The sequence below is a fragment of the Panthera leo genome, chromosome A2 (assembly GCF_018350215.1).
Source record: "Panthera leo isolate Ple1 chromosome A2, P.leo_Ple1_pat1.1, whole genome shotgun sequence".
NCBI lineage: Eukaryota > Metazoa > Chordata > Mammalia > Carnivora > Felidae > Panthera > Panthera leo.
The window spans coordinates 105,623,549-105,867,341 of NC_056680.1; the positions used below are offsets into that span (position 1 = coordinate 105,623,549).

At 36.4% G+C, this 243,793-nt stretch overlaps 1 protein-coding gene and 1 long non-coding RNA gene across 10 annotated transcripts; one reads left to right on the forward strand and one right to left on the reverse strand.

Moving 5' to 3' along the window:
• Nucleotides 1-100,717: 100,717 nt before the first annotated feature.
• Nucleotides 100,718-192,918, reverse strand: ETV1 (ETS variant transcription factor 1). 6 transcript variants are annotated; one of them, XM_042919183.1, is made up of 14 exons: nt 192,626-192,918; nt 192,331-192,527; nt 192,067-192,198; nt 191,169-191,256; nt 189,725-189,772; nt 180,405-180,458; nt 143,117-143,246; nt 140,378-140,566; nt 136,151-136,398; nt 118,413-118,481; nt 116,518-116,586; nt 113,249-113,418; nt 108,715-108,816; nt 100,718-103,710 (listed from the first exon to the last, which is right to left on the reverse strand). In XM_042919183.1, exons 3-14 carry the CDS (start codon nt 192,109-192,111, stop codon nt 103,489-103,491), a joined length of 1,434 nt encoding a protein of 477 aa, XP_042775117.1. In that variant the 5' UTR covers nt 192,112-192,198; nt 192,331-192,527; nt 192,626-192,918; the 3' UTR covers nt 100,718-103,488. The 6 variants fall into 6 exon arrangements, with proteins under 6 accessions (XP_042775117.1, XP_042775131.1, XP_042775109.1 ...); XM_042919197.1 differs by having other exon boundaries at nt 118,413-118,478; nt 192,067-192,225; XM_042919175.1 differs by having other exon boundaries at nt 192,067-192,225.
• A 1,814-nt stretch (nt 192,919-194,732) lies between these two features.
• Nucleotides 194,733-241,479, forward strand: LOC122213488. Of its 4 annotated transcripts, XR_006199541.1 has the most exons (5): nt 194,733-195,039; nt 195,565-195,718; nt 201,795-201,930; nt 215,741-215,854; nt 241,417-241,479. It is a non-coding gene; the product is annotated as an uncharacterized LOC122213488 (long non-coding RNA). The 4 variants fall into 4 exon arrangements; XR_006199542.1 differs by lacking the exon at nt 241,417-241,479 and having other exon boundaries at nt 215,741-216,147; XR_006199543.1 differs by lacking the exons at nt 215,741-215,854; nt 241,417-241,479 and adding an exon at nt 205,083-205,440.
• Nucleotides 241,480-243,793: the final 2,314 nt, after the last annotated feature.

Genomic DNA, 243,793 nt, shown 5'->3' on the forward strand with positions numbered 1-243,793 from the left:
TCACATTTCCTGATTCCAGACTATACTACAAGGTTTGAGTAATTAACACAGTATGGTTTTAGCATTAAAATAGACACACAGACTAATGGAACAGAATACGGAGTCCAGAAATAAACCACTGCAAATAGGGTCAACTAATACTGGACAAGGGGGCCAAGACAATACAATAGGGAAACAAGAGTCTCTTCAATAAATGATGGAAAAACTGGATAACCACAGGCTATTAAAAACAGACCACAGAAAATTAAAACTAAACACCTAACTTATATGACACACAAATATTAACTTGAAATGGATTAAGTACGTAAACATAAGACCTACACCCTAAAACTCCTAAAAGAAAATATAGGGTAAATTCTCCTTGACAATCATTTTGGCAATGATTTTTTATATAGGATACCACAAGTTCAAGCAATAAAAGCAAAATCAGTAAGTGAGAATACATGAAATTGAAAAGCTTCAGCACAATAAAAGAACAATCAACAAAATGAAAGTGTAAGCTGTAGGTCAGGATAAAGTATTTGCAAACTGTATACCAAATATTAACTAATATTTGCAATAAAGAAATTCCTACAATTCAAACAAAAAACAAAAAAGCCCTAACAATCTAATTAAAAAGTGAGCAAATTGGAATTTACATTTTTTTCCAAAGAAGACATACCAACACCATTTGCAACAACAGGGGTGGACCTTAAGGGCAGTATACTAAGTAAGAGTAGTTAGAGAAAGACCTGGGCACCTGGGTGGTTCGGTGGTTACGCATCTGTCTTTGGTTCAGGTCATGATCTCACAGTTCATGGGTGCTGACAGCTCAGAGCCTGGAGCCTGCTTCACATTCTGTGCCTCCCTCTCTCTCTGTCCTCCCCTGCTTGCACTCTCTCTCGCGCTCTCTCTCTCTCGCTCTCTCTCTCTCAAAAAATAAACATTTTTTTTAATTTTTTTTTAAATAGAGAAATACCAATACTGCAAAATTATCACATGGAATCATATAAACCAAGTACACTAGTGGTTACCAGAAGCTGGGGGATGTAGGAATTTAAAGATATTGTTTAAGGGTACAAATTTGCAATTAATAAATTCAGATGTAATGCATAGCACAGGTGATTATAGTCAACAATACTATTATAAACTTCAAAGGTTCTAAGAGACTAGATCTCAACTATTCTAGTCACTCCAAAAAAACAAATGACAATATGTGACATGATCAAGGTATTAATGTTACAGTGACAATCACTGAAATAACATCAAACCAATATATTGTATGCCTTAAAGTGACATGATGTTCTATGTCAATTATATCTCAAAAGTTAGATTGTAAGATTTCCTCTAGAATTTATTGGAAAATGATCATCTTATCTACCTCCAGATTTAGATGTCAGAGTCAAGGAGATCAAATCTGATTTGTACTTTGTTTGACCTACTTAAAAATTGTGTCTCTTTTTCTTAAATTAATTCCATACCTCTTAAAATAAAGTCTAATGATTAAGCAATGTAGTTGATATCTTCCTCGTAGTGTTAGGTCATTTCTCTGGCCAATCTCCTCAAAAGATAATTAAAGGAGAAGAGAGGATATGAAAAGCAGAAGGTGAAAAAAAATTGACTGCTAGGGAAGCCCTGAGCACCTACATTATGACAGAGGGCTAACAGTTGTCTACAAATCATGTGCAGGTAATGCTGCTGTTAATGGTTGTACTCTAGTCTTGTCCTCTTTCTAGATTACCCTGTTTTTGACGTTTGTAACCTAACTCACTGCAGTTATCAGCCCTGTTGCTCCAGAGCAGACTAACTGCCTATGTGACCCACAGAAGTATGAGAAATAACATGAGTGTATGTAAGCCACTGAGGTTTCATGATAGCTGGATAAGCACTAAGTGAGAAAAGATGCAAAGCATTAATCCAACTGAGATTATGAATCCGATTCAACAGCTAAATTTTCTTTTGCTGACAAATCTGACCAGTAACCCAACTAACGCAGCACAACCATGGCTAAGAATTACTTACTGGCTTAGATGACAGACCACCAAATTCTGTAACTGTAATGTGCTGTTAGTAGTTTTTAATTTCAGTGGTTCAAAACTGTTTGCTGGGTGTTCTGGTTTACAGGAAAAGCTTCAAAGTCTGTCTTGAAAGAAAGGCCAACATTTTGCTCTGCTTCTAGCAGACCACATAGGTGTTAAATATTGACCTTTCATTTCAGGTAAGTTTTTATTTTATAAAAAAGGCCCACCTGAAAATATTTTTTTACAAAAATCAAAAAATCATCAATCTTCTCCAAATGCATTATAATTATTAAGCCAAGACCCAGAGAAGGTCGTTTGTTCAAGTTCATGTAGGTGAGAATGAGAGAAGAATCCAAACTCCTTTTCCTTCCTAAGACATCCTCAGAATTTTAATTTGGAAAACAATGGCCTCTTAGCCCTGTAGGCTAAGAAGTAGTTAACATCTGTGCTTTGCTTTTTTTATTCAGTCAATCAATAATTATTTACTAAACAACAGTCACTCTGACCTACATATAGGTCCTACCTTAGGCACATTTCCCTCTGAAAGAGGAACCAACCTAAAGTTATAAAATAGCAGGACTGAGGTAGCATTTATCAAAGCACTAAGTTTCACCAGCTACTGTGTTAATTAACATAAGCAAAACTCCACTCCCCTTTCCCTTAATGAAAAAAATTAGTCCTTTAAGTCTTATACTCCATATACAGTTGTTTTTTTTTTTTTTTTGACTTAAATATTTTACTTATTTCTGAAAGAGAGAGAGAACGTGAGTAGGGGAGGGGCAGAGACAGGAATCTGAAGCAGGCTCCAGGATCTTAGCTGTCAGTACAGAGCCTGATGTGGGGCTCAAACTCCCAAGCCGTGAGATCATAACCTGAGCGAAAGTCAGACGCTCAACTGACTAAGTCACCCAGGTGCCCTCATATACATAGTTTCTAATATTGAGTATTTGATATTTGGTCCTAATATAAGGCATCATTATATTAGCTGCCTACATACTGAAGTACAATTTATTATAAATAAACTCCACTCATCTTGCAAACTAAGAGCAAATCAATCGCATTTGCTTAAATTTCCCAACTAATGGGTGCACTCTATTTTTCTTTTTCCTCCGCTATGCAGCAAATAGTGAACTCTCATATAGCATACATTTATATATGTGTATATATATGCACGGATGTGTAGATGTTTGGATGTGTGTATACACACGCACACCAAAGACACATGGGTGACTGACAGAGTCAACTCTAGAACCCACATCTTCCAGTTCTATTTCCTTAGTTACACCCCACCCCCAAAAGTATACTGTTTTGTCCTCGGTCTCATAATCCAGTCAGACTGAATTTACCTGTCCTATCCATACCATTAATTCAGTTAAAGTCTAATTTATCTGGAGCAAAGAATAAGGTCACACTACTTACTTAAAAGTAGCAACTTAACAACCAAAAAAATCTTAGAAAAGTATGGACTGAGGAGTATCTCTCTACAACACTTTTTTTATTGAATTCTCACTTTTCCTGCTTAGTTACATCTATCCTTATAGAATTTTATTTTCGATCAGGAATAATCTATCTAGACAAATTTCTCATGTCCATGTTGGTCTCAAACTGTAGGTATCCTGAAGCAAGTGCTATAAAAACATGATGTCACTGAGGTTAAGTAGAGAATGATTATATGAGTTATAATTAGAAGAATCATTAACATGGGCATTTGGGTGGCTCAGTCAGTTAAGGATCCAAGTTCAGGTCAGGTCATGATCTCACAGTTCATGGGTTCGAGCCCTGCATCAAGCTCTGTGCTGACAGCTCAAAGCCTGGACCCTGCTTCAGATTCCATGTCTCCTCTTTCTGCCCCTCCTCCGCTAGAGCTTTGTCTGCCTCTGCCTCTCAAAAAGGAATAAATGTTTACCAAAAAAGATAGTTAAAAAAAAAAAAACATGTAGTGAGTTTATTATGATCCACACATTGTTATCAGTCCTTTACATATACTTATCTCATTTTCATCCACAAAATAACCTTATGATGTGGGACCATTTCCAGATGAGGAAACTAAGACACAGAGGACTTAAACAATGTGTCACATGGCCAATAAATGGTAGAGGCAAACTTCAAATCCTGCCAGTGTCATGCCAGGAATTGATATCGGACCATAACTATGAAAGCATTCGGCTGTCAAGTATGGTTCGGTACATCCTTATTCAAAGGGATAGTTATAGCTAACATTTATTAGGAAATTACCTCATGTAAACCTCACAACCATGCCTCTGAGGGAGGTACTATCACCAATTCAGTTTCCCCGGGAAGGAGACTGAGATAGAGATTCAAGTGCAGGATGCTTACTGGGTAACTCACCTCAGGACTGACAGCTGAAGCGAAGGGAAGGAAGCGAGATTAGGCACATGAGGAGCTGAGCTGTGGAACAGCCACAACATACATCTCACTATTCTTCCCAGGGAGCTCTGGGGCAGAGAATGCCCTATAGAGGTTCATGAATTGGGGCAAAGGGGTTAGGTGTTTGTACCCATCAGACACCAGATGTGAGCTGTCTCCGGAAGTGTTGAGGCCTTGGGTAAGGGCAGAGGGCAAGATCCAGAAGTGCATTCAGCTCTGAGTCATCAGCCCCGACAGCCCTAGCAGCTGGGGAATGAGAAATTTAGTCCTCAAGCAATGGGAGAGTGCTAGTCAGACTCTGGGTGGTGTGCTGGGTGTTTACGGATGAAAAAAGCTAAAGAATCACGTGCCTCAAATCAAATAAATAGCAAGTAACATATGAGGCATGACTCCAGATCTCTTGGACTCTTGAGCGAGTGCTAACCAGTGTGTTATGTTGTCTCAAGATATGTAAAAACTACTGGGGACCAAAGGAAAAAATAGCAGGAGTGTGGTGGGAACAAATACATCTATATGACTACAAGGGAAGCTAGGTCACTCTTTCCAGGATATCAGGGGTTAAGGTCAAATGATCGCTGAGAAGGGACAAAATAAGGGAACAAGGAATTCAACATCCATTTTGATTTTATGTATAGTGATTGTTAGCTATCTTTTCAAAACGATATAAAGTATCTTTCTTAAAGGAAAGACTACACCAAAATAAAAAGCTTTTGCACAGCAAAGGCAACTATCAACTAAACAAGAAGGCAACCTACTGAATGGGAGAAGACATTTGCAAAGGTTATATCCAATAAAGGGTTAATATCCAATATTAGTTAAGGGCTTTTATATTTCAAAACCAAACCCAACAAAAGAATGCATAAACAATCCAATTAAAAAGTGGGCAGGACCTAAACAGCCATTTTTTTTTTTTCCACAGAAGACATACAGATGGCAAACAGACACATGAAAAGTTGGTCAACATCACTAACCATCAGGGAAACTCAAATTAAAACCACAATGAGATAACATTTTACACCTGTCAGAATGGCTAAAATCAAAAACACAATAAACATCAACTGTACATGGGGATATGGAGAAAAAGGAACTCCTTGCACTGTTGGTGGAAATGTAAACTGGTACAGCCCCTGTGGAGAAAAGTGTGAGGTTCCTCAAAAAAAATGAAGAAAAAAAAATCAATTACCATACAATCCAGTGATTCCACTTGAAGGGATTTACGCAAAGAAAACAAAAACACTAATCCAAAAAGATATATGCACATTTATATCTATTGCAGCATCATTTACAATAGCCAAGATATGGAAGCTCCCCAAGTATTCACTGATAGATTAATGAATCAAAAAGATGTGGTATGTTGGGACACCTGGGTAGCTCAGTCAGTTAAGCATCCAACTTCAACTCAGGTCATGATCTCAAGGTCAGTGAGTTCGAGCCCGCTTCGGGCTCTGTGCTGACAGCTCAGAGCCTGGAGCCTGCTTCAGATTCTGTGTCTCCCTCTCTCTGTCCTTCCCCTGCTCGTGCTCTGTCTCTCTCTCAAAAATAAACAAACATTAAAAAAATTAAAAATATATGTGGTGTGTACACAAATACGCACACACCCACTTACACATACACAGTGGAATAGTACTCGGCCATAAAAAAAGAATGAAATCTCACCTTTTGCAACAACATGGATGGATCTACAGAGTTTAATGCTAAGCAAAATACGTCAGTCAGACATAGACAAATAGACAAATACTATGAGATTTCACTCCTATGTGCAATTTAAGAAACAAAACAAATTAATAAAAAAAGAAGAGACAAAGAGACTCTTAAATTAAGAGAGCTGGTGGTTGTCAGAAGGGAGGAGGATTGCGGGATGGGCAAAATAAAGGGGATTAAGAGTACACTTATCTTGATGAGCACTGATAACTGTATAAAAGGTTAAACCATTATATTGTATCCCTGACACTAATGTAACACAAATTTACATTTGTAATGTATGTTAATTATACTTGAATAAAAAATGATACAACATATTTCTTTCAATAACACAAAGTATTTTTGAAAGTTTACACCCAAAAGACAAAGATTAAAAATAGAAATTCAGACGCATTAGGAGTATAAGAATAGAATTCCCACAGCAGCAATCTCCAACTTTTGGTAAATTAGGCTTTCTTGACCTAGAAATCACGTATGTGTAATTAACTCTACTTATAGAGGGCAAGGGAATAGAATTCTGTGTGCAAACATACTAGTGAAAATTGATATGCTGATATATTTTTATCTATGTACTTTAGCTCAAATAATTTAATGGTTAACTATCATGAAGAACCCCTAAGAATGTTTCACTTTTTTTGGCTAATTTAACAGCAAATGAATACAGCTGTTAATTAAACTTTTTTCAAAACTACAGAACTTACCTTAGAACGTCTTTGAAAGGCTCTAATTTCCAATGTATCAAAGAGGGAATCTTATCCTTCCTATTCTGTATTAAACCAATGTGAGTCAATGGAGAAAATCTGAAGAGAAGTAATTCCAAGCAGGATTACATGGGAGTGAGGAGAAGAATTTGAAGGGGAACAATGGAGTGAAGGGAGAGGTGGAGATGGAGGAGCTTGTTTAAGGTTTAACTGTAGAAATGGCCAAGAACCATGAGGTCATTAGAAATGGAAAAGATTTTAGAAATTTAGTATTCCCATGCTCTCGTGTTTCATAGGTCTCCACCAAAGTGCTAACAAGTCACGGCCTTCCCATAATCCTACTTTGTCTTGTCTTGAAACACAAAGAAACCGTCAAATGCCTTTTCATGCCAAAAATCAAGCTACAATATGTCTGCATCAGAGCATTCCCCAGAATTTCTAATCCAACAAACATTACCTAAAAAGGAAAGGACTCTGATCTGGCATCAGCTCCTAAAAAAATTATACTATGATCACTACATTCTTTTGTAAGGATTCACAAAGTGACTGTTTATTAATCTAATTGAGAACTTGACTAGGGGGTGATGTCATGCTCATACATCAATTCTATAGTTCAGAATTATCCTGCTGTTTGATATTTGCAAGATTTCAGACTTGGACACTAGGTTGTCAAAAAGCCATTTACAAATTAACAGAATTCCTGTCCACAAAAGCGTTCAAGCAAATGCTAGACAATTCCATGTCAGAGTTAAGTGCTGCTGTGTTTCTGTCACCAATCCATTGTACCATCTTCACAACGTAATGGTACATCCACCATACAAATGCATTCATTCACAATAGGAAAAAAAAGTTTTTATTTGATTACTATGCACTAAATACTGAGCTATACACTGAAGAAAGAAAGAAAAATGAGGCAAAATCTTAGAGAGCTTACACTCTTCTTACTATCACCAAAACTCGTTTTGATAAACTGTAAGAATTAGGAAATAAAAAGGTTTCCTAAAAATTTTTAAATTAAATCAATATTTTAGAAACAAAGTAAGATATTCATTCTCTCCATCAACACCAAGCATCATATAATCTACTCCAAGACATCAAAGCCTTGATTATGTCAATTGGCATTGTGAATTTGCAGGACAATAGAACATTTATGTTGTCGGCCAAACTTCTATGACCAGGGATTCCCCTTTTCCCCTTCAACATCTTAAGTAAGTAGGGTTTTGCAGAGAGAATCAATGTTTTAGGTCTGGGTGGGGAATAAAAGACCCGACAAATAGGTTTTTAGCAATGCGTGATCTCCCATTCTGCCACAATCCCTGAGCAATTCAAAGGCAATTCTGAGACAACAGTAAGTAAGTGCAAAAGCAAACGATGCAGACTATATGCACAAGGGAACCAAGGTGACATCAAGATCTTACAGGAGAAACAGAAATCTATTTTTGATACTAAAGCAAGTTTTTTACTTTTGTTTTCCAACACACATTCTATACATGTACATTCATTCCCAAATTTAAGAGTGTCTATGTACAAAGTGAATGCCGAATACATGGCCTGAGTTTTTCATCACCTGGATGGTTATTTTGCTTTTAGAGAATCTTTCTGAACTCTTCAAATAAAGCTCAAATGTTACACCCTAAAACAGCGTTTCTCAAACTTTAGTGCACAGGATACCCGTATTAAACCTCGGGATGATTGTTTAAATTTTTTTTTAATTTCTTACCCTTACGAAGGAACACAATCTCTGGTAGTATATCTGAAACTTTGCCTATTTTAAAGAATTCTAGAGATTCTCGTGCACACCAAACCTGGAGAGGCTCTCAAATAGTGTAATTTCTCTGGCTCTCATTCTTTAAGAACATCTCTTTATAGTTCATCATTTTTAATCTGCACTGCAAAGGGATTAAGTGTTACTATAGGTAACAGGAATCCACAGGTGAATCATAAGCACTATTGTGTCAAGTGTGGCAATCTTATTAAAATTCTAACCTTTTAATGGTGGGGGATGGAGGAGAAGAAAAAACAAAGATGGCTAGTTTGGGATTAATTTCCATCTCATTATTGCTAAGAAGCTAAGAAATCAGAGGAAGGCAGATAATGAGCTTGAAGATAATGAGATAATATATATCTAAGCATCTTTAACACATATTTATTTCTGAAGAAGTTAAAATCAGTATCTGTAATGGAAAGAAGTTTCTGGGAAAATGGCTACCTGAGCTTATATTCCTGGTCCCTTGTCCTCCTCTCAGGTTCTTGTTAATGAGGCCTCAATAATTAACCTTCACAGTAAAAACTCCTGAGGAAAGCAAGTTAAGTATTTCATTGTTGGTGGTACCCAGGAGAGAAATCAATGAACCAACAGAGCTTAGGGTTAAGGCTATAAGGAAGTTTGGTGGCAGATACTGGTAGACTCTCTTTTGGGAGTTAGGAAGGGGTTTTGTGCTCTTAGCTTTCTTCTGGGGCTGGCCTGTTTAGCTATTGAAAGTAATCTAGAAGAAGACACACTCTCAAATTGAATAATTTATGGTCCATTGGTCAAAAGGGATCATTTTTCTTCTGCTTGGTCCAAAGGAGGCCTAAATTGATAGAACTTTCCCCCTATTTCCCAATAGGTTACTCACAGTTTTTCCTGCCTGACCCACCTACAGATGGTTCTCCAGGACTGTGATAGAAGGAGATGTTCCAAGATCTGTCCATGCTGTACTCAAGTTATTTAGACCTATGAGCCAACAAAGAAAAATACAGACACTGTAGAGAGATTCACTCAAAGACTGTGTTTACATCCCATGTGAATATAAAAATCTAGTATCTCAAATATATAGAGAGGGGAACCTGGGTGGCAGTGTTGGTTAAGGGTCCAACTCTTGATCTCAGGTCAGGTCATCATCTCACAGTTTGTGAGATCAAGCCCAGCATTAGACCTGGCATTGATAGTGTGGAACCTGCTTGGGATTCTGTCTCTGCTTCTTTCTGCCCCTCCCCCAATTGTGCTCACTGTCACTCTCTCTCTCTTTCTCTTTCTCTCTCTCTCTCTCTCTCTCTCTCTCTCTCCTCCCCCTCTCTCAAAATAAATAAAATCAAAATGTTTTTTAATAAATGAAAATAAAATATATAAATAACACTTGCAAATCAGAAAGAAAAAATTTAAATTACACAACAGAAAACAGTGTAAAAAAGTATAAAAAAACAATACAGAAGCACCCAGGGAGAAGTCTTAAACATGTATAGAGACATATACAAAAATATACGTTTCAGAATTAAAGAAAAAATGAGAACCTTTTTCTGAAATTGTTTTTTCACGTAAATACTGAATTACAAGGATTTAAAGAAAAATACATCAATCAGTACAGCTCAATTCAAAAACCTAATATTACAGGAGAAAAAGTACAAGTATGGATTATACATGTACATACATTTTATAAACCACACACTGTATTTATGAAAATACAGAGATTTTTAAATCTGCATAGGAATAACAAGAGATTGAGGGTTGATTACTTCTGAGAAAGAAGAAAACCTGAGCAGGAAACATAGTGGATTCAGTGATTCACTACTGAATCTAAAGTTTTATTTATAAAACAAAGCAAAAAAAAAAAAAAAAAAAAAAAAAAAAAAGGAAAAGAAAATAACTCAAAATTACGAATTCAATAGTGAATTCACACATGTTTATTTGACTAATTTTTTCTACATTTCTACATGCTTAAAATGTTATGTAATGCAAGGAGGATATAAAATACCTCAGGTTAGCTGAGTAACAATTCAAATGGCAGTTTGGAAGAAAATCAACAGATCCCGCTTATAATAAAGAAAATCACCTACATATAAATGATGAAACAACTGAATTCTAAAGGTAAAAACAAAATTTTACAAGCTTTCAGAAAAAAGAAATCGAGTAAAACAAACAAAATAAACTCACACTAGAAAGATTTCTAATCTTCAACCTTATCATCTATTGTGAGGAAAGAACTATGATTTCAAAATCCTACTCTTAGCAAAGATAGAATTTTCCATGAAAGCAAAAGAACTTCAGATTTTCTGTTCCACAAATGAGGAGCTTGGAAGATGCTATTCTGTCCTAAGAAGAAAAGCTGGACAGCTAGACAAACCAAGAGCCTTTCTTGGATTTGTAAAAGAGGGGAGATCTCAGGACAAAGCACTGCCCCCAAGTTTGGAAAGACAGGGAAGAACAGGGAGTTTCTTGCTTAAGGGTCTGAAACTAATGACTAGAAACGACCCCTTGGGAACCAGTGCCAGGGAAGGAAAATCTGAACTGTAATGGATGTGTTGGTAGAGCTCAGTGTGGACAAATCTGAGAGTTAAAAACTCCAGAAGGAGCCAGTCACTGGGGAGGGGGGACCCCCAATATTGTGAGATTTATCTCCAGAAACTCAAACATGTCTCCACACTAAATAGCAGAGAAAACTTCCCTCCAACTTCCTGCAGAGAGAGGGGGCAAGAAACCAATTTTAAATAAGCCAGAATACTCTGTTCTTAACCAGGCAGAGCCTAACCTGCTGAGGTTACCCAAACTGACCCAGAAGGGAATATCCAACACCAGGCCTCTTCAGCCTTCCAGAGAGGATACGGGAAATACCCAACTCCAACCCACTCTTGCCATTCTATCCCAGCTAAGGAGAGAGGGAAAATCAAATAAGCAAACTGAGAAACACTCAAGTTCACAGCTAAGGAATACTGGCTCAGAAAAAGAGTGGCATCTTATCATAAAACTATAGGACACATCCCTCCCCCTACACCTCACCACCCCAACAGTACAAGCCTATTTGCAGCAGTTCCTTTTATCCAGTACATCATGAAACCGAAAAAAAGACATCTTATGACATGCAGGAGATCATGCATGTATCTTCTAAAATCATCTATATCCTCTTTGAGGAAATTACTAAGCATGTTTCTACCAAAGGACAATTTAATGAGAACACAATTAACAAAATAAGGCAAAACAAGATTCAGCAAGAGTGGTGAACAATGATTTTTTTAATATATGTATGTATGTATGTATGTATGTATATACTTGAACTTACGTGACTAGGAATTATAATAAAATAAGTAATGATTCTGAAAACACAGATACTACTATAGTTCAAAAATAAAAATTCCAAACTACTTAAACCCAGAGTTAGGGAAGTGAACACATTCCAAACATATTCCTCAGTAGAGATTTTGGGAAATTAGTCACTTAAAATGTTTTATGCAGGTTTACTCACTATTTAACACTGTTCAGATGGCAGATATAGGCTTACAAAGATGGTTACAAAGGGAATGTAAGCAATAATAGAATAAGAAATACAATAGTATTTCCCATTTAAATTAGAGAGCAAAAGAGAAACAGAAAGAAACTTAATCAAGTCAGAATAGGAAAAACAAATTAGAAATGGACAAAAAGGAAACAAAATGTATTCAATAATTAACATAAAATGTGGGTAAAGTATTTTAAAATGTCATTAATCACAATAAATATGAAGGATTGAATTTATTTATTCAAAGGCAAATGCTATCATATCAAACAAAATAAGGAAATCCAGAGACATCGCATTTACAAATGATGCATATAAAACAAAAAGACAAGTTACAAAGGAATGAGCAAATCATAGAATTACAAACAAAATGAAAGTAGAGTGGCTATATTAATGTCAGAGGGCAATTCAAGGTCAAAGGCAGGAAAAGCGACTAATGATACCTAATGGTTACTGCACACTTGCTGTTTGGATTCAACCAGGTAAAATTGTCATTTTTTAGGTCAAAAGTAGTTAAATATTGGCAGTTCAAAAATGTCAACAGATAACTATTAAAAATCTTTAAAAAATAAATCACACACACATCACTGCATTATACCTCTAGTAAAGCAAATGTTATTCAACTTTGGCAAATATTTAATATTGTTAGAAAAAAAGAAGAAAACTCATAAGATTATATTAATAATACCAAAACACATTTGCTAAAATTCATCAACAATTTCTAACAAAACTTCTTTTTGAGAGAGAGAGCGAGCGAGCACGCATGAGCCGAGGTGAGGTTGAGGGAGCGGGAGAAAGACAATCTCAGGCAAGCTCCTCTCTCAGTGCAGAGCCTGCCTTGGAGCTCTATGTCACAACTGTGAGATCACAACCTGAGCCACAATCAAGAGCTGTATGCTTAACCAACTGAGCCACCTGGCTGCCCTTCTAACAAAACTTCTAAGATAAAAAGAACTAGGAAAAAACCCACTAAGATACAAAACATAACTTATAAAAATATCAAATATTTATTAAACTATGAAATGACAAACACAGTTCAAAAAAATTAGAAATACATGAGGATGGCCACTCTTACAACATGTATTCAACTTCCTCTAATAAAATTTGGGGAAACAGGTTTTTTTTTCATATTTTTTTCATATATTTTATATACGAAATTGAGAGAAACCAGTATTTTTATTTCTTGATTATATGAAATGGAGAAAAACCAATATTTTTTTTAACGTTTATTTTTATTTTTATTTTTGAGACAGAGAGAGACAGAGCATGAATGGGGGAGGGTCAGAGAGAGGGAGACACAGAATCTGAAACAGTCTCCAGGCTCCGAGCTGTCAGCACAGAGCCCGAGGCGGGGCTCGAACTCACGGACCTCGAAATCATGACCTGAGCCGAAGTCGGCCGCTTAACCAACTGAGCCACCCAGGCGCCCCAAGAGAAACCAATATTTTTATTTCTTGATTATATGATTGATTTTGGAAAAGAAAATCCAAAAGATTCTTAAGTTTCATACTTAATTTTTAAAAAGTTACACTGTAGCTGAATAAACTGGCAAAACTCAATAGTTTTTCTTTATAATTTCCCTGGGCAGTTAAAAAGAGGAAAAAAGGAGTAAAGTCACAATAACTGCTGACTACCAACTCACTAAAAGGACCATCAAAATAATCTTTTTATGAACCAAAGCCTAATTAATTATTTGGCATAAAGGGAGATTATCACCTCCGTAGACTTTTAGTAGAATCTTGGCAGGAGAAAGTCAAAGGAGGGGTGTTATAAAGTTTGAGGATCTTGATTTAAGTGAATCTTCCCATGCAGGCTAGAAGTCCTGAGTAAGATGGAACACATTTATAATACAACAGTTTAGAATTGATGAAAATAGCCAAATGAAGATTTTGAAGCAAGTCTCAAAGAGGAAAGCTCAAATAACCAAACTAATTTTTCCGAGAAGGGGCTGTGCATCCCGATGAGAGAAAGATACATAGTCTTTTATTTGAATAAAGGAATTTTTTTGAAAATTCCTGAAACAAAAACTGCAGTTATGTCCAATGTTATTATCTGGGACAAAAATTTTCTGGAATATCAATGTTCTGGTAATGCAGATAATGAAATAGTAAAGTCATGTTGATACAGAGTGTTATTCCTAGTCCTGTTAATCTGTGGCTATTGATGGTTTTGAATCTGAAGACCATAACTGTAAAATTTTTAAGACTAAGTTTAATAAGCTAGGTATGATACATACAGAAACTTGTAAAATATAAAAGAGACTTTGGTGGGACTAAAGTAACTAAAATGTGTTCTTTTTTAATTATTACATGAAATTAATGCATTTACAATAAAAATTTGTACGATTTGGTGAGGAAGGAGAAATTTTAAAATTGATTGTACTTTTCTTACAAACAAGTGTCTTTGTAAAAACTGCATTAAAAGTTTTGAAAAAAAAAAAACAATGAAGAATTACTAACTCTACAGTATAATAAAGTTTATTATAACCCTTTATTCAAAGTTGTATGAAACTGACCCAAGGCTAAATAGCTAAAATAGTAAACAAACTCAAGGGTCTAGAAATAGATTTCAGTATGCTTGAGATATTAATATATTATAAATGTGGTACTTCAATTGAAAAGGGAAAAGATCTTTAACTTGCTAATTGGTTCACACGCTGTAGTCATCCACCCCAAAGTAAACCACACAAATCACTTTTTCACAATATATACTAATGTCGTCTAGATGAAATAAAATTCCAATTGCTGAAAAAAAGTTAATTAAAAAAATAAAATTTGGGGAAATACTCCTGTAAACTAGAGGTAATGGTAAATGTTTACCAGGCCTCAAGCTCAAAACCAAGAGAAAACATTACTTATTTGACAACTCTTTTAACAAATTATATTAAAAAGTTTGGAGAAATAAGTTCTACTTACATAAATGGCTTAGGAAAATGCTTAAGGCAGAAAACTGCCACCATGGTGTGAAAGCACTAGAGGTGAGTTAGTGACATATAATGGAATCGCGAGTAACTTTTTGTATCACCTGCAGGAAATTACTTTCCATCTGTTGCCAATGTACCTTGATCACAAACACCACTCGCCCCCCCTAGACCCTTTGCTTCTTACTCAAGTTAATGATTACCATCTGATTGTTTTCTCCACATTCACATGTGTAGGATCTTGTTTTTTCATATTCACCACGTGGGTAATATCTTGTGAGCTCAATAAACATGGAGACAAAAGCCCTGTTGGGGGCTCTTGTCTCCTCATAGACATTAGCCTTTCTCATATTCAATTCTGTGTCTCTTACTGGACAAGAGAGAACTCCAGACTGATAGTCTATGACAAAAAAGGAATTTATTTTTTATTTTTGTTTGTTTGTTTGAGAGAAAGAGAGGGAAAGAGAACAAGGACAAGGGGGGAAGATGGGGCACAGAGGAAGAGAGAGAAAATCCCAAGCAGGGTGGACCCTGAAGTGGGACTCGATCCCATGACCCTGGGACCACGACGTGGACCAAATTCAAGAGTCAGATTGAGCTGAGCTACTCAGGCACCCTTAAGAGGCAATTATTAAAGTCAAAAGACAAAAGAGAGACTGGAAGAAAATTGTTCTGCAATACATACAATAACAAAAAAAAAATAATATTCCTAATAAGATGAGGAAAAGACAAATTACCCAACAGAAAAATAAACACAGGATATGAGCAGTCATTTTACAAAAGAAGAATGGCAAATGACCAATAAACATGAAAGGATTCTTACTGTAGCTTGTTTTTAGGGAAATGACATACCACTTTGCACACAGTGACAGAAAGAAAACACTTGTATAGGCTACCTGTAAAAACAGGCACTCAGAGCCTGTGGGTAAGATCATAAATCTCCACTTTTTGAAAGTGTGCTAAGTTATAAAGATACACACTTTTAACAAATATATCTTTCAGGGATTTATCACACAGACATTCATGTGTCAGTTTATAAGTGATTTTTACTTTTGTTTTTTGAATTGTGGTATATCATTTATTACATTTTCCTTACTATTTTAAAATAATAGAGACACAGACAGGACAGTCATCTAACAATGAACAGTTGCCACATTCTGGTACATTTATTCTAAGGAATATAAGAAAGCTATTGTAGGAGAAGAAAGAGTCTCCTTTACTGTCTTTGGGTCTCTGGCTGGGCCAAAGAATTAAACTGACATAAGGCATATTAACAAAAGAAAATCACACAAATTTTATTTATTAATTTTTTTGCGTGCACATGGGAGCTTTCACAGAGAATTAAGATCCAAAGAAGAGACCAGAGTAGAAAGCTTTTATACATTTTAGACAAAGAAGCAATACGTTTGTGAAGAATCAAGACAAAGGGGTTTCGGGCTAGGGAGAGTAAATGATGAAGAAATAACTAGGAAGCTAAGGGTTAGTTTAACAAAGTTTGTACACATTTCCTAGCCCACAATCCCCATCTCTAGTGAAAAGAACCTTGTCCTCCTGCTACAGGCAGGTCACTTTTCACATGGAATCTTTACCTTCTGCTTTTAGGAAGAAAAGAGAATCCAAGTATCCTTCATGTACCTGCTGTTTCTCAAATGCCTTTAATTCAAAATGGTAAGTTTGTCAAAGTGGCTTATTTGGAGATGGCAGATTTTGGTTTCCTTTGTTATGTAAAAGAATTACTCTGATTTACATAAGTGATAAGTAAATATATTTGGGTTTAAGGGGGGAAAGTTGCAGTATAAGTTCATTAAAAATACAAGAAGGAAAAATATATTTAAATATTTGTTTATAAAAGTTCATATAAGCTTCGATCAAAATTTGGGAAGACTAACTCTTAACAACAGTATCCCTAACTCCTGAGTTGTGGCAGGGTGTGGCAAACAGAACTGAGGTAAGGGGAGTGTTTTGGTCTTTCATTCCAATATATCATTTGTTTGTGGACAAGAAGAAAAACTTTCTTGTGACCCTCTTAACTTCCTTGGCTGGGTCTGAAAATTAAACTGGCAAAGAGAGATGAACAGAAGAAAGCATGCAAATTTATTTAATATTAATTTTGTGTGAGACAGGAGCCTTCATAAGGAAATGAGGACCCAAAGAGACCCCCTGAGTCCATTTATGGTAGGTTTGATGACGAGGGGGCAGCTATGTAGAAAAATGATAGGTTAAGAAGTATGAGGGAAGAGTTTATACTCTTACCCCAATTTATATTGGGGGAAACAGTAAGGACTCTTTGTTAAGATTCTTCTTGGCAATTCCTTGCCTTTGGAAATAAGGATGCCTCTGTCCTCTGGGTATAGGAAGGGCACAGGAGGGATTTATGACCTATGTAGGGCAGAAGAACAAGGGGAAGTTCAGAGTAGAGTGATATTCCTGTTCCTGCCATTTTCTCAAAATTTCACATTCAATATGGCAAGGTACCATATTTTGGGGTAGTATATCCTGAACCTCATCACTTGACTAATGTTAAAGATAGTGCTTTTCATCATTGGAAAGAAAGACTGAAAATATAAAATAAAAAATAGATTAAATTACCTCAAATAGTTTTTAAAGTTTTATAGTTGTTACTTATTTTATTTTTTTATTTTTTTATTTTTTTTAATTTACATCCAAGTTAGTTAGCATATAGTGCCACAATGATTTCAGGAGTAGATTCCTTAGTGCCCCTTACCCATTTAGCCCATCCCCCTCCCACAACCCCTCCTGTAACCCTCAGTTTGTTCACCATATTTATGGGTCTCTTCTGTTTTGTCCCCCTCCCTGTTTTTATATTATTTTTGTTTCCCTTCCCTTATGGTCATCTGTTTTGTCTCTTAAAGTCCTCATATGAGTTAAGTCATATGATTTTTGTCTTTCTCTAATTTCACTTAGCATAATACCTCCCAACTCCATCCATGTAGTTGCAAATGGCAAGATTTCACTCTTTTTAATTGCCGAGTAATACTCCATTGTATATATATATATATATACCACGCTTCTTTATCCATTCATCCATCGATGGACATTTGGGCTCTTTCCATACTTTGGCTATTGTTGATAGTGCTGCTATAAACATGGGTGTGCATGTGACCCTTCGAAACAGCACACCTGTAGGGTAGTTCTATATTTAGTTTTTTTGAGGAAACTCCATAATCTTTTCCAGAGTGGCTGCACTAGCTTGCATTCCCATATAGTTATTTTTTATGGTGATTCATTGGCAAATGAATTTGCTATAAATGTTATGCTTTGTTTCCCCATTAAATATTAAAGTCTTATTCTTCACTATAGATTAAAATTATACAAATGAGTTGTTCTCTTTAAAATAATCATATGGTATGACTTTTGATTTAAGAGGTAAGTTAGACAAATCTAGCCATTTTTCTGAAAGAGGACCATGCTGTCTCATGTCTGTCTCAAGAACATCATCTAAGAAAATGAGTGGCCTGAAATCCAAGTGTACCAAAGAAAAAACCTTGCCAGAAATGTAGTAGATAGTGATTAGCAAATCAAGTCCATACATGGCATGATTTTAATTCTTTCTGTAACAATGTAAAATTTCATAGTTATCAAGATACAAATTATAAGGACAATACATATGTACAAAGCTCTTACTTAATATTCATTTTATCTGGGAATTATCTACAACCATTTTTCTCACTTTGTCAAATGAAATTCTTGCCTTAAATTTCATAATTTCTCAACTGTGGAAATATTATAACACATTAGCTGGTGTTAGATAAAAAAATAGCACACAGGTATTCCTTTTCAATCTTTAAAAATTTTTTTTTACTTTTTTTACTTTTTATTTTTTTCTTTTCATATTAGACAGAGAGAACGCACATGGGTGCACATGCCAGCATACAGGGAAGGGGTAGAGGGGACAGAACGAATCTTAGGCAGGCTCCATGCTCATCTCATAGCCCCATGAGGGCTCGATCCCAGGACTCTGGGATCAAGACCTGAGCCAAAATGAAGAGTCGGGTGCTCAACCAACTAGGCCACTCAGGCACCGCACCCCCCTTTCAATCTTACATTTTGTATATTCAAAGTCTAAACTTCTCACCAAAGGGTCTCTTTTTTTCAACCATTTCATTTCTGTGAATCTTTTTAACCCCAAACCGGGAAAACCATCTTTGATTTTTCACTCTTTATATCCAAGTTGTTTCTAAGTCCCATTACTTTTTCATTTAAAAAAAATTATTGGATGTAACGGGTCATGGGTATTAAGGAGGGTACTTTCTCTGATGAGCACTGAGTGTCATATGTAAGTCATGAATCACTGAATTCTATTCCTGATACCAACATTACACTATATGTTAACTAACTAAAATTTAAATAAAAGCTTGAAACAAAGGCAACAAACAGATGTGTACCAGAGGGGAGTCAGGTCGGGGGGGATGGGTCAAATAGGTGATGGGGATTAAGGAGTGCAAATGTCCTGATGAGCACCAGCTGACATATGAAAGTACTGAATCAATATACTGTACATATGAAACTAACAATATGCTGTATGATAATTGGAATAAAAGTAAAATCTTTAAAAAAATGAAAAAAATATTGTATATCTCTTCTACTTCGTTCTGATAGTCATTATCATTATTCAAGTATTCACCACTTGACACCTAAATTATTTACATAATTTACATCCAACATCATGGTGGCTATTCTCTCTTGACACTCTTTCTGTCCAAGTTCCTTTTCAAAACACTGCTCTACTGTCCTCAAGTGCCTACTGCCTAACGCAACAGACCCCAACAACTCATTCTGCCTGGCTATTAAGTTCCTCTGTGGTCGATACTCATTCTCCCTTACCAGGCTTGGTCTTTTACAATAATAGCCTTCCTCTTCCAACTAGAAGAGCATCAAGAGCAAAACATGAACAGGGATATTGTGGTTGCACCAATCATTTAACAATTTAGTAATCTTTTCAAATAATCAATTTTGGGGGGCCTGGGTGGCTCAGTCGGTTAAGTGAGGGATTTTGGCTCAGCTCATGATCTCACCATTTGTGAGTTAGAGCCCAGCATCAGGCTTTGTGCTGACCACTCAGAGCCTAGAGCCTGCTTTGGATTCTGTGTCTCCCTCTCTCTCTGCCCCTCCCCTGCTCATGCACTGTCTCTCTCTGTCAAAAATAAATAAACATTAAAAAAATAAAAAAATAATAAATTAAAATAATCAACTTTGACGTTTAGAACAGACGGTGAGCACAATTTGAGAGAAGGTAGGAAAAAGATTCTTCTCTAGCTTCTCACAACTTAGCTCTGTCTCAAGTTTACAATACCACCTGGCCAAACAAGACCTGATACTTAGAAAATCTATCCTATACAGAACCAAATGCAATGACTATACCATGTTGACAAGATCTTACCAACGTATTCTTCCCAGAACATACAGTATGCATCCTGTCCAAAAGACATTCTAGGAAACATAATTTTCTCCAACACATTATATATCAGTGATGTTTTTCCTCTTCAGTGTTGTTTCAGTTCCACTTATAGAGAGGTACTTAGGGTGATCTATTTGTCCTACTGCTTAATCTGCTGTTAAGCACATACTCTCCCCAACAAAGAGTTTCCTATTTCTTGTCCACCTATGGAAATGCAATTTATTCACAAGGGCTCATTTAAATTTCACTCTGTTCAAAGCCTTTTCTGACTATCTGAATATTGTTTCTCCCCTTTGCAAATTATCCTTCTGTTACAGTCCGATCTATGTTAGTTTTGTCTTCTGATGGAGATCACAAGTTACTAGTCATCAGACACCCAATATTTTCTTTCTTTTGTGTCTCTTTAATAACATGGTACATACACAAGTGATCAATTAAATATCTATTTAAGCGATAACAATTTGTTAGATCAATGTAAAAGCAATTTATAACCAAAAAGAAATATTATTGTTAAATAATATTTTTGTATTTTAAATAATCATTGTGGTATCCCCAAAAGCCCTCAGCAAACAATCTATAAATCAAAAACCCATAAACTGGTCATCATCTATCCAATTTTCTTAATAGTATTATAGCAAAGAACAATATTATATATTGGAATATTTTTAGCCTCAGAGATATTAATTGAAACTGTCTAAAATCCAAGTTTTTTTTAAGAAGCTGACTTTTCCTTAATACCTGAAGACAGCCAACAGTTAGTAATTGTGTTTCAATCAGAAAAATAACAACCATAAGGAAATGCAGGAGACTAAGAGATACCCTGGAAGAGAATAAGGACAATTTTCTATTAAGATACTCTACTGCAAATGTTTCTAACTCTTTACATATTTCTAGGGTGCTAGCAGAGAGAAGTTAGCCATCAGTGATGTTCAGGAATATGATATCCTGGAAATTCCTATCATAGCACATTGACATACATGTTACATAACAGTTTTGAAAATCTTTCCAGATCTACTCATGTATTTGAGACGAAATATTTCTTATTCACCTTATTTTTTTTCTTTTTAGTACTGAAAAACTGACTTTGAAATTTGGGATCAGTTTATAGATTTCCATAATGTTAGTTTACTTTTTAAAATGTGTTATTATTTAAAGTAAAAATAATCTTTATTTTTTATGGTAATAGAAAGTATCCTTCTGGAATATAAAATGGGATAGTCAGTATAAGAAAGACAAGTAATACATTTTGTTTAGGAACAAACTTGTTTTGAATTCTTAGCGAAAAAAGAAAAAAGTCAATTAGTAAAAATTATTTGTAAAAACAGCACTAATTTAAAATTAATTCAGGCTCTTACTTATGGAGTTGTTTTCCATTTTTTCAGCAATTTCCTGTAACTCTTCTAATTTAGCCATGCTTATCCTTAGAATTATGGTTCATGAGTGTGCCTCAAAACTTCAATTGAATATTTCAAAAACTGTAAATGTTACATCTAATAATTTCTAAAAAGAATGAAATTGGGGCACCTGGGTGGCTCAGTGGGTTAAGTGTCCGACTTTGGCTCAGGTCATGATCTTGCAGTCTGTGAGTTCAAGCCCCACATCGTGACAGCTCAGAGTCTGGAGCCTGCTTCAGACTCTGTGCATCCCTTTCTCTGTGACTTTCCTGCTCGCTCTCTCTCTCTCTCTCTCTCAAAATAAACATTAAAAAAATTTTTTTAAGCAGTTAAATTGAAATATTTTATATCAGACAATAATACAAAAAATTGAAAAGGAATGTAGAAAAGGAATGCAAATGAAATTTTACCAACCACTGGGGGGAAAAATACATTAAATTTCAAAATATGGGTAAGATAAGTCCACGGTTCTTAACAGCTCCTGGTAAAGACATGAGTTGTATATTCACCAACACAAGTGAGCATTTTTTTAATTTAAGGATTTTCCAAATAAAGTCCTAGATGTAACAATTCATGAGATATGATCTGTGTTAAACAAGTCTTGTCCTTTGTCCATAATAGAGCTCCTCTTCCTTTCCTAGGATCATGCTAATTAAAACTTATGTTTCAAATTTTTGTGACTCACTTTTAGATGTAAAACGTTATAACTATATTTTCCTCCCAATAACTGAAATCAGTTTTGTTGTTATTCTTCACTTTGCAGGAGACAAATAGCTATTGCAGCCATCAAAACCATTTACCGAGAATACTTTTAAGACTGTGTTCCCTTAATGACTACTCAATCCCATTTTAGTCGAAAATTGTTCAAAGTTGAAGCTGAATCAAATGGAACTTTTAGATTTTTAAATAAATATCACTAGTTTTCCTTCATACCTCTATTCTATTTGTATTTCCCTTTTAATCTTGCAAAAGCAGTTCTAAATGATACCACAATGATGGAAATTTATACCGGTCCTAACCACCTTCTAATAATTAAAATCCAGAAATTCATGAGATCTTTTTTCTTTTTTTCTGAAATTAAGCAGCAGCTTCCACCTTTGGCTGCTAATTGATCGCAACATGAGCAAGGGCTTGAGTAAAGATCAATTATCACACAGAGGTACCCATAGCATAAGGATAACTGTAATTAGGAGCCTCTAAAAAACAGATTCAGTCAGAGTGCGTTTCTCCTTTCTTTTCAATGACTGAATATGAAATCTTCCTTCCAAAACCATGTATAATTAGCCTTTAAAAGTGACGTAAGTGAGGTGAGGCATTGGCTGAATTTAATGCATACGCTTCAGAAACTAAAACGTACTTGATTTTATTTGCCAAATTCCCTGGTCCTCTTGAAACTTTAGTTTTCTTTTCAATAGTATAATCAAGCCCATGACAAAGCTTGGAGACATATTTAAGAGAAGATATTTTTCATATAATTGTTATAAACATTTCCTCATGGAAATTTTTCTCATATGTACCAGATCGTGACCTCTGACAATCCCTCAATCAAAGCCCAATAACTCAATCTACTGAGAAATTATACTGTTAAAAGGAACTTTACCAACAGAACTATAAATGGTGGCACAGGAACTCTAATTTACCTAAAAGAAAAAAATACATAACACTCCTCTCATAGTTCTTTATTCATTACTTTAGGGGAAAAAAAGTCCTTACTGAGAGAAAGATATTTATATTAACAATGAGCTAACTTTAGTGATCTCACCTTTACATATGCAGTAATACACAGAAAATTAAATATTATTATATTCAAGGAACACAATTTAAGAAAAACAAAACTTTATTTTCAAATGCTGATTGTCAAATTTGAGAAATTCATCAGTATTACAGAGAGAGTAATCTTGGGCTATATTTAGTATTTTTATGAAAATTTTAATAGAAAAATATGGTTGCATTTTCCTTTTTAATTTAAAAATATGCTTGCACTTTCTTTTTTAATTTGAAAGTATACATTAAAAGAATTGGAAAAATTGGAGGAAAAATTACCTAGGCAAGATAAATGTTTTGTAGAAATAAACATGTTTCCAGGAATCTATATTACTTTCATATTTCAAATTAGAGGGATATAACACTGCATTCACCACCAGATTTCAAAACATGTTTGGGTTATGAACTGACAATGAGAATGGGGAAGTGTCTTGATTTTAACTAAGACAGAAGAATTGGGCATATAGAATAATACAGTTAGACATGAATTAGCCAAAATAGAAAATCATATGATTCAGTACGTCCATGCAGGTAGATAGGTTTCAGTGGTCAAAAGATCAAAGAGTCAACATGTGACCTCTGATCCTATTTCCCTCTCGGAGTGGACATCTCTGTGCCTAAAAGTACTGATCAGGGCCAGGAATGGGTCAGAAGCTTGCAAGTCACTGAGGCAGAATAATGATACTTAGATTAACATTAACTCACCAATTGTTTACAAATATCAATAATGTGCCTAGTACTACGGGATACTGTGTATGGAGGGTAAAAACACATATGATCCTTGCCTTCAAGAGGTTATGAGCGAGTAGCAAAGACAAACAATAATCAAAGACCAGAATTCACAAACAAAGGCTCGAATAGTGTAATAAAGGAAAAACACAGTGTGGTCATATGCTGAGCTCCCTAGAGACAGAGCCCCTGATCAGGATTCTTGTTCAAGTGACTTACTGAGGGAGTGCTCTCAGGAAAACTGGAATAAGGGGAGCAAGATAAGCTGTGAAGACAGTTAAGCAAGAATGTGGACTAAGCTGGAGATGAGATTGAACTTGACCCCACAGGGATCTCTGGAGCAGGACTTGCACCACTGAGGTGGTCTCGCAATAAGGCAAGCAGGCATGCTCTTTATAACTCTGGTCAGTCATTGGGGAAGGGCTGCCAGGTACAGTGGGGGTGATGGGAGGGTCACACTTCTTTCGGAATAATAATCCATGTTGAGATCTGAAAGTTGTACGCTATTTACCTTGGAAAATAAAAGGACCAAGAATATTCAAGGTAGTGAAAGAAGTTAGTGTTTAGCAGGTATCACAAGAAGATGGTGGCAGTGTGGTGCCAAGAGGCAGAGAGGCAACCGACTACACGGAATCATACAGCACATGTAAAAAATGTTGGGTTTTGTCCTAGAAGCAATGGGCAGCTTTCAAAGGTTATAGGCAGGGGAGGCACTTAATTAGACATGCATTTTTAAAAGGTCATTGGAGAAAAAAGATTCAGAAATGGTTAAGAGTAGATATTGAAGTACCATTCAAGTGATAAGTGTAGGAATCTAGGAAGAAATTAACGTAGTTTGAAACAGAATAGTGAGAGTCTACATGAGTAAATATAAATAGATTTAAGAAATAATTGCCAGGTTAAACTCGCAGGACATGTCAATGGATGGATGCCATAAAGAATATAATAAGGCTTAATTATACCATACAGTCTGCCATATTGCAATATTTTATTTACCTGTGCTGTGCTACCCAAGTACTAGCACAGCTATAGAGGTCAGTTGAGCTCAACCAGAGTTGATTTGGCTGGATGTAATGAAAAATCAAAGATGCAACAGAGTTCAGGTCACTGATGACAGAGTTCTTGAAATACTGGACCACAGAATCCAAACTGGACCGAGAGGTAATGAAGAAAGGATAGGGTTACAAGTAGGAGAGACAGAAGCATCAATAGTCTGGAGCCACCAACTAGGTAGTATTAGAGATTTACTACCTACTATTTGAGTTAGTCCAATTATTCTTATTGGGAAATTACCCAAGTTAAATAAATTACACGTAGTAGCAATAAATCCCTAGGGAAATGTATAAAGGACATTAAAAATAATTGTACACAGAAGCAAAAGTTCTGGTTACCCAATGTTGACATATACAAAGTGTACAAATGATTCCACAATGTAAGGCCATGGCACTTACATTCATCACTGAGAAAACGGACTTCGAAGCAGCCTGTTGGGTTCTAGTTACTCAATATGCTCACAGTATTAGGCCTAAATAGTGGAGTCTTCATCTCAACACTAAAGCAGATTAAGAGAAATTTGGAAAACCAGTAGAGACATACAAGAAGGAAAGTGCAAGTAATTGTGGGATGCACCAGGGGACAAATTTTGAGAACACAGTATCTCACAGATCTGCTTGTATAATTGCTTTCGCTCTTCATTTTTGAATGTGCACACACAACCTTTATGAGTTTAATATACATTTTAGAGTCCTTGAATTCCACTACTGCCAAGTAAATGGAAACAGGAATGAAATCAGGAAGAGAAATCTGCGGTGTGTTCTCTGGAAGGGTTTGGAATTGCCTGACAGGCTGCCCCAATTGGCCATGTGGATCTTGGATCCATGTAAAACGCAGCTGTGTAGACCAGAGTGTAGATCAAAGGTTGGAATGCCTATTTTTATTTTAATGTTGTGAAAAATTTCCTGGTCCAAGAACCACATAGATTTTGACATAAAGGCTGCATGGAGAGAAGTGAAAGACCTTCAGTTCAGAAGGATCACATACTAGTGAATAGGTGGAAATGAAAGTACTCGGATTTAAAAAAAAAAAAATCACATAAAATTGTAACATGAATTTTGGAAATCTAAAAATACCTTTAATGCGAACAGAATTATTTTAAAAGTTTCCATGCTAAACTTTTACTTCTGAAAATAAACAACGTGCTGTGTATAGCAACAGTGAACTGTTGTTCTGTATTTTCTAAGGGGATTATAAATATGTCAAGATTACATTTGGGGTTCCAGAAGCAGGGCTGATCTCATTATCAGACTTTTTTTTTTTTTTCTTCCTGGGGTGGAACCGCTTCTGCTTTAATTCCGGTTGTGAAAAGATAGAAAAATATGGTAAGGTTCTGATCTGTGCTACTAAAATTTATTTTTAAGGTAACAATGCTGCATTAACTACTCCATGCCCCTTTTCCCTAATATGACATTACATCTTCTCCCCAAACTGTCTCAAACTGTCCCGTTTTTGCCTCAACATATCTCTTCTTACAGGCAGCCAAGAAAATTTCTGCAAAACTGTTTCTGATGACTAGATGCATATTTATCTATGTTTAAAACAGATCATAGTTTCCCACAGTTGGATAAGCCATCATTACCCAGTCCTCTTTCCAATAGGGGCTGAAAATGTTGAGTCTGGTATTAAACTATGACACCAGATGTGCCAGGGTCAATACTTAAAGGAAGAACCTCCAGCAACTTGAATACACCAGAACTTTCTGTTCTGTTCTCCAAGAATCTGAGGGAGATGGCTAGCACTTTATAGAGTTAGCCTGAGCGGCTTTCTGTCTCACTTATTTTTATAGATTCCTCATTTTTAGCAGGCTTTTTTTGGCAGTGTTTTAGATTTCTAGAGAATGCCAGTTCTCAGAAATACCTGGTAAAAACAAAAAAAGTGCAGGAAGATCAATGAACTTTTTATAAGAGTTTCTAAAACTGTCCTGTTTTTGTTTTTTCCTTTGTAATCTACATGATATTTAGGGAAGTTGTTATAGCACTTTGAAGGCAACTGTACCTTACTAGGGGTGGCCCTTTAATGCATTACAGACACAGGTCTTAGCAACTTTCCTATACACTGTGCCTTTAAACTGATGGGTGTAATATAAAGGCAATTTGCTTTTAATTTGAATACATTACTACCCAAGCAATGTACAGTTAGAAGAGTTTTATCTATAGTTAATTATTTAGCTGAGGGATTTAAAGCTGTGTGGTAAATGGGTTTCTCATTTTCTTAACAGAAGGTTAGATCAGGCTTTTAAATGCTATCAAAAGTTGGCAGCCTGGAGATCTCTGGTTGGCCTCTATTCTTTCAATTTGTTATATGCTACCTGCTATCAGCTTCAATATCCAGGTTTGCCAGCTGCTCTCACGTATTCTGTGGAGCATCACGCAACGCAGCTATTATGTACAATTATACAACCATTCCCAACCACTTAAATCTAACATTATCCCAGAACAACAAAGGCAAATAGGTTCAAATCTATCCCATTCCGTGAGTACACTAACATGTCAAATGATTTTAATAAAGGTTTTATATCAAGCTGATTAGGTGATTGTGAGGAAAATAAAATTTTACCTTGTCTAAAATCAGAATTGTCTGCCTCTCTCTCACTGTGTAAATATGAATATTCTGCTGAAAACTAGGGTAGCTGTTGCTTTCTGTTTCTCCTGTGTTGCAGGCCTAGAACAGATGGCACACCACCTGACTCAGAATAGTCTAATGTAAGATTCATTGTGCTTCACAGGAAATCAAAGATCAAGCAACATTACAGAAGGTGACGCAGCACCTCAGCAACCAGTAACCCAGTATGATGCAGTCAAGTGGTGAAGAGAGATAAGAAGAAAGTAAGAAATTAAACTGGGGGGGGGGGAGGGAGGAAAAGACAAAGAGAGAAAAAAAGCTAAATAAGTCATCCTACTTGGAAAATAAAACCATCAACCCTTGAAGGCTAATACGTGAAAATACTAACAACCTCCAACCCAAACCTTTAGCCCAAGACAGTAATAACTTTCTCTCCAAAGAATGTTAGTAATCTGACTGCTGTCAACACTAAAAGATTAGTCTGATGTCCTTCAGGAAATGCCTTCAATTCAAATCACCTTTAAGGGACAAGAGTAGAGGAGGATAGTGACAAGTACGTTAAGTTTGTAACTTTCTCAAAAAATGGAGAAGGGGGTTAGGACAGAATAACTTGAATTATACAGGATACCATATCCTCCCTGCTACTTTAAAAGGATAGCAAGTGCAATGGCGCAAGCATCTGCAAGCCCTTCTTCACTTAACCAAGAAAAGGATTTGCAAATTACTGTCTGTTCACCAGATCCGGCCCAGTGCCTGTTTTTTTAATAAAGTTTTATTGGAACACAGCTATGCTTACTCATTTGTTCATTGTCTATGGCTGCTTTTACACAGCATCAGCAGAAATAAGTAGTTATTGCAGAAAACATGAGCCATAAAACCTGAAGTATTTATTATCTGATCCTGTACAAAGGAAATTTGCTAAACCTTACTCTAGAACCTAATTCCCTCTTACGATCTACATATGAACATGAACTTTCACCCAAGCCAAGAAGCCCATGAAAACCTCTATAAAAGTGTATCCTACATATGTGACTCACTTTCTTTACCTCTTAGAAAGAAACTAGTTCTCATACATACAAATCCCCTGTCACTGGGAAGGGATATTGTATCTCTGGCTCCCCCACCCAGCACCACCCACCACCCTTGGGAGTTCTAATCAGCATTAGCAGAAAAGATTTAAGATAGCCTCTTCATGCCTGAATGTCAGCTTTTGACTTCCTTGTAAAAGGAATGTATATATCCAATGCTTTTGGGCAACTGTATGCTAATTCGTAGGCTCTCTACCCTTATGCTGCTAAATCTTGTTGAATCATTTGTTCCTGCCAGGCTGTCACAACAAAAAAAAAGTTTCAGGCCCTAGACAAATACCACGTGAGGATGTATTCCTAACCTTGTTATCTCTGTAACTGGTTGTAACACAGACTCACCCCCAGAGACAGAGTGGCATTAAAGTGCAGTCAAGACATTTACAAATAAATTACTGCCTGAAAAAATCATAATAAGTGAAACAGCATTTCATCCACAAAGAGCACACTTGAAAATCCGTTATCAAAGTCAATTTGCTATTTCCACCCTACATTAGCCTAATATGATGCACACGGAGCACAGTCGGTGGTGTTCCAGCACAGGCTTTCTGAAAAATAAGCCTTTAAGGATTTCAAAATATCTGAGAAACTGCATTACTGGTCAAGATAATGGCATTTTTATAACAAATGAAAAATAGCAGCTGAAATGCACAAGGGCATGAGATTGGGCATGAACAATCTGGTTCCAATACAATCCCACCATCTGCCACTTCATGCATCATTTTGAAGCAGGTCAGCACTTTGCTTATTTTGTGTTTTAAATCAGTATCAGCTAAAAGGATGACCACGAGACACAGGTATACCTTTCCTTACTGTCCTTTTCCGCTATTGCACTGATAATGAGAAAACTATCTTCTGTGCCAATAACCAATCTCCCCCTCAACGCCAAAGACATCTTCCTCCCAGAGAAAATGAGCTTGATAGACAGATGGGTGACTAGTTGAAAATATTAAGGACAACTTCATACTATAGAAAGCCTTTTATACAGTAGGATGAAGAAAAAATTTTAAAAAATAATTGAATCATGTGTAGCATATGTATTTCTCTCTACCAGTTCACCATCATCTCATGTTAGGTAACAAGAACATCAAAGATCAATGAAGAAATGGTGAACCTCCTTGTTACTCAATTTGAGCTTTTTCAGCAGGTCCAATAAAAATCTAAGTGACTGACTGCACTGCCTCCATGGAATTAGGAATGGTTGCCAATGAGAACCACATAATAATATGCTCCATGACTTACATATATATAACGTGCATTCTTTAGTGAATCAAATATTTTACAATAAGAGTAAGGAAAAGGCAAATGTAAAAAAAAATACTTTGAAAGGCAATGCTGTGACTCTTTAAATTCACTGACCTAATGAAAATGACAGAAACAAATCTGAGAGAATGTCTTCAACATAACTATCCTACTAGAGTCGATATAGTATCTTTAAACAGAAAAGGTTTTCTTCTCAGAAGAATCATAGCCCATAAACTTTTCAGTTCATAAGACTCAACACTTTCAAGGGTAAAATCTAAAGGGCAAACTTTGAAATGAGGTAAATCATAACTCAAATGCCCCATCAATATTGCCTTATATAGTAAGAAAATAAACTGCTGAACCAATCAATGTAATTGGGAATAAACGAAAAGAGTTATCGGTGTCTCTGTGACTTTATTGCACTATCACAATAACACATTTTAATTTCATTTCAGGATGGAGCCTACTAAAACCGCTATTAACTTGCCTAGCAAGACTAAAAAACAGTTTGGATTATAGCTTTCAGCAGGAATTTAATCCTTGATTCCCCAAATTTAAACATATATATATATAAAATTAGATAGATATATATATATAATGTGTACCTTTTATAGGAATTTTATTTTATATAAAGATTTTCCATTTACTCTAATAATGGCACATGAAGCTAACTTCTGACACTATAAGACTATAAGGAGGGACAAATTATATAAATGTTGATAAAACAATTATTACAAAGGGAGAAAAGATCTCACTCTCACTTTTAGATCTCCCCCATGGAATAAATCAGTGCAGGAACAAGAATTTTACATTGACCCAAAAATTAGTATTAGTAGTTCTAATATTATGTTGATATGTTTTCAGATTGTCCAATACTTAGATCAACAAAACGAAGTGGAGTAATTCATTCAACAAACATTTACTGAATACTTATTATACCCTGTGGGGAACAGGAGACAGTTTGCAATGAAAGGCTTCTGGGAGAAAGTGACACCTAAGTGAGTTCTTAAGAATTAGCTAGGTCAAGGGTGGAGAAGGAGAAAGTCTTCTTAATAATGAGAGCAAAGGCATAGAGCAGAACAACTAAATAGTGTCTGACAAAAATTCAAGCAGTTCGGCTTTGCTGAAGCAGTAAGTTCATGACAGTGGGTAGCTGGAGGTGTGAATGGAAATGTAGGCAAGGACTACATGACAGAGCTTTTGTACTGAATTAAGAAGCCTGAGAGGTGGGGCACCTGTGTAGCTCAGTCGGGTAAGCATCTGACTCTCGTTTCAGCTCAGGTCTTGATCTCACAGTTTTTGAGTTCAAGCCCCCCTATTGGGCTCTGCACTGATAGTGCAGAGCCTGCTTGGGATTTCTCTCTCCCTCTCTCTCATTGCCCCTCCCTGGCTTGCACTCTATCTCACTCAAAAATAAATAAATAAACATTCAAAAAAATTTTAAAAAGAAGCTTCCTAAGTTATAAGAAGGAAGTAGAAGACCTTACACAGAGAGTGCTATATGTTTATATGCATTTCTGAAGGATCATTCTAACAGCTGGGTTGAACACAGATTTGAGTGGTACAAGAATGAAAAAAGGAGATCAATTAAGAAACTAATAAAAGAGAAAGCAGCCGGATGAAAAATAATGAGGTCGTTGACCAAGGTGATGACCATAGGGATGGATTAGAAAGGATAGATTGGGATTTAAAACTCAGCAGTATTCTACAATTAATTATATAGAGATAGTGGGTAAGAGGGACAAGCAAATTACTTCCAAATTTCTATCCAAGTTCCTGCCATGACTCCATCAAGAGACGTAGGTAAGATAACAAGAGGAATTTGGTAGGAAAGACAGATTCACTTTTTGATATTTTATAGGTAAGTTTCCCATGGGACAATCATTTGGTGGTGCTCAGTACTCCCTCAAATATATAGGTCTAGGGAGATATTTGAATTATAGATTTCAGTTTGGAAGATGAAACTATATGAGATATTTCAGTGAGCATAGGAAACTGAAATAGAAGGGGAGAGGAAGAAGAAATGAAGAAGGCAGTGCAGAAGCAGTCAAAAAGATAGAAGACTCAGGTGAATACCTGATCACAAAAGCTAAAAGAATAGACAACAGAAGGATCCACAATGGTAAACACCACAGACAGGACCAAAAAATAAATAATAGGAAGGGTCTCAGCAGTTAGGAACAATTGTGAGCTATATTTTAGTGGCTCAAGGACTACACAGAAGGTGAATGGGGCCTATTATTTATGGTCAGGCAGTGTGATTGGGTGATACTCAAATATCAGTTAAAAAGAAAGAAAAAAAGAAAAAAGAGAAGAAAACCCAATACCATTTCTAGTTAGTTTATCAGAGACTGTGTAGTATGTTCTTATTTTTCCAAATCTCTAATTGTGTCCTTAATGCACGTTTGATTGCAAGAAAATGAGTTTTGGGAGATACCACATTATGAGGCAAATGACATTGCTATGTAATATAAACGGCACCTAAGGATAATAGGAGGGAAAGGAAAAACAAACATGGTGGAACACTGCAAATGTTGAGTCCTTTGAAAGCACTTCCTCATGAGGACATTCTCACAAAGGGCCAATTTCTGTCTACCTTTCACTTTAGTAGGACATGCTTCATGTTTATATACTAAATGAAGGACAGCATACTGCTTACTTTGGGGACATATGCCATTCTCAAGGAAAAGTTATCAAGCTACCTTATATTCTGAGCAATTGTGTCCTCTAAAATGTGACCACAGGGGCGCCTGGGTGGCTCAGTCGGTTAAGCGTCCGACTTCGGCTCAGGTCATGATCTCACGGTCCATGAGTTCGAGCCCCGCGTCAGGCTCTGTGCTGACAGCTCAGAGCCTGGAGCCTGCTTCAGATTCTGTGTCTCCCTCTCTCTCTGACCCTCCCCCGTTCATGCTCTGTCTCTCTCTGTCTCAAAAATAAATAAACATGAAAAAAAAATTTAAAAAAATTAAAAAAATAAAAAAATAAAAAAAATAAAATAAAATGTGACCACAAATCATGAGTCACCATGTTTTCTCCCCATCTTTTTTTTTTGAAGACTAACAGAAGACAGTGATCATTTAAAATCTGATTCATAGACAAAACTGCTTCCTTAGAAAGCAGCCAACTTCACAAAGCCACTGATGAAATTCAGATGATTCGATCACCAGCCCCAACTTTAAGTGAAACTCAGACTTTCCCCTCACTTTAACCAGAATATATAACCGCTGCAAAGCAATTTGCACTTTGCAACTTTAAAGAGAGTAGAAACGACTAGACTTGCCACAAGGCACTTGGGCAATTGTCACAGGCAGATTATTTATTCTACCTAGAGGTTTATTATTATTTTCATACCATTCTGCAAAGATCAAGCAAAAGTGCTAACAGGCTCTGGTAGTTCTGTTTTTTGTTTTTGTTTTTTTTTTTAAAGGCAGAGTTTAAAGTACTATAAAGCAATAAAACATCAAATTTCTTGACAATTTATATGCATATAACTTTATTAGCATGGAATACACTTCATTTGTATTAATTCCAGAACCATGTGGCCTGGCCAAAAGAACAATCATAAGGGATTTTCTTGAATTTTTTTCAAAAATTTTTACCACTTTGTTTTTTTTATGTATATTTTATTGAAGTATACTTGACATACAATGTTATATTAAATTTTTTTTTTTCCAAATTTTTACCAGAGTTCTGGAAGCGATTTAGTGCTGGACTATAGTAAAACAATAGTGTCTGAAACAGGAATCAATACTGGCACCAGAAATCATGATTTTACCCTTTCTCAACCTCAAATACAAGTGATAAGAAGAGTAAAAATGCACTAATAAAATCGACAGTCTGAAAACTGAAGATAAAGGCAAGAAAGAACAGGACACAGAAGTGGGAAGAAATTAAGGTCATGTTTCTTACAGTGACATGAAACTGCTCAAGCTGGGAACAGGATAAACAACTGCAGGAGTTTCCTCGGACCACTGTCACAAAGTACCACACACTAGGTTGTTTAAGCTCCGTAGAAACTTATTCTCTCAGTTCTGGAGGCTAGAAGTCCAAGACCAAAGTGCTGGCAAGATTGGGTCCTACTGAGGGCTGTTGGAGAGAATCAATTCCTTGCCTCCCTGCTAGCTTGCAGTATTTTGCTGCTGATTTTTGGTGTCCATTGCCTTACAGAAACATCACCTCGATCTCTCCTTCATGCACACATGGCATCATTGTTCCTGTGTACATGAGTCTAAATATCTCTTTTTATAAGGACACCAATTATGTTAGCATAGATGTCTACTGTCTCCAGGATGACCTGAGTCTAATTACATCTAATGATTCTATTTACAAACAAGATCACATTCTCAGGTACTGTGAGTTAGAATTTCCACATATTAATGGGGAGAGGGGGCGGGGTGGAGGGCACAAGTCAACTCATAACAACAACTTAACATGTCTGTCTTTCAACACGCTGTTATCTCAAAGTCCAGTTTCATTCACATTCAGTTTTCTCTTCTATTTACCCCTTTCACTCCAGCTCCACTACAGCCCTTCCAGTATATTTCATCAACTATGGTTCCACAAAGGTAGGGCCTATGACCTTTTTTCATCTTCCAATGATGCCCAGTGACTAGCCTCATTCTGGCTTGCTTTTAATGTCATATCTATTTAATGAATTTCAAGTGCAAGAGTCCCCATTGATTAAAATTTATTTCTAGATTTCCGAGTTTTAAACTTATCTCCACATCCTGCATTGCTAACATAACGATCTCTGAAATATCTTTACTATGCTCAAAAATGTTCAGTGGCTTCTCATGTCTTCCAAGATAAAACTCTCAACTCCTTAGCTGGCATTCAAGGAACTTCATTCTTGCTTCGGCTTCCCCGTTAAGTCTCATCTCCTCAACTTCCTCTAATACTCTTTATCCAATAAAAGTAATCACTGTAGTGCCTTGAAAACTGCCTATTGTCTCATGCTTTGTAAATCCACGCCCTAATAAATCTTCTCTTTGCCGAGAATACATTTCTCATCTTACTGACTCAAATACAACCTTCTGTACACCCGCCCTCTAGAGTACCCTTCAAGGCCATGTATGTTAGAAAAGCTTGTATATTGTCTTCATACATGCTTGGGGCTGACTTTCCACCAGACTCTGAACTCCCTCTGCTTCCTGAGGACCAGATACAAGGCATTTTTTTCTTTTTTCATATTCTCAGCACATAATGTAGGGCAAGGTCAGGCAATGAATAAAGATTTGTGAAATAAACACATAGGAGGAAAACTATATGGTCCAGTGTACATTTACAGAGCTTACTTGGGAAACTTTTGTTGAAAATAGGACTTGAACGTGATTGTAGCCCTTCCAAATCAGGAGCCAGAGTCAACAGAACACATACCTAAATAATGGCCTCAATGTCAGCATTCTACCAGTTAAATCCAGGCAAGCTAGCAAGGACAGAGAAGCTTTGGAGCTCCCTTTGTTTTTAATGCTTTACAAATATTTCCTAAGACTGAGGCAGGGAAGAAAGCTCAATATACTTTGGCTTATAATCTAGTGATGCCTAGTGAAGGCCATGTTTCTAACAAATCAAATGGAGATATAGCACAATATTTGTTCTTTCTTTCTTTAGCCATACTGATTGAGCAGGCAGTTACTGACTCTTGGCTCAGATAATAAAATCAAACCAAATCTACCAAAATTAGCAATAGAGAGAGCAGTTTTCATTTGTGTGTGCCTGTGCATGTGTGTATGTGTGCGTTTATGTGGGTGTGTAAAGAAATAGTTTACTATGTTCCCTACTCATGCTCTAAGATTTTTCCGTATAGTGCCAATCTTCAGATGGAGAGGCTTGAGATTATTAAGGAATACAGTGGTCTTCCTTACAAATGAAAGCAGCAGCGACATTAGCAAAAACTCTCCAAGGAGATGGGGAATCTGAAGGAATATAGCTATGAGACACAGGCATTGCTACCATGGTCATTTACTCTTCTCCTTCTAGGTTTTGTCATTCAGATATCACTTGAGTATGGGAACAGGCACATTAATTTTCCACTCATCTGTGTGTTTACATGATGCATAGTATATATGAGGTGATATTATAGGAATCAGAAATGAAAAGATGACTCCTCTCCTCAGGAAGATCACAATCTACTGAAGGAAGTACATTTTCAAGTAAGCAACTGCGACAAAACGTTTGTCGAAAAGTTTTGCAGAAAGTATACCGCAATTTCAAAACAAGAACTGTCTCCATTGTTCATTAGAAAGGACAGGTAACTCATTGTCTCATGAACTTTTCTCATTTCTGTACTGTATCTCTAGCAACATTTTCGAGAGAAGAAGGAGGAGGAACAGGCAGAGGAAATAGATGGTGCTTCTGTCTGAGCTGGGGACAAGGAGAAGTACTTGTGGGAGATCGCAAGGCAGAAGGAAGATAGAAGCCCTTCCTGCAATGTCTTAGATAGCATCCTCATTAGTGGCTAGGTCTCCTCCATAGCTCCACACAGTCCTTCCATGTTTCCCCAATTCCATGTCCTCTGACATCCATACCATGGATGGCAGTAACTTCCTGCTGGTCCTAATCTCTGGGTTGCCTTACCACCTTGTGTTCAGCTTCTTGGCTCTGCCAGCAACTGTGAAACCCATTCCATGCATTTAATTCCCTCCGTTTTAAAGACTTTGTGATCTCTACTTTACTGCCGGAGTTTGACGGATATACATTACACAACACAAACCAAATAAGGAATGGAAAAACGTGAACATTTCTTTCCAAATCCGGGACTTTCAATGAGCAAGGAATTAAGTAGTCAGAAAGGATACTAAGATCTCATTTATTTCTTTCTATTATACTTTAAGATCAGCACTTGAGTCCAAATCACAGAAATAACTTCTGAAAACCAATGCCAGAAATTCTGAGATTTTTAAAAATGAGGTGGGGCACCGGGGTGGCATAGTTGGTTAAGCATTCATCTTTGGCTTAGGTCATGATCTCACCATTTTTGAGTTTGAGCTCCACGTTGGGCTCTCTGCTGACAGCTCAGAGCCTGGAGCCTGCTTCAGATTCTGTGTTTCCCTGTCTCTCTGCTCCTCCCCCGTACACGTTATGACCCCCTCCCCTCTAAAATAAAGAAACCTTAAAAAAAATTTTCTGGATAAGATGGTATAGGTTAGACAAATAATTAAAAGTTGAAGGTTATGCACAAAAACTAGTATGATGCCACAGCAGAAAAAAAAAAAAATCTTCATACGTAGAAAGTGCTGGTAATTCCTCTTTTAATTTCATAATTTGCTATAACTTTGATATTAATGACAACTAATTACCGTAAGGAGAGGAACTGAATTTTCTTTATTATCCCAATTTAATAACAATAATGGAGATAATATAAAACACAAATGTAATATTAATATCAATAATGATAAATAATGATTAAAAACTATAAATGCCAGGGGCACCTGGGTGACTCAGTTGGTTAAGCCTCCGACTTCAGCTCAGGTCATGATCTCATAGTTGGTGAGTTTGAGCACCACAGTGCTCTGCTGACAGCAGTGAGCCCACTTTGGATCCTCTGTCCCTCTCTCTCTCTGCCCCTCTCCTGCTCACACTCTCTCAAAAATAAATAAACGTTAAAAAAAACTATCAATGCCAATAATAGCAATGATATACCACAAATATCTGAGTTGCTTGTTGTGCTAAACATCCGAATACCTTTAAACATTTGGCAAAAGCATCAACTCTTTGGGACTCGGTTTTCTATGAGGACACTAGAGTTTGGCTTATTTTTTTCCCCCAACCATTCGTTCACAGGTCTAACAATTCCCGTAATTAAAGGTAATATTTATCTCTACTGTGATTTCTGTTAATTTGGATCAAAAATAAAATAATTATTTAAGGACCGTTTCTTTTAAAAGTGAACAGGTTAACACCCTCCATGTACGCTCAAGTGAGTACATTTGGTGCTTGGAGGATGTCAGATGAGCTGGCTCGTGACTCAGTCACTCAATTTCTGACTCAGTTGATAATCCTAGCTAGTACATCAGTTTTAAACAGCACACTGCTTTTTTTTTAAATTCTCAGTCAAATATTGCTTAATTTATATCCATCATTGACCATTTGTTAAAGGCAGGAAGCACAAGGAACACTGATGTTGAAATGCAATAAGGAAACTCGGAGCATAATGATATAATTCTGCAAATTTTGTTCAATTTTCCCTTCATCAAATCAAAATTCGTGTGTATGTTTAGTACTTCAAAAATCAATTTGAAAAGCATAAATGAATGTAATGATTATTAAATAGGGCTTAGAATTATGGGAAATTTTTAAAATTAAATTGCATACAATGTTATTTGCAGACTTTTCAAATAACATCTTGAATCTCTCCTCCCTTATCTATTCAGTTAGAAAAAAAATGAAAAAATTATTTTAAAAACTCAGCTAAGTTATTTTTAAAGTAAAGGACAAATATTCTATACATTTGGGCACAATGACACTTTTTTCTTATATTATAACTTGCATTTAAAATATATATTTTGATATTTATTCATAAACCCAAATATGATGCACTATTAAACTGTTAAATTTATTTTTCAACAAAATGTTGCCTTGAAAATGAAATTAAGCCTATGAGAGACTCATTACAGATCTAAAGACACCTGCAGATTGAAAGTGAGGGGATGGAGAAACATATATCATTCAAATGGATGGCAAAAGAAAGTCAGAGTAGCAATACGTGCATTGGACAGACTAAACTTTTTGTTCCTATATTGTTTTTGGCCTGCTTTGGTATCAGGGTAGTGCTGCCCTCATGAAATGATTTTTTTTAACATTTTTTTTAACATTTATTTATTTTTGAGACAGAGAGAGAGACAGAGCATGAACAGGGGAGGGTCAGAGAGAGAGGGAGACACAGAATCTGAAGCAGGCTCCAGGCTCTGAGCTGTCAGCACAGAACCCGACGCGGGGCTTGAACTCACGGACCACAAGATCATGACCTGAGCCGAAGTCAGACGCCAAGACGACTGAGCCACCTAGGTGCCCCTGAAATGATTTTGAATATATTCCCTCTATTCCATTGTTTCTAAGATTTTGATAAAGATTTTCATTTTTTTCTTTTTTTTGAATGTTTAGGGGAATTCCCCAATGAGGCCATGTGTTCTTGGGCTTTTCTGTGCTGGGAGGTTTTTGATTCCTATTTCAACTTTCCTTCTTGTTATTGATCTAAGAAGATTTCTTATTTCTTGGATTCAGTTCATGATTCAATCTTGGTAACTTGTGCATTTTCAGGAGTTATCTGGGTTTTTTTCTCACCTATATGATTTGTTAGTATATAATGGTTTATAATAATGTTATCACACTAGGTATATCTGTGTTTATCTTATTTGTATTGTTGTCTCTGCCATTTTTCATTTTGGTTTTTGAGACCTCTCCCTTTTGTTTTTTTCTTAATGTTGTTAAATCACTGCCAGTTTTTTTTGTGGTTGTTCGTTTTTTCTTTTCTTTTTTTTTTTTTTCCTAACTGATCATTAGTTTCACTATACTGTTTTTTCTGGTCTCTGTTTTATGTATTTCTGATTTTCCTTTGTAATTTCCTTCCTCTACCAAATTTCAATTAAATTTCTTCTTTTCCTGGTTCCTTGTAGTGTGATGTTAAGTTGTTTATTTCCACTTTTTTTCTTAATACAAACATTCACAACATAAATTTTACTTTTGCATCTGCTTTTGTTGCATCCCATAGGTTTTAGAATATTGTGTTTTCTGTTACTTCTGTCTTAAAAAACAAACATATTTTGATTTGCTGTTTGATTTCTTATTTGGCCCATTGCTTATTCAGTAATATGTTGTTTAATATTTACACATTAAATATTTAATATTTACATTTTATTTTTTTAATTTTTTTTAACATTTATTTATTTTTGAGACAGAGAGAGACAGAGCATGAATGGGGGAGGGTCAGAAAGAGGGAGACACAGAATCTGAAACAGGCTCCAGGCTCTGAGCTGCCAGCACAGAGCTCGATGTGGGGCTCGAACTCACGGACCGCGAGATCATGACCTGAGCCAAAGTCGGCCGCTTAACCGACTGAGCCACCCAGGTGCCCCAATATTTACATTTTATATTTTCCACCTTTATTCTATCGCTGATCTTGAGTTTTGTACCATTGTGGTTGGATAATATACTTGGCACAATTTCAGTCTTCTTAAATTTGTAATATTTGTTCTATCTCTTCTTATGTGATTTAACCAGAGGATTCTTCTATGTGTACTTAAGGAAAATGGGTATTCTATTTTTCTTGGATGGAGTGTTTTATATTTATCTTTTAGAACCATGTATTCTAAAGTATGCCTGAAGTAAAAAATGTTATTGCTGAAAAAAATAAGGAACTTTAACTGAGGGTACTTGTTTCAAATAAAGCCTATCAGGGGGAAGTGGGTAGGGGAATGGGTGAAACAGGTAAAGGGGATTAAGAGTACATTTGTCATGATGAGGACTGAGCAATTATGTACATAGAATTATTGAATTGCTATACTGTACACCTGAAACTAATATAACACTCTATTAACTACACTTGAATTAAAATTAAAAACAATAAAAAAACCCAAAACAAATCATTCAAAAATCATCTTACAAATTAGAGCCCTCCAGACTTTGTGGAATTACACATCCCACTGTGGAATTTTTCAAGTAAAAAGGGTTTGGGAAATGCTTACTTTGGCAAAACTCAGTCCTTTCTAGTAAAACTTCATGAATCCAGTGGCTCTTATGATTCAAAGTGGACTGTTCTCAAGGGAATTCTAATGTCATTATTTGGGTCCATAAAGGACAAAACTAAAAGGAAAGAAAATAATTATCTTAAAAGGACCATCCATTAAAAATTTCTGTTTTTCATCTTCTTCTTCCCTCTCTCCTCAACTTGTGCCCTCCTTCTGGGCTGTGTGATCCAGTTTTACACAGCCTAATACAAAACCAAGCCTAATGAAAACATTAACATCATCCAATTTTTTTTTTCAAACACTTAGTTCTTTCACATTTGGAAGATATGTAAGTTTTCTGTTTAAGATATTTGAGAAATGGGTGCCTGGTATTTAGGATACCCATTTGCTCTTTTTTGCTTTCTTTTCTAACTTTGCAAATACAGAAAGCAAAGGAAACTGAGTCCTAGTCCTTAGTCACAATGGGGCTGAACTAGAAAAAGGATAGTCTATGTATAGACATGAAATTTTCTTGATTTGAATGTCTGTATGGAATTTATGGGGTTCATAAAAGAAAAAAAAAGAAACTCTCATAAGCAGCATGCTTACTCTTTGGATTCATGGTGTATAAATTACAGAAAAAAAATTAATAAATATAAACTTGACAAATTTTGTTTTCCAACACCACTCACCTATTCTTCCTGAGAACAAAATAAATGATATCTAATATTGTGCCCTTAGTGCTGAAAGCCTTTTTGTACCTTCAGATCACAGTTTAAATTATGACTCTCATGTAAAATTGTCACTCCTTGAGTGGAGACTTACTCTGTTGCCATCTTGGAGAATAACAAAGAAAAGCAGCCAAGTATCAGAAATATTGCCCATGTAATTGAGACAGCAGTTTGGTTTAAGAGCAGGTGTTTTGCATTTGATAATTATTACCAGCATCTAATCTGCTGCCCAACTTCTTTAAATAATGGGGAAAAGGGTAATAACACTTGAAGAGACTGCTGGGAATGGAGTTAAGGTAGTGTGGTGGATTGGAGGTTTAGGGCCCCCCCCCCCCCACCACATTTATATATTGAAGCCCTAATCCCTAGTGTGATGGTATTTGGAGGTGGAATCATTGGGAAGTAATTACGTTTAGATGAAGTCCTGATGGTAGAGCCCTTATGAGAACAAGAGGAAACCAGAACCCTTTCTCTCAGCTATGTTGAGAACACAAGAAGGCATCCAACAGAAGCCAGCAAGAGAGCTCTCACCACAACATAACCATGTTGATATCCTAATGTTGAACTTCCCAGCCTCTAGAACTGTGGGAAAAAAAATCTGTTCTTTAAGTCACCCAGTCTGTGATATTTTGTTATAGCAGCCCAAGCTAAGACAGACAGCATAGTGATGAGTTATTCTTTTAAAATGGGCCCCTGGACAGAGCATGTTGATGGTCTTCCGATGAATCTCATTAATGGAATTTTAATATGTATAAAAATAGTGACACTATACAAGGGGAGAGGGTTTTTTCATTATGCAAATACCAAATTTACAAGGGTATGTATTCCATTAATGATGAACTGACATCAAAGTATCTGGGTGAAATAAAATGTATTTAGCACTATGTAGAGCTATGTTAAACAATTCCTAAAACTTTCAGATCACAGAGTCATCATGAGTGTGTATAATACAACACTACTGACATACAAAGTTTAGGGTATTTGTCATAAACATTATTTGTCAGAAAGAGGATATTTTTCCTGTGATTCTTTGCTTTGGTCAATGCTGAGACACTGTAACAGCTATACTTGGAAATAATAGATCAATCTAATACTACAATATAGTTGATATTTTTGTAGAAATAGAATTCTTCCTCTATCTGAAATCCCTACATCCCTTCCACCTTTATACTTTAGCTTTATTTAACATTTAATGTTAAATCTATTAATTATTAATTATCTATTAATCTATTTGAAATTAATCTATATCTATTATCTATAATAATTATCTATTATAAATCTATTAATCAATTCTAAATTAGACCAAGCCAGTCCATTTAATCTTCACAACATTCATAGAGTAAGAACTTTTACTCTTTTTTTTTTTTCCAGAAAGGTTAATATTTACGATAAAAGTGTAAAGATCACCAGAAGTCCTAGCTTTCTATTGTCCTTACTGCTGGCAATCTCATAGAAATGAGGGTGTTTTCCCAAAAATGCCCTTTGATTATCCAGAGACAACTCTTGCCATTGTGTTTCGGTATTAATATCTATCCTTGAACCAACGGCTCTGTCAGAGCATGGCACACTTTCCCTGGACAGGCCAAGGTCTTTTGTTCACACTTGGAACTGGAAGGTAGGAGTTGGGATTGCCAGTCTACGTAAAGCATGTGGACTAAGAAGAGGGAAGGGGTTTTCCCCGCAGAGATTCTGGGAAGCAGACCAAAATAAAAATATATTTTATTATGTTCTGCTCCATAGTCATCATCACCTATGCATGTTATTCTTCCAAAATAAACATTCAAAACTGTCTGGCAGATACAAATGTCAACATATATAACCAGAAAAATCTCACTCCATCCCAACAGGAGACAACTCAAAATTGTCCAGGTATCACATCCCGGTATCTAATAAACAGATGATGAGAATAATATCTTTGATAACACTCAGCTGGGAAAGGGACATAGGGAAAGCACACACTATAGAGTAGGGATGGGAGAGCAATGACTCTCTGTCCTGGCAATGAGTGACTCAGTCAATTAATTGGGTTTCTCAAAATTCTGTTATCTGGTAAACTTTTCCTTGACCTTTGTTTGTCTTGACAAAATATAGGTTGTCTGAGTTGTAAAAGGAAGACGTTTTTTTCTGGAGGTTGGAACCCTTCAGTGGTCCAGATCCTGTTAAGAAGGTCATGAATTTTGCTTTAAATGCAGAGCAACAACATGTTTTTCTTGCCAGTTTTGGGATTTTTGTCACAACATAATTTATTCAACTTCTTAACTCTAACTGGCTTTATAAATTTCTTATAGAAGTTATTTATTTAAGCTTATCAATGAACTTTTAATTTGCTTATATTATTCTTTGCAACTAAGGGTGATGGAGATGTAAAAAAAGTTAAGAGTTAAAATTGCTAAAATCTCTGCATGTGAGAGTTTAGGGAAAATAGAGCACATTCAGGTTAAAGATCAAAAGGGATAATATGATAAAACTTCCTGTGTGTTTTTCCTGGGTTTTTCTTTGTTTATTTCAAGCTTTAGATTACATGTCACTTATTAAACAAACAAACAAAAAACACTATGTGGTAATTAGTTGTATTGTTTTTTAAACCCCAAAATGAATCAAGCCATACTTCCAATATGTGATTAGGGGATGAGAGACCATGTAGTGATATGATTAGCTGAGAATAGTCAGGGAATATGTAAGTAGTTTTTGATGAGTTATCTAATCTCTCTATCAGTATTTTCAGGATAATAAACATTATGGTGATCACTAGGACCTTTCCAAATATATTCTGACTTGCCTCCTTTTAAACACACAGTGAGATTGTTATTCCTTGCCTCCTTTAGAGTTAGGTGTGGCCATGTAATTTGTTTTAGGTAATGAAATGTGTCACTACAAAATGGATGATTGAATAGCCAGTGGAGGGTGACAGTAGCAAGGTAGCCGATTAGGAGACCCCAGTCTCCATCCTCCCAAAAAGATCAACAATCAGACCACTATCTACAAACCATTGTCAATGTTGTGGATCCTGGTGGCCTGAGATACCAAGACATCAGGCCTCATCTAACCTGGAGTCACTACATACCCCTTTACTTGGTGCCTCACCACTATAATCTGGTGAACATCATGGTCCAGTATGCCGCCACGCACAGGTGAAGGTCTATCTTTACCAAAGTTAGTCCGTAAAGTCTGGAAGAGATGAAGTGCTTCTTCAATGTGCACGTATCTATGAAAAGCTATGGCAATCAGAGAAACAGGATACCACCAAAGAAACACAAAAAACATTCAGCAAATGACCCTAAGGAAATGCAAACATGAATTTCCTGACAAATAATCAAAAGAATTTTTCTAAAGATACTCAAAGAGCTACAATAGAACATAGATAAATGATTTACAAAATTAAGAATAATATAAGAACAAAATGAGAAGCTTAAAGAGAAAACATTTAAAAATATGAGCTGACAGATTGGTCTGAAGAACACAATGACCGAACTGAAGAAATGAAGAGAGTTTCAACAGCAAAAAGGCCAGAATTAGCACAAGGGAGGAGATAACAAACATCTGCGCAGACATAAATGAAATACAGCAAAGAAAAACAATAGAAAAAAGTCAAAGACACTAAAAGTTGTTTTTCTGAAAAGATAAACAAAATTGACAAACCTTTAGCTAGACTACCCATGAAAAAAGTAGAGTAGATTCAAATAAATACATTCTTAAATCAAAGAGGAAACATTACAACTGCTACCATAGGAATACAAAGAATCATAAGACACTACTATGAACAATTATGTGCCAAGAAATCCATTAATCTATAAGGAATGGATAAATTCCTAAAAACATACCAACTATCAACACTAAATTATGAAGAAACAGAAAATCTGAGCAAACCAATTACCAATGAGGAGACTGAATCAGTAATCAAAAACCTCCCAATAACAACAACAAAAAGTCAGTATCAGAGGTTTTACAAGTGAATTCTGCCAAACATTTAAAGAAGCATTAATACCAATACTTCTCAAAATATTCCAGAAATTTGAAGAGGAGGGAACACTCCCAAATTCATTTTACGAGGCCAGGATTTCCCTAATACCAAAGCCATATAAGAAAACTACAAGAAAAGAAAAGTACAGATTATATCCCTGATGAATATAGTTGTAAAAATTCTCAACAAAATATTAGCAAACCAAATTTAACCACATCGGAAGGATCATACACCATGATCAAGTAGGATCCATCTCTGAGATGCAAGGATGTTTCAACATATGCAAATCAATCAATATGATACATCAGGTTAATAGAAGGAAAGCTAAAAATCATATGATAATCTAGTACATGCAAAAAAATCAGTTGACAAAAGTCAATATCCTTTTATAGTGATAATAACAAAAATATCAACAAATTGGGTGCGAAAGGAATGTATCGCAACATAATAAACGCCATATATAACAAGCCCAGAGCTAATATCATTGTCAATGGTGAAATGTTGAAAACTTGTTTTCTAAGATCAGGAACAATGGGGTGCCTGGGTGGCTCAGGTTAAGCATCCAACTCCTGATTTGGGCCGAGGTCATGATCTCAAAGTCTGTGAGTTCAAGCCCTGCATCGGGTTTAGCACTGACAATGTAGAGCCTGCTTGGAATTCTCTCCCTCTCTCTCTCTCTGCAGCCCCCTCCAGGTCTCTCTCTAAATAAATAAATAAATAAACTTAAAAAAAAAAAAAAGACTTTAAGATCTGGAACAAGAGCGCCCACTCTCATAATTCTTATTCAACTTAGTACTAAAAGTCCTAGCTGGAGCAATCAAGCAAAAAAGAAATAGTACCCAAATCAGCAAAGAAGAAGTAAAATTGTCTCTGCTGATGACACGATCTCGTATATGGAAAATCCTCAAGACTCCACTATTAAAACTTGTAACTCACTTGTGGTCCAGAGATTCAAATAAATAAAATACAGGTGGATTTTTGGAGTACACTGTGAACTTAATGTATCTTTTTTGTTCCCAGAGTGATATGTGACATTTTGAAATCTATGTGCTACCCACCTGGGCTTGGTTCAATCCATGAAGATTTGGTGTGGCAGTCTCATCTGCCACTGGAACTTCATCTGGAAGTGATGAAGCTCCACACACCGACTTTGCTTTAGAAATATTGTACACTACAAGGACTATGCATTAAGCAGAAAGATATAGTGTTCTCTGAACTACTGTAACCTTAAATTGGAGACTGATTCTTGTGAGCCTCCTTTCCTTAATCCCTCACTTCATGCAAATGTCTTGATGAGAGATGGTGGATGAGTATTTTGTGTGAATAAATCCAACCTTTGAAGAATTCCCTTCCGACCCATTACACCATTACACAGTTGATGCCTGAAAGAATGTTGGAGAGGGTGGGGGGACTCAACACCCTACTTGCTTTTTTAAGTTTATTTTATTAAAGATTTTTTAAATACATTTTTACTGTAAATAGACACAGAAATGCATGCATTCCACAACCACACACACACACACACACACACACACACACACAAACCTAATAAACAAATTCAGTAAAGATGCAAGATACAAAATCAAACATTCAAAAGTCAGTTTTTATACACTAACAATGAACTATCTGAAAAAGAAATAAAGGAAACAACCTCATTACAATAGCAATAAATCAATAAAATAGGAAAAAACTTAAAGAAGTGAAAAATCTCTACATCAAAAATTTTAAGTCACTGATGAAAAAAATTGATGAAGGTACAAATAAATAGTAAGATATCCCCTGTCCATGGATCAGAAGAGTTACTATGTTAAAATATTCGTACTATCTGAAGACTTCCATAGATTTAATGCAATCCATCAAAATTCCAATAGCATTTTTCACAGAAATAGAAAAAACAAACCTAAAATTCAGATGCGACCCAAAAGACCTGAAACAGCCATGGCACAGAACAATGCTGAAGACATTGAATTTTTTGATTCAAACTATATTACAAAGCTATTTTAATCAAAACAGTATGGAACTAAAATAGAAACAGATCCATACACAAATAGAACAGATGAGAGCCCAGAAATAAATCCATGCATATAGAATCAATATTTTACAAAGGAGCCAAAATTACTCAATGAGAAAAAGATGTTCTTTTCAATAAAAAAGCACTAGGAAACCTGGATATTCACATTGAAAGAATGAAATTGGATGCTTATGTTACACCACTCACAGAAATTAACTGGAAATGGATCAAAAACTTAAATATAAGATTTTAAACCATAAAATTCCTAGAACAAAACTTATATAAACATTTCCTTGACGGCAATTGTGGCAATTTTTTTGTTTATGACACCAAAAGCACAAGCAATCTCTAAGAGAGAATGACACAATACAAGCACAGCAAAAGAAACAATCAACAAAATAAAATGGCAACCCAGAGAGTAGGAAAAAATATTTGCAACCCATACATCTGAAAATGGGTTAGTATTCAAATTACATAAGGAATTCATACAATTTAAAAGCAAAAAAGGGGTGCCTGAGTGGCTCAGTCGGTTAGGCATCCGGCTTCGGCTCAGGTCATGATCTCACGGTCCGTGAGTTCGAGCCCCGTGTCAGGCTCTGTGCTGACAGCTCAGAGCCTGGAGCCTGTTTCAGATTCTGTGTCTCCCTCTCTCTCTGACCCTCCCCTGTTCATGCTCTGTCTCTCCCTGTCTCAAAAATAAATAAATGTTAAAAAAAAATTTTTAAATAAAAGCAAAAAAAAAAAAAATCCAACAAAAAATAGGCAAAGGACATGAATAGACATTTTCCAAAGAAGACACACAAATGGCCAATGGTACATGAAAAGGTACTCAATATCATTATTGTTCAGAGAAATACAAATCAAAATCACAATGGGATTTTACCTCACACCTCAAAGGATGATTAATATCACAAAGACAGCAACTAAGTTGCTTAGTTGGTTAAGCATCAGACTCTTGATTTTAGCTCACGTCATTATCTCATGGTTTGTGAGATCAAGCTCCATGTCGGACTCTGTGTTGACAGGGCAGAGTCTGCTTGGGATTCTCTCCCTCCCTCTCTCTGCCCCTCCCAAATCATGTTCTTTCTTGCCCTCCCTCCCTCTCACCCTCCCCCTCTCTCTCCCTCTCCCTCTCCCTCTGTCAAAATAATTTAAAAACACAAAAATAATCTTTAAAAATAAAATAAAAACAAATAAAAAGTATATCAGAAAGACAGTAGGTAACAAATGCTGGTGAGAATATAGAGAAAAGGGAAATCTGGCACACTTTTGCTGGGAATGTAAACTGGTTCAGCCACTATGGAAAACAGTATGAAGTTTCCTCAAGACATTAAAATAAAACTACCATATTCAATGCACCTTTATTCACAATAGCCAAGACATGGAAACAACCTAAGTGTCCACTGAGAGATAAATGGATCAAGATGTGATACACACACACACACACACACACACACACACACACACACGGGTGCACACACAACAAAATATTATTTAGCCATGAAAAGGAAGGAATTCCTTTCTTTTCAACAATGTGGATGAGCCTTAAGGGCATTTTGCTAAATGAAATCAGCTAGACAGAGAAAGGTAAGTATTATATGATTTCATTTATATGTAGAGTCTAAACAAGTTGAACTCATAGAAATAGATGGAGTAAAGTCCAGGCCTGAGGGGTGGGGGATACGTGGAGATGTTGGTAAATGGATATGCACTTTCACTTATAAGATGAGTAATTTCCAGGGATCTAATGTACAGCCTGGGGACTATGTCAACATTACTGTATTGTATATTTCAAAGTTGCTATGAGAGATCTTAAATGTTATCACTGTAACAAAACAAAAAAAATGGAAATTATGTGAGGTAAAGGGTTAATTCTATTGTAATATAAATATTTTGCAATATATCCACGTATCAAATCATACCATCCTATTCTGTCCTTAGTTTGGTGATTGTCAACACTCTTTCATTGCTATGGGTCCCTGAATAGGTGCAAAACACCCCCACTTGCCCATGTTAGATATGCAGTGCAAACAAGAAACCTCTCCTATCAGATTAAGCCACTGTGTTTCAAAAGTTGTCTGCCACAAGATCAAATCACAACATGGTAAGTCTACATAATAAGAGCACTTAAGTAGCAGTTTTCTTTATTCTGGCTACAAATATTTAATCTTATTTAAATACTGTCTCAGTTTTTCCATCTGTGAAGTTGAAATAACAACATCTATATTACCTAATTCAAAAGTGTACTATGAAGCAAAATTAGAGCTCTAAATGTTTTTTTTTCTAAATACAAAATCTAGGAAATGGAAAGTATGAACTTTCAGTTATAAAATGAATATTTTGCACTATAAGCTGATTGTTTCTATAAATTTAACTGTTTTTATTTTCACATGTATTCCTCTCCAGTTTAGCTCTTTCAGGGCCAAACATTGTCAGTGATAAAACATTCTGTTCTGCTTGTTTTAGAAAAAAGTGTCCTTTTTGAGTTGTTAAAATTTAATGATTTTATCTATCTATCTATGTAAGTTTATTTATTTTGAGAGCGAGAGAGAGAGAGAGATTACAAGAAGAGAGGGTCAGAAAGAATGAGAGACAGAATCCCAAGCAGACTGGGCACCACCATGGCAGAGCCCAATGTGGGGCTTGAACTCAGGAACTGCAAGATCTTGACCTGAGGGGAGATCAAGAGTTGGATGCTTAATCGACTGCTACACCCAGGTGTCCCAGTGATTATTTTTAAATAAATAAACCACGAAATTTTCATTGCTATCTTCCCAATAATTGGAGGGTAGCTCCAAGATCCCTGAAGGATGACACTCATCATCAAAATCAACTTCCAGAATAATCTGTTGAAAACAATGGTGAGAAAAGGACACAAAATGTCTAAAGACAAGAATCCACCAAGAGAGAATAGATTTTTTAAACTAAAAATGACAAGAGGTAAAAAGGCAGTATGCAAAAATGCCTGATCCTTAAAAAGATAACTGACACATCTTTTCTGGTTAAAGGTAGTCACGTCATGAATGTAGTCTACCTTTATTTCTAAACCCAATTATTTTCTTTCCCGGCCTTTGTTTGGCTTCATCGTTTCAGCATATATGCTAGACTTGTAAAGACTGTACAATGAGCTTTTAAAACTCCATTTTAGGAGGTAGGCATATAAATACAGAGTTCTTTTCCATAGCTGAAGGTGTAGCCATTGTGGGAAAGGAGTGAGGGAATCCAACAGTGCAGTCACCTGACAAGGGACCATGGTTCCCAAAGAACCACCATGGTGTATAGGCAGATAAGAGACACCACTGTGGTCTTCCCAACATCAGAGTGTTATTTGTAGTATGTTTTCAACTTAATCTGTTTCTCTCATCTAAGGCCCGTCACATAGTAGTCAATGAATACCGGCTGTGTGATTATATTACCTCTCTCCAGCTTCTCTACTGCTCTAGTTGTTCTGGCTTTGCTCACTGCAATTCCCTGTTTGCAGGGACACAAGGAGCAGTTTTAAATAGGCAGCCTACGTTCGGGTGCCAGACAGCATTCATTCCGTAGTGAAACTGCAAACCAAGACCTTTCTGTGCTGAATGGCGCGGTATCTCCTATCGTACTTCATTAGAGTAGATTTGCTTCATGATGCCAGCTGCTTTTCTGGCAGCAGACATGAAGATTCAGGCTAAATTATCCCCACTAAAACCATTGCTTGTGTCACTGTGCCAGAGGCAGCACTCTGACCTGTCTTCCACCAGACTAAGTCGGAAGGCACATCTCCTCCAGGGTTCTTTCAGATTTGTTTCTAGTTTCCCCTGAATTTTGTACTTTTGCATCATTCTTGTGGGCACTGTGTTAGATAGACGAGTTGATTGCTGTTACTCACGAATGAATTTCACAGCTCTTCATGCAGAGGCTTGCTGCCTTTTCTTCATGACATTCTCCATAATGAGAATGATATAGTTCAAAGAATCACAAAGAAATGGGAATTAAGTTTATCTTCAAAGTGAGACAAAAGTGTTGTAGACAATCTGTCTCTTTAGAAAAGCATAGCTCTGTAAATGATGTTCAACTGGACTTCACTGTAAATTATTGGTATAATGAGGTTACTTGTTTGAAATTTATTTCATAACCCTTTCCCCACAAATGGACATATTTAATAATGTCCACTTCTTTTTAAAAAAAAAACTTCAGCTTTGGGGTGCATGGGTGGCTCAGCTGGTTAAGCACCGACCCTTCATTTTGGCTCAGGTCATGATGTCATGGTTCGTGAGATCAAACCCCTCATAGGGCTCTGCACTGACATCACAGAGCCTGCTTGGGATTCTCGCTCTCTCCCCTCTCTCTCTGCCCTTCCCCCACTCACACAGTTGTGCTCTCCCTCTCTCTCTCAAAATAATTAAATATTTTAAATTTCTTTCAGCCTTATTGACATATATTTGACAAACAATTACAATGCTCACTTCTTTATTCAACTTAAACTTAATCCTCTTCACTACTCAACAAAGTTAAGACAGTGGCAGAAAGCAAGGATTACCATCCTTGGCCAACAATGAACCACAGAAAAGAGTATGTGGGCATAGATTCAATGACTGGAAAGCAATCTCTGTTCGTCGAGTATAAAAAAAGGGAGAAGGTCTGAAGACCAATCCTCACCTCTCTTACTCTGTATTTTCGGAAAGAGAAAATCAAACTGATTTACACAAAAAGAGAATCTATTTATTAGTTTATATATGTGGATGATGCAGAGGTTTATAGGGCTTCAGATTTAGGGTTGACATAGCAGCTCAAGGATATCATTAAGACACTTTCCTTTCCTCATTTCTGCAGTGACTTCCTTAGCATCAGCTTTATTCTAAGACTTGCTAAATCACTGCCACAGTTCCAAGATTCATATCCACATTCCATAACATCCAGAAACTTCTGGCTGCCATCAGCTCTCTAAGAAAAGTGAGGAACTTTCTTTCCTCAATCACTCATCAACGTCCACCCACATTTCTTTGGCCCAGGTCACCCAGTCCTAAACCAATTTAATTGACACAGAATATTATGGGAAGCTAGGCTTAAGGCTGAACTCCCTGAAACAATTATTTTTTGCAGGAGGAGGGAGACTGGGGTCAAACAAGGCACATTTGTAGAGAGGGTAGGATCAGAGTGAGAGCACCCCACCCCAACTCTGCTTTTACACAAGAGGCAATGATGGGAAGAGAATATGAAACAGTCACAAGATCCATATTCTTAGCAATTGCTAGAGGCTTATCTTGCTCCCTAGGGCTGGGCTCCTTTTAGTGGGTACACATACCCCACCTTTATTAATGAGCTGCCTTAGAAAAGAGGGACTAAGTTTCTCTTCTACCTTCAGGGCACTTTTAAAATGGAATCATAACCTACTCTAAATATTTTATTGCCTTTAAAGTACAAAATAACCTGAATAAATTGAGCACAAAATTCCTGATTTGGCGAACTACCTTGAACAACTGATTTGATAAATATTCAGGCATAAAATAAAAGGCAGTATGATCTCTAGGCTAACAGAATAAACTATGATCCTGGTTGTTTAAAAAAGTTTTTATTTAAGGAAATATATATATATATATAAATATATATATATATATATATATATACATATATATATACATATATATATTTATATATATATGTATATATATATATATACACACACACACACATATATATACACACACACATATATACACACACATATACACACACATATATATTTGCCACATAATATATAAATATATATTCATACGCACATATATGTATGCATGTATATTTAGATAAGTATGTATATGTATGTATGTACATATGTGTGTATACATATATATGTGTGTATATGTATGTATACATGCATATATGTACACTTTAAGTATCAGATACATTTTGTCTTCTTTCTTAAAGAAATTGGAGGGAACTATTAAATTTCCTTCAACCACTGTGACTCTCAGTAAATTCTGGTTGCAGTGTAAGAGCATCTATCAGAGATTATCACCTGAGTGTATATCATAGATATGCCCCATTTGACGCCTGTCTAGATAGGTCATCCTCTCCAGTTCAACCCACAGGTCATAATTCCCTGTTTCACACCAGGCCCAATACACAAATTACTATTAATACAGTTTGCACATATATTAGAATATACCTACTAGAGTGGTGATCAAGATATGGTCATACCCTGTCTTAAAGTAGGAATAAAAGTTAATAATCAGGAAACTCCTTGGTAAGCAAAAGAGGAAAAACAGGGTGGTATAGTTAGGACCAAAGAAGGACATTCAAAACTACCAGAGATTTTTGCTGTCATTATGGGTTTTTTTTAATTCTCTTATAATAACTTTCTTTCTTTCTTTCTTTCTTTCTTTCTTTCTTTCTTTCTTTCTACAGACAGAATCAAACAAAATGAATATGTGATAGCTGTAATCATGCTAAGGCAGTTACTAACCTTGTCATAGAAATTTGTTTTAGATGTTTCTAGACTCCTCAGTCATAGGTTATTACTTCATTTCAGTTATTTCTATAGCTGACTGATTTCAGTGGTTTCATGATGATTGTGTCTAATTTCATTCTCAGAGGGAAACTTTAATTCCAAGAGCCCAGTTTACCTAGCTGTTACCTCCTAGGTACTAACTACAATTTTCACTATAGGTGTCAAAGTCAAGATTTAAACACATTGGTTCAGTATCACAACATGATATTAAATTGATATTGAATTCATTTCACTCTTAAACATCTTCGTAGTTTTCTCTCTCTGTAGGGTTATGTTTTCTTTTTAGGTGAAGTATGATAGCACATTTTGAAAGCATAGAATTTCCATACATCATACTCTGTCTGACAATTGTGGCATTAAAATCATCAGTGTTGACTACATGCAGCATTTCAATATGGCATAGCATGCCTCACCTGCCATGCTACATCGCTACTTAAAGGGGGTTGATAAGCTGCAAAAACCTGCATACCTTTACAAGTTAAGTGATGGTGCAAAAGTTTTGTGGACTAAAAAGGATCAAGGTACATTTCTTCAGGACACTGTCTTGTTCGGCATTTTAATCCCAGCACTTACAACAATGCCTGGCACACATAAAGGATTTGATATATTTTTGAATGAAATAATTAACCACAAGAACTGGAAAACCAGCTCAGAGAAAACATACTGTCCTATAAAGCTACTGAGAATGTAGGGAGATTTCTTGCAGAGTGTCTTCAAAGTGAAAACAGAGATGACAGCAAAACAGTAAAGTGGCAACCGATTCCTCCATTGGAACAATTACTTCCGAATTTAATGACGAACACTATTCTTCAAAATTCACAGGTAGAAACACTTTTTTTCTATAATTGATCTTAAAATAAAGTCAGGAGGTGCCTGGATGGCTTAGTCAGTTGAGCATCTGACTGAAGCTCAGGTCATGATCTCACGGTTCGTGGGTCAGAGCCCTGCATCGGGCTCTATGCTGACAGCTCAGAGCCTGGAACCTGTTTTGGATTCTGTGTCTCCCTCTCTCTCTGCCCCTCCCCTGCTCGCATTCTCTCTCTGAAAAATAACAAACATTAAAAAAATTAATAAATAAAGTCAGTATTTTTGATATGCAGTCCTCATTCTTAGGAAGTGTTTTTTTGTGAACTCAACCAGTAAATTAGTATCTTACATCTTAAAGAGTCTCTTCTTTTTTTTTTTTTTTTAATTTTTTTTTTAACGTTTATTTATTTTTGAGACAGAGAGAGACAGAGCATGAACAGGGGAGGAGCAGAGAGAGAGGGAGACACAGAATCCGAAACAGGCTCCAGGCTCTGAGCTGTCAGCACAGAGCCCGACGCGGGGCTCGAACTCACGGACCATGAGATCGTGACCTGAGCCGAAGTTGGATGCTTAACCGACCAAGCCACCCAGGTGCCCCATTAAAGAGTCTCTTCTTAAGAGAGCAGGCATCAGTTAGGAAAGTAAAACATACTTCTGGAAGTAGATACAGAAGTTACATTGTCATGAGGGTCATTGGTGCAGGGAAGGTCTTCTGGTTTACTTATCTGGGGGCATACATGCTAGGAGAGTACATTTTACTTTATATATTTTATTTATTTTATTTTATTTTTAACGTTTATTTATTTTTGAGACAGAGAGAGACAAAGCATGAATGGGGGAGGGTCAGAGAGAGGGAGACACAGAATTGAAACAGGCTCCGGGCTCTGAGCTGTCAGCACAGGGGCCCGATGCGGGGCTCGAACTCACGGACCGCGAGATCGTGACCTGAGCGAAGTCGGCGCTTAACCGGCTGAGCCACCCAGGCGCCCCTACTTTATATATTTTAAGTATACCCTTAAATAAATGCAGAAAATTAAAATCAAGGCTAACATTATTAGCTATTACTTATTTAGATTACTTAGAAATTTGGACCATAAACATGTTTCAATTCCTAGTGATTATTAAAATGCAGTAAATCTTCCTGAGGGTGGTGAAAGTTAGTTGAACAGTAATTAGAGCAACATGAAAAAACTAGATGACAAGCCATGACCAATACCACCTAGAACTTTCCTTGGTCTAAACAATTCACAATACAAGTTTATTTTACTTAGAATTCCAGCTTGAATCAAAGCATCTACTACCCCAAGCATCAATGCTCTTCAATATCTAATTTCACAGTTTTCTTAACACGCATCTCATGTTATTTATTATAGTCAGAGGCATCCCAACACCTTTGTCTATCCTTGCTACCTTTTAAATGGTTTATCTGGCAAACCATCAATCACAAGTCATGAAACATATTTTAACTCAAGTAAGACCAGTTAAGAAAGAAAACAAGGCTTGGGTGGTCTAATTGGAAACATTACTCACATCAATAAGTGATAAATGCTTGTTCTGGGAAAGAATATTTTTTCCCTCAGATCCGTCTTTAATGTATACTATGGACAAGATTAAAATCCCCAATCACCTTCTAACTTGAGGCCATGAAGTTATTGATAAAAACAATGCAAAGTTATGGGAAGATAAAAGTTTGAAAAACTCAATTTCAGGTTCAGAAGATGGCTTGTATTGCTAAACAAGTAAAGATATGCATTTCATTTATGACTTATCCTCTGGTGAAAACCAGAGCTCACAAACAACTTCAAAAAACTGCCCAATGAACATAGGCAGATGTTTGGGTGTATTACAGAAGCCTTGATAAACTAGCTTACTTGGCTTTGTCCTGAATAACATGTGCTGAAAGTTTTCAATAATCTCTTATTTGATATTTAAACTATTCAAATAACTCTTAATGGTATTATACACTGTATAATTCAGAATTTATTGACATTTTACATAGTATTTTCTATGTCTCAGGGTGGGTGCATTAATTATATCTAAGTAAATATATTCTTGAACTAGGAAAAGACATAGTATTTCTTCCATAAAATTTGAATTTAAAGAACATAATGTGCTCTTTTATTCCATGAGGTCAGTTGCACTAACACAACCATGTTAACCAGGTGATGTTCATTTCACTTTACAGGTAATTTATTACAACTGCAGCACTGTCGCAGGGATGGTTCACACAAATAATTTAACTTAGGTAAACACCATTTTCCAGTAATGATAAGACAAAACAAACTTTAGAGGCATTTATGAACAGTAACATCTCATTCTCAGTACACATTTGCCAAATGATCTCTGTTGTTTGCAAATGAATTAACGATGGCTTGACAAATCATTAGAGCCATCTGTTTTGATGGTAAGGAAGAACTACTTTGATCATGTTATTATAGGAGCACAGACAAGGTACTATTATAGCATTTTTTTATTTATCATTTACCCTAAATTTCACATACATCTCAAAAACTGCCAGTATTACCCATTCTAGTTGAAGCTCCTTATAAATCCATTTACTGAGAAACCACTCACATAGGTAACCATACTGTTGTTTCAGAGGTCTCAAACATGGGAAATGTCTACTTTTTCCTCCATTAAAATAAATCATTACAATTACCAAGAAGCTTGATTTCCTGCTATGTTTTAATTCCTCAAGTAAGAACTAATGAAAGAAGTTAAAACCAGCTTAACAAATCGGTTCCTTTGGTTGTTTTGAGTCAGTTCAGACGATTTATGTGAGTGTTATTTCCAATTCTATCAACATGAGAATAGCATTTTTTTCCTTACTTCCTGGAAAAATATATTTCTTACTTTCTTAAGAATACTTGATTCAGAAACATATTTATTATGTGACTTTTAGTGTTTACCTGTATTTAGCAGGTCTAAAAAGGTGGAGGGGGGAGTACAGGTACATACATATATGAATATAAGCACACACACAAATTAAACCCACTGCTGTTTGTCTGTTTCTCAAGGATACATGTAGTTTTCAAAATAACGGAGAAAGAAAGGATAAAAGAGGATCTGGAGAGAGGGAGAAAAGGAAGAGAAGAATGAGACAAAGTTCATTGATGTTTATCTCCAATAGAAAATTTCCAATAACCCCAAAATTTAAATATTTGATACATAGTGTTAAAAGATACATGCTTTACCATAAAAATATATCTATTTTATTCTCGTAGGATGACACTAGTCACGACTGTAAACGAAGATCTGTCCATTTTTAAGCGCATTTGAATTTAATAGACATTTAATAATTAATATGTATTGAATAAATGGACGGGTGGTCAGATAGAAATATACATTAAACTGTGTTGTATCTAAAGCTCATTTAAAAGTTAGAGTCAAAAAAATCTACTTATGTACTACTAAAAAGCAGTCCTGTCTGAATTTAGAAGAACATCTTTTCTCATCTAGGTTTGTAGCTAAGAAGGGGAAAAATACATAGTTTTAATCCATCAGTTTAGCTAATGGAAAAACGTGAATTTGTGGAGTGAGAAATATGCTAAATATATTCTCACCATAACTGCATTCAGAATTGTGTTTAAAAGTAGGATATAAAAAAGTTTAAGCAGGTAGATTTCACAAAAGTTTCTCATAATCCCAAATGTAAATAGCACAAGAGCAAATCTACTTGCTTAAGACAGTGAATATAAAAGCATACATCTCACAGGCACCTGGGTGAATCAGTTGGTTAAACCTTAGACTCTTGATCTCCACCCAGGTCACAGTTTCCCAGTCCCTGGGATTGAGCCTGAGGCAGATGCTAGCGCAGAGCCTGCCTTGAATTCTCTCTCTCCCTCTCTCTGCCCACCCCCCACTCTCTCTCTCTCTCTCTCAAAAATATACAAACAAACATTTAAAAGCGTATATCTGAATAATGAGATTTGTCTATTCAAAATGGAATTTCACATTCTGGGAAGTCATTTTTTTTTTTTTTTAATTATTGAGAAAAACAGCATTATACTCTACTGGAGGTTTAACTCCTTGACATCAAGGGCTGGCCACAGGCTGACAGTAAATGTGTGGTTTCTTCCTCCTGTTGGGCAAGAAATCTGACAGAGAGCAAGAGAGGACCCAAAATGGAAGCCACTCTCTTTTTACAACCTCATCTTGGAAGTAACAACTTACCATTTCTGTCATATTCATTAGAAGAAAATCACTAAGTTCTGCCCACACTCAAAGGAAGGGTATTAAACAAGAGAGTAAGTATCAGGAGATGGGAATCAAGGCAGCCATCTTAGAGGCACCTACTATATATAGCTCCTTAATCCATAGTCAGCTCCTTCTCCAATGGTTCATTCCAAAGTATCTCTTTTCTCTGAATTTTGATCATTTAAGTTAAACCTATACCAATTAACTTATCTAGAGATAACCTATTCTTTTCTCCCTCCTATAGATGTTAGAAAAAGATCTATTCTCCTACTTATTTTATAAGGTTATTCAAATTATTAACTATGTTAATGAATATCTGGCAACTGCTAGAACAACTATGACATAGAGTAGCCCTTACTGGGCTATCTTTCTTAACAACACTATTGTTTAATGTTAATTTCTAAACCTCTGCTCTGGGTCCACTTCTACAATTTCTTGCATCATCAATTACTCTTCTGCTTGTGTCAACACCTATAAGAGACAATTTCACATCACTACCATTCATTCACTCACTCATTCATTCATTTTTAAAATAGTTCTTCCCATTTCCCTTGTTTTTAGCAGCAAATGACAAATCTATCTTTAAAGTCAAATTTCTTAAATGATAATGGGAACTGCTGGATCCACTTTCTGTCTGACCTCATTGTACTCTAGCCCCCCATCTTCACTATGCTTCTGTGATAATGCTTAACAGGGATCTTCAAACTGCCTGAACCAATGGTCTTCAAAAATACGGTACCCAGTATATGCACCCATGTTTATTGCAGCATTATTTACAATAGCCAAGATATGGAAGCAACCTAAGATATGAAGCTCTAAAAAACAATGAAGTTTTACCATTTGTGACAACCTGGATGGACTTAGAGGGTATTGTGGTAAGTAAAATAAGGCAGACAAAGATAAACACCATATGATACTTATATGTCCAATCTACATAAACAAACAAGAAGCAGAAACAACTCATAAATACAGAGAACAAACCAATGGTTGTCAGAGGGAAGGAGGGGTGGTTAATACAGAATGGACAAAATAGGTGAAGTGGAGTGGTAGATACAGGCTTCTACACATTATGCAATGACTAAGTCACAGGGATGAAAGGCACAGCATATAGAATATAGCCAATGGTATTGTTATAGCATTGTATGGTGACAAATGGTAGCTGGCTACGTTTGTGGCGAGCATAGCATAACAAAGAGTTGTCAAATCACTATGTTGTACACCTAAAACTAATGTAGCATTGTGATTCAACTGTACTTAAAATTTTTTTCAATAAACGTTTTTTAATAAATAAAATTTTAAAATTCCATATAAAAATATGTGGTAGCTAGAGCAACAAATAAATATCATCTGTCAACATATCAGAAATACACATTTTGGGGTCCTTTCATAGATTTACTGAAAACTGGGGGCTGAGGCCTAATCATCCTTGTTTTAAGAAGCCCATTAGGTCATTCTGATGCGTGCTAAAGTTTGAGAACCACTGGCTTATACCATCATAAGAACCAGTGGCCTAAACTAATGGACTCTCTTCAATTTTTATCTAACTTTGTTTCTGCAACATTCAAAATGGATACTTTGAAAGTCTCATCACACACCCTCCAAAACATTTTCTTCTTTCTCTGCCTCTCTGATAATTTATCCTTAGTGTTTTTGTTTTGTATTATTGTTTTTTGCCCTTGATTTTTCCCACCTGCCCTGAGAATGATAGATTGGTCTTCAGTTTTCTTGTTTTATCTTTATATGTATTTTCCCTAGTTAATTTTTCCAATCGCATTAATTTATACATGGAATTGCTACTATCTACTAAACCTCTTTTGCTTTGCCCAGTCAACTCCCTTGGGTAGAGACACATACTTCTAACTTCCAAATCAAGATGACTAAAGAAATCTTCTCTGTTAAGTGTCAAATTAAAATGTCCAAAACTAAAATCAACATTTCCCCTCCCAAAGTTCCAAAATCTGTTTTTTTCTATATTCTTTATCCTAATGAAATGTAACATAGGGGCGCCTGGGTGGCTCAGGCGGTTGAGCATCCGACTTCAGCTCAGGTCATGATCTCGCACTCTGTGCGTTCGAGCCCCGCGTTTGGCTCTGTGCTGACAGCTCAGAGCCTGGAGCCTGCTTCCAATTCTGTGCCTGTCTCTCTCTCTGCCCCTCCCCTGCTCATGCTCTCTGTCAAAAATAAACATTAAAAAAAAAGTAACATAATTTTTAGAGTCATCACATTTAGAAGACTGGTAGTCATACCCACTCTACTCTCTTCCCGTACTTTTATACTCAGGATTGCCTCTAGATTTTGTCTCCTCTTATGACGATTCCTCTCTGGATCTCTATTATTGTTCCTAAATCTGCAGATTTTCCTATTTCATTTTTAATATTTTTAATTCTTTTGAAATAACATATTTATACAAAATCTAACTATTTCCCAAAAAGAAAGATTCAGTGAGAACAGTGCTGTTGTTTTAAATATTTGTGAATCTTATTGATGTATGACTCAATAAAGAACTGAATTCTCCTATCTGCTTCTACACTCAGTCTGATGTAATATGTTGTATTGGTTGAAGTAAATGAAAAATGTCTGCTTCATACTATTAAGTAATTGAATAATGGAGGAGTATTTAAAAAACCTTTGTATGTTATTATGAGTATTCTTTGATATCATAGCGAAATCCAGCAAGTAGAAATTTTTTAAAAATTAGTTCCAATACGGTATCTGAAATCAAACAAAAAACTTTCTGAATGTGTAACATTAAAATCCATTGGTTTATCATATGTTAGGATTGACTTTGTTATCATATAACATCATGCAGTGACCATTTGGAAAATAATAATTTATTGCATTATTCAGATCTTCCAAATACTGACCCTGTTTATTATATAATATTTTAAAAATCATCTTCATCAATATCATCACTAATCTTATAAAAAATCTTTAAATATTAGAAACTGATGAGTGGAAGTTTTTCAAAATTCTAATTATCTCTTGAACACTTAAATTTTATCACTGACAACAAACACCATCAGTTATTTTCCTTGAAGTGCTAAGCTTGTTTTCTTTATCTTCTAGAAAATTTTCTACTACCAAGTCTGAATGACCCATGTTATTGTCTGTCCACCATTCTTTCAAGTAAAACTGGTGCTTGTAGAAAAAATAGCTACTTCAGCTTCCAACTGAAACAATCACACAAGTGCTTTTGAAATAAATATCAGAACTTACTATTTGGCAGATGTTCTTAATGAGTACTTCTCACTCCTTCACACAGAATATTAAAGAGGCATGAACTCAAAGACTGAGATTTAAGAAGATTAATTTTTGTATGGTTTTTTCTCCCTTCTGTGAATGCAGTGACTTAGTACTGTTTGTTGCCAAGATCTTTAGTCCTGCTAAAACAGTAGAAATGTTATCTGCCATTGGTTTCATAACAAGAATGCAATTGTCAACACAGCGAAAATATGTGAATAACTTCCTACCACTATCATTAAAAGATTTTTGACTTTGCAAATTCCCTGACAGGATCGCTGGGACCACCCTCATCACCATGAGGATTTCACCAACAATGCTTTGATAATAGCTCATCTAAGCATTCGACCTCCAGAGATCATGCTTCCGATTTTACACTCTATCCTCCCCAACTTGGGGAATTATTATGGTGGAATTGCCAAGTCTATGGCCTTGGAGATTAGAATGCTGATTTTAAATCTGACTGTCATATTACTAGCTGTGTAACTATAAGCTATAAATGTTACCTATTATTATTATTCCAGATAAATTACAACTGAGTAAATTGACAAATTAAAATTTAATTCCAGCTTTGTCTGGTGACTACATTTAAAATCTTATATTCTTTAAGTGGTGTTTAGGACTCCCCGTAATTGGATTCTCATCTCTAGTCTCTTTCTCTGCCTCCCTCTGGTCTCTCTTTTTCCAGATAACCATAGCCCAGGAGCCCCACTGCCAAAGTACTTGTGTCTTGACGTTTACAAACATATCAGGAGACGTATTTCTCATCTCCTTGACCTATAAATACTCTCTTGGTGGTCTCTCTGTCGCCAGTATTAATTCCAGAACTAGGACTTGACATAATTTTATAAGAGTATCAGTCCATTTTACTCCATTTAAATGTCTGCATAAGCTCGTTTCTCTTTTTTGTAGGAAGTTATCTTTGTAAAGTGAAATGAGTGAAATAATAATTGTTTTCATAACTTTTAAAGACTTCAAAACACAATGTAGGTTTAATTTAGAAGATATAAAAGAAAGGGATTTATTGCAAAGCACTCTCATAAATATGTTGGCTTTCAAAGGAAATTATGAGAATTTTTCTTGCAAAGGGCTGGAAATTTCCTCTTATCTAGAGATCAGTAAGTAGTCTTAAATGAAATCTGGCTTAATTACCCTATCAAAAGCTGGCTAAAAGTAAACTAAATTGCCGTGTATAAAGAATAAAAAAGTGCTGATGTAGAAGGGGTGGGGAGATGGAGGGAGGCCTTAGCGGAAGGACTAAACATGTCTAGACCCCATGCTGGATATCCTGCAACTGGTAGAAAATGTACACCCAAATGTTAACAGTGTTTTCTTTAGTTGGTGGAATATGCATGCATGACTTCCTCATCTTATTTTTTCCTCTCAAACTGCATACATTGGAAATGTATGAATTTATAATTTGAAAATAAAATTTATTTTGAAAAGTATCAGAAAAATAACAGAGTTGTCCCACCAGCATAAAGGTGAAATTTAGTAAAGAGACAATAAAGTCCCTAAAGATTACTTGTTTAATCGGAGGACTACAGACAAAAACTGTTTTGTGAAAAACCAAAGATAGGAAGGAGTGAATCTTAATGATATTTAACAACAACCCTTGCCAATTTGGCCACTTGGTGTGGGGCAAAGTATATACTTTAGAGTCACAGAAAACCTGTTTTTATGTTGGTTGTGCCAATTGAGAACAGGATAACTTTGAGCAACATATGTAAATCTGTCTTTCCATTATTGTATCAGCAAATTCAAAATTATATAGTTTAACTCCTAGCTTGCATTATTTTGCTTCTGTTTTTTTTATACACTGTCTGACATCATTTATTTATATGTAGTAGTTATCACCAATGACATCCACAAAATACAATCACTCTCTCCTAATTGTGTTCTTAAATATTTTTTTTTATGTTTCTTTATTTTGAGAGAGAGAGCAAGCAGAAGGGGCAGAGAGAAAGAGAGAGAGAGAGAGAGAGAGGGGGAGGGAGATAGAGAACGAATCTCAAGCAGATTCTGCACTATCAGCACAGGAGCCCGGTGCAGGGCCAGAACTCACGAACCATGAGATCATGACCTGAACCAAAACCAACAATCAGAAGCTCAACCGACTGAGCCACCCAGGCGCCCTTAAATTATTTTTAAACTTCGGATGATTACCTCATTTCTTTAGTACAGTAAGCTCCTTGATGACAGATTCATTCTCTTCCTCCTTTTTGTTATCTCTTCAATGCTAAGCCTAGGACACAGTGCTTACTGAATCATTATTTGTTCCTTGAATTGAATTGAACTAGGTGGTAAGATTTCCCTCCAGTTTTGGTTATTTTCAATGTTAGAAAATAAGTTAGAGTCTGGATGATCAACTCCCTCATATACACAGTACATGTGCCCTTGCTAAGTCTGCCAGGCTGTGATCACCAGCCAATTTTCAGCTGTAAACCCACATTATTTTTTATTCTGGGAAGTTATAAAAATAACAATTCTGCCATCACTTTCTAATTCACAAAGTGACTTTAGTCTCCTGCCTTCTAATTCCTCTCATTTCTTCTTTATAGGCCTGCCAAAAGCCTTGGCCTCTGCTGGCCTTACATGTTTAATCAGAATAACCAATGCTGATGATTTTTACAGGGAATTAAATTTGATTTGTTTTGAACCATTTATTTATTCCATATGGCATTTAAAGTGACCGAGTTATTTTTTGGTGTTGGAATCAGGTTGCATGAGCTAGATACGAAGTTTCTAAAAACCAAAACAAGAAGCCCAGGAGTAGATTTGTAGAAAACATCCTCTGTAAAAGAAATTAAAATACAACTGAAGGATCAGGTCAGGAGACTTGGCAAAATCACAAAGATAAAAATCACAAAGATAATTTAGCTAAAGCTAAATCTCCAACATAAATCTCCTCAATCCCACTCCAGGACTTGGTTCCACACTGTAGTGGACACTGTGGATCTTGCCCTGTGAGCACCATCCCAGGGCCATGCTGCAGCCCTCTGCTTTGGCTGCCATTGGCAGTGACACTCCCTGTTAGTTCCAGGGAATGAGGGGAAAGGGCTAAATGGCCTGGTCCAGCCAGTGAAGTGCCTTCACTCTTGAACACGTTCAGAACAGTCACGGGTCCAGACCTAAGCCCTAGCATTGAGCACAGTGATTTTTAGTTGGGTCAGAGATATGGGTGTGACCTACTTTGGTCCCATCAGTAAAGCCTGGTACTTTCATTCAATGGTTCTGTAAAGGTGAAATCTATTAATTCCAGATCCTGTGGTTAAAGGTATGCATCCCAACACTACTGCAGCCATTTTCCTACCATGACTAAACAAACAAACAAAAAACAAAGTAAGGAAATTAAAGACATACAAAGTTCAATCCTGATTATATACAATGCCTAAAGTCCACTAACCTGGATATAAACCAAAGTATTTCCTTTACTGTTGAAACCAATGTGTGTTGATTTTTTTTTTTATTTGCATTTCAACAACAGCAAAAAACTCTGATACGTAAGCAGAGAAGCAGAAAGGTAAATGCATAATTAGTAAATCCTTCTGCTAGGGCCCGTAGAACATGGTATGTATCATTTCACACCTTCCTCTATTGAAATAATATTGCCCTTGAGCCCTTCACCATGTCCAAGGGGAAAGATTGTGTTACATAGACCACTGTTTCTAATGTATGTTACAAAGTTGATGGTAATAAGCATTTTAAACCAGTTAAGTGCATCACTGCTATTTCTCTTCTCTGGTGTTTAGAGGTGTGAGTCATGCTTCCTGTTAAGCCCAGAGACTGTGCCTCTGTTTGAGGTTTTATTATTTAGTAACAAAATGGAAAACACGCTGGTGCCCTGTCAGTGAGCTGGAAGCAATCAACATTTACTAGGCTTACACACATGAGAAATGCAAATATGTTTCATTTGCAGGGATATGGGTTGGTGGCTCAACTCAAACAGTTCATACCCCCAGGAAAAAGGAAGTTGAACCACAAGCTTAATCCTTGACTAAATCTTGAGGCATTTAGAACCACAAATTAGAAAATTAAAACCAAAATGTATTCTGCCATTCCAAAACCAAAGAGCTTTAGAGGCTGGTAAACCCCACCACCTTGGCCCATTTCACTTGATTCTTACCCACTGGCTTACTTTTATGGCCTATTGCCAGCCTCGCTAAGTCAGTGCTATGGAACCATGACTTTCAGCTATGGAACCAAAGACTAAATTGCAGTTAGGCTTGAAAGGGCACCAGAGGCTTCCAGTGACCTTTAATTGTTGAAGTCTTTGTTCTGTGTCAGGAAAAAAAATAAATAAATAACCTGGAAACTCGCAACCTTCACACTTGGTGTAAGAACCATTAATTATAAAGGTAAATGTAGTCATAATCCAATAGATAATGCAAAAAAAAAAAAAAGGTAGAGCAGAAGTGCTATTTATGTCATTCAACATATGAGGTCTCAGCAAATAGTTGTTGATAGCAGGGATAGGTCTACTTTCAGAAGGCAAGACAAATAACAGGTCCTTCAATTCATCTTATAATTGCCTCATTTTATTCCACACAGATTTTACCAGGATAGGCAGTAATTTCTAAGAAAAGCATTACAATTTTTGAGCATTGTTAAGTTGAAATTATTTATATGAGAAAAATAATGCAAGAAAACATAGGTTGCACATGATTCATTTAAAAAATGAATGACTGGGGCACCTGGGTGGTTCAGTCAGTTGAGCATCTGACTCTTGATTTTATGCTCAGGTCATGATCCCAGCGTAGTGAGATAAAGCCTTGAGTCCGGCTCTATGCTGAGCATGGAACCCGCTTGATATTCTCTCTCTCTCTCTCTCTCTCTCTCTCTCTCTCACTCTGCCTTCTTCCACTCTCATTCTCACCCTCTATCTCTCTCTCTCAAAATAAATAAACTTAAAAAAATAAATGACTTCCAAGAGCCCAGAAATAAATGTAAGGTCAGCTACTATTTGACAAGGAAGCCAAGAAAACTGCATGGAGGAAATACTGTCTCTTCAAGAAAACTTACTGGGAAAAATAGATATCCAAATGTCCGTGAATGAATCTAGATCCCTAACTCATTTCATTCAGAAAAATCAACTCAAAACAGATTAAAGATTTACTAAGACTGGAAACCATAAAACTCCTAGAAGAAAACATAGGAATAAAGCTCCTTAACGTGGGTCTTGGTAATGACTTTTTTAATAATATATCTAAGTCACAAGCAAAAGAGCAAAATAAGCAGAGCTACATCCAACTAAAAAGCTTCTGCACAACAATCAAAATCAGCAACAAAATGAAAAGGCAATGTATAGAATGGGAGAAAATATTTCCAAATCATATATTTGATAAGGAATTAATATCCAAAATGTATAAAGAACTCATACAACTAAATTGAAAATAATAATGATAACCCAGTTTAAAAATGGGCAAAGGACCTGAATAGACATTTTACCAAAGATGACATATGAAGGGCCAACAGACATGAAACTGTGCTCAATATCCCTAATCATTAGGGAAATGCAAATCAAGACCATAATGTGGTCTTCACACCTGTTACGATGGTTATCATCAAAAAGACAAGACAGAACAAATGCTGGTGAGTACATACAGAAAAGGAAGTCCTGGTAAACTTTTAGTGGGATTATACATTTGGTACAGCCACTATGCAAAACAGTATGGAAGTTCCTTGAAAAATTATAAATTGAACAACTTTAAGATACAGCAATTTCACTTCTGGGAATGTATTCAAGGGAAAAAACACTATGTCAGAGAGGTATCTGTGGTGCATGTTCACAGCAACATTATTTATAAGAGCTACAACATGGAGGTTATATACATACCTCTAAGTGTATACATACATCTATGTGTATGTATACAGCAGAATATTATTCAGTCATAAAAAAGAAAACTCTGCCATTTGCTACCATATGGATAGACCTTGAAGGCATAATGCTAAGTCATATAAGTCAGAAAGAGAAAAACAAAGACTGATGCGATCTCACATATAAGTGGATTCCAACACCGACAATAACAAAAAACCCCAAGCTCATTGAAACAGAGAGAAGATTTGTGGTTACTGGATCAGATATGAAGGGCTAAGGGAGGAAAATTTAGAGGAAGGTGGTCCAAAAATACCAACTTCCAGTTATAAAAAGATTAAGTGCTAAGGGTGCAATGTCCAACAGGATCTTGACAGGATCTAGACAGGATCTGGAGTGCAATACTGGAAACGTCAGATGTTGGTTGAAACAGCAAGTCCAATCTTTGTCCTTTCAACATTCCAACCATCCCACTTTAATGCATGTGCTTACATCCAAATGTCCATTGACTGATGAATGGATAAAGAAGGTATGGGGTGTATTTTTTTTTTACTTACCATTATGTATACACATATATATACATATATACATATATATATATATACACACATACACACACATACATATGTATATACACATATGTATATATATACATATAAATAATGCTAAGTGAAATAAGTCAGAAAGACAAACACCATATGATTTCACTCACATGTGGAATTTAAGGAACAAACAAACATGGGGGCTGCTGTCTGATGTACAGGAAAGATGTTCAGAGAGTAAGTTCTAAAGTATTCTAATAACAATGGGAAAAAAGCATTTTCTTCTTTTTTCTACATATATATGACATGATGACCATTTTTTTTTTTGGTATCCATTTCACAATATATATTATGTGAATTGTTATACTGATACCTTAAACTTATAGCTCAGTGAAACTGGGAGAAAATGAATTATTTAAAAACAATGGACTAGACAAGTGGGTAATGAATTTTGAGAACCTATAACCTCTAGGTCACTTTACAAACTCTGATTTATTTAGTCCTCACAATCTAAAATCAAAATTGTAGTGATCAGAATTATAGAAATGGAGCTTGTTAATTTGTGTTTCTGCAAATGTTCTGAGGTATTCTAATAAGTATTTGGAAAAGCTGAAAGCAGTATGTGTTCATATAGTTTATTAATTCATTCAGTAATCATTTAATGACTGCTAACGTAGTTGCAAATATGTAGAGCTAGGGGGCTCCTAAAGTGAAGGAAGTGATATTGAAATGTTTGTCTTCAAGAAGCTCATAACCTAGCAGAAGAGGGAAGGCATGCAACTGCATATCCCTCGTTAGTATTTGGGATGCCAATTGTGCATCCCATTTGTCTGGTTGGATTTTATTTTATTCTACTCAAATGAGCAACTTAGCCTGTTTCTGTTTCATTGATGCTAGCAGAAGACAGGAGACCCCTGGTTTAGAGACAAAGGATTTTTTAATCATGCATTGCATATCAAGCAGCATGAGCATCACGCTTGTGTCAATTCCTATTGCCCTCCACCCAAGGGGGTGATGTAGGGAGCCCAGATAGATTTAGTAGGTGTGCACATTTAGTAGGTATGTTACAGCAGACGAACATTGAGCTTAGGCAATCTACCACTTACATAGTAAGTATACTTCAAGTAAGCCTGGTAAAGTAAACAAGTAAGCCTAGTAAACAAGTCTATTGTTTATCATGGAGGGAGATATCACCTCATCTCCTAAAGCTGCTCTCTGTAACACAACCCTGAGAAACAGCTGCCGTAAGGACCAGTCACAGCCTTCCATCTTGGTATACCAGCAAGATATGCAGGAATGCAAGAGACCCATGAAGGACTCTCTCACAACACTAGAGAGGATCTAGAGTGCAATACTAAAAATGTCATATGGTGGTTGTAACAGGAAGTCCAATCTGTGTCTCTTCAACGTTCTAAACATCTCACTTTAATGCATGTCCTTATACCCAAGTGTGCATGGACTGATGAATGGATAGAGAAGGTATAGTGTGTATATATTTATGTTTATGTTTATTTTACTTAGCATTATATATGTATATACGTATTATATATGTATATAGCATTATATATGTATATATATATATTCTATATGTGCATATATATACATATAATGCTAACTGAAATAAGTCAGAGAAAAAACAAACACCATATGATTTCACTCACATGTGGAATTTAAGGAACAAAACAAGTAACATGGGGGGCAGAGAAGAGAGGCAAACCAAGAAACGGACTCTTAAATATAGAGAACATATTGATTATTACTGGGGGGGGGGGAGGAGGGCAGGGATATGGGTAAAATGGGTGATGGATATTAAGGAGTGCACCTGTTATGATGAGCACTGCGTGTTGTATGTGATGAATCACCAATTCTACACCTGAAACTAGTAATATACTATAGATTAACTAACTGGAATTTAAATGAAAACTTAAAAAAATATAATACATGTTCTTACAGTCTCCAAGACAAGGGAAGAATCCAGTTTGTCACCACCTATCTGAGAGTTCTGGTTGCAAAATGTGGGTTCTGAATCTAAGGTAGAAAATATACAAGGCACAGTATATCCATAGCATAAAGTGTAGTAGCAGAATCTCATTTCTGTGTTCCCAAAGCTAGCATGTGTTAACCACTGTGTTGAGAGATCCCAGCCAAAGACTCAAATGTTTTCAGGGCTGAATCTATTTTGTCTTACGCAGCAACATATACAAGTAACAACCTGCTTAGTCAGAAAAGTATAATGGAGTATTAAAGGTGGAGGCAGGGGTTGACTGGAGGCTGGGATAGAGCAAGCTCTGGAGTCACCAGAACCAGTTACTACCAACAGAGAATCCTAATTCTAAATTATTACAAGTTAGCATATCCACCAGAGTTCAGGCAAACTGCTAGCCTCAATCTCAACCCCAAGCACCAAAGTAGATGGTTCTCAAAAACCCTGCAAGAAGGTGATGTAATTCTCAATAATCTCTGGGATGCTTTCCCCCGGTATCTCAACTGCTATGGATGATTTGTGTCCCCTCAAAGTTCTTATGTTGAAGCCTTAACTCCCAATGTGATGACATTTGAAGATGAGACTTGTGGGAGATAATATTTAGATGAGGTCAAGAGGGTAAGGCCCTTAGATGGGATGAGTGTCCTGATAAGATGAGAGATCAGAGCTCATTCTCACTGCATGCCCCCATCCCGCACGTACAACAATGTGAGGACACAGCCAAAAGGCTGGTGTCTACAAGGCAGGAAGAGATTTCTTACCAGGACCCAAATATGTTTGTACACTGATCTTGAACTTTCCAGTCTGGAACTGTGGGAAATAAATGCTGTTGTTTAAGCCACCCAGTCTACAGTATTTTGTTCTTGACGTCCAAGCTAAGACATCAACCTAGAGCTGCACAGTGAATTGTGTCTTTCCTTATAGCTCTAGCTGTTTCTGCCTATGAAGAATTAACAGCCAGTTCTGTTCACATTCCAAATAGCATACAAGCGTTTCACCTAGAGAAACTTTATCCCAGGGCCATGCAATGAAGGCCATTCTGGGAGATCTAGTTCTAGCCTCTTCTCAGTGATAAAGGGAGTGGTTATGCTGCTGTGGTTCTAACAGATAATCCAATCAAATTGGATTATTAATCGAACAACCAAATCATGTAAGTGCCATATGGATGTTATGAACTAGTGATATGAAGTTGATAGTGATATAGGAGATAAATGTACCTTTGACCCACCCAACAGCTGGATTAAGTGGTAATGTCCTAGAGCAGCATACCTGGTTCCAACTGGGACGGACCCCACTCAGTAGGCCGTTTTCATCAGAAGGACAGCTTCTTGGGCAAAATTAGAGACACTGCTGGAACTATGAGGATGCAAGAATCTTTTAGAGGGTACCCAGAGATATAAGGGCACAAAACAGGGGATGGAATTCTGCAGGAGTCTTGGGTACTTCACTGGCTGGTAGCATCAAGTATCCTCAAAATATTCATTCAAAAATAAAGTATTTGAGTTATATTCAATGATACATTTAGAAAATTAAATCTATTCCAGATGATGAAATGAAATGAAATAAATATTTTCCTGGGGTTGGTGGAAAATGATGTTGGAACAATGGTTTAAAGGAGTTTAGAGAAGCCACTGATGACCAGGTTGAGGAAAGTAAGTTTCAGACTGTGGGTGTGCAGAGAACAACTTAAGATGACAAATGGAGGAATGGTGCCAAATGAAGAGGAAACAGAACTGAGGTAGAAAATAAGGTAAAAATTAGGCTACTGTGTTATTTAAAGTACATGATAATCAACGTCTGACAGGAATGTTAGCAATAAAGAAACAAAAGGGATTCCTGGTTGACATTGTGCAGAGAGAATCAGAACAGCTTAGTGACATGGAAAGATTTAAAAACAAAACACAAAATTTTAGCATGTTCTTCATCTATTCTCAGAGACTTGAATGCACTGAGAGCAGTCTAGTGCCATTCCTAGTCACTGTTGATCTTCAATTTCAAATTCTCCTAACCATAATCTTGGCTACATTAAAAAAAAAAACAAAAAAAAAACTTTTTTTAACAATTTTTTTGAGAGACAGAGCATGAGCAGGGGAGGGGTAGAGAGAGAGGAAGACACAGATTCCCAAGCAGGCTCCAGGCTCTGAGCTCTCAGCACAGGTCCCAATGTGAGGCTCAAACCCGCGAGCCCCCACGAACCGTGAGATCAGGACCTGAGCTGCTGTTGGACGCTTCCCCAACTGAGCCACCCAGGCGCCCCAATCTTGGCTCAATTTTTGAGAGGATTCTCCTTTGAACAGAAGATGGAAACAGAATAGGCAGGTAGCATTTCTGCCTTGTCACTGATACCGCCTCCAACCGAGTCTTAAGCCTGTGCTTGATCATCTCTAGATCTGAATATTACTAATGAATCACTTTGCATTTTCTCTAATTTTCTTCTCAAATTACATTTGATCCTTCATTCTTTAGAGAGTAACTATTATATGCCAGACATTATACTAGACGTTACTTATGTAAATATTAATAAGGCATGGCCCTGCTCACAAGAGGCTCACATTCTATATGCCAGATAATGTAATAAATAATATTTAAAAGGTGGACTGTTGGTACAAAGCATAAGTTAGCAAAATGGGCTAAGTGATGGGCAGCTTGGGAGGTTTAACAGAAGTGATTCTTAAACTTACCTTAAAAGAAGGACAGGACTGGTCAGGTAGGCAAGGTTGAATGAAGGGAAATCCAAGCAGCTACAAAGCAAAGACCAAAAGAGGACCATGGTTTTAGATGTAAAGCGTTTGCACACTTGACATTTCAGGTACTTCTTACATACACAACTCTAATTTCCAAAGGGAGAATGACATTTTCAGATTAATCAGGGTAAAAGAAATCGATGTTTCTGAGTGGATTAACACTTTTATGAATCATTCAAAATGTCTACATATTAGATGTGTCTATTGTTTGGAACCACATGGCCTCAAATAGGACTTGGCTTGAGTCTATTGCAGAGTAGGGACACCTTAATGTTATCTTCCTATTTTGGGAAAACAGAGAGCTCAGCTCAGCTGAGATGGGATAGGCAACAATAATACATGATTTCTTTTTTTTTTTCCTTTTTTAAAAACAGACTCTTTCAACAGAAAGCAATTTTAGCTGGTTTTCATTAGGCAGTTTATGGTTGTTAAATCTAAACCATTATTCTAGTTTTATTACCTTCTTTGGATGCCATTTCTAGAATGCCACACTTGATGTCATTTTAACTTCGAGAAGTTTACATTAAATCTAATATGTATTTATTTAGTTTTGGTCTTTAGTTCTATAGCTACCTTCTCTAAGGTCACCACAACTAAACCACAAAAGGTCATCCTTGTTAATAATGAGCTAACTGTACTCATTTACCTTGGTTTTACTTCCGTCTTTTCATTCTTCATGAATGTCCTTTTAAAATCAGATGTCATCAGAGATCTGACTTTATAACCAAATTGCTTTTTGTTATTGTTTCTCTTTTCCCCCCTCTTTTTTCTGTATACTTTGAAAGTTGTTTTAGTTTGTCCCTCTTGGACTGTATTACATTCTACATTCTCTATTCATAACCTCATAACACATTTTTTCCTTAGAGTTTCTATAAATATATAATAATGTAATACAGAGTACTCTGTATTACTATAATAGTTTCTGAGAACTGCCAAAAAAATAAAAAGAAAAAGAAAAGGTACCACAAACTAAGAGGCTTCAAACAGTAGAAATCTATTGTGTCCTGATTCTGAAGGGCAGAAGTCCAAAATCAGGGTATCAGAAAGACTGTGTTTCTTCTGAAAACCATAGGGGAATCTCTCCTTGGTTCCTTCTAATTTCTAGTGGTTTGCTAGCAAACTTTGGAGTCTTTTGGCTTGAAACTGCTTAAATCTAAGCTCTGCCTTCTTTGTCACATAGGATTCTCTCTGTATTTCTCTCTTTCCATGGCCATCTTCTAATAAGGACACCAGGTATATCGGATTAGGGGTCCACCCTCTTCCAGTAGGACCTCATCTTAAATTATATCTACAATGATCATAATTTCAAATAAAGTAAGATTTGGTGTTACTGTGGGTTATGACAGTACTCATTTTTGTGTGAGACACAATTCAAACCCCTAACAATTGCCGAGGCTCAAGACCATGGGCTTTAGAATGAAACAGTTGTGATATCAAACCTATCTTCTATCACTAACTAGAACCTCAGTCTATTTAACCTTCCTATTAAGATTTAGTTTTTACATGTATAAATTGGTGACTATTTACCTCAAAAGTTTTTAAGAATTAAATAGTTAGGAGGGACAAAATTAAACATCCTTTTTTGATTAAAAAAAAAAACAGCTCTTAAATTAGGCATAATAGCAGTTTATTTCAACACAATAAAAGCTGTATGTGACAAGTGAACATCATACTCAATGGCAAAAGGTTCAAAGCTTTTTCTCTAATATCAAGAACAAGACAAAGGTGCCCACTCTCACAACTCCTATTCAACATATTACTGGAAGTGCTAGCCAGAGCAGTCAGGCAAGAAAGTAATAAAAGCTATTCAAATTGAAAAGTAAGAAGTAAAATGGTCTCTTTTCACAGATGACATTATTTTATATATAGAAAATCCTAAAAGCTCAACCAAAAATCTGTTAGATCTAATCAATGAATTCAGTAAAGTTGCAGGATACAAAATTAATACACAATAGTGTTTCTATATAATAACATCAGTAGTGTTTTGATATTCTAACAACAAATTTTCCAAACAAGAAACAAAGAACTCAATCCCATTTATAATAGCATCAAAAAATACAATGAATTGCTTAGGAATAAATTTACCAAAGAAGTGAAAGATCTCTACTCTGAAAACTACAAGACACAGATAGAAGAAATCAAAGAAGATACAAATAAATGGAAAGGTATCCTGTGTTCATGGATTAGAATATTGTTAAAATGCCAATATTGCACAAAGCCATTTATAGATCGAATACAATCCCTCTCAGGAATCTAAAGTCAGGTTCTTTCCACCCCCCCCCATCAAAAAAAAAAAAAAAATGCTTCTAAAATTTATATGGATTCATGAGAGATCCCAAATAGACAAAGAAATCCTGAGAAAGAAGAACAAATCAGGAAACATCACATTCCCTGATTTCAAGCCATATTATAAAGTTATAGTCTTCCAAACACTATGGTACTGTCACAAAAACTTACAAAGAGATTAATGGGACAGACCTGAAAGCCGAGATATAAACCTAAGCATAAATAATTGATTAATATTTGACAAGATACTCAATGGAGAAAACAGAGTCTCTTCAATAATGGTGTTGGAATAAATGGACCTTAAAAGAACAAAGCTGGACCTCCAAAAAATGAATTCAAATGAATTCAAATGAATTAAAAATTTAAATGTCAGACCTGAAACCATAAAAATTCTAGAAGAAAACATAGGAATAAAGCCCCTTAACATGGATCTTGGCAATGGTTGTTTTGACAGGACACCTAAAGCACAAGCAACAAAAACAAAAATAGACGAGTGGGAAAATATCAGACAAAAAAGCTTCTGCACAACAACAGAAACCAACAACAAAGTGAGAAAACAAACTAGGGAGTGCAAAATATATTTGTAAACCAAATATCTGTTAATGCGTTAATATCAAAAATATAAAATGAACTTTTACAGCTCAAAAATAACAGTATCGACAATAAAATAAACCAATTAAAAAACAGCTAAAGGACCCGGAAAGACATTTTTCCAAAGAAGATATACAAAAGACCAATAGACGTAAGAAAAGATGTCCAACATCACTAGTAATTAGGGAAATGCAAGTTAAACCACGAGATACTGGTATACACATGAAACTAAAATAATATTGTACTTTAATTATTCTTTAAAAATCACACAGTGAGAGAACATGCATGTTAGAATGGCCATCATCAAAAAAAAAAAAAAAAAAAGATAAATACTGACATGAATATGGAGAAAAAGGAACCCTTGTGCACTATTGGTAGAATTGTAAATTGGTACAGCCACTATGAATAACAGTACATAGGATCCTCAAAAAATCCCAAAGAGAACAACCATATGATCCAGCAATTCCATTTCTAGGAATATAGCCAAAAGAAATTAAATATTTTGTCAACAAGAGCATCCCCGTGTTCTGTGCAACATTATTTACAATAGCCAAGACATGGAAACAACCTAAATATCCATCAATGGAAAAATGGACGAAGAACTCATGGTATATGTACTCAATGGATTATTATTCAGCCATAAAAAATGAGGAAATCCTACCATTTGCAGTAATACAGATGGCCCTTGAAAGCATTATACTATGTGAAACTAGTCAGACAAAGGAAGACAAACAGTGTATGACCTCACAAATGTGCAGAATATAAACCCAACAAACACAGAAAGACAAAAATCACATTCATAGAAAAAGACAGCACATGTGTGGTTAGCAGAGACAGAGAAGGGGGAGAGGGAATTGGAGGAAGGCAGTCAAAAGGTACAAACCTCCAGTTGTAAGATAAGGAAGTACTAGGCATCCAACATCCAACATGATAGCTGTGGTTGACACTGCCGTATAGGATGCAGTAGAGCTGTTAAAAATGAATCCTAAGAGTTCTCATCACAAGGAGAAAAAATTATTTTTTCTTCTCTCTTTTTATGGTATCTACATGAAGGGATGGATGCTAAACCTCTCATGCTAATCATTTCACAAAGTAAACCAAACCATCATGCTGTGCACCTTAAACTAACAGTGTTAAATACGGCAATTCTTTCTCAATAAAAATGGGGAAAAAACACTTCAAATTAAAATAATAAAATAGTAAGGAGAAGACAGAAGAGTCACCAACTTTAGCCTTTGCTGTATCATCTGTTGGAGTTCAGATATTCTGGTAATACCTGTAAAAAGGATGAAAAGAACTAAAAACTACCTGCATGGAGTGCTCAGAAGCCTCCAAGGCAAGAACTCATCCCAAGGGGAGAGAGAGAGGTCAGTGACCAACTTGCTTCCATACTGCACACTTATCAGAAGGGAAAGGTTATTCTGAGCATAGTCTCATGTCAGACTGTCAACGGCTAAGTGCCATGGATTGCTATCTGGGTCCTAATGGAGAGAGAGGACGCGGAGTTAAAACCAAAAGGACATTTTGAGTAAACTTTTGGGTATGGTGTTAGAAAGCGGTTCAATTCCATTCTTTTTTGAATCTTTATGTTATACACCCACAATGAATAGAACAGTCTTCCAACTATACTCAAAATAAAAACAACAAAAAAATAATAATTTTTTTTAAACCAAAAGGACAATTTCACTGAAAACTTTTAAACCCTGGAACACAACTTATATTATTTTGGTATGCCTCCAACAAATTTTTAAACAAAATTGTGGTACAAGGCATTCTATTCAAAATTGACCAAGTCATCTGTGAAGCTTTGGAACTTTGGGGACACTTTAACACCTGGTGGCCACGAATGTATTGAGCCTCAGCACAGGTAACAAAAATGCAACAGTCCCTGGAAAATACCAGGGACAGCCAGCCACAGTGCTGGTAGAGAAGGATTATTATTATGCCCATTTGATACATGAGAAAAACTGAAGTTTGAACACTGGCAACGTGTAATTCGAGATCGCCAAGTTAGCACACAGAAGAGAAAGCGTTTTAACAAAAGCAGTGGGATTTCCAGAGGGGAGACTTCTCTAAAATGCATGTTAACAACTAAGTATAGTATAGAGGTCAGGGATTTTTTTTTTTTCTGTCAAAGTTCAGATGGTAAATATTTTCCCTTTGGAGAGCTTTATGGTCTCTGTTGCAACTATTTAACTTTGTCATTGTAATGTAAAAGCCGCCGTGGACAATATGTACAAATGGGCATGGCTGAGTTCCCATAAAAGCTTATTCCAAAAACTGAGTCTACCAGATTTGGCCCACAGGCCACGGGTTTGCCAACTCCTGCCTTCTTTTAACTGAGGTGGCAAATTGTTGGTTCAGCCGGGAAAACATGGCATATAACAACAGCATTTAAGCCCAAATCACCTCTTTTGCAACTTTGACCTTTAACCCCTGTAAAATGCTCTATGTTAGTAATCGGCACTGATTTGTTTCACCTAGTGAGACTAGGCTCCTTTGGTAGGAAATAGAAACAGATCCTTGATGTGAGTTTTCCATAATAAATCATTAATTTTTGCACCTCTTTTGCTGTACCTGTTCATTGCTTGTATGCTGCTTCCTTACATTTACCCTCATCTTTTCTGACACCTGTACTGGCCAGCTTCTCTTTCCCTTGTACTTGTAAGCTACCTTTTAATTTTTTTCTCTAAATCTGTGACTTTCTTCTCCATTTGCTGTTCCTATTTCCCATATACAGTTGTGAACGCAACACATTTATTTATACCTATAACCTCTATGTTTCTGTGAACACCACATAAATTCTGCAAGCACTTCCAGTGATTAGAGAGTTAGCATTGGGTGGGTAAACTCTTAAAAGTTCAAAGTTGTTCAGAAATTTAATTGTGTTAATACAGGATAAAGACACGGAGAAAGAGATCCAAGATGAAACAAACAAACAAATCTAAAGTAAAAGTAAACTCACCACATTCCTCCAAGAGACTTGTATGCTAGCCAAAGGGACATAACTACCACTGCATGCACCACTTTCTTTCAAAGGAATCGGAGGAAAGAAAATAAGGGAGGGAGTGGGTGGGGCAGGGAAGGGAGAAAATGACAGACACCTGGAGAAATTTCCCGAACCGGTTCTGTAGTTAGTTTATCAAAGAGCTGACCCTTAAACTGAAATCTGCTGATTTCACCAAGTAGGGTTTTTTCTACCTACCAACAGGTGGGAAGAGAAAGAGCATTTCTAAAACGTTTCTTCTCTTGAGCTAACATATTGCATCATTATTCCTAGTTCCAAAAACTCCAGCAAAATGACTGGGGCTTCTTCCCGTATCTGCAAATAAAAGGATTAGAGTTGGTTACATCGTTAAAGAAAGTCCAGTTTTACTCTTCTCAAATCAAGCATCCTTCTGTCTTGCTGACTTTCACCTACAAAAAATGTCAGGGCGAGCTAAATCTGTTGTCTTTCTACCTATAAGTTGAATTTTCCCAAAGTACAATTCCGAAAATGCCACTTTGCTACTCAGTGAAAATACATTTAGAGAATCCTCACTGCTTCCTCATACAGGTATTTCCTAATCTTCATATTTTGCTTTTTTTTCCCTCCTACAACTCAAAGCATTTCTTTATCGCCCTTACTATTATCTTGTCAACACCCTTGTACTAGTTTACCACGGCTGCACTAATGAAATACCATAGATTGGGTGGCTTAAATTACAGAAAAGTATTGTCTCACAGTTTTGGAGGCTAGAAATCCAAAATCAAGGTTACCAAATTTTCAGAAGTGTATTTGAAAGAATTTTTTGTTTTTGTTTTTTGTTTTCTGAGGGTTGTGAGGGAGAATCTGTTTGAGCCTCTTTCCTAGTTCCTGGCTGCTGCTGCCAATATTCCTTAGCTGTGGCAGCATAGATCCTATCTTTATATGGCATTCTCCCTGTGTCTCTGTCCAAATTTCCCCCTTATATAAGGACACCAACTATATTAGATTAGAGCCCACCCTAATGAGCTCATCTAATCTTGGATACATGGGCAAAAACCCTATTTTCAAATAAGGCCACACTGTAAGGTACTGGGGGTTAGGACTTTAATATATGAATTTGGGGGGCAGGGGAGACACATAAACCCATAAAAACCCCATTTGTATTTCCAGGCCTCATGCAAAAGCAATGTCTCCCATTAAACATTTCCTTAGCCTGGCTGAGAGAGCGTTTTCCCCTGCTGAGCCCCTTCATGATAATTTCCTCCCCTCACTTGACGACAGATTTCTTGAAAGAGAGATTGTATTTTTCTCCATTGGCTACTTGATCCCCAAAGTCGATCATGCTGTTTGACATGCAGTAGACTTTCCAAAAATGTTTGCTGAGTTGAAGACAAGGTTTCCTTTCCCTAGAGGTGGAAAGGATTTTCATGTGGCTGGGACATCCGGCAAAGGCTCTGCATCTTCTAGTACACAAGGACTATGTTGAAATACTGATTTTGTCACTGATGTCTGTGTATCGCCTGATGATGTTACTTAACATCTTCTAAATTTCTCTCCCATTTCCTCATTTATAAAGCATGCCCTGTCACCCATGCCTTAAAGAATGTGACTGAAGATTGATTAGTACATACCACCTCCTAAGCAATGGCAGCTGGTCCTACTGTTGTGTCGGGCGGCTAGAAGCCCAAAGTGCAGACGCATTTTTTAAAACTTGCAAGAAGATGTAAAGAATTTAGCATGACTGTAGCAGAAAGGCCTCCATACCCACATAAAGAAACCTTGTGAGCCAGATTCAAGGAAGAGGAAAAAAAATAAGGGACACTTTGTATAACATTAAGGAAACAGTGGTCACCAGTGGTCAAGGCAAACAGGCAGCAATTGTGCCGAATTAAGCTACAGATCCTACCTTTGACTTTTTAGTCACGCCACACAATTAGCCAGAAGAGCCATTTTCAAATATCAAGGGCAATACAAATACAGTTATTATCATCACTCACTCTTCAAAGTAGTGACCTTTACTTTGGGCTAGTTTCTTTGGCAAGGAAGTTTGGCACGAAGCTACTAAAGTAACATTAAACAGCAAAAATCTGTTCCTGTAACTACACTCTCTTAACGGCAATTTAACAAAACACCTAACTTCAGGCTCAGAGGTAAAAATGCTTAAGATAAGCCACCTGAGACTCCCAGGAAGCATATTTATCAAAACGAGTTAAAGTCACCTTCTGAGTAATTGCTGTGGAGGTGTTTTAGCACAGCAGACAGGCACATTTTCTGTGGGTTGAGCGATTGATCACTAAGTTCTAGTAACAGGTGCATCTTGTTTCTGGGGCCTTGAAACATGACAGCCTGTAGAAAGACTATTAAAATCGCTTTGCTAACAAAGAAAAATCAATTGTTCTCCACAAGGAGGTGCCCTCCAGCACAATCAATATACAATAGTACAATGCTGGGCTGTAAAGCCTGTGAGCAGATTTAAGCTTTTGATTAGGTAAAAGGTGGCTGTTTTTCATCTCTGATGGACTAAGTGAGATAAAGGTCTATTTTGCTGCAAGTTGCATTTGGTTTTCCTCCAGTAGATCAACTTGTTAAGAGGAGAGTTTTTTTTTCCATTGACTGTAATCCTTTACAAAGTATCATTTTGTTTTCAAAATCATCATGTTTTCAGTTAAAGTGTGTGGGAGAGGGTCAGAGTTGGTAAGGGACATATTTATGAGACTAGTCTCAGACTCAGAATGAAGAGAAACATAGCATTGGTGACACCATCAATTCCATTGTTAAGAGCCCTAGTTGAAAAGTATATAATATTTGTGATTTCTTTGCTAAATGCGAGACATGTATGAGTTGAGATGTCAGTTAGGTCTTGGTACTTTTTGTGCATTTTTCTACCAATAAATCAATAATCATCTGTCATTTACAGACACATATTTCAAGAGTAGAAAAATAGCATTTTCGTGGCATTTACAACCTCCATGTATTTTCATAAAGCTTTATCTGTGTGCCAACAATCTTTGAAGCAGGTACAAAACTCAAAATAAAACTCAATTCAGGCTGTTCAGATGCAGAAAAAGCACATTCTCAGTAACAAAGGCCTTTATGCTGAGAACATGAAGTGCTTTTTTACTCAAAGGAATGTTATAGGTGAATAGTGCAGTTAAAACCCATTGAACAATCGTCAGTAATTTTTCATACTTACCTACAATGTATGTACATTAATAGATTTGAAGTTAAATGTAAAAAACATGTGAAATGGTCTTGATTTTATAAAACGAGCAACACAGTTTAGTATTTTCATGGAAAATTAATTATATGTATTGTTGAGCATAAAACAGAAATAAAATGTTTTGTAGTTTACATGATTTTGAGAAATACACATTATTAAGGGGATGAATTTTTTTTTCAACACATATCAACTAAAAAGCATCACTTACTAAAATTTCCAGACTTGTGAATTTGAGTTTAACTAGATGTATGGTTAATCTCATCCCTGTGAGGCTCTTTTGGCCATGGAGAGGTCAAGCAGATAGCCAGAAAGAAAGCAATGTGGTTCTCAGTCTATGCATCCAAAATAAAGACCAGGAAGTTCAAGAGGTAGTTAGGAAGTGAGGCTAAAACTCAAAGAAAGGAGAATACTGCAGAGTCAACAACCAGGAGAGGTCTATGAGTGTTTACCTTAACAAAACTAGATACTGCTGCAAGTTCCCAACTGGGATGAGTTAGCCATAGCTATAAATTATCCCTGATCTGCATCTACGAAAGGGGGCTGTATTTATCTCGGATCAGACACCCTTAGTGCCCATATGTTTCATTCAATATATTAGAAAGGGAGTTCTTCAGAAAGATGAAATTGATACAAGAAGGAAACATAAAGATGAAGGAAAAATATTTGTAAGAGCAATATATTTGGAAAGTAATAAGCAAACCTACATGGATATTGACAGTAAAAAAGAAATAAAATGTTTTATGTTTAAAAAACATACATAGCAGGGACTCCTGGGTGGCTCAGTCAGTTAAGCGTCTGATTCTTGATTTCAGCTCAGGTCATAATCTCATGGTTCATGAGTTTGAGCCTCACATCCAGCTCTGTGCTGAGCTTGCTTTGGATATGTTCTCTCTCTCTCTCTCTATCTCTCTCTGCCCCTCCCTTGCATGCACTCTCTCCCTCAAAATAAAAATAAACATGAAAAAAATTAAAATATATATATATGGCATATGAAGGTCATTGTATTGTCTGGAAAATTAATTTATATTTGACCTTAATCAGCTGAAAAGGAGTGTTGTAATCTCTAAGAGAGCTGTTAATACGTCAAGGAATGCTATAATAGTAAAAATAGCATAAGAATGTGAAACTCACAAGCTAATGGGTGTCAGATTGAGTATTTAAAAACAAACAAAAGAAAAAATAAAACAAAAGAAGGCTTAGAGGGAGAAAACAAGGTACACAGAACAGACAGAAGAAATAGGAAACAAATTATAAGATGGTAGCTTTAAACACAAATATATAAGGAAATTCATTAAATGTGAAAGTGAACTGAAATTACAATTAAATGATGAATATTAAAATACTTTAAAGAAACTAAACTCAAATAAAGGTACTTATAATAGATGTACTTTCAATATTAAAATTCAGAAAAATTAAAAATAAAAGAATAAGAGAATTATTGAACAACATCCTTTATATTTTTAGATTTTAAAACTGCGCTAATATCAAAGAAGCCTGTGATGTAAGACACATTATTAAAGATCAAAGAGATATTTCATAGTGATAAAAGGGTAAAACCTCTAGGAAAATATAACGGTTCTAAGTTTGTACACACCTTAGAGCCTCAAAGGAAATAACAAAAAATGTTATAGAAGTGTAAGAAAAATAGTTTCACGATTATATTCAAAGACTTTAAAACAACTCTTTCAGCAACTGATAGGACAAACACATAAATCAGTAAGGATATAGAAAAGTTGAACAACATAATTAACCAACTTGACATAATTGACAAATAGGAAATATTCGACCCAACAACTTCAAAATATAAACTAAGCTAAAAGTACAGAGAATTTATTGGCTTATTATAATTTATTATAATAGGGAAGTATGTACTTGAATCTTTGGGTTTCAGGCATTGGACCGACGGAGTTAAAAATACCTTATAGATGTTTTTTTCCTAGTTCATATCTGCTTTATTTTACATGTTTGATCTCTTTATCTCCTGCTGCAAATAAAGTGTCTTTTTGAGGCCTAGGAATATGGACCTAAGCAATTCTAAATTTATATTATTCTAGCATTGAAATTCCAAAGGCAAGAAACAGTCATCCATTGTAGCACTTGCTAAAAAGATTTGGAGAATACTCTGATTGACGTGGCTGTGGTCTCATGCTAATCCCTGAATTAAACATTGAGGACAGGAAGATGGGTCAAGGATCTAATTCTGCAGCAGCCTTATAAAATCCCATGGAGCAGGAGAGAAGTTTGCCAAATAAAAATGTTTTATGACCTTGAGGAAGCTCTAAACTTATATCTTCCAGTACCATGAGACCACCCCCCCCCCCAAGAAGATAGTCTTTGATGCTAGATAAGAATAGAAAAGTTACAAGAATTATAATTGGCCCATTTTGGGTCACATTCATCCTTGAATAATTTTATCCAAGGGAATATAATATTGCTATTTTTTCTTTCAAATTTTCAGTTGGAAATAATTTCAAATTTCATAAAGATTGAAACCATACTATAAAGAACTCCCTTATTTTCTTCACCCAAATTCACTAATGGTTAACATTTAGTCACATTTATTGTTTTTTTAATGTTTATTTATTGTTGAGACACAGAAAGACAGAGCACCAGTGGAGAAGGGGCAGAGAGCGAGGGAGACACAGACTCTGAAGCAGGCTCCAGGCTCTGAGCTGGCAACACAGATCCCAACACAGAGCTTGAACTCACGGGGTGCAAGATCATGACCTGAGGAGAAGTTGGATGCTCAACTGACTGAGCCACCCACGCACCTCTGGTCACATTTACTTATCATAATGTGTACCTGTGTGTGTGTACGTGCATATGCTTATGTTTAAACCATCTCAAAATAGTGTCTCAAAGCAAAAACCATGTCTTTACCCTTCTCAGCATTCATTTCTTAAGTACAAGGAAATTCTTTTGCATATTAGAGTACAATTATCAAAATCAGGAAATTTAACACTGGCACAATACTGTTGTATAAGGTACAGTCCATATTGAATTTGGATTAACATTCTCATTGTATTTAACCAATTTTCCCATGTTGGATATTCAGAATCTTCTTTTCATTACATACTAATTTTGATCCTATAACTTCTGGACCTCTGTTTACCATAGTAGACTATTTATTTTCTGTGTTTCCTTTGTCTTACTGCCTTCTGCTATTTCCTTTTCTCATTTCTCTGTGTTGCCTCCATGGGATCAAAATATACAGTTGGTATCTCCTCCTTTCCCCTGCTATGTATACACTGTGTTTATTTCCTTCTGATGCCAACAGCTATACCTAGGTCTGCATTGACTTTAGGATTCTATGATTCTATGGATATAAGCTATTATTCACTCTAAACAAACAAAAATCCTTCAGATGTAGAAAGGAAACAATGTTTCCAGGTCTTCATCAATGTTCTTCCTAAGCCCAGAGTATATTTACATCTCCCTGTAGCTAGAAATAAGTCAATTACTCGAATATTCAATCAACCATCCTGAACTTTCAGTCACTTATCTTAACTGAAAAAAAATTCATTGATTTGTTTTTGCATGGTTACCTTTTATTCAGGAATATGGCTTTGTTATTTTCTCTAAAATCACCTTGACATAATTTTTTTTTCTAGTTGATTAAACTTCAGCAAAAGTTTAAATAATGGCACAATAGCATATCTTGTGACCCAGAACTTTCACTCCTAAGAATTTAAAGCTCCCCCTCAAAAAAATGATAAGATAAAAACACAAAGATAATCTATCTGAAATTTACAATAATGCCAAAAATATAGATGCAACTAAATGTCCAAACTGGAAAAGTTAAATAAACCATAGAACATTTACACAATTAAGTATAACTTTTTAAAATCGCGATGTACAATAGTACTTAAGACCAGAGAAAATTGTTCAGGTCAATAAATCAGGTTATAAAGTGATTATTCTAGAATTATTCCTATGTTAGGTAGCAAAAATTGGTATTTGATAGATTTCTTACTCTGGAGACAAAAAAGAAAACAGAGTCTAAAGCAAAAACTAGAAATGTTCTTGAGGGAAATTATAAACAAAATATATGAAACCCAAAAGACTTTTCTGTTTTCTGGGCCAAAATCTGTCTTGAGGCAGTGTCTTCGATATTAATAATATTCAATGATGCTATACATTGATAAGTATAGCTCCCTCATGACTGCTTGACTGTCAAATTCAGAACTTCTTTATATTTAGCCTATATGCCTGTCACACCAAGGATTCAACCCAGAACCTTATCGAGCTCACTGAGATGGCCAGATTCTCTCAGCAATATATGAAATTTATATTCCTCTTCTCTAACCCATCACTATTGGTCAACTCATTCACTTTTGCTCTCTGTCCTAAACATAGTGGTGAAACAAGAAATGTAACAAAACTCTCTTTTATGCTTCCTCCAGCCCATAGGCAAAGTTGGGTATATTTTATGTCAGAAACAAAATGACTGAGTTGTCTCAAAGCAAGAAACATTGGACATAGTATGGGATCTGCAGCTGATTATGCTGGCAAGGTAAAGAAGAGGAAGCCAGGTCTAAAATACCCGGCCAACATAGACCAGGATGATTTTGCACATGATTTTTATGGTTTTTATCTTCTACTTCAAGGTAATAGTTGGAGGGGATAGTAATCGATTGGTTAATGCCTTACTTGGGCCACAAATAGAGGTAGTGAATGGTTCTAGAGTGTTTAGCTCATTCATATCCCTGATCTTCTTTGTGTTTATATACATAAGACATTTGGAATTCCATTGCTCCTGTGTCCTCTTGCCATGCTTATCAAACTAGCAATAGAACACGATTATTCAATGTTTGCTTAATGTTTTATAAATACATCTTATAGAAGGTCAAATTTCAAGAACTTATTTCAATTCATTATGAGATACTAATACAGGGTATAGTTAGAACAAGCAGGGAGATACATCTGAAGGCAAGTTTTAGAAGATTTTGGGGGGCAAATGTGCATACAAAGGGAATGAAGGGTATGTTAGAGCATAATTGTTGAGTTTTGTTTACAACACATTAAATTTGAGAGATCTGTAGAAGATCCAGTTTGAGATGTCCAGTAGTAAGTTTGACATTAGGATTTGGAGCTGAGGTTAATATTGTGGTGTTTAGAAGATGTCAGAATAAATGGAGGTTGAAACCATAGGTTTCAAAGAGATAATCCAGAGAGAATACATAATGTGAGACTAGAAAAAGGCCAAGGATGTCCACCAGATCAAGAACAGGGAGCTGACAGGTATAGCCAAAAAGACAGGACAGAGCAATACCCTGAAGCTTCTTAAAGACAGAGAATGTAGCCAAGTGTGACAAAGATGTGATTTGTCTCTAAGTCCCACACATGTCATCCTAGAACTCAAATTTCTGTAAAGGCTACCAATATTTTTATCATAACATACTGTCTCCATGCAGAGCAGAAATTGCCCTTTCTGTTCTGAAGTATCTGGGGCATGACAAGAGGGTTCCTTTCCAGTTTTCCTATGTGGTAGCCTACATACATGCGTACATTGACTCTGGCTACATCAAGCTTTAGGTCTTGTTATGATCCTTCCTGTTTCCCTGGCTCCTACTCACCTTGATGACGGTTACCCATTTTGTTGTGGCTGCTCCATTCTTTGTCCAGCCCCCATCCACTCCTGTTCATGCTGCAGTGCCACCAAACTACTTATCTGGTTTCTGTTGGCATCAAAATTTTTCAGATATCCTCTTTTTTTCTCAATGCTAGTTATCTTAGTATGCCCCAGTTATTATAATATGCCATTATAGGGCTAATTTTGCTCTTTTACCATAATTCTGTTTCTAATCTCTTTTATGACCTGTAACTGGGGCACTGGACACAGAAGTCAGGTTGATTAACTAGCTAGCTAGCTAGATATCTTCAAATATATACAAAGACATTCAACTCAAATAATGTGTAAAGGGTCATCTCCAAATATATTCAAAGACACTCTATTCAGTAATGCATAGAAAGCCATTTTCCTTAAGCTGAAACCCCCAAGCCTCAACTCTGGAATCTTCTATTAGAGCAATTTGATGGATCATGATGAGTAAAGAATTAAGGCACACCTCCAATTCCCAGTCTTCAAGTCTGAGCAGTATTCCACAATAAGTTGCAACACTGAGTAACTGCTTAAATAGACCTGTCCATCTAATCTCTTCTGTCATTTACAAATGAGCCCTGATGCTACTATTGAGCTGATCTGGGGGGACAGAATTCACAAGATCTTCCATCATCTTGTTTCAATCTGGATATGCTGCTCTCCCCCAGGATCATTGGTGATGCATTTAAAAGCTGTCTCTCTACACCAGGGCACCTCTGTCATTCGGGACCAAACATGCACTCAGAACCTTCCCACATTCTCTTTCTTGGTTTATTTCTTTTTGTCATTTAGGGATGTCATATTGAAATATCCTTGAGAACAGATATGAAGATGATATTGTCTACAATCTTGTGCTTTTAACATAGGAAGCAGACAATAATATTGGGTGAGGGATAAGGAGGGACATAAACCTAGGGCCCTTCTCTTAGGCTTTTCCCAGAGGAACTCACATTTGCTAGAAAATGAGCCTCCAGGGTCTAATTACAGTCCTCATCCATCTCTTGCGTCAAATAATTGCATCCTAATTGATCAGCTTGCCTCCACTCTTGATAGGCCCCAATATACCCTACACATATCTACAAAAGAACATTTTTAAGACAAAAATATCAGTCTTCACCCTTCTCCTTCATACTCTTTGATGACTCACCTTAGCCAAAAGCTGAGTTTCTAAAATGTGCTTTATATTAAGAATCACTGGGGTCTTATTTTATTTTATGAATTAAATTAGCAGACGGCCAAATTAACTTTTTCTTTTCAGTTTACAGTCTATATATCTTTATATATATATATTTTTTAACATTTATTTATTTTTGAGACAGAGAGAGACAGAGCATGAACATGGGAGGGTCAGAGAGAGAGGGAGACACAGAATCTGAAACAGGCTCCAGGCTCTGAGCTGTCAGCACAGAGCCTGATGTGGGGCTCGAACTCATGGACCACGAGATCATGACCTGAGTGAAGTCAGATGCTTAACCGACTGAGCCACCCAGGTGCCCCAAAATCTTAACACATGTTGTAGGCAGAATAGTGGCCACAAATTTGTAGGCACCCTGAACCCTTTACCTTGCCAGAGAAGAATTTCAAACTCTGGTTTCAGCCTCTCTTAATAACCTCAATCCCAAGCATACTTCCTCATATCTTCCATCCCATGTAAGGTTAGCACATCACCTTTAGCCTGAATTGTATGGGATTAGGATTTCTGAATCCTATCCTAGACCTACTGAATCTGAAACTCAGGCATCTTTATCTTAAAACAAAACCCCAAGTGATCCTACTGTTGAAGAACCTTGTTTTAGTAGATCAAAATGTGGAATGGTTGTGGTGTTCATCTAGGCTGAGGGTGCAATCATCTTAAAAGCTTTGTTAGAATGATGTGTGCCCTGGGGTGCCTGGGTGGTTCATTCAGTTAAGCATCCAACTCTTGATTTCAGTTCGGGTCAGGATCTGACAGCTCGACTCAGGTCATGATTGATCTCATGGTTTGTGAGGTCGAGCCCATGTTGGGCTTCATGCTGACATGGAGCCTGCTTAGAATTCTCTCTCTTTCCTCTCTCTCTCTGCCCCTCCCTCACTCTCTCTCAAAAATAAATAAACTTTAAAAAAAAGAATGAGTGTGCCCAGCTTTTTTTGTGTGTCACCAGGAGTTGGGATTGAAGTGCATATCTTAAGAATGCTTCTCAGAAGATTCTGACAGTCCCAGATTTTCCCTCTTTCTCTCTCTCTCTTCCTCTCAGTTGCCAGTCCCTATTATCTACCTGAAATTGTCCACCAAATTTTTATATTCTTGGGTCATATATCATTTCATCCATAAAGATGTCTCCATATCCACATTTAGGAAAGATTAACTGCTCTCATTATTGTATTCAAATACTTATTAGATATTTATAATACAAAATTTCACATACTGAATTACAGTCAGTGATCTGTTTCTTTCTCACCTACTAGACTGTGAGCTCCTCAAGAGAAGGAACTGTGTCTTCTTTATTTTTGTCATCTCCAGAGCCTGTTGAATATGCTCTGAAGTCATTACAAATTACGTTTCAGGAACACAGAATAACAAATATCTCAGTAATAGGAAAGTAATAGGAAAGTCAGTGAGACAGCTTCTAAAACGGCAATTTTAATTCTCCCATCTCCAGAAAACAAAGCAGTTTTGTTTCATGTTTTCTGAAATTTCTTACTATGAATATCAGTGTAGTAACTTTCATCTCCTTTAAATGTGTCATTTCTGCTTTGGGAAACTCTATGATAAATTTAAATATTATTTTCCTTGAAATTCATAAAGAATAGGAAAGGCCAATGGTAGTTTGTTCACTCATATTAAACATCCTTCCCTGAAGAAAGGTTATATAGTCCCACTTTCTGGAACTCAAGCATGGCTAAGTGACATTCTTTGGCCAGTGACTATTGGCTGAAGCGCTAGTCTAAGTTCAGAGCAGAAGCTCCAAGAGTAAGCAGATGGTTACCATGTGTTTTTCCCCACTTGTAACAACCAGCAGTGTTCTGGCTTGCAACTGCACCATCACTAGGAAGTCTGAGACAGGACTGCACCTGGCCCGTGGTGGGTATGTAGAGAGAGAAAGAAAGAAATGTTGTTTGTGAAAGCCACTTAACACAATCTGGAATAAACTGATACAAGTCTCTTGTGACATTGGTCCCTGAAACAACCACAAGCATCTTTGAGTTCCCGAGCAGGTATGGAATAAACCTGAACGTGGAAACCTTAACTAGTGGGTTTGCCATAGTAAGTCTTTATACTAAAGTTAAAGTAAATTTTTTGACCTTTTGGGGCACCTGTATGGCCCAATTGGTTAAGCGTCCAACTCTTGATTTCAGCTCAGGTCATGATCTCATAGTCCAGCCCCATTTTTGACAGCATGGAGCCTGCTCGGGATTCTATCTCTCTCCCAGTGCCCTTCTCCCCTTCTTACGCTCTCTCTCTCTCTCTCTCTCTCAAAATAAATAATCTTAAATATTTTTTTGAGCTTTTTACGAATTGGGGTGATATTAGGGACACTTAGAAGTAAGTGTGTGTGTGTGTATGGTTTGACTGTTAGAGTTACTGGAGGTCTTACTAGCATGTAGTGCCTTGGGGATGCCAGATGCTATACATCCTATGATGTATGAGAGAATCTTGCTCAAGAATTGTCTAGCCTAAATGTTCACTGCTCTGGTGGAGAACACTAGACCACACAAACTACTTTAAATATGCAAGTTAATTAAATTGAAAGAAGGAAAGAAAGAAGGAAGGGAAGGGAGGAAAGCAAGGAAAGCAAGGAAAGGAAGGGAGGGAAGGAAGGGAAGGAAGGGAAGGAAGGAAACATGCAAATTCAATAGTTATGTTTACAATGAATAAATGAAAAGTGAGTATGTCAGAATTTGAATTTTTATTCTAATAGGTTTTTGAATCTGTCAAGAACATTCTCATGTTCCTAACAAATCCTTGTTCTGGAAGCCATTGCATTTCTAATTTTATAGCATATTCTTGAATCAGTTCTTAAATCAAAGGGAAATTTGAAGACTGTTTCTCAGACATATAGTGTCTCCCCCTCTCAGGATTTTAATTTTTACTAATGTGGATATGTCTATTTATTATCAGTTTTTGTTTTCCAGGTGGGTGTTTTTCCTGCCCTTCACCCAAGTATTTGTTCTCTTTTGCTACTTTCCTTAACAGATGTTATACATCCCCAGACAAATGCTATAGTTCCTTTGCCTTTGGACAATACCATATACATCTTGAGCCTTCACCATGAGCCCATGCCACTTTGCAGGCATTCTTTGATGCTATGATATGATTTCCCTCTGTACCTTCTTGCTATTGTAGACAAGGATGTTTCCCATGGGAAGACATTCAGTCTTCCAGAAGGGACTTTGGCATTGTATTCAGAAACTGATAAATCCTTTCCAATCTCATCTACTAGACCAGACATCATGTTACATCTCTTGGGTGAGGGCTGACGTTGTAAACTCATATGCGAACTGCTGTTTCTTGTCATCTTGTTGCATCCACTGGCATTACTGCTGAATGTTTCTCCTCTCTTAGTCACCTTGGTGCTTTGCATTGGACGTAAGCATTTCTCAGTTGTGCCAGGACACCACCGTCATTTTACTGGCCTCAATGCTTTTAGCAGTATTTCCCAATTTAGTATCAACAACTGTGATTTTCATTGGAATGCTTCTACTCCTTTCTATTTATTTCATTAGGTATCGTATTCGACTTGCACTACGGCGGCAGTATCTATCATGATGGCAACACGCCATGGTAGAATTCGAGTCTCCTGAACACTGAAGAGTCAGGGAACGAAGAGAGCTTGTGCTGTCCACTTGGTAGATCTTTCATTGAAGTCCAAGTGGATTGGATGACAAACGAACTGGCTTGTCCTCACACACAGAAAAAGATCAAAGAACAGCATCATGATGAAACTTAGAGCCTTAAGTGAATTAAACAATCCAGGTTGTAAGTAACTATTTTCAAAAGGGTCGACAATGTTTGAGGCCACATCTATTCTCTCCTCCCTTAAATCTCAATTGATTGTATATATTGTCTGAAATCATGGGGTATACTCTGAATCTTTTATTTCATTTCTTTTCATCAAGCCCGAGAAAGCTGTGCGAATGTTAATATGAACTGAATAAATCCTGTGATCACTGTAGCACCTTATAATGATGTGTTCCCAAACTGCCATATCACGGTTGATTATTGCTTCTTTTTCTTTGCAATCCTTCATTTAATTTCCACTCCTTACACCGGTGTTAATATTCTGACTATTTGAATTCACTTTTGACTTCATGAGATGCTGTATCAAATGTTTTGCTAAAATCCAAACGTATTCCATCTCCCACATTGCAGTCATCCACTAATCTTGTAATTCAATAAAAAAAGCAATCAGATTTGTTTGGCATGATTTGTTCTGTGTAAACCCATGCTGCTTATTGCTCAATAGTGCTTAAATGATAAGTAGTGCTCAACGCAAATTTCCTCATCTAACTTCTCATTTTAGCTCGGAAAAGTCTATAGTGTTTTTGTTCATGGATTTTCTCCTGGCACATTGCTAGTTCCTGGGTCTTAAACACCAGGGAACAGAGAGAACAAACTAGGTTTATGGTGGTACCATTTATCTTGTTTTGCCTTCCTATGTTTTTCCATTTGTTATCCCTACATTTTCATATCAGATTTTCATTAAATTTATTATGTGAGTAATCCCTTTATTCCCATTTTCCTAGAACATCTTTTTAGTACTTGGTAATTGGTGGAGGGACAAGAACACTGAGAGTAAAATTTATTTCAAACATCTTTGAGAATAAAGAGCAATGCCTTGGTTCTATTTATGCAGTCTTTATCCAGATTAGTCATGTAATATAAGAAAGATAGAGTTGCAATTTATCTCTTAAGTCTGAATCTCACACTTAATGGATGATAATTATTTAATTTTGATGGATTCTTTAGTTTTCACTTGACCATAATTTAAATCACTGTTACGGGTTGAATTGTGGCCTCCCTCCTAAAAAGAGGCACATGGAGTGCTAACTGCAGGGCTTTGGAATGTGATCTTATTTGGAGATAGGATTTGTACAGGGGTGAATGAAACTGAGGTCATTATGGTGAGCCCTAATTGAATATGACTGACATCCTTCTGAAAAGCAGAAATTGGACAAAGGGGTAGAATCACAGGGAAGACAATGTGAAGAGACACAGGGGGGAAAGGCCAACCATAAGCCAAGGAGAGAGTCCTGGGACAGATCCAGCCCTCTGAAGGTACCAACCCTGCCAGCACCTCGATTTTAAACTTGTAGTCTTCAGATCTGAGACAACATTTCTGCTGCTTAAACCCTCCTGTTTGTGCTCTTTGGTACAGCAGTCCTAGCAAACTAACCGAGTACTTGTCCTATAAGCATATTGTTTAGTTTTCATCATTAGTCCTCTTAGATTATACTCTTCAAGGGTTGAGTATTTCCATTTCTTGGTAATCACAGCTTTTATGCCAATGTACCACGTGAGCAAGCTTTAAGGTCCTGTAGGAATCAAAGCATTTTTGAAGGAAAGGGAAGAACAAAAAGGACATTCTATATTCAGCAGTTTCCCATTCTGAAGATGAACGATAACATTATTTTTAGGGACTGTGAAAAAGACCAGACACCCAGCAGGCAATTCTGATTCTTTTTAAGTTGCTGGTGACTTGGGAATTATTTCTCATCCATTGTACAGGGGCTGATGGGGCTGTAAGAAAGACGCCGTGCCCTTTTACAGGCAAGGAGTAAGGACCCAAACGAAGGGCCAACTCTTGGGTTTTCTCTCCTGGGCTCCTGAATCTTAAAGTGATGCAAGAATGGGAGGATAGTTGATAATAATTGATTTCAGTAAGGGCGACCTCAACAGATTTATCATTATTTCTTGCCACTATAACTTTTTTAAATCTCAGTTATCATATCCATCAGTTTTGCCATCTTACTATGCTTCTACTAAGTTCCTTTTCCACTTACAACACGTAGAGTCACAGTGCATTCATTTTCATGACATATCTAAAATTCATAAAGAATAAAATCTCTCCAGTTCAGCCACACAGACACCCAGATAGATCCCTAGGTCCCTGATGCTTATAAACTTCCACCATTCCCTGGATGATAAAATAGAAGATACAGGAATATAAAAAATAAATGTTTTGATACATATTATGAGTCACCACAGGTCTGAGGAAGGAGGAGGTGAACTTCATCGGGTCCAAGAAAGATTCCCTGTTAAGTAGATGTGTCCTGGAGGGATGGTTTGATGATTCAGTCACCAAATGTCATCATGGGAAGCAACCCAAAGAGAGCATTACAATCAGGCTTTCTGATATAGAGTGGAGTTATAAAGAATGAATTTATTTTCCAAGGTTTGAGAGTGAAAAAGTGGGCATTGTTAATATGCAAGGGCAATAGGTGAGTTGTGCCCATCCAACAAGGACTATCCTAGTACCCCAACGGTACTTAGGCAGGTATCAACCTATGAGCTCTCTGCTATAAAATAGTCATTGCCACTACAATTATGAGATGGAATGCATCAAAGACTGGAAATAACTCAGTGTTAGAAGGATTCTTTACTCCTGTCTATTGACCTTTTTAAGCATCAGTGGTAGGATGGGGTCAAGGGGCCAGTTATCAGGGTGGGTACCAAGAGAGTTACAGTGTCTACAAGATGGGGCCTCTTGGCTTTGAAAAACGCCTAATCAGTGGTTATTGTTGGAATGATTAAACCACCAACCAAAAGTAACACAATAAGCCCTTCATAACATGGTGAGGAATCCCAGTATGTACATGTATGCAGCAAGTGTACATTTGATAAATGCTTTTAATCAAGATGTTCAGGATCAAAGCAGTCCAGAAGCTAATGAGTCAATATTCTGCTCTGCCTTGATTTATAAATTTTCAACATTCTCCTGCATAATGGGCCACATAAACTTACATTTGGTGATTAATTAAATGCTTCTTTTTATGGTAATAGGCATGATTGAACTTGTATCCTTATTATATTTGAATAAAATTATCCCTGCTTTCCACTCTACCTAGCATTCTTAAGGCTACTTCTTTACCATACTTCTTTTGCAGAGTCTGGGCACTAAATAATAGATTATTTTAGCCTCACTGATATAGCACATAATTCTCTAAGTGTATGTTAGATTTACATGGGTTAGTCTTATTTAGTTTGAGGACAGGGATTGTATTTTAGATTTATTATATATTCCATATAGTTTACCTATGGAATGGCACATTTAGTTTGAATGCAGAAAATACACAATCAATTGATTTATAGCAGTGTTTACTACCAATTTGTGGAAGATTCGTATTTGGGGATTTTGAGAGATTAAATCAATGGATTTCCAAACATAGAACAAATTGAAATGAATCATCTCAAGTCTGTTCTAATATGAATGAATTAATATTCAGCCAGTGAATAAATCAGTGTGCGATGTACTTCTCTTTGGGGATCTAAATTATCCAAACATTTATTTTCATTTTTCTCCTTGTTTTGATTTTAGAAATACTGCCTGAGGGTTTCTGCATAATGACAATTTTTTGTGAAACTAAGTAAACAGTAAATTGTGGGGAAGAAGTCATTTTTCAGTTGACTCTATTTCATAATTTTCTTGATACTGAATTTCAGTGGTAAGTATGCAAAATAATCAGAATGGCAATTTTATGTGCTGTTTGTAACATTTACTATTAAGATCTTCATGAAACAAGTAACAATCAACAAAGAAAATTAGAATTATCACATTTGGGCCTAGTATTATGTAGCTGAGAAAAAAATAATATAATCTCATCTCTTCACATGTGATCCTCTCAGTAACGAAGCAGAAGTTTACTCCGCAAGTGAATGATTCTAAACAAATCACCTTAATCTGTAAATGACAGAGTACCAAATTGCAAGGAATAGATTTTTGTAAGGAATCTATTACAAGAAATTTGGAAAGTCAGAGAGAAATACTCTATTTCTTTTAATTTAGAACGTTATTAGTGTCGGGGCACCTGGGTGGCTCAATCGGTGGGCGCCCGACTTCGGCTCAGGTCATGATATTGCGGTCCGTGAGTTCGAGCCCTACTTTGGGCTCTGTGCTGACAGCTCAAAGCCTGGAGCCTGCTTTGGATTCTGTGTGTGTGTGTGTGTGTGTGTGTGTCTCTCTCTGCCCTCCCTCCCCCACACACACTCTGTCTTTCTCTCTCTCAAAAATAAACATTAAAAATTTTTTAAATAGTTAAAATGGCAAGTTTTATGTTATATACATATTACTACATTTTTAAAATAGAAAAATTAAAGTATTTAATGTTTATGATTACTTCTTTAAAGTTTATTTTGAGAGAGAAAGCACAAGTGGGAGAGGGGCAGAGAGCGAGGGAGAGAGAGAATCCTCACAGGCTCCATACTACCAGCAGAGTCCCACTCCGGGCTTAAACTCATAAACCAAGAGATCATGACCTGAGCCAAAGTTGGATGCTTAACCGAGTCAGCCAGGTGTCCCAATATTTGTGATTGCTTTTAAGTATAAAGTAAAATATTTCTGTAGTATCAAAAGTAGGATAGCATTTTAGACGCAGTTTGAAAACTAGTGTTACACGCATTGTCTTTTTTTCTTCCCTATTTTTTTTCTCACTACATTTTTCTTCTGACAGTTAAACTGACGTTAAAACTATAGGACATATACTTTTACTAGCTATTCAGGAAATTAAAATGTATAGAAAATGTCATAGTTCACTTTGCAGTAAGGTGACATTATTACAAATTAAGATTTCTTTATAAAATACTTTCTATGCTTTCAGTTCTACTTTCTAATTTAAAAATCTGTCTGTTGCTCCTGCTGAATCATGTAAATTCAGATTTACTGTGCCTTAAAAGTTTTCTGGAAAATCTATTACTTTCACAAGTCATGTCTAAGAGCATAAATCATGGGGGCAGTGTTTACAACTTTCTGATGAATTTGATCAGTACATCTGTCTCCTTTGGGAACATTAAACTGTACCCTTCTCTGGTAGAAAAACGAAAACAAAAACAAAGTGGTACTTCATTTTGATTCTGAAATGCTTAAAGACTCGGGGCGGGGGGGAATCACCATTTGATGTTGCTGCTGTTTAAATAGCACTTGATTTCTTTTCCAGATTTTTCTATAGAGACTATTCAAAAATGGTTAAAGAAATGCTTTAAGTAAGACCATATTTCAGCAAAATGGGAATCATCGTTACGTACATTTTTAAGTCATTAGAAATTTAAATCAAGAAAGTAGCCAGGCCCAAGTTACAGAAAAGAGTTGATGAATTTGACTGTGATCACATGACATCTTGACATGACATTTTTGTTTTGCCGGGAGCCTCAGCTTCCCCTCAATAAGACCCATGAGTGACACAGGCAGTGCTGTATGTCATGCATACCCATTGGTTGGCACATGGGAATCACTAAAATAATTCAGAGAGTTCCCGTCCCCAAATTTCTTTCTGATACAGTTGCTGAGAGGATTAAGTGAAATAATGTATTAAAAGAGATTAGAACACAAAATTAGAAAACCATTGATCAGGTGTCCTGGGAACTAAGTTACCATAAAGAGAATAATACATGGGAAGTAGTGGAAGGACAGCAAAGAGGTTACTCAAGTGCTTGGTCATACATGAAATGATTAAAATGATTCAGATGTGCCAAAATTTGGATGTGTCAAAAATTTAGATGTTCCGCCCTCCAGTTTTAGATGTGCCACCTTCCAGAGTGATCACGATCATGCTTTCAATTTCTGGGCTTTTATTTTAGATTTAAATTTTAAGCATATTTAATTTTCTATCATCACAAATTTCATAGCATGTTTTCTCAAACTGTAAGTATAATTTCAATACATCCACGTTAATTAAAAATGTCTTCCTCATAGAAACATAATGTTAGAATGGAAGTACATAAGAATATTAGGGTCTACTTGCAAAATAAAAACAAAACAAAAACAAAAAAAACCCACAAGATGCTACCTTACATATGAATTCATAAGCCATAGCTATTGTGTATGTAATTGAACATTCTAAAGTCATCATTACTTCTATAAAGGTACCCACTAGTCCACTCTCTTCTTAAACTGTATTTTCCCATAAATTGTTTTTTTAATAAATCCTTCTAAATGTATCTCACGTTTAAAAAAAATTAAGCCCTACAAGTATTAGTTGTGTTCTGAGTAAACTGGGTCAAATTCTTCAGCATGATGTCCAACACTGATATTTTATGGAATGTTGGCTGTTACGGAATTCTCACAATTGCTTAATTGTTCATTTGCCTCCTTTAATCTCCTTCTATTATTTTTACCTGGATCTCTATTTTTTTTACAACAGTATTTTCCCCTTCTTCCTCTCAAACAGCACTGGAAAATAGCTCATGCACTTATTTTTAAATTGTACTTCTTCTAAGATATCAAGTATAAACATTCAAATGGCCTTCTCCTCTGCAATGTTTTGTCATTATAAGCTCTTAAAACATTGCCTGATTGACAAAGGAGCTCATTTTAGAAATTCCCATGATCTGCTTAAATGCTATAAAAGTGGGTAGATTTCTTTCCTTGTCATATGAAGACAAGGTGACTCACATTTTAGAACTGTTCTTCTGAGTAACAGACATATTCTAAAATTCTTAATAAATAGTAATCCCTGGCAGATGTTAAGAGCATATAGTAACCACTCATACCAGCACAAAAAGAAATTTATTTAAAAAATATATAATCTGGCTTGGACGACAGAATTAACTGTGCTACTACGCTGTACTTAACACACCTTATCGCTCATCACATAATATTTACACAAGGGGTTATAAAGTCATGTCATCGTTTGATGCGATTACTAGATCCTTTATTGGAATAGGTGAACTTTAATAGAATGTTTTCAGTACCATTTATGCAGAGTATAGTAAAACTATTTCAATGGTAAACAAAAATGCTTTTCAGTAACTTCTCACCCTATCTCCATCAACACAACTTTTGTCTAGAGGTAAATCAATCAGTATTTTGACCAGAGCGTCTTCATCTAGGTGATGGGCTAAATAACAGCACCCTCCCCACAACCCTCCACCTCCATGTCCTGATCTGGGAAGCTGTGAATGAAACAGGCAAAAGGGCCTTCAAAGATGTGACAAAGGAAAGATCTTGAGATGGAGAAATCATCCTGGGTTATCTGCGAGGACCTTAAATACAATCCTCAGTGTCCTTAGAAGAGGCAGGTTGAGGAATATTTGACTTCAGTACAAAGAGGGACATGACGACAGAAACAAAGACTGGAGTGCTGAAGCCAGGAGCCGGGACTCAGAAATGTCAGTAGCCTCTAAAAGTAGAAGCTAGAATGGGATTCTCTCCTGGAACCTTCGAAAGAATCCCTACATGCGCACCTTGATTTTAGCACCTTTAGGCTCATTTTGGACTTTTGATCTTCAGGACTATAAAAGGATATATTTGTGTAGCTTTGAACCATTACCTTTGTTAGGGCAGCCACAAGAAATTAAAACTATCTATAGAAAGAAGATTCAAATAAATTACCTCCAAGACCCACGCATGATTTCAGAAAACTGTTGCGCACTGCTAGCTTTGTGGACTTTTATTTTTCAGTATTTTTCAGAGGCATAACTTAAGAAAAGTCATTTTTCATTATTTAGGATGTACCGTTCTTGGTTGTAATGTCTGTTGGGTAATAGCATATCATCACTGAGAGGCAGCAAAATTAGGGGAGAGATTTCTTTTAGTTTATTTTACCAAGTTGAAGGAAAATGTTATATTTTTAAAGGATTTCTAATAGCCAATTCAATTAGAAATTCAAAACACAAGAATCTCGCAGAAATCAGCTGCCAGATTTATTAATCTATCTGAAAATAAAAACACAAGCAAACAAAAAGAATAAAAACAGAACTTAAAAAAAAAAAAGAACTTGAGATACATTTCCCAAAAGAGTTTATAATGCAACGTTTGAACCCTTCTGTACTGGAAATATTCTTAATGTTAACAGGCCAATTACTCATTTTGTTTTGTGAGTCACTACCTTAAGCAGAAAAATAGTTTGGCCTTAAATATTATATAATTAATACCAGTTCTTCCTTTGATCCATTAAGATAACTCATAGCCCAATCCTTCCCCAATGGGAAATTAGAACTAGATATTAAAAAGAGAAAAGATCAAGGAAAAAAAGAAAAGGAGAAAGAAAGAAAAAGAATCCTCAATACAATTTCATTTAGATGCTATTTTAAAGACCCACTTTTAATTTCTCCTTCAATTTCTCCAAATACGTTAATACTCTTTCCAATAAATCTTTAGCTGAATATTTTAAAATTTGTTTTTATTCTAAGTGCTGTAAATGGCCACATGAGCATAGTAGGGGGAAAAAAGTTCTCATTTTTAAGGCATACTTATTAACCCATAATGGGCCTAATGATATATAATGTATAGGCAGAACAATCATTGAAATCACAGGTTACATACATACAATGAAATTAAAATAGATCTTTTTGTAGGATTAAGTGTGACTAGTATTGATCACTGTATATGGGTTTCCCAATAGCTGTTCAATTTAGATATATGAGCTGTGATCTGTGCCATTTTGGAAAATGGGTAGCCGAGAAATCATCTTTCAACAATCTTTCCTGTGTTCACCAAGAAATGCTTTTATAGGTTCATTTTGGCTTTGTGTTTTGGATTTTTTTTTTAACATTTCATTATAGACTCTTAAAAAATGCTGTTCCTCTGGGATATTGATGGATTGAACAAAATTCATGCTTCTTGTCTGAATGGTTCAGCAAGCTTTTCAAGGATATTATAACACCATTTACTTTGTTTTTTTCCAAGGCGAATGAAACAACATATTCTGCTTTCAATATTTTCTCCAAATGCCAAACAAAAACAAAACAAAAACCTTTGAAACTTTAAATCTTTAAATCTTCTTTCAAACAATCCAAACACATTTACACAAGTGTCCAAAACAAGATGATGAATATCAGTGCCAGCACTATGTCATACAGCAACTTCCTCAGATCTTTGACAGTTTGTAAATAATTTTCTATTTCACCAAAAGTTACAAAAGTTCCACAGTTTCCCTTAGCAAGCTGAAGCTTACTCTTCATTTGTCAATGTGCATAAAAGCTGCTTATAGCATAGCATGGCATAAGCTATTTTTTAAGCAATAAATGGTTTGAGTCATCTATTTTGTCCTGAAATGCTATCTGTAGTTAACTGCATTGCTTATAAATGGTCATAGTAAATTCAGCATGAAAGAGAATATTACAGAAAAGACAGCAGCAGAAGCATTAGCATTATCTAATATTTATATATGTTATCAACATAACACAGCAGTAAAAGGTTTAAATGCATATCAACGGGTACCATGTCTAAAAATTACTATAGTACCTATTTAGTGTATTGGATATTTTTCTTAAGGAGTGCTTGCTGTATCTAGAACAGCATAATATGTGATTTAGTACAGTTAATTCTTATCGATTAAATAATGTCTTTTTATGTACTGAAGGAAGTGAGATAGATATTTTTTGCTTCATTGTGATCCTGGATTTAACATTTAAATGAAGATCTCAAAGGACCATGACATATCATTATTTAACTGAAACGGGCTTCAAAATATTTAAACGACATTATGATTTGTATCTAAACAGCAAGGTGGCACCAGATACATGTAATGCTACTGGCCTATGACTCAGTTTGGAGCCAGAGTCCAAAATTGTGCCCCTCATTTACCGTCATGGTGATCACTCAACTTCAGAGAGAATTACCCATTTTATGGTTATCCTCTGTGAGTCATATATAGAGCAAAACAAAACAAAAACAGCAAATGCAATCTCTAAATACCTTTTTACAACAGGTGCAAAACCAGTCATCTCTAACAATTAAACTGCCATTTACAGTAGGGTTTTTTTTTGTTTTTTGTTTTTTGTTTTTTTTTGTTTTTTTTGTTTGTTTGTTTTTGTTTTTGTACATCTTGCAGAGACTCAGAAATGAGGGGAAAATGCCCAAGGCAAATGGTCTCCAAGTGGATATTTACACAATGTGAATTAACTGTACCATAGATACCCAGAGAAAATGAACATTTTCTTATGTTGTTATGAAATCAAATAAACATGATATAGCTTCATCATACTTAAAACCTGTAGGACCCCATCCCAAGCCTAAGTAAAAAGTAATCCCCGTATTCCCCCACCCATTCACCCATTATCTTCCTGTTACACAGAATAAATGTTTAGATTACTCCCACCCACCCTCAAATAAAGTGCACAGTCCATGGCAGACCATAGAATAATGCAACAGGAAAGCCCCTTTTTGTGTATTATTATTTAAAAATAAAATACAAACAACAAAAATCAAAAATCGAAGAGCACTCAGAGATTCTCTGCATCCTGCAAAAGAGGAAACGCTTGAGCAGGCCCTGCTTCAGTGTCACTTGTGTTAATACACGTAGCCTTCATTGTAGGGATGGGGGTTGCAGCAGCCCCCTTCCGGCATGTAGGCCATGCCCTCGTCAAAGTGAGACAGAGGCACCGTGTCCTCTTCATTGATGTGACGTTCCATGTCTGTCTTCAGCAGTGGGCGCTGATTATCTGGAAAGGCCATGGAGAACAGGGCTTCTGGATCACACACAAATTTGTAGACATATCTCTCTCCAGCCACCTGATGAAAACACGGAAGAGAAAAACCCAGCCTTATGTATGGTGCAGGATGTTAACTGAACTTAGTGTGGCGATCATTTCATGATATATACAAGTAGTGAATCATTCTGTTTTACCCCTGAAACTGATGTAACACTATATGTCAATGGACCTCAAAAGAACTGCGATCTCTACCATCCCCAAATAGGAAAGAGCAGGGAAACAAAAGAATAAAAACTTGGTTTAATATACCAGAAAGGGTGCATAACCAAAAAAAAAAAAAAAAAGAAGGTCCTTACTTTGTAGAATAAATTACAGTCCAAAAGAGGGAAATGCGACCTTGAGTAATGATTGACTCTGAGTAATAATTACATTCATTCCAGGCACAGCTAGAAAGCTTAGCACTTTGCTTGTTTTAAATAAAAGGAAGCTTACATTGTTATTTGGGGGAGGGGTGGAAATCAATGATTTCATGCAGGCATCTCCCATTGAAATTTTTTTCCTTTGTTTTAAATGGTAATATCTTTATAAAATGACTGGATCTTTAAGGTGTAGTGTCTCCCTCTTAATATTACATTTTCTGAAATCGTAGAAAAACTAAACTTCTAAACCTTAAAAGAAAAATGTGTTGTGTTCCTAATAAGACTAGACTAGTGACTTGCTGATTCACAGTGAACTGGTTCTTTTTTCTTTTTCTTTTCTTCTTCTTTTTTTTCTTTTTTTGGCACTTGTGTATTCTGATGTAAAAGAAAAAGATGCATAGCCTTATTTAAATGAAAGATGGATCAAGAGGACAGCATTATCCTGGGTACATCACTTTAAAAATGAAGGCAAGTTGCATTAGACAGAAGTTAAGGATGTGTGTAAAGTGTCAAATTGAAGTAAGAGGTGTAAAAAAGTGAAAGGAATTTAAAATATACAATGCATAGGGAGGAAATGAGAAAAAGAAATGTGACAGCTGCCTGAAATAAAGGAGAAGTAGCATAATTTGTAGGGAATGACATGTACCAAACTTAAATTTTGAAGAATAATGTTTCTCTAGGAAATTATAAACAATAATGAAGTGAAACACATATGTACCCCCACCTCCATTAACAGACAAAACTGAGGTTCTCAAAAAACCAGGAGTGGGTTGTGGGATAGAGGGTGGAGGGGGTGTGTGCATGAATACAGTTCTTTGCGTTGACATTGACAGTACCTTTTCGTATGTGTGCAGAGATTAGTAGTTTTAGAAAGGTGAGAATTACTCAGTACCTCTGGGTTCCTATGTATCAAAAAGGCACTGCTATTTGCTTTGTGATGCAGGAGAAGAGTAAGTTCATGGTTTAGAAACTATCTGTATGTCTGGAAAAAGCGAATCAACTACCAAAGAGCGCTAGTGTTCTGGACTCAAGATTTAGAACATTTTTTTGTCCTGGATTTTTTTAGCTTGTAAAAGGAACCAATTTAGAGAATCCAAATAATCTGAATATTCTTAGGTATGAAAAGAGTGAACACTTCGTTTTTATAAATTTGGACATGTTTCTTAATCTGCTCTCATTTTCCCCTTTCTTTTGTGAAATAAAGGTGGGAACGGCTCCTATGGAAAGCCTCTTATAAAATCAAGATGGAAGTTTCTAGTACATTGCATAGCAAACAGAGGAGCTGAAATAAATTATTTTAGGCCCTTATAAGAAAGAAACTAAGTTCATAAAGGTGGAATTGCCATAAATATATAAACAGGCAATATCAGAAACAAAGCTAAGATATGAAATCCTTGTTTTCTTTTTTTTTTTTTTTCTTTATTCAAAGCATCTTGAGGAAAATAAATAAATAAATGGCCTGCATACCTCAAAGCATTCAATAACCTTCTTTGTTTTGTTTGGAGCTTCAGAAAAAGAGGTATTTGCTTTAGGCTACTGGTAGCTTTTTTATCCAACCTGTTGCTATTGGTTATAATTAGAAATGATTTGATAAATCACCATGGGGAATTAAAATGTACAACATGCAATCAAGATTATAAAACCTCTTAAGGAGACTGCCTTGACTCATTGCTTCCTGCTATTTTTCTTATGAAAAACATTTTTGGAGCTACCACTATATTTATCGGACTATGTTAGATGCCACAGAGTTTAGAACAAAGGCTGATAACTACCAAGGGAAATAATGTCTTTTATTAGTAGTAATACAATTACAATGTAGAAAATGCTGCACATTAAGTATACCCAAACTGCAAAGCTGAGATATACAGAACATGAATTTTATAGGAGATGAATTAGAGTTAAGTAAGGAAGTATCTTTTGAACTGTGCTTTGAAAGACTACACATTTAAATTATGTGTTAATTTTTAAAATCGTAGAAGTAACACAGAGAAACTAGAGGAAAACTAAAAACTACACATTAAACCAAAAGAAATAATGATTTATCATTATAACATCAAGAAATAACCACTGTTCAAATTTTTCCACATATTTGTCTAGGCATTTCTGTTTTGAAATAGAAGTGAACACATGTATGTACAGTCTAAAAGCCATACCCCACCCTTTCTTCTTTCACAACTACTGAAATAATCAGGATTTTTTTATATGTTTAGATCCATTTGATTATTTTTATTTTCTAAACTTTCCATTTTATTTTCCTTGACATACACCACATACATACATAATTTTAAGTTTATATGATCTGAAAAGAAACCAGAGTATCAGAATTTTAAGTTTCTAAACAAGTGTGGTCATATAAACATTTTTCCACTACACCCTGAAATATAAAATTCTATAACACACTTTTTTTTTTTAAGGACAGCATAATTTTTCTGAGTGACTCTGTTAAAATTTACTTAACCATTAGACTGATACAGACGTTAGGTAAAAATCAGAAGGCAAGGCACTCTATAAAGAGGGGACCATATCGGTGAAGTAATGAGGGGGGTCACAGGCGTATCAAATAGCAGCAAAGAGAATCACTCAACACATATGAGGAAAAAGATTAAACATGTCTGTAAAAACTGTAAACAGCCTTCATTTATGTGCTGGCTACAAGGAGACCTCAATTTTGCATATTTCACCATTAAACACCCTATGCTTTCTCACATTGCACGGCAACACCCCAAAAGGTATGTCATAGAAACCACAGAATTTTGCTACCCTCTACTAGCTGATAAACAGTTGCAAACAATTTCTTCTGGCAATTACATCCCAACAGGGAAAAATGTGAGGAGCAACACTATTTTAATCTGTATTTTAGTACCTATGCCATAATTTGATTATTTGATAGCATCTTGTCTTATCGATCTATTAAAATAAGAGGTAAACACACGGTGTATGTGATCATCGGATAAATAAACAGGCACATGGAATGGTGATATTAGTAATAAGAATCACGTTTGAACACCCTTGAGAATAATTAAGACCTGGCGTGACATCCTGGAGATACCCTGTCAAACACTACGTCTAAAAGCTGAGGTGTAACTAGACACCTTCTCCTTTTAACTCTCTGTGAATGCTCTCTTTAATAAGAGACTTCATGGTCAAGACACAGAAGCCAAATGTGTCTCAGCTCCCACTGGTTTCAGGGTGTGAGTGGTATTCAGAGCCACCTTTCGCTGAAGACTTCTCCTGTGCCAGGTACCACGCAACGATCTCGGGTACCTTATTTCATTTAATCATGAGAACAACTTCAGGAAGTAAAAACACCACCATTTAGCAGAAGAACCTGTTCAAAAAGGTGACCCGCTGAGAAGTCAGCATGTAAACCCGACTGCATTCTCTCTTTCGCTGTGCACCACTGCCCAGGACTGGGGAGCACCTGCTGCACCAGCCCACGTGATATGCTGGGACTAGGGACTTGGTGAGGAAAATGAAAGGGTCTCGCTGCAGGTGGGAAGGGCAGGTGAGAGGAAGGGAGGAATAAAAAAAGACCCTACGGTTGAGATGGAGAACACAGGGGAGCAGGTAGTAATAGGTTATATATCTTGAAGGCAAGATTCAGGGAAATAGGACATGAGAAATGGATTCAGCCTTATCTTTCAAGGATCTTGGGCACTCTAACTTCTGAGCTGGTGAACTCCAGAGCACCAATTCCCTTTGGTCTAAAAACTCAGTGATGCTGTTCCCTCTGTTCCAGTATGTTACATGTAGCAAGTGGTTGAGTTTTCTTGGCGTAAATATAGTGGTATAAAAAATATGCCACAGTGCAGAATATATAGCTATGTTTGTGTCACCCAAATGAACAAAGGACGCATAATAAGACAGTAATGTTCACAAAGGATAAATCATAAACTTGGTTCACAGTCTACACAACTGGAATGAATACACATGCAAGGCTGAAAGATGTAATAATCACAAGTATTCAATGTTTTATCTTTATTCATCGGTTCATTCCCTTCTTCAAAAATTTTACAATCTCTTCTTCATGCACTTGGCTTGTTTTATCTTACTCTTTTTTTTAAAGCCACTTTCAAATACTAAGAGAAGCTCACTTGAAATGAAATAAAATATATATAACTTCATTCACCAATGAAATAGTATCAATATTTATTTTTAATAAATGGTTTAGGATTCTAAGCTGTCACATGCTGAAACCAGGCAAGATCTCAGACAAGAAGAGAAGATTTTTCAGGACAAGAAATTCTCTGAATGTTTCTTAAGGATAAGAACAAGGAGGGAAAAAGTAAGCATTCAGTTTGTATTGGAAACTATAAACAACAGCATTTCCAAATTATATAATTGTGGGGAATGTAGTGGACTACCGAAAACTTCTGGGAAGATATACATGAATATTAGTACTGCAACAACATTTTTTACCAAATACGGTAAAGTTGGGAATGCCAGAAAGTCTACTAGTGTCTATATGATATTATTACACCGGTCTCTAATGCCCAGGAATTTATAAATAAAAAGGCTTGTAATACCAAAACCAAGAGCTAAGCATATGTTAAAATGAGTGAAAACCTTGCTTCAGCAATGCAATGATATGTGGCTTTTAAAGTACGACATGCAGATTAATGTGCAACATTTCAATGAATTTTAATGCTGTTTTAGCTGCTCACCTTTTGCATGATTCCTTTCTCATAATAATAGCGAAGCGAACGGCTTAGTTTATCATAGTTCATAGCTGGCCTGTTTTTCTGAATGCCCCAACGCCGGGCCACCTGCCACCAAAACAGAATGACATTGTAGTGTTAAGAACTGCCTTATCAAGATATTTCATAAAACATTAGTGAATTAATCAATTACTTCCAAACCTTCCAAAACACATCCAAATTAAAGACCTAAGTAAAGAGGCAAAATCATGATCTGAATTTTCCTGTGTCCTGGTTTGCTTTTAAACCAGGCATGCAGCGCAGTGATCATTCTGAAACTTCACAATAGAATTCTTTGTCACTATTGTTTTGGATACAAAATTAAATGGAAATAAGGGGATGTGTTTACAATGGGAACGAACAGGCTGCAATTCACCAAGATGAGGCAAGTTTCCCATCCTGAGATATATGGCCTGTTTTTTCCCTCTTAGTTTTTCAGATAAAACCCATAGATCAAGAACAGCTTAGTGATCTCTTTGTAAAGGTGTTTTTCGAGGTTGTGATAAACTAAAGGAAAAAATACCCTGTTTGATACCAAATAAAAGAGTGAACAAGTGGCATTTTGTGTGGAGCAGAGGAAACACTATACAAATTCATAATCTGAACTGCAAATAATTTTTATTGCCTGAAGCAGCATCAGAATAAAACTGTAACCAATACTAAACTGGCAAATTAGGCATTCACTTAGACAACAGTAATTGCATACTAAAAATAAGAAGGAAGTGGAAAAGGTCACCATGTACACAAGTCCACAAACAAAAATCTCTAAAGCAGAATGTCCACTTTGTTGTTTAGTGAAAAATCTCAGAACTTTTTATAATGTGGCTTTGGAGGAGCAACTTATGTGGCAGAGGAGAGGTTTTCAAGAAAAGCCCCTTCTTCAATGTATATGCCTCCCCCGCGTCACCACCGCCTTGGGCTGGCTGACGCATTATACTGAAGAGCGTAGCCTGCTTTTTCTACCCCAGCTACAACCATGTTCTCGTTAATTTCCATATTTTATTAGTCTGAGCAGATACTGCAGCTGTCATGCATACCTAGGCGACCCCAAGAGAGCATTAGCTAATAGAGTTAGTGTTTTCCTTCATTTCTATGAAATTCCAAGTTGTTGCTGGGTCCCATACACGAAAATAGAACGCTTTTCAGGGAGATCATAATGTCTTTCTCCATTTTATTAGCAATAGGCTTTCCTCAGGGTTTGTTTTTTTTTTTTTCCTTCCTTTTAAAAATACTGATCCTTGCTATCTTCTACCTCCTTAATTTGTATTCCCTGAATAAACATACGATGTAATTTAGCCACATGCATCCCTCTACTTTTTTAAGAGCAGAGAAATGTGATGTAACTGGGACATGATGACATATCCAAGTGGTCATCACAGCAGGTACACCTTAATTTTCCGAAGATCAACTTTATTTTAATGCAAGTGTTCTAAGCAGTAGTGAAATGGGAGGGTGGCAGTAAGAAATGAAATCAACGCTTTCTAAATAAAATGCCTTTTAAAAACCAAATAATGAACATCAGCAAATCTTTAAGAGATTTGGCAAGTGAACAGCATGCAAACCTGAAAAGGACATGAAAACTACTTTTTTCTTTTTTTTTAAATATATATATATATATATTTTTTTTTTTTTTCTTTTTTAAATATAATTTATTGTCAAGTTGGCTAACATGCAGTGTATACAGTGTGCTCTTGGTTTTGGGGGTAGATTCCCATGATTCATCACTTACATACAACACCCAGTGCTCATCCCAACAAGTGCCCTCCTCAGTGCCCATCCCCCACTTTCCCCTCTCCCGTACCCTCCCATCAGCCCTCAGTTTGTTCTCTGTATTTAAGAGTGTCTTCTTGTTTGACTCTCTCCCTGTTTGTTAACTATGTGAAAATAAAGTATTAATATTTCCTTAAATTAAACAACAACCTCTGAATAGTTTTTCATTTACAAATGCTTCTCATGAAGAAACTCACCAGGATGTCCCTAGAAAGTAAAAAAAACTTGCAACCAACTTTAAGACAACACAGTGGAAGTCTTTAGGGGGAGAAAGATGATTTTTTTGATACCATAAGCAGAGTCTGATTTTGAGGATGCCTGGTAATTCTCAGCACAAGTGGGTATTAGTAGGTATTTTAAAACAGTAAAATTTATTCTTAGAGATGTTTTCTTAAAATTTTGTGATGTTTATTCATTTTTGAGAGACAGAGAGAGACAGGGCATGAGCAGAAGAAAGGCAGAGAGAGAAGGAGACACAGAATCTGAAGCAGTCTCCACACAGACCCACAAACCATGAGATCGTGACCTGAGCCAAAGTCAGATGCTTAACCGACTGAGCCACCCAGGTGCCCCGATTCTTAGAGATGTTTTAACTGACTCAGTGTCACATTCATCAAGAGAAGTGCCACATACCAATATGCCTATGAGACGCAGATGAGTTATGCAAGATGAACAAGTTCTAGAGATCTACTCTACCACGGTGTGCCCACAGTTAACAGTACTATATTTTAGGCACAGGTAGAAGGAAATAACTGTTCGATGTAAATTCCTATCGCACGTACTCAGTTCTCCGATGAACCAACTCTTGCAGTGATTATTAACATGTTCGATGAGGTGAACAGCACACACTTCCATCACGTTAAAGGGCTTTCAAGTTACTTTACATTAAGTGTTTCTAGTCTCAGTTTGTTAGTGCTTCACATTTTTATGGTTCTTTAGCTTACATCATTTAAGTACATCTACATAAAAATGAATTTAGTTTGAAAGCCAAAGTAAGCTTGATACACACTACGGAAATTCAAACACCCAAACATTTAGGCCATACTAGACAATGGATATTTTCAAATTCTGAAATCTGTGTGTTTGGTGTAGGGCAATGGAGATGCAAAGCTAACCCGGCAAGCACTAGTTATAATCTGAAGTAGATTTATAATTATGCTAACCAGCTCCTGTTATTTCAAACTTCTTTTAATACATATTTGAATCAGATAATCTCTTAAATAAGAAAGGTAACTTATCTTCTGGATATCAAACTACGACATGTTATCTGATTATAAATGAATACCTGGTTTCAAAGGGCAGAAAATTTAAGATGTATAGGCCCATTATCCTAGGTTGTAGATATTTGGTCTATGAGAAACTAATCACTTGGGTTCAAAAATAGCTGGATATTGGGGCGCCTGGGTAGCTCAGTCGGTTAAGCGTCTGACTTCAGCTCAGGTCAGGATCTCGAGGTCCGTGAGTTCGAGCCCCGCGTCAGGCTCTGGGCTGATGGCTCAGAGCCTGGAGCCTGCTTCGATTCTGTGTCTCCCTCTCTCTCTGCCCCTCCCCCGTTCATGCTCTGTCTCTCTCTGTCCCAAAAATAAATAAACGTTAAAAAAAATTTTAAAAAAAATAGCTGGATATCTTACGAAATTTTTCAATCTTTCTGAGGTGTTTAAACCCTACAGCTAAAATGATCAGTCATAGGCATGTTAACTGAAAGTCTTCCATTGCTTTCTTGGCTAATGTAAACCAAAGTCAACTTCAAAAGTAGCAGAGAAAGCACCTTTAATAAGACACAAGCATTTCATACAAAAGTCACCTTTCTATAGAGGTCCAAAATGCAATTGGTGGGTTATGCCATAATAATTATAGTAGCTTTAAGTCTGAAACTAGACCTGGGGAGAATAAAACTTGAACTGAGACGTTTTTCCAGAAAACATTCCATCTGTCTGTGCACGGGGGCGACAGTAAGAAAGGTGAACAGGTAGTTGAAAGTGTGTTCCATTTATCCATATTATCTCTCTAGAATTCTCTCACTTTGGCAATTTCTTAGGTATTACGGTGACACTTTGTACTTAATCCCTACTTTCTCACGGGGTGTACACAGTCCGGCTGCCTAGGAAAGGTATCACCAAAAGTCAAAGAGAAGCAATGTCCCTACTAGGCCCGCATCTCTGAAGGAGTGAGCTCTTCCTACTGCAGCTCTTGTGGGCCTTTATCCCCCCACGGCAATTTCTCCCCCGCTCCCTCTGGCACATGACTTTGGTTTCTCAATGTCCCCCTCTGACCCCTTGACAAAATTAAGATTATCCAGATAACAAATGCTAATACTCAAGAACAATCCCTTCATGTGCAAAAGTAGTTGAACTTCAGATACACCCTCTCCTCCTCAAAAATCATCAAACATCCCCAATGTAGATGCTCTCTTAGAGACCTTCCCAAGCACTGCATTCTTGAATCAAGTCTTATGCCAACGATGCTCTGGCTAGTTTTCTTCATCAATTCCACAGGATGGTATTCAACTGGAAAAAGTGTGCAACATATTCATTTCTTAGTTTAAATGGATACATTTTTTTCCTTTGCCCACCTTCTAATTTAGAAGGTTTCCCTAAAGTTTTAAAAGTAAAAACAAACAAACAAACAAACAAACAAACAAACAAAAACGTTTTTGGCACACTGATCGAATATATGTTTCTTCAATATTATAACATATCTGGTTTTCCAAACAAAAATCTGTTAAACCCACCTCTTCGGGCTCAATCAGTTTAAATTCCATGCCTCGCCCAGTCCACGCAATGAAATGAGAATTTGAAGGGTCATCCAGAAGAGCTACCAAAAACTGCCAGAGCTGAAGTGACCCCCGCCGCTGGTACGTGGGGCCTTCCCGATACATGCCTGGCTCCTGTTTGATGTCTCCTAAATTAAAAAGGTTTTAAGTTTCGATTATTAGCAATATTATGACATTTATATAAAATTTACATTAAGTCAATCGCTAAAATGATTAAAACACAACCACTTTATGGGTGTCTGTGAAATGTAATGTTATTGCTAAACAAGGCTTTAAAACAATCAAAGGATTTGAAGTAAAGCGAGAATCTGTACAAACTCACAAACAACTATATATAACATATAAGGGTCAAAATAAATGCATACAGGTGCAGAATAAATCCACGGATGTCATTTACTTATAACATTTTTGTATAACCATCCTTTTGTTTTCATTCATTTATTTAAAAACCATACCGTCTAATCACACTTCTTTTTGCTTTTATTGCTAATGACATTATTCACTGCTCTAAGCAACACTGAAGAGGGAGTAATCAATTTTAAGCTCTGGGCACTTTATTTGTACAAATTAAATTCTGCAAACTATAATGTGTAATATCTCATTGACCTGCACATTACAAACTATTGCAAATTTTAATGCAAATATTTCAAAGCAAATTTAATAGCATCTTAAACGCTGGGTTAAGTAATCTGTACATTATATAAATTAGGAAAATCTCATAGGGAAATCAGAGCATATTGGATTATCATCATACCATCTTTTTCCACACCTTCATACGGGCACTACCACTTTCTTAGCTGGCAGCAAATAAAAATTTCTTTGTTTTTCTTCATCTCTTGCTTGCATTTCACTCATGTGAGTTTAGCTTACTAGTCTTTTTCTAAAAGTGCAATCTGAAAACATACGTACTGGAGCTTTCTGTAAATCTATATTTTTAATCAAGAAAGGTTGGTTTGTGTTACATTTATTTGTTATTTATACATAGTGTAAAAACCTATTAAGTACATTACAGCAATATGGGTGTTAGTACCACAATTCTTCTGGCATAAATCTGGTCAGTTATCTTGCTTTTACCAACCAACCAACCAACCAACCAAACAAACAAAAAATTCAGTCATAACTCCTGATTATTTACATCTACCTCCAGGCACCTACCCCTAAAATATGTGGAACTGGTCACACTGGGAACGAATGTCTAGGGCCCTACGGACATATCATTGTTAATGCACAACTTTCTCTTCTCCACGATAGAAGCAATTCAGACAGAATATACTGAAGCTAATCTATTCACAGTTAGTGTGAATTATAAAGCAGGTGAAGTCAGAAGCTTCTTAAAACTTTCCTTTGGTTAGTAGACAGCAACACACCTTTTAAAATAATCACGAAAAGAGCAACACTTCACAAACCATAACCAAAATAAAATTATTCAGTCAATAGCTGCTAAAAATCATTATGTCATTTTGGTCTAAGCTAGATAATACAGAAGTGTCTCTTCATATTGATTTCAATGACAGTTTTATTTATCTCAGTTTTTCCTTCTGAGACTCACAAATTTTTTCATGGGGGTAACTGAGCAATTATACAGAGTGAAACCCTGTCAAATTTTATAATCTGTAGGTTGTTTCTGCCTATAAATGTGACTGACCATACTGGCCTTGTCGATGAAAAAAAAATAACCCTTTGTTTTTCTATTCTTTTGCTCTCTATTCCTTATAAAAAAAAAAAAAAAAAAAAGAGTAATAAGTATTATTTTCCAAAAAAGCCTTTCTTAGTACAAAATTGAGAATATTTAAAAGTCAAAGGGAATGAATAATCAAGATAGACATTCATGTGATTTAGGCTTCTTAGATTGTGTCGTAATCCTATTGGTAGTTTTGAGCTATTTTTTCTTCCTTATATGCCCATGCTGATAATCAAGATGTCTTAAAATGTTAAGCTCACTAAGAATGAAGCAAAAGAAAGAAAGAAAGAAAGAAAGAAAGAAAGAAAGAAAGAAAGAAAAGGAAAAAATCTGATGAAGATCATTCCAAAAAGCAAAGGCTTTATGCTCTGTCTGAAGAAAAAAGGTTGTATTTTAAGAATTATGACACTCCACACCTATCACACTGTTGAACTTCGAAGTTTAAAACCAGTATCTATTTAGAATAAGGCCAAAAAAGTGACCCCTACTGGAGCTTAACCCTGTGACCTTCAATGAATTTAGCAATTTAAAGCAAGATTAAGGAAACAGATCTTCCCAAAATTATCATTCCTTCTGTGAAGGACCAGAGTAGCAAAAACCTCAGGAACAGAGTAGTCTTCAAGCAACTAATTAGAGATGTAGAAGCAATCTGAGCATGCACTTTGCTGTTTAAATAACAACGATTAAAACCTTATGAGCACTACCAAGTCATTACAGCCATGATCCCCAAAGTTTGTGCAATCAGCTAATCAGAGGGTCCCTGCTCATTTCCTGTTAAACAATCAAAGCAGGAAATATGGAGACCACTCCGAAGAACCACCAAACCAATGAACTGTTCACTTTTTACCCAAGCGTCCGCATAGATGCTGACTTCTGCCACCTTTGTTGAGAAAGAAGAAATTCTATTTAACTTGACACTCTTTTCTAAAATCTGGAACCTTTTCACTGCAATCGAGAGTGATATTAAAAAGGTAATGCTTTCCTGACTCCATTTTAAGCAATTACAAAATAATGGCACATTAGGAATGAACATCTTCCCAAGGGGGGGTGGGGGGGAGAACAAAAAGGACTAACAATCACTAACTAAATGGGCAGCTATGTTGTTCCTGTGTTCCATAATGCATCTTTTCATGAACAATAAAAGGAAGAAGACTGCATTAGTCATCTGCGTATCCACAGTAGCATGCTTTCTGTTCTGCTTTGTTAATTATGGGATCAGCTTTCAATAAATCTCGAACAACAAGCTGCATGTGCTCAGCAGGGCAATGGAAAGACCCCTCTTACTGGACACAAAGCTCAGCAAGAATGATACTCTGGTTATAACTCTCAAAATGAGATCTCTCCTAGGACAAAAGCAAAAAGCTTCCGAATAAGGAAAGGAAGAGAGAATTTATAAAAGGTAAAGTTTAGCAAGAGTTGAATACATCACAAATGATGTGCATAGAAATCTTTAAGAAGAGATGTCAACTTCTTTCAGGAGAATTGAGGGTGAACTCTCCACTCTCTCTTAGAAAAATTCAAACTTGAAGCACAATGAAAAACCTACCATCAAATTTCTCTGGGACAACACAGGTGTCATCATAAAATTGCCTGGGGCCCTTTTCAAACATACAGCCTGTGGGGAGAAAGAGGATACATTTATTCATGATAGAAATGAAATTCACAAGCAATTTAAAATAGAGCCATTAACACAAAAACTGGGGTAGAAAAAGGCTCTGCCATTTTTCAGCTCTGTGACCTTAGACACACTATGTAGCCACTGTGTCTCTGTCTCCTCACCTATAAAATGGGCGTGATATTAAATCACCTATCTTAAAGGGGTATTGTGAGGATAATAATTTAATATACACAAGTTTGGAATAGTACCTAGCACAGTGATATATGACAGACATTTATATCATTACTAACCCAAGCACAGAGCAGGTAAACACTGGCAAACTTAGAAACTACAATCTCCTTTTTCATTCTCTTCCAAGTTTTGTTATTCATGAGACAAGAAGGAAATCAAGATGAATTACTTATATTTACCTCACGGGGTTATCCTGAAAAACTGAAACACATTCAGTCTACCCCTTACTTCCTGGGAGAAATATTTAGCTAGGCTAACCTTCTCATGTTTTCATCTCCAAAAGCCAAGACAGTTTAATTCTATGTTTAATATTCCTTTTTCCTGTAACAAAACTAAGCCCACAGGAAAAAAAAAAAAAAAAAACAACAAAATAGATCAACAGCTTTAACGGTCATTTTCTCCCCCATGTCATTGACTGTGACCTTCAGTGAATTCTTGTTGTCTTTGATCGCCAGTAAGAAATCTCATACAATTTAATCACAGTTTTTTTTTTTCTCAAATGTATTGGTCTCTACCATGAGTACATAACATTAACAATAGTAGTGACACTAATTACATCGCATTTCTTAAATATTTTTGATTTGCCAGCTCATTATACTCTTCTTTAAATACAAGGATTTACTTCTATCAATCTCACTTACACAAAACAACCAATATTAGACCTAATGTAAACGCATGTATCTATATCATCTGAGGACAAAGAGCATTATGATAAGAACCACACACATATTTCCAGAAATACTTTAGTAGGGAATGCATCCAGAGATCTTTTTTATTCACTAATTTGCAGGTATCAAAGTCTGTTAGATCAAAGCTTTCCCACCATGTTTACCATGAACACACCCATAATAAAAGTTCCTTCTGTAGGCCTCTTATGTGAAATTCCATTCTTAACTAGTATTTGTCTGAAAATGAAAATCCAGGGGCGCCTGGGTGGCGCAGTCGGTTAAGCGTCCGACTTCAGCCAGGTCACGATCTCGCGGTCTGTGAGTTCGAGCCCCGCGTCAGGCTCTGGGCTGATGGCTCGGAGCCTGGAGCCTGTTTCCGATTCTGTGTCTCCCTCTCTCTCTGCCCCTCCCCCGTTCATGCTCTGTCTCTCTCTGTCCCAAAAATAAAAAAAAAAAATTAAAAAAAAAAAAAAATGTTGAAAAAAAAAAAGAAAATCCAGTTTATTTAAAGGCAAATATATTTATATCTCCTGTCTTTTATTTCAAAACAGAGACTTAAATTTGTAAAGAAAAACTGACATTCCTCGAAGATACATTTCAACAGAGAGTAGGAAGATAGGCTAATCTATAAAGCACATGTTCTATTTTAAAAGAATGTGGTTGTTGGTGGGGGGGGGGGGGGGGGAACACAGAACTCCACTTTTCAGCTGTTTATATGCACATGACTCATGTTAACAACCAAATTCAAGATAACATGACCTGAAACATCTTCCTTTTACTTTAAAAAGGTAAAGTTTTAAAATAGTGCTTTAGGGAACATAAGTGATTTTCCCCATAAAATAGAATGAATAATCAAATGATTGCATCTTTGGCACATCTGATTTTGACAGGATTTACAAGGAACTTCAATAATAGAAAACTTAACTTCTGTTCTGCTGGGATGAGCCAGGAAGCCTTCTTGCCTCATATAAATGGAGTGGCAGCTAGGCACTTCTGAAAGAAAAAACAACACCGGTCAAAGAGAAGTCTGGAGCTGAAAATGTGTGGTTACCAGTGAACAGAGTGCAGAGAGGAAAATAACCGAAACTGACATGAGTCTCCACAAGAAGAGCTTGTCAACACGTAGTTAACATTTCAGGCAGGGCCCACACAAGAAATGGTGAACACGGACTCTCTTTGACAGGCATGTGAATTCACAGCTTTACCCACATTTGCTGAAGAGTGGTTCTCCTGCAATCCCACATGAATAGGACAGTAGCCTTGAAACAAATGGTGTAATGAGTTAAGATACGTTTGGGGGCATTTATGAGATATATCTGTATATCCCGTGGTATTTAGAGGAAAGATCAACAAAAGACTCATTCATAGTTTATTTCATGAACACTGGTAGAAATTATTAATAAAACACCAAAATTGCTACATCTCTTAAAATTAGTCTAGCCTTTCAAGGTGATTGCTATTTTCAGCCCCAAATAAAAGTATCACTAACTTGTTATTTTGTTAAGCACACAGGTCATACTCCAAACCAATGAGACTAGAGAACAGAAATCCCACAATTTCGTAGCAAATACCACTATCACCCTAGGAGTGAGGCCTTGCCTATCTGACCAAGTTAACTCATCACTGAAAAAATACAAAAAAATAAACTTGGTTAATGGTTAAACTTGAGTCCTAGTGATGGCTGTTTATTAGGTTAGTGAGAGGGAAAAGGAAAAAAAATATATGGATTAGGAGACAAAAGATTGAAATTCAAGTGCTTTATTTACCACTAGCAAAGCTACATGACTTTAGAAAAACCATTCTGTGTCCAAGTTTATATAAAATAAAGGTCGGGTCAGATGTTATCTACAATCTACTACAGGCTCAAGTTCTTTTATTCTGAAAAAAGAAGTTCACTCACTTGATCAGAGGTTGATGTCTGGTGAAGCCAATGAAGTTACAGCTTCAGGAAGGATCCTCCACTTACAGGAGTCCCTCCTGAGGTCCTGCCCCTAACTTTGTATATGCCATTTCATTTTCTTTTTCTTTCAGAAGATTCCACAAAGTTTATGTTTTAGGTCCCACAAACCTGGACCAAAGCCTGTATATAACATATACAGATTCTATAGGAGTGTATAAATATATGTGACTAAACTAATTCTATCTTCTGTATGTATACTCAAGTCTTTGAAACTCTGAGCACATATAAACTTATAAAACACATGACAAATGTGTTATTTAAGAGTGTGTCCCCCCATTCCACCACTCATAGTAAGTACATGATTTCTGAATGTGTAATAAAGATCACTTAAAAGAAGTGGGATTTAAAGACCCTCATCTCTTCTTAACTACCCATCCATAGAATTTAATTTATAATAGATAATCAGCACCATTTACTTGGCCTAGAGGTCATTCTTTCTCAGTCTGGAATGTTCCATTTTTAAAGTGTATACAATTAAAAAAAGAAACAAAAACAAAAAAAACAAAAATTGCCTGGTGATTAATGTCAACCAAAATATCAGATATTTTTTCTGAAATATCTGAAATTTCTGAAATATCTGAAAAAAGTTGATGTGGTTTTAGTCAAAAATGTTTTTTTAAGTTTTATTTACTCATAGAGAGAGAGAGAGAAAGCATATGAGCAAGGGAGGGGTGGAGAGACAAGAGAGACAGATTGAGAGAGAGAGAGAGAGAGAGAGAGAGAGAGAGAGAATCCCAAGCAGGCTCTGCACTGTCAGAATGGAGCCTGACTCAGGGCTCAAACTCACAAAGCCCGATATCATGACCTGGGCTGAAACCAAGAGTCAGATGCTTAAGTGACTGAGCCACACAGGTGCCCCTAGTCAAATATATCTCAATAGCAATTCATTAGAGCAATAACATTTAAAAGTATGTAGAAATCAACAGCTTTTGAGTTGAAAACAGTATAAAACTCATTATCAAACATTTTAGTATACCATGCCTTCTTTACATGACACATTATCTAGTATAGAATTCTGACCGTACAAAAGACAGAGTTAATCTTGTTTCTTGATATCAGGAGATTTATCATGGGGTTGCAGAGTGATTGAACGTCTGGGTTACCAAATAGTTAGCAATCCATTTTATCCATACTTTTTAACCAGTGGTATTTCAGATTAATTTTTAACGTTATTTTGATTTATTGCCAGGCATAGGACCCTTGAAGCAGCTGGACCTAGAAGGGGCAGTGTTAATGACTCTGCCATCAGCTCAGCAGCTGTTTAGAGGTAAGAATTTTGTTGTACCAATGTTGACACCCTGCCACAAAATACTTTTCCTGACTGCTGGCCAGCTGGAGTATGGCTGTAAAAACAGCTGGCTGGCTCTGAAGCTAGAGGAAAACATATAGATTAAACTCTATTATATATAAGTGTGACTAAATGTAGTCTTTCCTCCCAAGAGGGGAAGAAGGAGAGGAGGAGAGGAAATGCAAGTACTTATAAGAAACCCACTATTCAAAGTTGAACATCTTATAAAACAAAATAACATAATACAAAACAAGCATGATCTTGGACATTTGACATCAAAGAATTTGATCATTTCACTAACTTTCATGTATCTATTGACCTTGCTGATTTGTTATTTCTTGTACTAATTCTGTAATATTTTTCATAAATTCTGTTTATTAATCTGTGACATTCAAAGTATACCAATTTAAAACCCATAATAAATTAATAATTTCTAATAAGGCTAAAGCCAGGACCTCCATTACAGTTCCAGGGGCAAAACTTATGATTCGAGGTTCTAAGAAAAACAAGGAACGGCAGCTTAGAAAAAAACATACATATGTAAGAATATACGTGTGTTTTTCCCACTCTTAATACTATTTATTATACTCCAGAGTAAATAAAATTAACATCTAGCTCTTGAAATTGAGATGCCAGCTAACAGTGTTTAAATCCAGTCTATCCTTAAAATCAGTATCCTTTATACAGTCCAGAGAAGCCTGAAAAAATATAGCTAAGAGGAGTTTATTCCCCTAAAGTAACTAAAGTCATGTTATCCTAAAGTGGTATCAGTTAATTTATGACTATCAGAGTGGGTCAGACTCTAATCAAATTGTAGAAACATTTCCAAAGTGATTATTCAATCAAATGACTAACATGGTTAATTAGGAGCCATAAACATTGCTCTGAAGTTCATCAAAGTAATGACTTGCCCAGAAAAATTACTGCTAATTAAATTGCCTGCTGCTTTCATTTCTACCTTATCTAATAAAAAATCCAACCAATGAAGTTTGGCATTACATTTTAACTTCTGCTAAATGCTCAACCAAGATCCAAAGTAGCTAAGCGGTGACTTCAAAGGCAAATGTTTTGTGGCAGGGAATGGAGGCATTGCATACGTATACACTCATGTTTTTTCATAGGATAAAGCTTTCAAAATTCAGCAGCGATCATAAAATGTGGTTTAACCCATGCACAAATGTTACTATGATAGCGTATTTGTGCTGTTCTATTATGTGTCCATAGGTTATAATTTTACGCTCAGAAGACCAGCACTGATTACAAATGTGCATCTTGTCTTCTAATAGACCTGGTTTTGAACTTCGGTTCTGAGATTTTGTGGGAGTACGACATTTTGTTAGTTATCTCACATCTCAAACACTCAACTTCCACATCTGTAAAATGGGAATTATAAGCGACACCCTTCAAAGGGTTCTTGGGAGGACAATATGTGCAACATTTCACTTAGTGCCAACAGCGAGGATTCAGGATATGGTGCTTATCATTGAAAACAGAAACTATTTTTAAGTGACCCTCACAAGTGTTTAAAGTGAGTGAACCACAGCACTTAAAATTAAAAATGATTACATAGTGAAATTATTTTTGTATCTTAAATGGCTATTCTTAACACAGTTACCTGAGAAGATTGATTTGTTGCTTATTCGTATACTTATTCAGTGATATTCTTCACAAATCTATAAACCCATGGTGTTTAAAATACACTGATTTAAAGTTCATTACAAACTCATGACTTCTCAGGTTGAAGTGAGAAGCTCCATTACATTTTCAAAATATTCGGAGGTATCTCTTTTGAGCTACTTTCTACACTATTATGCCCTAATATTTGCTGCTGTGTGACTGGTTTAAAAAGTCTTAAATTTAATCTGTAAATTGAATTATGTAAACTTCATTTAACACAAAGGATTTTGTATTATTTTGAAACCTATGGATCAAAGAGCACTAAAACATGACCATAGTACGGGCCCCGCCAGCTTGCAGAAACTATACTGGCTGTAATTTGTCTCAGATGAGCTCGGGGGAGGGTGATCAGTATGCTACAAAAATTCAAAGCAGCAAAGCACAGTTGTCCTTTTAATGCACTAGTTAACGTAGGGGCAGTTAGGAAAAACAGTAAACACAGATCCCAAACTATCCGATTTTCTTAGTGTTCACCTCTAGTAACACTGTTAAAATTGCCTTTAAGATATGCAGGTTTCTTAAGAACAAATGAACAAGTTGGCTTTTCTCTCTCTTGCATTTCCAAGCCACAGTGGGAAACACAGCACTGATTTGGGGAGCCTTACCAAAAGCCGGACCACAAAGTGGAGTTTTGAATTTGTGCACACGGCACAGCTATGCGCTGTTCCGATTTGTGTATTTGCATACTGCTGCCCAGGGGTACAAAAGGAAGAATCCCCTCAGGGCACGGTTTGCCTAAACCTTCTAGGAGCTGTATGAGGCCAGATCAGAGACAAATATTTGCCAAGACCATCTGAGATATCCATACACTTTGCTGAAATTGTTTGTTATCAAATAGTGCGCAAACCTGAAAATTCTTGATACTATAAACTTTGAGCAAGGAGTAAGAAACGCCTCTCTTTCCCTGGAGGTTTTTACTTAAATTCGTGTGGCAATCATCAGTGTGATAACTTAAGCACTCAGGTCTCTGAGAGTAAATAAGAAATCCCTGTGAAATAGGAATAAGTTTGATGTATTTTAATGTGATGTTGCTTTCACATGAGTGTGCAATGGAAAAAGATGGATTTTTTATACACTTGGCTAACTCCTTGGGGAAGGGATTTGACAAAATCAAGTCTACCTAAACGTGTCTGTTAAACACTGATGATGGCGGAAAACCTGGCGCATTAAAGTCCAGGGATGAAATATGTATGCAGACATACATCTGAAATCAGCAGGTACTTAGTGAATGAAAACTATGTGTGCATGTGTGGGTCATTCTAGGCATACACAGGAGTTTAAACAAGCTTTTCAAAAACACATGTAACTATTACCTAAAGAAATAGCGAGGTGTTGCAAGAACTAAAGACATTAATCTCCTTCAAGAAAGATGAGCACTATGAGGTATCTTGCCAAAGTTTTATCTGTCTTGAACTTCATGTTTTACTGTTTTGTTTGTTTCTCCCCATTTCCTGGCACAGTGTTTAAAATCCAAAGATTTTCTAGAGTGCAGGAATAACAGGAGCTTTATGAAGATGTATTTAAATGCAAATGCATTCACATATACCCTAGTCTAGCATCCTTTTACTATGCATTTCTACTTGCCCTATGAATAGATTTCATGTAGCTAATTGAGAAAATTATGTTTTATAAAGTTTTTTGCAAAGGATGCTAAGGGGAATGAAGTTTTTACACTCATATGATCTCTCTATGATAGAACAAATCTAAAAGAATTAACTCTAAAATAAGACTCAGGATGAGTACATCTGATTTTACTTGAGAGAGAAGGCAAGTGGGATGGCAAAAAAAAAAAAATGAAGTTTTATAAGACCTATTTGTCGTCAGTCACAAAAGCTCTACGTGGATGTAACATCTTAGGTTGCTGAACCTCATATAAAAAAGGCAAAAAAGTTGGAGTTGGCTCAAATCTGGGGAAGACAGTGATGAATTTAGTATGACGTCATTCACACTTAGATGGGATCTTTTTCATTGGGATTTTGAGTAAACTGTTAATAACATAAAATCTGTAGAGATATTCTCTTCCACCACAGCCTGGAAATACAGAGACTACTGTTGATAGAATTGAGGACAGAAGGAGAACTATTGTTCTTTACATGCTTTGCGCAGTATATGTAAAGTATTTTTTTTAAAGTAATGCTTTTATCTGCATTCAGATACTTTTAAAACATAAAGGCTACATAACATGAAAGAACAATATAGAACAACCTATCTATGAAACTGCAAACTTCTCTTCTAAGCATTTCAGTTTTGGGGGGACAATATCCTACACAAATTATGACCAGATTCAAACAGGATTAGCTTATATGATCTAGCAGACTGACAATTTTCCAAGTCTTCCAAGCCTGTGAAGGTTTTATTTAGAGTTAAAAATAAAATTGAAGTGATAGGAAATATTGTAACTCTGTTTATTAGATATTATTGTACTCTGCCAATTAACAGAAATTTTAAAGAAAATGCAAGAAAAGATGCGCTACGCTAAACTGAGGCCACCAAAAAAAAAAAAAAAAAATCTGAAGAGGTGAAAGTGTTAATGCTGAGTTCTGATACCGAATTGTTCCTCTGCTTGAGTCTACGTGATTTGAAGCAAACACATCACGAATGGCTTTGTCCTCTCCCTCTCATCTCTCCTTGGATCACTGTAATATTCACATATTTACTCTACTTGCTTCGAACGTGAATAATACTGGTATCAAGTTCTGTATGATTGCTCACTATGTCGCAGACAGCATAATAGTTCAGTACCTTGTTGGTCTTGCACAATTGGATCGTCTTCACATAAGAATATCTTTCTCACTTTGTCTTATCCTTTGGTCCCCAAAAGTGTATTTGTAAATATTAGAAATAATAATAATGTCATCTTACTTCAGGACTAGCAGCCTTTTAGGAAATCTCTAGAGGTCCAGATAAAATCATATCATAAAGATATCCCCTATTATTGCCTGGACCCCTAATACTATATATATTAGTAGCTTTACAAACATCATCATATCTAATCCTTAGAAAAACAGGAAGGTAGAGGAATTATTTGCCCCGTTCTATAAATAAGGAAACTGAGGACAAAAGAGGCAACAAAACATACTTGATACGACAAAGAGAGTAAATAGTCATCAGGCACAGAATTCAGTATAATATTTCCAGTGTCATACAAAGTGGGAGGTTTTGTTTTTGAATGCTAAGAATAACAAAAACATGCGGATGAAGCAGTGCACTGTGGAGGCCCACACACTGAAAAAAAAGGTCACCAGAATAGAGTATTCAAACATACTAAATTTCAGAAAATGGTAAAGAAATCACAGTGACACACGCGTGTCATTCTCTCAGTTTTGTCTTGGTTGCTTTTTAATACTGTGCTATTATTTAATTTAATTTCTATGATGCTACACGATAGTGTATTCACTTGGTTGTGTTTAATTTTATGAGCACAGTTATCTTTGAATATCTCTCCTAGTAAAATTTTGCAGAGTTTTAGAAACAATTAACTTAAAAATCTCTCTCACACACATGATAAAAACAACCATCTATTTAAGGTGACAAAACTTCCTTGAAAAGGTTTCAATTACATTCCTCGTGTGTTAGGCAGAAGTATTTCATAGAAACAAAAAGCCTCCCTTTTCCTCTAAACTATGAAATACTCAACTCACTGAAGAAATAGAAATCCTTTAAGTGCAAAAGAAAATACCCTGTAACAACATTCTAACCTTAAAAGTAGATATTCAAATAGCTACTTTCAAAAAATAAATAATATTATCTTACCTCTCGTTCACATTCATGAACCACACAAACACAAACACACACACCCAAATATGCATCCTTAAACCATTTAATTTCAAATCTTAGTTGCACATACAAAAACAGTTGTAGTTCACTTTGTCCACTTGCAGTTCTGGGCCTAAGCATCCTGGTGGTTTTCTTTAGAAAGACACTAAAAATCCCACACTATGAAAGTACTCTCTCCTCCCTCTTCTAATTCCCTTTTTTGATGCTAGTACAACTCACAAGCAGATTATCCCTCCCTTCCCCCTTTCCTGCCTGTAAAATCCAAGTTAGACAAACACTGTGTGGCTGAAATGACATATTTGAATGGAATTCAGACCCACCAGTTCCTGTTTATGTTTCAGATTTGAGAATGTTGTCTTCTCATTCACTATACATTAGAAACACTGCAAGGCCATAAATAGTGTTGGGTTACATGCAGGCAGGACCAATGAGCATTAATCATTACTTCTAGTCAACTGGCAAAAGCAGCAGCTGATGGAACACTACACCCTTCAGCTTTGTATAAATGGACATTCCAGAGAGTAAGAGTGTGTGTGTGTGTGTGTGTGTGTGTGTGTGTGTGTGTGTGTTTCCTTTCAGTCTCCATTTTATGAATGAAACTCCAGGCTCTATAGAGTCCATTCATGTAAGACAAATGCTTACAGGGCTCTGCCCCTGGGGATCAATCAGTCATGGGTAAAACTGATATGATTGGTTTAAGACAGCCTTCAGCCTTCCATTACTGACTTAAAATGCAGTCCCTGTCCATCTGACCTGTGTTAATGCATAAAGAGTAAATCCAGACCATGGTCTCAATTCTCAAATCAAATCACTAGCCAATGCCACTTACTGTAACTGTAGATTTAGAGCATATTTAAGTATTTCTTAGAAAAAGCAATACAGTGGACCAGAGTACTGTTTTGGGTGATTTGCTATTTTAACTCAGAAGAATGAGGAAAATCCATTTGAGGCATGCATGCTAGGCAATAAAAAGCAAAGTCAAGTTGTGAGGCCAATCCCTGACCTCTATTGTAATAACAGAATTAATTAGGAAGTCATCACCGTCACTCTTCACAACTGAAGCACCGAAAAATCAGAGATTAAATGATCTACTCGTCCACAAATCAGTGGCTGAGGAAAAGAAAATTATCTTTGGATGTTAGAGAAACAGATAGAATGCTAACGTTTTCTGAAGGATCAATAGCTCATTCCTTTAAATTCCCAAGTGATTCTCCAGTTGAATTTCTCGAAGCAATAGTTTTAAGGTTAGGATGGGGGGGAAAAATGAGCTGCCATGTTTCAGGAGAAAATGTAACCATAAGCAAATGATGCTTACTAATGGAATAGGGCCAAGTCTTGGCCTTTGGGAGTGTTAAATATCAGTTACAAAAAGCCAAAGTTCATGGAACCATAAACATCGCTGCACTGGAAATTACTAAAGACAGTAGAAATTACTAAAGACGGTAATGCTTAAAAACATCTAAAGTTTTAGAAGAAAAAAGCTATTTATGAGCAATTATGGGAATGATTTGTGAAGAGTCAGTCCTATACCAAATACTGTTAAACATATAATAGGTTTTATCAGCCATCTGTAACTTGGTCCTTGCCTCTAGAGGGAAAAAAAAAAACACACTTCTCTCTTCCAGTGATCTGAAGCCATATGGGAAAACAGTTGCAGTCAACCATCTCTGTGTATATCTCTAAACAATTTCTCATGAAATCTTTACCATGTCCGTTAAAGAAAGAATGAGGAGAAACATAAAAAAAAAAAAAATGCCTAGTATTCATCTTTAAACCTGTGAAAGATTGTCTACTATGTTGTAATGACCATTTACTATTTATCTCCCGATTTCTAATATCTGGTAAATAAAATAGCAGAGAATAAATAAAGTTACCAACACGTTTTAGAATTCAAAACTGAAATGCCTGACATAGCCAGGTGGGGAGATAATAAGGAATTCTATAATCTCCCACCCAGAGAAAATATGGAGCAGAGGCAAGATCACTGAAGAGTGAACATACACTGAATTATTAATTCCTAAATAACACTCTTTGAATTAAAAAAACCACAATATTCTTCTATTTAAAGTGGTTCCAAGATATGCAAATAAAATGATGAAATTAAGTTGAATATTTTCAAATGTAATATTTCATATATGTAAAATATAAAATTATAATTATTGGTCATAGGACCTTCCATTTTAGAGATGATGAAGCCTACTAGTTAATGGAAAGCCTGGATGTTCAAAATAACTATCAGGAGCCCTTACTCCCTCTGTTACATCTGACTTTAATTATCATTTTTTAACAGTTTCCTTTTGTAATTGCTGCATTCCTTGTGTTTCCTGAGCAATACGTTAGGTTGTTTACTTATGTGTAACTCAATTGTTCACAAAAGACAGAAGAAAATGTATTAGTAAATACACATGAAGTCAATTTCTCAAATATATTATCTCCTCTTGTAAATAAATAATAAGATATCATTTAAAAAGATGATAAACCCTGGAGCACCTGGGTGGCTCAACTGGTTAAGCGTCTGAATCTAGATTTCAGCTCAGGGCATGATTTCATGGTTCATGGGTTTGAGCCCAAAAAGGGCTCTGTGCTGGCGGTGTGGAGCCTGGTTGGGATTCTCTCTCTCCTTCTCTCTCTGACCTTGCTCTCTCTCTCTCTCTCTCTCTCTCTCTCTCAAAATAAATAAACCCTGATGACAACATTCCTGAGATAATACTCTTATAGTGGCAAAATTAGTCTACTAAGAGTATAGAGATACTACTGGGTAATTGTAGCCTTCTAAATTTTGCTCTTATGTTTTTGCTTTTTAGAAGTTTTATGTAATTTGACCAACTGATTGAGGCCATGAAGAATCATCTCCAAACACATAAAGCACTGCCTACTCATATTTCTATGTGTCCGCAGAAAATAATTATGTTGTCTTACTCTGTTATCCTCTGATTTCAACCTCTAACTTCCACCTTAAAACATTATTATAAACTCTGCAAGGGGAATCCCAAACGAGGCTTACTAGAAGCAGCAGTAGGAATTACTTGACTCCTTTTCCTACTCTTTGACCAAGATGAGTAGCTACCAACACAGCAAAAACACAGAATAACAATGACAGTGGAAAAATCTTCCCCTCTTGCCATTTTAGAAATCCAAGAGTATTTATGTTTAACTCTCTTGACTAAAGTGCCAGCTTGGGCATACACGACTACCAGATATATGTGTCATTTCTGACAGATGAAAACTGAACATAATCTTAGTTTTAACATATTTAATATGAGGTGTATATATTTTCAGTATTTATTTCATCATTTCTCTGCCTATGTATCATTTTTCTACATGCTAAACACAGAAAATCATTCTCTAAATGGAAAGGTTTGTCTATGGGCCTTTATCAAAATCCTAGAGTGATAAAGAAGGATATAGGGGAACTTGGAAAGATTGCTTGGGTGAAGAATGGATTTAAAAAGGGAGGATGGAAAAGTCCCACTTTATTCTTCCAAATGTAAGCTTTCCAACTGTTTCACAAAATATCTGTGTACCTGGAGAGAAGTTGACATGGAAGAGCCTCAGGCGTGTTATCTGTACAACTAGGGCGTGGAGAAAAAAGGTGAACTAGGTGATTTCCAAGAACTTTCATGATTTTAAAAATTTATAATTCTACACAACAACTATTCGTGTCAATTTCCAAATTTCCAGTAGTGTTGACAACACCATTAAAAAATATAAACCACTTTCCTCAGGGGGCACATGATGTCAGCTTTCTCCACTACCCCCTACTTCTACTTCCTCCTCTCCGGAAGCTCAAGGTATGGAGTGCCCCCCAATCTCTGATTGGAGCAGGTCCCTGAAGGTTCTCCTCTGCCCCATCTCCCTCCCCAAATGTTTGATGAAACTGCTCTACCACAGGGCTGGGGGGCATCTTTTAAACTAATTAGAATAATACAATAGGCCCTGAGGGCTAAAAACATCTTATTCATGTGTTACCCTTCAGTCAACTCCTAGGTTAAAAATTTTAATATACCCCATAGCGCAAAGGAACAAAGTACTAATTGTGGATTGCAAACACTGAGCAGGGATGAACCAGAAATCGACTAAATAGCATATTAATTCTGCTCCCACCTCTAAGGCAGTCCTGGACACAAACTAATAGCAAGCCAGGTAGGTTTGCAGCATGTGGTACTATAATGTAATACTTTACTTAGTATTCTTTCCACTTAAAGGACTGACGTGATTAATTTGGATACTTCTTCAACTCCAAATGGGTTGATATTTTAAAACAGAACACATATTTCCTGTCTGATTAGCAAAGTAGTACCTAGGCATTGTTAAAACGCAAAGCACCTCACAGGCAAAACAGAAATTGCTTAGGATATCATCACGCATATGAAGTCATAATAAATGGGGCATCTGGGTGGCTCAGTTGGTTAAGCATCCAACTCTTGGTTTTGGCTCAGGTCATCATCTTGAAGTTTCAGGAATTCAAACCTCACATCCGGCACTGTGCTGGCAGCACACAGCCTGCTTGGGATTCTCTATCTCCCCCTTTCTCTGCCCTTCCCCCACTCACACAGTCTCTCTCTCTCTCAAAATAGATAAATTAATTTAAAAAAATTTAAGCCACAGTATGTCTGTATTGGGTCTTATTTGCATGAGTCATTCGGTGTGTCTATTTTTTTTTTTACTCATCTCGTTTCATTAAACTTTTTTTTTTAAAAACTGACTTCAAATGGCTGCATGATATTTCTGTTACGGATAGTTATAACTTACTTTACTATTCAACTACTATATACTTTTAACATTTCTCCCTCTCATTCATTCACTGTGTCTTTCACCCCTTAACATAATTTCCAGAGTGAAATTATCTAATCACAGTATATGAACACTGTGCGCTGATGTTTTCTTGAGCCAAAGTTCAGTTTCATGTAAGTACCATGCCACTAAAAATACTACCCCTAAAATCTATCAAAAGGAAAGAAAGAGGGGCGCCTGGGTGGCTCGGTCGGTTAAGCGTCCGGCTTCGGCTCAGGTCATGATCTCACGGTCCGTGGGTTCAAGCCCCGCGTCGGGCTCTGTGCTGAGAGCTCAGAGCCTGGAGCCTGTTTCAGATTCTGTGTCTCCCGCTCTCTGTGACCCTCCCCCGTTCATGCTCTGTCTCTCTCTGTCTCAAAAATAAATAAACTTTAAAAAAAATTAAAAAAAAAAAAAAAGGAAAGAAAGAAAAATGAAACAAAAGACCAACCAATCAACAACACAAACAACTCCAACGAAATATGTTCTTATGCATATATAAAATATTTGCCTTGTTCAGCATTGTGAGTCAGTGAAACCTCACATGCAAACATGAAAATGGGAAAGTGACTATGATTCTATGAAAATGTGGCGTGGCATAAGGCACTTCCACTGAAGCACTCAACGCATATTCAACCCATTTCATGTAGTCACTTAGCCATTAGGGCAAGAAAGGGAAAACCACTCTGGATTCAGGAGAAGTCAAACAACTAACAAAAAAACCCGTGTACTGCTTTGTGCAGCACTATTAGGCTCGAGAAGAAGAGAAAGAAAACAATAACAGATGTAATTGTCAAGAACTTAATATCATAATATAATAATGATCACACACACTGCACTGGTTCACCAAATTGGACCTAAATACCAATCTTTTTTAATCTTCTCAGTGTCTTCTGATTCAGGTTTTCTTCTCTTCTCCTGAATAAAAATTTCTACTCAACTAACATAATATTTTGCATTTTTTTTAGCTTGAATACTCGGCAGTTGAAATTGCATTCCTGTAATTATAATTATAACTAATAGACCTTCCATTTCCCATGTCATAATTAATGTCAGGCTTTATTAGAGCATCATCATGCTGCCTTTTCACTTACAAAGCTTCTTTTATTTTCACAACATTTATGTTATATTGAATTAAGCAATAAAGAGTTCTGGAGGCCTTCTGAAAGGAAAACCTTTGGAACATAGATGCTAAGTAAACTATGAAACGTTTTTGCATTGTTTTTAAATCACATCAACTATTTCCTAATGTCCTATTTGTTCAACATCAGTAAGTGAACCAAGAAATCAATGATCCAGTGATAAATACATTAGATTTCATAAAAAGATTATTTAATGTGCTCTCAAAAGGGATGAAAGAAGTAATGACAACGAAACAAAATATCTGGAGATCATATTTGTTGACTGCAATGTAGGACATATACAGATGTGTCAACTTGATCCCAGCTGTTTGGTGGCCAGGGAAATACATTTTGATACCTGCATATTAATTTTCACAGGCCTTGGTTATACACTGTTACCACCGTTCTTTTAGACTGCAACCAGAAGCTCCAACTTTACAACTTAATTACTCAAGCACAACAGAACTGTATCCTATTGGCAATACTTAAATTAGCATTCAGAGGTGCTGTACAATTTTAGCAATCTGCAAGAGAATTTGGAGGGTAGGAAGGAATATAAACTAACAGCTTCTCAAATATTAAACAAGTGTTCTACAAGTCATTTGCAAGGTATAATGTACACTTCACAAAAGACATGCCCCATATACCTTTAAAATTGGATAGAGTGACTGAATGGCTCAGCTGGTTCAACATCGGATTTCAGCTCAGATGAGGATCTCACCATCCTTGATTTCGAGCCCCACGTCGGGCTCTGTGCAGACAACTCAGAGCCTGGAGCCTGCTTCAGATTCTGTGTCTCCCTCTCTCTCTCTGTCCCTCCTCCATTCGTATTCTCTCTCTCCCTCTCAAAAATAAATAAACATTTTTTTTTTTTAATTTAAATTGGAGGGGCACCTGGGTGGCTCAGACAGTTAAGTGCCAGACTTTAGCTCAGGTCATGATCTCACAGTTCATGGGTTTGAGCCCCAGGTCGGGCTCTGGGCTGACACCTCAGAGCCTGCTTCAGATTCTGTGTCTCCCTCTCTTTCTGCCCCTCCCCCACTCACATTCTCTCTGTCCTTTTCTGTCTCTCTCTCTCTCAAAAATAAACATACATTAAAAAAATTTTTTAATAAAAAATAAAAAAAAATTTAAATTGGATACTGGACTATGACTGACAGAATTATCATGTCCTCCACAATTCACTGTAGATGCCCTAAATGCCCACTGTGAGCATATTTGGAGATGGGGCCTTTGAGAGAGAATTAGGGTTGGATTCAGTTATGAGGGTGGGACCCCCATGATGGAATCAGTCCCCTCATAAGAAGAGGAAGAGAGATCAGAGCTCATTCACTCTCTTTCTCTCTCTGCCACGCAAGGACATAGTGAGAAAGTGGCCATCTTCAAGCCAGGAAGAGGGCCCTTCCCAGGAACTAAATCTGCTGGCACCTTGATCTTGGGCCTTCCCAGCCTGCAGGACTGTGAGAAACGTGTTGTTTAAGCTTCCCAGTCAATGGTAGTTTATTAGAGAAGCCTGAGCTAAGACATGGACTATGCTTTTTAGTCTATATCTGTGCTTTGAGGGTCGGACAGTGATTGACTCTGAAGTTCCTAGTATGTATGGCCCACAAATAATGCAATCAAATCCTACAAAACCAGGTTACTTTTTTTGTTTATTTTTTACCTCACTGAATTATTTAAATCTCTTTCTTGCTTGGTTCACATCTCCTCAAACAAAGTTACACACGTTAAATACCATGTTATACATAATTTTACCTATCACATAAATATGAGGAAAAGATACATATATGGAGTGAACTACAGAATCAAAAAAAAAAAAAGGCTTCATAATTTTTTTAATGTTTATTTATTTTTGAGAGAGAAAGAGAAAGAGAGCGTGAGTGGGAGAGGGGCAGAGTGACAGGGAGACACAGAATCCGAAGCAGGCTCCAGGCTGAGCTGTCAGCACAGAGCCTGATGTGGGGCTCGAACTCAGAAATCGTGAGGCACATGACCTCAGCCAAAGGTGGATGCTTAATGGACCCAGGCGCCCCCCAAAATGGTTTCAATGTCAATCTTGGTATGATTATACATATAAAAACATTTCTAGAACACACAGAGATGCTCTTTAAATGCTATGCTCTGTAAGTCCCTTTGAACAAATTATTTGGACTGTTTTATATGATTTCCATATAAAGTTTCTTAAAATCGTGGTGACTTCAAAAAACTGTACAGCAAATCGAAATACAGTTTGGGAAATAAAGATAGCATCAGTTAAAAGGACTTAAAGTTTATAGAGAAAAATGAATCTTATCTATAATAAAATGCATTGTAGGGTTCTTAACTATGGACAAACTATGGACAAATACAAAAAAATTCTAAACTGAAACCGCTATGATGCATTTCAAGTACATGTAGTCTGCAAATGACAGGGCCTGAGAGGCAAGCATTCAAATAAAAGCCCTCACGGCACATGTTTACATTTTTTAAATTGTAAGCCAACTAACAAACAGCTAATGAGTACATTTTCTCCTCCCATTCCTTGAAATGAATGAAATACATCATTCATAACAACCGGAAGGCCTAGTCCAATCTAGAATTTGGAGAACTCTCTAAGATTAGCATGGGCAAAGGATGGTATGGAGCCAGCTTCTAGTCTTTAGACCCTGGTTCACGCCCCTTTCTTCCCCTTTTCCTATCTCTTCACCCTACACTGTTCCATATACCATGTAAACCATGGGGGCCTCATACGCAAGCACACGGGCACATCCAAGCTCCATTCTCATTCTGCCCCAAAGAGCTACCTCGAAGCCCATTCCGTGGACCCTGGGAGTGCACACAGGGGCAACGCGTTCTGCCTTCAAAAAGCTGAGCCTGGGAAAGACCTGCTCAGACTGTGGAAATGGAGTTCGGGCCAATCAGGATGGGAATTCATGTGTCCTTGGTAGCTCGTGCTCTTTCGACAAGTGGAGACATAGCCTCTGACTAGGCAATTCCTCTTCATCCTTTGGACCTCTTGCCCACAGAAGAACGGTGGCCAAAGGGAGACTCTCAGTCATAAGGCTCCCTCTTGCTGAGCTTCGAGAGCAGTTCCTAATAAAGCAGGTAATTTTATGCAAGCTAAAAACTCAAACTAGAGACAATTTTCTTTCCTCAAGTAGAATAGAAAAACTTAGCAGAGTTATTCTGAGAGAAGCAATAGTTTCCTCATAAAGAATATCCATAACTTTGCATCAAGAGGAAATTACATTGTTTTCAGGTATTTCCAAGTCCACAGTCATCTATTCACCAGTTACAATAACATTAATAATATTTTGTAGGAACATGGTGCCCTTCTTATAAGCATCAGCTTTTATTTCATACTTTTTTTTTCCAAAATTCCTGAGATGTGTGAAAAGCAGAAGTCCAGATTTTGAGATTATAATGGGTGAAAAGGAGAGGAGTTAAGTAATTCTTCTAAAGTCTCAAGGTTACATATTGGGATGATATTCGTAACCAGTGTATATTTTCTTACTTTCAGGAGCCCCCCTTTCTCCATCTTGATACGTTACTTTGTGGGGCCTTTCTGCCACAGTGAGACCAAAGCTAACCTCTATGAATAAACCAATTTGAAACTCAGATATTTTATTTTTGCTCTTCCTCTTCTAATATGTAAGAATCTTTACTGCTGGACTATTGGAGTATCACCACCAACAAAGGACAAAACAGTTATAACCAATAAATGTGCCAAAGCAAAAGAATATTACTTTCTGTAACCACCATGATTAGATAACACTACCACAGCAAAATACAAAGAAAGCCCCAAATCCAAAGAATTACAATGTTATTCTTTTGGACTGAGAGTATGCCTGATTTTATAAATTATACTTTTCTTTGGACTGCTTTCATTTCTAGACACTATTTCAACCATGAGCTCAAGCCAAAATGGTTTGATGGTTCAACTTCACACAGAAAGATTCAAAGAGGGGATAAAATCAGAAAGACTCCACACCAAATGGTCATGAGCGACCCAAGTTGATGCCAACACTAACCAAAGTGACAAGCAAGTGAAATGATGTCTTAAATGTAACTTAAAGCATGGGCCTACCTGAATCATATGCAAAGTCTCTGGGTTCCTGTTTAATCATCAGAGGAGGAGGGAAGCTTTGGCTGGCCGCACCACCAACCATGGTGTTGTGTTCATACACTGGGTCGTGGTATTCCTGCTTAAAGCCTTGAGGGGGGAAGGGGATGTTTGGCTCAGACATCTGCCGTTGGTACATAGGACGTCCTTCCCTTGGCATTGTTGGCAAAGGAGGAAAAGAATTACAGGGTTCAGAAAGCTGGCGGCGAAATCTGGGAAATAAGAGAGCACGTTTTAAATAAAAGGGTAACAAGGAATACTCCTTACAATATTGGTACAAGTTTTAACTTTTGTTAATGAGCATGATACCAACTGACCCGAAGTGTAAATCTTTTGCAAGGACTCACTAGATTTCTCCTTCCTGGCTCAGTAGCACCGTGTTTTTTATATCATAATATGACTTGTGTTCCTTGATAATTAGTCCCCTGCAGTACCATTTTGGAACACTATAGTAAGTGAAAGATGTGCTTTGAGCAGTGTACTATTGAGGAAACACACACCCTAACCACTAAAATGCCCAATTCTTAACAAGTTGGATCATTTACCAAATTTCCATATTAAGAGAGTCTCAAATGATTATATATAAGGAAAAAACAAACCAGGAAAAACACAAAGAATCTGATTCCAAACTGCATCCCCTATCTCTTAATTATGTTAGCAAACCAATCAACAAACATACCAAAAATCAACCAGGTTTTTACTAACCTACTTTTCGGTTTTCCGTCCCTTACCATTAGTTCCTGAGGAAGCAAGAGAGGAATAGCCCTGTTTTCAAACGGGCAGGACTCTTAAATCTTCACCAGTGTTCTAAGAAACACTGTATTCTGGTGGGAAGTTAAAAGGGGAAATAATACAGAGACTAAAACCTAAGCTGGTTGTTTGAAAGACCACCCTTGTCAAACAGCAGCACGGCACACATGAGCATCCAATGGCTTCAAAGAAAATATCCGATTGATAAAAGTAAGCATACATAATACAGCAGACCTCCAAAGATGGAAACAAGACGTATTTGCTGCAAAGATTTGGGACACGTTGTGCTGTTGGGTCATGAGGAAGTTTCTGAGGACTCAGAACAAGCTGACAGTGAACCCCTAGGTTCCTTCCTTCTTGGTTATGCTGTGTAATGATGGGCTAATCACATCATCATTCAATTCCGTCTCTCTCAAACATAAGATCCCTGACCCGCCACAAAGATGTGGATTAATTAAAGATTTAAACCTGCTCTAAAATGCCCCAAGAGTGCTTACAAATAACCTACCATACACTTCAATGCGCAAATATAAACCCATGAACTGCCCCCCCACACACACACACACTAAAAGCATTCCTGAGACTTTAATTTGCAAAGTTAACATTTAATTTGGGTCAGGTGGAATGAAAATAAGGTAAAAGTGAAAGAATGGCAATGCGCTCCCTTTAGCATGTCTACAAATGCTCCTTCTTCACGGTCCTGTGGTTTAACTCTAAGTTTCCTGCCTGCCATAGAAGGCACTGAAATTCCACCTACACCTGCAGAAAATAAACTTAGAAACTCGGGTATTGCAAAACAGGCTGACTGGCACTGCATTCATTTCCCTTCTCTTGCTTATTTCATTAGCCAAAAAAAGCAACAGAAATTATCATTAAGAACTGTCAAGGAGTGAATCAGAAAATTGTAACTTGACGTTAAAATAAGAAACCAGTTCACTTGTGAAGCCTTAAAAGGAAGTTAATAACACTTATACTAAAAGCTTTGTAAAGAATCAAGCCATTTGTTTCTACGATTCAACCCGATTCGAGCGTGTACTTGCCGAGGACTACATAAATACCAAACACACAAGTGTCTCGCACCATTGTTATGAGGCACTGGACAAGGTAAAGGTACAGTGACTCAAGTAGCTGCTGGAAGAGAGTTAATGGGTAAAGAGAGCATGCTGATGGTTCTTGGATACAGCAAAACGGCGTATAAGTGGCGGGAAACACAGAGAAAGAGAGACAGGGCTCCGGCACAGTGGGTTCAGGAACAAGTGCCAAAGGGCTGGCCCTCGGAACAGAATGAGCCTGAGGAAAGGAAGCAGGGTGCAGCCCAGTTGGCCAGAGAGCGTTCCCAGAGTGAAGTGGGGTGCCCGGCCTGGAGGGGGCTATTTGGAGAAAGGATCTGTTTCCAGAGCAAATCTGCCATTTATAACCAAGGGACTGTCATTTGTTGGCTAGAACCCTCCAAGAAATCCTCCTCAGAAACATACGGCTCCAGAGATTTTCCTGGGATTGGCCAGCTGGTGCTGTCCTCAAAACTCAGTGGGGGGGCAGTGGGAAAAGACCCCGAGCTTCCCTCTTATAGTTCCGGGCCGGCTGTTCTCAGTCTCAGATATTTGACTTCAAGTAGAGAAACTAAAATGGATTTGGCTAAACCATTCCGAGTTAGGTCACCTAAACACAGGCATCCTGCTTGTTTAGCAGTCACCTTCCCTAAGAAATAACTACTCCGCACAAACAGCCAACGACACGATCTCTGATGCTGGCACTCATTCAAAGTGTGAGAGCCTCGAGTGTCGAGAACTCTGGGAAGTCAACAGAAGTGGACAAAATAAAACTTGCTTTTCTTGTTTGTACTCTTTCTCCCTTTCAGTCCTGCACAATGTGCATCTGTTCAATGGCCCACCCTGCAATAAGATTTCTTTCATCTGTATTTACCAAACTGTTTACACAGATGCACATACCATTACGCTCTGACAAGGTCTCGAGTCTACGGAGTGAGAAGGGAAAGATCATAGGAAGCATTTCATAACTAGAGCACAAGAGGGCTTAGTGATGGAAACAAAGGTAGAAAAGATGTGGCTTCGTTTCACACTATAAAGAATGCTTTCATCTTATCCATCATCCCAAAAAAGATTGAACTGAATTTGAGATTGAGTCACATTAAATAACCTATAAAAAGCTGATCTGAGTGAGTATTCCCTTATCCTCTGAAAGTTGCCAGTGACACATCTTCTGGTTTCCTCTGCTGATCTAGAGGATTCCTTCAGCTGAGTTATTTTTGTAACGGTGTGTCACAGCCAGTTTGCACTGGCTTATTGTTAAATTTTCAGAAATACTGTGAGCTGATTGTTAAACACAGGATACTTAAGCATTAAATGATGTAAATTTATAACTTTTTAAAAAATCCGATTAAAAACAAAGGCAAGAAGTATTCAAAATGCATCTCTTGCTAATTGTTTCACTCTGTCTTGCTACTAATTATGTCCTGGAGGTTATGTCTATTTTATCTTTAGGGTAGAGATACTATGTAAAGGTCTGCTTCTACGCGATTCTGACTCTGTGTTTAGGGCTGTCACAATGATGGCTTACAGTTGGAACATTTATATCACAGATTCATCAAATGCTACAGATGGGGCCTTCTGGTTTTTCTCCCATTAAGCCTGTTGTTAAACATTTCCCTGCACACCATCGGCTCTCTATAATTACAAGGTAGAAAGGAAACGATGGATGCTATATAGTATCAACCTGTGTTTTAAGCTCTATTATTAAAAGTACAAAGGTACTCCTGTATTTTATTTGAATGTGCATGTATCTCTAGGAGTTCAGAATGTCCACCATGGCATCCTCCCTAGCTCCACACTCTGGTTCTTGTCTTCTTTCTAAGAAATAATAATTCAGTCTCTATCTCTTTACTTTGTATTCTCAGGGTCCAGGGTCAGGCACCTACTGGCATTAAATATTCATCACTTGCAAAGGATGGAAAATAGTTTTAATCAAATAAGTTCTATTCTGCAAAACTATGTACAGCTAAACCATTCAATCTAAGGTAAAGAACCTAATTCCATAAGCCACCTACTAAAATTAGTCTCCTAACTTTATAGAACAAGTACACACATATGCTCATAAAAATGGGATGATCTGATTTAAAGTTTAAGTGAGGCAATTTAATTCAGGCAAAGCGAAAGGGAAATGTTCAAATGTCAGTATATAGATTAATTTTCCACTTTAGCAACCAATTTAAATGTTTATAAAAGGAATGTTTATAAATGACCTTCTCCACAAATTATTTCTAACTATAGACAGAGCAAGCTCTTTCTAAAAATATTTTGCAAAGATGTGCAAAATTAATATGCTCACCTTAAATCTACCATAGGTCTTAGGAATTGGTGATAGAAATTGCCTCCAAGATGCTCAAAACATTAAACAATATATATACAGTATTTGCAGTTTTACCTGTGGTCCATGGGGTAGCTGCTATCTTGTATGGTCTGCGATGGAGGGAGGTGAGCTGGGAAGGTGCGGTCAGGTTTTGGAGTGTGAGTGGAGTTTGGAGACGCATGATGTAGTGGGGACACTGGGGTGCTGGATGGAGTTGGGGGGTTGGAGGGCCTCATTCCCACTTGTGGCTTCTGATCATAGGCACTACCCAAGGAACAAAAGAAAAGAGAACATTGGTTTCCTTGGAGTGATTAAACACTTTTCCTTCCAACCCAAGAAAAGAAGAAATATATATCATCAATATTTGTCATCCTAAAACACATAATCTTCAGAATCACCACACACTTAAAGAGAAAATAGGATAATAATACATAACTTAGTATCAGCATAAATATAAAATGTGTATTTTAATACTTACACAAATAACCTAGTATATAGAAAAGCACTACGAGAGCAGTGGAATTAATGCTTCAGCAAGTTGGATAGATCTTTCCTAAATCGTGGCATGTTTCTGATATTGTCACTGTTCCATATTTACGTAAGATTTTAGAACAAGAAACTAACTTCAATTTCGTAAGATGGAGACCATTCCTGGCTTGCCTTTATTTTGGGTATAATTTAAGAAAACAATGCCTTTGCCTTATTTTCATTTTTCTTATATATAAAATAAATGATAAATAAATGATACCTGACATTTACTTCCTCACATGGGATAATAAAGAGTAATGAGGCAAATTAAAATGTCTCTGATATGGGGCACCTGTGTGGCTCAGTTGGCTGAGCATCCAACTCTTGACTTCTGCTCAAGTCACGATCTTAGGGTTCCTGAGTTTGAGGCCCACATCCCTACTTGGGATTCTGTCTCCCTTTCTCTGCCCCTCCCCTAATTGCACGCACGCATGCTCTCGCTCTCTCTCTCTCTCTCTCTTTCAAAATAAACAAAAATAAACTTTACTTAAATTTCTGAATAAGGAAGACAGTTTGAGGCTAAAATAATATTTTTCTTTCAAAATAGTGATCATCAAGACATAGTTTTTCCTTTTTTAAAAAGAAACATTCTTTTTGGATTAACTTATGTAATAGTTTATTCAGTCGATACATCTGTACATTGAATTATAGCCAAGCACAAAAACACTTCATAAAAGTGTAGGAGGGTGTGCTGTATAAGCCCACTGGTGGTTTTAAAGCAAAGTCAACAGGACTCGTATTATGTTTGTTTCTACCTATACCCTTTACCAATATTTCTGAATGAGAAACGACTTCTTTTACAAACTAGTTTGCCTGTCCCATTCCCATGTAAAGAAAAAACTGACACACCCTCTGCCCTAGGACGCTTCTTTTTCCCCCCACAAAATACTGTATTGAATTACATTGTTCATATGGAAATGGAGGTACTAGAATTTAATCTATAAATCACTGTGGAAATTATAGGTCCCCAAGAGAAACCCGAAAATATTCATGTGACTCATTTACTATTAATTTATGAAAGTCAGATATGTCATACAAAGCAGTAATTATTTCATAGCCACACCTGTGATCAACGCTGAAATGGAACAACAATTCTATATCTACCTGGTCCATTAACTTAAAATTCTTCATTACACTAAGTAATTATTCTGTGAAAATGTAGCACTCTTAAAGAGAAAATGCAAAAATTAAAAAACACTATAAATAAAATTCAGATTGATCAATATTATTTTAACTGAACTCGGTAAGCTTTAATGCCTTCTACGAGATTTTTTTTAATAAAAGTTTTGCAGTTTCAAGTGAGCTGGCTCATAATTTCAGGCTCTGGTGATCCTCCTAGAAAAACAGACATAAGAGACAAGTTTGCAAGAACAAACAGCAAGAGAATATCCCAACATTGGTCAGCTGCCATCAGACTGCACAAATCTGAGTTTCTTGAATTTTATATATCTTGGATATAACATTACATGTTGCGACTATATGAGAATAGAGAAGTCTCCTTTGGATCGTATGTATTTTGAACCTGAATCTATGTAACTTCTATAACTACAAATATTTGTAATCCTTTTTTGTAACTTTCCAAATGAACTCCTTTTAAGAAGTAATTGAGAATAATGATACTCAATAGACAGTGCCAACTTTTCCTTATGCAATTAGAGGCCAATATGAAAAGTAACAGAATGCAATTTACTGTGAAGGGTTTTTAATGAACATATATGTTATGAAATCTTCCAACAAATGAACAAAGTAATTTTACTGCTCCACCCTTTACTATCATCAAAAAGAACAACTGGCTTTTTAATAGATAATAGCCTGTGCTGAGCCTTATAAAATTCTAACTTTATTGCAATTCTCCATGAACACATCTTATAGATCATCTGCAAAGCCTGTCAGTAACTAATGTACTGCTCACACCTGCCAAATGTTTCCTTTTTTTTTTCCTACAGACTCTATCTAAAGTGCATAATGCATTCATTCTAATGAGAACTTTCAATAGCTGTTCACACCAAGTAAGACCCTCTTTTCAAACCCAGGATGCATCGCTACAGCAGAAAAACAACTAACGATGTGGATGAAAATTATTGCTTTAAAATGATTCTCCAAGTGTGTGATCAGATGGTATACAGTTCTTCAGAGTTCTGCTAAACACATTACCTAATTAGCTTTGTTACATGTTGAAGATAGAACTCATAAAATATAATCTGAGACTTTATATTTTTCTGGACTTTTTGTTTTAGTAAGAACCACCACCCTCTCTCTATATATAAATACACCTGATTGCTTTACCTGACATTATACAGGCACTTTTCTCCATAGCTGAATTTAAAGGGCTGTTCTTGACTGCAGGCAGAACCGAGTTCTGAACATGGACTGTGGGGTTCTTTCTTGATTTTCAGTGGTAGGCCATGAAAAGCCACTAGAAAACAAAACAAAAATACCCACAAAAATGAAGCCCAGTTAGAAATTAAGTACAGTAATCTGTTCTACTTCTCTTGGTTGAAATGACCTTAACATTTCATATTAACTTACATAACAAAGAAAAATCACATTTAATGAATTTCATGGATGAAAAGATTATAGAGAATCTCTGTATACTCTTTTTCTGCTTTTACTGTATAACAGAATGCATGCTTGAACTCTCTTTCATTACTTCAAGTGAATCAATTATAATTTACTTAACTGATATTAACAACACTAGAAGCTCAGTTTTCAGAAAGTTTTAAAAACATTGCCAAGAAATTTCTAGTGATTAAAGAAGAAAAAACACAACTGGTTATCCAAGAATTAAGTGAAGACAGGAACATAATTTTAAGCATTACTGAAAGGAAAATATCTCAAACCCATCAATAATATTGGTTTAATGGAATGATAACTAGAGTGGAAGAAAGAAAATCCAAGTGCAGGTCCCATGGTAACTGATGATAGTTTGGGCAAAATTTCACCACCTTTGAGGCCAATGTTCATTTATAAAATAAAGGTAAAAGTACCTGCCTATCTGCTTACCAGAGTAGGAAGATAAAATGGGAAAAATATCTGAAAATTATTTTTCACATGCAATCTACCATAAAATAATTCTTCTATATCTAATGATATTGTCTCCTTTTTTGTATGACTTAATGGTTATACTTATATTCATCGATGCTTAATGTATTACAAGGATCCTATAAAATATGAACTCTAGAGGAAATATGTTGTGTGGGAAGAATCATAGCTTTAAAGCCAATAAACAAGTAACACTATATATATTTTTATTCTTGTATATGAAATTGAAAATTGGAGATCCTATTAGAATAATTAAAGTGTTAGTAATAAATGAAAAATTAGTAAAAAGATAAAAGGATTTTATTTTCATATACAATATGCACAAATATGACTAATTAAGGATAAACACAAGAAAACACACATTCTAGAGATTTATTGTAACTCATATGAGAATTTGAATTAAAACACAATATACTGGGATGGTTCAGTCAGGGAAGCATCCACTCTTGAATTTGTCTCAGGTCTTAATCTCACAGTCATGAAATCAAGCCCTATTTCAAACCCTGTGTCAGGCTCCATGCTACACGTGGAACTTGCTTGGGATTTTCTGTTTCCCTCTCTCTCTGCGCCACGCCGCCCCCGCCCCCCCAGCTCATGCATGTGCATGCATACTCTCTCTAGCTCACCAAATAAATAAAGAAACATTACAAATTATTAAGTCTGTTTCTATGAAGACATGATATGACAAGAGAAACTTCATGGTTTATGACGCCATTCAATCTTGATTGTAACATTACAGCATTATAAATGTGCACTTGTTTGAATGTCACATATAATTTAACAATTTGATACCAAGAACTATCAAGCTATGGGCAAATACATGCTGTTTGTTTGGATATGTACATAATTTTGACAGAAATCTTCAGTGGTGGCTCAAGAACCACCTGAAACATTGTGGAATATACATTTGCCAAAGAAATAAATAACTTCACCTAAATTAGCTGTCTAAGAAAAACTTAACAAATAGTAATAAAATAATTTCACTGGGAGGTCTATTTCAAAGTTTTTTCTTGATGTGCTGTGAGTTTAATATGCCTATTCAATGTAGAGAGTAGAGGAATAGAAACAAAGGAGAAATTACGTGCATTTTCAAATGTCAAGAGTACTCATGTTCATTAACTTTATGAAGTCAGAGGGTTATAATTTATTAACCATTCAGATAGAAGACATTTAAGAACATGAGGATTTGTTAGGATTCTAATTTGAAAAGAACATCTATAAAAAGGCAACTAGCTTGGAGACAAATAAGTCATCTGAAAATGGACTAGGTATTAGATATTTAAGCAATTATCATTAATTTTATTGGATGTGCTAATGCAATGGCAGATAAACACAAAAAATTTAATGTGAGAGATTCATAAAGTATTTACAGAAAATAATATGTCTGGGATTTTCTTTAAAATAGTCTAGAAAAAATGATGTATGAGGAATGAATCAAATTAGAAAAATGTTGATAAATGTTAAAAGCTGCATGATGGGTAGGTGGGAGTTCATTACATTATTCTCTTTACTTTTAACTAAGTCCTAAATTTGCACAAAAACTTCTTTAAACACGAAAAAAATCTAAAAATTTAAAGTAACACTGTATAAGAAAATTCTTTGCCTGTGTTTGTGTCTATGTGCTACTTTTCAGAATGACAAATATTGTATGATGCAACCATTAACCATACATTTGTTGCATTCTTAACAAACAGGTTTCAACAATTTATTACTACTTTGAACATATACAGTAAAATGTGTATCGCCAAGTTTAGTACTTGGGATTGTGTATTGGGTTTTACATTCTCCTAAGAAAAAAGGAGTAGTAACACATCAGGAACTCTATTTGTCACATTCAGAGTAGTACCAAATATTCATACCTGAGAAATCAGATATAATTCATATGAATAAAAATACGTGAGGCCTCGAGAATAAATATGTAGTATGCACAGTTCAATGTATTTATCAAAATATCAGATATATCAGAGACTACTATATTCAATACTAGTATATTTTAAAAATCTTTGGGACTTTGAGGGAGGATAAGGTTAATGAACAGGACACTAAAAGCATCAACCATAAAAGAAAATAACCTACAAAGTTTTCTTCACTGAAATTAAGAACTTCTCTTCATCAAAACATTATTAAAAGATTACAAAGTAAGCTACAGGTTCCAAGAAGATGTTTTCAATAGAAAGATCTGACAAAAAGCTCGTAATAAGATTCGTTACAAGTAAGACCAAACAAATGACCCAATTAAAAATGGGCAAAAGCATTGAACAGGCAGTCCAAAAAAGAAGACATCCAAATGGTAAAACAAACAAATGAACAACAAAAAGCATATAAAAAAGGCATTCAACATCTTTACTTACGAGCAAAATAACAAATGAAACCATATGAAATTATCATACACACACTAGAATGGCTAAGCTGAAAAAGATTGACATTACCAAGTTTTTTTAAGTTTATTTATTTATTTTGAGAGAGACAGAGAGACACAGAGAGAGAGAGCATGAGCAGGGAAGGGACAGAGAGACAGGGAGACAGAGGATCCCAAGCAGGCTCCATGCTCTCAGTGCAGAGCCCAACCAGATCATGACCTAAGCCAAAAGCAAGAGCCAGACGCTGTGCCCGGACATTATCAAGTTTTGAAGAAGACCTAGAGCAACAGAAACTTTTATATAAGCTTCTGACAGTACAAATTGATATAAACGCTTTGGCAAATGTTTTGGCAGTATCCCCTAATGCTTCAACATAAATTTACCCGGGACCCAGTAATTTCACTCTTAGGTGTATACCCAAGAGAAGGCACTGCATATGTTCACCAACTGATATGTGTAAAAATGTTCATGGCATCTTTATTCAAGATAGCAAACTTTGGAAAATTCAAATGTTCAGTAGCAAGAAAATGGATAAATAATTCATGGGATATTCATACAATGAAATACCATGCAGGAACAACAAAGAACAAATAACTGACACATACAGAAATATAGATGGTCTCCTAGATGTGAAGGTGTATAAAAGAAGTCAAGCACAAAAGAGTATGTAGCAAAGGAATTTCAAGAATAGACCTAATTAACTGATAGTGAAAGAATTCCCTTCTATTGGTGGATAGAAATGTTAATTACCAATAAAGGGCACTAGTAATCTGCCACAGTGCTGGGAATATTTTATATGTTGCACGGATTGGTACTTATAAGAATAGATACATATGTAAAATTCACCAAACTGTGCAGTTAAAATTTTACATCATAATGAATGCATATCTCAATTAAAAGGTTAAAAAATATGAGAGGTGTCAAGCAATGCTACACAACTTAAAATACTTGAATATGTCTGGCCTCCTGTTCCAGCAGAGATATCTGAGAATGTGATCTTGGATGTGTGATTTTGTTTTTAACTCCATAGGATAAATCATTCCAAATGAGTCAGGCGAGGAATGACAAGTCTGGGCTACCATCAGGAATGGCTGCTAGCATAACAGTAGCGTCCTATCAAAGAGTCTCTTGATATCAACTTAGAAAAAAAAGTAGGATCCATCTTAATGGATATACTATCTGGAGCACTATTGCTTTCAGACTGGTTCCATGAGCTTCCTAAATTGACTTTATTATTTTTTTTAATGTTTATTTATTTATTTATTTATTTATTTGAGAGAGAGAGACAGAGTGTGAGTCAGGGGGGCCAGAGAGAGAAGGAGACACAGAATCTGAAACAGGCTCCAGGCTCTGAGTTGTCAGCATAGAGCCCGACGTGGGGCTTGAACTCATGAACTGTAAGATCATGACCTGAGCCGAAGTCAAATGCTTAACCACCTGGACCACCCACGTGACCCCTTCCTAAACTGACTTTAGATGAAAGGATGTAAGGCTCCCCACAATGCGAGAAGAGATAAGTTGATCCCTAAACTTAGGAGGTACTTCTGAAAAACCCAGGGATTACTTCCCACACCTCATATGTTATAGGTTGAATTGTGCCTCCTCCAAAGCTCATGTTCAAGTCCTAACCCCAGTACACCTCAGGGTGTAACCTTCCTTAGAAGATTAGCTAAGATGAGGTCATTAGGTGGAATCTAATCCAATATGACTCACGTCATGTCCTTGTAAAAAAGGAAGAGTTAGGATATAGAGACCCTCACGCAGGACAAGGCCACATAAAGATGAAGGCAGAGATAAGGTGATGCTTCTCCAGGCCAAGGAGTGCCAAGACTGCCAGCAAATCACCAGAATCCAGGAGACAGGCATAGAACAGCTTCTCTCTCACAGCACTGAGAACGAACCCTACCAACACCTTCATCTTTCACCTCAAACCTCCGGAATGGTGAGATAATCAATGTCTATTTTTTAAGCCACTCAGTTTATGGTACTTTGTTATGGCAGCCCTAAGCAAGCTAATATATCACTCCCAGAAATGACGAGTCACTGAGGCTGGGATATATATCTGGATTCTGTATCTTATAAAAATGTCTAGGTGATTCTCATAACTGGGCTAATTTCAAATCCACTGTGATGCTTGGCCATACCTAGATCCACTGTGTGCTGCATTGAAATAAAGCCAATCCTAGAGAAGACTTGAGAAAAAAAAAAAAAATGAAAAGAAAAGAAAAGAAAAGAAAAGGATCTAACAAAGTATTTCTATTCAGTAGATGCCCACACTTGAGGATTTTCACGGGTTCTCTACATCCAAAAGTTTAGGGCTCCCCTACTCCTAACATAACTCCATAACATGAACGTGTCTCTAACACGTGCGACGTGTGTGGGCCTCTTAATCATTATGGGCCCTCGGAACTGTGATTTTTTTTCTACTCATAAGCCAAATAAGTAATCCAATGAATTTGAGTTGGCTAGGATTATTTTATAATTGCTGTGAGGAAAAAAAGAAGCCAACCTGATGATCTCCAACATTTTGCACAAGAACCGCATGTGACTTCATTTTCCTCATTTCTACTTCCCTGCTTCCTAGAGATTCTATATCACAAAAGTGACTTCTCTTATTTATTCTTAAATAAGGAGAGCACAGAGACTCCCACCCGATCGGGCTGAGCCGAGAGCGTGTTGGGTATTTCATCACAGGGCTGAGAGTCTGAGCGCCTGCTAACAGGCAGTTTTCCAGCTCACTGGCACAGGCACAAGTGAAAGCAGCACATTCATTTTGTGCAATTTGCTTTACCTTCCCACATGGAGTTGGTGCATGTAAAAGGCTGTTAAGTACTAAATTATTCCTTATCAAATCACCATCATCTGGAGTCATGATCAACACTAATTAAATTACTTTCACTGAACAGGGCTCCAGCCTGCTGCCGAGGCTGCTAGGTACATTTCGTTTCGCTTACTGTACTGTCCTCACTGGGTCTGAAACAGTGAACGACATGCATCTGCATTGTTTGCGGTTTTAATTAAAGTGAATCTTTCCTCCTTCCAGGGTATCAAACCGGGCGAGTTAACTCCTTCATGTCATTAACAAAGAAGTGACAGTTAGATTTTTATCCCTGCCTTCGGACAGTTAAGAAATTTATCCAGGAAATCTGAAGTCTTCCTTCCTCAGGTACTCCTCAGACGCATTTCCATGCAAACCTTTATGGCCCCCAACTCCTCCGCACAACCAGATCTTTAGGAGGAGAAGCAGAAAGAACACTCAAGAGATGCATCTTGCATTTTTTTCTTGGATGGAGGCTTGACCTTTAAAACCACATCTTAAGGCTGACTAATGATGACTGAGTTCTTCTAATGGTTACATTTAAGAGCTCCAAAATACCAAGACTTTTAAAAGTACACTTCCAAAATAAACTTAACCACTTCCTAATTTAAAAGTTTACTCGGAGTTATGGTATTCATCACAAAGTCTTGGATAAATTGATAATTGCTTTCTTTTTTTCATTTTTTTAATGTTTATTTACTTTTGAGAGAGAGAGAGAGAGAGAGCGCATGAGACAGGGAGAAGCAGAGAGAGAGAGAGAGAGACAGAATCTAAACCAGGCTCCAGCCTCTGAACTCTCAGCAGAGCCCGACACAGGGCTCGAACTCAGAAACTCCAAAATCATGACATGAGCTGCAGTTGGACGCTAACCAACTGAGCCACCCACGCTCCATTAGTTGTTTTCATTTTAGAACTATGAACATCAAGGTATCATCTTGCTTCCAGTTTATTTCTGTCTACACTCTAGAACAAAAGCAAAATCTTGCCATCATTCTACTGGAGCACAGAAATGCCCTCCACCTTTCCAAGTGCAACAAGGCTGATACATAACCATGTATTACATTCAAATTACATTTCAACACCTTCAATTATAGATGAAGATAATGAATTTAAAAATTTACTCATAGGAGAATAATTTCCTAAACAATCTTGACATTGGAACATTTTTGTACCATTAAATTGAAAACAGAACATGTTTGTTATAACAGACTACTTCATGTTAGTACAGAGAATAAACAGTTTAATCTACAAATTAAGTTTCTATTTCTATAGTGAAGATGATGATGTCTTCTGATACATTTAAGAAAGATAATATGTTTAACTATAGATGGTGACTTAGTGAACTGTGGTTGAATTTAGAACTGTGATAAAAACCACTTGCTATAACACTTTTTTAAAAACCCTCAAAATTTACACAGTATTACCAAGTTTTCAAAGAATTGTCACCTACTCTATTTGATTCTCATCATTCAAGACAAGAATATCTTTAATATACCTCCCACTTGTGCAAAATTTTTTCAAAAGGCATAAAAAAGCTAACCTTAATACCTATCCAAAGATCTAGGACTGATTTACAACAGGATAAGAATTAAGAGCCCTAGAATGTTGGCTATAACTTTGAACTCTTGAGCATATAATTCAAATTTATTTTGAATAAATACAAGTATGATTTCTTTCATGCATAAGCACCATGGTAACCGCCTATCAGGTGTTTCCTTATCCATTCATTCATTCATTTACTATGGCCCAGACACTACACCAGGTGTTGAGAGGGAAACTGAATATAAACCTATAGAACAAAGACGAACAATAAGACACAGTCTTACCCATCAAGAACTCATAGAAGTCCAATTAGAGCTTTAGTTTTTTGAAGTGTTTTCTCTAATACAGACTTTAGCCAGTCTCCTTTAAGTGTGATTAATTCTCGTGTGTGCAATACATGTTTATGTATACATGATCTTAATAATATATTTGTACCACTTCTATCTAAAACACTTCTCAGACTATTCATGCTTACTTCTAGGCATTCTACTTTGTTTCAATTTATTACTGTGACCAAAAGCATTTAAAAATTCACACCCCTCATACTCCACTGAGGAAAAATGCTGCTATCCAGCATCTAAAGCTTCCCCTAGAGTCTGATAACCAAAATGTCACAAGTGATGGGTCCCCTTCTATATGTGGACAGTGGATATAATTACAGTGATAAGTTGCCTTGGCTCTGACCTTTCACTCTGCTTTCCTCCCAACGCTTATCATAAGAGTGAAATAGAGTAGCAATTTCTGTGAGTACAAAACAATTACTCTGGAAACAGAAACCTACCACATTTTTAATTACTTCTTCACTAAGTAGAAGCATGTCTTCAAATCAAATCTGTGTGTTTTTTTACAAATTTTTCACAAATGTAGTTTTTAAACAAAAACTACCTAGGAATACAAAGCTTTATGAGAGTCTCCTGACTTTGACGCTGAGATTTCTGATCCGCTCAAAACTTCTGCTTTAGAATAGTCTACTGTATGATGTTCCAGAACAGGGGTGGGCAAATTACAGTGCATCGGTGACACGTGGCTTCCCACCAGTTCTGGTAAACGAAGTTTTATTAGAACACTGTCCCACCCAATCATTGAGGTATAGTCTAGGGCTACTTTGAATTATAATGGACAATTTGTGACAAACCCTATGACCTGCAAAGCCTAAAATATTTACTGTCTGATCCTTCACAGAAAAAAGTTTGCTGACCCCTGTTCTGGAGTATGGTCTACAATGAAAGGAGAAAGAAAACATAAAAATGAATGGCTAGAACAGGAACACCTGCTACTGATAGGGTTTAGGTAAATTAGTTAACAAAGGCCATTGGATTTTCCTTTATTAACGCTTTGTTTACACTGACTCTCAAAACCAAGCGTGCAGCCTTATGCAGCCAATTTACAGGGGCATACACAAACAAGATGATGAAAAATTATATGACACTGAGCCTCTAAAACACTACAAATTTATGTTCTTTGAGGAATTTTAAGGCATTTACATAGACCACGGATATGTATAACATATAATTTTTTACACTTGTCTACAAAATATAAATGAGAAAGTCAAAACAAATCATTGTGTGGACACTAAAATGCTCAAAAAAAAAACAAACCAAAAACAACAATCTACAAATTGTTGTTAATATGTAGATTATGGCTATGGCTCTTGGCCATAGCAGCAAATTAAAAATGACAACAACAACAAACAAACACTCTGTAAAGATGGAAAAAAGTAAATGGTATACATAAATTAGATTATTTCAGACCAGATACAAGCATGGCATGAAAAACGCATGCAGGTTTTTATATAAATATATGTAGTTAGGAATACACTCACTAGATGAAAAGCATTCACTTAAGTTAATATCATTTCAATTTCAGGTGATAAATGGGTGGCAACGACCTCAATTAGTACTCAGTTAAATTCCAGAAGCAAAGGGTAAGGCTTGTGTACAAAGAAGGACAATATTGTCACATGCTCCGTAAATCCGTCTTCCAAGACACACAGAAAAACAGAGGGCACTTCTGCCGCATCTGAGCCTCTCAAAGATTCTCTTCCAGTACATTTACCTCTTTTAAGCCCTCCCCACCCCCGCAGTGTGCACACACGCTCACACATACACACACCAACATCCATTACTAAAGGGCCTAATCTCAGATATCAGCAGAGTGCCTTTATGGGGCCATTAAACCCTTTCTCTTGTTTACAGTGCCTGAAGAAAGATGTGAATTATGTCTGTGACAAAACAAGCGATAACATTTCAAAACTGCTATCAAAATGCAAACTGAAACACATTTAAGGACAGGGGCCCTGATTCGAGTTTTTGCGATTTTCCGTTATTTGCAGCTTCTGGAAATACGTTCAGCTGTAATATTTTCAAGACAGGAATTCAGACCATAGCACGGCAAGGTGATATTTATTTTTCTTCAATAATATTCTTTAAGTAGAGTAGTTATTTTTTTTAAAAAGATGATATAATGTTTTTAAAGGAATATCACCAGTTGGGCTAGTTCCCAAACCTAATTTGCCGTTTAGCGCTATTTTGGCGATACGTAAAATGTTGCTTAGTAGTAATCTCAAAGGCAAAATAAGGGAACCTCTCACCCCTAGTTATGAACCTAAGAATTTTTCAATTATAGAGGACATTAGGTATGATCCAGTTTCAAAGACAGAGCTAGTGTTTGTACTCAGAAACCGCTGTGCTAAAGGAATCACAAGTGGAAGTCAACCGGGTAAAAAGATTAAAAAGCGGTGAGCTAGTTTTATCAGCGGAAGACAAATGGTCATTAGTCTGCTCCCACCGCTCCCGGAAGTTAACACTCCGCACCTGCAAGGAACTTCCTGGGCAATCTGAACACCAGAACTGAGCTCGGAGCAACCATGCATTTCTCAGAAAAGGGCACCAAACTATTTTTTTCCAACATACCCGACTCTTATCAGTCTCAGTGTGTGCACTCTATTGCAGATTCCTCAATGGTCCTGCCAAGGATGCTTCTGAATAAAAGAGAGGTACTTTGACAGGTCTGGAAGGTGATTCTGGACCTCCCGGCCCCATCCAGAATCAGAGTCCACAGACTCGGAAACCAGTGCTGAGAACAGTGCAGATGTCAGAAGCCAGAAATCCTCGCTCTCTACAGGGTAAAGCCTTCTGATGATGTTACAGCCTCACAAGACAGTTATTTCTCAAAAGTACACTTAATAATTCAACTCTCTCTACATTGCCGAGTGCCACTATGCCATCTTAATGGAGAAATGTTCTGGGTTTGGGCCTGTGTAGCTTCTCTTCAAAAAATAGCACTGATAGGGAGATGCAGCCAACTTTTACTCATCTGAAGGTCAGTCATCTACTCCTGATGATCTAAACCAGAAGTTGCCAATGTTTCCATTTGGCTCATGGAATGGTTTCAAATCATTTCTTGTTGTGATCTTTTAAAAATCAGCTTCAAAATCTCTTTCTGGTTTAAAAATCCAAATTTCTGACTTCTCTAGGAAAAAAAACACAATATCCAGCAACACTCGAGTCCACTTTCCAGCCTGAAAAGCACCTGGCTGAACCCTTATCAGCTGCCCCTTTGGCCGGGATATGCGTTTTCCTATTGGCTACAGTCCCCACTATCCCCACCACTCCACACCTCAGTAGCTCTTGTGCTAAATTCACTTGACTCACTTAGATGCTTGGCATACCAGTTACCTATTTTTTAGATGACACACAGGTAAGAAACCATTAGTGCATGTGTTTCCACATATGGATGTATACATACATGTATGCATGCACACACACACTCACACATCACCTCTAAACAACAAAAATATTGGGGCACCTGCATGGCTCAGTCGGTTGAGTGTCCAACTTCGGCTCAGGTCATGATCTCACAGTTCGTGAGTGTGAGCCTCGCATCGGGCCCTGTGCTGACAGCTCAGACCCTGGAGCCAGGTCGGCTTCTCTGCCTCCTTCTCTCTCTCTGCCCCTTCCCTGCTTGTGCGCTCTCTCTCTCTCTCAAAGATAAACATTAAAAAGATTAAAAAAAATTTTTTTTAACATTTATTCATCTTTGAGAGACAGAGAGAGACAGAGCACGAGCGGGGAATGGGAAGAGAGAGGGAGACACAGAATCCCAAGCCGGCTCCAGGCTCCAAGCTGTCAGCACAGAGCCTGATGTGGGGCTCGCACTCATGAACTGTGAGATCACGACCCAAGCTGAAGCTGAAGGCTCAACCGACTGAGCCACCCAGGCGCCTCAAACATCAACAAAATGGTAAAAATAAACACCAAAAATATTATAAAACTCACATCACTTCTGTCTTAGACTCTCAAGTACTAGTTCTCAGGCAATAAGGCACAGTGGCAGAACTAACAGATACTTAAATCTGCCTAGTTTCAAATCTCCTACTGCCACTTTCCAGCTCTAAGAATGGGCAAGCCACTTAACCTTTCTGTGCTTAGGTTTCCTCACTGATATAAAACAAAATGAGGTGATAACAGTACCTGCCTGATGGAGTTGCTGATATGATTAAATGAGACACTGTGTAAAGTATACAGTAAGTGCTCAATGACAGCTATCGGTGCCATTATTCAAATACAGAATCACAGGACACAACATCTAGAAGAGAGCACACAGATGATTCAGAAACTAAAGAGCATGGTGGTAAAGAGCATGGAAGCTAAATCTTGGCTTTGCTACTTCCATGCTGAAAGACTTCTGGTAAACTGAGTAACTGCTTATGTGATTCAGTTTCTCCCTGTTAGAGGAGACCTTCCTCACGGTGTGTATGTAAGAATTACACAAAGTGAAACACCTGAAAACCTAGGATAGTACCTGGAACATGGTACATACTCAGTAAATGTTACTTATAACCATTATTATTTCAACCACTTCCTTTCAGAGAGGACGAACCAAGACTCCAGGAAGTAAAGTGACATTGCAAGCACCCAACTTCCAGCCATCAGACTATTATTTCGCTACTTTTTCTGTCTCATCCTATTCCCAATTTTGTTTTGTGCCTATCAACTACACACTAAGAGCAAGACATTTATATATGGAGAAGACTATAAGGAAAACGTATTCTGACAGAAGCTGAAAGCACACAGTACAGTGGGTCAAACGAGCACCAGATGAGGAAACAAATACACTTGAGCCTCAAACAATACAGGTTTGAACTATGCAGGTGCACCTCTATGTGGATTTTTTGACAAATACAGGACAGCGGTGTAAAAGTATTTTCTCTTCCTTACAATTTTCTTAATAAGGCTTTCTTCTCTCTACCTTTATTGTAAGAAGATAGTATGCAATACATAAAACATTGAAAATATGTGTTAATCGACTGACAACTTAAGGTTTCCAATCAAGAGTAGGCTATTATTAGTTCAGTTTGAGAGAAATCAAAAGTTATACGTGAATTTTCCACTGTGCAGGGGCTCAGCATGCCTAACCCCGCACTGCTCAAAGTCAACTATAATATCTACCTAGTTGCTACTTCACCCGTAACTAGTTGTGTGATAATGGATAAGCTGTGCTACCTTTCTGGGCTTCCATTCCCATCTATAAAATGAAGGCATTAGACTAGGCAACCTTTCCTGGGAGCTTGACAATTTCAAGTCTGGGTGGGAGTACCTGCTTACTAAATGTCACAGAGGAGAGGAAAATGCAAGGATTTGATACAGGAATTCATATGGCATAATATTCTGAGTCCACACAGAACTCTACACACCTCATTAATAATGGAGCGCATTATTGCCTTTTAGCCAGTAGCGGTCACTGAAACTTATGATCATGAGCCTTCCTCATCATGAAAAAGCAAAATCAGGTGTAATCTACTATAGTCAAGAAGGAAGGGTACATAATGCACATCAGAAAAGTGTACATGCAATATGTTAGCATTTAAAAATGCCTGATGTTTTAAAAGGTGTTTCATAGACCACCTACTTTCCAGCTGATGGCAGTAATATGTTATTATATTAATAAAGCACAAAGCAGAATCAAAAGACAAAGTTATATTCCTAATTGTAAAAGCATCATAAGCACCATTAATTGAAATATAAAGAGATCAAGTACAGAATGCAATGATTCATTCCTCTAAATTTTAAAGCCCAATGCTGCTCTAACAGTACTTGAGCGGTTGTGGCACTAAATGATCCTCATCTTCACAGACTACTTGCCAGGAGAAAGTGCCCTGGGAGGAAACTGGTCCTTCCATCTGGAAAAGGACAAGAACAGAGAAAGGAAGGCCTAATGTATGAACAATCCAAATCGAATCAGTTTGCATTTTGCATTGGCTTCAAATCAGATCTTCCTACCCCTACTGGTCCAGTAGATGGAAAGCAGCACGACACTATTTTTTTGGAAACCAATTCTGTACAGTGAGCCCAAACATACAGCGCTTCATATCCAGCTGGCAGGAATGAAACCTGAACAAGCTGCAGCTATTTGAGAAACAGATCTAATAAAAGGAAGTAAAGGTCTGAATCAAGATGCCCAACCGAATCCCTAACCTCTCAAAAACGGCTCTACTTAATTAATTACCTAATTATGACCTATATGCCTACAGAAAACACCTCCTGTGGAGAACCTGTTTCACTTTGCTTTAATATGGATATTCTTTAAGCCCTACAAAGTTACAAAAATAAGTATTGCTTCTCTGCCTAGTAATTCTGTAATTCCTTTCAAATAACAGAGAACATTATTTGGAAAATACTGGGCAGTACTTATTACTGTTCCTAGCCGAGGAGAGGCTGGAAGATCCCATCACTGCCTGGTGTTTCTCAGTGTAGCATGAAGAAGTTTAGAGAAATGCTATGGCAGATGGGCCCTGCATAATACCCAGACACCAAGCGTGCTCTGTCCTCACCACTGCGTGACCACAAAAACAGGTCCTTCCCATCAGAAGAAAAGGTGAAAGGTGGGCATCCCCTATCCGGCATCCTCCACACTCTGCAGAACAAACCCCAGAGTGCCACCCTCAGTAGACTATCTCTATAGATCTCTCACAAATAGGTTGGGGGAGGGGGAAAGTGGTAAATCTATTACTTGCCATCAAGTGATACAAAAAAGGAGACGGATAATAGTAGAAAAGAATCAATGTGGATGGCTAACATGCAGAGATATTTTACTAACAAGACGTGATAAATGTGATCTTTTAACTTTCCCTTGTTATTCAATCACAAACATAGAAGCTCTAACCTAAAAGTTTAATTACTCCATGGACCATAGTAACGTAAAAAGACCAAATGAAGATAATATCTCACTGCCAAAGAAGACTGCCAGTTACTAATATGCCTGTCATCACTTTGGAATAATAATTACTAAAAAGACCAGCAGTTTCTAAGGTCTGTAAGTTTCACTCACTAAGGACAAGTATTCAAACAAGTAAGTTTTTTATGCAATAAAGTATAAATATTTTAACCAGTTTCCATGAGAAATCACCATTCCTTCAGAAATAGTTTGCCCATTTAAAAAGCAATGAAATAAGTAATTAGTGATGCAGATACTTGCTTGAATGAATTTATTACCATGTTATTCAGAACGAAAGCAATATAATTCTAAATTTAGAATTCATCTCACATGCATCAGCATGATCTGAACAAGCCTTTAAATAAGCCCAGAGGTAAGAAAAATGGTGCTCCGCCTGCAGAATGAACGCCACCCCCAAGCCAACTGAAATTCTAAACCCGCACACCTCCCTCTCAAGTCTAATAAAACTCTCTTATTGTTCCATGTCTTCAAATGTTTGTGCTTTACTTGTTCTGGTACGTACCCCCTGGAAAGGCTCATTTCATTTTCATTTGGTGAACCTGCCCTGCTTGGAAAATTCTATTTGCTTTCAGGTGAGTCAATCCTCACTTTCCATTCATAATTTTTCTTCCAGGCTATATGTGAAAAGAGCCTGTAATTTGCATGGTCTGAAATTGAACACTTCAGTATCAAAATAACACACTGGGTAAGTAGGAAGCAACACTCAGGTGGCTGAAGTACACCTGCGGCACTTTGTTGTCACCCTACCGAAGACATGATGGAGATCAATTTGGTTATTATTAGCCCCTGGCTCCTTGTTCAAAAAGATCCCACTGGTAGACAATCAAAGTTGAAAATATGTTCTGAATACCAGAGCTAGAAAAGTTTGCCCAAAAAAAGAAAGCCAGCTGGCTAGCACCAAAAAAAAAAAGTACCTTTTCAGTAAATGCCAATAAAACTTCATAGGCTGCCAAAATAACAAAGATAGAATAATTACAAAGGAAACTTTGCAATTTTCCTGACAATAAACATGTTCTTAAAAAGAAATTATCTGTCACCTGGCCTCAACTGTTACAGCTGTTAATACGAGCTAGGGTAAATCCTACAAACAGTTTATTTAAACCAACTACTAATTTGGCACAAAGTTTTTATAATTTCTTTCCCAAAATAAATTTTTGGGATTCCTTTAAAAGTGACTTGTAATATTAAATTCAAGGTATATTAGAACAGTTTCCACGAGGAATCACCATTGCTATAGAAAAGCTTTTATACAAAGTATTTTGCCCATCTTAAAAAAAAATGTCATCTAACTGTATCAGATTAAGAATTCCCCCCAAAAGAAATGTGAGATACATGAGATGTAAGAATAAGACCATGACTAAGGAGTCACATTTTTAACCCCAAAATAGTCTCTGTGAAGGAAAAAAAATCCATTAACAGTATGTAGAAACATCTAGAAAAGTGCACTTTATCCTTCATACAGCAGATAATATTGATGTTGCCCAAACTTTCTTATAACAGCCCATGAGACTTTTTTCTTAACTTTATTTATCTTTGAGAAAGAGTGGGAGAGAGAGGTGGAAGGGAAGAGAGAGAGGAAGAGATATAATCCCAGGCAGGCTCAGCACTGTGAATGCAGAGCTTGACACAGGGCTTGAACTCACAAACTGTGAGATCATGACCTGAACTAAAATTAAGTTAGAGAGTTAGACTCTCAACTGACTGAGCCACCTAGGAGCCCCAAGACTTTCTTGTAAAGACTCACAGCTAAGAGCCAGTGTTTGCTTACTACACTGTGACAAAGCCATCATCACCTCTAGATGCCAATCAAGCCCTTTTTGTCATTTCTTAACAATAAATATTAATTTTTTTTAATTTTTTTTTAACGTTTATTTATTTTTGAGACAGAGAGAGACAGAGCATGAACGGGGGAGGGTCAGAGAGAGGGAGACACAGAATCTGAAACAGGCTCCAGGCTCCGAGCTATCAGCACAGAGCCCGACGCGGGGCTTGAACTCACGGACCGTGAGATCATGACCTGAGCCGAAGTCGGCCACTTAACCGACTGAGCCACCCAGGCGCCCCAATAAATATTAATTTAAAAACACTACAGGTCAAGAGTGATATCAGAATAATGAACTATAAAAAGTCTACTGACACAGGGCCAGCCTTCACCAATAAAGCAAGAAGCAAACAACTGAACCGTAATAAAGAAAACCAACCAAGAGAATTATGGATAGGCTTAACCATGGCCATGAAATATCATAGAAGATCCATTATACAATATACTGATTTGACTGTGTGTTGTATGAAGCAAATGTGAATGATTCATGGGTGTATACACAGATCACATTTCCATAGCTAAAGGATATAATCCCAAGAAAACTGTCATTGGAACAAAGGCTTCTAGAATTATATTAGCATTTGATAAGTAATTTTTCAGATTTGATGTATTCATTTTTTAATAGATTGCTTCCTTTGAATATAAGCCTCTTTTTAAAAACGTGTTATATGTTAGATTAAAAATTGTTTTTTTCCTAATGGAACCTATCTCTGATTTTTTTTTAAATATTAATGTTTTATTAATTTTTTTAATGTTTATTTTTGACAGAGAGAGAGAGAGAGAGAGAGAGAGAGATGGAGCATGAGTGGGGGAGGGGCAGAGAGCGTGGGAGACACAGAATCCAAAGCAGGCTCCAGGTTCTGAGCTGTCAGCACAGAGCCCGACGCAGGGCTCGAACCCACGAACCATGAGATCATGACCTGAGCCGAAGTCGGACACTCAACCGACTGAGCCACTCAGGCGCCCCTGTTTTATTTATTTTTTTTTTAATTTTTTTTTTCTAACGTTTATTTATTTATTTATTTTTTTAATTTTTTTTTCAACGTTTTTTATTTATTTTTGGGACAGAGAGAGACAGAGCATGAACGGGGGAGGGTCAGAGAGAGAGGGAGACACAGAATCGGAAACAGGCTCCAGGCTCCGAGCCATCAGCCCAGAGCCTGACGCGGGGCTCGAACTCACGGACCGCGAGATCGTGACCTGGCTGAAGTCGGACGCTTAACCGACTGTGCCACCCAGGCGCCCCACGTTTATTTATTTTTGAGACAGAGAGAGACAGAGCATGAGGTGGGGAGCGGCAGAGAGAGAGAGAGAGAGAGAGAGAGAGAGAGAGAATCTGAAACATGCTCCAGGCTCTGAGCTGTCAGCACAGAGCCCGACACGAGGCTCAAACTCAGCAAGAATGAGATCATGACCGAGCCTGAAGTCGGAGGCTCAACTGAGCTACCCAGGTGCCCCAACATATCTCTAATTTTTAACTGGCATAACAGTTTGGTGTTACAAATCACAAATGGACCAAATCTGATTACAGTATTTCATAAGAAGTTCAAGAGATTGCTCTTCTTGTCCACCTTCACAAAGGAGCAGTTATCAAGAAGTACTTTAATCATGGATATAGATGGGTGATGGGTATTGAGGAGGGCACCTTTTGGGATGAGCACTGGGTGTTGTATGGAAACCAATTTGACAGTAAATTTCATATATTAAAAAATAAAAAAAAAATAAAATAAAATAAAATAAAAAAAAAAAGAGAAAAAAAAATCATGGATATAGAACTTATCAGTCTAACCTCTCTACTCTGCAGTCCAATTTACGTTAAAACATTTATTTAAAGTTACAAAATTTGACTTGGGTGATATGTCCTAGGAATATATAATTATTAGAATAGCTCAAAACATAAAATCAAGTTTTGTGCCACTGTTCACTAATTCTATACATTTGTAATGAAAGACATTTCCTTAACTTTCACTCTATTTACAGTAACCCAGAAAGCCTTCGTAAATGTGTGCAAAATGATCCTTAAATTTTTATTATACTTTATAGAGTTTTTGATATAACTTTCTAGATAGTAGTTCAAAAGATACTTTTTTTTTTTTTTTTTTTTTTTTTTTTTTTTTTTTTACCCAACTCTGGAGCCTCTCCGCGTCACCATCCCACAATAGCATTCTGGAGGCTACATAACAGGAGAAACTCCTTATAATAAGATCATTGTGATCCTTTAGGAACTAAGCCCTGTCTGATGAGAATCAAGACAACTCACCAGTTACTAAATCTGGCTCCATAACAATAGTGCCATGGCAGCATTCCAATGTATTTTTTTTTTTTTTTACTTTGACTTGCTAACTGCAAATAAGGGGAAATTAGATTACCACATTAAACATAAAATATAGAGCGTAACTAGGTAGCAGTGTTGTACAGGTGTTATCGGAAATAGAAAACAGCAGCATGAAGGCAATAATATTTGAAGATTACAAATCTTTTTGCTTCTGTCTTGGGCAGAGCATTTTGTGGTAACATCAAAATGTGCATAGTAATCTTTGCACAATGCAAGTCTTTATGTTACTCATGACGTACAGATGCACTAAGTAGGACATAAATTCTATATTTGCTTTTATTTTCACATAAATTTCACCTAAATAAATATTACACTCACTAATCCTTGCAGGTTTTTAAAATTTAGCTGCAAGGTATATATAAATGGACCCTTATTCTTCAATGAGGTGGTGTATCCATACACTTAATGTATTCTCATGTTTAACTGCTTTCTTCTAAACGGTCAAAACTATATTTACTGCTATGTCAACCTAAAGCACCATTTAAATTTAACCTTTTGAGACTCTTAGATGTTAAAAGCATGCCCATGTGAATGAACAGATATTACAAGGCCCGCTATAGGTCACAGGTTATACAGGAATAATCATTTTTCTAGAATTTAGTGATCAAAGAGGATGATAAACAATGACAACAGCATTCTTTCAAGCCCTTTAGTGGTTTACCAACACAACGCAGTGTAGGAAAGTCATGTGTAGAATGGGTATCTTTTTTACGTTTCCTTTTAATAGTACATTCTAAAATACAATCTGATTCTTTAGAACAGTGAGCTCTGCCAACGGGTCTGCTGTAACTCCATGTATAAGGTGACCAGTAGGTGTGTCAAATACTGCAGCCAGATGATATATGCAACAGCTTACATTAGCACTTAAACACACAAAGAAGATTTATACAGTCCTCCTTTGTAATTGATAGTTCCAAGAAACGAGAAAAATATGAAGATGAAAGAGTCCTTCTGCTCTCCTTCCATGTGTGCAAATAGAAACGAACTTTGGAGAAACACATGGATACCACCTGCAAAACAACTGTGTGATCACAAACATAATAGGCCTGGTTTGCATTCTCTTCCTTGCCCTTTGAAGTTAATAGAAGCTTTGTAAATTGAGGGTGTGCACAGGGATAAAAATTAAATCAGATAAAGCATGATTTAAAAGGAGTCTTCCCTTACAATGCATACATAAATTCTTGGCCAGTGAACATTTGTTTAAACTACTTACATTAGCTGACACTAACATAATTATAAATTTTCCAATACATATGCATTATATAGTATGTTATTTGTTTTAAATACAGTAAACTACAGTGTGCCTATACGCTCAAACACATTTCCCCACTCCCCCCACCAAAAAATTGTATATTCATTCCCCTTTGTCGTTTTCCTCTCCACTTTCTCCTCCTCAGTAATGGGTCATCAGAAATTTCAGGCTTAGGAATTTCCAGGCTGGCCCATTTGTTCTTGAGATAAACCCCAGATATATGTGATTAATTTTGCTGACCCAGAAAATTCGACTTTCTCTGACCTATCAAACTTCATCTTCCCCACTATCCAACACACATCTCTTATCTCCAAATGCTGCTGCCATTCTCTAGAGGGACAGAGAAGGGCACTTGCCTGGTTCACAGCAACTAACACCTGGCCTTCAACCCATCTAATGGGTCCTCCCTTCATTACTGGGTCAATCACATAAAAAGTGCAGAGCCACCGGAGGTGTGGTAAGCACAGCTACACTGAACATTGAGACACCTAGGAGGATTAAGTTCCACTTCTATGACTTCTAACTCAGGCACTAACTTCCTGTGACCTTGGACAAACCGTCTAGCCCTAAGCAACTCATGTTTGGCAGGCAGCTTGATCTCTAACAATGTAGGGTTGTGGTTGAGAGTGTAAACTCCAGAGGCAGATCTGCAACTTGGTTGCTGTGTGACAAGAAACAATCCCTTTAACTACTCTGGGCCTCAATTTTTTTTTTTTTTTTTTAACCTGCATATAATAGTTCTTACTAAATTAGGCTGTTGTGGTGAAGACTAGATACATTAAGGAATAAAGGGCTTAAGAGTATCCACCGAACAGTGAGCACTATGCAAATATTAGTGATTATTATCCATCAAATACAGAGATACGGGGTGGATTATCTCTAGGTTCATTACATTTATAACATTTCATGGGTCTGAGTTTCCAATTCCGGACATGTTTCATTTTCTTCATGAAGCCATTCTCAACTATTCCAACCTATGTTCACCTCTTAAAAAACGAAAACAAAACAGAACAAAACTATAGAATTCACTGTAACATTCATTTAACTTTAGTCAAGGGGTTTTTTATTCTTAATAACGTAGTAACAGTGATGTTAGTAATTGTAAATGTCCTGACCTATGTTATCCTTGTTCCACATCTATGGTGTCCTTACCTACGGTGAGCCTCTCTCTAAAACGAGGAGACAGAAATATTCAGAGATTAAGAGATATTCAGAGATGTTAGTAATTGTAAATGTCCTGACCTATGTTACCCTTGTTCCACATCTATGGTGTCCTCACTACGGTGAGCCTCTCTCTAAAACGAGGAGACAGAAATATTCAGAGATTAAGTGACCCACCAAAGTCACCCAGCTAGAAAATAGTAGATAGGGGCCATGTCAGAACCTACACTCTTAGCTACTCTGTTAACTCCCAACTCTACTGTATCTTTACTATCCCTAGCATGTTCTCCTCTCTTCTCCAACTTCCCAGTATACTTTTCGAAGTCAGGGATTATTTGGCTCAGGGAGGCATTTTTGTTTTTTATTAATGCATAAGAACTGTATCCTAAATCAATAAATACTTAAATATTTGTATTATCTTGGCATTTTAACTACACAAGTAATTTATACAATTTCTAAAATGGAAAAACTAAAAAACATGGCTTAAAAATCGTTTTATCTGCTAAACCATTATTTTTTCTAATTGTGAGTTATGAATAGTCATGCGTGTTTCCTAGAGAACACTATGCATAGACAATCTACCATACAAACTAGAGAAAGAATGAGATCTTTCACAAATTTTTAATGTATATGCTTCCACAACTGTAGCATTTCCTCCTTTTGGGCTGGTAATGGAGCAAAATGGAAAGAAAGCTAATGTTTACTTTTTGGAGAACAATTTATTCATTATAGCTATCTAGAGAAGATATATTAGCAACATTGGTAGGTAGAGGAAATGACATCGCAAACCAAACACTTTTACTACTAGATCAATCAAATGTAATCATTTTGAATTTGTTTTAACTGTATTGTTGGTGTTACTATTTTGAAAACTGTAGCTTATGAAATCCTCTGGCCTCAAAACAGGATATACATTAAATACACACTGACAATGTCTTTCTTCTATAAAGCCACTGAGTTATCAAGTATTAACCTGTGTGCCAAAATTCTGACATAAAATATCTCATTTAATCATTACATCAACCCATTTACTTTCCCTAACTTTTACATAAGAGGCTCAATAAAGTTAGGTGATTGGCCCAAGTTCACAAAAATGCTAAAATGTAGAACTAAGCACTGAACCTATATGAGCTGGCCTCCAGAGCCAACAGGTCACCTTGTGAGATTAGAGCAACTTGAAGATCTCTACTTCAGGGCTGAATAATCCTCTAAGGTGAGTAATTCCAGTATTTCTTTCAGGTACAGCTAGAATCTATTTTTCTTACATTTAGCATGCAGAGGCCAATTGGTGAAACTCTTAAATTTGAATTTGCCTTCCTGTAGCTTTTGCTTTTCCATGGAAGCTAAAAATATAAGGATTTGTTACCATTAAGAATGAGTACACTAATACTCATGAAATGCTTTGGGTCAAACACATCTAGTCTGGTAGAAGCACAACCACGGCCTAATGCTTGATTCATTGGGGTAGAAGCTATTTTATAAAGATGATCTTGGGTCATTCACAATTTAATCAGCCAATTACTTTTATATGGGCTTCCAGAAGGCCATCTCTAAAGTCAAATATCATTTCTTCACAAGTGGTATTTTACAGCAAGGGTCCCATGGATTCATTTTTATCATTTAAATAAGAGATGATCATAAAATTAGCACCCTTCTAATATAGTTCTCATCTTGATTATTGCTATTTAACTGGTGAAATTTTTTTCTTCAAGCTGAGTGAACACTATAATTATTATTGCTTTGCATTGTAAAGGTTGCATCTTAATTGAAAAATAAACACTTTTTTAATTTTCAATGAATACGTGAACTTCAAAATCAACAAAAACATTGAAGACGCAGGCAATTTTGCTAGACCCACAAATTAAAGTGTCCTTGAACAACCAGAATTCATAACCCGTAATCTTAAACATAAGATGCTAACTGATCTTATAACCTGGCCAGTATCACAAGTACCAAATGTTTTCAGCTCAACTTTCTGCTTATAAATCCCTTATGGTCAAAGCAACAGTAAGGTTTGAACAAACACTTCTGAGTGTCTTCTGACAGTGTCACTGTGGATAGGTACTGAACTGCAGTGTGATCAATGGTAAAAGGTCAAGCTGTTCTTACAATTATTTTAGAGTGTGTATAGAGACAGGCTATAAGTTGGTAGGTATAGATATCATTTCTGAGTATGGCAAAAACAAAAAAAACAACACAACACAAAAAAGTAAATTGATCAAAATGAATGCATTTCATCACAAATATTACATGAATTGTACACTTTGTTTATTTCATATATATTTGTAGATATATAGAATAAAAGCTTATAGCATTGCCTTTTATGTCCAAACATACATGTGTAATATATTCCATATAAACACACATAATGTTATACATATCTGTGTGTGTGTGTGTGTGTGTGTGTGTGTTTGTGTGCACGTGTGTGCTGTGAGTGGTATGCAAGTTTTTCTAGGGGAAGATAATGTTATCATCCCTGTTTTATGTGGAAGGAACTGAGGCACAATGATGTGAAGTTGCTTATTCAAAGTCACATACTATTAAATGGCAGAGATCTGAACTCCGGGGTCCAAGATCTATTACCTTGCTCGTATGCAGTATACTGTTCTCAGTCCGCCTAGAGAATGCCATCACTTCATATTATATGACTTTAGTGTTTTGAGCATTAATACTATATAAGAGCATGAACAGATATTTAAAACGTAATGCACTATCAGACAAAATGCCAAATGTGATGTTCAGCTGACTTCAGCATATTAGTAGCAAATGTCTCTGACCTAATTATATGATACTTTATAGTAAACAGTGTCCCAAACACAATTTAAAAATTCTCTTTTGAGAGCACCATTATTTTGTTAAGCAAACATTCAGGATTCCTGAAACTAAAGGCTTATGTATACACAGAACTTAACCACATTTCTACAATTCAAAGCATGAGGATGAAGATTTTCATAGAGTAATAGGGAATTTACAGGGCTGTCTACTCCACCCTTAATTTCCATATATGTGTTATTTTGTACATTACGTTATAAATTAGAAGACACTTATAAATAAGAAACATTTTTATAACAGTTTTATTTTTCCTGAATTTATATCATACAAACATATAGACTTGTACATATGTGCACATGCACTTGGCAAAAATATTTACATGATTTTTTTTCACTTGTGGAGTCACAGCATTTCAATAAATGAGTGGTTGCCACAGTTTGCTGTGTGCTATCGTGTGCACAAAAGCAAATGTCACGTGAGTCCTGGTTCTGCCATTCACTATTTGTAGGACTCTGGTTATTGCACTAAACCTGTATGAGCCTTGTCTGCCCTGCTCCCGTCCCAGGGTACTGTGAAGAGCAAATTAGTTGACGGATGTGAAAATGATCTATGAACTCTAAACTGCTAAGCAAATAAAAAAGATTGGTGCTATTGCTACTATTGTTTTTATCTTTCATTCCACAGTGCATATCCGAGTGCATAATACCTGGCACTTGGAATGTTTGTTGTCTAAACTTATTTTTCATTATGAGGAAAAAAAAGCTTTCTGGTTCTTAACCAAAACAACATGCTGCATTTTACCAAAATAAAGATGCCAGATCTTTAGATGCTAAAACTGTTATCCACTTAACTATATAATTAATATCAAAATGAGAGTATTTTTTTCTCATTTCATAATCACAGCATTTGTATTTTACTATGCTTCCAATTATTGTAATTTTGCATTAAGGGTTTAGGAAGCATTTTAAAACCAGTCCTAACCAAAAAAAAAAAAAAAAAAAGCTTTTATATATTTAGAGAGAAAGAGGGTAGGGGCGGGAGATTTGCTGATGATTAGAATTTGACAAAAAACAATTTAAGAAAAGTAAGAATGGAGTATTTTAAACAAAACACAGAAGGAGCCATTTGGATATGTGGGTCTCCTTATGTGTACTTCAGATAACTACCTCTAAATATATATAAACGGATAGGTCTGTACATTCCATAAGCACATTATCCAAACCTTCAGAAATTGCCATTTAAAGGCCAAGGACCTAAATTTTCCCTTTGTGATCAATGGGACAGCTTTATCACAAGATGAGGTGACTGAAGTGTATTGATTAGCTGATAACCTTCTAATGTACCGGCCTTTAATCTGCAATAAAACAGTGAATGTAAGGAGAGCTTTCAGAAAGGAATACAGGGCTTGATTTTCCTAGTGGAAAACAATGTCGAGAGGCTCAGTATGGCAAAAGACCCAGAAAAACAGAGCGATGACATCCAGTTACTTGGCTTTCCCAGCAGACCCGTGAGTTGAGGCAACTGTGTCACCTGACATTCTATCTACCCCAGTGCCAAGAACCAGAGTGAAATCAAATCAACATAATAAGGCTGTTGTGTCCATGAGGATGGAGAAAAACAACCTCAAACAGCAGTAAAAGTTCACTTCACAGCATGACTGCCATTTCAAAGGAAAAGCTAACACTACTGAAGTGAACACTTCAGTATTACACATATATCTTGATAGGAATGAGCCATTTTTACCCGAGTCCAGCGGCCTTAACAGTATGTGACAGAACTTTTGCTGGCTAATCTGTGGCTGAAAGAAACCCTAAGAAAACCTTACGTTTGGGCCTTAAATATCAGTATTAAAAGGTTCAGGGGGAAAGGTGGAGAAAGGGGGATAGATTTCTTTCTGATCAGAATTTATCCAGAACTGGGTATTGGCTTCTAGGTCTTGATCATAATTAATGTGAAAAACCCAAAGAACAGTAAACCGTGATTGTGTACAAACACATTAAAACTGATAGAGTAGATAAACAAAAACTTGGCATAAAGATATATCAAACTGAATTTATTCCTTCTTACAACAAAATTAAATTTCTACTAATGGGGTAGCAAAGCTTAAATTACCTTCTTTAACAAGAAAATGGTTGAGAAAAATAGTTCCTACTCCAGTGTGACAAGTTGAGTCTTTGACAAAGAAAAGGTCACCAGTAAGTGGAAGAATCTAGGTTGGTAAAATTCTTATTTGCCATTTTCCCAACACACAAGCAAAGGTATATGATCTTTCTTGTTTAAAATCACAGAACAAAATAACCTTTCTGGACTTCAGGTTTTTATCTTTACAACAAGAGGATGGGTATCATTAATCTATAATGTCTCGCCGAGCAGCAGCTCTGAGATTGTCATGAATATTTACTACTACTTAGGTGATTCCATGAGCCCTACTACTCTGACTAGTACCAATGCTAATACTCTGGCTGGATAAGTAAGAGAAAATCCTCGAGGCAGGAAAAGGCAAAGTCTACAGCCTAGATGAGAAGCAGAAGAGTTCCTAAGTAGTAAGCCCTCCCGTCTTCCTTTCCCATAGCTATGAGCTCAACTAAGTTCACAGAACATCTTTCTTAGGACAAACCCCTATGGAAAGGTTCTCTTGGTCTCTCTCTACCTTGATAAGAAGAATTTTATCAATATCAGTAACAGTAACATCAATGTCCGGTATGAAGAACACTCTTCGTTAGTGATGGAAGATTGTTTTTAAGAGTAGTAACAGCTGGTGTACAAAGGACAGGTCAACGATTTCTGTCTCTAAGGGTACCTGGCTGCCTCAGTCAGTGGAACAGGCAACTCTTAATCTAAGGGTCATGATTTCAAGCCCCATGTTGGGTGTACAGCTCACGGTAAAAAAAAAAAAAAAAAAAAAAAGATACCAAAAAAAAAAAAAAAAAAGAAAAGAAAAAAAGAGTAGTAGCGGTTGTGAAACTTTTACAAGTGGGCTAAGTACTGGCCCTCAGGAAGGGTGAAGATCTCCCCAGACAATGCAAGTACGAGCTGGAGATCTGACCTACATAATTTCAATCACCTCATGCCTTAAGTATTTGAAAATTTTATGCCCTAGGTTGTTTGTGTTAAGTAGAGAAACTGAAAACTGTATTGTGAGATTTGAACATCAAATAATATTTATTAGAGAGCTTTCATCTGACAACAGGACTGATCACTGATAATGTCACTTAAGGGCAAATGGCTTTCCATTATCCCTCTAAGAAAAATGAAACGTGGAAAAATAGAAGCAGATAAGTTAACATTAGATTTCGAAAGACTTAAGCCACCTGTGCATAAATATGTTTAAAGCATTTTTTTAAGATTCTAAATATCCAAGAAGCTATTCATTCAATTCACTGAATACCCACATGTGAATTATACCAAGATGTGTAGGACATGATCCATCCTCTATAAACCAACTTAAGTATTATTAAAATTGAGATGTATGTAAAGCATTTATGAGCACACAGAATTCATTAATTATGACTAAGATAAGCAAAGAACAAATGGCATTCATGAATGAAATGACTCACGAAGGAGTATGATCTCAAAAATTAGGGTAGGTTGGGGCACCTGGGTGGCTCAGTCGGTTAAGCATCCGACTTCGTATCAGTTCATGATCACACGGTTCGTGAGTTCAAGCCCCACGTCGGGCTCTGTGCTGACTGCTCGGAACCTGGAGCCTCCTTCAGATTCTGTGTCTCCCTTTCTCTCTGCCCCTCACCCCCCTCTCCCTTTCAAAAATAAACATCAAAAAAATTTTTTTTTAATTAGGGTAGGTCAATATTCTGCATATATAATTGCCAGTGGAGTACATGACTCATTTAAAGACATAAGATAATCTTCTTAGTCACTATCACAGGAATTTAGGCATAGGCTAAAAGAGGTACAAACACAGACACTGACAATAATCCACTGGAAAATCTAATGGCCATAACTTTGAGCAGAGTACTTTTTGTAGATCAGCATCTAAATACACAATGACTATTCACTCACACTGTCCCCTATACAATTTCAATCCCTTGACATGGGACGAATACAACCTTATTTATCAGTTGCATGCAGTTTAGAATGCAAGTTCCATGAGAGCAGAGGTATTTTTCTTGTTTGTCCACCACTGTACTATCAGTGCCTAGACAGAATATGACACATAATACACTCAAAAGATGTTCATTAAGTGAATAAATTTTTAGAGTCTTATAAACCTACTTAACATCCTCAATAAAAATACACAACTGGGGCGCCTGGGTGGCTCAGTCGGTTAAGCGTCCGACTTCAGCTCAGGTCATGATCTCACGGCCTGTGAGTTCGAGCCCCGCATCGGGCTCTGGGCTGGTGGCTCAGAGCCTGGAGCCTGCTTCTGATTCTGTGTCTCCCTCTCTCTCTGCCCCTCCCCCATTAATGCTCTGTCTCTCTCTGCCTCAAAAATAAATAAACGTTAAAAAAAAAAAATTAAAAAAAAAATACACAACTATGGACATTTGCATCAGAAAATAATTTAAACTAAAATCTCGTAAGTAAAATAAGAATTGTTATGCTATTAAGATTTATTATTCATATTCCAAATCATAAAAACCAAAGTAATGGATATGGCTCACATTTGTAAGAATACAATCATTCCAATTTTGCAAACAGAAAAAACAAAAAAAAGATTTCCCTATAGTAAGACATAAAGAAGCAATCACAATTCAAGCCTCTTCTATGGGATCTAAAATCACCCCTAACACAACTGTAAAGCCAAAAACTAGGAGCTAACTATGAAACAAACTTCTGACAGGTTTAACAATATGGCCTGTACAGCAAAATGAACTTCTTTGCTAAACTTTAGATTTAAATAATAGTCAGAATGCATATAAAACCATTACACAAAAGTTATACAAAGGTACTTTTTCTAACTGAAAGTTTAATTAGGCATCATATAAACCGGATTTCAATCTGGCCATTTCTGATATACTGTCAATAACTGAGTTCTTGAGTTAACATCATCCTCACCTACTGTCAAGAGCAAGAAATGCTTGTTGGGGGTGTAATTTGTTACATTTTTAAAAAACAACCACCACTGGTTTGTTCCCAGGTTTTGGCACCAAAAAAGAAGGAAGTCAACCACATCAAATCAACCATTTTTACTTACTGCTACACAGTACAAACCATCATTAAGAGAAAATTCAATAACAGAATCAAATACATACTGTGCATCTTAAGTAGATGTTTATGTTATAAAAGAGGGAGAGTAGAAAAAAATGGTAAAAATAAAAACCCATAAAAACACTAAACACACAGTTATGACATAAAGGTCCACATGTACTACTTTAGTTCAAATCATCTCTTCTTTATATCTGACTCCATAAAATTTACATTTTTTATGAAATGGCGACCCAAAAATGTACTTATTTTCATGACTGCTTTGACCTTATTTGCAAATACTAATAAATGTTGTTTTTTGCTCCTTTTTATTCATTACTATACATAAGTATACGTATGTATATTAAAAATACTGGAACAAAGAATATAATATTTTATGTAAGCTTTCCAACAAATACTGTTTAAGCTTTTAGCTTAATAAGCCCAGTAACTGCATAATGATATATTAATTTAATATTAAGTAAAATTTAACCAAAGATGGCACAGATCACTTGCCCTAAAATAATTTGTTACTAATTATAGGCAGAGTAAATGGAAAGGATTTATTGGCATACTTTCTTTGATCATATTACTGAAGTCAATTTCTAGGATAATGTTTAAACTAAAGGCCAAAATAAGAGGACATATAAAATAGGAAAGAAAAAGCTAAAAACTTGGAAGTGAAATGTATAATTTCAGTTTTCAGCCATAACAAAGCAACAAACTCCAGTTTTGTGGGGAGTTGAGTGTTACTTTGTCTTTTGGTTTTCACTCTGAACCATCTACCTTAGGAAGAATGAGATGATAAAACCAAAAATTTTGAAAAGAATTTATCAGAACAGACTTGATTAAAACTGATACAGATTTCTAGCTATAAGTATATAGTCACAGTAATCTCTATTTACACATATTTCTCCATTAATTGTGGTTTTTCTAAAGTCTACCTTTTTATATTCAGCAAGCATTCACCATATTAGATACTAACACTTCTTTTTTCCTTGAATGTGGAAAAAGTGCCGTAATCATAATGTGTTCCAGGCTGGAGAGATTATTTCCTTGTCATTTTACAGATAAGTAAAATAGGGTAAACAAAGGTTACCTGACATGTCCAAGGTGTATGATTTAGAGTTTGTTTCTTCTATTGAACTTGATAGATTCTAGGTTATCTAAGGCAAAATTTCTTATAAGATGTAGCTTTTTTTCTAATGGCTTTGGGTTTTCATTTGAAAAATACGTTCTTGGTGAAATAATCTAGCACCAAACTGCTTGTTTTGCTGACAAGGTCGTCACCAGACGCTAAACTGTGATAAGCATAATGCAGATGTGCACAACCAATGGAAGAGTAGATGGTCTGATGAGGAGAATCCCTAGTGGATGCACCTGGAACCGGGTGGGGCCACCACCTGTTGGTTCTCTGATGGGAACCAACCCTTATAAGGGGTTGATCCCTTATAAACTAGAGGGGAAGATCCCTTACAAACTAGTACTGATTCTACTATGACCAGGATCTACAGTGAGCAATGACTGTCTCAAGGTAAATGTAAGAGAAAAGAAGTAGAAAGTCATCTTCGGAACTGGAAAATACAAATAATTCTAGCAAAGACAAAAAAACTAAGGAGCTATTTTAACAATATCATTTTTCTACAGACTTCATTTTTAATTTCCTGATGTATTTAAATAAGAAAATGACAGTGTATGACAGTGTACATAAAAATTTCCAGAAACTACATGTATCACATCATGAATTGTATATGTTTATGAATAGTAGAGCCCATCCTAAACTTAATTGCAAAAGACTGATACCGCTGCCATTGTTGCACAAGTAAGTAAATGACAACTAAGCGAAATGTCTGACCCTGTGTTGTGTGGAAAGCCTACATCAGAATCCTCTAACAGCTCGTTAGAAATTAGGGGACCCAATTCCACACCTGAAAGTCAAGCTCTCATAAGACAGGGAACATGAAGCTGCATTTGAACAAGCTTTCCAAACTATGCTTGTTCATTTCCAAGTGTGAATAAGATTACTGGACTTCTGTAGAATTACATATCTGAGTACTTTCAATATATTAAGTAAAACACATTTCAAATGCTTATCTTCTCAAATGGGGTGCAAGATAAAATCTAAACCTGATAAATTAAGAAGTTGCAGTGTAAGGATATTATTTAACATGTGGCATAAATGAAAAGGCATTAGAAAGAAAGAAAGAAAGAAAGAAAGAAAGAAAGAAAGAAAGAAAGAAAGAAAGAAAGAAAAAAGAGAAAAGAAAAAGGTTGCCTAAGGAAAATGGGGAACGATCTTATTTGTGGTTTTTTTCCCTACTCTATGAACATACTGCTTTGATAAAATATTCAAAAAGACAAAAAAGAAAAAGAAAAAAGCCCAATACACCTGAAACAACAAAAACAATACACAAAGGAAACAGAATCTTCAAGTGCTAGCCACAGCTTAGAGCTCAAGCAATACTACCTAAGATGAGGAAGGCAGGAGGCTACTCATCCTTGAAATGGATGGTTTGAGTCTGACTATAGTGGCATGTTTAAAAATGCCTCAATTTTTTTTAAAGAAAACAAAACACAGTAACAAATTCATGTTCCCAAATCCCAGAAATGGAATTCCTCTCCGAATATATGCTCACCTTCTGGTAAAGAAACTGTAGGAATGAAAGACAGTGTCTTCCTGGCCAGTCATATCCAAAAAGTGAAACAGGCAAGAAAGGTTTCAAAATTAGTAATAAAAAGCAAACTTAAAAAAAAAAAAAGCAAACTTGTATAAAGTACTCACTCTATGTGTAGAAAGGAACACAGTGCAAAAAGATAGCTTAGTAGAAAAGCAGAAAAAATAAACAAAAATGACACATGCATGGAACTTCCCTATCCAGGATAAGGACGTGTTAATTTAAAAGAAATTATTCAGTCAGGGTCTGCATACACTTCTCTGGCTTCAGTTTCTTAAAAAGAAGATTTGCAATAGTAATCTGTTAAGGTCCTCCCTCCCCCGGCCCCATGTAACTGCAAAAAGGACCAAAGTACTATGTGTTTTTTTTAATTTTTTAATTCGTAAGAAAATGAAGTATAGCTATGATTTTTATTTATTTGAACAAGGTATCACCCACGTAATAGAGGCTTTAAACAGCTGAGACCCCACACACTGGTTTGTCCTGATTCTTTTCAGTTGGGCCACCAGTGCCATATTACAAATTTCAATTGAAGTATACAAACTTGCAAGCTTTTAATATTTGCTTTGTGATGCACAAACATAGCAGAGTCAAGGTTATTATTATTCCTTTAATGACACTATTCTAACTGAATTCCATTCCACTATTCTTTCTTGAGTGTAAGAGAAAGGAGTACAGTTACAAAGATCTATCCCGCTGGGAATTTTTGCATAACCCTGGTTATACCCCTGGGAATGTTCTGGGAAGAGGTAAAATGTAAATGAGAACACCATCTATCATGTGAATCACTTAGAGAAAACAATGAAAGGAACTAATATAACCAAATGGAAGCAAACTAGTTAGAAAACTTATATTATTGCAGTGAAAAAAATGATATGCAATAGATTTCAAAAGATGAGTGGTACAACTAAAATGTAAAGTATGTAGTTTAAAATATAAGATTATTAATGTATAAATTTAAAGCACATAATCTACAAAAATTCAGTTTATATATAGATGTGCATCTAATTTGGAAGGATAAGGCCAATCTACGTTCTAAATATTCTTTAAGTTCTCTTTTCTGAAAAGACAGAATTCTACTTCCTCTGGACTAAAGCATATCTTAAAGTAATTCTGCTTTATTCAGCAGAGTGTCTGAGTTCTGAAAAGATTTGTTTCTAAGTCATAAACAATTTGTGATAGCCAAGTAAGCTTTTCTTTTAGCCTCCATTCACTTCCCAGGATGGACTTGTAGGGAGTTGTTTTGTTTTTGTTTTTGTTTTTTTCATTTGCTTTTGATGTCTACATAGGTGTTCCAAAAGTCAGCACCCTTCGAAACGATCAGCAGCAAGCTATAGATCTTTCTATTCTGGATTTCCAATTGACATGTTTTAGAAGTAAAAATAAAGAATGGGAATATTTTTAGGGAAAACCCAAGTATTATGGTTTAATCTCATTTTTCACCATGTTTGAATGCTCTGTTCTCTACTTTTCTACATAGATTTACATATTACAGACAAATGTATGCTCTGTAATCCAGTGTTGAGCAGACTTTAGCTGTTCATTCTCCTAACCTACATTTATCAAAGGGCTAAAGCAATAAAAAGAGAAGCATTTTATGTGGTTGAGGTAGGTAAGGAAATCTGGTTATTTACATTTGAAAAAAGGGCCCCATAGAATTTGTAGATGGGCCACCCAGAGGGGGTGGGGTTTCTTTCTATTCCTAGAGATAGGATGCCTCTACTCCACTAGGCATTCCCAGAGAAGAATCAAACATTTGTATAGGGCATTTAGCAGACAATCTAACCTTTCAGTTCCAATATTTGATAATCTCCTGCCTCCAGAAATCCTTAGAATTTAATTCATATACCCTATTTCTCTTTTTAAATAATTTTCCTTTGTTCTGTTCTCAATGAATGAACATCGAAATTAGCTGTTCACCATCTTGTGAACAATAGTTTTTTATGTCAATGAAAATGTGAAATAAAGCACATCTCCATTTCCTTTTCATTAGACTATTTCAGATTTATTTTCACCTTTGTTTAGAGGTCTCCTTCATAATTAGGTGTTTTATTCACAAGTCCCAGAACCGCACTTGTTAAACTGTAAATATTCACTACTGAGGACAAATAAAACTTTACCATTGTGAAAATGTTTGGCTAAACAATCATGGTTTTAGCATGTTTTTTCCAAAATGAGACTACATCTATTGTTTTAAGGCGTGATCATGTATTTCTACCTTAAGAAGGGAATTAAGACTTTGAAAGGACTTAGGAGGAAAAAAGTCCTAAGAAGCAGATCACGTTTAGGGTAACCACTTTATCTTCTGTGCTGCTGTATTTGCTAAACAGATATGCTCCTAATCCTGCAACAGTTTAGTCTTACTGAAGAAAGACATGTATCTAAAATGTTACAAGGTGCTGTAGAGTCTCACTCTGCAGGGTATGGACGGCAAGACAAAGTCAGGAAAGACTTCAACACGGTGAAGCCTAAGGGGAGTCTGGAGTAGGAGGTCTGCCACCACCACAGAGCAAAAGCACAAGTTTAAAAAAGCCAAATGAGCCACATGTACAAAGGCAGAAAGACCTAAAACAGCTTCATCTGTTCCGAGACCTGAAAAATTAAAAGGGCTCAAGCTCAGCAGATATGGAGGAACCAGGTGCTGGGCTGGCAAAAGTTAAAACTGACACAGCAAGTCGAGGTCCAGATTGTAGAATAATGTTCTGGAAGACTTTGCTCCGAAGGGAGTTTAAGGAGAAAATTAACAAGGTCAGACAGCTATGTATTAATGCCACTGCAGAGAATGCATTGGGAGGAGGGAAAACTGAAGGCAAGAACACCAATCAAAAGGCTTATGCACTAGACCAGTCAAGACAGAATGTGGATGTGAACCCAGAGCATGAAACAGAGATAAGCAGAGACCACAAAATGAAGAGATTTTTGAAAGGCAGAATCAACAACTTGGTAAGGCAAGCAACTGAAAGTGTACAGTAAAGAACTGGGAGGGACTGAAGATAAAGATTTCCCGCTTGGATGGTGATGTCATCAACTGGGAAAGGCAAGGGAAGCAGACGACAGAGGCTGATCAGGAAAAATTATAACAATAATTTCCACACTGGCCTGGCTGAGCAGGAACTGTCTGTGGAACACCACGGGTAACAGTGTTTTACGTCAATGCCAAGCTAAGAGCGGAGGGTTGAGTCCGGATGTGTTGCATTTTTCTGACTTGGCACAAGCATCAAGGATGAGTTGGTGGAGCAGTGAAGATGCCCAGTAGACAGGGGCAGAGGGGACACACACGCTAGAGATAATGATGTGGGAGACATCACTACACAAAACTGGGCTGACCACTACCGCAGCCAAGAGCCACGTCTATTCATATGTAAGGTCATAAAAATTAAACAAAAAAATTCCCATCTTCAGTCTCATTAACCATACTTCATGTGCTCAGTGAGCAATGTGTTTAGTGGCTATAATGCCAAATGCTTCAGATACAGATTACTTCCATCATCACAGATAGTTCTACGGGACTTTGCAGGGATGACACATGTTAAATAAGAGCAAAGGCTTGCAGACAGAACCCTAGGGAAACAGAAGGGCAGGAAGATGAGTGGAGTGAAGAGGAGTTATCAAAGCAGTAAAAAGGGAAAGGAAAAAAATCACCCCACTGTGGACCAAGAGAAGAAAGAGTTCAAGGACACAAAAGAGTCAAGAATTTGAAAAACTGAAAAGACATCAAAAAAAGAAAAGGAACGCATTTGTATTTTTTGGTAGTGATTTTACCCTTGCATTTGGTATAGTATTGGAAGCATTACCAATTTCTTCAGATGTAAAATGACTCAAGGAGAATACTTCTCCCACTCAGATGACAGGTTTAACTTTTAGAAAACACTCAAATGTCCAGAAAGAGCAATGCTAGAAGTGTGACCATTCCCTTCCCACACTGTAAAGAAGAAAGGCAGGCCTTGCCTAGCCAGCATCCTTAGATGTCATCTTTCTGGGAATTTCTAAGAATCTCTAATTAGTTCCATATCATTGTTGAATAGGCTTCTTGAAATCGTATTCTAATAACTATATGCAGACATTAAACAGCACACAAAATTATCTTCTCAGATCAAAACTTAAGCTGATAGAAGACCAGTTACCAAGGGCTGGGGGCAGTGGGGAGTTAGTTTTTAGTAAGCACAGAGTTTCAGTATGAGATGATGAGAAAGTTCTGGAGGTGGCCAGTGTCGATGTTTGCATAACAACGTGAGTGACACTGAACTGCCCACTTATAAAATGGCTAAAATGGTAAATTTTCTGTTATGTATATTTTACCACAATTAAGCAAAGAAAACTGTAATAGAGCTCAACTAAAACACAGGAGAGGATATGGATATAACCTCTCACAACTCCTGACACCTGGGAAATTGAAAACACCAAACATAAAAGGGGAAAACATGGCTTACAAGACATCTGTTTCTCAAAGTCACAGAGGTATCTGTAGGAGATGTGTGATATTAGGTGTGAGAATATGGGTTTGCTAAATTGTAAGGTGGAAAGCATTTCTGGTAGCTATTGATACTGCCCCCTGTGAAACTGTCAGTGGTCTGGAAAAAATGAAACAAGTTAGAGCTTTAAGTGGTACTAATGAGTGAAAACGTATCAGGTCAGTTTCATAATCAAGATGGCATTTATACCCCTTTCTTTACTATTTACACCTCAGGTCAACAGCTGTAGTTAGTTGGTAGAATGGCAAAGCATAAATAGAGAAGGAACCCCCGAGGCAGCCATGTTTGTACAAGCATAATGCTCACTCGGGGATTCCTGGGAGGCGAGCATCCTGTGAATCACAACTCACGCATTCTCTGACAGGCCCTAGAGCAAGGCTCAGGGAAAGAAATACTGGAAGGGATCTTAAGAGAAGCCAAGGGCTCCGTCCATGCGTCTTAGTGTAACTAGGAAGCAGAAAACGAAGGTAAAAACTAAATCAAAACAAGTGCAAGTTCATGAATGTAAAATAATACGAGCCAATGCATTTGTATAAGTTATTCAATAAATAATCTCACATGGATGTTAACTACTGACTTTCTCCCATCAGCATTTAGTCTTTTTCTCGTGAACATAACAAAAAAAATTGTAAGTAAACACTTGCACGTTCATGGATCGCACCCTATTTCTTCTCCGAGTATATTAACCAAATACAGAGAATAGGACCATCTTTTAATCAAAACAGTTTTCCTTGGCTACTCTTTGGAGCTCTACTCAGATCATATAGGGACCCTGCTGATGTCACAACTTGACAAATATAATCATCTCATGACTGTAAGCTAGAAAGGTACCAACATAATGCAAGAACAGACACTGGAAGTAGAAACCAACCAGAGAGAAAGAATGAAAGAAGGAAACAAGAAAGACAGAAAAATTCAAGAGATGAGTCATACTATACTTACAACTTTCAGTCTGATAGTCTGGCACAAACTGCTCATCATTGTCAGGTACCTGAGCTGAAGAAAAAAAGAAATTAAAAAAAAATTAAGAGAGAAACTGCCAAGGCACAAGGAATGTCAAGTAAGATCTTTCAAGTAAGATCTTTTTCAGCTCCGATCAAACCTGTGATTATTTGCCAATGAGCTCCTATTTCAACCGGTATTGACGGCCATACTTGGGAGGGAAAATAGAAGCAACCATTGATGTCAACTAGAAAACATTTTATGTCAGAAATGTAATTGGGGCAGTTGTGGTCCCTCTGACTATCACCTGCCAGATGGAAATAAAAGAGACATACAAAATAGAAGAAGCTACAGGATTTCTATTAGCTGCAGTGCTTCTTTGCAAGAATGAAGTAAGAAGTATTTCAACTCACTCAGCCAGTGCTTCAGCAGCCCATCTAAATTAACTACACAATTTCTTTCAAACGACGTGCAGCTACACACATCCCTCTGCTTTTTCAGAAATGCCTGCTTCTGGTATGTTCGGCCTATTGCAAATTAGACTGCCATAATTAAAAATGTTTGGCCTAAATTTGGCCAAAATAGGCTACAGACTTTTTTTTTTTTTTTTAATGAAAGCATTGTCTTTGATTTTGGTCGTATATAAGACAATATTGTATTTTAGTGATTGTGTCATAATACAGTATAAATAATAAAAATAAAGTCAATCTTTTCATACCAAGTATTTTCCTGGCAACCATACAACACTAATGAAAAGAATATCACTAGTTCACCAACCCTCACGTCAAATACCTTCCCTATTTTTAGTAAAGGAAAAAAATACTGAATAGCAAGGACTTAATGCATTCAGCAGCCATCAAAACACAAGGACAGTTTTTCACTTCTAAAATATTTTCATCACGGTTGATTCAGACATCAAAATAACCTATTCCAAATTAACAAGATATTGCTAAAACAAGTTTTTGGGTACACACACAGATATACATACTCACATACACACAAACTGCATAAAACAGGAGTTAGTTACTTTTAATTTGGTAAAAATAGGAGTTGTTCTATTTAACTTTAGCTATGATGTGATTACTAGTATTACTTTACTAGTATTATCTAATACTGAAACGTTTTATCCAGTCAAGTCATATTAAAATAAATGTCAATTAATTTTTTTAAAAACAGCCTACTCTGAATGGGGAAAGTTTATGAACAGAATCACTCTTTGCTGAAAAGGTTTTGGATTGGTAGTTGAATGATTTAAGAAAAATTCCCTATAAAAAGGAATTCTGTATTAAAATTTTTGTATAAAAAAGAAATACAACATAAATAGGATTAAGCATTCTTTTGTGTTGGCTTATTTAATCACATTTTTTAAACGGGAAATATCCGGCTGAATAAAATTTATATCATGTTTTCAAAAGGAGAACCAATGAAAATCTTGCCAAGTATTAAAATATATACAATGTGACATTAAATTCTTTCCTAACATTCTCTGTGAACCAGTATATCAGCTTATTAAAGACAAATTCCATCCTCTGTCACCAAAAATGTTAAGAACTTTTTTCCAAGCTATTAGCTGATCAACCTATAATAAAAGAAGAGATTTCTTTTGCCCCCTTCATATTCCCCTAATGTCTGCTACCATGGATAACGAAGGTCATGCGAACTTCAAATCATAGTTTTATGACTTCCTATCAGTGTAAACTACATACATTATTTAACCTATTTGAACTGTATTTTATTCCTCGGTGTAGAAGTGTTAATACAGGTTTTCTGTGACAACTACATGGAATTCTAAATGTGACTTATTTTTTCCAAACTTTCACCTCTCACCCACTTCTTTCAATTCACACACACACAACTCCTCCCGTCATTACAATGCACGTTACACATCTTCAGCTCTCGGGAATTATATTGGAAAGGGATTTAAAAAACTGCTACAATTTGTACATTAGTATTCTCTAACTATAAACATTTTTTCACATTACAGTAAGCTTCATTTTACTCACAGAGTTGTACAAGTAGAGTTTTCACACCAAAAAAAAAAAAAAAAAACGTTTTCAATATCTGCTTAATAAATAACAGCACGTAGACAGAACCAAATCCTACACATTTTTCCATCAAATCCACATGTTTTGGTTTGCCTTCGAAATTAACAGCTAAACAGACATAACTATTGAGATGCAAAATTATCAGCCACAGCAATTACTATGCTTTTTAAAAGCCAACATTTACAAGAATCTAATAAAAATGTAATATCCCTTTACAGGAATAGTTAAAAATAGCTGGTGAGTAACAAAAATATATTTGTAACTGAATATGCTGGTATGAGTGTCCTAAAGGCCAGACATTATTTTTTCCTTACTATCATAAGACAAAATTGCAACTCTGTGATACGTATCACTGCAAGAGAGACATAAAAATCACTAATGGATACGTGGTACGTGCTGGAATATGTTGGGGAGAAAAAAAAGCAAAATTTTAGAACAAGCTGGAAGTTATACTTCCAGATACATAGAAAATAGGTGCGTAACAATTTGTAAAAAGAATAAGAATACGAATTGCTGTAAGAGCTGCTATTTCTGTTCTAACTCTTTAACATACTGAATAAATACTTCACACTTATGCCTGAACATATTACAGAATTTTAACAAAAAACATATGACTCACATTTTCACAGAAGCTAATCTTAAGGAACTGAATAGACCAAATGAAGCAGCATGCTACTTAAATAGACAAAGGCTTAAGTATACTTCTAATTTCAAGTTAGAGTAAAAGGAAAGCAGTTAACGAAAAACACACGTTGGATCTGGGCAAGGAAAATATGACAAAGTATTGCCACACTCGTATCATGCGTTTCCTTTTTTCCTCAATTCACGGGAATTCTGTGAAGTAGCAAACTACAGCTGCCTGAAAATTTGTGGCAAGCCATACCAACTCCAAAGTGGAAAATTAACAATAGAGGCCAACCTTTAAAAAATACTATTTTCACTGCTATCTATTATAAACTATGCTTGGAATAATCACCTTTGGGGAATGAAAATGTTTCCCCACACTATGTAATTAAAGAGGAAGGGGAAGAGTAAGAAAGGACAAGGGGGAAAAGTATATACCAAAAGACCAATAAAAGGCTTTCAAGAAGATTAAGCACGTGGATTTTATTGGTAATAGCTGGAGTGGCTCTATCAGTTCATTGCACATTAATAGACAAGTTGCCATCAAGTCTCAGGACTTCAGCTTTAAAAGGGTAGTATCTGCACTCTCAGCTATTTGCTTTACCTAGATTATTATCCAAAGTTGTTGTTTCTCTCTCTCTCTCTCTCTCTCTCTCTCTCTCTCTCTTTACTGCCTAGCAATACAGACTATGAAAAACAAACTCAAAAATATTAATCATGATTCAGATGTCACAGCATCACAAACCCTCATTTCTAGTTTCAACATACTTTCTTAACTAACACTTCCGGGCATGGTGGCAGTTTGTAAATAGAGTTCCTTTATTTTTATGCTTATGTTGAGCTTTCAGATGAAATAATAATTACTTAAGAAAAGGTGAGAGTTTAAATATTTTCCAAGGTTGGCTGCAGGCAACCTGTTTCTTACAAACTAGGTGTCCGTGAAGTTTTCTTGTAAAGCTATGAAAAAAAAAAAAAAAAAAAAAAAAGTGGGAAAATTAAAAATGGAACAAATGGCAAGTATAAAAGGGGTTAATATTTAATTAAAACCAGTTCTATCCACTGTAACAATGACCTGGAGCCAAACAAGGCGGAAGATGTATGAGTCATTCTTTCTGCCTGTGAATGAGACAGCTGATCTCCTCAGCAATTCCTCCAGACAAGCAGGCAGAACTGGAGTTCTGCCTCCATTCACAAAAACACAGTCCAGCATGAGCCATGTGGCCCAACCGCAATCTTTTCATGTCACACCCTTCCAGAGAGCTAAAGCAAGTCAACTTGAACTTGCAATAAACACACCGATTTTATCGCTCTATCTCAAATACAGCTCGGGTTCATTAAGGTATACATTTAAATACATGACAAGTTTACAAAATTAAATCTATCTATCTAGATATCTATAGACAGATAGATGATCGATAGATAGACTGACTGATTTATTGTGTCCTGCTTTATTGGGTAACTTGTCACAAAAACCTAAATGTCTAAAACTAGGAAGGAAGAAGAAAAGGAAGAAAGAAAGGAAGGAAGGAAGGAACTAAGAGAATGGAGAGAAGGATGGAGGAAGCAAGGATGGAAAAAATTCATTGGAGAAATACCTTGCTTTTCTTGCCTATTATTCAGATTTTCTTTATCCTGAGATTAGACTAGATTATTGCTGAACTTTGTAGCCTTTCACTTTGAACCAAAGAATTAGAAACGAGTTGCTCTGAATAAACTTAAATTTTGTTTTAAATAAAAGTAAAACAACAAGAAAATCAACCTTTGCACAGTGGCATTCTGTGTAATCCTAAAATGAAGCTTCGGGCCACGGAACAAAATAATCATGAAGCCACTAAGCCTGGTTTTATACCACATCCGCTTTTAAAATTAAAATGATTGTACCAATGTATAAGCATTAATTAATACAGCAGTATAAACATATTTAAAGGACAAAAAAGAGAGAGAGAAAGCTTTTCTGCATGACAGAGACATCTTTAATACTTGATGCTCTAAAAAAAAAGAAAACAGTACGTTTTAGTTGTCTTTAGCCTCAAATAAGCTTCAATTCCTAACATTAAACTAACCTACAGTGACTTGAAAACTTAAGTGTGGCTTAAGAGCTGTTCTAATACTACGGAGGTCTGACATTATTATTATCATTTTAATTACAAGCTTGTACACAGGTCAAAGGGAATAAAGTTATATTATGAAATCCAAAACATGACACATTTCTTGTAACTGAACCAGAAAAGCAGTATTTCATTAACACTCCTTAGGACCTTCCGGAAAAACTGTATCTAAACTATACCAAATCCAAGATCTATTTAAACAAAGTTTGGTGTTTTGGTGTTTTTGTGTTGTTTTGTTTTTTTGGTTTTTTTTTGTTTTTTTTTTTTGGCTTTTTGTTTTGGTGAGGGGGGTGGTTTGCAAGTAGACTCTAGATAAAAAGGCATTTATAGAATTCCAATAAATATTTAGAAATATAATACATTTACTTTACCTGCTATCTTTTAATCAAGTCCAAATGAGAAGTCTTGCTCTCATAGTTTAGAGTATTTCCTGATACAACAAAAAGAGGGGTCACGCCCCTCCCCCCTACACATGAAATGATTCTTGCTCAAAACTAAAAAATAGGATGGACTTCGGTAATTTGATGCTTTATTCTCATTTCCTGTTTTACGTAAACCACACAACACAATGTAGTTTTTAAAATCTTTAGTTTTTACCGGATCACATTTAAAAGAAAAAACAATACATTAATGGACACATATCCAATTTATGTTCCATTTTAACAAGAAACAGTTACAATTTTTGAAAAATTAAAATGAGTACATTAGGACCAGGGAGCATTGTGGGTGGCATTATGTAAGGCGAGTAACAACAGCACCTATTATTTAAAGGGACTTCATTAGAAATTATTTTGAATGTAAATTTAGTATCAGCCACTGAAGTAAAGGCAGACATCTCTACTGTTAGCTCAACCTATTATTTGAAGGTCACACAACACAAAAGGGAAAAAAAAAAAAAAGAAGCCCTATCTGCAGGAAGCAATAACTTTTGGTGTAGAAAGGCTGTTCTTGAAGAGAAAACTTAGATTTAAGTGTGGTGGCAGCAGGAAACTTAACTATAACACCACTGAGAAACATTCTACCCTGTGGCAGCAAATCACCGTTGACATTTGTCCTTAATATTACTGATGAAATGGAACCTCAAGAACATCTAGATCCACACCAAAAACAATGTTCAAAATGTGCTATGTATTCACATTAGATACATAGGAAATTTACGGTTTCTCTTTAAGTTATGTTAGTAGGTAAGCTCTAATAAGCAACTTTGGAAGAATGCAATCCTTTTTAAACTCAACTTTATATCCTTCTAGTTATCTTCCTAACACACAAAAGGGTCCATTTTAACTACCAATTTCTAGGACACCATTCGCTACAGCATCACTTAAAACAGGATGTTAAGAATAAGACGTTACCATGATGTTGATAGGGTTGATATATGAACTCATTATTTCATGAGATCAAATAATTGAAATTGCCTTTCTGTCAGTAGCAATCTAATTCAAAAGAAAAAGAATCAATAAAAAATTGTACATAGTAAAATTATAAACCGGTTTTGGCAAAGTTTTAAAAAGACACATATTATTTTTTTAAGTGCTACTGTGGTCACTGAAAATGTTATCTTTTCAATTTTCTTCAGAATGAGATGTGAATACATTAAATTGTGGTATATATGTTAACAGCATTTAAATTGCAGGGTTAATGCTTAAAAAGCGATACTGATACAAAGTTACATTCTTCACAAACATATTTTTGATCCTGCTTAAAAATTTTAAATACACTTCCATTCTTCCCCCTAAATTAGAGGATATTAGCAAATTGAGAATACTGGCTCCAACCTTCACCCTCAAATAGTCCCGCCTTATCTACCCCAATTTGTCCTTAGATGTAAAACACATTTCATAATTCATAATATTTTACCTATGACTAATCCCTATGTTGCACTTTGAATCTAATTTATAAAAATTCTTACAGGAAAAAACAAATTAAACACTCTAGGATATATCATTTCCCAAGTATTTAGGGGCTTTGATAACTTTTTAAAAACATAACTTTCATTGGACACAACTTGACTCATATCTAATATGATTTTTAGACCTGTTTAACTTCCCAGTGGGACTCTAACTCTTGAGAGAAACTTGGTTAATCGCCCATGATCTTTTTTTTAAAAGGGTCAAGAAGCCTTAAAATTCCATGGTCACTTTCTTGGCTACCAAGCATTATGAAAAGAAATATAGAAACAGTTCATAGTCTGCCAATCTGGTAATGTTTTAATTTGTGGACGTCCAGAAGGACATAAATAGGCAAACCTAGCTACAAATAATCTACTGTAATTTTAAGATCTGTTCTGAGTTCAACACGTGGGATAAGTCAAGTTAAAATGCTAAAGCAAATAATATTATTATATAGAGTTGCTAAAAATACAAATAAATGTGCAGTCTATTAACAAATAGTAAAAAAAGAACTCTCCATTATTAAGATTTAAAAAATCATATTAACAGCATTACGTTTATATCATGATAGAATAAATTAACGTAAACTATTTTGAAAACTGTTTACATTATTCTAAACTGCAGCCTTATCCATAGTTTATAAACAGTCACCCACCTGGGTATTCGATAAAACACCCTGAGGATTAATTCCTGAACTTATTTAAGCTTATGAATTACCTTCTCTGTAAAAGTCCATGTTCCTCCAAATACATCAGTCATTTTCCAGGTTTGTTTTACATAAAGTTAAATCTTTCAGATCTGATTTATAGGTACGTTAATAATCATGGGTAAGAATATATGTAGTGCAGAGTTTTAAAACAGATTAACTTGGATAAGTTATTGAAATCACTTACCCGAGCGACAAATAAACAAAACAAAAGTAAGAGACTGGAGTAAAACTGATTATAAAATGGCAAGAGTCTGTCACAGAATCCACATTTTAAAATTCCAGAAACAGAGTTGCTATGCACATTCAAAATCTGCCAGCAAGAGCACTGCCTTGGAATCAATGAGACTTAAACATCTAAGAACCAAAAATCTTCAAGAACAATTAAAATAGATATTTCCAGTTATTTTAGATAAGCAAACAAATGCCCTCCTAAACATAATGTCCTCACAACCTTCAACTTTGCAAAACTAACATATCAAAGTTAACACAAGGACCTCTGTGCAAATTTTTCTGAAAAAAAGTTAAGTTTTAAGGTATAGTATATGTCGCAATACTAAGTAATCTATTGCAATAAGTTTCATTTACAGAGACGAGCAAAATGACCTTTAAATGTAACTAAAGCTTTCATCAATACTCACCTTTTATGAACATGCAAATTAAATCACCCTTTCAAAGGGCTACTAGGAAAGCTATTTAACTTAAAAGATTTATAAAGATTGCAAAAGCTTTTTAGAGAACAAGAATATCAGCAAAACAAAGAAACTTATTTTACATGCTAACAGCAACTTGATGAACTGCAAGCAAGACCCCCGATAAAACCCTGCAGTCAGCCTCAAAGTAGCAAGAGCAACACTTGGGTTCCATTTAAAGAGACCCTCTCTCTCTCGTCTTTTAACAATCTTAGAAATCTGTTCCGGAAACTGCATATCCATATAACAGACAGACAGAAATACAAATTAGACTCAGGGCTTAAAAATGTATAATTTTCTCTTTGTGTTTCCCATAAAACACATCATAGGATAAAATTAATATTCCACATTTATCATGACAAATCCAAAAGAAAAATTTCAAATTATGGACACTAACAAAAATCCCTCAACATTAGGCATTTCCCAAGTTGTATTAAACTGTACTGAAGCAGTATCTCATTGTTCCTGTAAAATAAAGTTGTACCCAATAAAAAATAAAATAGATTGCAGCACAATATTTTACTAAAAAGTAATTAAAAACAAAAGTACTGCCTTTAGATGTCACCTTGCCATATTAAATAAATCCTAACGAAAGTGACATAAAAGCAAAACCCATCTCAGCAACTATCACCTAATAGTAACAAATAGAAAACATTATTTTGAATCCTTAAATCCCCCAAAGATTTCTTTTAAAGCCATAGATTTCCTAAGTATTGCATACACACCTAACGTTCTGTGCTGTGAACAAGGTGGAAAGAAGACACTTGCACTTAAATCTTGAAGCATCCCGTCCTGATGAACCCAGAGAAACTAATTTCTGCCATCAGAAAAGTCCTCCACCAGAACACCAAATAATGATATGCACTGCTCTAAAAGAAACAGCAAGCCGGGTTCTGGCTCTAGGAGGTCTCTCGAGGTACAATAATATAAACCTGATCAATTGCAATTAAAATCTGAACAGAGGCTTAGAACTTGAAGTCTTGGTGCTTTAGTTCTTGCCAAAAGCAGATGTGATTGGGAGCTGGAAGCAATTTCTCCTGGTAATTTGTGATGACACTGGGTAGTGCAGCCCCAGATTCCCCAAAGACAAACTCATCAGAGACTCTAATGTATGCATGACACATGAGGTGGCTCTTTTAGAGCTCAATTAATTGGGTTGAACATTAAGACAGCAAGTTCAGGACTTTTTTTTTTTTTTTTTTTTACCCCTTCTAGAGTTGCTTTTCCCCTCCTTTTAAAGCAATTTTTTGCCTTACCTTCTGCAAGCCATGTTTCCTGTAATTGACTTAGATCTTGAAAGAGTTCTAAAAAACAAGTCAGAGACATAAACAAAAGATTTGAAAACCTTTAGGTTCCATTAAATGGAACTGTTTGTCATGAAGTTGGTATTAAATCTCAATTTAATTTAGGGAGGGGAGTCAATATAAAAAGAAAATAGGATTCATGACTTAAATAGCTCAATAATCCTGCCATTGTAATTGCTAGTAAGCAACACTTCTTTAAAAAACTCTTTTAGTGAAATACATAATAAAGGCAGGAGTTTCCCCCTTTTAACCAATAATTTAATATAATAAGATCCGGGAGACCAAACACACATATACTAGGAGTCACAAAAAGGCTGAGGTGAAGGTGTGTCTATCCACGTAAACCTTTCTTAAACAGAGTCAACTCTCACAGGGGAAAGATTAGAAAGACTGCAAATCATTTTCTTTTTATCTTCTGGACCTTATATAAAAGATTTAACAGAACATGGTATAATTTCTAAAGCACTGTATGTTTTGAGGTTCAATGCCTCAAAACTGAAAGAGACAACTTTTGAATACAATGTTGTAAAGGAAAATTTCTACATTAATAGGTGTTACAAAGTCAAAGTGAGGTAATTCCCTGGCACCTGTTTATTACCAAGTCCAAAACTGTGTATTCTGTCATAGTAGGAGGGAGAGGGGTGTCCAATATGGATGAAGATTTGAGTTAAGTTTCAGAATTCAATACACCTAATCAAAATGGCAAAATGAACTTTGATAATTAAATCTAAGTAGATTAAGTTCATTATGAATGCTACCGTATGTCTGGAATAATTTATAATATATTGAACTCCTAGCCAACAGTGCATTTTTAAAAAATTGTAATTTTTCAAATAGTTATTATAATTATTAATTAGGCCTTAATTACGATTCAGTGAACACTTGACGGCCTATAAACAAGACATTAGGACCTCACCATGTAGTCATTGAAATCATCCACGAAAAGTTTTATAATAGTATATGGTTTCAGTGTAAGGGGAATGAGAAATCAAGCAATCATTTATATTGTTTTACTTCTGATAAAGTAAAAAGGAGAAATTAAGTAGTATACGTAGCTGCTTATGTCCCACTGTGTTGGATATTTTAAAACTGTTACCTTAGTGTATGGGATTAGTTATATGCCATATGGGCCAGAATATTTAAACACAAAAGTGATTAAAAGAAGGATGTCACTGTTAACTTTTTATTTCCTTCTTTCATTAGTCTGTGACAGGGCTATAAAATATCCTCCAATGCAAACTGTCACATTATGGTAATTGCTACAAGTAAAAGTCTCAATTAAATGCAGGAATTTGAAAGAATATTATTTGTAAGCTAAGATTTAAGGGTTCCTCTTCTTTATGAGGGTGGGGAGTATAGGTAAAGAGCAGGGATTCAGCCCAAAATCAAACCTCACCTTCAGAATCATGAGCCAGATCTCTGTTAATGAATTTTCTTTTCCTGACATTTGTTGGTTTCTCGTTACAATTTCTCCCACGCTGATTCTACAAAGGGAAAGAAAAAATCCTTTAAAAAAAATGTAAACCTCAGATGTCATATACACAAAAACACATGCATATATAAGTCTACTGGATCTTCTCTCTGCATAGAAAAATAAAAGTCCACAGTATCCAATCTAATCTTCATTTTCTGCACTCATTTGACAGTGAAAGCTGAGAATTCAACAACCAGGGAGAGTTGTTCCCAGCCAAGCGGAACACACTACTACTTATCAGTCCTGTATTCATGGCATCTTGGCATCAAAACATTAAGCAATCACACTTAAAGTCGTTTTCAGATAGATTAAAGCTAGACTATAATACAGTGAGTTTTATTCTCTCTGATACCTCCCAAAACAAAAAGCATAAATAGAGTGGTGAAATGAAAAATATGAGGAAAAAGTGAGACAGGAAAAAAAGAAAGAAAAACACCCCATGTAAACAAAAAGTGTCAGCATTAGTCTCAACTTCATTCTTTTCAATGTGGCAGACAAACCCAGCCAAAAACTTTGAGTGCAGCTGCTGCTGCCCTCCATCTCCTCTTCCACTCATCTTGGGCACTTTAATCAGAAAAAAAAAAAAAAAAGGGGGGGTTCTTAAAAACAAAACTATGCCTTATCCAAGTCACTGAAAGGTAAGCTCATTTTGAAGACTGGGCTTCTAGAAGCAGAGTCGCCCTACAGTGGCAACAAAGCAGATAAAGTATCTGCAATCCCAACCCCCTTACCCCCTCCCTTCTCATTCTCTCTCTCCTCCCCCCCCCCCCCTCCGTTGGAGTCAAGTTTATAAACAGCAACTTTCGAACTGATCACTCACATTGGTGACCATGTAAGGCACTTGCTGGTCATAAAATCCATCCATTCTGCTGCTCTTCGCAAAGCTCAGCTCAGTGTTTTATATTTTGAGCATTTAGCTGGAGATTTCCTCGGGATGTGGACTTCTATCAACCTAGAGGGGAACAAGATGGCTTTTAGGCTAAAAAAAAAAAAATCATGAATGAAGCTCTTGAATTTGCATAGCTAATTACCCTCAGACAGTCCCATTCACAAAAAATAACCCTCCCTACACAGCCTCCTTCACCTGGATCCAAAGAGAGCCAAGAGAGTTCACAATTTACATATTTTCGGCAGTAGCAAAAATCCGAACAAGAGGCGATGTATTTATTTACACTCTCGATGTTTCCCTGCGCGGTCGGTGTACCCCGGGCAGCTCTGATTCGCAAACGTGTGCAAAACTAGCAATGGCGATCAACGAGACTTGCTTTGCACCTAACGGGACTAGAGAGACGGAGACACCTCTTTCATAAGGATAGTTTTTGCAACCCACAACCATGCAATTATCTGGAGAGACATAAAAAGTTGTTGGAAAGACCCACCTGAAGGCCACGCTAGGCGAACGGCTGCAAAAAATTCCCTCCAAATTTAATAAAAACATTAATTATCGCCCAGCACTTCCCCCTTGGAAGCCGAAAGCGCCTCTGACAGAGCTCAATTCGGTGGTTTTTCCTCTACTTCTCCTCCAGGGGCCTCCAATCCAAACTGATGGATCGCTGCCTCCCATTGGCTCCGCGTCTCTTTCACAAGATCAGATTTCGAGCTGTCAATCAGGCGGCTTGCTGCCCCTTCTCGTGGATCTCTCGCGCCCCTCTTCCTACAGGGATGTTCCGCGGGCTGGCGCTGGGTCCACAGTCTGCAAACGCCTAAGAGGAAATCAGCTGCCTTCCTAAGCCGCTGCTTATTGTTAAGGCGTCCGGGACACTGAAGCCATGTGTCGCTAGTTCTCCTTACTGGTGTGTTAGGTCCACTACTGGTCTGATTTCCTAAAGCACTTTTGTTCGGTTCGGATACATACCCTGAAGTGCGATCCACCAAGCCTGTGCCTCCTTACTCCTCCGAATCGCCTCCCTCGAGATCTCCAGCCCCCTGTACTTTTAACCTGATAACGAACCCACCTCGCTGTATAGCCTCGTTCCCACTAAGCTTTTGGCCCAAATTCTTCCCCTGTTTTTCAACATCCAGCACCACCATAATGGTTTATCAAAAATATTTCATTTTATCAGCCATCCCTCAAGTAAAACAAGATATTATCGTTCATGGGACAGTAAAATAAAGAATCCATGAGTAAAATCACCTGGGAGCTGAGGAATTGCTTGTCAGGAGGGGGTGCATTGGGAGGAAGAATTAGGACCACAGAGCAACCTAGGTGAAGAAAAGTATAAAAAACAAATGTGTCCCACGTGTGTACTAGGACAAGGTGCTTCCAGTCCACTATGGAGGAGGGGAGGAGCGGGGAGGGAATGGGGTGGCTCGGATATCCTAGGGACTCGAACGCTTCCTGAGCTTTTGTTATGTATACAAGGAGGCGGAGGGTGTCACTTACTGTACTTGACGCTTTCACTTCCTCTCCAGCTTTTAAACAGCCCCAGCCGGGAGTGGGGGCGAGCGCGGTTGGGGCTCGGGTTTCAAGGACAATGCTCGGGACATTAAAAAGTGAGGGTTGCGACTCTGAAACCACTATCCCTGACGCGCCTAGGAGGCTTGGGGCTGTAAAAAGTCGTTAGAAAGCAGCCTCGGCCCAACAGTGGATGGGAGGCCGTGGGGATCTGACCAGGGACTTGGTGCACTGTGTTGAAATTCACTTGTGATACTGATGGCGACCAGACCAAAGGACGTTTCCGGCAGCTGTTCCGCCCGTAGGGAAACGTGCTGTAGTTCTCAATTTCTATAAAGTTTCGTTCCTTAAATGGAACGCTATGGAGACGCATTAAAATGAGAGTGTGAGCACACAAGACTCAATTCTGGACCCATGGAGGGAAACAGAAGGGTAAATACCTACGCCAAAAAAAAAAAAAAAAAATTGTAATAAACAACAGAAAAAGTGTTACTGGGGAAACACCCAATAACTGTGGACAACAAGGACACCCACAGCGCATTCCCTGAAACTAGTAAATCAGAGTAGCCGGTGCAAACGCGCGCACCTACAAGCATTTTGAGCGGGAACTCCATTTTAACCCGGGTCAGAGAGGGGTTCTGTGCACAGTGGGGTTCGCAACGCAGGATAGAGACGCTCTGGGGTGCATTCTGAGGGTGCAATCAGGCGGGGAGCCAATAGCAAGGGTGTCCCGCCGCCCAGCATTCCCGGGATAACCCAGCCTCTGTAACGTGAGCAACAGTTTCCGAAGACCTCAGCAGCCAGAGCCGGACGGGTATCCAGGGTAACCGGGAAAGGGTGGAGCTTCAGGGTAGGCCCCCGCGAGGTTCTTGCCGCAGCCAATAACGTCTCGTGTTTTCCCAGCCCATTGTTGTTTATTGCTGACCTCGCAGCGCTCCGCTAGGAGATTGGCCGCTCCAGGGAAGGGGCGGAGCTTCTCCCGCCCCAGCAGCAACCTTTCGGCTCCATTCACAAAATTCCGGCCTTTCCTGGTCACGTGGTTGGGGGCGTGGAGGGGCAAGGGAAATGACACAACAAAGGCCTAAGTTTCCCAAACCACAAAACTTTTTTCTACCTCGCTACCTCCTCTGTGATTCGTCGCTGAGCAAATACTCTATGAGGAAAAGGAGCCTTAGGTCTGACAAGAGGAAAAGAAGTCGGAAATTAAAGGAAGGCTCGCAGGGAGATCATCTCAGGGTGCACTCTCTATGAGAAAAGCAGTGAAAGGCTTTTCGAGAATTAAGTAGGTTAGGAAGAAAGCCTCAAGACAGACTACTAACTTGCTGCTTCAAGCCATTGCTTTTAGAAGTGCAAACAGTTCGATTTCAGATGGATTTCAGTTTTCTCACCTAACTTCCTGTAATTTTCATTTTTACCTTGAATTTATCGCAGTTTCTTGTTAACTTTTTAAAGTTTCACTCAGGGATACTGCAGGATTTTGCTGGCTGACAATTTTAGTTTCCATTTCCCAGTCCCCACTCTTTCACAGGCTCCCAAAAGCACTCCCCCTTCTTCCCACCAACACTGGGCAAACAGAAGTGGTGGCACCCTAATCCTAACACTTTACTTTGTTCGGAGGGGGCTCCATATTTCCCCCTTGGATTCTTTAAACGCACTCAGCTCTTAACTATTTGATCTTAACAGTAACTGAAAATGGTCTTATGTGAATAAGCAGACAGCCAGTCTCACTACAGCTCAGTTTTGTTGAGACAATTTTTCTGAGATTTATCTCACTTGCCCCTCCAGCAAGTGAACTATTAGACCATTCTCCTCTCTCCCACTTTCCCTTCTGTCCTTTCTCTTTCTTTCCTGTTTGTGCTGCTATACCTAGTGAAACACCAGCTTTTAGTTTGACTGCTGTTTATCTTTTATGCTTTGCACTAGGAAAAGCCAATAGACCCAGTTGCTGAAGAATTGGAAGGACTAAAAATCTGTTTTTCAAAAAAAGTTACCATTGTGGAAAATGTCTACAGAGGCAGCTGTTCTATCCACAGAGAGGAACGTCAAAAGTTGCACAGAATTTCCACTACTTCTGAAAGTGAGTCTTTAAAAAAATCAGCTTAGTAAATGCCAGTCCTTGAATGGAAAATTTCATTTTGGCAGGATTTCAGGCAAAGAATGGCAGAGCAGAGGCCAAGAGGCTTTGACATTTATTTACTTGTATTTTGAAATCCCATATGGGTCTTGAAATAGGAGCTCTTGAGAGAAAGACCCCTCGCCCCTCAAAAAAAAAAAAAAAATTCATTTCTAAGTTTGGAAAGTTTTTAACTTTCATATAAGCTACTTAAAGCTTTATAGTTCCTTTGCTGTGAGTTAATAATGAAATAATATTCATTAGTGGCTTTTCTGCAGTTAACTTATTATAGCATTATATTGAAAATGCATGATGTTAAATAGAGTTTCTAAAAGCAGCAAAAAAGAAAAATGATACTAGTTGTTTTAAATGATTAATATGATTAGAATTAAATTTGCTCAAATTAGGTTAATTAAGTAAAATAGTAGCTTTCATAATTCATTTCTTAACAATATTATATAAAGCAAATTGTTAATGGCCTAGTTTTCACAGAGCTACATCAAATTGATAAGGAAAAAATAGACTATTAAGTAGGTAAATGGGCAAAGGAAATAAACAAATGAATATAATTCCAAAGGAAAACTTAGAGACCTGCCAAAATGGTACAAAATAATGAATGGCTTAGTGGGCTCCCTGTGAGAAGAAAACAGGGATTTGATGGGAGGGTGGACCCTAGGAAGAAGGTAAGGATATGAAAAAAATTGACACTGTGTACAATGTGCTGGCTCACCTCTCAACCCTGCCACTGTCAGCTTGGGGATATCTGCAAACCCTCTGAAAGGAGGAAATGCAAACACATTACTAAAAACTTCTCAGGGCACCTAGGTGGCTCAGTTTTTTAAGCCTTCAACTCTCGATTTCAGCTTAGGTCATGATTTCGCGGTTAGTCATAATATCCAGCCCCAAGTCGGCTGGGCATGGAGCCTGCTTAAGATTCTCTCTGTCCCTTACTCTCTTTCTGAAAGAAAAAGAGAAAGAGAGAGGGAGAAAGAGAGAGAGAGGGAGAGAAAGAGGGAGAAAGAAAGAAAGAAAGAAAGAGGAAAAAAAGAGAGAGGGAAAGAAAGGAGAGAGGGAAAGAAAGAGAGAGAGAAAGAAAAGGAAGGAAAAAGAAAGAAAAAGAAAAAAGAAAATTTAGAAAAAAATTCTTAGCTGCCTTCTAAGTCAGAACATTATGCACATTAAAAAAATGAAGAGCATTAAAAAATGTTCTAATACCCAGGGATGTCAATGTTGGGATAAGCATGCTCGCATATATTGCTGGTCAGAGTTTGACTTTCTGCAACATTTTTTTTAAATGCTGATTTATTTTTGAGAGACAGAGAAAGGGAGAGCGGGGGGGGGTGGGGGTGGTGGGGGCAGAGAGAGAGGGAGACAGAGGATCTGGATCCGAAGTGAGCTCTGTGTGGACAGCAGAAACCCTGATGCGAGGCTGGCACTCAGGAACCATGAGATCACGACTTGATCTGAAGTTGGATACTTAACCGACTGACCACCCAGGTGCCTCTCTGCAACATTTTTAAAATAAGTTTACAATACCTACTAGATCCTAAAATGGACAATATCTATTAGATCCTAAAATTAGACACAGTGAAGGAAAGAATAAACAAAACTAAAAAGACAACCTATGAAATGGGAGAAGATTTTGCAAGTGACATATCCAATAAAGGGTTAGTATGCAAAATATGTATAGAACTTATAAAACTCAACACCCAAAAAACAAATAATCGAATTAAAAATGGGGAGAAGATACGAACAGACATTTCAGAATGGCTAAAATCCAAAACACAAGAAACAACAAGCGTTGGGGAAAATTTGTAGGAAAAGAAGCTCTCATGCACTGTTGGTGGGAATGCAAACTGGTACAGCCACTGTGGAAAACAGGATGGCGTTTCCTCAAAAGTTAAAAAATCAAACTACCTTATGATCCAGCAATGGCACTACTGGCTATTTACCCAAATAATACAAGAACACTAATTCAAACGGATACATGCAGCAACTATGTTTACAGCAGCATTATTTACAGTAGCCAAAATAGGAAAGCAGCCCAAATGTCCATCAACTGATTGAGGAATGGATAAAGAAGATGTGGCATAATAAGGGAATGGTTTTAACAAAGTGTGATGCTTTCACATTTTGGAGTTCAATTCTGTTATGTATCCATTAAAAAGTATGCAATGTCCTTGGTCCTCAAACTTGAAATTGCATAAGAAATTCCTTATTAAACATTCTGCTTACTGGGTAGATCCATAGAGTTTCTAATTCAGTAGTCCTGAACAGGGGTAGTTTGATTTTTAACTTTTGGAGGAAACTCCATCCTGTTTTCCACAATGGCTGTACCAGTTTGCATTCCCACCAACAGTGCATGCGAACTTCTTTTCCTACAAATTTTCCCCAACACTTGTTGTTTCTTGTGTTTTGAATTTTAGCCATTCTGACAGGAGTGACATGAGACCTCACCATGGTTTTAATTTGCATTTACATGACGATGAGCGATGTTAAGCATCCTTTCATGTGTCTGTTGGCCATCTGGATGTCTTCTTTGGAGAAATGTCTCTTCTGTGTCTCCCTCTCTCTGTGCCCCTCCCCCACTGACACTGTGTTTCTCTCTGCCTCTCAAAAATGAATTAACACTTAATTTTTTTTTTTTTTTAAATTGAGACTTCTAGTATTGTTTGTCAAATCAGAGAATATTCTTTCATGGCAACTATTAGCTGGAACTGGACACTGCTACTCCTTAAGAGGTAAAGGGTAAAGGAGCATGGGCTCTCAATTTTGCTATGGTCTATACTCTTCCCCAACCCCTGGTTTTCTTGTTATGTTACTCACCTGAACTCTTTAAGTATTTGCATATGTCAGCCCTGATTTACATGTGACAGATCATGTCAAGTGAACAAAGAGACAGAATAGAGAGAATAATATATCCTATTTTTGTTCAAAATAAAAAAAATAATGTACATAAAAGTGTACTTATATACACAAATACAGATACACACACACACACACACACACACATATATATATATATACATACACATATATACCAATGTTTCTCAACATTTTTCATTATTGCCCCCCCAAGGAGCCCTTTCAGACTTTTTTTTATCCCTAATTGTCCTCCTCCCATTAAATTTTAATACCACAGATACAGTGTATATCTGTTCATGTCCTGTAATTCTTTGGAGAGTCAAAAACAATTGTAATACCTAACATCCATTCCTCCAAGAATCAATTTTCAACACTTGGGGGCAATATCACTGCCAACTGAGAATGTATAATATATATTTATAATACTTTTTTTTTCTTTTTATGGATACTTTATTTATCTATACATATTAATTCTTTAAAATTTTTTTAACATTTATTCATTTTTGAAAGTCGGAGAGTGACACAGCGTGAGTTGGGGAGGGACAGAGGGAGAACGGGAGACACAGAATCCAGAGCAGGCTCCAGGCTCCAAGCTGTCAGCACAGAGCCCGACATGGGGCTTGAACCCACAGACTGCGAGATCATGACCCGAGCTGAAGTTGGATGCTTAACCGAATGAGCCACTCTGGTGCCCCTAACATATTGATTCTTTTTATCATCAAAAAGAAAGACACATATCCATCTTTTATTGTACCTCCAGTAGATAAGATTGGAGGTGTGATGTAAAAAGTAACTAAATTTTTCTTCTAGTACTTACAATGGCTTGTTACAATATGCTTGTATTATAGTCCTATTTCTTTAATCTATTAAAAGAATGAATGAATTAGTAGTTTAAGTTATAATTTGTTTTGTGAGAACCATAGGTGTTCTCATTTGTAGAACAGCAATATATGTAGTTGGTCAGGGGTCTTCTAGGTGATACATGGTTTGGAATAACTGATAAGCAAAGAACAAAATACAAATCATTTGCCTTCCTTTAAAAAAGGACACCTTGCATATCTTTTAGAATTGAAAGCATGGTATTAGCAACTTTAAATAGCTAAAATAAAATAAAATAAAAAAATAAACAATAAAACAACAAAGGTCACCAAGCTCTAGAGTTGTTTTCTGAACCACCGCAAGAGATACAGGTGTAGTTTCTCTGCTTTCCTCAAATGTAAAAGGTTAGTTAACAAAGGAAAAAAGGTTTCTAAAAGTCCATTTTAGAAATGGAGTTTTATTCTTCTGGGATACAGTTTGATTTAGAAAAATTTAAATCATTAACAAGTTAACCTTTTATGTGTATTAGACATTGGTAGGAATATTCACAAAGTACCTTTTCTAGAAAGTCTTCCTGGAAAGAGTTTGTTTTATCTCGTTATGATCCCCAAAGTAGAATTAGGAGAACTCCTTATGGGCTCTCAAAGCCGGTATTTTTCCATAGTCCTAAATTATGTGTAAATGTTTCAGACTGTACTTCATTTGATAAACTCATTAGGATCTTGATTACGAGTGTGTTCTTAGTCATAGAAGGCATATAGAAGGTGTTTAATGCTTGCTGCAGGATGAATCAGTAAATGGACAACATCCTGCTGAACTGCCTTACCGTACAAATATAAACAAATTTCAAATATTTAAGCAATGTTATGAGCAATTACTTTCTGAAAACAAAAGTTTACTGGACAATTGAAAAGGGCTGATTGATTACCCATGTACAAATGGTTTTTAGATAAAACTTTGCTCTTAAAATTATTGTCAAAAGGAAAATTGAAAGTGGCATTCAACTACATATATTTTTCATATTTGTACATTTAATTCATTTTTTAAGAAACCATTCTTTGTGATTTCTAAGGCTTTGATATTTATATGACCAACATTAATGTATCTGAAATATAGAATTCAGAATCATAGCTTGTATCAATGTGACCTATTTTTTAAAAATTTATTAAATCAAGGGTTTGTAGTAGATGCCCTGAGATCCCTTACAAAAGCAATCCCCTAATTTTCTTATTTTTAATCAATGGCTGTGTTGACCTCAACCACATGGGGGAAAATACCACCTAGCAGTAACAGAACTTGGCATCAGAAAGTCATGGATTTGAATACTGACTCTAACACGAGTCAAATCATTTTATCTCTCTAAGACTCAACTTGTAAATTTATATAATGTATATAAAACCTATTTTTCAAAACCGCTGTGTGGAAGAAATGAGCCATTGTACTTAAACTGCAGAGTTGGAACTCCATAAAAGTTGCCTTTCTTATCTGTTGGAACTTTACTATGACATAAGACAGTAGATCTCACTCTGTTAGTCCTCATTGGCCTAAATATGCCATGTTTATATCCTTATGACTTTAGGGATGACTTTTAGAACTGTCCTTGACACCTGGGAACACTCAGCCTGACTTCTTACCCATGTTTAGAACAATTTTTTACCTTCCTATCTATGTGGGGGCCAATTCTGGTCTCCAGTATTTCCCCTGCGCAGGCAGGGGACTGACACATCAAAATCCTCTCCCTGGTCTCTGGTGGTTTGGCTGACTTGATTCCTGACACAAGAGGCCAATGATCGTGCTATTAAGATCTCCTTATTAAGTTCAAAAAGTGTAGCGTGGTAGTTGAAAGAGAGAAAATGTTGCTTGACAAGAATGCACACACAGGAATTCGTCTCAAGAAAGTAAAAAAGAATGATTTCCCAAAACACGGCATTTTCTGAAAAGGTGGCAAAAGAATGGCCTCCTGTCCATAGCTTCCTTAAAACCTAGAAAGTCTCCCTTGAATGAGGGTCACCAATGATACTTAAGTCAGCTTCTTGGCATTTGAAGAACAATGTGTCTTTGAACTTTGTAATCGTGATTTCACTTCTTTGTGATCTTTCCGAATTCCCTTTTATATTTAAAATGTTCCTTTTGTCCTGAATTTCCTCTCAAGTTTAAAAATAGCCGTTTGACTATAGGCATTTCATGTAAGCACATCAAAGAAAGCTACAAATCTTCTTTGTATCTGCATGACAACTCTAAATAAAACTCAGGTTTTTAGTCTTGGCTCACTTTTGTATTCGAAATTGAAGTTACTCTCTGTTTCTATCCTGTCAGATATTATCAGTGCTTATTGGTTTATCAAATGTATTTCCAGGCAACCTGTTCCACCCAGAAAAGAAGTTACTTATGAATGAAAGTCTTACCCTTGTTAGGAAAGAGGAGGATCATTTGAATCAATAAAGGAAGGCATTATCAGAAAGGCATTCAGGAAGCAGAATCCCATGCCTCAGGTATGTGTATGGAGGATATCTAAAAATAATTTTTGCATTTAGAGTTAAAACCGATATTTTTTTTCCTGTACATACACACATTCTCACACCCACTCCTACTGAAATCTACTCAGAATTATTAAAATAATAAGTGTTATCGGTTAAAATACAGGAAAAGGCCATGACATTCATTATAAATAGCTCTTGTTATTTGACTCATTCCTGACGTAATGGGAGATAACAGTGCTTGGATTCTGGATAATGTGATCTTACAGCTGGAAGAAGTATCAACAGCTCATCTAGTTTGTTACAGTGCCATAATTGGTCTTATTTTCTAACACATCCAGCCATGCTTAATAAGAACTAGCTACTTCTTACTTAAACCTTCAATATCTAATAGTCAAGAATGCTCCACACCATTGTTTCTCAAACTATCCGCAATCCAAGACTTGCATTGGTTCTCTATACTGAGTAACAAACCCCCCCCCCCAATTTAGCAGCTTAAATCAATCTATAATTATTACTTCATAGTATCTATCAATTAAGAATCTAGAAGCAACTTAGTTGGATGTTTCCAGGTTCAGGGTCTCTCTTGAGATTGTCGTCAAGCTGTGGGCTAGAGCTGCAGTCATCTAGAAAAGAATCGTCCCCTAAGCTCACTCATGTGGTGGTTTGCAGTCTCAGTTCCTTATGACTATTAGCTATACAGCTCAGTTTTTTAAACCATGTGGTTTTCTCCCTACTGCTGCTCATGGCATGACTCCTCAAGTACAAATAATCCAAAAGAGAGAAACCTCAAGAAGGAGGCCACAGTCTTGTACAATATAATCTTGGAAATGACAAACCATCAATTCTACCTCACACTACTGGCCACATAGACCAGTAAGATGTGAGAGATGGATGATGGCACAAAGCTGTGAGTATCAGGTGTCCATGATCATTTGGGGGCCAGTTAGAAGCTTACTTGTAAGAACTTTTTCTCTTAAAAATGTCTAATCTGGGGTGACTGGGTGGCTCAGTTGGTTGAGTGTCTGATTTCAGCTCGGGTCATGATTTTGTGGTTCATGAGTTCGAGCCCCATGTATCTGTGCTGATAGCTCAGAGCCTGGAGCCTGCTTCAGATTCTGTGTCTCCTTTTCTCTCTGTCCCTCCCCTGCTTGTGCTCTCTCTCTCTTTAAAATAAATAAACATTACAAAATTTAAAGAAAATGTCTAATCTATCACATATTGAACAGATTTATTTGCCATTCTAATTTATGCAAAATGGCTTCTACAATTAGACTTAAGGCTCTAGGGCAAAAGGGACTTTATCTTATTCACGGCTGTATTTCTATAGGTAATTGAGTGATGACTGGAACAATTTAGTAAACACATCCTATTTTTAAAGCTGCTAAAACAATGTTATGGGCTAAATATTGATATCCCCCTGAAAATGCATATGTTGAAGCCCTAAGTGAATGTGATAGGATTGGAAGACAAGGGCTTTGGGAGGTAATTAGGGTTAGATTAGGTCATGACAGTGGGGCCTTCAAGACATATTAGTTGGTTTTATGAGAAAGAAAAAGGGATTCAAGAGAAAGAGAAAGTTATCTCTTTCCCAATCTCCCTCACCCTCTCTCTCCCTCCATCCTTTTTTTTTTCCCCTTCTTCCCTCCCCACATGCCTCTCTCCTTTCTACTGTCTTCCCTCTCCCTCTTCCCCTATAGCAAGCCCTGTGAGCACACAGTGGAAAGCCAAGCCAGGAAGAGAGATCACTACAGCATGATCAAGCTGGCACTGTGATAGTGGATTTCCAATATTAGGAATTGTGAGAAAATAAGTTTCAGTCATTTAAGGCATCTGTACTGTAGTTTGTTTGCTTGTTGCTATATTTTAAGTAGGCTTCTGGTCCAGGGTGGAGCCCAACGGGGCTTAAACTCACCCTGAGATCAAGACCTGAGCTGAGATCAAGAGGTGGATGTCTAACCAACTGAGCCACCCAGGCCCCCCTTTTCTATGGTATTTTGTAATGGCAGCCTGAGCAGACTAAGACAGAAAGGAAATCCAGACCTTAAAGTAACAAAGCCATTTAGGGATTTAACACTTCAGGATTGGGATATGTCCAGTAATAACTAAACTAAATCCCTTAGGCTGAAGTTTAAATTTATGTCCTCATATTAAATTCTCTGTTTGCCATTCACTACCACAGTGTACCAGGCACTGTGTTATATGAGAAATATGCAGATAATAGGTCGTCCCACAAACAAATGAAAGGCATAAACTAAAGGAGAGGTACATTAATAGCAAAACTCCTCTTTAGAGGGGACTTTCATGACATCTCCCCATGTTTCTCCTAACTCTCTCTCTCCAGCATATTAATCTGTTTTATTTTCATCTGAGGATTTAGCTTGTTTACAATTTTCTCTCTTGTGTACCTATGTGCCCCTAGTTTTTGTTTGCTTCCTGACCTTTGCCCTCTCCTCCACCTACACAAGATGTAAGCTCTGGAGGGTAGAGTGCATCCCAGTGGACTTGACGATTATTTTATTTACAAGCCTGCCTAGAACTGGACTTGGCTTGAACTAAGCATGTACCATGTACACATTGAAGGAATAGAGTTAACGTAGAAGTACGTTCAAAGCAAGATGGAATCTTTTACTCTCTTCTACAAATCCTGTCTCCAAATGTCATGACAAGGCCTATAATTCTACCTTTTTTTCTTTTATGCTTTCAGTTAAGGTTTCGCTTTTCAGTGTTGGGATCACAGGCTTTGTTTTGCCACTGAGTCCCCTTTTCCTCACTTTTTCAGTTGTGGACCAGAGTATGAGCTGAATATTTGTGTTTCTATGCAGTGATGCTGCTTTTATCGTTTACATTACCTCATTTAGTTTGGAACTAAGTGGTGTCAAATGGGAGTTTTGCATGAATAAGGATGGCAGATGAATCTGTTCCAATTAAATGGAAATTAAAGAGACATTTTCAAGGACGTTCATTCAAAAAATTGATCTGCTTTGCAATTAGTCTCCTGTAAAATTATTTTTCAGTAGCCATGGAAATCACTAACCCACTAACCCAAGATAAGTAAAGTAGATGTCTTTCTCAGAATTTATAAGAACCTGAAGGGGAAAAAAAGATTTTGTTTTTAATTGGAATTTCATTGTTGCTAATTTTGAACCGTTCATTTGTGAATGGAGCAGGGTGAGAGATGGCTGGGAAGAAAAACACCGAGTTCTGCTCTGCGCACTAAGCACTTGACAGACTGCTTGATTTTCCCATTGGATACTGAGGACAGTCCAGCCACAGCAATATTCGTGTCCCGCTTTATAGTCAAGGAAACTGATACCCACAAAGTGAAAGGATTCACCCACAGTCAGTAGAGCCAGCACATGGAGGAAAAGAGCCATCAACCTCAGCTCATTTGACTCCCATTCACCTCAAGACCATGGATAAATGGTTGCTGAATAATTGCTCAAGTCTGATTTCAAGCACTTTCTAATGTGTAATCTTGACAACTGTGGTTGCACAATAAATGGAACACAGTTTCCCAAAGTTTGTCCTGAGGGAAGGATATTATCTTGGAATACTAATAGGGGTTATCTGGGGGGGAAAAAGTTGCCAGGGGGAAAATTTAAGAAAAGCTGAGTTGAATGCAATTAAATCACTTTAAAATAAAGCAAAACAAATAACCCTTTGGCACTTATCAGAGCCTTTAATATGCTAATGTGCCTTATGCTAATGTTCCCAGTGAAATAAATCTCAGTGGAGGTGGTTTAGTGCCTAGAGATGGAAATGGTGGGGGGCGGGATTGAGACAGTACAATGAACTTACCAGAAGTATTTGAACATCTAATATTTTTCCTTGGCAGAATATTTTATAGGACTAAAGCTCTATGGATTATGGTTTGTGAAATCCTTGTGTAAATTATTAGAGCAAAAACAAAGCAGCAAAGCAGCAGGTAGAAGGAGTCTACCACTAGGGCTACTAATTATACTGATTAAATATCACCACGTGGACATAAAAGATGTTCTTTTCTAAGAAAAGGCTATAAAAAGAATTATAGAAAATTGGTACCAATTAATATTGATGAAATGATTCCCTCCACCCACCTTGCTTCCCCTGAGTCCTTTCTTCTATCTCCAGTTTTGTTTTTTCCATCTGTAGGGTCCTAAGTCTCAGTCTCTGTGGCACCTAAAGCCTTAATGAATTCACTCAGGAAAAGATAAAATTGTCACTCAGAATAACAGAGCGTTCTTTACAAAGAGTTGAGTAGTTCATCAGTTCTCTCGACTGGGGATTGATAAAATTACAAAACAAATAAATAAATAAATAGACAAACGAGCACAAAACAAAAAACCTATATAAGATTTAACAGAAAGCTAACAGTCTTCTACCGGATAAGAACCCAAAAATAACAAAAAAGGCAAGGGTAGGGATGGGTGGATGTCAGAGGAGAGGGGAACTACTTACCTTTGACTGTAAAATTATTTTATAAAAAAAATACATTAAAAAAACAATTAAGGGGCGCCTGGGTGGCTTAGTCAGTTGAGCAACAGACTCAGCTCAGGTCATGATCTTACTGCTGGTGAATTGGAGCCCCACATCAGGCTCTGTACGGACAGCTCAGAGCCTGGAGCCTGCTTTCAATTCTGTCTCCCTCTCTCTGCCCCTCTTCTGCTCATACTCTCTTTCTCCCAAAAATAAATAAACATTAAAAAATAAAGCAAAAAATTTTAAAGTACAAAGGGCATATACTTGAAAAACTTCTATAAATTAACTATTGTGATCTCATAACACGCTTGTATTATATAAGTATGTTTGTATGTGTATGTATGTGCCTTAGTCTATTCAAGCTGCTGTAATAAACATACGTGGGGCAACCCATAAACATTAAGAATTTATTTCTCACAGTTCTGGAGTCTAGAAATCCAAGAGCAAGACACCAACATGGTCATATGCCACAGAGAGCCCTCTTCTGTTCACAAATTCCCGCCTTCTCTTGCATTCTTATACAGCAGAGGGCAGAGACAGGAAGCCAGCATTCTTGCAACTTTTATAAGGACATTAATCCTATTCACGAGAGCTTTACTCTCATTACCTCATCTAATTCTAATTATCTCCCAAAGGCCTGACCTCCTAATATCATCATATTGGGGGAGTAGGATTTCAACATATGAATTGGGGGGAGGGGATGAATATGCAATACATAACAATGCACGAAAAGATTTTTCTATACAGGCACCTGACTGAGAGCTGGAAGTGGGGAACTACTACTATAACCTGAATCCTCAAAACAAAGTATGGGCCCTCAATCTCTTGTTTGAAACCCTTATTATTTTTGCAGAGCAAAGAAAATAAATACATACCTTAATACAGTGAGTATTGAATAACATTCAAAGGGTATGGAACTCTGGAATGTAACATAATACTATTTGTCTAGTAAAGCATGGATGTTCACACAAAAAGTAAAATAATTGTAGATTGTAACAAGGCCAGACATCAGTACAGATCAGGATGCGACATTTAAACTGTCTTTTAATTTTCAGAGTATTTTCAGATCTATGTTATCAACCCCTACCCCCACCACCAAATGTGGCACTCCATAGAATTAATGAGGCCTAGTGAAATAATTTACTTGATTTCAGTCTTATGCTTTGTGAAATTGACCTCAGCTACATTTTATTGTCCAAAAGCACTTTGTCTTAGGATTTTGAGTCTGGGGTTTAATAGTAATGAATGATATCTGCATGAAAAGGAAGATTCATGTTTCTTAATTCCTTTTGGTTAGAAAGAGTGGATGGAATGCCATTAACTGGGAAATAGGAAGAGTGCTAAATAATAAGTAGGTAATTGTGGGAGAAAATTATTTCCACAACTAAATTGAAGAATGTTTGAATGTGAAATTTATTTATTTATTTATTTGTTTTATTTTATTATTTTTTTAATGTCTATTTTTGAGAGGGAGAGTGCATGCACGCTTAGTGGGGAAGGGGCAGAGAGAGACGGGGAACAGAGGATCTGAAGCAGGCTCTGTGCTGACAGCAGAGAGCCTGCTGCAGGCCTCAAACTCAGGAACAATGAGATCATGACCTGAGCTGAAGTCAGATGCTTAACCTACTGAGCCACCCAGGCACCCATGAACTTTATATATTAATGAGAGTCAACATAGCACAGCAGCTAAGAACATGGCTATAGTTCGACATCTGTGGGCTGTGAATGCATTTGCTTTCATGGGCTGTTTCCTTCACTGAAAAATAAATAAATACATACATACATAAAATTATATTATTATATTTTGAGTCCATGTTGGCATAAGAAATCATTATTATGTGTTCAATATTATCGTATTCATTGTATTTATTATATAATCAATGTTATGATGTTCTTTTTTTGCTTCTGATTTTAGAAAAAAATTCAGATTAAAACATTTTTTGTCTTCCTAAAATATGGTGGACCCTTGGCATTGTGTCCATGTGCCTCACGGACAAGTCAACCCCTGTTAAGACAGATTCTGGAGCCAGACTGCCTTGGTGCAAATCCTAGCATCTCTACTTAGCAGTTTACTTTTCTGCTTAATTTGTTCTGCAAAATGGGGAAAATAAAATTCCTACATCACAGTGTTGATAAAAGAATAAAAGTAATTACCTTTTGTCAAGCACTTAGATAAATGCTTGTTAAATTTACTTTCTCCCAGCTTATACATATTTATCTCATTATTTAAAAAAAAATTGATAATGCAGCTGAAATTTTTCTGAATAGAAACAAGCTTCTTCTCGCCTAGGAAGACAAATAATGATAAAGAAATATGTTGGATTCAACTGAGAGAAGATGGGAGGGAGGAAGACATTGAGAAGGAATATATTTCCGGGGCCAGATTGCCTGATTCCACAACTTGGTGCTGCCATTTGATAGCTGTGTGATCCTGAGCAGGTTATTTAATATTTGTAAGCTCTGTTTCCATACTTTTGAAATGTAGGTAAAAATAGCATCCAATTTACAAGATTATTGTTGGCTTAAATGATCATTTAATGATATACTTAACAATAGTGGCTGCATAATAAACAATAATAAAATTAACACTTATCTGTATTTCTTCATAACTTTTCCACTTTAGTTCTCCCTTATTACTGCCCCCTGTTTTTTTGCAACCAGTTCACAGCTCCAGCTCTATGGAGTGACACTGTTGATGGGGGAACCACAGTGGTCTCCTGTTCCTCCCTCTATCCTCAGCGTGTGTAAACAAATATCAAACTTATACACTCAGGAAATCCTACAATATAAATAAAAACTCTTTATCATTAAAAAATTATCTTTCTTGCTATATTTTCACTAATCTCCGCAAACACAAATCCTTTCTAAATTTGTATTATCAATTTAGCTATTACTAAAAAGAAGGGGGGGGGGGCGGGGCAGGGAAGTAGGGAGAAAAAATTAGGAGATAGGAAAGAAATGTTAAATGTAACTTCCAATTAATTTGCCGTATATATCATCGGTTCTAAAGAAGAATCTCAGATAAATGACCAGTATCAAGAACTGAAATACTTATATGCAAGCCAATTCCTAATATTTTCAAGATAAAATAATGTTTGGGGAGTAAAATACAAATGAAAGCCCATATAAGTGTGGGGCCCTGGAAAAGTGCTGAGTGTCCTCTTGTCTTAGAACAGGACTGCTTAGATGTTTTCTAATTCTCTCCTATTCTCTTCTATTCTTCCACACTTTTAAGAATGAAAGGGGTAAGATGTATATGTATATTTGGTACTCATAATCTCTTTTAATGGTTGGCTTGTATTCAACAAAAGTCCCTAATTCAATGAAGTGGTATATCTTTAATGGAAGAATAACAAGGAGAATTTGCATTTCCTGTTTGGTAAAGTAAATATAACATGGAATTTAGGAAGTGGTTACTAATATTGTCAGGAGATGGTTTATGTACTATTGCAAAAGATTTGCTTTCCAACTCAAGTCATGTATATGGGCTTAATTTTTAGGTCATAAAGGAAAGAGTTGAGAATTTTAAATCGAATTGAAAACAAGCATACTTTAGGATTAGCTTATGTGTGTATGTAAATATATAAACACTTTTTTAAAATATGGGGCAGAGGAAAATATTTACAACCTATCTGTCTATTCATATGAGATTTTCCTACAATTTGATTGCTTAGTTTATTTTCTGTGGGTTAAGGAAACTAAAGATGACTTCTTTGGTGATGTAAAATATTCAGACACTTCATAAGACAAGCTGCATCCCACCACAGATTATTTATTTCGGGTTATTTATATTTGTATTTAGCTATTTTCATTATTCTTTAGGGAATGGGTGAAAACTTAATTTATAGGCCAAAAAGTCTTGTACTTCCCTAACTACAAACTGTGGCCAGAAAGTATTAATGAGAGAATTAATCCTTATGACTTTATTTCCAAAGATAAATGGCTTAAGGTTCTTTATGTTCTAGACTTAACATAGCCTACTGTCTAACTTTGTGAAACTCAATGATGTGTCTGCTTTAGTTTTCTTAACTATAAAATGAATTACTCCCCTTTCTGCTTTCTTTCCTGTCCACAAATCCTGTGGACAAATCTGAGTATTCAGAATTTAAATGAATGCCTTTATTTTAGTCTCATTAAAGTGCTGTAAACTATTCCCACTGATAAAGGCTAATGTGCAAAAAATATGTATGCAAATTTTAATTGTAGAGTTACTGAAGTGATTTCCAGGAAACATCCCTAGTCTTTATATTTGAAAGAATGCTGGCCCTTTGATATTCTGGGTCTTCAGTTAGCAGTGGACACATGTCTAACAGATGCCTCTGTAAAAAGGCATTTTTTTTAAAAGAAAATCATAAATAAGTGTTTTGGTCCAAGATGGTGATGTAGAAAGACTGTGAACTCACCTCCTCCATAGAACACAGCATCATATTATACCCATTTAGAGAGCAATTCTTGAAGAACTGAGGGCTGACTGAACAGCCTATGCACAACAAAAGACAGAGAGAATGGCAAAAGATACAGAAGAGAGAAAAGAGAAAGCAAGAGAGATGGAGACACAGTCATTCTTCCAAGTTTACAAATATCTACTCTTCCTAATCTACAGCAACAACACAGAATGTCAAGCAAAATGGGGGGCAGAGAATATACTCGAAAATAAAGAACAAGAAAATTATGAGTAAAAATATATAAAATGGGGCACTTGGGTAGCTCAGTCATCAAAGCCTCTGAGTCTACCTCAGGTCATGATCTCACAGTTGTGGAATCCAGCCCCATGTCAGGCTCTGTCCTGGTAGGGCTGTGCCTGTTTAGGATTCTCTCTCCCTCTCTCTCTGCCCCGCCCCCACTCACACACATGTGCATGCTTACTGTCAAAATAAATAAACTTTTTAAAAATATGTAACACATGACAGCATATACATAAAATGTGGAGGAATTTTAAAAAAAACGTTATTTAAGATTATGTTCAAACTTAAAAACAAAAATAAAAATCATGTGATCATCTCAATAGATGCGGAAAAAGCATTTTGCAAAATCTGACATTTGTTCATGATAAAAACAAAGTGGGTATAGGGAGAATATACATCAACATAATAAAAACCACATATGAAAAATTTGCAGCTAACCTTATACTCAAAGGTGAAAAACTGAGAGCTTTTCCTCTAAGATCAAGAACGAAACAAAAAGGCTCACTTTTAGTGAACATAATACCCAAAGCCCCAGGCACCACAACCAGACAAAGAAAGAAAGAAAGAAAGAAAGAAAGAAAGAAAGAAAGAAAGGAAGAGAGAAAGGAAGAGAGAAAGAAAGAAAGAAAATGAGGCATCCATATTGTTAAGGAAGAAAAGTAAACTCCTAAGTTGTACAACTACAGTAGAAAATCTATTAGAAGTAAGAAATGAATTCAGTAAAGTTTCAGGATACAAAATTAATACTCAGAAAGCAGTAATGTTTTTATGCACTAATAACAAAGTAACAGAAAGAGAAATTAAGGAAACTATTCCACTTAGAACTGCACCAAAAATAAATAAATAAAATACCTAGGAATAAACTTAAGGAAGTGAAAGATCTGCACTCTAAAAACTCTAAAACACTGATAAAAGAAATTGAAGACAACACAAACAAATGGAAAGATATTCCATGTTCATGGACTGGAAGAATAATATTGTTAAAATGTTTATGCTAACCAAAGCAATCTACAGATTCAATGCAATGCTATCAAAATACCAGTAGCATTTTTCACTGAACTAGAACAAAAGTACTAAAATTTGTATGGAACCACAAAAGACCCTGAAGTAGGCAAAGCAATCATGAGAATAAAGAACAAAGCTGGATCTATCATAATTCCAGATTTTAAGATACACTACAAAGCTGTCATCATTAAAACAGTATGGAACTGGGGCACCTGGGTGGCTCAGTCAGTTAAGCGTCCGACTTCAGCTCAGGTCACGATCTCACGGTCCGTGAGTTCGAGCCCCGCGTCAGGCTCTGGGCTGATGATGGCCCAGAGCCTGGAGCCTGCTTCCGATTCTGTGTCTTCCTCTCTCTCTCTGACCCTCCCCGTTCATGCTCTGTCTCTCTCTGTCTCAAAAATAAATAAACGTTAAAAAAAATTAAAAAAAAAAAAACAGTATGGAACTGGCACCGACACATAGATCAATACAATCGAGAGTTCAGAAATAAACCCTTGCTTATATGATCAATTAATCTATGACAAAGGATACAATAGTATAAAATGGGGCAAAGACAATTTCTTCAATAAATGGTCCTGGGAAAACTGGCCAGCTACCTGCAAAAGAATGAACCAGACCACTGTGTTATACCATATATAAGAATAAACTCAAAATGAATTAAAGACTTAGATGTGAGACCCGATACCATAAAAATCCTAAGATTTTCCTAAGGAACGGGGAAAAAAGCAAAAGTAAGCTAGTGGGACTATATCAAAATAAAAAGATATGCATAGTGAACAAAACCATCAACAAAACAAAATGGAGAATGGGAGAAAATATTTGTAAATGATATATCTTATATGCAATTAATATCCAAAACAAAGAACTTACACAACACCAAAAAAACAAAAACAAAAACAACAATCCCATTAAAAAATGGGTAGAGGACTTGAATAGACATTTTCCAAACAAAACACAGATGGCCAACGGACATATGAAAAGATGTTCAACATTGATAATCAGGAAAATGCACATCAAAACCACAATGAGACATTACCTTACAACCATGAGAATGGCAAAAACAAAAAAGATGAGAAATTACACATGTTGGCAATGATATGGAGAAAAAGAAACTCTCCCGCCCTGTTGGTGGGTAGGTTAACTGGTTCAGCCACTGTGGGAAACAGTACACAGTTTCCTCAAAAAACTAAAAATAGAAATACCATAGGATACAGTAATTCCACTATTGGGTATTTACTCAAAGAAAACAAAAACATAAATTTGAAAAGATATATATAACCCTATGTTTATTGAAGCATTTTTTATAATAGCCAAGATATAGAAGCAAGCTAGGTGTCATTGATAGACGAATGGATAAGGAAGAGGTCACACACATACAGGAATATTACACAGACATAAAAAGGATAAGATCATACCATTTGTGACAACATGGATGGGCCTAGCAGGTATTGTGCTAAGTGAATTAAGTCAGACTGATAATTAAAAACGCCGTAATGATTTCACTCATATGTACAATCTAGAAAACAAAACAACAAGGAAACAAACAAACAAGCAGAATCAGACCTAAAAATACAGAGAACAAAAAGCTTCCCCAGAGGGGAGGAAGATGGTGGGATAGGCAAAACTGGTGAAGGAGAAGCGGAGATACAGACTTCCAGTTACAGGATGAATAAACCACGGGAATAAGAGTACAGCATAGGAATATAGTCAGTTATATTGCCATGACATTGTATTGTGAAAGATGACAGCTATGCTTGTAGAGAGCATAGCATAGCACACAGAGAGGTTGAATCACTATGTTGTACACGTGAAACTTATGTAACATGTGTGTCAACTATATTCAAATCAAAAATCAAAACAATATATGATTTTGCAGCTTCTCTGACATGTTTTATTAGTTTAAGTTGTTACCCCTTCTGAGACCGACACATTTTCTAGAAATCCTAATTGAAATTGACGTTTCTATAAATACTGGGTTTTTTTTTTGTTTGTTTTGTTTCTTGTTTTTTGCTTAATATGTCTTCCTGTATACTTTGGTATTCCATCTATGTTTCTTACTTGGAGTCTTGCAAGCTATATATATTGTTTTTAGTTTTTCTAGTGTTAAATTTAATAAAGACAAAGCAAACATAAGAATGCATAAAAGAAAAAGAAGAAAAAATAAATAAAAACATGCAATGTGTTGAGAAAACAAAATAGGCTTGAACTACCACTTTTCACCTCCTAATAAATTCGTTCAGAAATTCCCTGCCAGTCTCCCTATATTTCTGAAGTATAAACTTCTGTTCAGTTTAAAATGTGCATATGCAGAAAATGAAGCCTCCTTTTTAAACATTGATGTAAGTATGGTATCATTACTTCTGATGCTGAAGACCAGGAAATGATGTAAATATATACTCTTTCTTGCCTTGGCCTACCACTTCCTACAATTAATGAAATCTTACTGATGTTTCATAAAAAAAAAAAAGAAAAAAAGAAAAAAAAAAAAAAAACTAAGGCAAACATATATTCCTTACATTTAGTGAATTAAACTCAATATCTAAACTAAAGGATGATGCTTATTTCAAAGACAGTGACAATGCCTAAAATACTTTCGGGTTTCATCATTTGCAGATGTCATCAATGCTGGCAACATAATTTTGTTAAATAATTTTAATCGAAGAGAGTCTTTGTGGATTTTCTTTGAAACGAACCATTTGGAGGGCATCTTGTGAATAAAAAGAGGCACGGAATGTTGCCTTTGTTCAAATACTGATGTGAGTTTAAAGTCATAGTATTGATACTTTGCTGTGGAATTCAAATGGACTCTGAAGACAATAAGAAAAGAGAATTCTGAAATTGTTAGCTGATGCAAGAATCATTATAGTGACTCCTTCAACTGGCAATATTAGTACATGAATGTCAGTGAAGATGGTGGTTCTTAGGATATTCAACTAAACGCCAGGAAAATAAAGTATTTGGAAAAATTACAATAGAAAATTCAAGTTGGCCGAAGCTTTGGAATCTCTCATCACCATCCTTTAAACTTATAAATGATATCACTGAGAATCAGAGAAGTTCAGTGATGTAACCACGTTCACAGGGTTAAGGTCAGAAACTGGGACTAGAGTCAGGATACTTGACACACAGTAGAATGTTTTTCTCACCACTACATCATGCTGACAAGTTCACTGGGCTATATCCTAAAATAACTAAGCTTTGTAGAGGCAGATGTCTTGAATGTGTAGTGATGTACATCTATAAGTGCTAAAAAAGGCTGAATTTAAGAATTTTTACCCCTTAGGTTTATAAAAATAAGTTTGAGATCTTTAAATTTCTCCGTGTATTTAAAAATCCTAGAGAATTTTTATCTACAGTGATCCATTCTACAAACAATAACACTATTTTCACTCTATTTCCCTATGTATAGTTTGAATTTAACTTTTCATGTTCGGGGGAAGGAAAATAATTCTAATTTAATTATTCAGTTATGTTTATAGCTTATTTTCAAAGAATTTTTTACTGCTTAATATTTCTTGCCATTATAATTTTTAGTTCCTAAACTCACAAGGAATAAATGTTACATTAACTTTTTCATCATTAAATAAAATTGAATCTGACTCCAAGCTTCTTCTTGCTTGGCTAGTAAGAGATCCACATTCAGTCATTTTAGCCCCATCTATCTGTCTCTTTAGAACCACACTGGAATCAAGGAATTTCATGGGACGACTGGAAGATGGGGGAAGGCAACTTCAGTCAACATGACTCCTGAAGACATATTCAATATGCAAGCCTACTTCTTCTTGAAGGTAGGTAGGTAATGCCAGTCAAAGGAAGCTTTGTCAACTACTTCAAGAGAAGCCTCCTTAGAAGACCCAAGTACTCAACTAAACTTCCCCAGGTTCTTCTGCACTTCTAGGGTTTCTATAAGGAATGATGTGTGGACCCCTGTTAATCACGGGTGTAAGAGCCATTCATCACCTTCCTATTTGAGACAATCTTCTTTTTCTACTTTGATGCTTCTCCTCTGTATCTTGCTCGTTCCTTCTGCCTTTCTTTCCAGAGTGCAGCATGACGCCTTAATAAACTGAGGCTTTTGAAACAAGTGTTCGAAGGGAAGTTTATCCTTAGGTAATATAAATTCTAGGCTACTTTCTGAAATGAGGAAAGGAGTGGAATAGAGGTACTAAGTAAAAATGGCTAATTTTTTTTCTGATCCTTCCATAGCAATGAAAATGAAACACAAATTAGTATCTCAACAAATAATCCTGTCACATGTTCTACACTTAGGACCATTCTGAATATGCTCTGTATTTTGATCATTATGCATACTGGTATATAAAAATAATGACTAAATAATTCTTCATTACTACTTCATCCTATTATCTGATGGGACCTGGGAGCTGATACAGTTCTAATTCCTCATTTTATTTTTTTAAATTTATTTTTTTAAATGTTTATTCATTTTTCAGAGACAGAGAGACAGAGCATAAGCGGGGGAAGGGGCAGAGAGAGAGAGGGAGACACAGAATCTGAAACAGGCTCCAGGCTCTGAGCTGTCACCACAGAGCCCAACGCGGGGCTCGAACTCACAAACCGCAAGATTGTGACCTGAGCCAAAGTCAGACACTTAACCAACTGAGCCATCTAGGTGCCCTTAATTCCTCATTTCATGAAAAATGAAATTTAAAAACCAGACTGAGACATCCTCTTTTTTATCATTACATATGTACTTCGGTAAAGGTAGTATTACTCACGAGTCTGGCATTCTTTGTACTGAAAAATTGGAACAGTTTTCCTTATGAATACGAATAAATGACTTTAATGAAAGCCAAGGAACTTTTAAAGCACCAACACTGTCAAAGTTGACTATGGTCTCAGAGTAACATGCACATAGCTCTTGCCTGATGTAGACCTGAACCCTAGTTGAAATCAATCAATACAATACTGAGTAATGAGACAGAAATGAACAACTTATTTTCATTACAAATTACTTCAAATTAGAACATACTTCCTGCCTCTTCAATGTACCTTACAGAGACAGCAGATACTAAAACTATTTAGGCTGGAATAAATGAATTGTTTGTGCCCCCTCTTTAATGATATGATGATAGTTTGGGGGGGCTCATTTCCCTGTGGCATCTTTCTTACCTATTCTTTATTCATGGCAGCTGGGGACAAATAACACATCAGATGGGTTACACTATTCAGAACTGGAAAAAAAACAGAGAACTGGCAGTTATTAAACTGTATGTGGCAAAAGAAAAACAAAATCTGAATTGCTAGGCCCATAACAACATCAAATTTAGAAGAAAGCTGGGCTAAAGATTTTTGGTAGGCAACCCAACAGATAAAAAAATAACTGAGAGTTAAAGATAATACATTATTGAATCTTTATATTTGTGGCAATAATACTTCTTAAACAACTCTTTACCTTGAATTTTCAGACCTGAGGTCTTAAGTACCCCATTTTTTAACAATTTCTAGTTGCATATTAATTTCCAAGAAAAAAATAAGAGAATTAAGCCCTAAATTTTTATTTTTTTGAGTTTTCCAAAACTGTTCTGTCTTCTATACAAGGAACTAGAAAGGAATTAAAGGTTTGCCTATACCGGAATTATTTGTTTTTCAATTTTAGAGATAGAGAGTGGGAGTGCTGGAGAGGGACAGAGGGAGAAAGCGAGAATCTCAAGCTGGCTCCAAGCTCAGAGTAAAGCCCAATGCAGGGCTCAATCCCATGACCTTGGGATTATGACCCGAGGCAATATAGAGAGTCAGATGCTCAAATGACTGAGCCACCCAGGCACCCCTCACCATCCCAGAATTAGTAAGAAAATGTATAGCTAAATGCAAAGTTACAGATCTTATTAAGTATCATAGTTAAGTAGTAAGCTTTTTGAAATAAGACTGCATAATAGAGCCTAACAAATTATTCTTACATAATATTTTGCCTAGAGTATAGGCAATCACTGGTTATCACTCAAGAAGGCAAAGAGTTGAATATTTTGTTTAATGATATCATTTTCACATGCAGTCAACATACATGTGTAAAATACTCTGCAGTGTATTTATATAAACATGCTCCATGAGGTTTCCTTGAAGGAAGGTTTAACTGAAACTGATTTTAGTCCACATGCATTAGATTCAACCTGGGTAATTATTAAAAAATTGTATCTTTGTAAAAAATGTTTACTTATTTGAGAGAGAACAAGAGTGTGCACAGGGTAGGGATAGAAAGAGAGAGAGAGAAAGAATCCCATGCAGGGTCCATGCTGTCAGTGCAGAGCCGGACATGGAGCCCGATGCAACAAACTGGGAGATCATGACCTGAGATGAAATCAAGGGTCATATGCTCAACTGAGCCACCCAGGTACCCCTAAAAATTTATATCTTTTAAGAAATTTTCTCATGAATTTTATCACTGCAGATTACAAATCATACCTTTACATTCTTCTGTTTGCTGGTGCAAATAGGAAACAAAACCCAAATCCCTTAATATCTTTAAGTAGAGTTTTACTTATTTACATTGCTAGCATGAATGAAATCACTGTAATTTCTCACACGGGCAGGACTGACTAATAGAGAATGGTTAGTGTAGGCCAATCATATAAAAACTTTGTCAAGTGTGAAGACAAAATTGAATACACATTTTTTTTTCCAATTTAATAACGGAGATATAGAAACTAAATTTCCATGTAGGTAAAGTTTTACTTATTTTATTTTCAAGGTGCACTTGTTATAAGGAATATCTATAATCGTATCTTTAGAAATGAACTATTTTGACATACATCCCTATTGCAGGTATGAAATATAAATGTAAACATAGTAAAAACAAATTATAAAGACATGGGGTAGGTAGATCATTATTCTTAGTTCTTCTTATTTTTCCTATGCATCCATGCACTTTGCCCTGTCAACTTGGAGTCCCCCGCCAACACGAGAAGCATTTATACTGGGCTTCACCAAATTACTTTCTTTGGCCAGTGGAACGTGGGCATTGGCCAATGGGAACAGTTCAGTCTAATTCTTGAGGCCCTGTGACATACCACGAAAGAAAAGCCGCAGGTGGCCGCTGCCCCATTAGCATGGTCCCCAAAGAAGACACATGTAGAAAACCTGAATCCAGCAGTCAGTCTGCAGCTGAGCCCAGCTGAAACACAGCCTAAAGCAGAACCCAATGTAGTTCAGCTGAAACATAGTCAACAAACTGTCTCTTAAGCATGAGGATCAGTGCTTCTTGTTGTATCACAGTAAAAATTTGTGATTGTTGATAATACAGCATTATAAGCAATAAAATAAACTAATACAAGCTTATACAATATACTATACCAAAGTGAAAAGTAAGCATATTAATACATGACAAAATAAATGTATAAATCATCAGGAAAGAGAATTAGTCCAATATACTACTGGACCTAGTGTCATCCTTAACAGTATGATTTGGGCAAGTCATCGTGGTTTGAAGTATCTCAACTGCAGGGCTAGTGTTGGATAGATGATTTCCAAGGTCCATACACATTCAACAAAGCAAGAATTGCTTGCATTCCCACAGTAATTAAAAGTTTCAAAAGATAGGGGGGCACCTGGGTGGCCCAGTTGCTTAAGCTCTGACTCTTAATTTCAGCCCAGGTCATGATCTCGTGGTTCGTGGGATGAAGTCTCTCATGGGGCTCTGCACTAACAGCATGGAGCCTGCTTGGGATTCTTTCTCTCCCCCTCTCTCTGCCCCTTCCCACCTTGCATGTGCACTCTCTCTCAAAATAAATAAATCAGCTTTTAAAAAAGTGCCAAAAGATAATATTTTATAAGTTGAGTGTCTGTAGAAAACCATTTTGGCAAGCCACATGTTGCTTCTACTCATTCATTCAGTGGTTACTTTAGAATAATCATCTTAAGATCAGGATTATGCCAAGCACCATGAGGGATGAAGAGAAAGAGATGATGTGTTTTTGTCTGTAAGAAATTTTTAAAAAGAAAAAAAAAAAACCAATAGTGGACATAATACAAAAAAGAAAAATCTAAGTGTTAGAAGAATGTTAGTAACTAAGGGTTTCGAGAAGGTAATCTCTTCCAGCTGGAAAGATTTGGAAAAGCTCTTGGGAGGAAGTGGCGTTCAAGCTGGATCTTAGTGGACATGATGTCAATGGGAAGAAATTTAAAGTTATTCAATGACTGAAGGAAGGGCACTGAAACAGGCAGAATAAGTTACTTGAAATGATGAATTTTTCTCTTTTATTGGAATACACTGTGTCAGAGACAGAATGGAGATATGGCTTAAAGGAGAGGTAGGGGCTATATTTCTGAGGATTTTAACTTGGACATTCAGAGGCTTGGAAGTTACCATTTAGAGAATGATTAAAAGCTCAAATATTTAGAAAAGAAGAGTGCCTAAGAAGTGCATTAGAGAGAGCCAAGTGGTCCTGGGCAGGGAGAAAAGAGATCAGGAAGACTCCAGGGAAGTTGGAAGCAGTTGTCAATGGCCCTGAGCTTGGGAGGAAGGAAAGGGAATAGGCATTTAAAAATTTTTGTTTTCAACATTTATTTATTTTTGAGAAACAGAGAGAGAGAGCATGAGCAGGGGAGGTGCACAGAGAAAGAAAGAGAGACAGAGACAGAGACAGCATGTGAAGCAGGTTCCAGGCTCTGAGCTGTCAGAGCAGAGCCTGACATGGGGCTTGAACCCAAAAACTGTGAGATCATGATTTGAACTGAAGTCTAACGCTCAACTGAGCCACCCAGGCACCCCGGGGGATGGGCTTCTTATTTTTTTATTTTATCATTATCATTTTTTAATGTTTATTTTTGAGAGAGACAGACAGAGACAGTGTGTAAGTAGGGGAGGGACAGAGAGAGGGAGACACAGAACCCGAAGGAGGCTCCAGGCTCTGAGCTGCCAGCACAGAGCCCGATGTGGGGCTTGCACTCACAAGCTGTGAGATCATGACCTAAGCTGAAGTAGGTCGCCCAACCAACTGAGCCACTCAGGCGCCCCAGGGTTGGGCTTTTAAAATACAAACCTAGCAATGCTCATTTATTATCTTCCAGGAAGATAGCATATTAAGAATATAAATTAATACAATTACTAATGAGCGACTTTAAACTCCTGTTATATGATAAGAAAACAGCATTAAAAATAAAAGTAAATTCCAGGATTAAATAATGGTTTTCAAACTTTAATGCGCAGAAGAATCACCTGGGATTCTTTAGAAAAATCCAGATTCCTAGACCTCAAGCCTATAGATCTTGAAATAGTTGGTACTGAGAGAGACTTAGAATTTATATTTTAATAAGTATCTCAAGAGATAATGATGCAGGTGGTTGGTTTGTAAATTATTCTTTGACACTGGTTAGAAAACATAATAGTAACAACAAAAGGCAACATTTACTGCCTACTTCCCATCTGGGGACACTTGGCCAATACATGCAAACAGTATCTCAATTTACCCTCATGACAAGCCTGAAATGTAGCTATTAATACTAATCTCCAACTTATAGAAACCAAGAATTAGAGGGATTCCACAGCTCTTTGAAAGTAATTGAGCCAGTAAGTGATGAATTCAAGATATGATTCAAAGTCTGTCCAAAATCAGAACTCACATTGGAGAAGTTCATGACATTAAAGACTAGAGCTTTTGTCTTTTTTCATATATATATTTTTTCTTTTTAAAACTTTCGACTGATTGGGACCAGTGCCACATTTAACAAGATTGTCTGATTAAATTTACTCTAGTAAAAAATTTCATTCCTAAGTAGAGAAAGACCAGCTGGAACATAATCAGTCATCATAGTGGGATGCCCTAGATATGAAGATGCCCATCCTACCAAGAATAATGCATATGCACATACCAGTAATTCTAAAATAAATATAGAAAATTTCTACAGCATGTGTTATTATAACCATTTAAGCAGAAACACAAGAACTTTAAAGTGGGACATTATCATTGCCTTGAACATTTTTCCTTCACGATCTTAAAACTGACATCTCAAAATAAATCATGATCGTGAAGCCTAAGCATTAATTGTCTAAAGGAATGGGCCACTGTAAGATATGCTCAAAGTCAGATTTAACTTTATTTTTCTTGAATATCTCTTGACTCACATCACTTTTCCTTTTTTTTTTTAAATGGAAGTTCCAGTCATTTTTCTGTATTTCCTATAATAATGGAAGTAGTGGTAGCTTATGTTTTGGCAAGAAAAGGAAATGAATTAAATATGTTACATGATATAGTCAAAGTCCAAGGAACCCTGTACTTACATTAATTTTCCCCACTTTGAGAAAGATGCCTAAAGAGGGAGCCATCAATAATAGAGTTTTCCTCATAAAACTTAAGGAGAAATGAATACAAAAATTTTCCAGAGTTGGAGCAGAAATTGATATCTGTCATCAGTTGTAATTTTCCAGTTTTAAAACCCAGTAATTGTTCAATGCTCTTATTTGTTCTTGAAGATGTGGCTGAGGAAAATGTGGCAGTAGTATGCTGTCACTTAAAAAAAATGTTTTTTAATATTTATTTTTGACAGAGAGAAAGAGACAGAGTGCAAGCAGCAGAGGGACAGAGAGAGAGGGAGACACAGAATCCGAAGCAGGCTCCAGGCTCTGAGCTGTCAGCACAGAGCCCTTCGTGGGGCTCCAACTTGTGAACGATGACTTCATGACCTGAGCCAAAGTTGGACATTTAACCAACTGAGCCACCCAGGCTCCCTTAGTATGCTGTCACTTTAAATTGATAACAGAGTTTTTATTTGCTTTTCTAATCGATGATAGTCTTTCATTTAGTGATATTTCTCTCTTGCACCCAGAAGTGAAGATGTTAGTGTTAGAAGTTCCTTTTCATTTTAGACTTAGTAATCCAAGTCAATAAGTTGTATTATTTATTTATTTTTTTATTTCTAGGCCTTTTAGAAGTGGCTTTTCCTTAAAGTTTAAGGCAGAACCAACTCTATATCAGACACTATGCTAAACTCTATGCAGGGCACAGGTGGGTACTGATTTCTCTGCTTTCCTTTACATTTGTGTCCAGCTTGCTGTGTATCTTCTTAAATCCTTAAGGAACCTATTAAACCATGAAGAATAAAGGAAAAATAAAAAGCCTACTCTGAAATGTAAGCAGAAAGTTTCTTAAAGATAAAACATATATACTTGAAAAAATACATCGAATGAGAGCTAAGGAATGTCTTTAATTCCTTTAAAAGAATAATTCATCACTGATGCTGGACATTTGGACATGAGAGAGATACATTGGATAACCCTTCAAGGTCGCAGTCTAGACATGTACTCTGGTCTATGCTTCAGTGTAAACTTTTCATTGTTTAATAACATGGAGAGAGCCTGGAAGCTTTTCATAGAAATGGAAGACATAGAACAAGGTGCCAAAATTATTTATTTAGGATATGATGATTCATTGGGAAACCAAAAAGAATCAACTAAAATTGTTTAAAACCAACGTATAAATACAAAAAGTGGATACAAAATAAATATATCTACATGAATAACATTCTTACATTTATTATTTTATTTTTAATTTTCTAATGTTTATTTATTTTTGTGAGAGAGAGACAGGATGCAACCAGGGGAGGGGCAGAGAGAGAAGCAGACACACAATCTGAAGCAGGATCCAGGCTGTCAGCACAGAGCCTGATACGGGACGCGAACTTGAGAGCCATGAGATCATGACCTGAGCCGAAGTCAGACTCTCAACTGACTGGGCCACCCAGGCGCCTCTGAATAATATTCTTACATTCAATCAAAAATGCTTTGAGAAAAAATTAATATCCCACTCTGATGCCCACTCTCACCACTACTATTTAACATAGTACTTCAAGCCCTAGCCTCAGCAATCAGACAGCAAAAAGAAATAAAAGTCATCCAAATCAGCAAGGAAGAAATCAAACTTTCACTATTTGCAGATGACATGATATTCTATATAGAAACCTGAAATATTCCACCAAATTCAGTACAGTCACAGGATACAAAATCATTGTGTAGAAATCTGTTGCATTTCTATACATCAAAAATGGAGCAACAGAAAGAGAAATTAAGGAATCAATCCCATCTACAACTGCACTAATAACAGTAAGATACCTAGGAATCAATCTAATGAAAGAGGCAAAAGACCTGTATTCTGAAAACTCTAAAACAATGTTGAAAGAAATTGAAGGGGAAACAAAGAAATGGAAATATGTTCATGTTCATGGATTGGAAGAATAAATATTGTTAAATGTATTACCCAAAGCAACCTATACACTTACAGCAATCTTTATCAAAATACTAACAGCATTTTTCACAGAGTTAGAACAAACAATCCTATAATCTGTATGGAATCACAAAGTCCCCAAATAGCCAAAGCAATCTTGAAGACAAAAAAAAAAAAAAAAAAAAAAAAAAAAAAAGCAAAGCTGGAAGCATCACAATTCCCAATTGCAAGTCCTATTGCAAACTGTACTGATCAAAATAGTATGGTACTGGTACAAAAATAGACACATAGATCAATGGAACAGAACAGGAAACCCAGAAATGAACCCACAACTGTATGGTCAGTTCATCTTTGACAAAGCAGGAAACAATATGTCATAGGAAAAAGACAATCTCTTGAACAAATAGTGTTGGGAAAACAGGACAGCAACACGCAGAAGAATAAAACTGGACCAGTTTCTTACTACATACACAAAAATAATTCAAAATGGATTAAAGACTTAAATGTGGCACCTGAAACTATAAAACTCCTATAGGAGAACACAGGAAGTAACCTCTTTGACATCATCCATATCAACTTCTTTCTAGATATGTCACTGAGTCGAGGGAAACAAAACCAAAAATTAACTACTGGGACTTCATCAAAATAAAAAGCTTCTGTACAGTGAAGGAAACAATCAACAAAACTAAAAAAGCAACCTACAAAATGGGAGAAGTTATTTGTAAATGACATATCTCATAAAGGGTTAGTATCCAAAATATATAAAGAATTTATGCAATTCAGGGTGCTGGGTGGCTCAGTGGGTTGTGTGTCCAACTTCAGATCAGGTCATGATCTCACAGTTAGTGAGTATGAGCCCCGCATCGGGCTCTGTGCTGACAGCTGGGAGCAGGGAGCCTGGAGCCTGCTTCAGATTCTGGGTCTCCCTCTCTCTGCTTCCAATCCCCACTCATGCTCTGTCTCTATCTCAAAAATAAAAACATTAAAAAAAAAGAATTTATGCAACTCAACACCCCAAAAATGAATAATCCAATTAAAAAATGGTCAGAAGACATGAACACACAGTGTTCCAAAGAAGATATACAGATGGCCAACAGACATGAAAAGATGTTCAACATCACTGATTATCAGGGAAATATAAATCAAAACTACAGTGAGATGTTACCTCACACCAGTCAAAATGGCTACAATCAACAACACAAGAAACAACAGATGCTGCTGATGATGTGGAGGAAGGGGAACCCTTTTGCCCTGTTGGTGAGATTGCAAACTGGTGCAGCCACTCTGAAAATCAGTATGGAGTTTCCTCAAGAAGTTAAAAATGGAACTACTCTACAATCCAGCAATTTCGGTTAGAGGTATTTACCCCAAGAATACAAAAATACTGATTCAAAGGGATACATTCATCCCAATGTTTATAGCAGTATTATCTATAATAGCTGAATTATGGAAACAGTCCAAGTATCTAACTGATGAATAAATATTATTTATACTATATAATATATATGTATATATAATATATATAATATAGTGTATATATTATATACTATAATATAGTATTATAGTATTATACTATAGTATTATACACTATAATATATACACTATATAATATATATGTATATGCATAATATATGTATATATATATATTATATATATTTTACTTAGTCATAGAAAAGAATGAAATTTCACCATTTGCAATGACAAGAATGGAGCTAGAGAATATATATGCTAAGCAAAGTACGTCATAGAAAGACAAATACCATGATTTCACTCAAGTAGAATTTAAGAAACAAAATAAAGGGAGAGAGGCAAACCCAGAAACACACTTTAATATTTTTTAACGTTTATTTATTTTTGAGAGAGAGACAGAATATGAGCCAGGGAGGGGCAGAGAGAGAGGGACACACAGAATCCAAAGCAGGCTCCAGCCTCTGAACTGTCAGCATAGAGCCCAACACAGGGCTTGAACCTGTGAGATCATGAAATGAGCTGAAGCCAGACACTTAACTGAATGAGCCACCCAGGCAACCCAAGAAAAAAATTTTGTTTTATTTTACATATTTTGAGAGAGAGAGAAAGTTTGAACAGGGTAGACACAGAGACAGAGAGGGAGAGAGAGAAGCCCAAGCAGGGGTCGTGCTGTCGGCAAGGAGCCTACCACGAGGCTTGATCTCATGAACTGTGCTGAGCTGAAATCAAGAGTCAGATGCTCAATGGACTGAGCCACCTAGGCACCCACAGACTCTTAACTATAGAAAACAAACTAAGAGTTATCAAAGGGGAGGTGGCTGGGGGAGATGGGTGAAACAGGTGATGGGAATTAAGGAGTTCACTGGCTGTGATGAGCACCAGGTATTTTGTGGGATTGTTGAATCACTACACTGTACACCTGAAATTAATATCACAGTGAATGTTAACTAACTGGGATTTAAATAAAAAATAAAAATAAAAAAGCCACTTCATATAAAACAAAACAAATAAAATACCCAGTAATATACCTAATAAAGGGACAGAGGCTATGTGAAAGATCTATGGAAAATTAATATATTTTTATATAACAAGTTTGCATAAATTAAGATGACAGATGTGTGAATACTGAATGTTGTAAAGATGTTTTTCACTCCAAGCAAGGCTATAAATTTAGCACAATTTCACGCAGTATCACTGTCAGATTTTTCTTATAAGAATAAACAAATAAATGGGTGCCTGACTGCCTCAGTTAAGCATCTGACTCTTCATTTCATTTCAAGTCATGATCTGACAGTTTATGAGATCCAGCCCCATATCAGGCTCTGGGCTGAGCCATGGAGCCTATTTGGAATGTGTCTCTCCTCCTCTCTTTGCCTCTTCCGTGCTCATTCTCATATTCTCTCTCTCTCTCAAAATAAATAAATAAAAAGAATAAACAAATATGTCCTAATATTTTACGAAGAGTATTTGAGATATAATTTTAAATGCATTTAATATTATTAATTAATGAAATGTCGTATGAGCATAACAATTAACAGATAATTGGAATGTAAGGGAAAAATCCAGAACTACACTCTAATGTACATAAATCAGAATGTAATGAAGTAGCACTTAAATTAGGAGGTTATATGATTAAATATTTGGTTTTGAGATAATCATTTAGAAAAAAAACACACATCACTTGCTTCCAATCTCCTACCTTATCATAATAAATTAAAAGTATATCAACAACGAAGCAACAGAAAGAGAAATCAAGGAATCGATCCCATTTACAGTTGCACAAAAAACCATAAAATACCTAGGAATAAATCTAAACAAAGAGGTGAAAAATCTATACACTGAGAACTATAGAAAGCTTATGAAAGAAATTGAAGAAGACGCAAAAAAATGGTAAAAGATTCCATGTACCCAGACAGGAAGAACAAATATTGTTCAAATGTCGATACTACCCAAAGCAATCTACATATTCAATGCAATCCCTATCAAAGTAACACCAGCATTATTCACAGAGCTAGAACAAATAATCCTAAAATTTGTATGGAACCAGAAAAGACCCCGAATAGCCAAAGCAATCTTGAGAAAGAAATCCAAAGCTGGAGGCATCACAATCCCAGACTTCAAGCTATACTACAAAGCTGTAATCATCAAGACAGTGTGGTACTGGCACAAGAACAGACACTCAGATCAATGGAACAAAATAGAGAACCCAAAAAGGGACCCACAAATGTATGGCCAACTAATCTTCAACAAAGCAAGAAAGAATATTCAATGGAATAAACACAGTCTCTTCAGCAAGTGGTGCTGGGAAAACTAGACAGCGAGATGCAGAAGAATGAACCTGGACCACTTTCTTACACCATACACAAAAATAAATTCAAAATGGATGAAAGACCTCAATGTAAGACTGGAAGTCATCAAAATCCTCGAGAAGAAAGCAGGCAAAAACCACTTTGATCTTGACTGCAGCAACTTCTTACTCAACATGTCTCCAGAAGCAAGGGAAACCAAACCAAAAATGAACTATTGGGGCCTCATCAAAATAAAAACTTCTGCACAGTGAACAAACAATCAGCAAAACTAAAAGGCAACCGACAGAATGGGAGAAGATATTTGCAAACGACATATCAGATAAAGGGTTAGTATCCAAAATCTATGAGGAACTTATCCAACTCAATACCCAAAAAACAAATAATCCAGTGAAGAAATGGGCAAAAGACATGAATAGACACTTCTCCAAAGAAGACATCCAGATGGCCAACAGACACATGAAAAAATGCTCAACATCACTCATCATCAGGGAAATACAAATCAAAACCACCATGAGATGCCACCTTACACCTGTCAGAACGGCTAACATTAACAACTCAGGCAACAACAGATGTTGGCGAGGATACAGAGAAAGAGGATCTCTTTTGCATTGTTGGTGGCAATGCAAGCTGGTGCAGCCACTCTGGAAAACAGTATGGAGGTTCCTCAGAAAATTAAAACTAGAATAACCCTGTGACCCAGCAATTCCACTACTAGGCATTTATCCATGGGATACAGGTGTGCTGTTTTGAAGGGACACATGCACCCCCATGTTTATAGCAGCACTATCAACAATAGCCAAAGTATGGAAAGAACACAAATGTCCATCGATGGATTAATGGATAAAGAAGATGTGGTGTGTGTGTATATATATATATATATATATATATATACACACATATATATATGTATACACACACATATATATATGTATATACATACACATACATGTATACATATATAACATATACATATACATAAATATATATACATATATATATATATATACACATCTTTATCTATCTATCTATCTATCTATCTATCTATACACACACATATACATACAATGGAGTATTACTTGGCAATCAAAAAGAATGAAATCTTGCCATTTGCAACTACGTGGATGGAACTGGAGGGTATTATGCTAAATGAAATTAGTCAGAGAAAGACAAAAACCATATGACTTCACTCATATGAGGACTTTAAGAGACAAAACAGATGAACATAAGGGAAAGGAAACAAAAATAATATAAAAACAGGGAGGGGGACAAAACAGAAGAGACTCATAAATTTGGAGAACAAACTGAGGGTTGCTGGAGGGGTTGTGGGAGGGGGGTTGGGCTAAATGGGTGAGGGGCATTAAGGAATCTATTGCTGAAATCATTGTTTCACTATATGCTAATTTGGATGTAAATTTTAAAAAATAAAAATAAAATTAAAAAAATTAAATGAATTGGATACTATTTTTCTATTAATCAGACTTGACAAAAAGTAAAAACAATGATGGGAAATATAAATTTGTTGAAGTTTGAAAAAGGCATTTGGTAACATGTACCAAAAGCTTTAAAAAAATACGCACATGGACTAAGAATTCAATTTTTAAGGATTATGTTAGGAATAAAAATAGGACAAGTGTGAAAATATTTATGCATAGGAATTTAATGTATTTTTTATTAAAAAAAATTTTTTTAACGTTTATTTATTATTGAGAGACAGAGAGAGACAGAGCATGAGCATGGGAGGGGCAGAGAGAGGAGGAGACACAGAATCTGAAGGAGGCTCCAGGCTCTGAACTGTTATCACAGAGCCTGAAGCAGTGCTCAAACTCACAAACCCAGCGAGATCATGACCTGAGCCAAAGTCAGATGCTTAACTGACTGAGCCACCCAGGCACCCCAGAATTTAATGTATTTTTTAAAGGAGGAGGATTAGAACTGACTAAATGGTCCACAGCTGAATTATACATAACATATGTTACGTAGATATGAGATGAGGTGAGATGAGATGAGGTGAGGTGAGGTGAGGTGAGGTGAGGTGAGGTGAGGTAAGAATGTCATGGTGGTTGCAATGATCAGAATACTCAAAGGAGAAATGCTAGATAAAAAGTCAAACTGCAAATTCAGGTGGGAAAAAAAAGTCATAAGGCTAAATATAAAGAAAAAAGTTTTAAAAAAAACAATAGAGGAAAAAACTATTAGGAAAAAGTCAACCAGGTGAGTTTCACAGGAACTTGAAGACTACAGGCAGTCTGCAAAGTCTTCATAAAGGAAGAGAAGTGTTCGTATGCTAGGATAGGGGTAAAATATACCATTATTATAGAAACAAGACAAGAGATATGAAGTTAAATGGTGGTCGTAAAACAATATATATCGTTTATCTGTTTTGGAGGAACAGTGAGTGATAGGAAGAGAGCAGTCTTAAGGACACAACATAATAGGAAGAATTGCATGTTACTAAAATATTTCCCTTTGTTCCACCAGACCTCTCACCAGTCGCTCTTTATAAAGGTTGGGGTGTTAGCATACACCCCTTCAGATACATATTAGGCTTTGTGGGTTTCCAGTGAACTTTATAGATACTTCATAAATATTTAAATAATTTCGGTTCAGCAAAAAATGACAAGGTCTTCAACAACAGCATTAAATTTTCCTGACCCCTATACTGTCCACAGTATCTGTCCACGGACAGATCTTGAAAAAAAAAAAAAAAAAAAAAAGACTGAATAGTATATTGCTTCAGAGTATTTCTTTTTTATTAATTTGCTATCTCCCCCCCAAACATTTATAACTAATTTAATATGAAGTTATATTTTCTACTTAATTATCAAGGTAAAATTTGAGTATTGTAATTATTACTGTAAGTATCAAAAACAAAGAAAGAATATTTGAAAAGAAGTAATTTTACCCTTTTATTAAAAGGTACAGACCCTTTACAATTCTTATTCTGTAACAAGTTGACCCTAAGTTAGATTACTGAGGCAGACATTTCCAGTTGCTGCATAGTGCATAAACAGTAAGGTTTTTAATATTATATATAATCAGAAGGGGACATGGTTTTGATTAAATGTATCTAATACTAACTAATCATATTCAGAGTTCTCTTTACCTAACACTGTTTACCTGACATTTAAAAATTAAATAGGAAGAAATGCATCTAAATCTATGCTACACATTTGAAATTGATAGTTTATATTTGGTATAAAAGGGATAAAATTTATAGTCCTGAGTGACAATTTTATGTAACAAGGCATGAGAATGTAAAATTCCATTCAAATTCCTTTCTTATCACTATTCATGAAAACAGCATTTCTCAGCTGGGAAAGCTAACAGTGATATTACATGGTGCCATTATTTCAGAAGAGTTGTCTACGATGCAGAATATCTAATTTTTTCATACATGAGTAAGGACTATGTAAAATTTAGCATTTAATTTGCATTCTGCGTGCAATATTTTAAAGGGCAAGGTTAAGTATTTTTTGGAAGATTATAATAACCTAAAATTAATTTAGAAGCAAGAATTTAATATTTATGTACCTCTTTTTCTTCCAAATCTTCCCAAATAGCTTTTTCAAAAAGAATGGTATATCTTGATATAGTAAAGATACCAACACTATTATTGCTGTTTTAGTAAAAAGGAAACTGGAGCATGGAATTGCATAAATGATTTTTCTAAGGCAATCCAAATAAAGTATAAAAGTAGGGGAATCATAATATAGCCTCAGCTTCAAATTCCTCATTTTAGTGCTTGATGCTTTTTCTTTTAAATATTAAAACCAGTGGAGCAGCCTAATAACAACATGTGCAGGGGATGGAGCTGTTAGCTGTCCTCGTCACAACCTTACAGAATCACAGCCAATGCAAGACCATGCAATTTAATCCCCTGTCTTTATGGGCAAGGAAACTTAAATCTAGAGGGATTGTGACTTGCCCAAGGCCATAGAATATGTTAATAGCACAGATGAGGCTCAAACTCAGGTGTCTTTTGTTCCCTGTATAATGCTGTGTCCACCATGATTAAAATGAAAGAATTTAATCAAGTTCCCAGATGCTTTGATCCTTTAGGTAATTCAGGGGATGATATGAAGAGTTTTGTGGCAATAGATTTTGACTTTAATGTGTTTCAAATAGAATCTATAGAGCAGGCATTGTTTTTACTTGCCTTTTATAGTGAAGAAGCGACATCATTTTAATAATCTCGTTAATCTGGATAAAAAAGATAAAATGTTGCTATTCTGCACGTCTGATTCTTTGCTTATTTATTTTATTTTATTTTTTAACACAGTGGCCACTAACTCTTGTTCCTGCAGCTTAGCCAACTAAAGTAGGTGTCAGCGAACTTTTTCAGTAGAGAGCCAGACAGTAAATGTTTTTGTAACAACTTGGTTCTAGTGTAAATACCAGTGTTTGTATCACCAAAGCTCCAGGTAACATGTGAGTGAATGCAAGTGGCTGTGTTACAATAAACAAGACAGGTGACTGGCCAGGGGCTTACAGTTTGTCAACCTTGATCTAAAATGTATGGTGACTGCAGAATGAAGGACCAAGACGAGGACATTCTTTGGCACTTCCATTCAGGAATATTTCAATTCTGTAACAAAATCACCACTCCCCCCCAAGTCTGGGAATTCTAGCCTTTTCCAGTGATATCCATAAACCTGCTGAGTTGACATATCTTTTTAAAAATAAAATTTATCTTCACTTTTCTTAGAATTCTTTTCTTTTTGAGTTATCTTAGTGTTAGCAATGCCATAATTTTTTTTTTTTTAAGGACAGAAAACTGAAGAAACAATCTATAGGGTTTAAAATATCACAATACATGCTTTCTTAATTTAAACTAAAGTATTTCCACAACTTCGATCCTCACACCCATGTATCTCATCGTTCATCTCTGCCTCTTGAGAATCCCAATGAAATGCCAATAAGAGAAATTTAAAAAGTATAGACTCACAAGGCTGCAGAGAAATGGAGGAGTGAGACTGACAGGCTAGAATCCTAAACACACGTTTGGAAGATGGGAAGCAGAAGGAGTTGCGGTGACCCACTTAGATTAGTGGAGGAGGTGAAGGGCAAAGTGCTTGCAGAGAAGGTGCTAGATGAGAAATGGGTCAATCTATACTTCAAACTGCGAAAATGCAGGGAGACTCAGCACTTGAAGGTGCCAGTTAACAAGGTAGTTAAGATGTGAGGCATGGAAGTAATGATAGGAATATTGGTTTCAAGTTTGCACATATAATGGGCAGTTGCCTTCTTCTTAACTTCCGGATCCCCAACTCTCTCATGACCCTGTGTCCTGTCAATGGCTCCCTATCAGTGGGGGGGTGGAAGCTTATTCTAAAGAAACTGAACCAGAGGAGCTCAGGGCTCAGGGACACCCAGCCTATGTGGGAGCTGGAGAGGGGAATGGAACAGAAAGCAACTAGATCAAGTTACAATCACAACAGTGGATTTGAGAGCCTTTATGCTTCTTTTCCTACCTAACTCCCATAATACCACACAGGAAGTCCGAGGAGATTGCTCTTGAGAAACGAATAGTCCTGTAGAAAAAGTAGAAAGAAAAAAAAAATCTGCAATGTATTGACACAGGATTGTCCCATTACCCAAGCGAAGTACTCAAACCTCCCTTGTTCTTCCTGCCTCTTTTCAAACCTGTCCTCCCACCACCAAAGCCCCTACTGGCTTTTCAGCATCTTATGATTAGATGTGATGTGTCGGCTAATGACACTGTAAGAAAGTCTCTGACATAAGAGAAAAATACACCAAATTTAAAAAATTAAAAACAAAGAATCAAAACAGAAACCAAGAGGAAATAGTCCCAACACAAGAAATAAGAGGAAACTTACGTTTAAACTTACGTTTAATATCATCAGAAAGACAGGAGTATTTATTACACCTCAAAAATGGGAGCTGAATGCTAATATAAAGGGATAATGACAGAATAAAGAGAAATCTCTCAAAATTAAAAATACGTCAGTGAATACAGAAAGAGTACTTCAAAAAGATAACACCCCGTATGTTAACTGCAGCATTATTTACAATAACCAAGATAGGGAAGAACCTCACTGTCTATCAATACATTGATAGATAAAAGGACAAAGAAGATATGACATATAAACAAACAGGCAAGCAAACAAACAAGCAAGCAAACAAATAAATAAATACAACAGAATATTACCCAGACATAGAAAAGAATGAGATCGTGATGTTTGTGACGACACGGATGGACCTAGAGGGTATTTACTATGTACCCTAGAGGGTACATAACACCCCGTATGTTAATTGCAGCATTATTTACAATAACCAAGATAGGGAAGAACCTCACTGTCTATCAATACATTGATAGATAAAGGGACAAAGAAGATATGACATATAAACAAACAAGCAGGCAAGCAAACAAACAAGCAAACAAATAAATAAATACAACAGAGTATTACCCAGCCATAGAAAAGAATGAGATCGTGACGTTTGTGACGACATGGATGGACCTAGAGGGTATTTACTGAGTGGAACAAGCCAGACTGAGAAAGACCAATACTGTAACATTTCACTTATGTGGAGTCTAAAAAATTAAAACAAATGAACAAATAGAAACAGAATCATAAATGCAGAGAACTGGTTGTTGTCAGAGGAGAGGGGGTGGGGGGTATAGGTGAAATAGGTGACAGGGATTAAGAGGTATCAACTTCCAGTTAAAAAAATAAGTGAGAGAGATGAAAAGCATAGGGCAATGAATATAGTCAATAATATTGTAATGATGTTGTATGGTGACAGACGGACACTGCACTTATCATGGTAAGCACAGCATATAGACTTGTGGAATCATTATGGTATACACCTGAAACTAACACAATATTTCAATATATTGTCAACTATATTTGAATACAAGATATGACAGTGAATATAAATCAAGGATAGGAAGCTAAAAAGAGAAAATCACATAAATTAGAACAAAGAAACAAGTGAAAAATAAAGAAAAAATAACTTAGAGGATTAATGCTAAATGATCCACATCCAACTGTTGGATTTTTCAGAAAGAGGTGAGAAAAAAGGGAGTAAATTAGCAAAGAATCAAGGAAAAGAAACTTTTTTTTTTTAACGTTTTATTTATTTTTGAGACAGGGAGAGACAGAGCATGAACAGGGGAGAGTCAGACAGAGACACAGAATCTGAAACAGGCTCCAGGCTCCGAGCTGTCAGCACAGAGCCCGACGCGGGGCTCGAACTCACTGACCGAGAGATCATGACCTGAGCCAAAGTCGGCCGCTTAACCGACTGAGCCACCCAGGCGCCCCAGAAAAGAAACTTTTTGAGAAATTATTAATATTTGTGTAGAAATCCATGAAGCATCTTAAGTATATTTTAATATTTTCTGTATTATTTTTATACATAAAGAATGTTGTAATAGAGATCGGAAATGTGATGCTATAGAACTTAGAGCAATTTTGATAGTTTGGCAACAGAAATGAAATATATGACAGGACACCTGGGTGGCTCAATTGGTTGAGTGTCCGACTTCAGCTCAGGTCACGATCTCACAGTTCATGAATTCGAGCCCAGTATTGGGCTCTGTACTGACAGCTCAGAGCTTGGAGCCTGCTTCGGGTTCTATGTCTTCCTCTCTCTGCCCCTCCCCTGCTCATGCTCTGTCTCTCTCAAAAATAAATAATAAACATTAAAAATAATTTTAGAAATGAGCTCTGAATAATGTAGGAAAGGCTAACTTTGATCCATTCTAATTGAGTCAAATTAGAGATGGAAATACTGCATTCTGTATTCGGTGTCATACTTGTGAAGCGATAGATACTCTAAGGGATGGAGTAATGAAATGGGTAATGGACAATTTACTGGATCAATTATTTACTGCTGGGTAACAAACCACACCAAAACTGTGTGGTTTCAAACAACAATCATTTCATTTGCTCATGAGTCTAGAGGTCAGCAACTTGAGCTGGGCTCAGCTGGGCAATTCTTCTCTGGTGTAATTCACGCAACTGTTGTCAGCCAGTAGTTAGATTGGGACACCTCCTTTGTGTGTCTGAGAATGGGTGGTGGTTGACCACTGAGCCACTCTCATCCTCGGGGAAGCAAGCCCAGGCTTCTTCAGCCCACTTCACGTGGGTGTGTCAGATTCCAGAAAGTGAGACTGGAAGAAACAGGGCCTCTTGAGGGTTATACTCAAAACTCTTATAACTTCTCTTATATGCTCTTGGTCAGAGCAGGCTGAAAGACAAACCCAGATTTAAAGTAGTGTAGAAACTACATCACCCTCTTGTGACAAGCTGCAGAAGCATCTGCATACGGCGATGGGAACACTCTGTAACCACATTTTTGTAATTTACTGTATTTACCCCAAACCATATCATATGAAGGATGGTTAAAAAATTTACACAAGATTAGCCTGCAGTATAGTAAAGGAGCTATAGTAATTATTTTTGGACATTTCAAGTATTGTAATGTGGAGGGGATGTGACCTTTCTTTCTCACGGACCCCACGGGTCCAATAAAATATGTACGAAGAAGTTCCAGCCAACTTCTGCCCAATACAAGGAAGAACTCTTAACAAGTTGTGAAATGTTCCGTCACGGAAAGGCTTTAGATGTATGTTCAGCACTGTTTCTTTTAGGATGTAGAAGCGGTTTGTGTATAGAAGGACTTTCAGTGTGTCTTCAATACTGGATCCTTATTGTCTTTGAGAAGCATAGAGAATGTAACGGAGAGCTTGGGACTAGAAGCTATGGTTGGAAGTGGCCTGTGAACAAATGACTCCCCTCAGTAGCATACATATACGAACAGGGAGAAGAGCTAAAGAGAAGAGGAACAGACCCTTGGGTGCCAGTGAAACTCCAAGGGGAGGGGAAAAAAAACGATGCCAAAAAAGGATTATCAAAGAAAGGGAAAACAACAACAGAATCACTGATTTAATGTAATGTGTCAGCTCAGCATTTATCTCTGCATGTAAGATTTTGTGCTCTGTTCAGAATATCTATTTCACCTTATTCCTCCCTGATACATAAATCTTTCCCATCTGAAATTCCTATTTGTGAAGTTATTACTTGGTTTCAGAGTTATTCAGATTCAAATGGCTGCCTCCCCTCAGAGTTGTCCATTTATAATAGCATCCTAACTAGTATATCTTTCCTGGGAGGATAAATTACTACAGCTGTGGGTTTAAAATCTATGGTTACCTTCCAACCTCCTGCATTTTTAACTGAGTTTATATTCGGGCTCTTCAGAGAGAAATATGACTCAACAACCAGGAGAAGGTTGCATTACCTAATCCAATTGTACATTAGTGGCAGGATAAAGACACACTCTAGCCCCAATAAGCAAGGGAGACAATTTCCTGGAGACTCTTGTGTCTCCTACTTCTGTATTTAGCTTTTACCTGGGACTGGCTCCGGTGTGATAATGGTGAATGTTATTGATAGAGAGATATCCACATTTTTATGAATCCCTCCCTACTCACATAGTAACAAGACTTTTGTATTATAAATTTAGTAGATGGAAGACCACAGAAAGAATAAAATCAAACTGTCAATAAAAGATTAATTATAAGAAAGCATTTTCAAATGGAATCATGAAGGTTACAAGTAAATGAGGTCAATCCAAAGCGCTGAATTTAGCATAAACAGGAAACGTTATGAATAGCAAAGTCTGAACGGCATTCCTTCCACAGTCAGACTTTGCATCGAGTATCACTTGCTGTGGGCATGCCACTTTACTGAGGCAGGTTAAGCCAGGAGAAGGGAATTGCTGGGGCTCAGGAAGCATCCTTGGCTTAGTCCCATGCATTTCTCCAGCTTTGCTGGAGAGGACAACAGCATGCATGCATGCATGTCTGTCTGCCTAGATTTTCCTATGTGAAAATCCCCTGGCTGTCAGAATTGGCACTTATTTACTTGAGGAATTTCTAGTTATGCAGGTGTATGTCGTCATACAACTATTAATAACATTTTCCTGTATTCTCCAAACTGGACAATCTGTCTAGAGAATTTACATTCTTCTTTCCAAATTCTCCTAGATTCTTATTATGCCAATCTTTTGTGACAAAATCACCAACCTATGCAGTGCTCTTTTTTTGATGAACTTTGTAAATGAAACTCTAATTTGGATACACACACACACACACACACATATATATACAATGAAATGTATATTTATATAATGAAATATATATAATGAAATAAATTTTATGTATATATATTTAATTTATATAATGCATTATAAATATATATATAAAGTGATATAGACACATATAGTCACTTGTATTTCCTAATATATGTATAGAAATATAAGTAATTATTTCTCATTTCTTTTTCTACATCTTTAGAAGTTTTGAAAATCAAAATAGTTTTTTATTTTTTTTTTAAGATTCTTTAAATGGAGTTTCCTTCCTGGTTGCTGTTATCTTCAGTTACTAATAACCAAAATGCTTAGCATTTTATTTATATTCACAAAACAGAAAAAGTATTGGAAATTAAGATGATAACGTAACTCTAGCCCCTAATGCACGTATCTTTTTCAACACTTAAGCCATGATGCAAATACTTCATAGTCCTCAGAATCAACAAGCACCCCCTCACTTATCTGAGAAGTAAACACTAGTTGTTATTTTTGTTAGTCCATGTTCATATATTTTATTACGAGTGAACAACTTTCCATAATGATAACCAATTCAGGGGCAATATATCAAGTAAGAAGTGAAAATTCCCTAACTCTTCCTCTACCCCCAAGCCTCTGCGACAATCACTGTAACTATTTCATATCTACCAGAACCAACTCCCAACACTCTGGTCTTTTATTCAACCCATTAAGTGGCATCACACCCTGTATTTTGATTTTCATACTCTGTATCACTGACATTGTTTCAGACCAACATAAGTAGTTCTATCTCATTTTTAATAGTATGCAGAATGTGCCTCTATTTTGTTTAATAATTTCTTTATTAATAGGCTTTCAGGATGCTTTTTCTGTTATGTTTTGTTTCCATTACAATCAATGGTATGCATGCACACGTGCGCACGTGCACATACACACACACACACACACACACACACACACACAAGCACCAACTTACACTATTTTGGCCACAGAACATAATTCTGTAAGTAGACTTGTTGTATAAGAGAAAAATATACCTGCCAAGAAAGACTGTCAGTTTATAATTTGACCAAGAGTTCTTGAGAATATTTTTTCTCCAGTATTCCATGTCAAAATATTTTTCAATTTTCTAACTCTGATGGGGCAAAAAAAAGTTCAATTGGTATTTAATTTTTAGTTTGAGTAACCATTGTTACATAACCTTTGCCCATTTTTTAATTTTTTTGTATTGATTTTATATCTATTGATTTGGCAAATTTTATATCTACATTTATATTTATGTCTTAACAGTAGATCTGTTATATTTCTTGCAAATTTTTCCACCTGCCTAGTTTTTCCATTTATTTTTCTTATGAAAGAGCTCTGTGTGCTATTTCCTAATCACAACCTCTTACCTGCTTCCACTCCCAAAAGATAATCATTATCTTGATTTTTTTCATTCCTTGTTTTTTATAAAATATAGTTTTACCACATATGTATGTATTCCTAGGCAATAAGGTGCTGAATTTTGCTTGTTTTTGAACTCTATAAATGTGGAATTACATTGTTTGTATTCTTCTGTATCTTGTTTTCAGTCAATGATGTATTTCTAAAGTTTAATGCACGTTGGTATTTGTAGCTGTAGTTCATTTCTTTTCAGTGATTACTCATGTTTAAAAAAAGCTAAGTGCTATTTTTAATTAAAATAGATTGTCCATGTATTGGTTGTGTTTTCTATGTTGGCAATCATAACATTTTAAGTAATGACTGTATTATTTCTTACCTCCCAAATGCTATCTCATTTCTTTCTCTTTCTTCTTTAATTGATCTAACTCGGCCCTGTCTTCAATGGTGTTCCAACAACACATCTCCCTCCTGCTCTGCCTCCCTTCACTACCCCCACCCTTGATGTGTAGTATTTGCCAATTTCTATAATGCAAGCAGTTCTACCATGGCTAATTTCAAGCTACCAACAATATTTAGGATTCAGGAAAAGGTATGCATAATGGGCTGAGTCTGTATGAACAGTCTCCAACAGGCCGTCGGATTGTAGCTTCTCTAATCCAGTTCCTAACTTCTTATTATCGAATCAGATGACTACCGTGTTTTTCAAACATACCTTTCATAGGTGAGTTCTCTTCTATTCCAAGTTCGCTAAGAGTTCTCATCATGGTTTTTGAATGTTCCAGCAGCTTTTATTTTTGCATCTAGTGAGAAGATTTCTTTTAATTTCTCTTTCATCTATTAATGTGTAAACAAAATTTGAAATTATTTTAGGGCTGATGCTCTTGGATCCCTGGGGTAACCTAACTTGCTAATTATCGATTATTTTATTTGTAGACTCTTGCATTTACTTTCCAAATGTTTTGTTTGGGATATTGAATTGTATATGTGTGATAGTTTTTGTTTGTTTGTTTATAATTACCTTCTGACACCCAGTCTTAGCATAATTAGTCTTTATTTGGGTGAGTCTACTAATGTTATGAATTATGTGTTTCAGAAATATTTGGTAGAATTTGCCTAAAATCTGGTTGGGACCAGTGTTTCCTTTGTAAGAAAATTTTAATTAATGATTGAGTTTTAATTAGTGGTATATAAGTATTCAGGGTTCTGTTTCATGTGTTGGAAGTCAATTTTGCTAAGATTTCTTTTTCTAGGAATTTTCTATTTAATATATACTTTTAATATTAATAAAGTATTTCCTTATGCTTGTTTACTAATTTTATCCTTTATTCTATCCCTGACTATGTACTGTTTCCAAATTGTCTTTTTTTTTTTCCTTCATCAATCTTATTGGAGGAATGTATATTTCTTCAGGTTTCTTTTAAGATAAACTTGTTGATCTTGGTTCAGCCTCTACTGTACCTATGTTTTTCTTTCAGAAACTGCTGCTTACATCTTTATTATTTTATCTACATGCTTTAGTTTTTGACTGCTTTTTACTAAACGTATTCCTGGTGGGATATCTCAGTGGCTCAGTCATTAGAGCCACTGAGTCTAAATTTCACCTCAAGTTAGGATCCCATCTCCTGGGATCGAGCCCCATGTTGGGCTCCATACTGAACATGGCTGAACATGGAGCTTTCTTAAGATTCTCTCTCTTGCTCTGTCCCTCTCTGCTCCTCTCCCCTGTTCATGCCCTCTCTTTCTCTAATATATATATATATATATATATATATATATATATATATCATGGTGTACTTTATCAAAATTTTTATCATTAAATCTGTCAGTCTTTCATTTTATAATGTTAGAGTTTTATGCCAATCAAAGGAAGGTGTTTCACACACCTATGCTAATACAGTGGTATATATTTTCTTCTAGTACTTATATCACTTCTTTGTTGGTGCCTCTTATGTTTTCAATCTACCTAGAATTCATTTAAAGGTATGTGTTATTTTCCTACAATCTGATAGCTAATTGTTCCAACAAGGTTTAGTAAATGGTTTCAGTTTTAATTCGCTTATTTGAAAATAATATATTAAATGTTCATCTCTGCCTGGATTTATTTCTGAATTCTACCTTGTTATTTGTCATATTGGAATATGCTATTTTAATTACAGTAGGTTTATCAATTATTTTAACATTTAATAGTACGTATCCCCTCTTATTATCATTGTAATTTTTCCTACAATTTCCTTAGCTTTTTCACACACTTGATGAACTTTATTTCCTTTAAGATTTAGTAATATGTATTTGGTATTTGGTGCATGTATTACAAAATTTAGATAAGGAAATACAGATTAATCCAAGTAAGTTCCTTTGCTGTAAACCTCACCCTTGCTCCTCGGACTTCTTACTGGGGACACTTCCTCTTGTCAGAGACAATCAACTCAATAATGAAACATATTTTGCCTTTATCCTCATAAAAATAATAACACAGTCATATCCTTTGCCATTTTTCACTGACTCTCTTGGCCATTTGGTCAGTATCAGATATAAGGAGCTATGCCTAATGAACCTCGAAAACAATGTAGCAAATTTTTTTCAATGTGGCAAATTTTTAACAAAGTCTGTATCACTGAAAATTCAAACATCTGACCAAATGTCATTTTTCAAATGCGATTTCTAGCAACCAAAATCAAAGAAGTAATATTTTATCATGTCATTGGAGGTCAACTTTTCAATTCAAATAACAAATTAAGTCAGTTTGTGGATAATATTCTTTAAAAGATGAAATATATCAGCTTTCATGTCATAACACTGTACTGAGAAAATGCTAACTTAAAATATAAATTTCATAAATTTGGGCAAAGTATTTTCTCTATGCTTCAGTTTTCTCATCTTTAACGATTTGAATTAAATAACTAAGATTGATTTCAGTTCTAAATGTTTACTATTTTATTATAGTCTCAAAGCAATTACTTCTCACAAACTCAAACAGAGATAACAATGTATTAGCATGATAATGTCATCTATTTTGACTTCCTGGAAGAAGTAAACAATTGGTATTTAAAAAGCTTTGTAATCAAGGATTCTTCCAGTGGCCTCTACAAGCAGCCAGCTATGGGCTGCTTGGCAAAGTATTGCCATTGACAGGCAAATCTCTATACTTCCCTTTTCCATATGTCAGGGTCCAAAATTGCACATTCTCGGGATAAAGTATGTGAATTGGCTTGACTTGACTCTCCAACCACCTCTGGTACAAAAGGCTGAAGGTGACAAGATATATAGAGTACATCTCATTGCTGGAGCACTTCACTGTGAATGGAAGTGCTTCTTTTGACAAGAAGATACTATTGTCATGACCCTGGCTGCTATAGCAAGAGATATTTAGTCATGCAGTAGAAAAGGTACTCTGCTGTATAATTCTGTATACTAGGCATATTGTAGTTTTCGTGTTCTATCAGGTAAGAAAGTACTGGGACACCATTATTAAGTAAATATTTCAATTACACAAAGGCAATTCAATTGTAAACACTATATTTGCAATGCTTTTCCCACATACATATAATTCAAGGCTTTTGAGGTTAGCTCATTCTTGTTTGGGTGTGGAATTACTGCCAAAACATATGTTTGATTCCTTTAAAAGATATTGGAGTCTTATCAAAAATGGAGTAAGCAGTATTGACCTCACTAGGATGTCAAAGAAAATAATTTCTAAGATAAGGCACCCGTGTGTGTGTGTGTGTGTGTGTGTGTGTGTGTGTTATCATATAGTCCTTTATTTAACGGATATGGCAATAGATTAAAAATAAAGGCAGGCTAATGATGAATGGTGACTAATGATTTTGTCTTGTGGGTGGGTGGGGGCGGGGAGGGAACTGTGAGTATTAAGGAATTCATTTAGAGGAATTTAGGAATAAAAAAGTTGAAATATGACATTGCAAAAGTTTATTTGTGCTCTAACTTTAGTTTTGCTGTATGATTGCTGGGTTGTGAGCTCCCTAAGGACAAGAACCAAATTCTTATCACTTATTATCCCTAGAAATTGTGGCAAATGATTAATGCCTATGTATTCGATAGAAGGAAAATGGCCCTGGGGGGAAAGAGAAATGGAATTACAATACAAAATATACTTAAAATGAGACTAATAAAACCATAATTGCAAAGGTGAACTGGCATAGAATCTGAACAGGAATGTGCACACATAGCAAACGGAACTGAGGAAAATGGAGGTCATAGCCAGGCTGGGCAGGGAAACAGGCACATGCAGCAAGACTCAACCAGCCCTCAGACTTCACCACCCGAGGCAACTGTC

Excerpts from the sequence above, each read along its gene's own strand:
- ETV1 (XM_042919188.1), bottom strand. The coding sequence starts at position 192,111 with ATGGATGGATTTTATGACCAGCAAGTGCCTTACATGGTCACCAAT. Across the intron at positions 118,482-136,150 it reads AGACTTTGCATATGATTCAG|AAGTGCCTAGCTGCCACTCC; the intron begins GTAGGCCCATGC and ends TTTTTCTTTCAG. Across the intron at positions 103,711-108,714 it reads AGAAAGGAATCATGCAAAAG|GTGGCTGGAGAGAGATATGT; the intron begins GTGAGCAGCTAA and ends TGTTTTCATCAG.